At 42.1% G+C, this 288,358-nt stretch overlaps 5 protein-coding genes and 2 non-coding genes across 18 annotated transcripts; all 7 read right to left on the bottom strand.

The window, feature by feature from the left end:
- Window positions 1–13,821: 13,821 nt before the first annotated feature.
- Window positions 13,822–41,781, bottom strand: NAP1L4 (nucleosome assembly protein 1 like 4). Of its 4 annotated transcripts, none has more exons than XR_008840550.1 (16): window positions 41,565–41,668; window positions 37,731–37,762; window positions 36,549–36,610; window positions 34,975–35,074; window positions 33,911–34,052; window positions 33,717–33,803; window positions 32,087–32,206; window positions 31,451–31,522; window positions 27,715–27,854; window positions 25,622–25,767; window positions 23,757–23,779; window positions 23,025–23,144; window positions 22,663–22,692; window positions 21,438–21,515; window positions 20,286–20,323; window positions 15,039–15,099 (listed from the first exon to the last, which is right to left on the bottom strand). XR_008840550.1 is itself a non-coding variant. In XM_056491858.1 (16 exons), exons 2-15 carry the CDS (start codon window positions 37,742–37,744, stop codon window positions 20,318–20,320), a joined length of 1,119 nt encoding a protein of 372 aa, XP_056347833.1. In that variant the 5' UTR covers window positions 37,745–37,762; window positions 41,569–41,750; the 3' UTR covers window positions 15,039–15,099; window positions 20,286–20,317. The 4 variants fall into 4 exon arrangements, 3 of the variants coding, with proteins under 3 accessions (XP_056347832.1, XP_056347831.1, XP_056347833.1); XM_056491858.1 differs by having other exon boundaries at window positions 21,438–21,494; window positions 41,569–41,750; XM_056491857.1 differs by lacking the exon at window positions 20,286–20,323 and having other exon boundaries at window positions 13,822–15,099; window positions 21,438–21,494; window positions 41,569–41,781.
- Window positions 30,165–30,285, bottom strand: LOC130254571 (small nucleolar RNA SNORA54). Its single transcript, XR_008840760.1, has one exon. It is a non-coding gene; the product is annotated as a small nucleolar RNA SNORA54 (small nucleolar RNA).
- LOC130254572 (small nucleolar RNA SNORA54) lies at window positions 33,390–33,517 on the bottom strand. The gene has a single exon (XR_008840761.1). It is a non-coding gene; the product is annotated as a small nucleolar RNA SNORA54 (small nucleolar RNA).
- A 3,940-nt stretch (window positions 41,782–45,721) lies between the features above and the next one.
- On the bottom strand, window positions 45,722–78,567 carry CARS1 (cysteinyl-tRNA synthetase 1). Of its 2 annotated transcripts, XM_056493722.1 has the most exons (23): window positions 78,391–78,567; window positions 73,337–73,582; window positions 70,431–70,522; window positions 69,528–69,616; window positions 69,137–69,233; window positions 68,618–68,716; window positions 67,527–67,676; window positions 66,141–66,281; window positions 65,347–65,435; window positions 64,629–64,750; window positions 63,527–63,639; window positions 62,882–63,010; window positions 62,543–62,672; window positions 62,142–62,245; window positions 61,037–61,134; window positions 59,395–59,584; window positions 58,845–58,913; window positions 55,475–55,556; window positions 51,558–51,638; window positions 51,043–51,110; window positions 49,634–49,693; window positions 48,343–48,426; window positions 45,722–47,244 (listed from the first exon to the last, which is right to left on the bottom strand). In XM_056493722.1, exons 1-23 carry the CDS (start codon window positions 78,416–78,418, stop codon window positions 47,110–47,112), a joined length of 2,496 nt encoding a protein of 831 aa, XP_056349697.1. In that variant the 5' UTR covers window positions 78,419–78,567; the 3' UTR covers window positions 45,722–47,109. The 2 variants fall into 2 exon arrangements, with proteins under 2 accessions (XP_056349697.1, XP_056349698.1); XM_056493723.1 differs by lacking the exon at window positions 73,337–73,582 and having other exon boundaries at window positions 78,391–78,505.
- Window positions 78,568–79,049: 482 nt separating this feature from the next.
- Window positions 79,050–88,819, bottom strand: LOC130253653 (tumor necrosis factor receptor superfamily member 10C-like). Its single transcript, XM_056492391.1, has 9 exons — window positions 88,646–88,819; window positions 87,469–87,559; window positions 86,589–86,720; window positions 86,322–86,433; window positions 85,661–85,728; window positions 84,947–85,039; window positions 83,947–83,976; window positions 79,374–79,454; window positions 79,050–79,159 (listed from the first exon to the last, which is right to left on the bottom strand). The coding sequence occupies exons 1-9, from the start codon at window positions 88,817–88,819 to the stop codon at window positions 79,050–79,052; spliced, it is 891 nt and encodes a 296-aa protein (XP_056348366.1).
- Window positions 88,820–102,672: 13,853 nt separating this feature from the next.
- OSBPL5 (oxysterol binding protein like 5) lies at window positions 102,673–281,394 on the bottom strand. 8 transcript variants are annotated; one of them, XM_056493714.1, is made up of 27 exons: window positions 281,260–281,394; window positions 279,602–279,688; window positions 278,229–278,350; window positions 276,625–276,835; window positions 276,038–276,140; window positions 165,039–165,195; window positions 158,485–158,558; window positions 157,368–157,430; window positions 148,504–148,584; window positions 147,763–147,864; window positions 145,952–146,155; window positions 140,188–140,272; window positions 128,696–128,867; window positions 123,454–123,673; window positions 120,068–120,252; window positions 118,619–118,700; window positions 117,763–117,861; window positions 116,769–116,865; window positions 115,774–115,872; window positions 114,526–114,623; window positions 112,388–112,477; window positions 110,151–110,287; window positions 107,573–107,758; window positions 106,906–107,044; window positions 105,667–105,784; window positions 104,975–105,077; window positions 102,673–103,999 (listed from the first exon to the last, which is right to left on the bottom strand). In XM_056493714.1, exons 5-27 carry the CDS (start codon window positions 276,050–276,052, stop codon window positions 103,864–103,866), a joined length of 2,742 nt encoding a protein of 913 aa, XP_056349689.1. In that variant the 5' UTR covers window positions 276,053–276,140; window positions 276,625–276,835; window positions 278,229–278,350; window positions 279,602–279,688; window positions 281,260–281,394; the 3' UTR covers window positions 102,673–103,863. The 8 variants fall into 8 exon arrangements, with proteins under 8 accessions (XP_056349689.1, XP_056349690.1, XP_056349692.1 ...); XM_056493715.1 differs by lacking the exons at window positions 278,229–278,350; window positions 279,602–279,688; window positions 281,260–281,394 and having other exon boundaries at window positions 276,038–276,694; XM_056493717.1 differs by lacking the exons at window positions 276,038–276,140; window positions 276,625–276,835; window positions 278,229–278,350; window positions 279,602–279,688; window positions 281,260–281,394 and adding an exon at window positions 238,751–239,248.
- Window positions 136,044–138,137, bottom strand: LOC130254317 (inositol 1,4,5-trisphosphate receptor-interacting protein-like 1). The gene has a single exon (XM_056493725.1). The coding sequence runs from the start codon at window positions 137,831–137,833 to the stop codon at window positions 136,127–136,129; it is 1,707 nt and encodes a 568-aa protein (XP_056349700.1). The 5' UTR covers window positions 137,834–138,137; the 3' UTR covers window positions 136,044–136,126.
- Window positions 281,395–288,358: the final 6,964 nt, after the last annotated feature.

Here is a 288,358-nt window from a genome sequence, read left to right as displayed (position 1 = left end):
CTTGCAACCCAGCACATCACCGTGGCTGTACCTCAACGTTGTGTGAGCTCCCAAACACAACTACCATGGCTGCCTTTAATATAAAGTCATCAGGCACTGACCCTTCCTTGCCCCCCAAATGCAGGACATCTCCAGGAATCTCAAAATTTAGGAATTTGTCTCTGCTCTTAGAAAGAGGGGGGGAAATAACATAGTGGGGAGTGTGAACCAGAGGAAGGTGATGGGAAGCAGACTGAGATTCAGTCAGAGCAGCCTTGTCCCACATCTCCCTCTTCCCACACTCACCAGGGATGCTGGCACCACCCTCTGCTTTGCCCCAAAGCAATTTCCAATCTACAAATGTCATTTTTAAAAGCCTAAATGGCAATTTGGCACGGAAGTGTGGCTTCATCCCCTTCCCAGGAGAAGGGAACAGCATTTGGCTGCTGGGAGGGGATGCTTGTACCCGTGTGAGTGTGTGTTGTGTCTGGGGATTTTTTTGGGGTGTGGGATGGGATGGCCACACTCAGCCACACTGCATCGACGGCTGTGCCGTGACACACCTCTCTGAGGTGACTGCCCGCTCCAGAGGAGGGATTTGATCATCCTTTCCGAGGGTGAGGCGTCATGTACCCTGCTGCTGGCAACATCGGGTTGCCTTAGCTACGTGAGTCATGGCAACAAAGCACTGCAGCCATGCAGGCGCTGCCAGCAGCAGCCCATGCTTTGAGGTCAAGGATGAGGATGGATAGGGATCACACCGGGGAAAAATGCCCCCAAAATGGGGCTTTTCTCAATTTGACTCCACAGGCAGCTCTCCCCACGTGCCCATCAGTAGGACCTGCTGCCCTTTTTGTGGAATTTAGCCATGCATTTATCCCGCCAATATTGCATCTCCCTCCTAAAAGATGCAGGAGCTCCTGCTGCAGCTATTAGCCATTGCAGGGACCGGCATTTCTGCAGCTGTCTTGGGCTTATTCCCATTGTCACTCTGTAACCCTGGAGCCCTGCATCTCCTCTCCCAGGGGTCTGTCCCTGGAGAGGACCCCTAATTCTGCCAGCATTAATGCAGGCTGCTCAGCAGCAGAGGGAAGTGGAGACTGAAGGCTGTAAAATTGCTTTTATTATAATGATTTCAGCATGATCTGTAGGGGGAAAAGCTGGTTTACAGGACTGACACTGTAATCCTGGCAGCTGAAGTCGATTAGTAACAGAGAAACATATGGTCTGGCATTGTAAATTGCTGCCCTCCTTGTTTATATTAGGGCGTAGCTGGATCCACAGGCACTTTTAGCTGGAGCTCAGTATAGTGACCACTGGGTATCCTAGGAAACTTGTACTCAAAAAACCCTAAATAGCTGTAAACTAAAACTGTGGGTTGTTACTGGGGAAGGTCTGTAATAAGCAGAGCTTTGTCATGTTTTTCCCATTTTATTCCATTTTTTCACATCTTTATGCTCCTTAAAACGTTTGGGGGTTTTTGGGTTTTTATCCATACTGATCCAATATTTCTGGGAAGTTTTTGGCTATAGTTCCTTATTATTCTCTTCCTTCAGAAATGTCCAGGGACAAATTGGTGCCTCAAACTCCACTGGTGAGCTGGTGGGTGCCAGTCCCTCTGGGGGCAGGACCTCCTGGAGGGGTGTGGAGGACATCAGGGCCAGCTGCCCATAATGGAGATGTCCTGGGAGGGGGCTCAGCCTCCCTTGGGGGTGTTCAGCTCATTCCATGAACACAGAAGGAGCTCCAAGATGGCCAAGCTCAGGTGAAAAAGCTCTTAGGGGCAGTTCACGTGGAAAGGTCTCAGCCAGGGGGATGAATTCAGGCCACCAAGGCAGTTTGCTAGGTGATTACAGCAAATGATATGCAGCAAGGCTGGGTTAATTTAAACAAGGGCATCAGAGGAAGCATCTTTGCTCAATCTGTGAGATCCCTTTTCTTGTACCATACGCAAGCCATGGATTAATCAGCAATAGCACGTAGCCCAGCTTGCTCAATTTACTAATATTTATCTGACTAAGTCTCTTCTTTTCCTGAGAAGCTTGAAATGTCTCATCCCACTGAGTCAGTGTGTTAGCATTACATGTTGTAAACTGCTGCAGACAGTCATGGAGCAGTTGTGAGGGGCTGGGAAGAAAAGATGTCATTTCCCGTCAGCCGGTCCTTGGCTGCGCTCTGCAGCAGGCAGCCAAATAAGGGGGGAATGTGCCAAATCAAACCTGCTTAACCTCCACACTGGGATTAAAACTGGGGGGAGAGGGGCTGTTTTGCTCTGTCTCTTCCCAGCAGCCTGGGCATGGCTGTGTGTGTAGTGTGCTCCCCACTCTTGGATGCTGTGTAGGTGTTTAGTTCGGCTATTAAAATAAAAATGGAAAGTCTTGTGTTATCTGGTTTTTTGAGCTGTGGGTGCCTCTCCTAATACACATATCTTTTGAGCCTCTTGGCACAATTTCAAGCCCATTTGGCAGAAGTACAACAGGTAAAAAGTTGCTGCAAGATCCCAGTGTAGCTTGGAGGAGCCTGGATGCATCTTTGTGCAGCTGAGGAAGGTGTTGACCCCACAGTTTGGGTTTATCCAGGACTGCTGTTTGGATGCTGGTAGACCTTGGTACAGGCTGTTCTTCACAAAGCAGCTTGGGGAGTATCACAGGGATCCTTGAATACCCTGAGATGTCAGTGGGGAGGACAGAGCCCCACTGCAGGGCTGCCACATGACTCAGTACTTCCCCTTCTGCCAAGGGAGTGGAAAGCCCAGCCAGTGGCTTGCCAAGCACTGCCCTGAACAATGGGGTTATTTACTGACCCCTCTGAGTGGCGTCAACATTTTCCCATGTCCAGTGAGCTCAGGATTGTTTAGGCTACAGCTCACAGTTTTAAAAGGACAGGACATTCTCCCACTGAAGCGTTCAACTTCTCATGCTAAATCTGTTGGGACAAATATTTGGGATATCTTTATTTTCAGCAGCATTAATAAATGTCTGAGACCTCAGCCTGGGCTGACACTGATGAGCTCTCTGCATAGGAAATCCCTGGTGGTTTCAGCTTGTGCCATTCAGCCTGACATTGCCTGCCTGCTGCCAGCCACTGATTTATTACCCTGCTGTGCTTTTATGGGAGATTGTGAAGGGCCAGGCTTTGCAGAAATATGCTGACATTGCATACTGAAGGTCACTGCTCCACATTACCTGTCCTTTCGAAATCTGCCAAGATCTGGGAAGTGCCTTTTAACCAGCTTTGTCCCTCTTGGTCCCTGTGTGGAGACTGGCAGGTCCAGTGCTGACAAGTGCCAGGATGTGCTGTGTCACACAGGTGTCAGAGTGACCCGTGTCCTCACCTGGCTGTCCTGGCAGCACAGGATTGAGATCCCTGCTGGGCACATCCTGCTGCCCCCCCATTCTGAATTTTGACTTTTTTTTTTTTTTTTTTAATAGCATATAAACTCTTAGAGTAAACACTGAAAAGGATCACAGGACTGCCTAACCACAACATCAGCAAACTTTAGGGAGTTGGGGGGAATATAAGGTTATGGTACTGTCCAGCTTTGGGATGTTTCCTGTCTCAGGAGGGCTGGGAAGACATCAGAAAGAGCTCCTCCAGTGCATCTTTCCCAGAAGTGGCCAGGGCCAGGCTGTGGGAGCCAGCATCCTCTCCCTCCTGGACAGCTGGGGTGTGTGTGGCAGGCCAGATGGTAGAGCTGATACTGTGTTTTACACTGTGCTGTGGCTGCCAGTTTTTCTGGGGCCAGGACACTGCACTGTGGCAGGTATGAAGGGAAGCACTCAGATGGCAGTTAGATGAGGGTTTAGGATTTTTTTTTCTGTCTGTCCTTTCCTGAGGCTCTTACCTCCTTTCTAGTGTTTCCACTCCACCATTACCCTGTGCCCATGGTCTGGTTTCTGCTGGTGCATCCAGCAGGAGCTGAGGATGCTCTGTTGCCTGGCTGGCAGTGCTCAGGAAGGCTGGAGGGAAACAGGTGTCTCATATGGTGGATTAAAATGCAAAAAATACTCTCTAGGCATCAGCTTCAAGTCCTTCCGTGACATCTGAAAGCCATGGGGGAGAAAAAAAAAATCCTAAAAAATTGGATAAAATGAAGAATGAAAATCAACAATGTGCATTTTTCCAGTTCTGATTGGTTTTCCCAGATCTCACCTGTCACTGATTTGTCTCCCCACTCCTACCACCAAATGAAAAGGTTTGGGGTGAGTTCAGTAGTCCTGAGCTGTGGGTTTTGGTGTTTATAAGCTCCACGTGCCTCCCGATTTGTCCTGTCCTTTGCCTCGTGGCTCGTGTGGCAGGAGACAGCAGGAGTCTGCTTGTTCCTCCAGTTAATATTTGCTAATGGGGCTAAAATGGAAAAGTCAAACTTTCTTCTTTCCTGCCTGTTACTCAGCCCATCTCATACTCAAACACCTGCCCCACCTGGGCAAATATTTGCAATGAGTAGCTCAGGGCATGTCCCACCAGGCTGAGAGCTGGGGCTGGGGCTGGGCAAGCATCAGGGATGCTGTTGTTCTCCTCCTGGTGGTCCCTGTGCTGCTTGGCTGAGCCAGGGGGTGTGACAGGGAAATCCTGAGCCATAAAAAGCTGGGGATTTGATTTTTGTTCCCTGCTGTGTTAGAGTAACTATAATTTGGTGGCAGGGATAAATGGGTTTGAAGAAACCACTGTGTGTTTGGTGGAGGGAGCAAAAAGCCAGTGTTTTAGGAATGGGTTTGAGCCTGGTGGCCCTGGGCAGTGTGGGAGCCCAGTGACTGCAGCCTTTACGAGTGGAAAAAAAGATGAAGTGAGAAAGTTTGTGATAAAGCAGGGAGGCTGTTAAGAGGAGGAAATGAGGGTACTTGGCACATAACCTTGGCCAGGCTCTGCTCCCCGGATAAGCCAAAAATAGATTTCCCTGGGGGCAGGGCAGCCCAGGTTAAAGCCCTGGAATGATGAGCCAGGGGGATGCAGCCATGGCACAGAGGATCAGGGGGGAGCAGGACAGAGATGTTGTGCTCAGTCAAGGGCATCCTGCTGCTTTACTTGGGGCAGTTGTTCCCCCTTCCCAGGGGTTTCCCCTGGAACCTGGCTCCCACATTTTCCCCTCTGTCAGCTCAGTGGGGCTCCATCCCAGCCTGTGGTACAGCTGCAGGGCTGGGGGAAGTTATTTGCATTGATCTGAAAGCTCAGCACCTCTCTAGCACTGCTAATACTGTGACAGCTTGAAACACAGAAACCCCTTTCCTGTGGGGTAATCACTGAGAGCTGACTGGGACAAATATCCCAAATTAATCCCAAATCACTGGTGTCCTTCAGAAGAGGGATCTTGTCTTCAGCCAAGGACTGGTGGAACTGACTGGCATTTCCCACCCAGGCTGGGTTTATCTGAGCTTCCCTGGAGGTGTTGTAACCACGGTTGCTACAGCAGGGATAAACTGCTTGAAGTTCCCCGTTTCCTCAATCCATTTATCGGCGGAGTGCCGCTGGCCTTTGGAGCACGGAAATGACCTCCAAAGGGAGCAGAACGAGTTAAAGGGCTTGGCAGGCAGCCAGGATGACTAAGCCATTCTTCCAGCCTTACTGGAGCAGGAGCCAGGCTTGGAGCCGGACACTTTTCCCATAATTGGAAAGCCCTGGCCAGAACTGCGGGATCCGCAGCGGTGGCGGCTGAGAGGCCACGGGCAGGGCACTCAGGAGGGAGTGCACGTCCATGGCTCTGCCATGCAGGAGCAGCAACCAAAGCACACAAATAGCAAAGCACACATTTGGCCAAAGTACTGGAAAACGAGGCTGGAGTTTCCACACAGACACTGCCAGCTCCTTTTCATTGCCAAGGCCTTTCTAAAAGCCTTTTTGGCCTCCCACAGGCACATGTCCAGCCTTCACTTTCCTCATGAAACCTTCAAGTGAGAAGCTGTGTGAGAAGGGCAGGAGGAAAGACGTTTTGATTTCAGTGGGTGCACCTCCTTTCTTCCAGCAGTGAAGGACGGGACTCCCTGTGGATGCTCCAGCAGCCAAGCACCCTGTGGGAGCCGTGTGGGTGCTGCAGCACCCACAGATCATTTAACACCCATTTAGCCACCCTGTCGGCGCCACCTGGCACCACTAAACCCATCATCACCGCCGGCTGCTGCTGGGAAATGGGCAATGGGAGAAGAGAAGCAGCGGCCCCTGGGCTGGTCCCTGGGCGGGGGTGTCCGTGCCACCGGGAATTTTGGCTCTGGCTGGCCTCTGAGCACATTTCTGCGCAGCACGCCCAGCCCCAGCCGCTCCCATGGCTGATAACGAGCTTGACCTTTATCTTTGGTGACTCACGGCTGCTCCTGTTTCACTTGCCTGTCAAGGGCCGCCTGCCTCCTCCATGGGAAACCTCTCTGAGTGTTGACCAGGGGCAGGAGAAGCACAACCACACCTGCAGCCAGAAATCCCCTTCAGCCACAGCCATTCCATTGCCATCATTTGGTGCCCCACTCGCTGCTTCTGCTGCTCCAAGCTTGGTGTGAAGCCAGGCTGGAACAGTGACGGCTGCTCACAGAGCAGGATGAGGATGAGGATGAGGATGAGGATGAGGATGAGGATGAGGATGAGGATGAGGACAGGGCTGCTCAGCACTGCTGGCATGCAGCACCCAGCCTGAACTGCAGGAAGGCAGTTTTATTTTCATTCTTCACAAGCAGTTGCTGCATGTCATCTTGGATCAAGTGATTTCTCATCCAGCAGTAATGAGGGATGAAAGGGGGAAAAGGCCTTCATCTCGTGAGAAAGCTGGGTACTGGGATGGAGAAGCAGCTGTCCCTGTGGGAGCAGACTGCATTTCTCTGGGAGATAACAGGTTGTGGGTCACTGTAAAGCAGTCCCTTCCACAAACCATGCTGTGATTGATGATTGCTGCGGGTAACGAGGGCGATGAGCTTTTGTCGAGCATCTGGGACCCCAGGGCAAAGGAAGTGGGAAGGCAGGGAGGAGGTTTGTGCTTGCAGGGGGCTGGCAGGGAGCCTGCAGCGGAATCTCAGCCTGGCCTTCAAAGGGAGGAGGCTGCTGGCTCAGTGCTGACTGTCCCAGCTCCCAGCCTGCTGTTTGAACGGCAGGTTTCCCTTCTCCCTGGTTGAAGGCGACCTTGCTCTCCCATCTGGCCGGCAGCAGGGCTGACTCAGCCTGCCCACGCCGCGCCGCCAGCCAGCTCCAGCTATATTGGACGAGCAGGTGAGCTGCTCCTTGCTCACAAGGACCTTGGACCTTGCCCTCTTTTCTTCCCTCTTCTTTCACCCTTGCCCTCCCTGGAGCTGCACTCCGTGAAGTGACACTGGCCATAGTGCAGGCCTGCCTGTGGCTGCTGCTCCATGGGCACTGCTGGCCTGGGGCATCCCAGCCATGCCTGGCCAGCTCGGTGGTCCTGGGGCCACCTGGCCCTGCAAGCCAAGGGCAAGCCCAGCAGCAGTGGCTGGGGAGTGACGAGGGCAGTGCAGCCGCAGAGCCGCCAGCTTTTCTTCTTAATGATTTTTTATCTCTGCCGAGAGGAAGTCGTAAAGCAATTACATTTTATTGAAACACGATGAGGAAGGGCATCCCAGCACATGGAACCAAGTCAAGGCCAAAGCTCCGGCTGCCTGGCTGCCAGAGAGAGCAATAAAACAGAGACTCAGCCAGCAGCTCGGGCCCTGCAATTATTGCTGCTTCCCAAGGGAGATTTCTACCACGTGCCTCCATTTTTCCCTCTCCAGTCATGCTTTAGCACAGACAGACAAGGCGGTGTCTACAGGAAAAATGAGCACCTGTGCTGGGTGGGTCAGTCCCACCTTGGTGCTCACTGTGTGGGGTCATAGGGAAGATGTTTCTATCACAGGGCTGCTGCCTACTGCCTGGCATAAAATAAAAAGAGAATAGAATAGAATAGAATAGAATAGAATAGAATAGAATAGAATAGAATAGAATAGAATAGAATAGAATAGAATAGAATAGAATAGAATAGAAATAAAAATATATAAAATAAAATAAAATAAAATAAAATAAAAATAAAATCAGCTCCCAGGTGTGGCACTGCTTTAGCTTCCAGACACTCACCCCACCCTAGCAGCTCCTCCTGCCAACAAGCACCCAGTACTTTATCCAGGAGGCGTTCCTGGCTGGTGCAGTGTCTTGGGAGGGCCTGCTTTGGCTTCAGAGGGATTTCTGGGGTTGGGGTTTTTTGGTTTCTTGGGTTTTTTGTTTTAAGCTATTTGCTGCCCCTTTGATCTACTGGCTCTGGCACAAAAGAAAAAAAATTAAACAAAAAAAAAAAGCTGATTGCAGCTCGCCTCGGGGTGCCGGGGCAAGATCTAGAATTGCCAGCAGCATGGCTGGGAGGCATCTGGCTTCCACCTGCTCCCGCCAGTCAGCCCAGAGCCCCCATGAAGCCCTCCCAGACCAGGGGGACGAGGGAGGAGCCCCCCGAAAACCCTACCTCACCATACCCAGGTATCTATCTCCCTGTGTGCCACTGACAGGCTCGAAGGGGTCGGTCCCCCCTCCCCTGCACCAACACCCCCTTTAATTAAAAATTGAAATCATGTAATTGCCTCTTCATTAAAGCCAATTAAAGCCCGGCTGACAAGGGAGGAGGCGGCACATTTTGCAACTTGCCGCGGAGATGAGAAAGCGCGCACCGCAATTACGGTGTCTGTTTGCTCTGCCTTCCCCCGACGTCTTCATCAGGGCTGCCTTTGAAATCGGACCCGCAGTGAGATGCTGCTGCGGGCTCCTCGCACCCTGCAAAGCCCGTGTGAGGCTGCGGTGGGAAAGGGAGCCCGGGCTGCCTCCTCTCCTTCCTCTGCCTCCTCTTCCTCTCCTCCTCCTGCCCTGCCCCGCAGATGAGGCCAGGTGCGGAGGAAGGATGCTCAGGGGGATGAGGGGCGGAGAACAAGACCGAGGGGCGGCATTCCTTGTGCTGGCTGTGCCAGGGGCTTGCTGGAGCTGCATGACTGCTGGTCTCCATCTCGCAGGGATGCTTCAAAGTCATGGATGGCTCTTTTCCAGGGCCAGGAGCACCCACACCCCTGACTGGATTTGGGAACGGTGCTGACCTCCCACTGTGAGGTGGGGTGAATGTTCAGAGTGCTGCTTGTTTGCTGTCCCCAGCCATAGCAGCAATCATTTCCCAGGGGTTCAGTCCCGGGGTGTTCATTTGCAGCCTCTTCGGCCTCACTGGGAGGAAGGGACTGAAACACCTGCTCCCCAGAAGGCACAAGATGAAGGTAGAGGTGGAGGGAAAGAGGGATCCATCCCCTCTTCTCCTTGGCCAGGAGATCCCAAACCCAGCTAGGCTGTCCCTGTGACCACAGGTGATTGCAGCCAAGGCAGCTGCGCCGAGTTGCTGAGTGCAGAGCGGAGCACACGTGGAATGCTGGGTGCTGCTGCTCCAGATGCCAGCTCCGTGATTTTCCCTCGTGCTGCCCGGCTTTGAAACGCCTGAGCAAGCAGCCCTTGCAAACCCTTCATTGCACACACGCACTTGCCTACGTTTTGACCTGAACTGTGCTTATTAACCTTTTTTTTTTTTTTTTTTTTTTTTTTTTTTGTGTAATAACAGTCCAGTGTTCTTTGTAGGCAACCTGTCTTCAAAGATCTCCTTTTTGATCTTTTCATAGGCTAAGCAACAATTCAGCCTATATAAATCTCAGATTGAAAGTACATCATTTGTTTTTCCCTGTTTTTTCAAGCGGTAAGAGATGAAACGGCTCAGGGGAATGTCAGCAGCAGTTCTATCTTAATTGTTTTTTCTCTGCATCAAAACGCCTTGAACTATTCACTCGTGTGCAGGAGCTCTGCATGACCTCTACAGCAAGTGCTGTAACTCCCCTAACAAGTTATATCCCATCGCTGACTGCAGCAACTGGCTTTAGCAGGAGCTCCAATACTCATTTTTCACCCAACCTTCATTATCTCATGCTCTTTCTGTTCAGGAAAATCAAAGAGTTTGGAATGTGCCTTAAGTCAGAAGCATGAAAAGGAAGAAGGAAGACCACATAATTCAGTTAAGTAAAAAAAAAAAAAAAACTAAAAAAACAAGGAAACCCTCCCCAATCGCCCCCCAACTGTGATCTTAGCAGGGTTGATCAAATAGACATTAAAGCTATAAACATCTAAGCAAGTTCTCATTTAATCCCTACAAGGTGGACTCAAAAACCAGAGTGAATTTACTTTGTAAAAAAAAAAAAAATAATTTAACAGCACACAAGGAATATTTGCACAGTGCAAAAACCTGCATCAATGATAGATACGACCATCTTATGCTGCTTGGTTTCTGCCCCAACCGGGCAAAATTTTTTTTTTTCTTTTTTTGTTCCACCCTTTGGGTTGTGATGAATGATGAGTAAATTCCCTTCCCTGGTATTTCCCTTCTGTTCAGTCCTTTTTCTCAAGCTGAGATGGGTCTAGTACGGGTTATGTCCACCTCATATGGTGGGGGCAAGGGGAGGTGAGGGTAAGCCAGCAAGAGGCCACAGCATCACTGGTGATGCTTTTTTGGGAAAGGAAACTTTGCTGGGAGGGATCTTTTTTGCAGTGGGGGCTGTCTGCAGGGAGGCTCCACAGCAGCCAGGAGGCTGTGTGGAGCAGAGCTGGCAAGTGCAGCACAGGCTCACTGGGTTGAATTAACCTGCTCTGGCATCCCCACGCGGTGTCCAAATTCCCACGGTAAAATCTGGAGGGTAAGGCAGCTTGTGCAAGAGGCGAGCGCTGCTGGGTGGAGCGAGCGTTTTCGCTTGTGTAATGGCCAGGTGAACCAGCAGAGAGGAAAGCCAGTCTGGAAACAAAAGCTGGCACTTGACAAACTGCTCAGTCTTCATTCACATGATGCCTCATTAACAGTGCACAGGCTTGGATTTTTTAGAACTTTTTTTTTTTCCTTTTCTTTTTTTTGGATGCTTGTCAAACCAGAGTGACTTAGGGCATCTATTGTTTAGGAATCATGGCCCTGGCCTGTGAGAGGCTGGTGGTACTTAGGACATCAATATGAGCAAATAGAAAAAGAAATATTTCTTCCTGCTATTAGTGTGATGACTATAAACCATTTGGGAAAGGGAGGATAAAGGTTCTTCCATGCACAGGTCACAGCTACTGCAACAGAGTAGTTTGCACACCTATTTGTAATGGAAAATGTGGACAGCAAAGGTAAAAACTGTGAGGACTTCAGCTTCAGGGGAGGAGTCCTGAACAGATATTGACATAAAATCAATTCCCTGTGGATTTTAGTTGGGGAATAATACAGGCGTTTGTCCTTGGGAAGAGGCAGAAGATAAAGAATGGAGCAGTCCATTATTTTTATACATGGCCATTTGTCATAGACTCAGTATTGTTCAGGCGGGAAGGGACCTTAAAGATCATTTAGTTCCAACCCCTCTGCTATGAGCAGGGGCACCTTTCACCAGATCAGGTTATTCACAGCCCCATCCAACCTGGTCATCCTGCCAGGGATGGGACATCCACAATTTCTCTGGGCAACCTGTGCTAGTGCCACACCACCCTCATAATAAATAACTTCTAATATCTAAGCTAAACCTCCTTTCAGTTTGAAGCCCCCTTGTCCTGAGTGTATATCCTCCAAATAGTCCCTCTGCATTTTTCCTGTCAGCTCAACTGGAAAGGATGTTCCCTGAGCTAAAATTGTTCCCAGCAGGGCTGGAGCACAGATGCTTCAGAAGGTGCACATTTCAAGCACAAGTTCATGAGGTGGTGCTACTCAATGCAACGTCAGGCAGCCAGGCCATGTCTCACATCTTGAAGTCACCCCTGCATCGCTGAGCTCGCAGGGAGCGAGCCATTTCCTCGTGCTGAACTAGTCTGACCTCTTGTTAGGTGTCCCTGGGCAGCGTGGGGCTCCTCTGGACTGTGCTGTGCTGAGCTGGCTTCCCAGAGACCTCATTTGCTTGAGGAACTGCCGGCAAGGCAGCATTTAACTGAGCGTGAATCTATTACGAGTCTCCTTTATTTTAAAACAGGAAAAGCTCGTTTAATGAGGAGAGTGAAAACACACAGAGACCATCCTAATTTTTCCAGGTACCACAGATCCTGACCAAATAGCAAACCCCAAATAACTGAACATACTGAAATTGCACCGAAAGCTGTTATCCCAAATACCAAATTTCCAGGAAGGTATGCTGATGCTGTGCTGCACTCCTGAGAAACCACAGGCTGTCCCCGAGTTTCAGCTGGCAGCAGAGCATTCACCATTTGTTCCTGTATCAGATAGGGCAGCAGGGCAGTACCTCCAAGGCTCTCTTCCTAGACAACCCGGGCACTGAGAGGCTGTTAATCACGCTGTATCCCGGGCAGGTGACACGCCAGATGAATTTCTCTTGGACTACTTCCAGTTGCTTCAACTTTCAGGCCCAGAACTGGAGTTTTTTCTTCCCTCAAAGGAGAAGCACCAACATGAAGGCTGCATGACCAAGATGTGTTCCCACGGACTAAATTTCAGGGTTTTTATCAGGGTGCTGAGATGGCAACCAGGCATGGATACACACAGACTTTCTGCTATCAAACCATTTTTAAAAATTCTCACTAGCTTTACATAGGGCATTAATTTGTCTCAAGACCCAGTCTTCAAAACACATCAAAATTATTTTTTTAAAATTTTATTCAAACAGTAACTTGTGGGTTTTTGCCCACCCACACTCTGTCCAGCCTGGATTTACAATCCAGCCTGGATTTTTCTGACTATGACATTCTGACCACCACCTCATCACTTCATACTGTTAAAGGAATGAGCTGTACAGGTACCAGTTTGTTTCCTGTAGACAAAGTCTGCAAGTGAAAACAGGGAAGTCTAAGAACTGCTCATCTCTGCTGTTATCAGTGAGATCTGCAATGGAAAGAGCACGGCTGGGTTTTGACAAGATCTGTTTTCTATTAGGCTGTGTCAACTGGCATTAACTCTGCTTGAACGAATCCCAGCTCAGCTTTCCCATCACTTTCCCTAGGATGAACATCTTGCTAGGCAGCTTCATTACCCACCCAGCTCATTTGGCTCCTGAGATGCTGGCACATTTGCTCCACATGTTCTGGAATTTCCCGTTTTCTCAAAATTAAAGTCAGCCTTTCAGGATTCATGCACATAAATTACTTTGGTGTGCTAATTTTCAGATGTTTATCTCCAGGTAGCAGCACTCCCGTTTAACCATGTAGTGGAAAGTACTGCTTGAGGATGGGGAACTATTATTCAGTTTCTCCTAATATAAAGAGAAACAAACCAGGTCAAATCTCTCTGTTTGCTGGCCCTGGCACTGTGCTGAGCCAGACTCCACATGGGCAAGCTCCATTCATTATTCCTGTCCATGTCAGAAATGCCTTCACACTGCTCTCTCCATGCCTGCCAGAGTGTACTGCAGTCAGACTTGGTTACAAAATCTAGTTTTTTAAAATAAAAGCTCAGAACCTATCCCTTTTCATGCCTTCTTTCCTCATTCCTGCCTTAATACTACGGCACCTGAGCATTAGTGTTAACATTTTCTGACTGCAAGGTCAGATGTGGGAGTACCTCAGTATTCATAAACCAGTTTGGCCCCCAGCACCTCATTCAGTTCATGACCAAAGTACACAGATCATGTGGAATCTTGTAATGATGCAGCCTCCCTAAAAACCCCAACTCCTGCAAAAGATTCCAGCCTGTTTGCTTGCAAATTGAACAAGTTTGTTCTGATTTACATCAAAGAACTGAACACTGCTATATTTACAAGGGCTCCTGTTTTGGCTTTTGGCAAAGGCAGATGTTGAGCCAGGAGCTATGGCCAAACAGCTGGAAGGTGCCGTGTTTAACACGCCACCATTCACAACAGGATGCTCATTTCTCCTAGGAAGCATTAGGGACCAGACAGGCACCACCAGTCATGTTTCACAACTTTAATAGAATATTCTATCTATTCTGTACAAATTGAAAACACCGTATTAAGTTACAAATGTGTAAGGTAAGGCTGGAGCACTCTACATGCCTGGTCACAGTGTTGATACAGCTGCTATTCAACTGCTGCCAGAGGTTGCTAATGGATGCTGAAACTAGAAACGTGTACCTTAAGTGCCACACAACAACAAAAGGTAGTTTTGAAGACTTCAGAACTTTAAAGAAAAACTGTGGAATGGAATAATTTCAGTGTTGCAAGTAAGACACCCAAACTTCAGATTTATTGAACTGATTCATTTTGATAAATTTCTGTGTTCATAGTGAAAGGTCCTTTCATGCTGGACACTAAGCAGTAAGACTACTGGAAATTGTCTGGTTCTTTGGCTGCAACCCACTTCCACCAACAGCAACAGTTTGGCCTTTGCATTTTGATCTTCATCCAGAAGAGTTGTCATTTTGATGTGAGTTTGCTTCTTCTGTCTATACTACTACATTGAGACCACTTTGAATTACTTGTTTTACAAGTATCCATATTGTATGCAAAAGAAGATTTTTCAAGTATATTAAAAACTATTAGAAAGCACTAATTCTGTTAAAGTACTTACAAACATGAATAAATAAATAGTAAGATGAACAACTAAGTCTCAAATATGACACCCTCTTCAATGAAGTAAAATTACTTCAACTCAACTGGTTGTACTGAGATAATAAATATGACATTTAAAACTGCTCAAGCACTAGTTCAATTTGTAGATTGCGAGAAACATTAAAAAAGGGGGGAGGGAACTAGCAAAAAAGTCATATTGCTCTATCTGTTTCAGCTACCATACATGTAATCCATTTACTTTAGCTTCTCAGCACATTGCTATTCCACAATTTTCAATGTTGAGCAAGAAAATGGATAATCCTCACATACATGGTAGTCTGGACTACTCCCCTATGCATAGGGCAGAAGGCTCTAAAGGCCTATTGACATACTTAGCTACAGTGTACCAACGGCTGTAGAGTGTGCTTTATTTAAACCTCATATTTCCCAAATGCATTGAAGTTGCCACTGTACATGTTAAGCAATAAAGTTAGTGAAAATCATGCATTTTAAAACAAATTAATTTTAAGCATTGTTAATAAGATTGTGCTGCAGCGATAGAATATCCTGAACTGCAGGCCAAGTATCCAACTATTTGTTACAAGTTGTTCAAATATCACTTCCAAGTGGTATTTCCTTATTACTGTTGTTTGCATTCAGCAGGTTGGCTGGACTCTTTCTGCATGAAGTGAAAAAGAGAAAATAAACAGTTAAAAATCAAACTGGCATAAAAGAGAACACTTCAACAAATACAGAGAAACTGGCTATGTAGTTCTGAATTAACTAGGTATTGCTAGCATGTACAAAAATGCTACTCAAGCTACATCATAAAGAAACAACAGAGTCACCACATTTATTGGGTTTTGCCTTGCCCCCAGCTGCTTGGTACCCCATAATTTATCTATTTCTGTGCTGTTAACACTGCATCCTGCAGGCCAAGGTTCACTCAAGTAAGAAAGCAAATCACCACCTACTCCCCTCAACCAGAGGCTTTATTTGATTTCCAGCCTATTAAACTATTTTAACAATAAACTGCCACCTCCTCCAGCTCTGAGGAGAGAGGAAGGCAGGCTGCTTATTCTGCAGCACGCCTGAGTTTTTCCTTAGGAGCCTTGCCCTTTCTGCTAAGGTGATAAAAATGTAATTAATGTGTTGATTTCTTCTAGGTTCTGCATCACCAGCAGGTAACAATTCAACATTTTAACACCGGGCAAGAAGTCCATATGTTAATCTGAATATGTAAAAGTAGAAACACCTTCATTAGGCAGTTAAACAACTTCCCCTCTGGCAAAAGGAAGTGCATTTGGGAATGAGAACAAGCACTCAAACAGCTAAGAACTTCAGGTTTACACTGCACTTCTTGCTTTCTTTCCATTGTAAAACAACATTCTTAGAAAGCAGGAGAATTTATTCAGTGAATTTCCACTTTGCTTCTTCCCTTACCATTCTTAATATACTTTATTACACAAGCAGCAGTCACAGAAACCTGCTGCAGTCCAGTAAAGAAAAATACAGGTATAAAACACAACACCCTGAACATCACTGATGCTGAGTAAAATGTTTCCTATTTACTATCCTAAAGAAGAGGTTTATGTGTTATTAAAAAATGTATCCATGCCAAGTTCAGTACACATCAAGTAATCAAGAGCTAAGACAACTAAAGTCTTTCGCCTCTAGCGGGGACAAGTAAGTGCAACTAGTTTAAATTTCCTTATCATGAAGTTTTGCCCTTGATAATCTGCACTAAATTCAGGCTGCTGTTCTGTTCCTCACCAAACCTGTCTTTACAGTCAGAGTGGTCACTATCACTCCCACTGCAATTCAGCATTAGAGCCAAATGCACAGATGTGTCAGAGACCTTTCAGACTTCCTCCTTGTGGTATTCCTCACCCAGCACATCTGGCTAACTTTAACTTTGTTCTCTCTCATCTGCCTGAAGTTTCAAATAACACTGATGTGAATTAAATTGCACTGATCGGGGACTAAATACAGAAAAAGGGATATGTTTACACAGAACACAAAATTAACATTCCTGCTCTTAAATTAAAATTTAATTGCCACTGGTAGTGCATTGCATGCCATTCCTTTTTTTGAGGGGCAGGCAAAAACCAGCAGCATTTTTATCTGAAGTTTTCTAAAGGTTTGTATTCTTTTAACTGCTTGGTATTTGAATATGGTGTGCAGGCAGCCTCACTTCCTCTCCTCTTTGCATTCTGGATAAGAGCCATGATAAAATAACAAACCTGCTATTTAAAATGTACTTTAAAAAATCTTTCCATCTCCCTCCTTCCTTCCTTCCTAGTCACCTGTTATATTTAGATCAAGACACACTTAACTTGACCACTGCAATAATTTCCGCCAGATTTTAACGATCGACCAAAACACTTGTTTTATTTTCTAATAAACCTCATTATCTTTTCCTTATTTCTGTAAACACTTAAATCATATTTAGTGCATGTAACTGTTTATCCTGTAAAAACTGAGTCACAGAGATCACAAAGTTCTTTTTAAAGGACCTTTCAGTGTTGATTACTGGTCTCAGACAAAAAACCAACAAACACAGTTTGAGGGGTTACCGGATCTGAGTCAGCTGCTGGAGGATTTTGAGACAAATACTGCTATTTTTATGTTACACTCAAGGGTGTATCCGTGTTGGCCATATACACAAAATGTTTAAGCAGGCCCTAAGCATCAAGGCAGTATTTCAGATCCAGACTCCAACATAATCCATGTTCTCCCACCACTTTAACACAGCACTGCCCTTGGTGAGGAAGCCAGCGTGTGAGCTCCACACTGCCTTCAGCTACTCTCAGCCTCATGCAAAGCATCTCACAGCCTAATCCCAGAGAGCACCAGCACAAAAAGACCACAATTCCCTTCCAGTTACAGCTGCTCCAGCAGGCACATGCACATTGAAACTCATCTCTGGCCTTCACTGGCTCCTGATGGAGAGCTGACATCCACACTCCCTCAGGCTGGGCTTTAAAGCCTGAGCCTGCTCTTCCTGCAGAGCCCAGACTTGCTGACACTGGGTCAGCCAACCACTACCGCTGATCTGCCTTAGCCCCTGTGCCATTTATCAGCCCATCCTGGCAAGGTTTCCCTTCATGCTCCATTTCCCTAAATTAACTTCCCATGATATCTTAGAAAGGTAGTGAAGTGCATTGGCCAGGCAACAAATGCCAGAGAGACTTGAACTGGCAAAGATAAGGGGAATTACATCTTATTTAAAAATAAATTTAGCAGTAAACACATGCACTCAAGATCACTACCAGGGCTACAGAGACAAGAATTCTGGTTGTAAACCAGATTCTTTACAGTAACCATAAGCAGATTTAAGTTAATCTTAAAATTGGTAGGATTTAAGATTTTTTGTATCTTTAAAGTATTTCATCTGTGCAAGAAGTTAAAACTGCTCTGGGCCTTTAATTTCAGTTTGAGATGCTGTTTCAATGGATACGACCAAGCTGCGTGAGACTCGCACCTATTTTTTCTCTTCTGTTAACGAAGAGCAATATATAGCTTTTTGTTTACTGCTGCTGATTACTACATCACTTCTTCAGAATTAAAAACTGCATCTAAAATTTGCAAGAGCATAGATCTAAAACAGAGAACAAAGTATGCCTGATGTTCATGATGTTCCTACACAAACCCCACATCTGCCCATCCACCCTAGACGATGGGGACATAAGCCCAAAATTTCCATTTATTTTAGCATTTTTGTTTTTTCAAAAAGGTCCTGAAGGAAACACTGAATTTCTGTTAGTCTTCAGTGTTTAAACACCCTAGGCAAGATACGTTCCTAGGCGATTCAAACAGCAATCAAGTCTTTATCTCCTTACTTTTCCAATTCACTTTTTGGGAAGCTTCCCATCTGCTAAGGTAGCTGTGCAGGAACAGACAGATCATCAAGATCTCATCTGACTCCCCAAGAACTCTGCTGCCAACAGCAGTATCACAGCAGGCAGCAGGTACTACATCTGATGTCCTTTCCAGTGGAGAAGGTAGAAAGTCTTTCTGAAACATCTTCAGTGGAATAGCCCAATTACGGGATCTAAAGCTGAATCTCATCTTTATTTCCTATTCTGTTACTGAATGAGAAAAGGCAAGGATATCTGAATGCAAACCCAGAGCTAGCTGGAGTTAAGTAAGCAACCCTAACCCAAACTGCCTCCTTGCACAACTGGTTCTAGAAATGAATTTGCTGCTGACAGGTCCTGCCACTGGAACTCAGAAGACACAGGATCTTGAAGCCCATGCAGTCTCACACACAGCAGCTCTTTTGCTCATGATTTAAACCAGCACTCTGCACTCCCTGTCAGCTACTTCTCAATTCAAGCACAGCCTCAGCATAGTGAAATAAAGCCAGTTAAAGAATGGGACATGCAAGCACACAGAAAAATACACTAGACAAAACCAGCTACATTATCCAGTTTTCTAACAACTTCTGAACTACTTTCAATCATCTGACTGCTCAGTCTTCCAAAGCCACAACTTATATGGCAAAAGTGCTTTGTGCAAGAGATGATAATGATCTGGTTGTATCTGAACAGCTCAAATGTACTTAAAACTCACAGGAAGGAAGGAGGAAAAGTTTACAAAGCAGAAAGTGTTGACGTGCAGCAAATGTACAACAACAATAAAGGAGGTAATATGGAAATGACTGAAAAGGAGAAACTGGATTTGAAAGGAAAACAGACCAATTATTCTTGTGTACATGAAAAAGAAAACTATTCTAGATAAGAACAGCAGGGGGTGGGAACTGGAAGGCAAAGAAAGGAAAGGAACAGAGAAAAAGAGGAGGAGAAAAGAGCAGGAGAAAGAATGGAAAACAGGACAGGATTGGGGCATCAGTGCCAAAAAAAAAAAAAAATTCCAAGTTGACTTGAAAAAAATGACTCAGTGGCTGACATTTTTAACTGTAGGAAGGGAACACAGCTGTGTAACAGACTGCAGCAGGCTAACACACAAGCCACTGTGACAAACAGATGTTCTACTACTGCAGGTGAACCACCAGTGCACGAGACTGAGGCACCAAAAAACAACTCAAAAGCACAGCTCCATTTTTGAGTTTAACAAAAGCAAGGAAGGGCATTATCTATGCAGGGGGAATGAGCTGAAAGTATTACAGCTTCTTCTAAATAATTAAAATAAAAAGACACGAGCCTAAAATACAGGGTGGGGAAGAAGTATGGAGGCTGTTGCAGGCATTGTTCTCAGTGAGGAATGGGAAGAAAGGTGAAAGATGACAGTAATAACAGAAGGAACTTTTTCTTTCTTCTTTTAAATAGAGAGACAGATGAGCAGAAGAACAATACCTGTGCAGAATCATAGGAAATCAAGAAAAGGCTTCTAAGAGTGACTGCTTGCCTTTGTCAGGCAGCATAAATAAGATGATGGAAAAGGCATACTAAGTAAGCTGATGACTTACAAGAGTTTAGGAAGAGAAGATATTTAAGAAATAATTTGCAAGTGCATTAGAAACAGTAAAGAGATGCAACATCAAACCAGAAGCAAGGAAAAATAAAGTCTGACCAATCTCAGTGTCTTTTATCATGTGTATACGAAATACAGTTTGATTGCTACAGAGGCAAAGCAGAAAGTGTGCCAGGAAGACAGAGTCATTCTGAAAAATCTACTCTAATTATATGATTTAAAGGCACTCATCTCTACACCCATTTCTTTCTATTTTTTACTAATAAAACTTAAACTCTGAAGTCACCATTCCCCCACTTCTTTTCCCCATACAAAGAAAAAAAAAAAAAAAAAGCACAAAACAAAACAGAAAACCCTAGAAAACAAATCACATTGCATGACTACAAATGGGACTCTTGGAAGTTAGGTATGAATGGAATTCCACCTTACCTAGAAATGTATGAATGAATAACAGACTTATATTACACCTAAATGGGAAAAAATTGAAAGGAACGGTCAGCATGGATGAAAAGTGAAATGTACAAAATAATACAGGAGGCAACAACCATAACCTTCCAAGATAACTTCAGCTTTATTTTCCCTACCAAATCCTCTAGAAGGATACTTCACACAAACATATGTTGATGCAGAACCAACATTGTTTCTCAGCTGTCCAACTTTTTCCCATTACAGAACACCACTGCATCTGAATCCTACAGAGCAGTCAGAATACTGATTTTTACCAATCTAACCTGGTTTGATTGATCTTTGTACAAGACAGACTTTAGAATACAGAATTTCTCATTAAAGAAAAACAAACTGGGCTCTTGATAGTGACAAAAACTATTTACTAATGATATGATGATGTATAAAACTATACCAGACGAGTGACATGTCAAGCTGCTGTTAGAACTTTTATCCAAAGATCAAGCAGTTTTGCATGCCTTTCACTTCTTCATCTGTCTTTATAAAAAATTGAAAGCTGATGTTTTCAGAACTACATGAACACAAGTCTGTCATCACTGTCCCAGCTTTATTAAATATAAGCATTTACCATTACTGAAGAACTGAAAAATACCTGTCAGAAGGAACACTAACCCTTCAAGGCTGAATTTTAAGTCAGGTATCATAAAGTTTAAAATTCAAAGTTGAGGATTTTTTTTTTTATTTCTAACCAAGTACAGACATGTAGAGTCTAACCTGCAGCCATCAGGACAACGATAAAGAACAATTCTAAGGAAAAGAAAATAAACAAACAAGCTAGTTGAGATTTGTCAGACTACTTCTATATTGAAGTCCAGCCAAAGAACATCTGAATATGACCTTTCTAAAGGAAAACTATATCAGCATTACACAGAGATGCCATTAAGAAGCAAAGGCACACAGTTTTAGTGCATGCTGGAAGTCAAAAACTGCATTGTCTCAACTGGTGGAAACATTAACTTCTCTTTTAAGAGCAATATGAGAGCTGAAGATAATGAAAACATTGCAGTTAGAAGCTAGGGTGTTTTTCTGATTGATCTTTTCACAAACTATCATGCCCTTAGCTACACTGCTCGTGATTATAACATGTTTTATGACTAAGCACACAAAAGTCCTTACCTTGGGATCACTCTCTGCATCTTCCTCCTCTTCTCCCTCCTCTTCCCCCTCCAACTCCTATGACAAAATAGAGATAAACTAACAGAAATTAAAACAGGTTAAAAGTGCAACTTTTTGTAATGGACAAAAAGCAAAGTAGCAAATTAAATTATTATTATTATCTGTATTCCAGAGTGTTTCACATGTCAGCACTGGGCTGATTTAAAAGAACTCAGCATCTTCCAAGCTTTAAATGCAAAATCTTTAAAATATGATATAAAGGTCTCAGTACGGCTTAAGGCAACCTTCCTACGTATGCTGCTGCTGCAGTCCCACACCGATTTTTTAACTTCTACCTAAAAAATTATTTAGAATTTTAGTTCTGGTAATAGGTATACATGCCTGATTTTGTTCTTTTAGCTTACTATGGACAGCATTCCTGTGAAGGGTTTTTGCACTCAATTTTACACACAACTACATCCAAGTGATAACATCTGGCACTGGAAACCGACTAAAAATACACATACACACTTCTACCAATGCCCAGCTTAAAAAAATATGAAAATGTTTAGTCACTCAACACAAAGAAAAGAGACTGCTGAAGGCTGCCAGCTCACATCAGATCATCAGCTTGATAACCTCTGATGTACTCTGCTATGCTGAAGCTGACAACAGTCAGGGATCAGCATCTTTGATAAATCAGCAAGAACCACACAGTAAAAGCAGTAAAGCAAAAAATGTAAAGGATATTAGTTCATTTAAGTGTGGTAACAGTAACATTTAATGGTTTTGTGCAAAGCCTTTCATGGTGTGTGTTCATACAACATTACTGGAAATAGACCAGAGCCAGTCTAAATTATTTATGCCCCTTTTTTACTTCACATTTGATAAGTCTTCAAGCTTATGAAAACTAAAAGCTGACAGCTGAACTGCACCACCACCTAAGGAACAGATTATTTATCATGCAGCACTCTACAGAAAAAAAACCCTTGTCTTTCATTTTTGACTCTTGATAGAAAACAGCTTTCAGAATACCAGACAAAAAATATGCTCTTGCAGAAAGTACTTCTACAAAAAGGAAAAATCAGGCAGTTTTGCAAGTCATGAATGCTGAACTCTTTTGGAAAGAAGTACCATGCACAAGAGCATTTAGGAACAACTGTTTTCTACTCCATATACAATTATTCCTGCACGGGGAATGGAACTGGCAATCAGTAATCCATAAAAAATACAGTGTGCATCTCACCTCCTCTTCACCTTCTTCATCATCTTCAAACTGAAAAATAAACCCAAGTTTTAATTAGCTCTGCTAGTATTTCCATAAAAACTTCTGCAGTAATAGATGTAAGCATATTCAAATACTATAATTGAAACTAAGGCCCTTCCAGAAGCAGATTAACAACTTATAGCAAGTTGAATGACCCTTTCCTATCCCTAAGCAGCAGGAATCTCCTTCAGGTTTTTTTTTTTTTTTTTTTTTTTTTTTTTTTTTTTTTTTTTTTTTTTTGTTATTGTCATGTAATTAATACTTCACCCTAATCTAATTAGAAAAGGAGAAGAATGTTTCTATGTGCTGACTAATAAATAAAATGCTAATTGCATACATACATTATCATCATCCTCTATAGCTTCCCCAGTGAAATACAGCACAGCACGAGGGACTATCCTTTCACGGAAAAAGTGTCCAATTTCAAAATCTGCTGCTAAGGTGAATTCTGAGTCTTCATCCTGTAAGACAAGTCAGTTTGAGTTTTCTACTGCAAAAGTGATGTGCTACACAGAAGCAGATGAAAATATTTCAAAGTAATGCATTTGGGAAAACATCACACTGTCATCACCAACCTTCAGGTCACAGATACTTTCAGTATACTTAATTTTGTAAAAATAAAACCCAAATCTAGAATTGCAGAATTCAAATTTTCTGCACAAGCTTTCTACTTTCTACACACAGGTTAGTGTCCTGCTGAGGCCCATTTATTAAAAAGCTCATATAGAGTTGGCTGGCTCTGGCATCTGACATTGAAGAACTGTTCAGAATGCTCTAGACTGATTTTTAAAGAAGTCAGGTACCAGCCATGGCACTGCTGAATGGACAGGGAAAATAATGACCTTCCCAACAGATGCCTTGGATCAGCAAGCGGTGAAACAGTGAACTGTCAATGGATTACTTGGAGAAGCTGACAGTATCTTTCACTTTATCAAGGTGAAACCCAGCTTTGTCAAAAGCAAATATAACAATAAAAATACACAATACTTGATAAAAGAACCCTATAGTCACTGTACAGTGACTTGGTAAAAAGGATGTGGCAAAAAGCAATTGTGCCATTTCAAAAAACTTACCAATGACTCTCCATCACCAGATACTGCAAAAAGAAAAGACAACAAATTTAAGAAATGCTTGTATGGTCTCATCCATCTCGGTATTCAAGATGACACAACACAGTATAAAGACCTTCTCATAGAAAACACAGGTTATAAAGGCTTCACAAGGTAACTATTAAAATTATGACAATTCAGATTAGTATTAAGTTAAATCTACAGAAACCATACTTAAAAGAATTTCACTTGTTGTAGTTAAAGCATCAAAGCTGCCATTTGGAAGTCAAAGATTTTTGACAAAGGAAATACTCTTTCTAGAAAGATGGGTTCAGCGACATGTGGATGAACGAATTTGGTTTCTTTATTAATGCTGTAATTACAGTAACTTCATTTAGCTGGAGCACTACAAATCATCTCCCCTCCCCCAAAACAATTGGAACTAAATAGATGAACATTTTGACATGAATCTGAAAAGCATTGTGGAGAAGAGGCTTGGTTACAGAAGTACTGTAACCAGCATGGAACAGGGTGGGTGTTTTGCTTGTTTAAAGAAAAACCCAAGCAACTAACCAACAACAAAAAACACCAAATCAATGCAAAAAACTCCAACACAAATCAAAATGTATTTCTCTTCTCTGCACTATTATGATCTACTGTGAAAGTGACCATTTGGCTCAGTTCTCAAGCTGAAAATGCAAGTATCCACAGCCAGCAGATGTCAGTGTCTTATCTTATACAGCTAATTCCAAAGTGTACCCTTTGAGTACTTAAAAGAACAACATAACACCAACAGCAGATAAAATCTCCATCCTTGCCTCAAAGTAGCAACAAAAATTAAACGACATTTCTGTACCAAACCACCCTCATCTTTGGAAATGCACATCCCATGATTCTTAACCTACATACATGGGGATCTGCAGTGGTAATTAGGAGGGACAGGTAGGTTATAATAGCCCACAACAGAATCAAGAACCATTTTGTTCAGTACACTTAATAGCTTAGGCTGGAAGGGACCTTAAAGATCACAATGTTTCAACCCCTCTGCTGTGGGCAGGACATCTCTCACAAGATCAGGTTGCTGAAAACCCCATCCAGTCTGGCCTTGAACACATCCAAGAATGCCCAGAGAAGTTATGGATGTCCCAAACTGCTCCAGTGTCTCACCACTTCCATGGTCAAGAATTTCTTCCTAATATCTAACCTAAACCTGTCCTCTTTTGGCATAATGCCATGCCCATATCCTGTCACTACATGCCCTTGCAAACAGTCCTCACCACCTTTCCTGTAGGACCCCTTTAGTCCACAAAATAAACTACTTCCCTCATCTATATTTGCAGAAGACAACAGTGAAAAATGTACCACGAAAAAAATAATGGTTTTGGAATCCATCTAAATTGTTTAGTATGTGAGTACACATCTAACATTAGACTAGGAAAATGAGACAATTATGTATAGAGTATCAGGGATCACTAATCCATCACAGAAGAAACTACAGAAAATTCTGTCACTTGACAGAGGTTTCAATGAAACCGCCATGCTGCAGCTTGACCAACAATGGAACACATTCCTCTTGCATGTTAGAAACAAACTGATGCATGGAGCCATCCTGTGGCAAAACATGTTCACTTCTTTTAGAGAGTCTACAAGAGACTCTTTCCATACTACAAATCCTGTTTGCACTGCACACCTATTGATCAAATTCTACAGAATAACATCAGAATAAAATCATCTGTTTGGATGAGCAAGATGTTTGCAATCTTCCTCTAATAAGCACTTCACAATGCAACAGTATAAATAGTTTGAATGTTTAAGTCACATAAAAAACAAATATATATATACATATAAACATATTTCAAGGATCCTAAATTCTTAATTTCCAAACTTACCCTTTATTGGGCTGAAGAAGTTAAAAAATGAATCGTTAGGTACTTGTTTAGTAATTGTCCGAACTGTGCCTCGGCCCTTGTGTTTCTGTTTCTTCTTGATTGTTTTAACTGTAACATTTTTTCCTTTCTTCCAGTCGATGGTACACCTGGAGACAGCGGGTGAGAAACAGCGTTTTAACAAAAGGCACCAGGAAAAAGAAGGAACTGAGCAGCAGAGCAGCAAGCTCAAGGCCAAGATGGCTTATCACTCTCTAGATAAAGCTGCTTGATGATATATGAAGTGGATCATAGTCCTAGAGATGATGTGTATGTTGGACAGGTCAAATATTTCCCTAAATGACAATGCTATACAAGTTTGTCTTGGCAGAGTAACCACTGCCACCACTCCACCCACAATTCAATACCTCTGGCCCAACAACTGGACTTCTGTAACCAAGGACAGGATTAAGCTATTCCTGAAAACATCTCACCAGGCAGACTGTTAGAAAATAATACATCACATCCTTTACAGGTCAAGGCAGTGTCCATTTACCCTAAAAATGCATGTCCAAAGAGTGGCCAGGGAGAGGGGTGTTTGAGCTCTCCAAAGAGCAGCGCTCAGATTGACTTGGCAGCCAAGCACATCAAGCTGAAGAGAGCCTAATTTTCAGTTCCATGCTGCTGCTGTACAAACTGACACTCAATGAAAAGTCTCTCTCCATTCAAACAAGTTTTTCCAAAGCTGCTCAGGGACAAACACAGCTAATTCTCCCATAATGGAAATAAAGGTGTCACAGTAACCCTTAAATGCCCTAAAAATATTTTGTCCTATAGACAGATCGTCAAAGTCACGAGTTTTATGCTTAACTTGTATAATAAGCACATACGTGTTTTCCTGCTCTACTTGTACCACATCTAACACCTTCCTCAGGAAAAATCAACTGAAATCGAAGTTTGGAAAAGGCAGCAATCCAGGAAAGCATTCCTTTGTAATACTCAAACAGAAAGTAATTTGTTGTAATGAACTAAAGTTTTCTTCAAAATGGAGTACCCTGTTACTTAGGCACAACTTCCACTAAACATCCAAGAAGGCATTGCCTCACTGCAGGTGAATGCTGGATTCAAAAGGCAACAGGTAGCACTGAAAGAGGCTTTGGGGTTGTCAGCATGCCCTCAGAAAACTTAGAAAACTCCAAAAACCAAACCACCAAAACATGCCCTTGAAGGGGTAGAGAAAAGAAACTAAAAACCAAATAATCACCAACAGAAAAAAATACTTAGATGCAAAGAAAAATAGGGTAAAAAAGCCATTTTTCATTTGTGTCAGCTTTGCTCCAGTGTGGCACTGGAATTTGGTTACAGAGCAGAGATCATGGATGCGAAGAGAAAGGGTTAGATTAGATGTAATGATTCTTTGACCCCAAAAACACTCTAATGTGGTGTACAACTCAACAGACTTCCAGAACAGACATGAAAATTTACCATCCACAGCTGTTTCTGAACATGTTTTGCAAAAACAATAGAATTTTAAAAAATTGGTGCATTAGCCACAGCTGCCAGGATCAAACTGCATGGCCTTTATGCTCCAGCCTCAAAAAACGGCTGAAAGAACACGATACATATGACCTATTCCTGCCTGATAATAATAAACCAATTCCTGCTGGAATAAAAACTGCTGAGGAGATTACAAGAATCCAAGAGAGTCCAAGGCTACTCACCAGACTGAGGAGGGAGGCAGTCTGTGAGAAGTAACGACTCAAAATAATTTACCCAGTTATCTGGAAGCAAGAAATTTGCTACCTCCATTCGAGGCCTATTACATTCTAATGGTGCTCAATTTAAAATGTACACAATTTCAAAGTATATCTCCATCTTTGCATCTGTTACTTCTGCATGCTAGACTAACATCACCATCATCATAATCAGTTTTGAAGTAACAAATTTATGTTTACTAATCATTATCATGGTATGCAAAAAAAAAAAAAAACACAAAAAAAAAACCAAATAAACAAACAAAAAAAAAAAAAAAAAAAAACCAAAACAAAAAAAACAACAAAAAAAACCCCCAAAACATTTTCACTTCAGAAGCTTTTTTGAATTTCTGTTTTCCTTACCCCTCACAATCAACTATTTCAGGTCCTTCAAATGAAAAGGGATCTGTCTTGTCTGGCTCAGACTTCATCTTGTATGTTTTTGTCAGGACTGAATTAGAAAAGTAGTCATTGGGCCCGAAGTGGAACTCTAGTGAGAAAGACTGAAAGAAATTTTATGTTACCATTAACTTTCATCTATTAAATAGTGCATCAGCAAAATTATCATTAATCAAACTCTGAAAATACAAAAGAAAAATTGTAATTTGATGGCAACCATATTTCAAACTACAGCAGAAACAAGAAATTATGCATATCAACGAATTTCAAATGTTCAAGTAGCTACAACAACCTTGGCTTAGACTCAAATTATAAACAGGTAATTAGTACGTTTCATTCACCTTCAGATACAGAACTGCTGTTTTAAAAGCAACCTTAGAAATAAGTACTTTCAGAAAGTTCTTAATTTCCTATGGAAGCCTCTCATCATTCTTGTACTAGGGATGAAGTTGTTATTCTGAAGTAATTTTAACATTAGAACACCACCATGTGGTTCTATTGCTCCCCCAAGTCTGATCAATATCATGATCTTAAGAGAATCAGACTTTATTTCCAATTAAAGCACAATTTAGATTGCAGGAGTCTATTTAAATAGCACACTCCCCCAGGAGCCAGAGCAGTTTTTTCCATTTTGTAATAGAAAATCCTGCAAAAGAACACTGACTTCATGAACTGAATCCTACAACCAACATGTCTCAGCAGCTTTACAGCCTGAAGAAGGTGTTTCTGGTTATGTCTGAACCTCCTCTGGCACCCAAAAATTGTTTGCAGAGATTCAGTTTCTTACATGGAGAACAAAAGGCTCCAGTTACAGAAAACCACAGCATCCATGATGCATCAATTTTCAGATCTGTAAACTGCTTGCACAATGCTACTATATATACACACTTTGCACTCAGGATCAACCATGAACTTTTTAAAATACACCAGAAATCAAGCTGTCATGGAACAGGAGAAACAATAAAGGAAAAAGGTTTTTGGCAACATTGATTTAGTGGCTTGAAGGGAGAGAAAGTCTGCAGGTCAGTTCAGCACAACAGAAGGACTGAAAGCCAAAGCTTCCAAAACCACTGCCCAGCCACAGCATGTGCAACAGTTGCCTAAGTGTTTTATTTACTCTCCCAGTAATATGCCTTATGAATTAGCCCTAATCTGCATACAAAACAGATTACTTAACTGTCAAAAGACCAACCCTGAATATACTTCCCCCAGGAATTCTTTAGACTCAGGCCAGAAAACTGAATGTTATCACCAAGTCTGCCTTACCATCCTCTTTTTCAAAGCTATTGAGGTGCAGACAAGATAAATAACTCAGGACAACAGCCTGTTCATCACAGATATTTATCCCTCACTCATCGCCCAAAGGCCCCTAATCTTCCTAAGACCCCATGAATCTCCTCACATGACTCATACCTGCTAAGAGAGTAGTCAAGGAGTGGAGACCAACGGCAACAGCAGCCTTCCCAACCCCCATGCCCCCTGTTTAAGGATAGGAAGCCAGTGGGACTTAGCAGTACACTGGAATATCTGTGTTAACTTCACATTGCCTAGGTCAGCTTTACTTCCCTTTAAAGCAACTCAAGACAGCTGCATGGTTTGGAGGCTGTCTTCAGCTAAGGCTAATCTCTCTCTGTCAAATGTGCTCAAGGGAAGAGTTACGAACTTAGCTTATCCACAACCAGTGACGAACACTCATACCCAAATAATCCCATAAACCATCACTGGGGCTATAAATAACCAACCAGTGGCACTACTTAGCATGCAGGATCCCAAGGGCTAGCAAGACAAAAATATTTGCACACAGCATTTCATTGTATACCTGCTAATTAGGAGACAAGAAGCTTCAAGCTCCACATAATATTTAAAGTGTTGTAATAACCTTTCCAACACTCTTTATTTGGATATCTCTTTTTAAGATACTTAAGTTATACCTAGATGCATCATCCAGATCTGAATATGCTAGCTAAGCATCCTGATGTCCAAATAAGTACGTAAATAGAAATTATAAAATACATGTACATACAAATAATACTTATTTATCCATATGGTTATAAATAAGTAAAAGCAAATAGTAATGGATCACTTATGCTTCACACAGATAGAAGTTTCTATGTGCAGGCCATAACAGACAGGACTTTGAAGCACTTTAACTGCAGTCATCAGGTAAATCCACTTTTGGAGTGCCATAACTATGATTAATTGTTTAGAGTCAACAGTAAATCCTAATTATCATGTATTCCTTCACCAGCAAAACCTAATCCCCAACAGAACTAGTGCATCTATGACACACTGGTTGTGTGAAGTTCATACGTACAAAGCTACCACTGCTGCACCAATTTTCAACAAAGAATTGCAGATAAGACAGTCACACACAGCTGCAGAACAGGTTTCACATAAGCAGTTAGGAGCACATCCTTTGTCTCCAAATACAGAAGGGACATGGAGTCTGTCAGCCTTCCATTATTGGATTTACTGTAGCACTGGAATGGAACCTATTTACAGAAAAATGCTGTCAAAAGGTTACGAACAGTGCAAGACCAGACAAATCTAGTGTTGAAATTATAAAACAAAGCTGAATGAAAACATAAAAATGATGTAGGCAAAAAAAACCCTATTCCCATCTCATTCAATTGCCACTGAATAGATATGCTTCAAGCTAAAGCCAACTTCTTGGAACACCTTACTTTGTGCTTAGACAATTCATATCAACATTTCTTCATAAAACTCATACTCTCTCTCTAAGCTCCATCAATTTTAGAAACTTAATTCTCAGTTTTTCTCTGCCATACTTCTTCCTTGCGTATTATCAGCTTGAGTGTTTCAGTACAAGCAGAAAAAAGACAATAAGGAATAAAAAACAAAACTCAAAACCAACTTGCTATTAACCATTAAAAGCTCTTCTGAGAAAGTCCTCCCATCTTTCTTATGTGAATCTTCAATGCTGCTTGTCTTGCATTTATTTCAGTCATTATCAAAAGACTATTACTCCATAAGGGAAAACAAAAAAAATACAAATCATAAAGCCAGAATGACAAAATCTAAAGAAAGTATGTGTAGGCTCAAATTCCATCCTTCTCCCTGCCTTCCCTTCAAATGGGAGTTCAAGGTATAGTCTCCATAAACTGAATAAGGAGCAGAACAACTTCTTTTCAACAAACACAGTATCTGTTTTTGTACATCAAACTTCAACAAGAAAATATTTCCAAAAATAAGAAAAAGAAGTAGTACTTTAAAAAACCACTCATGAGATACACTTTTATAATACTAATATATTTTCTGTACTTTTCAACAGGCACAGTATCTATAATCTTTTGATTAGTATTATCAAGTCACATCTCTTTTGATAAAATATTTGCTATCCAGAATTTTCCCCAAAACTCATTTTCAAATCAAAAGCAGCCATGTAATTGTATTACTAAGAGCAGCTACATTTGAATTTGAGAGATAAAAAGAAAGCAAAAACTAGACAAAATTTTAATCTAGATACTACAGTAATGTCAGAGCTGTCCAGGCTTAGCATGAAAGAGGAAAGAGTTAGGAAAGCTGAAGATAAATCTTTCATAGGCAAAGTATGAAAAGAATAGCTTAGGAAGAAACTTTCCCCACAAACACTACAGCCAAAGAGAGCTGAATTAATATTTTGGAATGCTGCTCACTTCATTACCACATACTTCATGAGAAAGAAGCAGAGAAAACTCACCATAGGCTGTCCTGGTTCAGAAAACTTAACTTTAATATCCTGCAGATGTTTCAAGATAGGTTCATCATATTCCTAAGCAGAAAAAAGTAAAATCCAATTCAGCAGGCAATATTTGGAAAAACAGTCTCTCCTTAAGAAGCAAACCTTGTAACTAATTCAACAATTTCAGCTAAAGTAAAGATCTGGATCTAAATTTCTTAATCATAGTTGCAAATTCTCAGTCATTTTAGGGCTCATCTTCAGTAAACAAAGCTGCTAGGATGTATTACTGAAGATACAGTAACCTCCTTCAGGGTATTTATTACCAGGGAGATTCACAGAAGACACATACCAGAGAATTCTTCTTTAACAGCATTAAAAGCAATTAATACAAGCGCAGGCATAACTACCTAAGCTATTTAACATGAATTCAGCCAATCCACAGGTGTTCTTATAATCTTGCAAAAATAATCCTTTATGGATTAAACTAAAATGCTTGTCCATCATTTCAAGCATCATCAGGGATTCCAAAGACTAAAAGATTTGGTGTCTCACACCAAAGGATTGACTTATACTCTACAAGGATTGACTATTAATGTGAAAAGCAGTAATTCACTTAACACAACAGGAGTTGCTCATTTCAGAGTAGAAACTTACTTGTACTAATTCACTTAGCATATCTACATTCCTAAAGATAGTAAACCAGAAGTCTGGAATTCCTTTGACATTTGTCTCTTCTGCTTTTTCATCTATTACCACTGCATTTTTCAGCTCTCCCTGGGAAAGAAATACAGAAACAGCTGAGAAATTAAATTATGACTTCTAAGTATATCTAATAAACAGATAGAAGTACAAAACAAATGCCATCTCTGAAGCTGTGTTTAAGGAACACTTGAAATCAACTTTTTTTTCCTCTGCAGATGAAGTTGAGATACAAGGTTTATTTACACAACTGACATATAAACAATTCAGACTTATTTTGAATTCATTTGAAACTCTGTATGAAGACTAAATAGGCCAAGTGTCTGCTTCACTGATGTGACAAATAGAAATAATTAAAACACTTTCTATAAGGAAATATAAATGCATTTCTATTTTTCTATTGGTTTCCTTTCTGCAGTTCCATTAGCCACCTATAGCATTTCATCTAAGAATTTAAAATTTAACTTTGCCCTCTGAAATGCTGCTTTAGCTTCTCCATTTTGTAGAGTACTTGTAAAGTTGTTTTTTTATAGGTATTTTTCATTATTATGCTGCCTCTAATTACTACTGTTTTAGGAAACAGGATGTCCTCCACATAACTGATGTCAAATGTTATAAAAGAGAAGAATGAGGAAGTAATTTCTCAATCCTAAATAACCCTGGAAATTCAGTCTTAATTAGCTGCACCTTTCATTTTACACCACTAGATAGCAGCAGATATTTAAGATGCTTTTGGCAGTTGCTTGGGTTATGACGAACCAAGAATAAGAAGCTACAATTTATTTCCCATCTAGACATATTTCTGATTTTATTGTCTGGAATATGGCCCGTCAATGCTGTATGTACACAGAGCCTAAGGAACATTTTTTTGATCATGCACACAGAGCACTGTGCCATGCTAAATCTCAGGAGATCAGTAAAAACAAAGAAAACAATTCACTTTGAATACAGAACAGCATTAAAAAAAAAAAAACCTAGTAGAAATCAGGCTAAGAAATGCAAAGAAAACCTGACAGAATGGCAAAAAGAGTTTCCTAAGTAGGTCACTTTGCTGAGACAAAGCCTAAGCACACATTTCCAGGAATGATGCTGAAAAAGTAACAGGCAGCCCACAGACTATATTATACCTCCTAGATCTAGACAGCTCCTACTCAATAGACAAGTAAGAATCCATCAGCCAAGCAGACATTTTGTTAGCTTGGTTCTGCTTTATGACTGTGACAAGTGTCTCACCTGTATTTATGAAAATCAAAGCTAATGATGTCCCCTAAAATAATGGGGACAGGAAGAGAACCAACCAGTCCTTTATTATCTTAGGGTTTCATGTAGCACTGGAATGGAACCCATTAGCAGGAAGGTGCTGTTAACAGGTTACGAACAGTGCCAACAAAGGCAACTCCTCAATTCCCACAAGTCACAAACTTGAAGAAAGGCTAAATTAATTGTGTAGAAGGTTTCACTGGACATAACAGTGTATTCATCACAGGAACACATCAGTGACACAAAAGTTCTTTCAATAGCAAGAACAATAATTTAACTCTGAAAATCCGATATATCCATCGTAGATGATCCAGCTTATACTCACAGCCAGTTTTTCTTCATCCTCATTTTCACTGTGCCATTCTGACTCTGCATCTGTGGGTTCGGCTTCCCCATTAATAAACTCTCTTCTCTGTGTTAAAAAAAAACCAAAAATGTAATTGAAGATGTAAAATTACATATATACAACCAGAACTGACAGGAACAAAGAAATAAAAATTATATACATAATTTTCTCACCTTATCAAAAAGAGGTTGATAGAGTGCTGCATATTTTCTCTCTAAGTCATGTACCTCTTCATAGAATTTAGCTTCTATATGGGCACATTTCACCTGAAGCTTTTTCAAGGCATCAATTCTTCTTATCACTGCTTTTGGAAAACTAAAAACCAAAATAATTTAAAGTTAAAAGTTAGTTGCCTCAGCATTATTTCACATATTACTGAAAAGCAGGTTGCTTATAACTACGTACAATTTTTAAATAAACAGCTTATGTCAATCATACATGTTTCCCCAAAACCTATTTCAAAAAGTTGAAAGAATCCTCTCCTACCCAAGTTGTTCTCAAAGGTGTTATCTTCTGTTCCATTCCCTGGGGCCACTACCCTCCCCGTGTAGTTCACAGATCTGAAATTAATACCTTTGTTTACACCTAAACTTTGAGACTAGATTTGTTTTGATCCATCTATGAAAAATAAGAACTGTGCATTCTACAGGAGAAAGCTTTGATTCATGGGGTCATACTCATAAAGCACACATTGCCCATCTGCACTTTAAATTATTAAACATTTAGATACAATCATGTAAAAAGATCTCTTTACAGAACATGCATGTTCTCTAAAGAGAGGTCTACAGTCAAGAAATAAAAGGGTAAATACTTACTAAAGGCACCATTTAAATCTACTTTACAGTCAATATAAAACTAAGCTTCAAACTAGCAATATACAGGTTCTGAACTTTCCAATACATCCAAGATAGTAATCTTACAGAAATCATCAGCCAGTGTAGCACATACCATGTCAGAGTAAGGGTCACAGAAGGAAATAAAGGAGGGGCGGGGAGTTATTTCTATCCAAGACAATAAATGGCCACAGTAAATATTGAACGGGACAAAATTTTGTTTGCAAGTTTGCATAAAGTAAAACTTCACTCTTCCTTCCAAAAGTAAGACACTATGAATCACAGGTTAAGCAAACCATTTTTCTTAGTGAATCATTTATTCTAATTTCCTACCTTAATTGCACAGTAATAATATTCTATTATGCTTTCAGTCTTTCAAGAATTTTATCATGCCCAATACTTACTTTTCAATGTAACTTGAAGGAGTGAGTGGTGCGTTGTCAAGACGATCCTGAAGAGCTGCCAGGACCTGTGGATTTTGCATCACTTGGTCTGCCAGCTTTTCTATGAAGACAGAAAACCCCTTTTAAACAAATTTCCATAGATTTATAGTGCTTTTGTTAATACTGCGTCTTACAGCAGTCACAGTAAAAATACTCACCATTTTCACACTTCAAATAACACCACTGTTATTTGAGGTGTGAAAATAATATTTTACTACTCACACAAACAATTACTTCAGGACCAGATTTCAGTATCAGTTGTATAATGATAGAAAAAGCACTTTTCTCTTTGCAAATCTATCAGCTGCTTTCACAAACAAGTAGCACATTGACAACGTAGGCAAATTTCCTGTTTTCCCTTTATGTAAGAAAGTACAAAACCAGAAATTTCTCTATGCTCCTTCTGTATTAGCTGTACCTTAAAAGCCACACATAATTTTTCAGGAGGAGAACTACTGAATTATACTTCCAATATAATAGTTTTCCAGTTAGTTTGACTCCTGAAAAACCCTTGCAATTCTGTGAACTGTACAATAAGCAGCATGGCACAGTGACCCTGACAACTACTTATTTTTACCTAAAGATGATTTTACAATCTGTAAGATTCCTCAATTATCAAAACACTTCCCAGAAGAATACTTTTAGAGAAGGTCAGACCTAAAATGCTTCTGGTTAGGTGTTAAAAACCCTTACTGATAACCATGCATGGTGTCATGGTATGAAGACTTGTTTTTCACATCTTTCCATTCTTTCTCAGTGCTCTTTTCCCCAGACATTAAAAACCCAACAAATTGCATAGCACACACTAAAATGGTGAAGCTTTTACATGCTTGGGTTTCTGTGTTGCTTTGTTTTTCTTATTTATTTGGGATATTGTTATTGTTTTTTCTCAATTCAACTTGACTTTAAAAATTATTTAACAGTGTCTACCAATTCTCATGTGATTTCCAACTGCCAGTCAAAAAAGATTTCTTAAAAAAAAAAAAGGTAATAAGGGATACCTAAAGAATATTCAGTGACTACATATATGAAACATTTTTCACTATAACTTACAAATTTGAGTATTTGGAGAAACAATGGAACTGCAGCTTTTCTGCACACAGAAACAGTAATTTGAAAAACACTACTCAGCAGTTATCTGCAGACCATGCTAATGGAGAATAAAATTTTCCAAGACACATTGTAAAGATGCACTTTCTGAGAAGCAAGACAGTAAAGAACTAGCATACAAACAGCGCTGCTCATTTTGATCATCATGCTGACAGAGAATAGATGTTGTAACAAGCCATTCTTGGCAGGTCTTATTGCAATGGTCTCGTGGGTCATTTCAGGCAATGCTAAAGCATCACAGCCACAACACACACAAAAATACAGCCTTCACTCTGGTTCTGGCTGCAATAAATATGGAAAACATCAGAAAGTGAACAGTTAGCCTAAGCCTATTCCTTTGCTTTCAACTGTGAACACATCTTCAATTTTGACTATAAAGGCTTATTCCACTTCTGTAAAAACACCTACTACTATGTATTTCTCACCTTTTTTGTTGCTTGCATTTTTAGCAGCCTCCAGAGAATCTGAAGCAGTATCTTCTGTTTTACTAAAAGAATTCAAAGGGTAACATATTAAAATAGCATCAAATTACACAAATGTCAGCATTTAAGAACAAGTTATTCTGAATTTTTGGTTTACTACAGACATGTTTTATAGATAAGTATGCCAATTAAAGATATATTTATGCCTTCAAGCTTGTGAAAACTCCAAAGTTTAGATATGAAACTAGATCTCAGATGAAAAGGATGCAAAGGCAAAGTAATGCAAGGCCAAAAAAAAAAACCAAAAAAACCCAAACAAGCCAACCTCAGAATAAAACATAACAAGCCCAAAACAAAAACCTTTGACAGATAAAGTCATCTCATTAAGTGAATGGCTGGCCATTCATGTGTAGGATTCAGTCTGTGAATCATGTGGCCATTCACTCTGCACATTAAAATGTTATTACTCACAATGAAAATAGGAGACACTTTCAGTATAAGTGATGAAGAAAAACATGAGAGAGGATGCAGGTACAAAAGGAAGATGAACAAGAGATAAAAGCTTTGTTTCCAACTTCCTAACAAGCTGTTTTGACAAAAACATTCACTCCTATTCTAAAAGAGATGTCCCTGGCCTCCCCACCTCCACTGCTGCAATGTCTTCCATCTCACTTCCTGTGCTGGAGGAGAGGGCCCAGCATGAGTCAACAGCCAGCCAGTATTCCCTGTGCTCCCTGCCAGTTTAGAGGTCACAAAACACACACTGGATATTACTGAAATTAACCCTAACTCACACACAAAACCACAAGAGATATCACATATGCAAATGGGTATTATCAGGTATGGACAGACCAGCTTATCCAGCACTGCAAGCCTCAGAAGAGCAGCAGCACACGTGGATTTGCAACAGTTCCACAGAAATACTGTATGCTAAAAAAATACTCCAACTAGAAAAAAAAAAAAAAAAGGTGCCTCTTGCAATGCTTAAATTACACAGATCAGAGAAACACTAAGGCTCTTCAGTTCTTTAGAGCATTTAGAAAAATATTACCATTTTACTCTTATCCAAATCTGGTAATCCACTCTTGAGAGGTTAAAAAAACCAAAAACCTCTCCTGCAGAACACCAGATATACAGTTGGCTCTACCCACCTTGATTTAATTTCAGGAAAACAGTCCAACATACCTGTTATCTGCCATCTGTGTGCCTGTATCCACCTGCAAGTTGAAATGTAGTGTTTAAAAATACTTGAACAGTAATTTGTTTACCTCAACAGAAGATGAAAATAGAACAGGTCATTGTTTAAAACCTCAATACAAATTAACAACTGCTGGTTTTTCTAAAAAATCCATTATGCATAATCCCTCATTGTAAACTAAATAGCTACCACAATACCCAACTCAAACTGAAACTTGTTCAGTTTTTGAAATCTGTCAAGTGATTTAACCCTCCTAGAACTTATCTTTTCTGTTAAATACTCCAGGTACTAATGCATTTCTACCCAATCATAGGTCTTCAGTCTGAAGGTAAGTGCCACAATTTTCTAGAATTGCTCAGCATTCTATCAAAAATGAGCCAAAGAGAAAACATAAATGCATTCTTTTCTAACTCCTTGACAGCATCATAGTAAACAATGAATTTTTAAATCTCTGCCTGTATCGCATACTTGAGCAAAAACCAATTAAAGTTCAAATGAATTACACAATAACTTCCAAATGACTTTTTTCTTTTAGCACCCAAGCAGAAAAATATGTTTCACTTGTCTGTATAATCAGGGTTATTTTTGTGAGTAGCTGCTTCTGCTGCTGTACAATGTGCCTAGAACTGTTGCTTGATAAAAAGAACACTGAAGAGAGAAAATTATTTACCAAGAGAAGGGGTTTTGACAGTAGCTAGGAAGACAGAATCTCCTGTATAAAGATTTGCTCCTTATTTATCAGGAGTCAAAAAATGAAGAGGAAAGAGAGACATGAAAATCTCCTTATTAACAATGACTGGAACCAAGTGTTACCCCAGCCCCCAGTATCTAAATTTGCTCTCCTCATTCTGCTGCTCTTTCTTTTTTGGGGTGAAATAGCCAAGCCTGGTCGTGTATTTCAGTAACAGAGATTGAGGTTTTCTACCCACATTTTAAAAAGCTGATCACAAATTCCAGTAATCATCACCTGCCATAGAGAAGCACAGGTGGTATTTTTCACTACCAAGCTTTCATGAAAGCAGACGGTCTGTGAGTCAAATTCAGAACAAAAAGTACCTTCAATCATTCATCAGAGTTGACAGGTCTGATTTCTGCAACTCTGTGAAGGCCAAACAGGCTGATCTGAGGCCCAGCTTCCAACAGAGGCTACCAAAGAAGAACCTAAGTGCTAATGCCAACTTGAGCGGCAGCCCAGAGATTGCATGCACTCTTCCATCTGGAAAATGCTGAATCCTGCTCTCAGCTGCAAAAGCAACACTTTCACAACCATTCCAAACAGAGCTGAAAAGCTTTGTTAGTTTTCAACAGTACTAACAGTGTACTTCAGATTATTCCACAGAAGTTGTTTACATCTCACATATAAGCCTAGAAGCCCACCCTACAGGTTAAGCCCAGGAACAAAACAAAGGGGCTTCTGGCACAGTAGGTGTTCCACCAGCTCAGGCAGATTTACTTCCAAACACTTCCTCTTGCCTTAAACATAACAAGAGAAAGTGGCAATGCCAGCAGGTGGTTCCCTGCTAGAGCAAAACAGATTTTTACAATCTCACAGCTAAAGAAATAAAGGAGCCTAAATTAATTTTTCCTTCCATGGCAACAGAAGGCAGGGGAAAAAATATACAATTAAAAAGGTAAAACACTGCAAATTGACCTAATATCAGAGTTCAGCCAACAAGTTATATGATCCCAGTCACTATTAGAGGAGGTAACAGTAGCCAACTAAAAATGCAGACTCGCATCACTTAAAAATTACCCTCAAAGACTTGTGGCTTCCAACCTAGGCCCAGCAACCAAGCTAATGGAACAGACTCTACTCCACATAAAAATTCTTCTCCTCAGCTGTTTGTGCTGTATTTCCAGCAGGGAAGTATTTCTCAAGCCTGCTGAGGGAAGACAAGATCCCTCATGTGTGTTTGGAAACATATGAATTCAGATGAATTCATCTCCACTGGATCAGACATGAATTGGGCATGTTCTGACAAAAGCCACTCACCAAGTAGTAACAAGCAAAAACGAAAAAAAAAAGAAGAAAAAAGCCACCATCCCCTGGTGCAAATACATACTTCCAGTCTTGTTTCACTCCCTAGAGTTGCACCTTAGGCAACTGGAAAGTAAAAAGAAGTATATAAATAAATAATTAGATGCAACTTTCTTAGATGAAAGCTTGTGATTTCCAGTTTCATCCCAGCTGCCTTGCACTGACTTCACTGCCGGAGTCACCAACAAAACTGCTCGATACAAGCTGGTGAGGGCAGTGGCGGGGAGAGAAAGGTAATTTTAGAGATAAAGTTAAGTGCACACCAGTTGAAAAAGAACAGCATCAAAACACTGAGCTTTCCTGTCCATTGTCTTCACTACTTTCCAAGCAACTTCACAGGCAATGAAGACATGAAAAAGCAAGCAAGATCCAAGGAAATAACACTAGAAGGCGTCGTTATTATTGCTGCCACCACCATTAAGAGGCCAAATTAGTGCCTCATTTCTTCTGGGCAGTTCCCTGTTTTCAAATGACTCATGCAGATGAAGCTTTTGGAGATCAGATAAAGCCCTTGTCCCAAAAGGCAGGCTACTGCTGCAACTTTGTCTGCCACAAACGTCACACACCATCAATCACTTAAAACAGCAGCAAACTGTAAACTCAACGCACATCAGGATAAGAAAAGCTCATTACAAGGACAATATCCTGAAGGACAGAAAATCCAAGGGAAAAAAAAATCTATAGACAGGCAAGATGTATTCATAAATAAATGTGCACATGGAATAAATTTTCTCTGCCTTGCAAAAATCTTCTAAACACAACTAAAATACAAAATAGGAAACTGAAGGGCTCCTGAACTCACAGGAAGACTCCTGCCCACAGCTGTTAAGTGATTTTCGTAACTACAACAAATCAGAAGGGAAAGTTACAGCTTCCGTTTCAGAGGCACCGACATGCAACCCCGTGGGAAGCCACAAACGAAGCAGCTGGATACTTTCTGTATGGACAGCAAGAAAGGATCATGAAAAATTATTTTGAGGAAGAATCTTATTAACCTGTTCCACAAGCCCCGGACATCATGAATACTTAGGCTCACCTCCGAAGTTTTCTTAAAGGAACACTGTTTTGTTTAAAGATGACTTCATAAAAATCTGCCTAGTGATTCTGGTTTCATCATAATTCCCACATTCTCTTCTCTACCTTTATATTTTAAAGCGTCGTGAGCAGATACTGCAGGGAGTCTGGCATTGTGTGTAGCAAACAATCGCAGCAGCAGAGAAAATTTCAAACAGGCCCTCAGCTGGGAGACAAGGAAGCCGAAATGCAAAAGCGAGCTCCCCGAACCTCCCGCCGCGCTGCGGGAACACAACACCGTGGCTGAGGTCAGGCGAAAGCACCGCACCGCAGCCAAGCGGCGGAGGCCTCAACTCACCCCGAGCACGGCGGCGTGAGAGCGCCGGGGCAGCGCTCAGCACCAGCGGCCCTCCCGCCCTCCTCCTCCCCCGCTCCCCCGGGAGGGCGGGGACAGGGCGGGCGTGCTGCCAGCCAGCGCGGCCATACATGCGGCCGGAACCCCTGCGTTACCCGCCGCCAGGCACGGAGCAACGCCAGAACCGTTCCGTGCGCCCCAACTTCTCGAACCGGCCTTAAAATGGAACCGCGGCCGGCCGGCGCAAACCCCTCCGCGCCGGGCGGTTGCGGCCGCCGCCGCGCTCCACCCCTGAGCGGGCCCAGAGGGAGTCCTCATCCCGCGCCGCGGTGGCGGTGCCCGGTTCGGCCCGTCCGCTGTCCCCGCCGGGTGCCCGGGGCGCAGCGCCCAGAGCCCGGTGCCGCCCGCCCTCACCTACCCGCGCCCCTCACGCCGCAGAGGCCGCAGCGCCGCCGGGCTCCTCGCAACCTCCTCGCTCGGGCAGCGCCGCCGCCAACAAAGACGCGTCCTATTGGCCGGGGCGCGGGCCCCTCCCTCAGCAAGGGCGCCGCCGATTGGCCCCGGCGGCGCAGCGGCCGCCACGCCGCACGCGGGCCATGTTGACTGTCCGCCGTGCGGCGCTCGGCCAATCAGAGCGCGCGGGCGGGGGGCGCGCGGGGCCGCGGGCGCGCGCGAGGCGAGCGCGTGATGCGGGGCGGGGCGGGGCCGGGGGGGACGGCGCGTGCCCGCGTCCTTAAAGTGACAGTAACATCCCTTTCCACCTCGGCTCCTCCAGCAAAAAGTTATCTTCAGTAATCTGCAGGAATTTCCTGGACTATGTGTGCCGGGCCGTGCTGTCCCTCCAACAAATATCAGGGTGGTTGGAGCCCTGCAGGAGAACCGGGGTCTGTGAAGCTGTGTGCCTGTCCCTTAATTCTCATTATAAACTCTCAAATCATTCCTCTGTCCCTGGGTAAAATTAGAGCAACTCCAGCACCTCACCCCTGTGACCCATCCTCAAAAGTACCCAGCCATCCGTGACACCATTCCAGCCGTGTGGGCCAGCCCACCATGTTCGGCAATTACAGGAGATCCCTCCATGCCTCAGTAATTGCAGTTTGTCATTAAGATTATCCATGCTGGGAGATGATCCATGCAGTTTCCGAGGCACCGTGCCTGGCCTGAGAAATGTGGTGTTGTTTTCCAGCTCCTCTGCAGCAAGGCCGGCTGTGGCAGTGCCCATTTTCAGCTCAGACACAATTCACAAAGCAAGCTCAGAACACCTCACTGTCAGCCCAGTCTGAAAGCACTGGTGTGAGGAACAAGGCAATTTCAGCACCAGCAGCCACTTCCAGGGTTACAGTCATCTTCCACTCAGTTGAAAGAAATCTCTAATGCTTTTTTCCTGTCAGGGAGTTCCCTTGTCCTAAAATGTTTTCTCCAGGTCTGCAGCTTGGACTTCTGCAAGGAATATATTAACGTTGGATTAAATAATTTACAGTAGGAATTTAAGTTACAGGAATAACCAAGGAATCTTTAATTAGATACCAACACCTTAATTAAAAATTAGATAATTTTGAAAGAACTGTAGGAATGTTGTAGCCAGTTGCACAAACAAGCAGATTTGGTGGGCCAGAGAACATGTCCATTGGGAGGTCCCTCTTCTTTACTCTGCTTCCAGCTCCCTTTCGCTGTTTCTCCAAATCAGTCCTTTTTCTAATATCAGCAGATGAACAGCCTTCCATTAAACTTTAATTTTGGGACAACCTTATTCATTGTAATGACTATGCTTGATTCTCAGTGTTCCAAAGAAGAGCAGAATGAACTCTGAAAGGGTTTATCTGAAGGAATTCCTACCCCACACTTCTGTGCTGGCTGCTGGCTCACAGCTATCAAGTCTTCTTTGTTAAAAGTTACTCAGATGCTGAGTACAAACTCCAAACTGTTTGCTATGAAGATGTAAGAGAGGTTTTGCCTGACTGCGTAACCTAGCTGCACCTTTCTGCACCTGTATATCAAAGTAAACACATTTCAATTACCTTACACTCTGGATTTTAGTGTCCCTGTCCAAAGGCATTAAACCTCCCATGATCAATGATGGATTTTTGCTTACTGTTATCTAACCTCAGGACTGTGGATAAAGCACTATCTGTGGAGTCATCTTGCTGTCAGGTGCTGCTACCCTGCAGAGAGCTGCAAACAGATATCTGCTGAATCACCCTGGCTCAATTTAAACACCCAGCCTCACATGCAAGGGCTTGGAGAACCAAAACCAAGGGAAGGGAGTGTGCCAGAGCTGCCAAACAGATGCACTTGACACTGGAGAGCAAGCTCAGGCTGAGATCTGTAGCTGGCATTAAAACTGTCTGTGTCTTCTGCCCTTGGGTGGGTATTAATGGAAACTGCTCTCACTGGGTGAGATGCCAGACATTCACAGCCTCATCTGAGATATAAGACTTTGTCTGTCAATGACTTTTCCTGCAGGGGAGGAAGAAATTTGATCATTGCTAAGCAGAGTCTTGGCACTAAACAGCTTCTTAATTAATCTGTTCTGTCTCAAGGCATGTTAAGTACCATGCATGTGGTACATATAGAAATTGCCTTGTGAAATCACAGAGCGGAGTAAAATTCCTCCCCATATTTGTGTGGTAGAAGTTGTGTAATTAAAGAGGCAGCTAAAGTTGGTCCAACAACTACCACTAGCTGAGAATGCTTAAACTTACCTTCAACTTCTTTTTCTTCAATTTTAAGCTATGCACTGTATGTGGCAGCGAATTGCTTATTTGCACACTTAAAATGTACCAGTGCCTTTGTGCAACAGGAGACAGCAAATAAAAATGCTAGAATTAGGTCAAAGAGAGGAGCATCAATGTAATCAGCACTCATCAGTTGAAAGTCTTTGAAAAATATGGTGGCATCAAGTTCACACTGAACAATTCACAGATTTTTCTACCACTATGTCAGCAAACTGAGTGATGGGAGGAATTTGTTCTCTTGAGTGGAGCAGCAGTCGCATTTGACGTTAAGGGGAATATTCACATCAGAAAGGCTGAAAGGCACACTCTTAGCAAGAGACAAACAGAATTTGCTGCTGCCAAGTTTGGCCTTCAGCCAAGGGTGCAATTAAAAACAGAAACACCACTCTTTTATCTTCCCTTGCCATCTCTGAATAAATTCTTTGATAGGTGGGAAATGAAAAGCTCCATGTTGTATGAGCAAGATGAGGTCTCTGTTCCAGAAAATTAAAATATTTTAAAATTCTAAGACTTTGCTATGAGGATTTTCATAATTTTTCATAATTTTCATAATGCTTAGAAAATCATATTTCAGACCGGCTTCCCTAAGAGTGTGTATGCATACATGACCTTAAAAAACACACACACACACAAAAAAAAAAAAAGAAGCAAAAAATTAAAATACTGTGTAGTCTGTCCTCTCCCTTTTTCTGGCTGAGTGAGACAGATGACTAAGACACTGCAGATCGTTGCTGTTGCACTCCCTTCTGCTTGCCAGGTCTCTCTCACAAAGCAAGTGCAGTGGAATTCACTTAAGTGCCACCTTGAGGGATTGCCAGGGAACAGGTATTGTCTGTGCAATTCAGTAATCCTGCAGATCAATAGGCATGCCCACACTGAAAAAGTCATCTTAAACAGTGTGCATCCAAGCCTGGCTGCAGCATTCTTTGCTTGCTACCAAGTTTTCCTTCACAAGGATTTTACACATACAGAGTAAAAAAAAACCAAACAAACAAACAAAAAAAAAAAAAAAAAAAAAAAAAACACACTGAGGGAAGGTGGAAGCAGTGTGTGCATGTGGGAAGCATACAGAAAGACTGGAAAATAACCTTTGGAAAATGTGAGTCTGAAATGCTCCCAAGATTCCTGTAAAGAGAGTTGTCCCAGAAACAAAATGAAGTATTTAGAAAGGAAAAACGGCATTTAAAAAACTCCATTCTTTTACATTGACAGAGTAGGTAAATAAAGGAATTGGACTAGGTTCTACTGGAAACATAACAGGAAGAGAAAAAACAAAATGTGGGGGCAAAAGCCAAGATTTCATCATGGAGATGTCAAAAACTACAGTCCAGAACAGCCATTGATAAACAGCACTTTCTCCACAGTTAAATACTAACTCACTTCAAGTAATTGCTAACTCAGATCACCAAAAACAATTCTTGTATTCAAATTCCTGGCACTATTTGACATTAAATTTCAACTTCAGAAGCAGCATAGGCACGGCCCATCCTTTCAAAGATATCCCGAGTGCACATGCATCTTCAGGGAGCATGCTGGGAAGAATATGATGAGCTGATAATGCCCAAGGGAGTTAAGATCTAAAATGCTGCAAAAAATGTAACTGAACCTTGTCTCTTCCCATACCAAAGGATGAAGAAGTTGCCCTGATGTGCAGCTTAAACATGAATTTATAAAATTGATTAGAAATTAGCAGAATAATCAAATATTGAATGCAAAATTGATTAAATTAATAATAGCAAGCTAAAGGAAAAGCTCTGTAAACCACATTTCAAAAAGATGGCTGTGGAATAAAGATAAGCTCAATATTTTCCCCACTACATAAAGTTCACATACAAGTACTTCACAACATATTTTATTTTCTGCACACAAGATGTATCTGCTTTACTGACCTTAACACTATGTATGTTTTAAAAGGAAAATACAGACAAATTAGAAAAAAACAACCACCTACTTTCTGTTACTCCAAATAATGTGTTCATTCCTCAGAAGGAGGAATATAAATATAAAAATATGAAGGAAAAGCAAAGATATTTTAACTCTTAACTAAGGAAAGGAACATAGCCTGATGATTGTAGCATGAACCTTAGAGTTGAGATAGAGGTATCACAGTATGACTTTCTGCAAGTCATCTTGAGAATACTGAATGAATATAGTTCTGCAAATCAGACACTTGGCTGATCTGTGCAGCTGCGAAATAGGTGAGATATTTTTTAAGATTTCATGAACTTTAGTTCATTTAGTAGCTTCTGCCAGTGAAATACACTGTTAGGCAACAAAGAACTCTCCTTGCAGATACAATGTGATCATACTACATCAGAAAGGTTTTTATCTCAGGGTTAAATCATCATGTTAAAACCATCAGTCTTGAATACAGGGCAATGTCTAGCTGTATTTCCTAACTGCAAACCAATCCATGATCTGTATATCAGTAGGAAACCCTCTGTTAATTCCCCATGGCTCTGAACTGGTAATTAGGTACTGAATACTTTGGGTAATCAGATACTTTGGCAGGGCTCCTGTTTCCTTGAAGGGATAGCTCCAAGAACACACCACCTCTGCCATAAGACCTTCATGTCTTTCCCACCTCTTTGTTCAATACACATGCATTTGCCTTGTACTTACCCACTTGACTGCAACTGCAGGTTGATGATCTGTTCCCTTTTTCAACAAAGGGACTGTGAACTTCTACTATGCAAAGTGTTCTGGGTATACTTATGAGAGTTTTTAATAACAGCAGCTAAAATAAGTATCATAGTGGAACTACCCACATTTCCTGCTTATGTAAAGATACTAAAGTCATCTGGAAAATACTGTTCTTACTGTGGGGCAAATTACTCAGCTCCCATTTAGCAATAAATTTTTCTGACTGTAACACTGGGTCTTAGATAGAGATCAGGATGCAGAACAAATTAACCAAAGTCTGGATAGCTACAATGAACAAGAATCCTTATGTGGATTTGCTGACTGAGCAGCACCTTCACAAACAGAACTGGCAACCACTATTGCTACTGCTGAGAAGAAACTTCTTACAGGTTGGCTTTTTTTTAAATGATGGACTTTTATTATATTTCCAGATGACTCCAGATGACATTACTAACCCACGTAAACAGGAATTTTACTTTGCACATAATAGAAAGTGTAAACAGAAATTTGAGCATCAGTATATGCTCACTTCTTCAATGGGAACCCAGCACTCGCCTTCTAAATAAAAAGTCCTGTTGTTTTCAATTTGCACTTCCATTCTGAACCATTTGTAGATATTCCTTGTGTAGCTTTTCTTGGGTTTCATAAAGTTTCTTTAGCTTCTTAATTTGTCCTTTGCTAAGTTCTTTGCCTTCTGTATCATGGGTGGGAAATCCCTGAAATATATATTAAAAAAAAAAAAAAAAGAGTATTTAAGATAAATTTTTGGACTTTCTTTATGGAATGCTTTAATAAGATAGGGAGATAATGTCATAATGACAGGCTGTCAGGAAGGGGTGTATCTTAGCTAATTTCAGTCACCTAGAAGTTTGACAGCTAATTTTGACTATTTCTGAATGTTCCCCTCCTAGCTAAGGAAGAGAGGCATAAGGGTGTATTTATCTTCTGTCCTGAGCCACATAAGGGAATCTTAGACCACTAACTTCTAGATGGTTTTAGTTAAGAGAATAATGACTAATTCCTGAACAGATGGTTAAAATAATCTTTAAATCATACTAGTAGATTGAATTTGAGGCTTAAAGCAAAAGCAGTAAGAGATTTATATTCTTGATGAAGAAGTATGATCAGGACTTTTATGGACATTCTCCTTGGCTTGCAGGGTATTTTCCAATATTTATCCTCTCCATTCTGACTTGTCCCCAGGGCTTGAATTTGTGTAGGTGAAGGAGAAAGGCAGAAGCAGGATCAATGTAGAATCAAGCAGAAGTGAAGAAAGAGTGCTTCATGTTTTCCAAGTAACCCTTTAATCCCCAAGGGGAGCAATCAAGAGCAAAGTTATGCATACAGCCCCCTTCAGAGAGCCTTTGCCAGGAGAGAGCAAAACAGTGGGTAGAAGAAAACAGGAAACATGGGACCTCTCCAAAAAACATCAGTTCTGGCAGAGTTGGGGAGTTTGTACTTGCAAATGAATACCCTGCCTTGCACCAGAGTAATAAATCTGTGAATGAAAATCATACACATTCCTACCCACAATATATATTTTGCTTTGCAATCTGGGGAGCCAAAGGAAATGTACAATGAATGTACAAAGGAACACAGAAGGAAAATACCCTTGAAATTATGGCTAACAGAGACCTTGCTCCCCAGTGCACAATAAAATTCATTTATCACCTTTTCTTTCTCTCCTTCCCTCCTCTTCCTACGTTAATAGCACTGCTCTGGAGGTTTGGAACAAGATTGCTATAAACATATACAAATAAGTATGTACAACTGGGGAAGGAAAACCCCTCCCAATATGAAGAAAAGTCTCTTACATTTTCATCAAACATGGAATATTTGTCAAGCTCCAATTTAAACATTTCATGTGGTGGAATCTTCATTTTTTCCAGTTTTGCTGCCTGTAATATAAAACATGCATTAACATCACAGTTAATTACTGACAACCTGTCACAGACACAAAAGGAAAAGCAGATTACAATTTCAAAATCAAGGAGCATTCAATTCATAATTGCTTATTATGTGAAAAGAAATATGGAGTGAGGAACAACTCAGTAGGTCTTAGCAGTGCTTATCTGAGGGAAAAACTGTTTTAAACCTGAAGAGAACACTTTATAAAAGAGATGCATTGCAAAAACTCAAAATAATTTGCTTATATACTCCAAACACTACATCTGATTCTTTTTAACTTGGTTCTTTAGTCAACACAAAGTGAATAGCTGCTAATCAGCTACTAACTCACTGCAAAGGGAACCACTTTTATCAAGTTTCCTGCTGACAAGCAAAGGTTTCTATGCAGGTCACAGAAGAATCAGATGCAGTAATTGCACTGAAAACAAACTGAACTCTCCCTTATCTGTAAATAAGCACTTTTCAGAATCTTTTCCATGTAATTTTTGCCCTACACAAGGGAATCACCTTTTTGAAAAAGGGTGCTTGGAATTTGTGGATGATAAATGCTACTTATCTTGTTTTATCTCTGTATGTGCTGCTCTCTAAAAGTTTTCTTCCTCTTTTAACACAGGAATGTATTTCCTGTACTGTTAAAGTCATCAGCATGGCAAACAATTTTCTCTCTTATGAGTTCATCTTCTCTGTCTACTCCCCATGCAAACCTCAAAACGTTTGAAATATTTGAATTCTAATCACAGAGATAAAACATTTCCCTGCTCAATCATAAGGAACAAGGGATTTCTTACAGAGAAAAATAAAAAAAAAGGAGAAAAAGAAACTCTTTCACATATACTTATGATATTAGAAAGCAAATAAAAGAATAAACGACACAAGCAAAATCTTCTCTAACAGTAACAAGCATGCAAGATATACTTTGTCAATTAAGGAAGTAATACTGTTTATAGACTGAATTTAAGTGCTACAAGTTCTGTAATAAGTTTTTGCAGGCCTTAGTTGTGTTTTCAAAAACAGCTTCTCTAGAAGAATTCGAAATCCAAACCTGAACTGCAAGCCAAAGCCATTCTGAGCAGGAAATTTTACACACACACAAAAAAGGAGACCTGCTTAAGGCTGGGCAGAGAGCCTGTGTTCTAATGTTCTTTCCTGCACGTGACTACTGCTGCTTACACTTTCCTTCAAAATGAGGTTACTTACTTCCTGCTGTTGTTTTTTCCTGGCTGCTTCTTCTTTCTTCCTTTTTTTCTCTTCTTCTATCTGTGAGAGGTAGTGTTAGTAAGTAAAAGGTAATGCACTATTTCATTTGGTTGTTTTCAACAAACCTGAGCCAGCTCCCCTGGATATCTAATTATAGACAGAACTGGCAGCATGACCTGCAGCAAACCCACCATGCCTAATAATTAGGATTGTCTGATACTTCCCACTGTATGACTTTGATTTTATTTGCTATTATTCACAGTTCAACCAGTTTTAACTGTTCAGAATGCATTTTGCATGCAAGGTGGATATCTATAAAAGAATATCTAAAAGAAATTGTCCTATCATTTTCGGGGGAAAAATGTTTTGCAAATGACTTTTAAAAAAGACTGTATTTCAATGATATTTTAAGCTCTTGCCTCAAACTGTGAAGATATCACAGTTCCTCAAGCAGCAGTTGTATCACTTGATGTTCCTAGGGAAACAATTATCCAAATTTAGCCAACTTGCTAAAAATCCCATCTTGCACTTGCCCAGTTTTTTTGCACTGTCAGTTTTCCAAGGGTTCTGCCAGTACTGAACATAATGCCACTTCCAGGGAAAAGGCACTCTGGTTGCAGGTCCTACCCAACAGCTATAAACAAACTGCCTTCAAATGTCGCTCTGATGAAAACATCTGGAATTGATTAAACAACTTTTTACTTCTCCCTTTTCTTAAAAACATCAGCATGGAAGGAAAAATGTTGGAAAGTCTTCCAGATATTTCTAGTCATGGCAGAATTTTATTATTTGGTAAAACTGAAGACAGACATATGAAGCGTTACTTCTAAATATTACAAAGTCAAATATTAACGGTAGGAAGTGCCAAAAGCAGGGTTTCTATACAAACCTTGTGCACATGAATTCAATTTCACAATCTTTATAGATTACACATGAATTCTTGCCCCTACATCCTGAATATCTCACTAATCCATACTATATTAATTAAGATTTAGCCAGTACATTTTTTCCTCACATATCAGATGAATACAGACTACTTCTATGGAAAACTTTGACTTCATTTGTACCAACAAAACAAGTCTGAATTAGCTTCTCATTGGAGTTGTTCTTCCAGAAAGAAAGACAGTTTGAATACAATACTGAACATCCCTTAGTAATACGAAGTTCTTAAAAAGCATCTTCATATTAAAATTCTTAGAGGTATTCACTAGGCCCCATACAAAGTTTTCAAGAATCTGTTTCAAAAATTTTTTTTCCAACACACTTAAATTTCTGTATCAATCCTCTTATGTCATCTTCCTTGTTCCTTGTAGTCTGCTATGATTTTTCTTATGAATTATCAAACAAATGTAAAAATATCCATAGCATATACATTAAATTTTAAAAATACAAGATGCTTAAATAATTACCTTTTTCTTTTCTTCTCTTTCTTTCAATAATGTGTCCTTATCCACTAATTTAACCACAGTTGGAAGTCCTAAAGAAGCAAAAGGACATGGATTAATTTCTTGATTAGTCCAGAATAAATGTGTTCACCCTGTGATAGTTGTTTTCTTTTTGCATACTGAATGCAAATACAACTCAGTGGCTACTCAAAATGACTAAGAGATTAGGTGCTGTACAAAACGTGAAAAATATTGCAATGTATGTTTTCTTATTTTGTACATGTATTCCAATATACAGTTCTACAATATATATTCATATATATATATATACACACCATTATATATGATACATATTATGTGCTATTATATATAGTACATATTAAATATATATGGTGCACATACAATATGCTATAGCTCTGCAATGCTTGAGTTTACTGAATTATTCTAAGTAAGTTTTGACAGTTTGTTTCCCCACTTCTTAAGAAAACATTAGGTTTATAAAAACAGCTCCTACAAAGTTCCAAGAGATAACTGGGTACCTTCATGATCTTCAAATCGAACTCCAAGTTCAGGCAGGATGTCATCCCGAAGAGCATCACTCAACTGCAGCACTTCAGTTACTACAGAGCATGAAAAATACTTTTAGAGAAGTAAAATTCGGCCAAAGTACACTTTTACCCAGCTACAGAGTTACTTTAGTACAATTAAGAAATTGCCACACTGTCACAGAGAAAGAAAGGTCTTTCCTTTTAAAGTGATAAGTAAGTCCTGCCTTATTTCAGCCACACAGAGAAGCAGCATGTTGAAAGTCAAATTTCTTCCAAGATACCCTCAACTGTTCCTGAAAGGAAACAGAAAATCCAAGGCAATTACGAAATGATGCAACAATTCTGCCAGGGTATGGTGGAAGGATATATGACTCAGAAAAAATCCTAATGGTTGCTGTAGGATTTGCAATGAGAAAGGTTAAAAACCTAATTTTAGAAAAATCACAAATTAACATATCCTGTGGTAAATCTAACAGTGCCCTTTGAAGGACTATAATTTTGTTGATTTGATAACTACACATACATTTGACAGAGGAACTGCAATCCCTTTATTTCAAGCAATCTAGCTGCAGCAGAACAGAGAATTTTGGTTTGGTTTTCTGCATGGTGATTAGGACATCATGGCTAATATTTTTTTCCCCTTGCAAACTTATCAAAGAGCCTTTGATAACAGCAAATAGTTAAGAACTTAAGATTTACCTGAAATATATGCTGTCAGCTTTTATGGGGAAAACAAATCTTCATAAGAAATAATTTGTGAATGAGAAATTGTATCAGTTGAGAAGCAGCAGAATGATTAAGAGGGACTTAATGCATCAAAGAGACCCAGCATGTTGCTGCTGCGAATTCAGGGGCATTTTTTATAGGCAGTCTGGTATTTGGGAATAACACTTAGCAAGTGTAACAAGATAGATATTTGGGTTAGATGTGCTTATAGTGAACAAATGTTCTCCCTTTCAGCAATTCTTAGCTGGTTAAACCTAAGAAGTATCCAGGCTCTCAAAGTTATTTCAGACAGTGGAAGCTTCCATCCAGGCAGTTTCCTAAACACTGCACCTTATGGTAGATACAAGTACCACCCTGAGTCTTCATCTCTTCCACAATTCTCAGAGCTGCAAGTGAACAGCACTGACTATGCTAAAACCATGAGAAGGAACACCCTGTTTCAGTGAATGGCCGTGCTCTGTGGCTGTCTCTTTGCACAGAAAACCACTGCAGTGTACAGAACCTCTTTTGTCTGCCATAAACAGAGTCACTGTTTCTCCTGATCCAGAGCAGTTACACACAGTGAACCACAGGCATGTTTGATGCAACTCTAAATCGGCCATTAAGATAAACCAGGAATAAGATTACCTCACTGGAGGTAACTGTGTAAAGGAATTACACATAGCATATCAAGACTGTATCAGAAACACCTACTGCTTATTCACCAAAACAGCATCTGCACAGTTATAAATGTTTACTTATCTAAAATCATGAATAATTGAAAGCTGAAGTAGAAATCCATCAAGGAGAAACATATAATGAAACACATGATTTATGAGAGGACACATCCTCTGATCAATCCTGTCATCCAGAGGAGTCAGCACCACACTACTTAAGTCTGAAATGTGCCTGTTCTTTGCATGTGGCACCTCCAGAATAAATAAGTTTAGGATTGAGTAGGGGTTGTTTATGAACTGCCTCGGGGCAGAGGAGGCTCTCACTGAGGACAGTGACCAGATGGGAAACCAGTGGACAATGCCTTATCATCACTGCCCATCAACACCCCAGCAGATGGACACTCCTTGGGCCTGGGACTATTTCCCAGACCTCCTTACATTTCATGTGAATTTCAAGCAAAGAGTATCAGATGTGAAAGAGACGTTGAGATGCTAAGAATCAGAACACTGTGATGGGAAGGAAAAAGAGGAGCTTGAAAAGCATCTGGAGAATGATGGATGGGAAGACTGGCAGCAAAAGACAAGAGCAGGCAATGCTACAATGAGAGAGTTTGTCCCAGTTCTGGTCAACTCATGAGATATATGGAAGAGGGCAAAAGGTACAGAGGGCACTGTGAGAATTATTAGTCCACATTTGAATACTAACCATTCTAGATGATAGTAACATTTTTGCAGACTATATATATTTTGATTATTACTAAAAACCATAGCTTTAAAAATGGCTATTCTGTGAAGTGTTTTGTAGATACATTTTCAAAGTGCATGTGTATGGATGGGGACATTTGTAATACTCTGCAGGTTTTACAGAGCCACATGCTTTTTATTTGACATCTGAGAATACTTAAAGCAATACAGATTGTTTTAAATAATATTTAACACAACCCTGCCAGCAACAGGCTGTGATAGGGGAACTCCCTTTGCCTACAGCCATGCAGAGGCAATATCCCCAGCCACTAATCAGAACAACTTTTACAGTAATTTAACACTTCCTGCAAGCAAGAATTTAATGGGTAAAGGGAAAGCAATAAGTAGCATGTCAATGCAGGTCCTGCCAACCACCACTCAGCTTCCATATATCAAATAATTTAAAAGAAAGGTGCCTCACTGGTCAAATTGCAGAGTGCTCAATACCCCAACCAAGCAGCAACTAAATCCAGTTTGATTCTCACTGTCCAGTGTATTTCAGGCAAAAAATTACTGCCTTCCAAGCAGGAAATTCAAATACTAGTAAGCAGTATAGAGACAAGAGTGTTCTAAAAATTATCTACAAGAAGCCCTGTGATATTTAAACCTTACCAATGCTAAAAGCAATGATCAATTTAGCTCAACCATCATAAAGCAAGGGGGAAAAAAGCTTCATATAAACAAGTATGTTAAATACCAAAAGACTAAAGCTCACATTTTTGGCTTAGGATATACACACAAACCTCTTGAACTAATTCAAGTTACAGAAAATATTTACTATTGGAATTATTGGAACTTATTACTAAGCCTATTTCTCAGCATCAATTAGGCCTACAAGAGTTGGACAATAATAGCAGAGTAGTCACATTAGCAAAAACAGTTTTGTGCTTTTAATGTAAACTTATCAGCTTTAGAAGGACTCCAAACAGTAGTAGAATGAGAGTCCAGAGTCTTTTCCAGCTGAATAGGTTACCAGACACTATGAGTGATTTTATGTTTCTGTGTAATATATGGGTTACTTGTATGTTTTATGTATTAAAAATGCTCTGTTTGGCCTTCAAGTACAAATCTCAGTATCAAAGTTTTGAGAAAACAAGAATCAAGTACATGTTGAAGACATGCAAAATTCCACAAGGAAGAGCAGAAAATAGTAAGAGCTCCTCCATTAGGAAATATCAGTAAAATCAAAGAAAGCTTAATGGAACAACCTTTTTAACACTCTATAGATCTGCTGCCAACACACACAGCATGATCAAAGCTTTTCAGAGGAATTAAAAAAGGCACCTGAAACTTCTAGCAAACTCCCAGATGAATTCTCCAAAGAGAGCACTAAATTACCATCAGGGGAGCTACAATTCCAGCTATGCTAACAAATAATAGTGAGCATCTTGAGCTATTTAAATGCAGACATTATTATTGTGTAACAATCTACACTTTTAAGTAAATGCAAGCTCCCTGGGGAAGAGATAATGGGTACTTTCATACCTAGAAAAGCAAGGAGCATCCTAACCAAGAAAAACAGCAACTACACCTCATCATTCCAGAACTTTTAGATTCTTTTAGCTTAGTTTAGCAGCCTAAAATGATTCTAAAATTAAAGAGACAGGCAGCAGAGATGCAAAAATTCAAAGCAACTCTGATTTAAATATGCCTTACTTTCATTCTCTAAGCAAGGAGAGACTGTCAGGTGCCTCATATCCACACCTCCATCCTCTCCCCCAGTTTGGCTCCTATGACAGCAAAGTCTCAAGGGAAACAGTACAGGAAAAAGTGAACTCTCACCTTTCTTCTCTCTGGCGATTTGTCGCACTCCTTCTCTGAACTCAGAAAGAACTTGGAGGTATGGCATCACTGTAGATTCAATCTGCAGGATCATTATTTCCACAGTTAGCTAATCAACATTCAGATATAAAACATGTCCCTACCCACTTCATATTTATGTACTGTTGGATGGAACTTGACCCTCAGGGCAGATCTATATCAATAAAAATTTTCATTGCTCTATTGATGTCAAAGAATAGATGACAATTTGCATTAGCTGTCAATTTTCCCTTTGTGCAGATAAAATCAGCTTGTCAAGTTCAGCCTCTACCCATTCCTTTTTCACATCCTCTCCCACAAAAAGTAGGGAAAGATTACTGTTGAATCATTTCAGGTTTAAGTAAAAGCTCAGTACGAAATCTCAGAAAAAGTCCTGTGAGTCTGGTCTCAATGGCAGTGAATAGAAGCAGCAAGCAGTTAGTGAACAGCAGTGAACAGCTACAAAAACAACTACAGATCAGTGTCTGCCAACACTTCTCTGGAATCCTAAGAGGAAAAGTCAGGCCCCTGGGGGAAAACCTAAATTAAAAGTTTCATTAATACGGAGGGTGGGGGAGTGAAAAAAAAGTTGCAAACTTCTGTCTCCTCTACAATTTCCACACATGGAAATTGTCTGTTTAATCTCTATGACAAATTTCTGTACAATTAAGGGACATGATAGTCTGTCACACTGTAAAAGTGCCCCTATAAAAAGAACAGAGGAGCTCTGTCAGAACTTTTTAAAAATGTGAACACTGCAATCAGTTTCATCATCAGATCCAGTGCTGACAAGTTTGGCCCAAGGAACACACTCTGGAATGTGAGGAACAGTCACATCTCCATTCCCCCTCTGCACTGGAAATATCTTTTCATGCAAATAAAGTAGTATGGGGAAAGCAGGCACTGTCACTACTTTATCAGTAATTTCAAGAGGAAGATTTTTATTTCCACAATAACTAACTTAAGAGAAAAGCTGAATTCACTTGGAAAATGATATTATGGAACCAAGGTTTTCTGACTTCAAATCTCTTATCTTACTGATCCATGATAATTAAGCTTGTTTTTCTTTCAGCACTTTTGAACTGGATTATGCCTTTTATGGAGATACTAACTCAATTGGTTTTTCATCTCTAATTTAAACAAGGAAACAACTGGCCTACCCACAGCCTTCTGTAATTAATGAGAAGTTTTTGAACCTTGGAAGTTCAGCTCCTGTAATTTGTGCTAAGAAAAATAAGAATTTGCATGGAGGACTGAAAGACAGTATAATATTTAATGAAACAGCCAAAACATTTGCGATAATATGCATTTTTATATTATAATGCTTAACACCACTAATGACTTGGGTGATAAAAACAAAAGCTTCTTGAGTGTAAGAGATGTTAGCACAAGAGTCATCTGATTGTGCTAAAAGTGTTGCAAAATGTGGAATGTGTAAAACTTTCTTCAGAAAAGACGTTCTTTAATGCTTGATTTTTGTATCCTTTCAAGCCTAATCAACAAGAAGGGAGATTTAACCCCTAAAACAGCAGTGCACATGCAAGCTCTAAGTGCCCAGGCATTAGAAAAACAAACTTCTTGTTGGTAGAATTGCCTTGTTAAGGTTTAGGACTGGACATGCTACAGTGATCTCAGACCTTAGGAGAGGTTAACAAAACTTGGAGACAAGGACAGCCCATTGATAGTGGACATAAAAAATGCCACAAAGAATTTACAGGCCACGAGGACACTTGGCAGAGCTCCCAAGATAAGGAAGAAACTCCTAAAGTCAACTCAGCAACTGTGCTGAATCAGCTCCCACTGGGTAAAAGGTAATTTCAAACACCAACTCGGGGACCACCAACCCAAGGAACCCACTGACTCAAAAGAAGAGTATGCAGACTAATTAGCATGGGAAGCAAGAAAATTATTAATCAGGAGAGGACAGAATACAAATTAATAAGAAAATCACGTAACTTGTAGCCAATGAACACTAGTTGCTTTGTTTGCTAAAATCTGTAAAGAGTAAAAAGTTTTGATAATTGTTGTGCCACCGAGTGCCCAGGCTTGCACAACTCTTAAACAAATAATCAATGTTGATCTTGAGGGTGTAATTACTGGCTTGTTGCCCATGGGTAATGAATTCAATTTTTGTGGACAGCATGTGGTAGCACAGTTTTGTTTTGGTTTTTTTTTCTGCTCAAGATTCTTCTCACTCTACTACCCTTGGCAGTGTTATTTTAAAGGAGCAAAAGTACTTAGCTTCAGGCTATCACAAATCCTTCCATAAAGCATATGTATTCATCTATTGGAAACACTGCCAGAAGTGTTAAATACAAATTTAATTTTCATTTTCCTTAAAAAGTTAAGTGTTAAAGCACTACCTTTCTTCTAAAATTTAAAATAATTCTAAGCGAAATTAAAAAAAAATCACTATTGATGGGCTTTGTAGGCAATGCCGAACATCTTCCTTATTATTAATGGAAATTTTCACTGCACATGAATGTAAGTATTTGCACTGGCAATTACTGGATGAGTGTTCATTCCCATTATTCCAGCCACAAGCAAGCTTGCCAATTCCTCTGATGAATAAAAAGTTAAGCTTATTTTGTTACACCAAAAATGTTCCATTTATTCCCTTTATGGAGGAACAGAAAGGTGCATGGTCACATCTTTAAATGTAGAAAAAAAACTTGAAAAACAGCACTGATGTGTCCACAAGAGATTTTTGGCACGAAGTGTTGATAGCTTTCACATGGAATTATTTCTCCTGCCTGTACCACAAAATGTTCCAGTTATTCCAGAGCCCATCAGCACTTTCATCAGGCACCTCTCAGGTACTTCCAGAAAAATTATGCATCGAAACAGAACTGCTGGGTGACTAAAGCAAAAGAGCCTTTGAAAGCCACATAAAAACCGTGGCTGCAAATGAGATCAGAAGAGATTGAAATGTGGATAAAACTCCAGCTGCCTCCAGGCTGGTTTCTGGTGTACCACAAAGAAGTTTAATCAGTATAATTACATTTTAGAAACTACTTAGCGTACAAATACTTGTAATGAGTCTTTAGACTGTAGCATGTGCTGCCTGTAGTTCACATGTGGTTTAGGAAACAGACTCATCGTTCAGAAGACAAGATAATTCTTTTTCTGGTTGCTATACAATTTGTCTGTCATTAAATCAAACAAACCTATAAAAATCCCAACTCTTGTAAAAAAAAAATCCTGCTTCCTAAGCCAATTAATTACATCAGATTCAAGAGCTAAAAGCAAAAAGAATGCAATTCAGCTACATATAAGTAATGTCAACACTCTAACCTAAGCTCTCAATAGATAGACAGTAATTTTTTTAAAAAATATTTTGTCCTTCACTTACATTTATGTTTTGACTAGTCCCTCCAACAGGAAAACCAATTGCATCATCACTTTCTATGGCACCAAAAATCTGGTCAAGGAAAAAGAAAAGATTGTATACATCAATTCACAGTAGAAAACCAAGCAAAATCACATATACTAGGCTTATGAATAATTCTCATTTAACCCAGAATTCTCAACTCTAACAAGATGATGTTCTGATTTGTAATTGATACATCACACAAAGCATAGCCTTTCAGATTTAGCTTTAAAGCTGTCAGATTAGTCATTCTGACTTAGTAGTTTTATACTACCTTATTTTTCTGGAACATATTAGGGGCTCTCTACTATTCAACAAAACATTAGCTGAAAACATAATGTAACATGGAGGACTCAAAACTGTTCCTGCTGCAGCACATGCTGCAGTTTAGGGTTGTTTTGGCTGAGGGATGTGTGGAAGATCTCTAGTTTCCTGCAAGATGTAAACAAAGACTGTAGAGATCCCTCTGTAGTTGAAAACACAATTATAACTGCACAGTGCAATAGCAACATTACACCTTGCTGTCACATACCTTCAGCATTTGAGTGAGATAGGAGCTGATGTTTCCTAAAAGAAGTCTGTTTGGCATCTGTCTGGAAGATTTCTTTGCAGCAATATAGGAGTTACTCTGGCTGACTAACGAGCGCATTTCTTCTAAGACAGAGCGGGTGTCAATATTGTCACACAGTGCTTCGTGAATTGCTGCTTTCTTCTCGTAAAAACTGAGAAGAAAAAGATTCTTTTTAACTACTCATGCCAAAAACCCTGCAAGGTACTCTGAAGAGTCTCTGTCAGAAGAGTAAGGGGAGCTAAAAGTAAGATAACTTTTTGCTGGTCATAGTTTATATTTGAAGGAAAAACAGATGAGCCAGAAAAAATGCATTATCATGACGCTGCTGTTTTACTGCTATGGACAAAGGCAGGCAGGATAATCTAATTGGCAACAACTATCCAAATAAATTACATCAAACATTTTTTCAGCAACTGGCCTTTCCATGTAAGTTTTTTTTTTTTTTTAAGCAGTAGAAATTGCTTACTTAGTATCTCCTTGGGCTTACTTTTTATTTTTTTACAGTACTGCTCTCCAATCCCTGTGTACCAGCCAAGTTCTCTGTTTAGTATCTTTCCAGGAAGGAGCACCAATTTGGAAGTTAACACAAAGTGAATTGTTACTAAGATATTACAAGTAGATAAAAGGAATAAATTCATGCAAACCTTTGTAACAGCAGTAACATGTTAGCAGGTATAATAAATAATACAAAATATTAAGTACCATTTCATCACACAAAGGTTTTACGGTTCCAAACAGTGTACTTTTTCCAAGAAAAAAAGAAGTGGTAGAAGAAAGGAGACAAAACCAAATATCCATTAATCATATATTCTATTTTTTCCATTTCTTTATCCCTTCCTTTTGACCTCTCTATAACCCCTATTTTTTAAAAAGTGGGAGGTAATCTCCACCAACCTCAAGTTGAAGATAAAGTTTTCAGAGCCCATCACTACACAGAAATACCTGCACTTAATCCTTCAATAGTAACATTAGTGACCACAACAGTAAAATGAACTACCAAACAATTCTAGCAATGTAAGATGCTTCTATTTTAAATTTCAGACAAAACAGAAGTGTTTTAGGAAGCTCTTTGCATTACAAACAATAATGGTAGTTTTGTAATAAATGTCAAAAGATGGCAAAATTGATATATCACTGTCTCACCAACGTATTTTCAAACACTGGCACTCTGATCTTCCATGGGTTTAGACAGGTCATGTAACTTCTGTTTGTCTCAGATAGCTTATGATACTTTGAAATATGTGAAATACTGTTTTTCCAGTTGCTGACACTGTGAATTATTGTTCACTTCTTAGAGAGAAGATGAGATTTAGCATAGTAAAAAAAAAATACAGCTATCCAACAGGAAAGTTCTTTCCCTTCACAAACATGGCAATGAGGCATGCCAGTGTACTTAAACTAAACAAAAGGGAAATTAACAATTTCATCTATACTTCATAAAGCTGTCCCAAGACTAAAATTATTGCTTATGAAGAGTTAGGATGTTAAGTGGGAATGCTACAGAAATAAATATCACTATACACATTGTAAGTGATATTGTAAGGAAAAAATAATTAAACATGAAGCAACACAATTCAGAGAGAAGTAGGAATGCTCCACTCACTTTTTGTTCAGCTCTGCTTCTTGATTTTCCCATTTCTGAAACTGGCCTGTCACATCAGTGGGAGTTCGAAGAATATCCTTCACATTCAAAAAGAATTCCTGTAAAAGAAGAATATAGCTAGAAGTCAGGTTCAATTGACCATAATATAAACAATACTTACTATGAAAGGGCATTATTTCTTAATGAGAATCCTAAACTTTATAGGTTCAACACTGTTTCAGCCAGATCTAATGATGTTTCTCAAGACAATAAAACCCAATAAAATCAATTTGCATAACTGCCAATCACAGTTGGACTAAATTCATTTTTATCTCTTGCCCTGTTACTACATATACCCTACAATATTCTAATACCAAGCTGCTCACACAAAAAACCTTTTAAAAATGTTTAGGCAACAGTTCTTAGGACAGATTTAAAGTGTGTTGCTAGCAATGGAAGTTGAAGAATAAAATGGTTTTATAGCAAGGATCTGTTTTAAATGGGCATCCAGCTCAGTAAAAAGACATTTTGACCTAATGTGTGGCCCAAACCAAACATTTTATATAAAAAGCAGAACACCTTCAGCTGAAGAGACTGAGATCAACAATCTCAAAATGTTTTCCAGTGTCCTTGTGGGAAATGTGATTTTAAATTATGGCTCCAAACTAACCAGAGACAAGAATTGTGCCTAACCTCTCACACACCTGCAAGGCACAGAGGCAAAGGCTCAATGTTTGTGGTGAGGAGACAAAGTGAGAACAATACTCCTTCTTCCCCTTTAGCTACATTTGTGTAGAGTCTGACCTGGTGAAAATGTTAGAGAGTGTCTGTGGGACTGAGTTCTACAAGCAACTGAGAAATTGTGAGATCTTGTGTGTAAGTGCCAAGCTACTCAGAGATATCAAAACCTGGAGAGAGCACCCAGTTGCAGAGAAATGTAGAAGTCTGTGGAATTTATAGGACTTGAGAGTTCAATGGTAGCTAAATAAGCACTGTGCCATCCCAGATGAATTCAGAAAGCAAACCCAGTCTGGGAATATGGCCTACATACCCTTGGAGTTCTATTCCTTGAAACAAAGATAGCAAAACTAAGATTAGAGAGCTGGAGAAGAAATGGAAAACTTACATTCATAAACTTCTCGTATTGAATAGCTGACTCCATAGTATTATTTGAATAATCCAGTGTATCCTTCCAAGAATGCATGAGGAAAGCCAGCCGTAACTGTCGTGCTTTTAGGAGGTTTAAAATAAACAAGGAAAGTTTTTATAAGCTAAAACTTTTTCATGGACTCCAATACTGCAATGGCTAAGAACATAATCTTTAAAGTTCTTACTATCACTACATCTCCCAAAAAAGCAAAACTATTGTCATCCATACTAATAAATACCAACAATGATCAGAAGAACAAGGAAGCTGTTCTAAAGTTAGCTAAGAAGAAAGGCACCTGAAGTTAGCCCGACTAAAAAATTATTGCAGTCACCACTCAAAGTACACCAAAAGGATTCCCATTTGAGAACAATTTTTACCTGTGTGTTTCTTCAGTGCATCTTTTATGGTAATGAAATTCTTCAAAGATTTGGACATTTTACAGCCAGCAATTGTTAAGTGACCAGTATGCAGAAAATACCGAACCCAGTGATCATTTTCAAAGTATGCCTGCAGGAAAAAAACAAAACCCAAAGACCCAACTCTGTTTACATAGATATCATGAAATAGGAAAACTTAGAGAATAAAACCCTGAGAACCAAAACTCACGTATACAGAAAACACAGATCAAGTTTAAAAAACTGAATTACAGATTTGTGTAAGTTGCAGTGAAAGCAAAGCATGTTGCTTTATCACTGCAGAAAGGTCAGTTCTCTCACCTCAGACTGTGCCAGCTCATTGTCATGGTGAGGAAATCTGAGATCAAAGCCTCCTCCATGAATGTCCATCGACTCTCCTAGAACAGATCCACCCATGGCAGAACATTCAATGTGCCAACCCGGACGACCCTGTTAACAAAAAGGTATTACTTGGTTACTAGTAACTGTCTTCCTCTCCTGCCTCTGTCTCATTCCCTCATGCCGTTACTAAGAGAAAAAAAAGATTCCTAGTCTCACCGTCACAAAAGGAAACTCTTGCATTTAAAGATATAACCTAGCAATACATCTGTAATATTCTGAGTACCTTGCTTACTGTTCTTTTAAAAGATACATGAATATTTTTGATCACAAGGGGGAAAAAAAAGGAAACAGAATTTACTGCAGCTAAAGCTTGCCAATTAACAGAGGACAAACCACAAGTAACAGCCATGCTGGGCCTGTATGCAAACTTCTGCTTAAAAAGTATCAGACTGATACACATTCCAGATTATTAAATGAACACTAACCACAGAATATTTATGACTGAATACATAATCTTTACATTTTATACACTGTTAATAAGACATGAGGCAAAAAAACTTTTGTAACTCTGCTATTTAAATAAGTGAAGAAAATCCAAATCCTGATTATAATATCCTTCCTTACCTTTCCCCATGGAGAGTCCCATGAGGGCTCTCCTGGCTTGGAGGACTTCCATAAAGCAAAATCATTTGGAGAATGCTTCTCACTTAAGCGATCAGCTGAGATGCTCAAGTCACCTTTCAAAAGAGAAAATGTAAATGTATCCATTTTACACCAGCATTACTGATTTTTGGCCTTCCTGTGTCTCACATAAAGAGAACCTTTTAAAAACCCCAAAACACAAGCCCCCAAATCATTGAACCCTCAAAAATCCTCATTATTAACCTTGAAAATCCTTTAGGGTTAATGTGTGATGGACAAGTATCTGACAAGTAAGTATCAGCTGCACCGGTTTCTAAGTTTTGACATGAGATTCACCCACATTCTCTTACCAGGCACATATTTCTTCCCCTAATCTCAGCTGCTGCACAGAATGGTTGGTATTTGTTCAATAGCTACATTTACTCCTCTGTTACCTACTGCTCTGTAAGTGTCCTGATTTCACCTAGTATGAGTGTTTTATTTAAACCTTTTAATATTCTTTTTATAGACTTTCTGCATGATTTGCTAAAACTGTAAAACTTTTGGAGCAGATAGCTAATGAGTCCTATTTACTGAGCATTCGAAGTTAATGCTCTGCTATAGCTCTATCCAAAAAAATCCATACTTGGATTTGGTTCAGCACAACAAAGTTAAAATAAGAGCTCTCAGTATGAAAGAGGAACCCAAATATTTGTCATGAAATAACCCCAGCCTAATGTGGAGAACCTGTGCCCAGCATGTGGAAGACCCAGGTTCAAGTCTTTGCTCCTACTTTGAGCCAGATGAACGGGCAAATAACTGGGCTACGGCCAAATGACTGAGTTATTAATGATTCTGACCAAAAATAACCTCATAAACAAACAAAAAGCAACCCCAAACCATCCTAGGATTAATATAATTTCTTTGTATTTTCCAATAAAAATTTTTCAGGAAGCCCAAGCTACAAAACTGGCAAAGAAATTGGTAAAGGAAGCGCAGCAAGTAAATCATCAAGCTCTGACTGTGACTGATCCAAATATCACTAAAATCAATTGAAGAGACCAACATATTGTCAGTTTCTTCAGCAACTTGAGCAAATCTTTACCTTCACCCTCTTGAAGAGCTTTCTGATCACCTACAGCTTCAGGCACCAACTTAGCATAGGAGTGTTTTTCACTGGCATCAAACTTCATAGTATCAAAGTATACGGATCCATTGGACACATACCTGAAAAGTTAAAGACATTATTTAGCCTAACTTTCTACAACAACTTAAATGAATTTTATCCCCAAAATCACCGTTAGAAGTTTACTAGTAACTCCTCTCATATTATGGTACTTCTCAGTATTGTAAATATGACTTAGGTGAGCCTAAGTTTTAAGGCCTCACCATATGAAGACTTTGCACCAATCATTGGAAGTTATAATAAAATTAACTGAAGAGAAAATAGCAATTATTGTTAAGTTTTTGAGAAGTATCAGGAAACAGTCACAAGAACTACTATTTAAAAAAAAATTGTTATTTGCAACTGACTTCTGTCATGTGTCAATTTTTGATGATTTTTGATGAAGACCAGGAATCAAACACAGTTCAAGTGAACAGAACTTCAACTTTATTTTAATGAACAAGGATTTCACCCTGTAGTACATCATAAGAAGCATACCAGGTGCAAAATAACAGCTCTTTTGCAAAAAAAACCTGAAATTTCTTTCTTTGATGAAAAACTGCTTGTGGCAAAGACTACTGTTGCAGATGAAAACAGAGAAAACGGCTCACAGCTAAATACTTAAATCATTCATTCTGGCACTCAGTAGCAAACTTACCCATAACCATTATCCACAATCTTCTTCACAAAATCCACAATTTCTGGCACATATTCACTAACCCGTGTTAAAACATCTGGAGGTAAAACCTAGAGAGAAAAAGTAGAATTATATAAATATTTATGGAAATATGCACAAAATATATATGTTATGTATTGGTTACAATTTTGCTCAAAAGCAAGTTATAATAAAATCTAGCACTCCTATTTCAAGCTTTTTGCTCTGAAACAATGTGCTGTGGCCACTTTTCCTTCAGTCTTTAAAGGGATGCCAGCTCTTCTGACAGAAGAGGTAGCAAGTCCCTCTGATTTGTAGGTAAATAAATCAACCTTCACTGACCTGAACCACTGCCTGTGACAAGAATTTCAATTTTAACAGACAAATCTCTTCTTGATGGTTACCATCACATAATTTCTTAATGGCTGAAGACTCTTAACTAGTCAGTCTAAATGCTGAGGTTAGCAGGGATCTCAAGTGCAGCCAACAGATTCCAGCTCAAACTTCTGGACCAGTTTATGATTATTCACTCATGTTACACCAAGGGGATGGCATGGAGAGCATGCATCAAACCTGATCACCAATTAAGTGGGGTGCAACAACCACAATAGATTGAAGATTGTTGGGATGGAAATACAGCAGGTGCTAATTTAACACCTACCTATTAATATTAAAGGAATTACTTTATCAATAAGGCTGAAATATGAGATTCTTGAAAGTTAATAAGGAGCTAAACTGTCTTCTGGGTACTATAAGGCATGGCATGTATATTTTTAGAAAACAGTTCATTTACTTACGTTGAGTGCTTCCATATCTTTATGAAATTCCGCTTCCCAGAATTTGGGGAGCTTTGAGAATATGGAATTGTCAGTCACCTGACTGCCAAATTTTGTGTCCAACCAGTCAGACAGCAAATCTTTGGCTTCTTCCAACAATGTCTAGAAAACAATAATGATAAGAGCCACTGATCCAAGACTTGCCCTGTTTAAATTGTATAGAAAGATCTCATTCTGAACAGAAGATTGCTTAAGGAATAAGACATTTGCAATAAGACACTTAGTTGTGAATACAGAGTAATCCAGATTTCTACCAAATTTTTATCATATTGTCCTTCATAGATATAGATGAAACAACCAGAGTAAGGAAGACAATCTGTTAAATAGTATCTGTTTTGATACTGATCACTTAAATAGGCATCTGGAACTTCCACTGTAAACACCAGATGGGACCAGCAGTTGTATTACATTTTCTGTTCCCTCACTGCTACTGGATAATCTAACAGAAGCCTTACTGTGTACATTGCTAAAAAGTGTCTGAAAAACTAATTTGGACATCAGCAAAGATACCTTTTAGTCTTATATTAAAGGATTTCTATTTCTGACACTAGGATATAATGCACAAGGAATGATTGCTTAGATTTTAGGGCTTTTTTTAAATTCCATTAGGTCAATATACACTTTTATAAATATATTTGATACTAGAGTAGCTGGGCCTTTTTTAAAAAAATGTGTAATTTAGACAGGGTCTTCTCAAGAAGGGAGCACATAGCCATGTGTACCTAACAGTACTTATCACAAATAATCTGAAACCAAGAGAAGATGAAAATGGAAATAATTTACTAAAAGAAAATAACTACTAAAAATAGTTATACTGACTGACTTGCTTAGTGGGACAGAACCAAAGCCTAATAAAGTCAACATGATTATTTGTCACTAAATGTAATTGTTTTTAATAAAAATTATCCTGAGCACAACTTTGTGGGAGGTATTTTCCTCTACAACCAGAGACAGAACACTTGTGTGGAAAACTGCCACTAGTATTGGAACACCAAAAATGCATGTTCAGTCACCTATAATGAAAATAATTCATCAGGACAAAAAAGCCAAAGAGAAAGTCTAAGCACATGCAAGAACACAATCCTCACTGGAAAGGTTAAAAAAAAAAAAAAAAAGTAATTGACAAAAACAGCAAAAAACAGCATCCAAAAAACACTCTAGTTGAACTGAAGAATCAAATTTCCTATATTGAATGAAAAGTACTAAAAAATTCTCAGTCCCACGATTCCTCTTTTTATGAATTAAAGGTTCCATCATATCTCAGGGAATTACTATGAGCTACAAATTATTTTAAGTCTCCTAAAAATTATAAGCCAAATATAAATATAAAAAGGAGCTCAAACTTACCTCATAACATCTGTTGATCTCTTCAGCAGGGAGCTTTGCTTGGACAGCTTCTTGTAGAGGGCCAAAAGCAGACTTCACTGCATTTTGAATTCTTTCCAACATTTGCTTTTTATCTGGGTCTGTTGTTTCATTTAGTTTAACTGAAAAGGGCTACAATTAAAAATAAAAAAAATCAGAAAGCCAGCTGCAGTACAGTAGCACTATGCTCCATACACAGAATATTATCTTAGCCACACAGTACCTTGCTGGTGATGAATAAGACCACAGAAAAACCTTTGACTTCAACTACTGAAACATGAAATATGCTCCTCACTAGAAATAAAGGTGCGATCACAAGATTTTAGTTCACACCCAAATTCATTTTTCAGAAAGACTTCATCAATCACTACATGATCATAATTACTGCTGTTTTCATTTTTTGTGCAGCTAATCACCTTAACTGCGCAGTTGATTACCACAAATTTGAAAAAGACATGCTTTAATGTTAAACAGGGAGAGGTTAAATGCAATGTTTAGGGAGTATGTCAGGCAAAGATAGTTGTCCAAAATTTCCAGTCCTCTTATTCTCAGGCTGTACTCAATTCATTAGAATGATAATCTCTTTGTGATCTGTAGTTCTAAAAATTACCTGAGAATCACCTTCTCTCACCTTCAGTCCTGAATACACAATTTATTAAACCCTAAGAGCTTTTGAGCCTTTTTTTTCAAGGTCATCAATGGTACAAAATGGAAACCTCCCAAGCTTTAACAGGCTATTGACAGACCACTGTTTAAAAACTCTTTTAAAGGATTATTTGAAATATCTGAATTCTAACACACAAACATCCAAATGCTGCTTGAGCAATATATGCACTCACAAATAAGTGCTAAGATCACAGAAATCAGGAATGCCTTCTAAAGAATTTGTCAATTCCAAAACAATGTAAAAATCAAACTGAAGTGCAGTTCAAATAACATTTCTAATGTGTGCCATACCAGAACTAAAAGAAGGAGAAGGTTAGAGGAGGCAGCAAAGTCTGAAGCACTCTTTAGATGCTTTCCTATATTATTGAGCGGGAACCTAAAACACCAGCAGAGATTAGCACACCCACCTCTGAGGCAGCTCTAACATCTTCAAGCAGCTGATCTGGTGTTGATTTGTTCTCTCTATATCGTTCAAAAAGGTAATTTTGTCTCGCTCTCTTGATGATCTACAAATCAGAAACATGAAATATTTCCATGAAGTGACACATACAAAGTGCAGATAAAATCTATTATGTACAAAAGGCATTTCCCTATAAATTTAACAAGTTATAAGAACTGTGTGCAATAATACAAATCAAACACTATACAGAGTTAACTACCTCAAAAGGTAAATAAAACAAATGATCTCTTTAAAATACTTAGTCTTCATTATTTGTGACAACATTCATTATTATACAACAATATGGGGTTTGCTACCATAGGAATGCAACAAAACTAATAAAATCAATGCCTTTGTGCACAAAATGTATGTCTCAGTTAATACATGTAAGATTTATCTTGGCTTATCAAGTGGCAATAACATGTGAGTCTCTGACTTTCATTCTAAAAGCTCAGCATTTTAGATTGCAATTTAAAACACCCCTTACCTTATCATCAATATCTGTAATATTCATACAATAGAAAACATCGTATTTAAAATAATCCCTCAAGATTCTTCTCAGGATATCAAATGAGATGTAGGACCTAAAACCAAAAAGATACAGGGGTGTTTTTAGTAAATATCTGTGTCTATTCTGTGTACAAACCATTTTAACCTCAACAACTGTGCAGCAGTTTTACCTTGCCCCCATCTATTAGTAAGTTTTAAATCTTACAATGCTGAAGCATTATAACGTGCTTTCACTCTTAAATTGCAAGCATTGAGTCAAAAGAGACCATTTTCTAGTAATACACTCATCTAAATAATACCTTCTTCTAATAATCTTTTGCTTCTACTAGGCCCTGTTACCATCTATATCAAAGTAAGGAATTAAGTACCTGGCATGTCCCATGTGAGAAGCATCATAAACTGTTGGACCACAGCAATACCACAAGACCTTTTTTCCATTCTGAGGCTGAAATACTTCCTTAATTGAAAGGGAAGGTACAATGGTCAGAAGAAATTGAAGACATGACCTCAGGCCAGTAACATTCCACTTAGAGATTAGAACATGAAAACATGGATTATAATTACAAAAAACAAATAGTTATTCCATTCCCAACTTTACCATGAGTAAAGATCACCACTAGCTTTATCGTGTAAGAGAGATAATGGGGAGTGGCTGCTTATGTTCTATGCATTCTCATCAATCAAGATATGAGGTTACAACAATCTAGACTAAGCAGGGCACTATTCAAACTGTTAGTGAAAGTTTTCTTTTGCATTGAAAAAGGTTACATCCTGCAATCAGTTCACAGATACTTGAATACTACATGCCATGTAAAATTAATATTCTTAGTATTTCCTCCTTCCCAAAGAACTTTCAAACAAGACCACAAGACGTTTTAGACTTTTTATATTACAATTGTATAATTGGTGAGACTTTTTGAATAAAGAAACTGTGATTTTATTCTGCTTACACTGCCTACACTTACGTGTATTACAGTTGAATGCCTGGCTATTTTGCATGACAGCTTGAAACTGGGAACTCAATATTATGCAATATGCACAAAGAGACACACACTTGTAGTGCACATATATACTAGTGTATACAGGATAAAGTATTACACTTGCCCAGCAAATGCAATTGACTGGCACAGAGTTCCTTGCGAGTGCTTGTTTACATTCCACAAAATACAACCCAGAGACCTGACTATTGACAGAGCAAACACTTCAGAAACAAGGATTTGATGACTGCTCTATTTGTGTTTCTAGGGAAATCTCCACTTTCATTTACTCACCTTACTGCGAGTCAGGCTGTTGTAGAGGCAGAGCCTGGAATGTTTTGTCCCTTCAGGGGGAGACCAGGGGGGCTGCACACGTTTGCCTTTACCTAGGAGAAAAGGTAGTTTAAAGAAAACTGAAAAGACACTTTCCACAAATAGGTTTGCAATATAACATTCCCTCCTTATCACATCATTATTTCAGAAGGAAAAAGCCCCCACATCTAAATGGAGAAAGCAGCTTCAATCCTAGTAACGCAGCTACTTCTGTTAGAGCCTCCTACAAAGCCACCAAAACCCAAGGAAATTGTTCCAATCTAGTTTATTTTCTACTCTCTAATTTGCCATTCCTATTAGCTTTTGATGCAAGTAGCAGTGAGGAAGAGGGTACACATGTAAGAACATGTGATTCAGGTAAAGTATTACCGTAAGTTTTGAAATTCAATGAATCATTAATGAAGTGTTACGGCAATCCTGGCTATCTGCAACACCACTGATTTTACTGTGATGGCACAGCACAGATCTCACACAGAATTTGCAAAACATCTCCAGAGTCCAGAGGTGGGTCTCTAGAGCCAATATTGACAGTAGGTGTGCTCAGGCTGAGAAGGAGAGCTGACAGAAAGGGTTAGAAAGAGCCTCAGCTTTTTATCATGCATTGTTGTTATGTACACAAGACATTTCTGAACAGACTCATTTACCACAAATATGCTCCAGTTCAGCAAGAGGCCTACATTTTGCCATTAAAAAGAGTAGATAAAACCCAGGGTAATATTAGTGACAATATTCTTGCATTTGTCTCCTCTTAGATTTGTAAGAAGCAACATAGTTGTTAAACTCATGGGGTTTTTTCAAAGAGAAGTATGGGCATGTGATTTGTCAGAGTTGCAGTTTGCTGTGTACTGGGATGCTTACAGCTGCAATGATGTTAAAGCAATTATCACATTAACTAGGAATGAAAACAAACCAAGAAATTAAAAAATACAGCAAGTTTGCCAGCTTAATACACACAGCACTATATTTAGGAATTCTCATGGTATGCATTTTAACTGCAATTAAAATATTCTACAAACTGTTCTGACAACAAAATTGCCTTTCTTATCCTGTGTCTCAGGGTGCTTTTCATTAACTCAGTTTCCCTCAATATCTTCATATGCATATTTTGGCTGAAAACGTTCAAGTAACAAAAACATTCATGTCATAAAAAACATAATCTCTTCATCTTGCTTTTTTGTCTAAATAAGAAAAAAATACATTAAATGTAGGACTCTGCCTCACAAGGCACTTATTTCATTTCCATGCTATGAATCCATGGAAATATGTGTCCATTCTAAACATTTCATTGCATGAGGTACTCCTGAAGAGTTCTCTCTATAACATGGATCATATACCAAGGTTTGGATTTGTTTACTCTTTGATTTACAGAGATTACTCTGGCATGCTTAATTGTGGCCAACGCTTCCCTCAGGGAAAGAAGCCTGTGTGGGTTAGTCTAATAGAAGATAAATCTGTAAAGCTTTCTTCAGTTACAACCACATGAACATAAGGAAAAACCCAGATACTACAGCCCATATTTCTCAGCTTGCGAGTTAGGTGTCAAATTTTGCCAAGAGCAAAGTAAAAGGCTAGTAAAATATTGGTTAGTCTGGTCAAATACACCCCTGCCAGCCTACAGCCTTTCCCCTGGATTGAACTGAAGTTCATTTGCTCAAATCCACCATGGAGTTTGCTGGTACACCAAAGAAACAACAATGAAGCATTCAAGGTCTAAGAAGTATGGCAGATTTATGTGTTCTTTTTATGGTGAACACTGCAGAACACCATTCCAGGAAACACATGCACCAATCATGATGATATAAACCTTCAGAAAGAGACATTTAACAGTAAAGATTTCATGGTCAGGAAAATGGAAACGTTTTCTCTTACTGCTCCACCCTGACCCATGGAAGTCTACAGACAATCTGCAGTTAGTGGATAAATCTGCTATCAGAGCCAGGGGTGCAGCTGAGATCCCTTCTCTGCTGGAAGGAAATAATAACCAGCACAAATACTTGCAGGCACATGCAACACACAGAGAATTTAGTCACAGCAGTCTTTTAAATGCTGGTCTATTAGGAATTGAGAACACAAATGGTGAGAGGTTGTGAGCAGATGGCACTGGAGTAATAATAGCTAACAAACATCAGTAAGAATGACAGACATGCATTCAATTGTAGGTATTGCAAGCACTATACAACAGCTCTGCGTTGTTATTTTTCATTATTTCATGACTCCTTGAGCAAGGATCTCATATAAAGCAACTAAATTACACTAGCTCATTGGGAAACAACTCAGGAGAGTGATGCAGCTCTCAAAAATGCCTGCCCATGCTTACACAATGGTCTAGATTAACCAGTTAATACTTCCTCAAACCATCAGCATGCCTAAATTACCAGAGTTGAAAAAGTATCCCAGACATTCTTTGTGAAGTTCAGTGTTAATAATAATAATCATAAGAGGAAGTATTCAGTTTGTTTTATTGTGGATTTGTATATTATACAACAACTATTTGGTTAGCCTTGCAAGAAAAAAAGTAGACTGGGCAAATCTTGGTATTTCCAGGAAAAAGCCCAAACCCACACATTCTTTTACAAACCAGAAGATAGTCAGGTTTTTAAAGAAAATACACATAACTGAATTCTGTACACTGAAGAATTTTAACATAAAAAATTTGATAACAGCTTTTACATCCAAATAGGTCAGGATCTATCAATTACACAGTAACTGTATGCAATAATAATGTTATGACTTCAAATACAAATTGATACTGTAAATTTTAAGGCGTGCAAGAAAGTATGAAAGGGAACTTCTTGGAATTCCCAGCAATAACAACCAATACAATGTCAGCTAGTCTACAACCTGCCCACCAGTTTCATATTACTCACTTGTTTGAAGTTTACAAGGCTCATTTTTTTCACTGCTGCCATCATAGATTGCTTCTATGTGTCTGTACCACCGGACAACATGGATATACTGGTCCACAGGTGGCCCCGAAAACTTTCTGAACACCTCCACATCTGCATGTGAAAATGTGAACCCCTGGATATAACTACGAGTGCTCAGGTACTCGTTCAGAGCCTTCACCCTGGCTTCCTCTTCACTAATGCTCAGTATAAAACTGTAGCTGGAAGCTGTAAAGAGAGGCACAGGACATTTGGTCAGCATTAAAAGAAGGAGATCTCATGACCAAAATATATCCTTATAGTATGTATCTCCCCCTGTAAATTAGCTCTGGCAACTCATAAGAAATTTGAGAAAATTAGATTTAACACAAGCTACCAAATAACTATGTATTTCCTGTTAACAGGATTATGTTCATGCTGCCATAACTTTTTAAAGACATTTTTCAAAGAGTAATAAGGACAAGAACACAGGTCTTTTTCATGAAGAATATAATCTACCGAAATTGGAGAAAATCCTTCACACAGAGCAAACCTAATCAGTCACTCTTTTCCATGCTGCTAAAACACTCATCCTGCCAATATTTAACTATGATTCATTTTATACACTGTGGAAAGGCTGTGAATGTGTCTACTGAACTTGAGCCTGTAGTTACATCTTTGCAGGGGTGTTGTCTGCATGCAGGCTCCCAGCACAATGCTCAGTTCCTCCTACTTGGTGTAGAAACTCAAAACTTGAGCTGCTGTATATTCCCATACTTCTCCCATGCCCCTTTCCCTCCTCAGGCACATGAATAATATTTAAAATGAGTAAAATCTACACAAACAGACAGAAGATATCAGATCATGCCCCTCTCACAATTTTTTAATTCCATTATTTCTTTGGCATATAGGCAAAGCAGGTTCAGTTATGTCTCATCTTGACAAACACAGGGACACAGAGGAAAGCTCTGTGAGCTGGTGGGAATGCTCACTGGAAGAGCAAGCCCTGTGCAAGCCAGTGGGTGCAAAGCACTCTGAGGTTATGGCACTGGGCTAGCACAGCCATTAGGCAAACCCAGCATTCACATTTTCCTACCGTGATTCAGTGTTTGTAGCTCAATTTGTGTTCAAAGTACTGTATAAACATGAAGGCAATATCCTGTCTAGGTAGTCAGCCAGCAAGGTAATTTGAACCAAGGTCATGTGCACTAAAGTGAGAGAGGCAGAAGGAGAGCACCTGTCACCGCTCCCAAATCCCAACAGAGACCACAGCCAGAAGTGTCACTTCTCACACTGGCAGGAGTATCTCCTGCAGGAGGAGTTCCCAAACCATGGAGGTGCTCACAGAACTCAACTCTTGGAAAGGCAGGAATGAAAGGAGATGGGAAAGTGATGGCTAGGAGACGACATGAGGGATGGCACAATTAAAGTTTTTCCAATTATCATCAGTTAAAACTTTATGAACCATTTTCTATATGGAAATCAATTATTAAAATATCCAGCAGCAACTCAGGATGACAGCAAAGTGGCAGCTAGATATCAAGCATGTTTGCATTCAACTCTTCAGGGTATAAATGGGATATAGTGACACATCAGGAGAGCTAATTAGAAAGGTCAATGATCTAACAAAAAAAAATTTAAAAATCAAAATTCACAAAAGATATTTAAAATCTATAAACAAAAGAAGACAGATCCATTTAAAGTATAAATCCTTCTCAAGGCCTATCCATGTAAATGCTCAGTGCAAATAAGGACTACTAAGGAAATAATGATTTATAACTCGACCTTATAGGCTTGCCTTACCCAGAAGAATGGGATTCATCTTCGGCTCACATAGTTCATTTGACTATAATCTTTTAATGCTCCTAAATATTTACTGATGTATATCAGCACAGAACTTCACATGTTTATACACATGGAATAGTTTTAAATGGTTATGTTCATTAACAGTGGAAACCTAAGACATAAGTCTTCCCACAACGTGAATTTTGTATACATGAAACATATGAGGGAGAAGGCAAAAAAAAAAGTATGACAAGAATGATCTGGGTAGAAATGAAACTATATCTCAAAGAAAAGATCTTTTGCAAGGAAAAACAACACTCAATTTGCAAAGTATTATTATGGTTATTATGACCATTATTCACACACCAGGCTGCTAATGGGAAGCAAGTCAGTGTATCTGAAACAATGTAAGTGCTTTCCAACCACATCTGTAAACCAATCTAAAAGAGAAGTTGCCCAAACTTACACACAAATACAACAAATATTACAGCACTCATACAAGGTAATTTTGGCAAGGAGAAGTGGCAAACACTGCCTGTGAATGTCAGGACCAGCTCAGCACTGATAAGGTTAACAACCAAAATTTTTTTGAGCAATCTTGGCACAGACATTAATACTTGAAATTGTAATGTTTGGCAGGCTCACTGTCCCATTTCCAGTGTCCCACATCAGTTTCATGGCCTGTGCTGAGTAAATGACCTTGATAACACTGTCTTGGAAGGCAGTGCAGCAGTGGATCACTTTTTTCAAGCAAAAGGAATCAGTGACAGCTGTCTATATAAAAGTCTGTTTCAGTTTAACTGATATCACAACTAAAAGAAGAATAGTAAATCTACAGAATCTGGTTTTCTGTGATTTCCATTCTGCATCTTCTGTTCCACCTGTCCTGCAATTCCTTCAATTTATTAAACACTCCCACTGAAATATTTCCTAATACCTCCTAAGTGATGCATCCTGTTTTCCCATACACTTCAGTATTCCCATCCTCCTGCACAGCTCCAGCCCATCTTTGCTAAATCTGCTAATGGTGTGCAAGAGGCAGCTGCCCACTGTCAAATTAATTGATTAATTAATACCAATCAACGGATTCAAAAAGCACTGAGGCAGAAGGGCCAATGGATATATGCACATCTGACCTGTTTTCCTTGTTACTTTAGGAAAACAGGCCAAGGAATTGCCCTTCTCACTAGCTGCAATTTTTTTTCCATCCCCAAAACTACGCTTGTTACTTACTACTCAATTGAATCAGGAAGTGTCTCCTTGACAGCAGAACCACGAGAGTACTACAGAGCTGTTGCATAACACTGAATTTTAACTCATGTGAACAGAATGATCCATAGATATCATATCACACAAGAGGAAACAAGCACTGAGCATGAGTATTGGAGAGGTAGCAAAATAACCTTGAAAAATTAGAAGAATTAATGTCAACAACGTAACAGTAAAAAGCTGTTCAAAAAAATTCCACTGCAGACATCAACTAATACAAATCTCACACAATAACCACTGGTGTACAGTCTCTTTGGGTGATATAATTGTCACACATTCTTCTTTCCATGCATGGAGTGCTTCAGAGACTATTAAAGGACACTGGGAATTTGTCTGAGAGACTGCAGCGACACACGGACTCAAAGGCACAGGACAGCTTCTACATTTTATTTGTGAATAAAATTAAATAACTTTGGAGGTTTAATCAAGACACATAACCTCCACTATATCAAATTTCATTGAATATTGCCATACTTTTATTAACCTGAAAATTAAAACCTCTACTCCTTGAAGGTGTGGACAGCAAAGTAAACACAGGAAAGCCATAAAGTAGGTAGTAAGCTAGCTAACACAACACCAGGGAGTTACTTGGCTTCAGGGAAAAATTATGTTTCTTGGGCTTCCTGAACCTGCTAACCTTGTCAATCATAACTCGATGACACTCTAAATGTTTTGCAAATTCTGCAAGGCATTCTCCAAAAATAAATCTTACCCATTTTTGAACATTTTGAAATGTAATTTCTCATCCTACTTAGCATTCACAAATCTTAGACAACCCACAAATGACAAATATAACATTATTAACACAACTCCAAACTGCCCATTTATCATCCCGAAAAGAATTCCTCTTCTGAAAAGAATTCCAACCATCTGCTCGGCCAAGATGAGATCTCTTTTTCCATTAACATTTCACAAGAACCAAGCCAATGCAGTGATTCCAGCTAATACCAGACACAGCATACACTGAGACACAAAAACAGAGGACTTATCAATACTCACACATAAAAAGCAAGAACCTTTTAGATGACCAGGAATTTTTAAGACTGGACTATCCAACACAAAGGAAGAGCTTGTCAATCCCAGCCTTTTGAGCCCTGAAAGTTTCACTTCCACTTTTCCCGAACTGAAACTAAATATAACAATTGCAGTTCCAGTAAAAAAACCCCACCCTAACAGCAACTAAAGAGTTTCTCAAAGCGCACCTGAACTGAGCTTTTCTTGGGTGTTTTCCCCTCCGAGATACTGAAAAGACTTCTGAAAAAGCTAATCCCTTGACAACAAGAAATGCTTCGCTTTAGTGGGAGTCATATGTGATGAACAAAGAGCAAAGTAACTTTCGGTAACAAAGAAAAAGGGGCAAAAATATTTGTATTTACAGACCCTTAGCTGGAATGACAGAAAATTCCAACCCTTTACATACCATAATGGTATTTCATACCTGCATGACTGGTATTCCAAGTTTCCATTTGCTACAGTAGTGCCAAAAATTATAGTACTACCCTAGCCCTCCTTCCGTATGGAAGCGAACAGCACAACCCATCATTAAAACACGACCACAGAAAAATGTCCGTAAAAGTCCAAAAGTTCAGCCGTGAGTTCAGGGGAGAGCACTGATGGCTCGGGAAGGGCAGTACAGAGACAGAGATAGGTGAAAAGCAGGGACGGCGCGCTGAGCAGCGCACGGACCGAGCGCACCCAGCACCTGCGGGCACCCAGCGAGCGGGGCACAGCTGCTCGCAGACGGGGGTGACGAGCAGCGCTCCAATTTCCCCCATAAATCGCACCAACCTTACACCCGCAGTGAGGCACAAGGCGAGCCGCGTCCCTCACCCAGCGCGGGGCTCGGCGGCAGCGGGGCCCGGGGGCGCGCAGGGGAGGCGAGCCCAGCGCCACCGCCGTGACAGCGGCGGGGCCGCGACCCCCGCGCCCGCCGAGCCGTGACAACCCCGGGCGCCCCTCGGCCCGGCCCCGCCGGGGGTTCGCGGCGCCGCTCGCCCACCTACCGTGCTCGGCGCTGGCGGCTGCTGCCATCCCGCTGCTGCTGCTGCTGCTCCTCCGCCTGCCCTCGCTCCCGAGCTGATGCAACAGCGCGTCCGGAAGCCTGGCCCCGCCCGCCCTACGCTCTTCCGGCCGCGTCACCCGGGCAACGGGCAGCGCCTCACGGCCCGGCCCGGCCCGGCTCCACACACACCGCACCGACCGGCCGGCCCCTCACCGACCGGCCCCTCACGGCCCGGCCCGGCTCCACACCGCACACCGCACACCGCACCGACCAGCCTCTCACCGACCGGCCCCTCACGGCCCGGGCCGGCTCCGCTCCACACCGCACCGACCAGCCTCTCACCGACCGGCCCCTCACTTCCCGGCCCGGCTCCACACCGCACACCGCACCGACCGGCCCCTCACCGACCGGCCCGGCCCCACAGCGCCCCACACAGCCCCTCGCGGCCCTACACCGCAAAGACCCGTCCCACACAGCCCGTCATGGCCCGGCTCCCCACGGCACCGACCGGCCCCATACGGCCCCACACAGCCCCTCACGGCCCTACACCGCAAAGACCAGCCCGTCACGGCCCGGCTCCACACGGCCCCGCGGCCACCCCGTAACCCAACCGCACCGTGCCAAGCAAGCCCGGCACCGAGTGCCGCCTCCCGCCTTTTCTCAAATAGCTTCAAGGACGGAGACGCCGCCGCCAGAAAAAAAAGTCCCAGAATCGATTTTCCGTCTCAGACAGGGTTTTATTGCTTGGACATAACGGCGCTGAGCAATCCCTTCAAAATCGAAACAAAAAAAGCATCACAGAACTCGCAAAAACAGCAGCCGACTCTTGGCCCCCACCAGCCAGGCTGGGGCAGCAGAGCGCTGCCAGACACTAAGGGATGCACGACTTCCTGGCTCCCAAGTGAGCATCCAGCACCTGAGTATAATACTGCACAACTCAAAGGTAGGCAGGTCATGTAAACATGAAAACAGCAGAGCCATTACATCCCTGCCGGCTCTCTGCATGAGGTGAGGGTGTCAATTCCATTTCTATAGCAGTTTCTGACACCCTCATTGAATGGAAGCCTGAAGAAACACGTTTTACACAGGAACATTTTTGTAGTTCATCATAAGTATTAATCTACAGTTTCTCCGTATAATGTTATTACTTTTGAAAGTGTTTGATATGTTGTAATATCTGTATCTTATATGCCTCAATGCATCCAGTAAATTAATAATATATTGTTCCTTTCCAAGTCTGTTTCTTCAGAGGAGAAGCATCTGATAAAACTGTTCTCTATTAACAGGAAATAATAATAATAGTAGCATAAATAATAGTAGAAAAGAATTATAGTAGAATAGTAGAAAAAGAAGTAGTAGAAGTAGTTTCCTCAGTATCATTTTCTTGTAGCTGAGTTTTCATAAGCTGCTCACACTGTTGTGGTGGTTTTTCCTCTATAAAAACATCAGAGGGCTCTCTCAGTTCTGCAAGAAGAAACATACAACACACATCAGCCTGGATTTTAAAACACAGGGGTTATTTTTCCATAGTTCACATACATACTTTCCCCTTAATTTTCAGCCAATACCTGCACAGAACAAACAGCAGTAGCAGGGCAGGGTTTGGCACCTAAGAAGCAGCAGGACAAACAGGTTTACTATTAAGTGCTCTTGAAAGTTCTAAAAGTGTTGGTGCACATCTCAGAAGTGATGTTCTAAGGCAAGGCACCATCCAGTAAGGGTGGCTTTGAGGAAGGCTTCCTTCGCTGGCATTTTCCCTTGACAGGGCTACTGAAGAAGAAGTTTTAACCACTTCACTATGCTGCTGGCGTAGACCCCCACGAGCAAAACCCATTGCTTGGACATCCAGCACAACAATTAGCTGGGTACAGGAGGATGTGTTGAGGTTTGAAGTGCTCTTCCACATGAGGTGACATTTGACAGAGAGATCTCTCACTCTGACATACACCTCACTCAGTAAAGCAGAGTACACATTGCAGCAATTCAGACTAGTTTTAAAACTTTTTTCCAAAATTTGCACCATGCTTATTCTTAAAATCATGACTATGCTATACTCCCATGCAGAAAAGTCATGCTCCAAGGTAGAACAGTTCACCACCAGGATTACAAATGCATCAATGATCCTGTTTCAACATATTTTACAATAAACCGGAAGCCTTATAGCTCTAAGCAATATTCATTAGCCTCTTTATACTACTCCTTAAGTAGACTAAAATCAACAGGAAAAAATCCCAAATTCCAAGTAGTGCCAATTTATGGAATACTTACTGCTTTGAGAGAGATCTTTAGCAGTTATCTGACTTGGTTCTTGTACTTGTAATACAAAGTTTTGGACCATTACTCCAACAAACCAGGGTGCTTCACTCACAATCATTTCTTACCTACTTGACAGCTTGCTTTTACAGCACACACAGCAAAAAGGGGAAGGGAGGCAGATTTCCAAGCAGACCTGAAAGTACTGGAGTAAAGAAAATTTTTGCATGGAGAAACAAACATGCTACTGGCTCCAAGGCAACATTCACTGCTATTGCAGAAGGGAGGCTTCTGTTGGGGAGATGGAAGAGGCAGAGTTAATTAAATGAGGGATTGAAGATTTTTTTTTCCCCAAGCTAGCACTTCCCTTGCTTCCTATTACATCTTTAAGGCAAAGTTTCCTCTACTGTTTTGCCTGAAAGCTCTAGGAATAGTTAAGAGCTCAACTAAAGGGATACTGATATTAGAGAAAATACAATGATCATTTGACACACCTACAGTCATCTTACAATTTGCTGGAGTTCCACTTGGAACATTAGACAGGGCATTCTACTGGAATGCAGAATTCTGGGCAGGTTTTGCTGCCAATGAGGACTTAGCAATCCTCCTCAACCTTACTGTTGTACAGCACTTCCAGCTCCTGCACAGGACAGTGCCCTGCTCAGAAACCACACTATTCTCCACTATGTTCTCCTGGGGGAAGAAAAGGAAATACTTGAATACATTAGATGACAGAAAAACGAAAGGAGAGCTGTTAATTTGGCAAAGTTGCAGCTCCTATGGAATTAGACTTCAAATGGTTTCAGAGCCTGACTTTCCACCTCCCTGGCTGTTCTGCACCCACAAGACTGCAGGGTAAGGCTCACAAGTTACCTCCATAACAACCATAGGAAACTTTTCCTAATGTTCTTACTGATGTGGATTGCTGCTTTCTCCTCTCTAGGTACCAGAAAGTAGATACCCCTCCTAGGACAGGGGAATTAAATTGCCTTGCTGAGCTGACTTAACAGCACCAGGGCCCCCAAACCTATCACTGTATCAAGGCTGAGGCTCAGAACTGGTGCCAAGTAACCTGTCAGCTCCATGGAAGTGCACTGCCTTGGACCCTCTGTATCTGTATTTGCTCTCCTGGAGATTCCCAAACTATAGTCAGCTGAAAGAAGCCAGTGAGCACTCATGCAAATTGCACAGCTTTTAAGAGGGGACAAAGATGGAGCAAGCAAGAAAGGCTCCCTTCATCTTTGGCACTGTCAATATATTTAACAAGCATAGCCAGGGAGCACAGCACCAGTCAGCATGAATAGTACAAGCACAAAGCAGAGGCACATGTCTAGCACAAGAGGTAGTGTTTTAGGAATAGGCCAGCTTTTGGGATGTTTTTACATGTGGAAAATGGGGATGAGGAATTACTGTCCTGCCCTTGAGACTTGTCTTTATTAATGTGCAGTCCACCTGTAAGCATAAGCAAGCATGTTTTCTGCTTGCACTGGGACCGTGAACCACAGGTGACACCACACCCCCTGACCAAGGTGCATAAGCAGGGATGTGAGGGGGAGCCCCCAGATATGACACAGGTACTTGTATATCATTATCACTCAAAACACACTGCATGTTTAAGCATAGAAACACACTAAATAAGTTGATCTTATTTATACAGGACAATTCTTCAACAGGAAAACAAACGACTGGAAGAGCAGAACACAGCTGACACTTCAGTTTTAAAATCCAGCATCAGCTCTTCAAGTATCAACAGTTGTTGGGGGCATTAGAGCAGTGTGAACTTGCTGGTTCTTTGGAGGGAAGGTGTGTAGGGTGCCAAAATACTCAGTTTTATGACTGCATCAGTGTAACACTGTCATTAGCAAATAAGCTCTTACAGCAGCATGAGCACTCCAAGTGTAGACCTTGCATCCACCTGTGACAGCTCTTACATGAGAGAGAAGTGGCACCATGCACCAGTTTGTAACTGCATCATTCTACAACAATTTTATTCAAATTAAAGAGATGTTCTATTTGCTCCTACGCTACAGCATTGTGATCACGTTTTTTGTCATATCTCTTCATCAGCTTCTACAAATAGATGAAGTGCTGCAAATCTGGCCAGAGCGTGAGGGGAGACACAACCCAACAAAAAACCCAGGGTGTTTCACATATTTGAGGCACTTATGGACCTTAAAGAAAAAGAGCAGAGTTTAAGGTGAGCCTTTGAACATCTCTTGCAATTCTGTTTCTTCAGTCTTCAAGTGTTTTTGACATCATTAAAATGCATTGATTTACTCAAAATGTCTAATTACTAACACTAGACAAGAGTGCATATAGTGGGTGGGTAATGCATTGGTGAGGGACAAGAGAAGCTGCAGGAAGAAAAAAAGTGCTGTACACACACTGAGAACAGTCTAAATCTTTTTCCTAGCTCTTCATCAAGATTAATATTTGTTGTGTAAAACTGAGCTCATTTTTGTCTTGCAGTGCAGGTGGGGATGAAGATTCTGTCTAGATAAGTTAAAGCCAGCTTGTATTTACTTTGCCCAGTTTTGTATTTATCTTGCAGAATGCTAGACTAGCAAGAGGTTTCTTCAGACTCAAACAGCAAGGTTCTGAAATAGTGTTTGACTACAGGATGTCAGGGTATAAACCAGCTTCATGTTGAAACATATGCCAGCAACCAGCCTCTGCTGGATAAACCCTTTTTAGGGATGTACTTTGGGACTGGCATGCTCTGAGCCCTGAACCCCTCCCTCTTTCAGGGCTGCTTAGGACCAAGAATTCAGACTGTCAGGTCCTGGTCTGTAGATTGTGACATGTGCCCAAAGGTAGGAAGACTCAATCACATCACTGGATCAGGAGTGGTTAAGTCTTTTGAGCAAATAACTGGTAGTCACAATGCAATGAGGCTCAAACACCACCATGCAGGTAAACAATAGCTGCCATCAGCTGGAGAATACATATGTGAAGCAGCAAAAAAAGAAATTAATTGGACCAAAGGATCACTTGGAGACAGTCTGAAGTGAAAACTTGCAGCTAGTCCAAGCTTTTCCCTTGCTTCCAAAGCATCCTGGTCACAGGCTCTGAAATGTTTCCAAGTATTGACAAGGCCAACTGCAGAAGACACATGCAGATATTGAATGAATCAGGCACTTGCTAATTAACATTGGACCTCAAATGAATCACAATTTGTTGCATCACAGGAATACATCCTATCAGAGATGTACAGAGAAACATTGAGGGCTGTGGATCAGATACACTTAGACTGTGAACAATTAGGCTGAGATGAAATGCTTGATCCATCACATACTTACCAGACCTCTCTCTGCATCTTTATCAGCTGAGGCAGCTGAAAAACAAAAAGAAGTTTAAGAAACTTATAGGAATAGCAGCAACTAAAACATGGCTAATTTATACGCAATAGAAACTTCTGTAACACAGCAAAGCTTTCAAAAGCCATTTAGTTTCTTTGAACCTGTCATACATCTCACCACAGTACTACCCTTAGCTTCCACCAACAGCACAAACACTGTGCTGCTAACCCTAATACAGAGAAGAGTTCTGCTTAGTAAAATGCAGAGCACAAGATGCAGTTCGGCTTTTGAGCCACTCTTGCAACCTTCTCTACTCCAGCCTTTGTTTCTCAGCATTTTTGTAGGCTATTGCAACACAGAAGGCAGAAATTGTCTTTACTGCAACACAATCAGTAAGACATGATTTCAAAAAACTTAGCACTTAAAATTCAGAATAATTTTCAGTATTCTTTTAAAACACACTAGGAGCAAAAATACTTGAATACACAATAGTGGAAATAGAAGTTGCCAAAGAAAGCAGCTCAATTTCTGCTAAAATAATTCACACAGGACTTATCAACTAAACATTCACATTAAGAGGTTCAAATCACTAAAGGGTACCAATTTTTAGAAAACAAACTTCCACAGCCAAACACAATGAAAGTAATTAGTGATCTAATAAGTTGCTACTTTTTGCCCCACGCATCTGAACCACACACAGGTTTTTCTTCTTGGCCAATACAAGGCAAGTAGATTGGAGAACTCCTTTTTAAGGACCTTACAATCATCTTGCTTTGAAGCAGAGACATCTGTCAGCAAGATAAGAAAGCTCACAGTTAAGGATTACGCATTTTATTTACAAGACTACTCTTCATTTTACATAATTTCCTAATTTCAATCACATGCTAAATGAACTAGAGCTTAAACAGGTCCCCTGCAAGGCAACAGAAGAACCAGGGATAGCCATAGTGCAAGCTCTGCCTAAATCTGGAAAGTATATTTCATGGATAATAAACAAGCAGTTACCTTTAGCACGCTTCAGCTTTTTAAGACCAACAACAACAATTACCAAAACCAAGACAGACAGAGCCAGAATAACCCAAACAACAGCGCTCATCCCTGCAATGTAAGAAAAACAAAATAAAAATTAGTAAAGAAACAGCCGTACAAAAAGATAGTCCTTATAGTCCTAGAGAAAATCCTAAACCCAAATGAATACAACCCATACAGCTTGTCATGGAAAAGGCACATCTGCCCTGAATACATGAGTATTTTTTTGCACTGCACATCATCACCCAAAAGGCAGCAGGAAATAATGCAGAGAGGTGCAATACAGCTTCTACAAGGCTTTCTGAGACACATTTAAGGGGAAACAAGAATGCACAAGATAACAGCAAGCTTTGGGTGCTGTAGTACAGACAGTGTGCAGCCCTGGCAGAAGAGGAAGCTACTCCAGGCACAGTAAACATCTTTGCACCATCCATAACTTTCAACTGGGCCACCCTTGAAACCTGAAGAACCCTGGCAACACATGGAGCTTTTCACCCAGTGAAACTCAAGGTGCTTTGGCCCTTCAATCCCTTGCAGAACTTGGCATTAGCAAGTAACTCCCAGACTAAAATGCAGCTGCTGTCAATGTGTTACAGCAGTTGAAACCACTGTTTTACAGACTGCTCTGATGTTATTAGCCTGAAGCCACAGACCCAACAAAGCAAGCTGAGTGGGATTTGTGTACCTGACCTTGACTGGGTGAGCCTGCATCTGTAGCATCAGTGGAATTCTGTGAGATTTCTTTCCCATCCGGATGCCTGAAGTGGATGGTAACACAAGGCTGTATCAACATTTGCAGAGCAACACATAGCTCTGCCCAGGCCTGATTCTTTTCCAGCCAGAGCTTAGAACCATGACCAGAACACGCATAAGCTTTGAGAGAAGTGCATTTTATACAATCCAAACTAAAATAAAAGCAAAGCAGATAAAATTCATGTATGTTAGCTTCTAAGTAGAGGGGGGGAAAGAAAAAAAAACAAACTACCAAACCACAAAGTAGCAGCATTATTCATGCACACTTAGTTTCCTTCAACATGTAGCTCTACACCCCAGCATTTTCACTAGGATGGCACAAAGTTCATTCAGGTGTGTTTTTAGGTAAAAGCCAACCTGAAGACACAAAAAATGCATGTTTAGATCCATAAGCAACTACCACAGAAATACCCAAGTCCATGTCTTGCTGTGTCTCTAATATCACAGGTTTTGATGCCTAACACTTAAATGCATGAATAATGCCATTTGGGCTCAGGGTGATTACTTATAGCCTGATAGTGTGTTAACTATTGGCACAGATTAGGCCACAGCCCTAATGTTCCCTAGAAAGAAAATAATGACTTGGTGTCAAACTTACATTTGACTGATTCTCTCACATATCTCACAGTCCTCATCAGCACAGGAATACCCGTGCTTGCACTGGCATTCAGCATCCTGTGTCAGAGTACAGGGTCTCAAGGTTATCTGATCTAAAAATCAAATAGAAATTAGCAAGTGCAAAGATTATATTCAGGCCAAAAAGGCAATTTAATTTTAAGTTCAATATGCTCCATGAAGACCAGATTTTCCACATTAAATAAGGGGAAATGTTTAAAGTTTTATAAGGTTTCTTAAGGTATAGTACCTTCATTACACTGTCTGCAAGGCACACATCCCTCCAAGCCATTTGCATGGGCAGTAAAGCTTTTTCCTTCCTTGCAAGGATCACATTTTCCCTTCCAATGTGAAACGCTGCAGTGATCAGCAACAAAAGTACCTGTGGAAGAAGAAAAGTGGCAGCAGCAAATTCAGGAGACCTGTTGACAGACAAAGGACTGAACCAGGATAATAAACCACAAATTTCTCGGGAGAGTTCAACTCTTCCTTGCAAGTCAATTGTGTGCCACAAACCGAGCAGCACAGGACAGCCAGGAGGCACATTGGGAATTTGCTGCTCAGACATGGAGAGGTGCAAAACGAGGAGTCCAGCAAGGCCTCAGCTGGAACAAGGATCAGTCACTGCAGTGGCTCAGGCAGGGAGCCATGTGGATGGCAGCCTTGCTGGAGGAATGGGGCAAGGCCAGGGACAATTGCTTTCAATCCACTTGTTTTCTCTCCTTTGTCTGCAACCCACCTAAATGCACCAGTAAGCTTTTGATACTAAGGAGAGTTTTCTTCTTGGTGCAAAACTAGTTAACTCTGCACACATTGAGCACGGTGGGGAGAGGAAAACCATACTGAAGTTTTGGCTACAGACAGAAATACCAGAATTCTCCTAGACCCGCTCTTGGTACTAATTAAATCGCTTAACTAAGTCACTTATTTTCAAAAACTTTATCCTCAACCACAAGCATAGGCTTCCTTGCTTGATGCTAAAGCACCTCTCCCAGTCATCACCTGTCACATTAAGGAGCTCTCACTTCAAACAGCACCAAGAAGTCACCACAGCTCCAACCAGGCTCACACTTTCACAGGATGCAATGTAAGAAACAAGAGTTATCAGCTGTGACTGCTCAAAGTCTTACCTGCTTCACACAATACACAGCAGAGACCTTCGTGGGGATACTCATTCTGCCCACAGTTCGCTTGGGCTCCAGGCATGGTCAGTAGCACAACCTACAGAGCAGGCAAACAGGCATCTTGAGTGATTCATCCTCCCAGGACACGATAACTATCTTGAGGAGATTAACTTGTAAAGACTTGGAAACACATTCACAAGTTCATGGGAAGCCACAGAGGAAACCCAAAATAATTTCTGCTAAGTGCAGCTCTCAGCATTAATTGCCATCACAAAGCTGGGGTTAAAGCAGCAACTGATGGATTTAAGGCAACTATTGCCACAATTCCTGCCTCCATCTAAACTTGTTTGCTTTACTCTAGACCACTACAGATGAACTGCAGTGGCCAAAATTTTGGCAGTGTTCAGGGGATTCACTTCTGCCTTTCCCCATCTTTTTAATTCATCAAAAGCAGTGCTACTCTCGCTCCGGCAAAATTGAGGAAACGCCCCACTGACGCATCCACTATGTCTCACTGGCCCTTATCTTAGGCAGAAGGCAAGCCGAGTCACTCAGAGTGCTACGGGAGCATGTGTTTGATTTTTTATTTTTTATTTTTTTTTTTTTAAGAAGACTCGTGCGGGGCGCACACCTGCAGCGCAGCCTCGGAGCGGCTCAGCAGGCGGGGCCAGGTGCTTCAGGAATGCGAGCGCAGGTTCGTTGCCTGTGCTCAGGGACACCTGAGTCACATCGCTCACAAGGCGCACGCGAGAAAAACTTTTAGAACAAAAGCAGGAGGGGAAGGGGCGGCCGCCCAGCGCCCCGTCATAATTGCCACCAGCGGGCAACTTCCAAACTAAAATCAAGAACGTCCTGCTCTTTAAACTCGCCTACAAGTAGGCTGAAACCCCTTCTCGTAGGGGGGAAAACTCCCTCATGGGGAGGTGGGAAAACTTCCAGGTTCAAAGTTAAATAACATGCGATGTATTAAAGAACTCACTATTGACTTGTGACTTTCTTCCCTCCCGAGAAAGGATGGAAGACAGCAGCACGTGCACGAGGATGGGATGTAAAGCCGTGCTACCTGCCGGCTTTCCTGATGGCACAGATTTGCCGGGACATTAAAAACGAGCAGGAAATTCGCGAAAGTTACTAAAGACACTTAAAGACGAAAAGGGCAGAAAAAGCCACAAGGCTCCCTCACACTAGAGCTACAGGAAATCTTTTTGCCCCAGAAAACGCGGAATTTGGGTTCTGAAGTCGACCACGCCACTCTCGGCAGGCAGGCGGAGGAGGACGAGCCCGTGCCCGCGGACAAGCAGCCCCAGTCAGAATCCCACCAGACACTCACCAGCAGCGGCAGCAGGAACAGCCCCATCACTCCCGCGACTCCCATGGCACCGTCCGTCCCTTCAGACAAGTCCCGCGGAGCCACCGGTTTTTATTGCGTGGATCAGGTGTGTGGGGCGGGGCTGTCCTGCCCTGCTTCCGTACGGGCTCCGCGGGAACCACAGGAAATTGCCTGATTTGTCTCTCCACCAGAGAACCCCAGGTGCTAAAGGGCTGCCTACCCTGATCAGAAAAGCAGAGGGAAAGGCTGTAAGGAGAATTCTCCCAACAGTGTGCAAAAGGATTTGGCACAGCCCCGCAGGCAGGGGTAACACTCTCTCACTGAGTTTTACGCCACACAAGGCATAGGTCAGACCTGCTCAGAAAGAGTGACTAGCATGACATCCTCCAAAAGGCACCCAGTGTGGATCACTAATGTTGATATTCTTCAAGGATGAAGAACACTTGGGTTTTCTAGAGACTTTTGCTAAGAACCAAGCCACACTCACACTTTACCATTTGTGATGAGTTTCCTGAATGCCAGCTTGCAGATGCCAGCTCTTACCGTGCCTGTTCATAGCAGAGAGCTGCAGTTTTCTCTGTGGAACAATCTGTTCACTATCCTCAGGTCCTTGATATAAAAGTTTCCTAAGTCCAAGACAAGATTGTACATTTGCATGTACGACAGTGAAAATCGAGGCAACTTCTCATTCAGCGGTAGCTGCTAAAATTTGAAGACGATTTCTATGGGAGGATGATTTGTAATAATTGTGTGCAAGGCAACTTTCCCTCATGAAATAAAGCTCTACCAATTACCAATGAGGGGAAACAGCCTTGTCTGTCCGAGCACGATGGGTATTATAGAAGCGTGGGTTAGTTGGTCGTCACTTAGATTTGGAGATGGAATGTGCTGGCTGTGCTGTGAGGAGGAAAGGACATTCGGTAGTGCAAGGGACAGACAGGGTTAGGTGGCCGGGTAAGAGACAGGTTGGGATTAGGCAGTCGTGCAGAAGGAAGAATGAATCTTGCAAAGAGAAGGAGGGAAGGAGTCAGTGCAGGATTTGGGGCTGCCTGCTGCCCACCTGTGGGTCGAGCAGGGCGCGGCCAGTGCGGGGCTGATGGTCGGGCTGGCCGCGCTGCCGTGCCCGCCTCTGGGAAAACGAATGAGTCATTTCTGTGTGCACCTTGCTACCTCTGAGGGAAATCAAACAGCTATTGCTATTTGTCCTGGTGTGACATTAAAGACATCTCAAAGAAGTGATTTTTTCTGAGAGGGCAGCTAGAGAAGGGAAAGGGGAGGGCGAGCTCATAGCCCGCTGAAATCCTGGCCGCTTCCCCCTCCCTCCCCTCCCAGCCTTGCCGAAATGCTGCCTCTGTGACACCTCGGCAGCGGCTCCGGGCAGCGGCCGCTCCCCTCCGGCCCGGCGGAGGTCGGTGGCCACCGGGACCGCAAAGGGGCGGCTGTGGCTGGGACGGGTTCAGCCCTCCCTAATAGAATAGGGGTAAGCAACACACTCCTGTCTGGTCCCTGCTAAGATCATAGTCCAGCGTTGCATCATAGCATAAAAAGTATGATCTTACGGCTAAAAAAACCCTCTGTAGCATAAAAGAATTCTCGTCAGCATCCCGAAAAAAATCACAGAACCATCTACAGTCCCAGGCAAAATATTAACTCTTTCGCTGCCCAGAAAAAAGGTCACAAACACTTTGTTCTCTCTCCTGAGTGAAAGAAAAGAACCAAAATTAAAATATGCACAAAACCAAGATAAAAATTCTGAGGCTGAGCAAAAGAAAAAGTTAAGTCCTAGATGAAGAGAGGAAAAAAGTCATAGACTGAAATTTCTTATTTTTTTAACTATAAAAAAGAGACTCCTGTTTCCATATAACACATAAAATATATTATAAAGTCAATACATGTTTTAACGGTAAATATAAACAGACACATTAGAGCTAAAATAAACAAGTATTGAAATCTCTATAATCCCATAAGTTTAAATAAGAAAGTTTAAAACCCTGCTGCCCTCCAGGGAGGCAAAAAAAAAACCAAACCAAAACAAAAAAACCCCACCAACCTCTGTTTTCACAAATGAAGAAAGCTTTTGCTTAAACTGTAACAATCCGTAAAGTGTGCCCATAAGTTCATATCATTCTCAATAATGGTTGTGAAAAAACTGTTAGTCAAGGGAGAGATTTTTATATAATGATCAAATTTCCATTCTCCCAGGGAGCTAATCACTGACATTGAAGTCATGAAAATCTCTTTCTTGTGTAAAAATTTCCATAGATTGAAGAGAGAAGTCTCCTCTCCCAAATAAATTTGTGAGAGATTTTTTAACAAAAATGATAAACTATCTAATTATTTTTCTGGGTGCTCAATGTGGGCTGTTTTTGTCCATGGTATTAACAGGGCCAGAAATGTCCCAGGGCTGGCTCAAGAATTAAAGTACCAAAGGAAGAACATGAAAGCCTGACCCAGTGACACCTGAATACTTGCCATCACTATCTGAGAGCTCCTGCACTGACTCTGGCATTGAACAGCTGCTCTCTGTGTTCTGGCTGTGGTTGGAGGGCTGATCACTGGTTTTACAGCACCTGCAGTCTTGTCAGTCTTGTCCTGTGCCAGGCCATCAGATCCACACCATGCAAAGGACCCAGTTTTCCCATGCCTCTCCCTTGCTAGAGGCAGGCCTCCTCTAGCCCTGGTTATTAATTTGTTCCTGGGCATAAATACTAGAGAGTCCTTCCAGAGGATCTGACACATCATCCTCCCTTCTGTAATACCCTGCAACTTGGCCATGGGAGGTTGAGGCTCTGCCTTCACTTTGGTAGAACTCCCTTGGTTAGTGTTTCCATCCCTGAGTTGGTGCACCTGTGCTGCCAGGACACAAATGGGTTTCCCATCCCATTTTCCCATGTCTTCCCTGTGGTCATGCAGAAAGAACCACAGGTCAGCTGGTGGGGTGCACCCTCTCTCCCTAGCCACGGGAGGTTGGGCTCTGACTTTGGGCCTGTGACTTGCCCACGTGCCATATGGGAACTGTTCCTCCTCATCTCCTCTCTCATCTCCTCTTGGAGACTCAGAGGCACAGGCCTGCATTGGGCCATTGATCCTACTCATGTAATTCTTAAGCTTGACAGCAACAGAACCCACTGTCTCTTGGTTGTTATTGTCTCTTGGTTGCATTAATCCTTGCAATGAAAGTGGTGTATTGAGATGGCCCCAAGGTTGTCTGATTCCACATCATCTGCCCTGTGCACCAACCTTGTCAGGGTCATTGTCATGCTGTCCATCCCTCCCAAAGAGTACCTCTCATATCACTACTTGTCTCAGCTGCTGGATCCCTTCCTCAAGGGTCTTCCAGCGCATTGTATGGTGGTGCTCCTGCATTCTCTCCTTATTGTCAATCCTCTCTCTTGCAGTCATTAAGAGCTGCTCCCAGAGGCAAAGGAGGCCTTGCTCCCTTACAGATACATGACTCAGACCTGAGTCGTGGGTCAAAAATCCCAAATTCCTTGCCTCAGTACCATCCAGTTGCACACCTGTTCCCGTAAGGTCCCAGCCCCAGAGTAACCAAGTTGTAAAAGACTCACGGCCCCAGCATACAATGTCTTTTCACAGATTACAGACTTTCAAATGACAGGGTCTCAGTGATGATCACAACTTCTGGCTCCCATGCAGGTCGTGGGTGCCCTCCTTTCTTTTCCTTATTAACTATGTGCTTTGATTTCATCTTAGTCTTCTTTGTTTCCACAGGGGCTACTGCTGCTGTCTCTGACTGCCCCTGAGGTTCAGCTGGACCATGGACAGATGCAAGGTCTGTGCATTCCACTGCTGCACCATCAGACTCTCCCTGTTTTAGGCACGGGAAGGCTTTCTCAGCAGCTGGGGAGATGAACTCTCACCATCTGGCCCATCCCATGTATCTCCTTCACTAGAATACCCACCCAGTCTGGGTGGTTCATTTCTGAGGTGGGCTGTGGGGCAGGGGCAGGCAGTGGGGCAAGATTCCTATTTCCTGGGGTAGGCATCAGGGGGGTTTTCCAAGCCAATCTCCCCTCATCTCTGAATGTTAAACAGAACAGGCATATCAGCAACACCAGCCACTGTATGATATCATCAGCATTTAGAGAAGATTTGAGCCCTTCAAAACTGGTGGGATACATCTAAAAAACTGGGTGAAGGTTTGCGAGAAAATTTCCCCTGTCACTTCCTCGCAGTACGTATCATTATTGAAGTAACTCCCAAAACATACAAGCTGGAGTGCAATAGCTCTGCATCCATGAACCCACCTTCCAGAGGAAGCTAAAAACCCACAACTTGCTCACCTTATCCACCCACAAAATAAACTGGATAACAGCACCAGTAGCCTTAGTTATAAGACACGTTTAGATAGGGGGTTGCAAATGGGAGAGATACAGCTGTGATCACATACAACCTGAACCAGGGGAAAATAGACCACATAGTGCCACCTAACAGAAGAAATTAAAACTCAAGAAGTGTGAGTCCTTCTTCACCATTTCCTCAGGCCCCAACATTGGGTGTCAAGGTCTGTGCGGTTTGGAAAAACAGATGTGATAGGGAAAGCAGGGCCCTCCATGGAAACAGAGAAAATAAATCTTGACCCTCTGAACTTGTATCATTTTGAAATTAAGGGGCTCTCAGCAAAGATATGGGGATAGGAATAACAGATCTTTACTAGCATATATATATTAAGGCAAATAAATAACACAGGGCACACTCTTATTTAAATATTTATTAATAAATAAAAGAAATATGAAATTATCCACAAACAGAACAGTAGCCCAATTCCAGTCCTCTTGGCCACAGGCACTCTCCCCTTTGGTGCAGTTCCCATCACAGCTGGCAGTGAGCGCTGCCAGCTCCTGATGGGCAGGTACCACGGTCCCCACGTGGTGCAGGGGCACTGGGGTGATGGCAGCTGTGTCCCAGATGGGAAGGGATGGAGGAGAGGCAGGATGCTCAGAAACAGCAAGCTGAAAGAGGGAGGGTGTCCTAGCAGGGCAGGGGAGCAGGGTCCAGCAGCAGAGAAGCAGCTCCAGGTGTTGGGATGGCGGTGGTAGCAGCGACCATCCTCCTCCAAAGCCAGGAGAGAGAACTGGCCCCCACTCTGCTTCAATCTCAGATTGTCCCCCTCCCACCTCCCTGAGAAAGTCCCAAGAAACCAGGGAGGTTCCCACTCTCTGTCTTAAGGACCTGGCCATTAATGCTTCTCAGCATGGCAATGGGAAAAAAATCCACAGGCAAAGAGGACAGGAAGAACCAACCCCCAACAACCCCAAACAGCTCTCGTCCCTGCAAAGAAAGAAAAACAAATTAAAATTAGTACTGAAACAGTCTCCCAAAAAGATATTCCTTATTGTCCTAGAGAAAATCCTAAACCCAAACGAATACAACAACCCAGATAATTTGTTCTGGAAAAGGCACATCTGCCCTGAATATGTGAGTATTTGTTTGCACTGCACATCATCACCCAAAAGGCAGCAGGGAATTCTGCAGAGAGCTGCAACACAACTTCTACAAGGCTTTCTGAGACACATTTAAGGGGAAACAAGAATGCACAAGATAACAGCAAGCTTTGGGTGCTGTAGTACGGACAGTGTGCAGCCCTGGCAGAAGAGGAAGCTACTCCAGGCACAGTAAACATCTTTGCACCATCCATAACTTTCAACTGGGCCACCCTTGAAACCTGAAGAACCCTGGCAACACATGGAGCTTTTCACCCAGTGAAACTCAAGGTGCTTTGGCCCTGCAAGCCCTTGGAGGACTTGGCATTAGCAAGTAACTCCCAGACTAAAATGCAGCTGCTGTCAATGTGTTACAGCAGTTGAAACCACTGTTTTACAGACTGCTCTGATGTTATCAGCCTGAAGCCACAGACCCAACAAAGCAAGCTGAGTGGGATTCGTGTACCTGACCTTGACTGGGTGAGCCTGCATCTGTAGCATCAGTGGAATTCTGTGAGATTTCTTTCCCGTCCAGATGCCTGAAGTGGATGGTAACACAAGGCTGTATCAACATTTGCAGAGCAACACATAGCTCTGCCCAGGCCTTATTCTTTTCCAGACAGAGCTTAGAACCATGACCAGAACACGCATAAGCTTTGAGAGAAGTGCATTTTATACAATCCAAAATAAAATAGAAGCAAAGTAGAGAAAACTCATGTATGTTAGCTTCTAAGTAGAGGGGGGGAAAGAAAAAAAAACAAACTACCAAACCACAAAGTAGCAGCATTATTCATGCACACTTAGTTTCCTTCAACATGGAGTTCTACATCCCAACATTTTCAGCTGTATGCTAGAAAGTTCAATCAAGTGTGTTTTTAGGGAAATGCCAACCTGAAGACACAAAAAATGCATGTTTACAGCTGTAAGCAACTACCACAGAAATACCCAAGTCCGTGTCTTTCTAGGTCTCAACAACACAGGTTTTGATGCCTAACACTTAAATGCATGAATAATGCCATTTGGGTTCAGGGTGATTACTTATAGCCTGATAGTGTGTTAACTATTGACACAGATTGGGCCACAGCCCTAATGTTCCCTAGAAAGAAAATAATGACTTGGTGTCAAACTTACATTTGACTGATTCTCTCACATATCTCACAGTCCTCATCAGCACAGGAATACCCGTGCTTGCACTGGCATTCAGCATCCTGTGTCAGAGTACAGGGTCTCAAGGTTATCTGATCTAAAAATCAAAGAGAAGTTAGCAAGTGCAAAGATAATATTCAGGCCATAAAGGCAATTTAATTTTAAGTTCAATATGCTCCATGAAGACCAGATTTTCCACATTAAAGAAGCGGAAATGGTTAAATTTTAATAAGATTTCATAAGTTTTGGTACCTTCATTACACTGTCTGCAAGGCACACATGTCTTCTGGCCATTTGCATGGGGAGCAAAGCTTTTTCCTTCCTTGCAAGGGTCACATTTTCCTTTTGAATGTGGAACAGTGCAGTGATCAGCAACAAAAGTACCTGTGGAAGAAGAAAACAGGCAGCAGCAAATTCAGGAGACCTGTTGACAGACAAAGGACTGAACCAGGATATTAAACCACAAATTTCTGGGGACAGTTCAACCCTTCCTTGCAAGTCAATCGTGTGCCACAAACTGAGCAGCACAGGACAGCCAGGAGGCACATTGGCTTTTGCTGCTCAGACAGGGAGAGGTGCAAAACAAGGAGTCCAGCAAGGCCTCAGCTGGAACAAGGATCAGTCACTGCAGTGGCTCAGGCAGGGATGTGGATGGCATGTGGATGGCAGCCTTGCTGAAGGAATGGGGCAAGCCCGGGGACAATTGCTTGTAATCAACTTGTTTTCTCTCCTTTGTCTGAACCCCACCTAAATGCACCAGTAAGCTTCTGATACTAAGGAGAGTTTTCTTCTTGGTGCAAAACTTATTAACTCTGCACACATTGAGCACGGTGGGGAGATCAAGACATACTGAAGTTTTGCCTACAGGGAGAAATCTCAGAATTCCCCTAGTCCCATTCTTGGTGCCAAGGACTCACTTCAGACCTCAGGAAACCAAGTCGATTCCTCACTTCATATCTCAAAAAACCACTTCCTGTTCTCAAAAACTTCAAATCTCAACCACAAGCAGAAGCTTCCCTGGCTTGATGCTAAAGCACCTCTCCCAGTCATCAATTGTTGCATTAAGGAGCTCTCACTTCAAACAGAACCAAGAAGTCACCACAGCTCCAACCAGGCTCACACTTTCACAGGATGCAATGCAAAAAGCAAGAGTTATCAGCTGTGACTGCTCAAAGTCTTACCTGCTTCACACAATATACAGCAGAGACCTTCGTGGGGATACTCATTCTGCCCACAGTTCGCTTGGGCTCCAGGCATGGTCAGTAGCACCACCTACAGAGCAGGCAAACAGGCATCTTGAGTGATTCATCCTCCCAGGACACGATAACTATCTTGAGGAGATTAACTTGTAAAGACTTGGAAACATATTACAAGTTTATGGGAAGCCACAGAGGAAACCCAAAATAACTTCTGCTAGGTGCTGCTCTCAGCAGTAATTGCTATCACAACGCTGGGGTTAAGGCAGCAACTGATGGATTTAAGGCAATTATTGCCTCAATTCCTGCCTCCATCTAAACTTGTTTTCTTTACTCTAGACCACTGCAGTTGAACTGCTGCGACCAAAGTTTCTGCGGGGTTCAGGGGATTCACTTCTGCCTTTCCCCATCTTTTTAATTCATCAGAAGCGGTGCTACTCTCACTCCGGCAAAATTGAGGAAACGCCCCACCGACGCATCCAATATGTCTCACTGGCCCTTATCTTAGGCAGACGGCAAGCCGAGTCACTCACAGTGCTACGGGAGCATGTGTATGATTTTTTATTTTATTTTTTTTATTTTTTTTTTTTTAAGAAGAATCGTGCGGGGCACACACCGGCAGCGCTCCGGCGGAGCGGCTCAGCAGGCGGGGCCAGGTGCTTCAGGAATGCGGGCACAGGTTCGTTGCCTCTGCTAAGGGACACCTGAGTCACATCTCTGACAACGCGCACACGAGAAGAGCTTCTAGAACAAAAGCAGGAGGGGAAGGGGCGGCCGCCCAGCGCCCCGTCACTAATTGCCACCAGCCGGCATCTTCTGAGTAAAACCAAGAGGGTCCTGCTCTTTAAACTCTGCCCTGCTAGACTGAAAAGCTTCCCCGTAGCTGTGGGGAGGTGGGAAAGCCTCCCGATTCACAGTCAAACAACATAAGGAGTACTAGAGAACTCAGTCCTGAGTCGTGACCTTTTTTTATTGCTTTTTTCCCCTGAGGAGAGAGGAAGGCAGCGGCCAGCGCGGTGCGACGGGTTGCCGTGTCATGTTGGGCTGTCATTCAAAGTTGCTGCCATCCCGCCAGCGCCCTGCAGGCGCGTGGTACGCGGCGCATTCAGGGGACATCAAACACGAACAAAGTTCGGGAAAGTTACTAAAGTCTCTTGAAGAAGAAAAGGGAAAGAAAAGAAAAAGAAAAGAAGGAAAACCCCACAAGGCTCTCTCACACTAGAGCAGCAGGAAGATCTTTTCCCATTCAAAAAGCGGAATGTGGGTTTTGGCTGCGGGCGCCACTCGCGGAGGGCGAGGCCGTGCCCGCAGACGATAGCCCCGCCGAGAGTCCCCCCAAGCACTCACCAGCAGCAGCGGCAGCAGCTCCATCGCCCGCCCGGCTCCCGAGGCGCCGCCGTCCCACCGGCGCTGTCCTGGCGCTTCCTGGGGGCGGGGCTCACTAGCGGCGCACTCCGGACAAAGCCACCGGTAAAGTGCGCGCCGCTTATTCGCACGTTCCCGACAACCGCACGAAATCGCCTGATTTGTCTCTCCACCTGAACCTCGGGTGCTGAAAGGCTGCCCACTCTGATCACAAAAAGTAGAGGGAAAGGCTGTAAGGAGGATTTTTCCAACAGTGTGCAAATGAAGTGCAGGTAGCTGATTTTTCTAAAGCCTTAAAAGGGTTCTCACGTTTCTCCTCAGCAGTTATTCCTCCCAGAGAAAGAACGTTTCTAGCCGTGATTTACCTCGAGAATACTTTTCATTTTCCATGTAACTGTCGTGTTACAGTAACATTCACCTCCAGATGTTGAAATTGGATGAAAATCAATGGCACAAGGATTCATAGGCTGTTCCTTTTTCGATTGATTTTTAATCCTCTGTGGCAGCAGCCCTAAATGTTGGACACTCTTTCTTTGCTGATGCTTAATTAACTGCAATAGGTTGGTGGTTTCTTTCACTGAACTTCTGCTCTTGTGGCAACAGTGTTTATTTTACTCGCCTGTGAGGGTAAGGAAGGAAGCAGGCAAGGTGGAAAGCAGGTACTGCTGGATTTTGAGGCTAGCAGCTGCCCAGCCCGCCTGTGAGCCAAGGAATGTCAGTGCTGTGTGCAGCTTGCTACCTGTGAGGAAAATCAAACAGCTACTGCTATTTGTCCTGGTTTGACACTAAAGACATCCTAAAGAAGTGATTTTTTTTTTTATTTTTTTTATTTTTATTTTATTTTATTTTATTTTATTTTATTTTTTTTTCGGAGGGGGCAGCTAGGGCAGGGAAAGGGGAGAGGTAGCTGATACCCTGGCCGCTTCCCCCTCCCTCCCCTCCCAGCCTTGCCGAAATGCTGCCTCTGTGACACCTCGGCAGCGGCTCCGGGCAGCGGCCGCTCCCCTCCGGCCCGGCGGAGGTCGGTGGCCACCGGGACCGCAAAGGGGCGGCTGTGGCTGGGACTGGTTCAGCCCTCCCTAATAGAATAGGGGTAAGCAACACACTCCTGTCTGGTCCCTGCTAAGATCATAGTCCAGCGTTGCATCATTGCATAAAAAGTATGATCTTACGGCTAAAAAAACCCTCTGTAGCATAAAAGAATTCTCGTCAGCAACCCGAAAAAAATCACGGAACCATCTACAGTTCCAGGCAAAATATTAATTTTTTCGCTGCCCAGAATAAAGGTCACAAACACTTTGTTCTCTCTCCTGAGTGAAAGAAAAGAACCAAAATTCAGATATGCACAAAACCAAGATAAAAATTCTGAGGCTGAGCAAAAGAAAAAGTTAAGTCCTAGATGAAGAGAGGTAAAAAGTCATAGACTGAAATTTCTTATTTTTTTAACTATAAAAAAGAGACTCCTGTTTCCATATAATGCATAAAATATATTATAAGGTAAATACTTGTTTTAACGGTAAATATAAACAGACACATTAGAGCTAAAATAAACAAGTATTGAAATCTCTATAATCCCATAAGTTTAAATAAGAAAGTTTAAAACCCTGCTGCCCTCCAGGGAGGCAAAAAAAACCAAACAGAACAAAAGAAAAAAACCCCACCAACCTCTGTTTTCACAAATGAAGAAAGCTTTTGCTTAAACTGTAACAATCTTTAAAGTGTGCCCACAAGTTCATATCATTCTCAATAATGGTTGTGAAAAAACTGTTAGTCAAGGAAGAGATTTTTACATAATGATCAAATTTCCTTTCTCCCAGGGAGCTAATCACTGACATCGAAGCCATGAAAATCTATTTCTTGTGTAAAAATTTCCATAGATTGAAGAAAGAAGTCTCCTCTCCCAAATAAATTTGTGAGAGATTTTTTAACAAAAATGATAAACTATCTAATTATTTTTCTGTGTGCTCAATGTGGGCTGTTTTTGTCCCTGGTATTAAGTGGGCCAGAAATGTCCCAGGGCTGGCTCAAGAATTAAAGTACCAAAGGAAGAACATGAAAGCCTGACCCAGTGACACCTGAATACTTGCCATCACTATCTGAGAGCTCCTGCACTGACTCTGGCATTGAACAGCTGCTCTCTGTGTTCTGGCTGTGGTTGGAGGGCTGATCACTGGTTTTACAGCACCTGCAGTCTTGTCAGTCTTGTCCTGTGCCAGGCCATCAGATCCACACCATGCAAAGGACCCAGTTTTCCCATGCCTCTCCCTTGCTAGAGGCAGGCCTCCTCTAGCCCTGGTTATTAATTTGTTCCTGGGCATAAATACTAGAGAGTCCTTCCAGGGGATCTGACACATCATCCTCCCTTCTGTAATACCCTGCACCTTGGCCATGGGAGGTTGAGGCTCTACCTTCACTTTGGTAGAACTCCCTTGGTTAGTGTTTCCATCCCTGAGTTGGTGCACCTGTGCTGCTAGGACACAAATGGGTTTCCCATCCCATTTTCCCATGTCTTCCCTGTGGTCACGCAGAAAGAACCACAGGTCAGCTGGTGGGGTGCACCCTCTCTCCCTAGCCACGGGAGGTTGGGCTCTGACTTTGGGCCTGTGACTTGCCCACGTGCCATATGGGAACTGTTCCTCCTCATCTCCTCTCTCATCTCCTCTTGGAGACTCAGAGGCACAGGCCTGCATTGGGCCATTGATCCTACTCATGTAATTCTTAAGCTTGACAGCAACAGAACCCACTGTCTCTTGGTTGTTATTGTCTCTTGGTTGCATTAATCCTTGCAGTGAAGGTGGTGTATTGAGATGGCCCCAAGGTTGTCTGATTCCACATCATCTGCCCTGTGCACCAACCTTGTCAGGGTCATTGTCATGCTGTCCATCCCTCCCAAAGAGTACCTCTAATATCACCACTTGTCTCAGCTGCTGGATCCCTTCCTCAAGGGTCTTCCAGCGCATTCTATGGTGGTGCTCCTGCATTCTCTCCTTATTGTCAATCCTCTCTCTTGCAGTCATTAAGAGCTGCTCCCAGAGGGAAAGTGGGCCTGGCTCCCTAATGAATACCTGAACCACACCTGAGTCGTGGGTCAAAAATCCCAAATTCCTTGCCTCAGTACCATCCAGTTGCACACCTGTTCCCGTAAGGTCCCAGCCCCAGAGTAACCAAGTTGTAAAAGACTCATGGCCCCAGCATACAATGTCTTTTCACAGATTACAGACTTTTGTACAAGAGGAACTCGGTGATGATCACAACCTCTGGCCCCTGTGAACATTGTGGGCACCCTCCTTATTAAGTAAGTGCTTTAATTTCATTTTAAGATTTCTTTGTTTCCACAGGGGCTACTGCTGCTGTCTCTGACTGCCCCTGAGGTTCAGCTAGAACCTGGACAGATGCAAGGTCTGTGGGTTCCACTGCTGCACCATCAGAGGAAACCCAAACTAATTTCTGCTAAGTGCTGCTCACAGTAATAATTGCCATCACAAAGCTGGGGTTAAGGCAGCAACTGATGGATTTAAGGTAACTATTGCCACAATTCCTGCCACCATATAAACTTGTTTTTCTTACTCTAGATCACTGCAGTTGAACTGCAGTGACCAAAGTTTCTGCAGTGTTCAAGATCCGCTTCTACCTTTCCCCATCTTTTTCATTCATTGGAATCAGTGCTACTCTTGCTCTCACAAAATTGAGGAAACGCCCCACCGACGCATCCAATATGTCTCACTGGCCCTTATCTTAGGCAGACGGCAAGCCGAGTCACTCACAGTGCTACGGGAACATGTGTTTGATTTTTTATTTATTTATTTTTTTTTTAAGAAGACTCGTGCGGGGCGCACACCTGCAGCGCAGCCTCGGAGCGGCTCAGCAGGCGGGGCCAGGTGCTTCAGGAATGCGAGCGCAGGTTCGTTGCCTGTGCTCAGGGACACCTGAGTCACATCGCTCACAAGGTGCACGCGAGAAAAACTTTTAGAACAAAAGCAGGAGGGGAAGGGGCGGCCGCCCAGCGCCCCGTCACTAATTGCCACCAGCGGGCAACTTCCAAACTAAAATCAAGAAGGTCCTGCTCTTTAAACTCGCCTACAAGTAGGCTGAAACCCCTTCCCGTAGGGGGGAAAACTCCCCCATGGGGAGGTGGGAAAACTTCCAGGTTCAAAGTTAAATAACATGCGATGTATTAAAGAACTCACTATTGACTTGTGACTTTCTTCCCCGCCAAGAAGGGATGGAAGAGCAGCAAATTGCCAATGTGCCTCCTGGCTGTCCTGTGCTGCTCAGTTTATGTGGCACACGATTGATTTGCAAGGAAGGGTTGTACTCTCCCGAGAAATCTTCCAGGTTCCAGCTGAACCTCAGAGGCAGTCCAAGATTGTACATTTGCATGTACGGCAATGAAAAACGAGAGAACTGCTTCTCATTCAGTGGGCAGCTGCTAAAATTAGAAGACAGTTTCTGTGTGAGGATGGTTTGTAAGAATTGTGCGCAAGGCAACATTCTCTCATGAAATACAGGTTGGGATAAGCCGGTCGTGAAGAAGGAGGAATGACTCTTGCAGAGAGAGGGAGGGAAGGAGTCAGTGCTGTGTGGAGCTGGCCAGGAACACGGTGCCGAACAAGAACACGGTGCCTCAGGTGGCGGCCAGTCACCACGCCGATCATGAACAAAAAAGTGATTTACTTGTAAAATACTCTCAAACACAAACCCCCAAATAATTTGTCAGAGAGACTGCCACTGAAAGTTGTGTGTAGTTTTTATTTCAACATATCAAGCACAAACAGGTTTCCCCTAACCGGGGAATATGACGAGGAATGTACTTAAAAATTTGGAAACATTTACATTGAAAGATAGCCCAGACTGGCACCACCACTAAGTATTTTAAGGCTGTATATATAGCAGTACTTACCACTTGGAACTACTTCAGGCCAGAAAAGAAAGGCTTAGTACTGTCTGCAGTCTAAAGAAAATATTGCAAATCTTTAAAAAATGGTGTAAAATAGGAAGACTATTAACAGGGTTGAACAATGCAGTGGCAAAACCCTCCCTCTTTCCTGACCTTTGACAATAAATGTGCCTAAGAGCGAACACACGTACATCTACATCGCTCCCATCCTTCTCACCTATGCTGGGGCAGTGGATTTCTCTCTACAATGCTAGTGTGTGATATTATAAAACAGCCATAGAGCAAATAATAACAAGAATAGTAAGTGACCAGGTTTTGCAAACAGGTGTGCGTGTCTGACATCACACTCGATGGGCCACGCTCAGGACAGCAGTCAGCTCCATAACCAGACAAGGAGCTTTCACTGAATACTTCCCATTTCCTAAAGAAGAATGGCTCTAGGAAATTGTGTATATTTACAGTTTCTGTGGAATGGAAAATAAAACACATCCTGAGGTCCCATTGTGTTGACTAAACAGATCATAACTTAATATCCTGGGGCTGGATTTTTTGAACCAAGTGTTCTCCCTCCTCTAATTAAAGGCAGCTGGACAGGCACCGTGGACATCAGTTCTCCACTGCTCTCCCTCACTCCTGGAGCTATGATCCAGGCTGCCGTGACTTTTCCAAAATGCTGAGGTGATTACCATTTTGGGGTTACCAATACTGCTGGGTAATTATTAATTGCATCAGAAAATGACAAAACATAGAAAACAAATTGCACAATTAAAGCTACATTTGGCTTCAGCATTAAGGCCCATACAGGTTAAGAGGTCCTTGAAGATGTACATGTAAAAGGCAAAAATGACATAATCTGCAGGAACAAAGTTTTGCAGGTTCCTAGGTCCCTTTTTAACCTCGTTTTTCCACTTCCTTCCACCTCTGCCGCGTTGGTTCTAAAGTGCTTTGGTGCCTCGCTGGGCTCCGTGCGCGAGTGGCCCCTCCTGCAGCCAGTGCTCATTACTGCTGCCAAACGTAGGGACTTTATTTGAAGACATAATTAATGAAGAGTTGACATGTAAGAAAGATGCAGAGGAGAAACCAACAGCGAGAGTCCAGGAGGAAGCTTTCAGAAGAGGCCTTCCTGTGGAGGGACTTCTTGTTCAGAGCACTGAGGTTTCTGCAGAAGAAAGCAATATGGTTATTTGTGTGTTGGAGAGAGGTGTGCCTTCACACGTGTGCATACCCAGAACTCCAGGAGGACCCCTGTACTTTGGTGACACCCTCAGGGGCAGAGCAGTGTGCCCACCCAGACTTTACCTTCCCCTTTTTAACAGGAAGATTAGTGCTTCTGGCTGCAGCTGGTTGGCATGGAAAGGGGACAAACCCTAAGAAATCTCTTCATCCAGCACCCACTCATAACCCTGTGAGTTTAACCTTCCCAAATGCAAGGCCTGCCCTGGACACACCCAGGAGCTGCAGTGAAGCTAAAACCAGATCACCAATGACTCTGGCATCCAGAAATGGTATCATGTGTGATATCCAGAATGGATCATGTGTGATCCCACCTCACTGAAGCCTTGGGAGGGCTGGATAATACTCCTCACACAGAGGGGAATCAACAGAGCTCCCTGCAGCAGAAGTAGCAGTTAATACCTCCCTACAGGAGTCTACAGGGCAAAGCCCTCTGTCAGCAGCAGGTGTGGTTAAAGCTTCCCTCAGATAGCAACCAGCAATTTCTACAACAAACTGGAGTTTAGTGCTTTTCATCATGGAGCCCAGTTTTTCAGACCACAACCCTGCATCTCTATAGCAACCTGAGGAAGTTCCTAACATGCTCAACCGGAAGGGAGACTTTACATGTTCTTGCCTGGCAAAGAATTATTAGCCAAGGCCTCGCCCAGCCCCTCTCAGCCAGGAATTGTGTAACAGGCTGACGTGATGCTTTTTGCCCACAAAGAGAGAGCTAAGAGGAAGAGATTTCCTCTCACTGTCTCAAGCAGAGTGTTCATTTATCTTTCTGGTGTATTGACTTTACCTGCAACAATCTGAACTGCACTCCTGCATCTCACTCAAAAGTCCACAGTAAAGAGTTCAATTCCTCAAGTTATCTTTGGCCCATTAAGATTATAGACTCATGACAGAAAATGGTTACCTGTGTATGTCCTGTTGGGCTTTCTGTAGGGATAAGACAGCTGAGTGAATTTCCTTCAGGTGATTCATTTCTTTCCCACACTGAGCACACAGGCTTTCAAACCCTGCAGCAAAGTATTGAAGGACAATTATGTTTTGCATCACCATTCTGATGGTAGCGATGAAACACAGCAAGTGGGTACTCTGATCTAATTGTCACTGCTAGGGTGAACCCTTTCAGGAGGAAACACGGGGAGAAGGAGACAGGGAACAATTTTCCACCCACAAGACCCAGGCCACTGTAACAGGTTCTGAGACTCTGGCTCAAGGTGCTTCTCAGTCAGCTCTAAGGAAACAATGGTCCCCAGCTGAGGGGAGGAGAAAGGAGTGCTCACACCTGCCCCCTCTCTTGAACATTCAAGGTTACCTCTAACAAAGGTAGAGAAAAGAGAGAGAAGCACAGACGGTTTCCCATGTGTTGATTGGAATGTCAATGTATTTTTCCAATTTTGCCAGGAATTGGGAAATCCTTGTTGTAAGGCAGAAAGAGAAACAGCACATACAGAGAACAGAAAAGCAGAACGTTCTCTGTGCTGCCTGTGGGCTGTTGGCCCATGGTATTAACTGGACCAGAAATGTCCCAGGGCTGGCTCAAGAATTAAAGTACCAGAGGAAGAACATTAAAGCCTGATCCAGTGACACCCAAATACTTGCCATCATCATCTGAGAGCTCCTGCACTGACTCTGGCGTTGAACAGCTGCTCTCTGTGTTCTGGCTGTGGTTGGAGGGCTGATCGCTGGTTTTGCGGCGCCTGCAGTCTTTGGCAGACCTCTGGATGAAACAGGGATTAGAAGTGACTCAGTCTCTGCCACTTTGAAGATGTGTGCTTGCTTTAAACAAAACAATTTGGGTGCTGGGAAATATATGTGAAGTTTGATTGCTTTCTCAGCCAACTCTTAGCAGTTGGACTCTGCCAGCTACTTAAGTAGATTATACACGTGCCTCACACAGAAGCATTTTCCCAAAAGATAACATTTTTAAGACACTTTTACAAACTATTGTTCTTGTAGGTTTAACTGATACATATTATGGATGAGCCTTATAGCTCCTTTGCTGAGTTGTGTACCCAACTCAGACAGGCACATAAGAGAAAAGTTGGAAAAGAAGAAAAAATTAGAATCAAATTCCCCAGGAAAGACTTTTTAGAAGGTGCATGAAGGATCCAAACATCGCAGAATTTTTATGCCTAGTTTCTTGATGCACTTTGGAAAGTTTCTTCCTCTCTCTCAGATGAGTAAACCAAACATATTGAGTCAAACTTATCACTACGGGTCCTTAAAAGCAGATATGTATCTCAATTTCCCCACTGAATCAGAGACATTCAGATGTGAGATATTATACAAGAAAAGTACATAATAAGATACAAGTTTTTCATTGTAATATGGGTTATACTTAGGTAGTTTAGCAGCTCTACATTTGAAAATGTGCTATGAATGACATGTATCTCTCCAAAGATGAAACACTGAAATAGGAAAATACCATCTCTGTTTAAGGGAAAGGACGGAAAGATGTCTCTTGTCTGAGAGAGAGTGAGTGATAAAGGCTGGAATGAAACTGAAATCAGGGGATCTCAGTTGTGTACTCCAAAACTTACAGGAAGTTTTCTGCTTTTGAAACACTGAATAGTGAAGTTAAGGTCAGTCATGTGCAAAATTCACTGTCACTAACATTGGGTGGAAGAAAAATGCCAAAACTGATAGAATGAGTCAATCAGTAATTACAATTCTTTGGAGCTAATGATGGTATAGTAATGCAGGTCCATGGTCACAAGCTACATTTACCCAAAACAAAACTTTCAGCCTATGCTATGTTTACATGAAAATGCTGTAGAAAAAGGGCTGTGTATCTAAACAATCATAAAGAATATTATAATCCCAAAACAGGCTTTTTACCTTGTGCCGTGTAATTTGATTGTTTATGCATGTTGCTTTGTGGTTTGACATCCTTGTGGATAGGTGTCTTTCCATTGTCTGAAGTATGCCATCCTTCTCAAATTGGGCAATGTCATTCAAAGGATCCCATGGCCTTAGACTTTTGAGACCAAATGAAAAAAAATTCATCAGAAAAGCAAGAATCCCACATTAGGTGTATTAAGCCCAATACACTAATCCCATATGCATCAGGCAGGCAATCATCCCTGACAGCAGCCAGACTTTCCAGATGCAGTGACAAGACTGACAGATAGTTCCCTGCACATTCACAGCTCCCTGCAAAAAGTGAGGGGGTTCAGCCTCCAGAGGCTTCATCCTTCTTGCCCATGGGAGGAGAGCAGAGTTGCTAACTCTGCTCTGAGCAGTGCAGAAAATCTCTGCTAAATGACTCTGCACTTCATTGCAGCAATAGGGATTTGCATCAATGGCACAGTGGATTTTCCATTGCCAAGCCCTCATTTCCAGCTATTCCCAATTAGTATCACACATATGTATTCCAGTGATGACATGGAGCTCTGGACATAGTTTTGGGGAACGGCAGGGCTCCAATGACAGGTCTGTAGCCCTGCTTGCATCCCTGGGAGCTCAGGCAGTGAGAGGTGCAGGGAAGCCCCAGGCCAGCACTCACTCCTCGTATTTGTAGTGCCATTCGTTGGTGCCGGCATCGTGCCGGAACAGCAGCGGTTTCCATTCCGCGCCGCTCTCCCTCCGCTCCCGGGCCGCGTTCCTCTGCTCCTCTTCCAGCACAAACTTCTCCTGCGTCGCCTTGTGTTGATCACCTTTGTTTATTGCACTGGTAACGTGCTGCCAAAGCCTAGGAACAATTGGAAGGAAGTTAAACCACCTTAGAACCATCAAGGTATTTTGCCAGGTGCAACTTGTCAGTATTAACAGTATTAACTTGTCAGTTAATATTCCATCAGAACTGTCAACCTCTGTTTATTCTTGTAAGTTGAAGGAAATGAGAATGGCAACACTGAATGCTACATAAGTGACTAACTGAAGCAACCTTCTCTTGGATTACAGCATTCTTCAGTGCTGTTCCTCATCCTTTCAGGCATTTCTGTCTAGAAGCCTTTGTGTCTATGTCTATCCCCAAAACAAAGGCTTTATATTTAAAGTTTAGAAGCACTAGAAAACGAATTTATGTGCACATCTTGTAGCTGCATATGCACCTCCTATGTAGGACTTACAACCTGATCTGTAGGAAACTGATTCAATCCACAAGCAACAAGCATGTCCTGGTGCTCACAAGTTGCAAGCACAAACACAGGTTCTCACCCACACTTGCTGGCAGCTGCCAAAGGAAACGTGATCTGTCATACGAGGTGTTCTTAGTAAGCATCTGCCCTGGGGAGAGGATCTGCCTTCTACCAGGGAAAAACCAACACCTCTTTTTTTACTATAGCCAAGCTGTGATCAGCTTCTCCACAGTTCCTCTAATCAGAGCACTCTACCTTAATTTCAGATTGAAAACACTTCTAAGCCCAGCAGCTAGGTCTCCCAAAAAATTACTGCATGCTTTAGTGCTTAAAATGTGCACAGGAGATCCAGGCTGCTCCAGTGTTCCCAGCTCCACAAAACACCCATCCGCCGTTTAGAAGATGAATTCATTATTGCATTTAATTTGGAGCTTGCTGTGAAGCTCCTAATTTAAAAGTGATCCTGAAACTTTCATTGTATTTCTATCACCATACATTAACACAGCACTTCCAAAAATGCAGCTTCTTAGATAATTGACTGAACACAGAGCAATGCCTTCCTTTCATCTTTAACAAGTCACTCCCCTATTTCTGTGTATTAACCTTTTCTCCCAGAAACAAAGGAAGGAAATTCAGTGATGGGGATGGGAGAGGGAGGGAGTGAAAAACCTGAGAAAATACTGTGGTGCTGTAAAGCCTGTCCTAAGGCAGTGGTGTAAGGAGTGAGTCCCCTAATTCCACAAACCTTAGAGGGACAGCACAAAATTGTTTGATAAGAGCAAATTACTCCATCAAGAGCTGCATGTGTCAGACAATGAGACACTCCACGGTGAGCTGCACAACAGTATGAGCTTCAGAGATTTCCAAAATTGTGAAAATAGGCGATTTTCAGCACTGCAGGGAAGACTGAGCAATTTAGGCCGAATATATCCTGGATTAGATGGCAATTTATTAATGCAACTGTCAGCATAATAAGGAGTCTGGTGGAATGTCTTTTAGGGGTGTCTGTAACTTTCCCTTTTGCCCCCTTCCCTTGGACACTTGTATCATTATTAATCTCTGATGTAGCAAAGTGAGTCTGGCCATAAACTCTGGTAAACAGAGAACTGCAGCAGCAGGAGAAGCCGTGGCTAATAAACTGACTGAAATCCCCACCCTCCTGTCTCCTTGTGCCACTGGGGAGGAGGTAGAGCTGTGAAGAGAGGGGTTGAGGGAAGGTGGTTTTAGGCTTATTTTACTTCTCATTATCCTGGTCTGATTTTTTTTAACAATATCTTTATTTTATTGTTGAGCCTGTTTTGCCTTCGATGGTAACTGATGAGTATCTTCTTATGGTTGTTAACTCAGGAACCCTTTGTTAAATTTTCCCTCCTCTGAGCAGCTGCAGAGGACAGTGAGTGAGTAACTTTTGTGGGCACCTGGCATCCAGCCAGGGTCAAACCACAACACTAACTTATGTTCCAGACTACATTTTTAGGTAACCTAGATCAGCCTACAAAGCCTGTTGCAGACTGCATCAGAGATCTCAGCTGAGATTATGAGGCAGAGTTAAACATCAGTTTAATTACATTCATTCATAAAATCCTGTTATGTGGTTCAAAGTATTGCTCTGTGGATGCCAGGACTTTCCACAATTCCTACATCTACTTGAAGAGCTTGTGGTTGAAATAACCATTCTTAACAAGATATCCAACCTCAGGATGACATCCTGCCCTTTCATAAAATGCTTCAGCAGTTACAGAGAACTCTGGAGTCCGGACAGAATTGTTATTTTAAGCAGATAAAATATAGCATCCGCTATTTCTCAGTCCAAGTCTATTTCAGAGCTGCACTTCATGGAAATACTCCTGAGTTAAGCCTAGAAAGAAACAGGTAAATGGGTGGGTAATATGTGTCAAAGGTCACTGCCTTTCCAGGACTGTGCTGAGGAATTGGAGGAGCCCTGCTGATCAGAAGCCTGCTCCCAGGAGAGAAGCAGCAGTGAGGTGTCCCCAAGCTCTCTACCTCTCTGACTCGAAGTCTGTCTGCTCCTCAAACAGCACAATGTGGCGCTTCAGTCTCTGCCTTCGCACTTCGCTGGTCGGGTTCCAGAACGTTTCTGTGTTCCCATTCTTCAGCTCATTTATAAGCACTTCTCCATCCTGAGGAGGAAAAGTAAATGAATTAATGACAATAAGAAAACCAAGGCAGAAATTAATCCTGACTAATCAAAGCTGCTCCTGGATGGTGATAAGGGATATCAGTTGGTTAGGAGGCTTCTTTCCTCCTCAATCCAATAAAATCTCACTGAACACTTCCTGAAAGTTTCTGAAATGAATGAGACAAGGCATTGCCAGAAACAGTGGTTGCATTTATCATTAATCAGAGTAGAAAGGGACCTGGTTGCTTCTATTAAGTCTTGTCCCCAGACCTGAGTGCCCACAAAAGCCCTAAGATTCTCTTCTTTCACCACTCTTCCTCCCACTTACCACCCAGCACATATAAACAAGATCCCTGGCTCCTTTTTCCAAAGTCTCCCTCAGGACTTTCTCTCCCATGTTCCAATATGCTAGTTCCAGGACTGATCCCAGGTCCCCAAGGGACCCCCAGTGTGGAGAGGATGAGGTAGGCAGGCATTATCCAGCACCACTACATGCACCTCTAACAAGCACCTGTACAAACACTCAGCTGCTGTTGTGACCCTAGGACTGAGAAGCATTGGGATTTCCTTCCCTTCTTTATTCAGGTGGGTTTTCAGGTCCTAAGGCAGAGAATTTGCCTTTCAGATGCAAGGATTTCTGTCAGGAAACTGGATGGTGTCAGAGAAAAGCCAGGAGAGCAGGTCAGTGCTCCCAGTGGGGAGGGAGGAGAACCAACACCATCCCTACCCCACTGCATGGCAGCTCCTCTGTTCACAGCACACAGCTGCAAGCAACAACTTACAGAGCCACCCTTCCAAAGCCATTTAACTTCCTTTATACATCACTACAGTTCTGTGCACCACAAACTACTAGCACAAAGGTCAGGGAAGGAGGGTATAAGCAGAAGGCTGGGAGCTGAGCAGCACCCGACCTTGTGGCTCAGGAGAGCCCTTGGATGGCAGGATCTCATGGATGATGTTGGCAGGACCCACTGCAGACAAGGTACTCCACAGCCCAGCACAACTCACTACTGACAAGGCTCATCCTGCAGGACAGGGAGCTTAGAATGGAGCAAATCTTTTGTACATGTCTAGAAAGGGAAAACCTCCCAATTTCAAAATGGTCATTAGCTTCCTATGTAAAAATACAGATTGCCTGACAGGACAAGTCCAGTACCAAAGGCTTCACTGTGGTTAGCACCACACCATAGCAAGTGCTTTATCCAGGCATATTTCACCTGGCCTACTTTAAAAACCTCCTTCAAATAAGATAAATCTTGTCTCAGAAACAGCAATTTCTATAGACTGCCAAGAGAGCACAGCCAACTGTAATGCCGATGTAGATGCCCAAATGTTGCTCAGAGAAATACCCAGAAGTCCAGCCCAAAGCCAAGGTTCACTGCTTTTGTTTCAGGAACCAGGAGTTCCAACCAAATTTAGACTACATCATTCAGTATGCAACTTTATTCTTGTGGGATTTTGGCTTGAGGGTGTCTTTGAGTGAATCACTTGTGTTAATTGGGTGCACAAAGGTGCCAGGTTCAGCAGTCTGGCAGTCTGGCCACAGAGATAACACCCTCACCACACTGGTGACCTCTGTCCTTCAGCTGATGAACAGGGACATAACTGTCTTCTACCATAATGGTTTGCTGTGAAAATAATGAATTCAAAACCCTCAAGTTCTTCTCTGATCATGATCTAACTGGGGAAATACTGAACACACCAGACAAAAAACAACCTCAAGATCTTAGCAATCACACCTAACACACTGTATCTCCTGCCATCAGGGCTTGTCCTAAGTCTCAGACCATAAATACAGAAGCACTTGCTTGGATAGAGAGCTCCCCTACTGCTCCCAGCCTCCCCAGGCTCTGGGAGTGCAGAGCCACTCCCACTGAAGATGTAAGTGTAGATGAAGTGTAAATGACCTCCAGAGGTACCTTGAGAGGTGTGGCCCAGGCTCTGCTCACCTGCATGCCCTGGGGCTGGCAGGAAGAGGCAGGACAGGGCCCTGCCAGTGCCCATTCCAGTGCAGGGAGCCTGCCAAGGGCTGCCAGTCCTCCCTCAAACCCTGCAGTCCTGGGCTTGTAGCCTGTCAGCAACTTCAATTATGAAAAGTTACCCAGTGTCCAGTGAGACTCGCTAGCACTTCTTCTCCACATTTAATCTTCCCCGAGATTTGATTAATGCTCGTGCTGCCACCGAAGAAGGGCTGTCAGGGAGAAGAGAAACAAAAAATGTGGTCAGTCTAGTGGGGACTGGAAGAGAGCCAAACACAGAGATGCAACAGGAAGGAAGCAAACTGCAACTGCTTGACTCCCACTATTTCTGGGGAAAGGCAGAATGAATTCTAATATGGATTCTGACTGTCTCACATTACGCCCCCTTCCTTCTGTTTGTAATATCACAAACACTGTAGCTGCAGGTAGGGATATAAACCTTGAGGTGCATCAACACTCAGGAGTGCAAGGTCTCATTTTTATAGGAAATACACTTATTTATTGTCAGCCAGACATCAGGATAAGTGTGCATGGACAACTCCTTCCCACTGCTCAGAATCACAGCCTTTGCACCTTTGTCCAAAGAAAAGGAGCAGCACTACTGGTGACTCTTCCTGTTTATAGGACAGCAACAGCAGTCTGGGCACTGCTGATGACTTCATGTGTGTCAAGTCTCCATGTGAGGAAGCTGTGGTCAGCAGCCAAAAAAACCACACAAACAAAAGAAAAAGAGTATTTCCAGAGTCAAGGAAAAAAAAAAACCCAGAATAATGAAAAATTCCACCCATCTCCTGGCCGCCAAACACAGGAAACACCAGTGAGAGTGTGAGCAGCTCTTCTATTCACAGATCATATCTCTTCAGATATTTTAGCAGGCACTTTCCAGAAACATTTGTGCACAAAAACTTGTGTGTTTTTCTGTGTGTGTGTGTTAACAATATAAACCCAAATTTCTACACTACACCTATGGATAAAATAATCACATGTATCTCAAGCATCTACCTCTGCAATCCAGCAGAGTACTGGTACATATCCAAATTTAAAAAAAAGTTAAGGGGTTTACCTTCAACTTCTCACAATTCTACTAAAATAGACATGATCAAAAATAGAAAATCTACTAAAATAGAAATGCTCAAAGCAGAGCATGTAACTATGTCATGAGGACCTTTCTGAGATATGGATGAATCACACTGTTTTCAAGCCAGAAAAGAAGTACTTTAGGCTCTAGAGTGTTTGTAGGTTTGAGATGACACCCAAGTCAGGGAAATATTCCACTGGCCTCAACACAGTACACCAGGCCTATGGGAAGAGCAGGCTTTAAAGACAACTATGTGCAAATGTCAGGGAAGTACATGAGGCAAGAGTTCCCTTTGTGAGGGCATATAAAGACAGAAAAATATTATTGCCCTCAAAAAACTCACAGTTTGCAAAAGATTACCCTAACTCCAGTGATCTCTCACATTTATGTTGGCTAAGGCTGCAACTCTGAAGTCCTGCAGAGTCTCAGTTCTCCTTTCATTTTATACTCAGGCAAGAAATTGTTGGAGCAGAAGAGAAACGGATGCTCCCTAAAAAGCAAGTCAACTGCCCAAGAAAAGTTACATATTATCACTTCCCCTCCTAAATTTTAACCTATGTTATAACAGGAATGCTCAAAGATGTCTCCATTTTGTCTGCATACCTTAAATGTGCATCACCAGGCTTTCCAGGGGAGGAATTAGCTACATGAACAAGTGAGTGCAGGATTTGCCAGTGTGACTGTTACTGTAATTCACTCAGAATCACCTGCCTGATCAAAGGGCTGTCACCTGTCCTCTAGCCCTGATAAACACAAGCTGCAGCTCACCATAAAACCTGCAAGATAAGACGTGATGGCTGCTGGAGATGCCTTAAAGATGCCTAACTTGCCACACCCTAACTTGCATCCAAGTTCTTTGTACACTGACTGCATTTAGCATGGAAACTCATTATCCCTACCTAAACAGAAGCCACACTGTTGTTGCCACGCTTTCAGAACAAAATCTGGCCAGTAGCTAGCTGCAGTGAAAAAGTCATATAAAACTAAGGCCTCCTGGGGTCAATTTGAGTTGCACAAGGCAAAACCAACAGCAGTGTGACCCCCCTCTCTCCAGGTACACCCTGCTCTGGTGGTCACATACACTGCTGGTACAGAAATGACCTGCTGTGAATGGTCAAACCCTGCCTGGGGCACAGGGGCAAACCTGAGACCCACTCAAAATGAGGCCACAACATGTAATACCTTTAGCTTGAATTCCAGTTCTGCCCTGTGGTTAGTTTTCTCACAGTCAATGGTAACTTTCCCTCCAAGCTCCATTGTCATGGTACCATATAAAAGTCCTGAAAAAAAAAAAAAAAAGAAGGTTTAGGAGAGGCCTCAGTGGAAGCAAGCTGCTTTCTCAAGTCAACCTGGATGTTGCTGACCCACTGTGAAATTAATTTCTTGGCTTAAGGTTTTGAAGAGACAGAACTGGAATTTTCTAGGAAATGGCTGTTTACTGTAAGAATGAAGAATCTCCTCCTGAGTCCATATTCCCCATTTATAACACCAGCTAGGAAATAGCCTGACTCACAGGTGCACCTGTAACAAGCTGAAAGTGAAACAGGAAAAATAAAGGAAGTTGTGCCCACAACCTCATTCACACTAGTGATTAAACAGTCAGTTCTCTCAGGGTGGTTGAAGAGGAGAGATTTGGAATTCACCAGAATCTGGGAGACATTTTATATATGTTTACCATTTGCTGAAGAGGTCTTTTGCAGAAAAAGAAAAGTTGGTAAGAAGAAGGTTTATGCACAGGAATACTTCACAGAGGGCATGATATTATGAGGTTATTGTTTTCAGGTACCCAGGGCCTTCTAAATATAAACTTAGAAGTCATTGTGCCAAATTAAAAAATCCTCAACCCCCAAAAGTGGATTCAGCTGATGGTTTTAACTCTGGGGCAGAAATGATGCAGACAGAGCTTCCTGAGGAGCAGCCATGGCCCAGCCTCAGCACACACACTGGCCAGATCAAAACCACACAGAAGCACGTGCCAGCCCCACTGAGGCAGCACATACTCTGGGAAGTACAATGACAAGAAAAACAAGGAAGTGGCAAGAGAAGTCACGAATTTCCTTTATCCTCAAAAAGACAAAAAATGTATCGAGCAATTTCAGTGTTAACATAATAAAACCTTTTTATCCTAAAAAGCTCTTCTTGTCATCTTATCTCCAGTGCATATATGCAGTGTTATTCTGTTTCTGCACAGTGTGAAAACTAACACTGATGGGCCTAATTCTCTCCTGGGCTGTGCACAGGACACCCAGAGAGAGTTCAGTGAGGATTCCTGAAGGTGTCCTGCTGACTGCTATGACTCATGGGGGACTCTCTGGAGCTACCAGGCCCTGTGGTTATCAGCTGCTTGAGAGGGGAGAGCCAGTGCAAAGTTAGTCAGCAAGACACCGTTTTGTTACTCTCTTGCTTCCTACTTGAAGAGTCATACCTTACCTTTACAGTGGGCATATGGCATAGTGATTGTATAGTCTTCTCCTCTGCTTAGAAACATAAGTTTTGCTTTCCCATCCAACAGTGCAGAAAGTGAGTTGCCTAGAATTAAAAAAACATACACATTAAAAGGTTCATGTTATACTTTGTCCCTCCTCCTACTTTAGAAAATGTAGGTCAGTTATAATGTTCATAATTCAGAACCCTGCAAGTCATGCACAGCTGGAGGCAGGCAATTCTAACAAACTCTGCTGCTCTTGTTTGCTCTGGCATTTAGCCCTCTAGCAGAAAGAGCAGTAGATTAAACAGATCAGTAGTGGGAACTTACAAGTTTCTCAGGTTCTCCAGTTCTCACAACTTTTCTGATTGTGTATGATCCCAAATAACAAATGAAATTGCCAGAAGGACAGCTGAGGCTATCTAAAAGTGTTTGAGCAAACACACTCAGCAGAGGAAAGTAATTAAGAAATGTTTGTCTAAAAAAACAGATTTCATGTACCAACATTGTTTCAGAGCCTGGAGTTGTGCCATTTCCATTGATGTTAAATGACTGGAGGACATTTTGAAGCTCTGGGGTTCAACCCTAAGGAGTCTGGGAGCCAGATAAAGGTTCAAATCTGTTCAGAGTTTTGTGTGTGTTGCCTGGGTGCCAGAGTGTGGTTTACCATGACTCATCCCAGTCACAGGCACACGTACCCAGTGCATACTGACAATCCCATACATTATCCTCAGCCTTTGCCTTCTGAAAAACAGATTTTAAAGCTCTCAATCTTTCTATCAGATTTTTTATTTCTTTTAGCATCAGAGGGGTGTCAAACTGAAATGGTGAAAATGGGGAAGACCCAGGAGAGCCAAGACAAGGAATTAGGCTATCCCAGTGATAGATTTGTCAACCATTTCTTTGTTCTTATCTCTCAACACACTCAGGGATGATTAAAAAACAAACCAAAACCGATGCCACAACGTTACCTGGGAGAGGTCTAGACTTAATGCCTTACCATAAAACTTGGACCTAGCTAGAATGCTGCCAGAAATGCAGAATCCATCCTTCCTATTGCTGACATGAAAAGCTGACACTGGTGGGTGATGGGACACCTAGGATAAAAACAGGCAGGGGTTATTTAGAGCAGTCTGCACAGGCCAAGCAGAGGTGGTGGGGGCTGCACACTAAAGGGGGAACACAATGCATGGCACCATTATGTATGAGAGCATTATATATCTAATCTTTCCCTCCCACCCTGTATTTTTTTGAGATTGTGAATGTTCATTTCCAGAGAACTCACTGAGATCACTTTCAGGCCAACACGTAGACTGCAAGGTTTTCAAGAAATAAATGAACAGTACAGAACTTTAGTGCAGCATTTGAATAACCTCCATGAAATGCATGCACTGGTTGAAATAAAAAAATTTTACAAAGCTAAAAATTATCTGATTAAATAGGGGAAAAATGTTTGTGAAACTGGGAGTCCCTTTACTACAGACCACACAGTTCTCAGATCCCTTCATCAACACTGTAAATCTCAAACTACACTTTGTCAGGCCAGTTAACTGATGAGCTCTATCCTTCATTTAATCACAAAGCATAGAGCTAAGCCCTTGATTTACTCCTATTAAAATCATCATAGAAAGTTTAGAAATAAAATATGAAAGGATTTGGTGGTGTGTTTTATGCCCCTTTTGACATGGGCAGCACAACCCCCATTTTATTAACAATAAGAAAACAGAATTCCATGGAAAAGGTCTTTGTTGAGGAAGCTGATATTATATTATGGGAGATCTGCTATTAGAGTTTTGAGTTCCCACCAAGCCTCACATGATTTTAGTAAATCTGCAAAGAAAAAAGTTTACCCCAGCAAACAGAGCCAGTTCTGCTCTGCCTGTTTACACAGAGCTCCAGGTTTCTCTCCTAGGGTGAGATGAGTAGTGTTTCTATGCATGGAGGTGCAAGCAGGTTGGTGTTAGCAACACCTGAGCATGCAAACAGCAGCTTACCTGTTCTGCTATGTAAAATGTGTGACTGTTCGTCTGCGGGTGAAACCAACAGCAGCGGAATGTCTCTCCCAGAATAGGGTTGTATGGCTTTTTTATTCCCTGAAAAACCAAGTAATCAAAACCTGCTACAAATGAAGATTTGCAATCCAGTGCTACAGGTGGCCACAAAACAATATGGTAATTTTTTCTCTGATGTTTTAAACCAAGTCAATCTCAAGAACAAAAACTGAAAAACTAATTACACATCCATCTAATCTAACCTAATCTAATCTCTTCCTCTGAGCCACGGACTAATCTGCTATTCTCACCAATTTAATATTTAGTACCACCCAATCAAAGCCTTACAAGATGATCAAACTTCATTATTGCTGCTACTATACACAGCAAGGGTATACTGATGTTGAGACAACATGGCACAGTGGTACTAATTGGCCTGAAAAGAGAAAGGAGACCTGCTTTCAGCAAAGGGAAAATCTTGCATCCCAGGGCATGTTACTTGTTGATGACCAGTTTTACTTTCTAACTGTCCAGTGCAAAGGCTCTGAGGTTGATTGCCACTGTTTTGCATTCACTGTCTACTCTGAAACCAAGTGCAACCCCAGTTTGAAAAGTAATGATCAGTCTTTGCAGTAGCAGAACAATAAAAAAGTCCACGACTTAAGGTAACACTTTGTTAAGACTATATAAACTGGAGAACATGCAGAATAAAGGAAATGCCATTGTTATTTTGTTCAAATGTGTGTGTTTGTGTCATGTCTGACCCAACAGTGACAGAGAGGCAATAGAGAAATTAAACAAAAACCACAGCAGAAGATTTCAATGCCCATTACAACCCCAATTTCATGCCTTATTTTACCTTTGGCTTCTTATAGAAGCCGGACAGATACCACCTCAAAACTTGCTTCATTCGGGTGTAGGGATCATCTTCAAGGACAGCCCTGCAGAACAGAACATAAAATGTTCTCTATATTGGTCACACATCACATTAGTTTCTTACCAGTATAATAACATCAATTTCAATCTATTTCCCCACAACTAAAGAGAAGTAACTTCTGTGCTGAGTGAAAAGGGTGTCTCCCAGCAAGAATATGTATTTTTAGTAAAGTACATCACACAACACAAACTGTTAAAAAGTGGCACCCCTTGCCCTGCATTTCTGCAAAAAGTCCAATAAAATTTCTGGAGTGTACCAGGTTAGATTGGACATTGGAGTAGGTTAATGTGGGATTGTCACTCACACTATAATAGTGTCAGAGCTAGTAGAACAGTGTGAGTCATAAAAGCAAACCTATGCCATCAAAATCAAAGATTTTTTTGGGGGTTTCTTTTGCTTTGTTTCCCTCTTTCATAAAAGATTTTTAAAGCTGATGTGCTGCATGAAATCGATCAGCAATCTGAGATTTTGTGCAGTACTTCAGGTTGGAAGTGACTTCAAAAAGTCATCTCAATCAGCACCTCTAAACAATGCTCGAAGATGAAGCAGGAAGTAAAGCAAACCAAAGGAATTCCTGGTATTTCCAACCATTTAGTCAGATTTAAAAATCAACTTGGGCAAATTATTGCAAAATTCATTTAGAAGGATCACTCAAACCACAAATTTAACAATTTTTTATCAAAACCTCCAAACCTCTTGGAAGTCTTATTACATCTCAGCACTGAGAACTATTTCTTTAACTTCAGATGGTACAAATACCACAAACAAGGCTTGAAAATGATTCTGTAATTACTCAGAGAAAGTGGAATAAAAATGAGTATCTAGTGCTGCTATTAGAATATTACACACACTGGTTTTACAATCCACTTGGATATCTCATTCAGAAGACAGGCCATATCTGGAAGCAGAACATTTCCAATTTTCTACTCTGCTGCCCCCAGCAGGCCTCTCTCATCAATGATTTTAGAAGATGTCTCTTATTTGTTCATCAACCATCATAATGATATTGCTTTGGGAACAGAAGTGCTTGACAATTTTGGTTGCTCTCTGCCCTATTCCCCTGTGTACACGAGTACACCAGGAGGTGGCACAGCTCTGCTGTGCAAAACTCCAAGGCATGGGCTCAATTCCCATCAGTTCCAGACAACACTGGCAAACATGTCCATATGCAAAGGTGGTTTGTCTGGAGCTTAACTCCTCCTTCCCTGCCCCTCACTGGCAGCAGTCTATCTGTAAAAGCCACTGCAGCTGGTGCCTGGTCTGTGTTGAAGCCAGTGACCTCGGTATTTTTGGGAGCCTCCCTGGCACACACAGGGATATTTTCACAAACACAGGGCAAGTGCCCAGGTCAGGCCCAGCCTGTGTGCTTACTGGGAGAGCAGGTCAGCATGGTAGTAGTAGTCAGAGAGTTTGTTGAGGAAGGAGCGTGGCTCCAGGATGAAGGTGGGCAGCACCACGCGGGACAGGTCCATGCCAGGCCGCAGCTGCTTCAGCAGGATCCACATCAGGCTCTTGTTCTCCTCAGAGACGGTTTCTGTCTGAGACGACTCCCCTGTCTGCAAAGGCAAAGCCAGCTTCAGGGCAGGAACAGCAAAGCCATTCCTTGGGGGTGCATTTCCCTGGGGGCCCAAGCTCACCTACAGCCCTGCAGAGAGACATCAGCCATGTCTCAGCAGAAATGAATCCCCAAAGCAATCGAGTGAGTGGTGCAGAAAGCCCTGGGTGTGCGTGAAGGCTGGCACAAGGCAGGCAGCACAGCAGCACCTCAGGGCTGGGATGGGCCAGCATGGACCAGCATCAGCCAAGGGGACTCTGCACTGCACACCCTCAGGGGATGTGGATGTGCCCAGAGCTGTTACAGCATCCCTGTGGCCTGGGGGATGCACAGAAGCTCCTCTCAGACTCATTCTCCACAATTATAAGAGATAAGATTCACTAGGATATATGAAGAAAAATGTAGGAGGTAAACAAGTAATCAACAGAGAATAGAAGCAGTCCTCCAGCTTCTAGACAACACAAACTGGTGTGTCAATATGGCAAGGGCCCCACTGCCAGGAGAGAGGCACAAAAACTCCAGCACCTGCCAGTGCTGCTCAGAGCCCTTTGCAGCAAAAGTGTAAGGAAAAAAAGACAGGGATTATGCTGTGGTTTCAGCCCTGTGTAGTTCCTACTCATTCAACAGGTCTATGAGATGTTGAACATGGAGGAACGGGCTTTCACACCACTAGAGAAGGTAAATTAAACTAAATTTTCAAACAAAAGTGCCATTTTAATGCATCTTAGGCATCACAGTTTAACAGCTAAAAAGAATACTTAGCCTTTCTAGTGATTTTAGGCAAGTGCTGTGCTATGCCCTCTCCCAAACCAAGGTCTATTCCAGAAGTGGCCTTTTCCTCATAGGACATAGTACAGCACAACAGGACTTTCAGGTGGTATAAATCACTAAACATTCTTTTTCACAACCTGAGCATTGCCACCATGTTGGCTCCCAATCAGCCCTCCAGTCACAGCAAGTTTCCCAGTCCTACAGGTCATGCAGGCTGAGGGAATTTCAAACTAAAGAGCAACAAAGCTCTGTTACTGTAATTGCTTTTCCATTTTTGTGCCATTCTTCTTTTGACAGTCTGATGAAATACACACCTTGAATCTCCAAGGAGAAATGTGAGACCACAGCATCATCTAGGGCTTACAATGCACATGGGTCTGTCAGAACTCTCATTATTTATCCAGGTTTTAAAGTGTGCATATACTGTCAATATAAATTAATGCCATGTTGAAATTGCTGGACAAAGTGTTACTCAGAATGAATCACTGCACACAGGAAGGACATAAACAGAAAGAGAAGAACGTGCAGGAAGATGTGAACAACCTCAAATAATAACCCTTTTTATAACTTGTTAAAATTACAAGCTTGGAAAAATGGGGGTTTTTCTGTTAGCAACCTACCTACTGAAGTGTCTATTTTGTGTTCTAGACCAACTTTTGCAATCTTGAAGTTCTTCTGACACCTGTCTCTGCCTTCACATCCCAACTGCAAGCAAGGCAAAACTGGAACACCAAATGCACAAACACCTTCCAAGAGCACAGTGACACACCTACCCATGTGCACACCTTTAAAATGACTCCTTAAAGCTAAGCTGAAAATTTGACAGTGCCAGTCTGTGACTTTTGTCCTATTGCACACACAGGCTGAGGGCAGTTTGAGTTTAGGATGATGACTGACATTAGTATTGGCATGTGCTTACCTCCACCCAGAGGAGATACATCATTGCACAAAACCTATTTTTCTCTATCTTCCTTCCACCAGTGATTTCAGACTCAACAACCAGTCCTACCTATGTGGCCAGGTGATGACAGCCCCACCTCTTGAAGAAATCTTACAAAATACCCATAGGCCAAGGCCACATGGCAATTCTTCTTTGGAAGCTCACTGGATGCTACCTGTGCCTGAGCAGATGCACTACAGAGAGCCTTAATTAATGCCACAGGAAGTGTCACAGAAATACAGTCTTTTTCACTTGGTTTGTAGTGCATTTTTTTCTTATTTTAATGTAAAACTGCAGAGATCTCTCTGTTTCTCTCACACACACCCACATACACACATCAGTGTAGCCTGTAAGGTTTGTCTGAACACCAAAATATCAGCCTGCCTTACCACCACTTCTAGGACAAGTTTGTCATGTGAAGAAAGGTTCTTTCAGAATAGGCAGCTGACAAATTAAGTTTGCTTTCATTTTGCTGCTGTGGAGTTACTCATCTATATTCAAAATCTCCTGTTTGAACCCAGTTACCATTTGCCTGTCTGCAAGGGGATTTGAGGGAAAAAATGCACCAAAGAGAAGCTAGGTGTAATTAGGATATATTTGACTATATCTTTTTTCTTTGTCAATATTAGGAGCACACTTTCAGGAAAATATTGAAAGAAAAGCATAAGAGACTGGTGAAGAATCTGCAGCACGAGTACCGAGTTAATAATTGGACTTGATCTTCGGGGTCTTTTCCAATGTAAATCATTCTACAATTCCAAGAACAAAAGGGCTTTCCAGCAGTGCCTTTCTTTGAAGCACCAGCAAGACATCAGCTTCCTTGCTCAAAGCAGTAGGCAAGCAAGTGCTCAGAGCTGAGCTCCTCTGCTGCCTGCTCAGACTGATTCTCACACAGCACACTTGGCTGCCCCAGCTCTCTACCACTGCCTCCTCAGACATGTCACAGTGACATCCAGCTAGCAAAGCTCTTATGTGGAACAGAAATGCATCCTCCTGCTGTTAAATGTCATGAGAAATGCCTTTCAGATAAGCAGTTGGTATTTAGCAATCAAATGGCTCAAATGCTCTATTCAGACACCAAAAAAAGGATCTTCCATGCATAATAAAAAAAGGGAAGTGTCATATTTTGTATCACACAAGGACTGAATACCCTAATTGGCCAGGACACATGCCCAGGATAATAATCCTCCCTCCTGCTGGCTCCACAAATGTGCCAATGCTGTGCAGATCTTTAATGCAATAACTGATTAAAGCAACCACTGATGCTGGAAACACACCAAAGCACAGTAGCAGAGCTGCTGTTCATAGTACAGAATTATTAAAGCACATGATAAAACCATGTAATTTAGCAGAAAACTGTGCTTTGCTTTATCTGTAAAACACAGAAACTCAAAAAGTTGGCTGCTACCTGCCATACAGCTAAATGGCTGAGTGATAAATACTATGAACAGATATGTTTTAACAGAACAGGCAGCAATCAGGATTTCTTACCTCTCCAAATTCTTCATACACTTGTTCAATATAAGTGGTCCCCTTCCTTCCTGGAGAGATATCTCCCTGCATTTCTGACTGATCACTCTCACTCTCATTTGTCTTCCTGCTGTTCTCATGTGTTTCATTCTCGGACTCCTCTATGTTGTCTCTCTCTGACTTGTCTGAAAAAGCATCGTTTTCCAAATGGTGGTTGTTCTCCAGGGTTGATTCATTCAACCTGCAACACACAGTTCATTACTTGCTTCAGTTTGATTTACAAAGCCACATTACTTAAGGCTTTTTAAACACAGTAAAAACACCCACAGGACTCAGAACAGGGTGCGCAGACCAGGACAGTCTCAGACATTGATTTTCTGAATAACAAGGGTATTACCACAGAAAGAGTTAGATATTTTCCATCAAAACTTTCTCCTCCAAACTGCACTTTTCAAAATGTGCCAACTTCATTTACCCCCTTTTACACAGCCCTGCTGCTGGCTCTGGATGGGAGCCCACAGACCAGAGGAATACAGAACAAATGCACTCCAACAACTCTACGCTGCTGATTAGAGAACCAAAGTATCCATCAGGAGAGATTCTTCCCTGTACAGAGGGCAATCAGTGTATTGCAGCACATATAAAAAATATGACATTATGGGATACATTTTCAGTGCTATTGCTCTTTTATTTCAACAGAGGGTGGCCCTAAGTCAGCCCTACACTAGAAAAGACAAATTTAAAAACTAATAGAAGCAGGTATTTTCTCCCACACATACACCTCCTTCATCCACCAGGCTAACCTGGGGAATGTGCTTCCCCCAGATGATGCTGTGTGGAAGAATAGAGTTGAAAGCATGGAGTGGACAGCTGCATGTGAGAAGAACTCCTAAATTATAACAGCATCTAAGGGAAAGCATGAAAGGTGTAACAAGCTTCATGCTCAGTGATCCAGACTTTATAGAATGCCAAAAATTCTCTCTCAAGTAACCTATAGCATCTCCATTTGAAAAAGCAGATGTAGTTCATTGAACATATGGCAAATATGATTAGACCAGAGACCAGAGGTCAGGTGCTGAAAAGTAGTCACTAAAAGCACTTTTTTTCAAGTGGTATCTATCATGGGAAACAGTTTTCCTTATTCAGACATGTCTGCAGACACATTATCTCTTCCATGTCCTGGCCTAACACCCATTTGCTGAGCTTCTCAGCTTGTTCTTCCTCTGAAAATTTCTTAAGTGGAAAATTGCTCTTGGACAGAGCAATAAAAAAGGGTTTCAGAGGATCTAAACAGGCCCTGGATGTTGAAGAGTTTTGTAGTTTCCTGTAGTCTGTCTTCCTCTCCAAGATTTCTCAGTGCATGGGAATGTTCTGTCAAGCGTTAAGCTGCTCATGATGGGCATTTTCTCAGGCCATTCTGGCCATGTTCCAATTTAGGATGGATGCTGAAAGTTCCCACCCCCTTCTTATTTTCTATTTTCAAAAGATAATTAGGCATTGCTAGGTAGAGCCAGATTAAATTAAAAGAAAAAGCAATAGAAGAATCACAACACAGAATTAGCATCAGTTTTTCAGAAGATCTCAGCTTCCAACTATGCACTGAAATAAACTCATGATTTTTAACTTGCCCAGCAAGCCACATTGTGACAACCACAGCTCAGATTCTGGCAAAGCCCAGTTTCTAGAATTCTTTTGGAAGTGTCATCTACAGCTTTTTGTGCCTTTAGAAAATCTCTCTTTTAATTCCATTTGTAAATATATGTATGTACATATATGGTGTTTATATAGACAAACCACAAGGTTTTTTAATTCATATTTGTACTGTACAATAAAACTAAGATCATAAATCAGAGTCAATGACCAGCACTAATAATTTGCTATCAGACATTATGTGTCTTCATTGTTCTGGTGCCAGGATGTTAGTTGTCTTTTTTAGCCAGCAAGCAGCAAATGTAATGACTGATAACCAAACACAATGGAGGCACAGATTACACACACATGAATTTAAAATAATAAAGAAGAAAAAAGATAAGAAGAGAGCTGTCTGGAGAGATTATTCCACAATTGCTCAGCACAGTTGTTTCCTGGATGGTATGTCCAGGAAAATACTAGGTTTTGATCATTTAAATACTAGTTTATTTCTTAATTTTTTCAAATGTGAGTGTTGTCTGTGGCTGCTTTTCTCCCTTTACCTAGTGAAAGTCTTCTCCATGGGGAAAAAAACCACTTGAAAGAACAGTTCATTATAAGGCTTTTAGTTCATGGTTGAGAAGTAGCATTGTTTCTATTTCACATTTGTAAGAAGAGCAAGTTTTCCAGTGTCACCTGCCTCACATTTGGAAAATATTTGAAGTTTAATGGAGTAAATTACTCTTTCCTTACTTTTCTCTCACTACCACCACCCCCCACCCTAGTATTTTTTAAGGATTTCAGATTTAGTCCAAGAGGGAAATCAGATTCATATGAAAGTCCACTCAACTGTGCACTGATTACACACCATCACAAACAAGGCAAGACTTAATATATCCAGAGCCATGCAACCACTCTGGAGAACCAAAGGGAAAACAGATGCTTCTCCTTCTGAGGATCAAATATGAGATGCTGAAGTGCAGCCAGGCTCTTCCTCCAAAGAGAATCTCCACTGAATATGTGTGATATGCTAAAAACAAAAGCCATGCCATGAGCTTGGCCAACTAATCCATGTGAAGGCTTCCCAGGGGCTTCCAATGAGATTTGGACCAGACTCCAAAAGCTGGGGGGGAATGACTATGCTAAAAGTCAACACTGGATTTCCACCACAAACATGGGTAACCTGGCATTTTTCATGACTAATTTACTGTTTCAGCATATCAGAGTTCTCTTACAGCAGTGCTTTATTCCCTAAGTGGCATTCCTGGAAACATCAGTTGGTGACCAGGACTTCTTTGGGTCTGATACTGCTCTTCTACACAAAGCAAAGAAAAAGCTTTGGTTCTTGCAAATAAGTAACCAGCCAGATTCCTGGGGCTGCTGGAGATAAGACATGGAAGCCACAAGAAATACAATTTCATATTAAAAAGAAGAGTGTCTGGTGCTCTAAAACTCTCTTGTCTAAAATCACTGACTTACACATTACTGAAGCCTTTGATTTGCTCACACAGTTCTCTCTCTCATTTTTATTTGCTACTGAAGACATGGATTTTGAAATCACTGTATAATCTTGATTTGTTTCCCAGCAGGAAAGGAACAAAGCAGCCAGCAGACAAATGCAACTTTGGCTCAACAGAAAATCTGTCTTTGCCAGCTCCCAAGGGGGTTTTGTTCTCCCTATAATATCCATCATCTTCCCTTTCTTTTTCTGTTCTTGACAGAGTAGTTTGTCTAATTTGAAGATATAGTTAAATGTAATTAACTGGCCCCCTAACAACTGCATGCCAATTTAATTGGTAAGATTCCCTGTAGGGAAAGCATTTAATTAGAATGATTAAATCCCTGTGAGGAAGCCACTGTCACTGGCAAACCAAAAACACTTTGCTCAGCACTTGCACAGGTTTGGGTTTTGCATCCTTCCTTATTTAAAATGTTCTTCATTCCTTCAGGGATGACAGCAAGTCATCCCCCTGTCCTGCAACCCTCAAACTCCCCTGGACTTTAAGCACTAGAGTGTCTGGTACACATTCTCAGAAAGGAGGGTGGACTGTTCAGATGACCACACACTGAATGCCCAGCTTGAACCAGACTCAGCTAAAATTTTAAGAAAGAAATGTAAGAAATATCTGATTGCAATTGTGGGTACTCCATCCTGCTGAAAACTCTGCCATGTGTACTACTACTACTGAATCCCATATTTCAAGGGGGCTTTTAATGCTGGACAACTAAGAGGTGAAATAGAGGCATCACTTAAGCAGCATTCACGTACCATATTCTGAAGAAATACTTTACTACAGTTTTAACCCTATCTTCTGCATTGGCTTACAGTAGCCATGGGTTTGCCTGAACATTCTCAGTGCCACATGCTCCATTTTAATATTATGTGTATTTCTGTACACATACCCATCAGCCAAAAAACAAGTCCACTGCATTCTTGAATTCATTATCACAGTGAGCACAGAGACTACCAGGCATGAGGAAAGTATTATGAAAGAAGCCCACAAGCACATGTACTAGGGCACATGATGTGGTAAGATATTAGATTTTCTTTTCTCCTCCCACTGCTTTTCAGTAAAGCTCTTCTTCAAACTCTAGATAAAAACCCAAACAGCAGGACTGCAGAACACATACTGGAATAACCAGAACCTATCAGGGCAAAGGGCAGACTGAAATACTGCCACTCCTTCAGTCCCATGAGGCCAGAGTTACCTTCACACTCTGAAGAGGACTCAGACCCCTGCTGTTGTTATAACAGAGATCAACAAAACCTCTTAAAGGTGAGGTCCTCCTCTGCAAGGCATCATCTTTGCAGACTGCAAGAATTGCTACCCTAGAAACTGCATAACTGATGGTGCATTGTTGTGAGCTGTAAAAGTCACATTCCAATCAGTAGAACCAGAAATAGACACTAGCTCCCCAAGTTCTCACTCCAAAGGCCAAATGTCTGTACCAGGAGGATTTTTGAAGTTGCTTATTCAGCTATAACCAATAGAAAGACCTAGGGCTTTTTACTGTGTAGAGAGCTTTGATGTTCCAAAATGCTGCAGTAATATCAAGAATATGAATAGAAAGGAGGCTGTGGGGACTCTTTTCCCCTTATGTAAAAATTTATCTGATTCATCGAGGAAGAAATTGGACACCCTTCAAAACCCCTGTAGAGAGAGAAAGTAATTATAAAACTAAGGATGCAGTGTGTGCACTCTGCTGACTATGACACAGTATTACTAGGGAAGAGTACACATTATTAAAAAATAGATCAGATTCAGAGCCATATGTGCTAGCAACACACAGACGTTGTTAGTGACTGTGCCTGTGTAACTACAGCAGCAAGATTCTGCAATCTTTACTCAGGCAAGACATTTTTTCATGCTGGCATCCCCAGACACCATTTTAGCCCAAGCAGGGGACAGAAGAAAGTTGTTTATGTACAAACAAACACAGCTGAGATTTCCCCTAGCCTGTGTGTTCAAGCATTAGGTGGCAACACCAAGCCCATATATTAGTGAGGGATGAAGCAGCAGAACACACAGGCTGGTTTTAAACAGGTTTCCTCAGTGGACTCTACTTAGATTACACTAAAGTTTGATCCATATGACACCTCTCTGTGCATTAAAGAGTAACAGCCCCATCTTACTGGAAGAACTCCTGGTCTGACATAGCACTGCTGTGCAAGAGGTGGTTGAGCCCTGCTTGTGCAGAATCACTGGAGCAGTTCACGTCTCCATCCTTCCCCTGCTTGGAGGCACTGAGCCGGAAGAGGCTGGAGCAGCGCAGGGCAAGTTCCAAAGCATCCAGCCAGCAACGGCCTGTGAAAACAAAAGGAATTATTTAAGCATTGCAGAGTAAATAACACCATGCATGCATTGCTTCTCAAAAGCTTCTTGCCTGGGAGTAAAGCTCATTATCATTATAATTCAGGAAGTCACTGTGTAGAATATATTTTACATATATATAATCCCTAGGTTATCTGGCCAGGAATGGTGTGTTTTAGTGACTGCATGAGTAATATATCTGCATGGGTGATACAGTGAGAAGCTCACCCCAACTCCCTCTTCCCTAATAACATCCCCTTCTAATTCCTCACAACTTGTTCCCATCTCATTGGCCCTTTCTGATTTAGTCTGAGATGCAGGGAATCTGTGCAGGTACGGTGCTTCCACACCACCTAGCATCTCATGTCTGCAAGTAATAAACTCCCCAAAACACATTCACCAGCCACTTGGCATCCCCATCTCACACACTTCCCAATGGCAGGGAGATACCAGGGCACTGAGCTGCATGGGAGAGGTCCCTGCTTACTCTGGGATCACTGAACCACAGCCTGCTCAGGGGTCCCATGCTGGCATCAGTAACCACCATTCCAGTCAAGATCCAGGATGGTCAATATGTGACACAGTGATTGAGACTAAAAGTTTCCAAGCTGTTCATTTTAACTCTTTCTCTGCATTTTAAAATTTTTTTCCCATTTTTTCTCACTGCCTGGTCCGTTAGATAATCTGGGTGGGGCATCATTTTTTCTTATCTAGCCACAAAAAATTCTTTACCTGAAAGGTTCAATTTTGCATAAATTATAAGCATGGCACAGAGCCAAGACAAACTGCAGCTCCTGTGCACAGCCACACTGGATTTCCTTATGGCCTGCACAGGTCCAGACAGCAAATGAAAAGTACAGGAATCCAAGCTGACCCTTGGCTCCTTTTGCAATGATTCATACAAGGCTACAAAGCTGTGTGTTAAAACCCAACCACCACAGTGCTGGAGCTGCTGTACTCCTGGAAGCACCTGAAAATAGCCTGCTTATGTAGTGCAGTCATTAATGAGGCCAGGGCACCTGCAAATTAAGTATCAAGGGAGTTTTCCTCTAATTTCAAGCTTATAAAACAGAGCTCTTCATTACATTTCTCAGAATATATTTCACAATAATTAGAAGTGTGATTGAGAGACAGTGAAGGAAACAAAGGATATTGCTCTAGCAATGGCAAGTGCTGCAAACAGGGCTTCCCTGGACTGCATTCATTCCTGGTCCCATTTGGCAAATTTTCCATTAGATTCTTTTCTATCACACAGCATCAAGCACATGCATAAATCTCACTGGGATCCTGCTGCTCTCCTGGGCAGAATTCCCATCAACTTCAACATGATCAAAATTTGGCTCTGTAAGATCAATGAGAATTTAAAAAAAAATCTAGAATGTGTATATAAAGAAATGTATAAATCTGAGTGGTTTTCAGTGCTTGCTTTGATACGAGGCTGTAACCAGTAAAATAAGATGTCAAATCTTTGAGGAATTGTACTTGAACATTTAGCCACAAACACTGCAAAGCCCCAGTCATTTATTCTAATTTTATTCAATAAATTCCTTCAGTATCAGCTTATGATTTAATAATAACATCACAAATAATGGTTAATAAAAGATTAGAAACGCTGAATGCTGTTGGAATTGATTTCACACTATTTTGTATTTAACAAATATTCTTGCATTAAGGCTTTACAGGCAGAGATTTATTCCCTTCTCACTATGTGGAGGATTTGCATGGATAACCCATTAGAGTTAATGGCTGCACTGAGCACAAATCCACCTCCTCCTACATATCCCTTCTCCCCCAAACCCACTACTATGCAAATCTGTTTCAGGCTGTGCCACACAAGGGAGCACACTGCTGCTCAGGCTCCCTGCCTTGACTCTCCTCTGCCTTTAAATTTGCTTTTCTTTTCCAGAGTGAGAACCGTGTGATTTGACATTTGGAAATGCTGCATATGCCAAGATATTTTTGTATTAACTAGGCTGTGAAAATCAGGTGCTTTGACAGGTAGGTTGATTTGTAGCAGCATGAGCCCTTTGAGGCAGCACTGAGGTCATCTCCTCAGTGCTCTGCAGCTCTCATGTACACTCATTATCCTATCCTATGATGAATTTGGGGTTCACCACATCACCAGAGGAAATTTCTGCACCACATATCTAGGGTTTCCATCTCCTCAGATAACTCCCTGGGAGGTGTTATGAGAAACTTGAATCTTTTCTGAAGCCTTATTTCAAGGAGCTTAAATTTAAAAACCCCAAAACGTTAAATATTCATTTTAATAGTCCCAGGCAGATATACAAAGCTTTAGAAGAACTTGCTGTGCATCAGCAGTCAGCATTCCTTGTGCCCTGCAGCAAGCAGAAATGGCATCAGTGCACACCCTTGTTTTCATTTCTAACAGAAACTGAACTGAAGGGATGCAGAGCAGCCCCAACTCAGAAATGGGCCTTCAGCCATCAGGTGGTGCTGTGAATCCAAACAAACATATGCCACTAACCCACATGTGAAATATGGACTTAACTCTGCAAATAAAAAGGTTACATTTTCTGCAAGTCAATGGTGTGTTAATTGCAGTATAAACCCATAAAATTATACTCTCTCAATTACAGGGATCGCTAACAAGATAAACCTGTTTCCTTGCCAAAGGCCTCTATGAAATGTTTATACATCTGAGTGACCTTTCTATTGAGCTGTGTTCTTCTGGATTGTGAAGATGATACAAAAATGCTAGCATTTGGATTACTTAATTGCTTACCTGACAAGTCTACTCACTCCCTCAGGAAGGGGAGAAATGAATGTGGTCACGTAATTAAAGGCTGCCACCTACAGTCATGGTACTGCATGAAGGCTTTATGGCTACCTCAATTCTCACATGTTCTAATTTTGAGTGGGTGACTCAAATAGGGTTTTTTGTATCCAGGGTAATTAGATCAGAAAAGAATGTAAGATGTGGGTTCCTTCAGAGAGGAATGGCAGCCCAAAAGGGTGCATATGAAGGAAGCAAAAAAAAAAAGTTACAGTAATATTCTTTTAGGAGGTTTGGAACTGTAAAAAACTGCAATCAATTATCAGTTATAATTTTTCACAGACTGTGGCTAAAACTGAGCATATGCTTAAATCCTAAAGAAAAGCCCAAAAGCATATTGTAAGCTTGTGGCAGAATCTCCCCACAAGCTTTTAAGCTCTTCTCAAATCAAATTATATAGAAACAGAGAATTGTTTACATTGGAAAAAACCTCTAAGATCATCAAGTCCAACTGTTAAGCCAGCACTGCCAAGTCCAGCATTAAACCATGTCCCAAAGTGCCACATCTGCATGTCTTTTAAATACCTGCAGGGATGGTGACTCAGCCACTTCCCTGGGCAGCCTGCTCCAGTGCTCATCCAGCAAGCAGGTCACCTTGTCATAGAAGGAGATCAGGTTGGTGAAGCAGGACCTGCTTTCCCCAAACCCAGGCTGGCTGGTCCTGATCCCTTGATTATCCTGTACATGCTTTGAGGTTCAAACAGGAATCACTAGGGCTCCTTGCAGGACACTTTGTGGGTCAGCAGGGCACTGCTGGCACCATGAAGAAACCTGGAGGCTGCAAGGCTGAACAGCAGCAGGCATGTGCTTGCACCAACCCTTTTTTTCACAGACAAAAGGAACTACTAAAACCAAGAGACAAAAATAATTTCTTCTCCATCTTGGAAAAAAAAAAATCAAAACAACAGAAGGTGCTTATGCTGCTAACCTAGGTTCAGTTCAAAGAAAAACTTAAGTCTGTCCTAGTCTTTGAAGAGATCTAAAATTACAAAAATATCTCACAGGACAAAAACAGGCAGCACTGCAAACACTAAGCTATTCAGTTTTGAAATTCTTTGTGCTCACCTAGAATAATTTATAATCTGATGTGCCATGTCTATCCACCACATTCTGCAGCAGCTGGTCATGGAGGACACAGCCAATGTTCTCTCAGCACTCACCAGAAAGAAAAATCTGCTCTAGATGGAATCACACCATTTCACACAGAAATATCAGTCTGGGACTATACTTCTTTTCCACTGCATTCCTGTAGCTACAGAACACCTGGGATGAATCTCTTGCCAATTAAGACTTCAAAAGGCTCACACTGAGCAACCACACATTCCTCCAGAGAGGCATCACTAAGGGAATATTATTCTTCCTGAATTATTAAAGACCTCCAGCTTTGGCCTCATGCCTCACACCTACAAGATAGATGCTTTTAAAAATCCACCTGAAGTAGACTGTCACCTGGAAACGATGAATTCTTGCTCAAGTGCACACAAATCAGGAGTCGTGAGGAAGAGGCTGATTTGGTTCAGTCAGTGAACATTAAGGTCATTGTGTTCAGCTGACTGCTTGTTTTGCTGTGCCACTTGGGTGCCTGCCTGCATGATTTCTCCCACTTTGGCTGTCAAGATGCAAGGATGTGAGCTCTCAATTAGCTGCAGGTGCAATTTATGCAGTGAACTTAATGAAATCTTGTTGCAAAAGCCTGGATTTTAAACCACTGTGAAAGGTCTAAGGAATATGAATCACAGACATAAAGCTAAAAAGATATTCTATTTTCTCCAGAGCTGCCAGGACCCAGAGATGTATTTCATTGTTAACTTGGTTTCAGATTGCAATCTTCCTTGTGGTTCTTTGCTTCTGTGCGTGACCCTTATTTCAATAACCTAATTTCCTCCCCAGATGAGAGCATCAGTTTGGGCCAGATGCCTAGAAAAGAAACCACAACACTGTAAGCCAGACCATCAGGATTTACACACAACTGCAACCATATCAGGCAATGGAGGCTACCCAAAGCACACCTGAAGAAGCGAGCAGACATAAGGAATAAATGTAAATATGTTTTGTAATTCCACTGTTAAGATTTAACCCCAGGTAATCTGCCACTTTGAATTCCATTAGTAGGAATAAACCCTGTGGCAGCAGTGCCCATGGCAATGTGGAGATCCTTACAGTGACATCTAAGCAGGTGACTTAAAATGCTTAGGATGCACCAGTTAGAGCTCAGGGGCAGCTCCAGCATGGTCTGGGCATGAAGCTTGGGAAGGATTTAAACTATTAATTTTAAGTAACTCCTCTACATAAATCTGAAACGCATACACAGTCACTGTTTTGGAAAAAGCAGTCTTCTTTGAAACTGCTAAGAAAGAAAGAAAGAAAGACCCTGCACTTTCACAAGTTGAGCCCTGTAGGCTGACATGACCTTTCCAGAGGTTGATGTTTAAAACACACCAAAAAGCAGACTGCTGCTCTGGTCTGTGAATGTGAAATCTGCTGCAGCTGGGCAGTGGTTCTGCAGATCGTCCAGAAGTCAGGGTCTTAAATCCTACCAACAGCCTGTCACAGATGGCACAGCAGAGGGGCAAAGGGGATTCTGAAATGCTGAGAGAGAAAGTAGGGCATGTAGCTGCTGATCATGATATAGCTGCCTGGATGGCTGAACTGTACATCTAACATATGCTGCAACTCAATACTTCCCAGCAAGTCAGAGCCCTCTACGAGTTAGTTATATTTGCCAAATGCTTTGCTGTTCATTTCCCACCACTAACATAGGAGACTGTGTTAAGAAGAACACAGCCAGGACACCTACTCAGAGATGCTGTAGATCCACACAGTATTGCACTACAGGGGGAGATGTCAACACACTACAAATATACAAAAGGGCCCAGATCCCACCTGCCCCATTTGTCTCAGCTGGTTTAGCTCATTTCACCTCAATCTTCTGTCTCTCTTGCATCTTCAGTGTGTTAAAGAAATGAAACAAGCTCAGGCAAACCCTTTTGGAGATGCCTCTTTACACCAAGTGAAGCAATGTAACAGCCTAAAACCATTTCAGTCCTGTCTTCTGAGTTTAAAATCAAAGCATATGAACTGCAAAGTACAAGCCTTAATTTCCTGCAGTTTATACAGAATTCTTTAAATGTAGCAGTTTCTGCTCCTTGTGCCTTTGTCTGCATATGTTTTACATAACTTACTGACATTAATACTGTCTTCAAGTCACTCATCTCCAAATATGACACTCATGTGTTTGGCCATTTGTTGGGATGTGTTTGGGAGGAAGCTGTTCTTCCCTCTTGTCTGGAGATTCACATCCTGCCCTTCTCACACAAAGTATATGGCCACTTTCCACAGCTCACTGACCTCAGATGTGAAGCCAAATACTCTCACTCAGCTGAAAATTACACCATTTTCATGCTAATATTTCTGGTGCAATTCAGTATCAATTTTTTTGGTGAAGTCCACTGCTAAATGGACAGACCCAAAGCTTTAGCTTTCATGATCACCTTATCAGACTCAGAATCTACCACACATAATGTGGGTGCTCCAAACCTGTGCAGGCGGCTCTAGGGCACTGCTGGTGCTGTTCAAGAGCTTGTGTTTTGTCTTGAACCAAAGGCCCTAGTTACTTTATACACACACATTTAGGATATTTGATTGAGAGGCACCTCAGTTCCACCTCCTTCCCTTGATCACATTAGATTTCCATCTAACAATTAGGACCCTACTGAAAAGAAGCAGTAAAGTAAAGGAAAATCACACTAAACCAAAAGTAACTCTGTGTTGATCTGCCCTGTTGTTCCAACTCACTATTTTAAGTTCTTTTAACACAGAGCACAGTGGTCTGCATGTCCAACAAGGTAATTTCTGTTGTTCCAAAGCCCTGGAGAGTGTCTGGCATGAGCAGAATCTTCATTGTCTCCCTGGTGAACACAAGGAGGCACAGCAACAGTGTATCTTGCTTGGTCTCTGCCCAGCCAGAGCTGCCATGGACTTTCAGAACCCATGTGAAATGGTCAGCATGGCCTGAGAGTGCAAGGGCAACACAGGGCCAAAATCATCTTTGTAGCCACCATCGTCTTCAGTGGGTGCTGTGCACCAGGGAGATCACTGACAGGAGAAATGGGGAGTGAGAATTGTGTGCCTTTCTTAAAAAAGGTTTGCTACTAACAGTGCCTACTCCCAGCCAGTCCCAAATTCACACCTAGTGGAATTTACACTCTAGGTCTGGTCGAGTTCGAGAAGAGCTTGCACAATCCAGATATTGGAATTGTTCAGTTTATTGAAGTAATAACACAAGAAGATTCGGGATTGCTGAATGCACTAACTAGAGCATATTAATATATATAGTAATTCACTAACTAGAGGGTCCTAATATATATAGTAAATCCACTAACTAGAGGGTATTAATATACATAGTAAATGAGGCCCCACAAGCACAACTCTGTGGACGAGGATCTCTTTCCAAGGCTTAGAACAGCATCTGTTTGAGCTGATCTAGCAGATGAACATACTCCTGCATAGCCTTTAGGTGGGCATCAGGATTGCTGGCGAGGTGCTGGAAGAGGTTGGGAGCCTCAGCCACGCGGAAGTCGGAGGGCAAACTGATCTCCACAGGAAACCTCTGGTTGCCTATGACGAAGTGGTTGAGCTGCTTTGTGTCCAGGGAGCAGCGGAGGTACTTGAGGGTGTCCATCATCCGCCGCCGGAAATCCTTCCTGCACCACTGTGTCAGGGGCACGGTGCTCAGGAGGTGCATCACCACCGTCTTCAGGGCGTAGCTGGAGAAACCTACACCCACCAGGATGCGGCTGAGGAGCTGCAGGCACCTGCAGTGCCAGCTGTCACGAGGGGCCTGCCTGGAAATGTGCCTGAAGAATTTTGCCTCTGCCACGGCGTAAGTCTCCAGCCATGTTGTGCTTGGGATGCCTACTTGTGTAGGCTGGCTGCCCACGAAGATATCTGAGTCTCCTTGCCGCACTCCAAAGATGACCTCAACCATGAAGCTTTCCTGGTCTCTGCTTAGCTGAAATTTACAGGAGCGGCTGGAGGGCTGCAACACTAAACGCCAATGGCGCGACTGAGGCAAAAGCAGCCAGGCTTTTCTCACGAATCGACAGAACCAGTGGACAGTTTTCTCCACATCTAGATAGGTGCCAGTGCAGAGGGTGTGCAGAAGGCTGGGGTCCTGTTTCCTCAGCTCCTCCTCAGAGTGGTGGAGGAAACACAGCATGTCCTCCCTCAGCTGTTCCCTTGCGCAGGTGCACAACAGCTCCACACGAACACAGCAGTTCCTCTGGAGCACTCCTGCAGCGTCCAGCTCCAGGTGGAAGGCATGTCCTGGAGGGGGACTCAGTGGTACAAGCACATGGTACACAAGATCTTGTGCATGGGGACTCCAGCCTTCAAAAGCACTGCCCACTCCGATGGCTTGTTGTGGCACCGGGTAGAAGCTGTTGGACAAGCCTCGTCCAAAGATGTGTGTGAGTTCATCCATCAGGTCTGTTATGATGGAACAACCTTTGTCCAGGTCCGGAACAGGCAACTGTATGCGCTCCTCTAATAGGCTTCCAAGGTTCCTTTGGACATTGTAGCCATCGTCTTCTTCATTTGCATCATGTTTGTCCTCTTCATTTCCAGCAGCATTGACTTCCTCTCCCTTCTCATCGTTGTTTACTTCTTCCTTTGGATCATCACAGCCTTCTTTTGCTTCATTTCCAGCATTGCTTTCTGCCTTTGCATCCCCATTGCTGCCTTCTTCGCTTCCATCCTTATTGTCCTCTTCCACATTTGCATGGTCGCTTTCTATTTCTTTCTTTGCAACCACATTGTGTCCTTCTTCTTCCTCCTCCGGCAAGTTGCTGCTGGACCTCTCCTTGTGGCCACTGTTGTTTGGATCACGTCTGATTTTGTGGAGTCCAAACCACAGTGCCAAGAGAAGGACGAGGATTCCAGTCACAGCCCAGAGCTGCCAGACGAGCAGGGTTCCCCAGGCCACAGCACTGTGCTCCAGGTTCCTCTGCTCCAGCTCCTGAATCAGCTGAACCATCTGCTGGTCCAGATACTCGGCGCGCTGCTGCATGCGCTCCCGTGCAGCCTCATCCAGCCCGTCCCCGGCCCGCTGCGGGTACTGGATGAGGCCTTGCACAAGCAGGAGAAGGAATGTAGTGGCAAGCATGGCCTGAGCAGTTGAGTAGGACTTGAGGGGGATGGGAGGGAGGTGCTGATAGGGGAAGTGGGGATGAGAGTGCCAGGGGTCTATCTCCAGGCAGGAAGGAGGGGCCCAGGCAGCTGGCAGGCCCCAGCAGCAGTGGCACCGTGCCCTGCCAAAGACAGTCCCACAAGGATTGGCCTCTGATGCCCGGTGAAAGGTGGCTCCCAGGTCCTGGCGTTCCTGCCGTGGCCCTTGTCCAGCAGCCAGCACAGCCTCCTGTGTGCGTGCGCACCCGCCGCTCGCCGAGGCTGTACTGCAGCAGGGTTACCTGCTGCTTGGGCTGAGAGCTGCCCCCATTGTGACACAGGTCCTGCAATGTCACAGGTGCCATGTGCACCCCAGCCAGCCCACCCCAGCCCAGCCCTCCACCTCTACTCAGCTCATGAACTCATAATGGGCCTGGGCAACCAAACACCCAATACGCGCCGACCCACGGGTCATCATGGACCCACAGGGGTGCCCTTGACAAAACAGACAGAGCTCCCCGAACCCTTTCCAGTCTGAACTTGGTGCACATGACCCATAAATGCTTTGTTCCTGGAAATCTCCTGCTGTGAGATGGAACCAGTTCCCAGAGCACACAATAATTCACTGGGCAGAAAACTTCTCACAGGCATTTCAACACTGAAAATTCTCACATGCCAGCCATGGTCGCTTTTGTGCTTTTCCATCACATGTTGTACGACCCAGACAGAGAGATCACAGCTAGAAAAGTCTTACCTCTGATGATCTCTTGGGAGCTACTGCTCTCTTAGGAGTCTTTATGGCTAAGGTTAGTTAGAACAAATCTAGAGCTCCTCTACTCCATGTAACTGGCCTATGGTAGACATCGTAAAAAGAGAGAGTTAGAAGCTCAGCCACAGGTCTCTTTCCAAGGCTGCCTCTATGGTTTAATCATTAATAATTAAATTAGTGGAAAGACAAGCACACGGGTCTCTAAGGAAATCATACTTTATAAAATCTGGATTGACAGACGGTTCTTGAAGCAAGCTGGTTGCCTAAGAAGTCTGTGGGATTCTTCTGTATATCTGTTCTGTGGTCTGTGTGTATAACCAAGGTTTGAAATGCCTCTAATTCAGCAGCTCTACCCTACAGTCTATTTTTCCCACAAGACATTACTGCATCAATCTATTGCTTTCTAGGCAGGTGATGTTTGGAGTCAGGTTAGAATCCTGTATTCCTTTACACAAATAAGCTACAAAAGCATCGTATTTTGGGAAATAGATGTGTTTCTATGGGTCTGTATAAGTTCTGCTTATTTTCATATAATTTCACTACACTGACATCTGTGAGCAGGCTTTAGTGTCAAGATGGTGTATCTCACCATGAACTGTCCTCTTTTCACTTCAGGAGGAAAACAGAACAGAAGTCTGCAATGAAGGAAGGTTTTCTCTTATTCTAAGTGTCATGTCAAAGGTGCATTTGCATTGTCTCATTTCCATCCCTTAGGAAAATGTAAATCACTAATCACTGAACCAGAGGGACACTACTTTCAAAGTCCATTTCTCTCCATAAGAAGTCCTTATGCCCCTGAAGTTACTCTAGATGAGACCCAAAGGAACATACAGGACAGATGAACCCCTTGGTGGGGTAGGTGAAAATATCCGTAAAATGAACAGCCTGGGTTAATTTGCTATGAAAAAAAATTAGAGTAGTCTGAAGGTCAAGTGGAATGAAAACATGGTTTTAATCTTCTTAACTACTTATAAATCACTGATATTTTAGGTCTGCTGAAGTAATTTACAGAGATTTTCACATAGCAAGCTGGCATGTCTGTTATATACTGACCTAAATTTACCTTCCATAACTTTGCAAATTCCCTAAATGGTATTTTACATGTGGAGTCACCAGCATCTGGGCCTGCTATACTGCAAACCATAGCAGAAATAGTTCACAGCAAAATTCAGGTGGCTGAAAGACATCTACAGACAGCTCCTCAATATCACCACACCATTCTCCTCCAACAGATCCCTCCCTAGAGTAAGATGTAGGCAGATAAGACAATGAAGTCTCTGCTGAACTGAGGACACAGAGCCCTTTTCATTTCAGTTTTGGGACTAACCCCTTCCATCCTTTAGTTTATACTGACTCACTGGTTTTCCCCAGTTAGAAGCCTAAATCCTTCTTCCATACACATAGCCAGAGAGGTGGCTGTTCAATGTGCCAGAAATCTGCTTGACCTACTCTGACCATTGCTAAGAGCAGTATTTCAAGCTGGGTGAGCCACCATTTTTTCCTTTATACACTTTTAACAACCTATTTTCTTAACTGGCAGGAAGTATGCTATCTGGAGAAAGCAAACAAACCCCCAAACTTACCATCTGATTCGGAGGCTGCTCTGAAAATCAAGTAGCTGCTGGGAAGAGGCTGAGTGATCGAACCGACATTTTCTCCCTTTGGTCCCTGGAAATGTACACAGACAGAAAAATGTAAAGCATGGAAGCAGCAATGGATTGTTCAATGTCTTTCCACCCTTCCCAGGCAGAGTGTGCATGTTTGTGATAGCAGAGAGGGCAGGAACAGATGGAGCAAATTGGAGAGATTCATCAGTAATCATGATATTGCTGCAGCAGCTCCAAGGCAGTAATGAGCTCCTATGAAAATGGGGCTTGGTCTAACCTATGCTCAGCCCAAAACCTGCTATGTTTATTCTGATATGCAGGAGTGGAAAGATCTTATTGCTGTTACTTGGGACAAAATCATCAAACCTTTATGCAACACCAGAAGGAACTGCTCCATGAGGTGCATGTGCAATCTGCTTGCAGCCAGACACACTCAGTGAAACACCCTTCACACACCACCACAAAAGGAGCAGAGAGGGAACAGCAGCTCTCCTGGAAGTAAACAAAAGGGAAACTCCACCCTGAGTCTGTGGGAAAGGTGAAGAAGGGAAAACCACAGATTGAGGACCAAAGGTCCCCCAGCATGAGCACATTCTACTGGGTTGCAGTCCTTCATCTTTAAATCCAGAGAACCCTTATGCTCTGGTGCCTGGGGTGACAGCCACTTCAGGCTTTGCCCATTTTATGATGCCTTTAGTTTAGAAGCTGTGGCAAAAAAAAAAAAAAAAAAAAAAAGTCTTGTAAGCATCCTGCCACCATGCTTTCAGCATGACCCTCCAGAAATGATGCCCAGGGAAGCAAAGTCCATCCTGGATGAGACACTTCTTTGACCAGAACCACAGGCTCCCTCCTTGATGTCCTCCCTGCTTCCTCCTCTTCTGAAATCCAGAAGATGCTAAGAAAAAGCAGCTCCTGTATGCAGTGACCACAGCTTCATACTCTTCATGGTATGGACTTTGTGCCATAACCTGATAGAAATAAACAGAATTCTCTCCTCCTGTCTTACAGCCTAGTCTAGCTCCTTCTCTTCCTCACTTTGTAACAAAATCCTTTTTCAAATGTGCAGACATCATGTCAGAAATAAAAACAGGGAACAAACCATCACCAATAATCGTGTGACCACTATGTCACCTTCAGGGGGGAGCAAGAGATTTTCTCCAGGGTGCTCCAACATAGATTTCCTTGACTTTTGAGAGAATACCACACAATGCTGAAAGTCTGCAGGCAGATTTTTCCAGTTTGACTATTACTCTCCTCCCTTCCACAGGCCTTTATAGAATCCAACCATTCTCCTTGAAAGAAGATTTCTCCCTCCCACTTGTTAAGAATGGAACTGTAACCGCTACTGAAAACTGCTCCTGTACACAAGTGCCTCACAGTTAAACAGAGGTTTAACTGGAGTTTTGCTTTTAATTCATATTCAGAAAACCAAAATTTGGACAGAATTTAAAGTAGGAAAAGCATCAAGCTGTATCTGAGTGTATGAAGTGTTGAGAAAACAACAGTCTCCAGTCAAGCTTTCTGCCTTCAAATCTGTGGGGTTCCTCTGCTACCAGGAAAAACTGGGATCCTGCTTACTTTCCTTTTCCCCTCCCCTCTCCCATGAGAGGTTCACTGTTTAAAAATTAAGACTGTTTAAAGGCTTAATAGTCAGGACAGGCAAATTTGAGATTTGATTTGTAAACCAGAGCAGAGCAGCTTAAGACATTACTGGTGACATTAATGCAATCAGGCATCATTCCCCGTGGCATTTTTCCTTTCAGTTGCTTGCAGCTGAGCAGGCTGTTGGAGAACTATTGATAACACCATTACTTGTTTTTTCAGTGCAGAGGTGGATATTTGCTGTGTTTGAGGAAAAATCCCACAACTCAACAGTACAGATACACAGAAACAGTATTAAAAAAAAAAAAAAAAAAAAAAAAAGGGCAGGGTGGGAGATGGGAAGGAATGGATAACACAAGATTCTAATAGGGATTTAGGCATGTTGATTAACTCAAAAAGCAGCCAGGTCACTCTGTCAAGGAAACATATTCAACAGTAAGGCATATTCATGCATGGAGGGGCCATCTTCAACAGAAAAAGGAAAAGAGAGGAGGCCATAAAAATAAAATAAGCATCTGCAGATTAAATGTTCTGTATTTGCCCAGTACAGACAATGATGCTTTCTGTCTCCTAGCCTTTGAGCACCATGCCAATGACCATCTCTCACTAAAAATGTTGTCCCAGCTGCACCAGCACCCAGAGCCCAGCTGCAGCCCCTGTGCAGAACAGCTAAGAAAGTACAATCTTCAGATAATTCCTATCTTTACATCTGATTTGAGACTCAAAAGGCATTATGAAACAGGGGGTGGTTGGGCTTTGAAAAATAGAGAGGACTGACAGTTTTGGATAGTATGATAAGACATCTCAGAGAGTCATAAAAAAACTCTTTAAAAAGGAGGAAAAAAATCTCCTCAACAGTATTGTAGATAATCACAAGAATGAAGATGAAAATGTTGTGCTCTGGAATGGAATAACAACTAGAAAAGCAGCAGTGCAAGACCATTACTAGAACCTTTTCTTTAAAGGAATAACTCAAATTCTTACAAATCAGGAAAATTCAAATTATACATTCTCCCAGATGCAGTGGGTTGACCCCAACTTACTTACTGCCCTAAATAAATGTCAGACCAGGCTGCAGATAACGAAAGCCTTCCCCACACCACACTGTTCAGCCAGCTTCTGAGCAAGCTTGAAGGGAAATACAGCCTATTCCAGGACACTTTCTGGGACAGGCAGGCAAACCCTGCCAGCTGATAGCCCTACAGTCCCTCTGTGAAGCAAGAGGACAGACACCCACACCCTCACACGAATTACTAGGTTGGCATTCCCCAGTCTCCTGCAGCCACCTCAGCAAAATGTCTCTTCCCAGGAGCAGTGTGGGATCACACTGCCTTCACACATTGGGCAAAGTGCCTCTGCAGCAGCACTTGGAGTGTGGGGGAAGCTTTTCTTACTGTTGCTTGCACTGCTGCCTGATTTTGGGATCTTGAAAGTTTTGGTCTTGGGTTTACAAAGGCTTGGATGGAACAAATAGATAAAAGGTCCAATCCATGGGCACTGCAAAGGAGTTTCAGGCTGAAACCATCAAAAAGCCAGGAAAGCAGTGTAGAATAAAGAACTCTTTCTTTCAGCAATGTGCTTCTAAGATAGCTCTAGACCCCAGGCAGCTTTATAGGAAAAGCAGAACCCTGGTGCATATATTTAGCTTTGAACTATAAGCCATGGCCTTACGTCTTACCTTGAAGGGTGCCCCAAAATCTCATCCTTTTCTAACTGGAGTTAAATGTCTGCACATCAAATTTATTTGGCTAGTACTACCATAAAGGCCTTTGGCACTGCCTGAGCCAGACATTTGTTCCAGGGCTGAACCCCAGAGTTAGCTCCAAACATCTGCTGGGCAGCCAGGCCAATATGTACAAAAGGTATTTAGTAATTACCCTGAGTAAACTGCAAATCCACTGATGAGAGTTAAAGCTGGACCATCAACTCTAGTCTGGATAATCCCTGAAAATTTCATGAGCCATTTTGGCCAAGAGTGAAAGCTGTTAATTCAGATCTTATTTCTGTTGTGATGGACAGTAACTTGGGCATTTTGCTTAAGCTCAGGTGAATCTATATTTCATGAGAAACAGACTTTCTTTGCATAGTTATACACAACAAATGTAGATAAGTCAATTCTGCTCCAGTTGCCTTAAAAAGAGGTTGTGAAACGACATAAAATCTAACAGTATTTTTAGCAGCTTCAGCCTTAAACTGTTGACAGAGTGCAGACAGCCTCTTTGACATCAAGCAGCTTACTGGTGGATTTCTTCCTGATGTGAATTTTGGTGTTTACCTCATGGCTGAAAGCATCTATCAAACACAGCAATCCATGCTGAACTCAGGTTTCAGGGAGTATCCTACTATGCAGCTCAAATGTGGCTTTCTAAATATGTCTCAAGAGATGCAGAATATTATTCTGACTTTAAACCTCTTTGGACTTCCTCTAGTACACAAACATTTTCAGATATATACTCCCTTCACATTTAGTATATTAATTCTTATTTCTACCATATGTTTTTCTCAAGAGACACAAGAATTAGATATACATATTTAAATGCATACACATATTGTTAAAACATCCTCCTTCTTTGGGATGCTTCATATCAAAGGAAGGGCATCCTAGTGCAACACTTCAGATCTGTCAGCAACTCTGCCTTTCAGTATCTGACTGCACTTTTGATTCTATTTTTCACTACCTCCTCTGACTGCACTTCTCAGAAGAATTCAGTTGACCTGTCAAGTCACAAGGAATGTTTTTGCTGACAGACAGTAAATCATCAACAGCCTTCTTGGGCGCATGTTCTAAATTTAAAAAGTATCACAACTCTCAAAACTGAACAAGAAGCAAGGTAGCACTGAAACTTTTGGCACTTCAAGGAAAAGCAATGCATTTAGGCACAAATCAGAGCTGAGTTGCTGGCAGAAATCATCAGCTCTCACCCCTGGTTGCTGAGGTTAATTTTAATTCTCTCCTCCTACCTTATTAAAAATGGAAAGGCTTTTTATAAAGATTGTATAGCTGTGTTTAAAACTGTTCAATTAACTGCATGGATGAGCAGGAGTGTGTCTGCTTGATCTGCTCCCACAGAGCTTCTCCCTTTTGTTAGAACTTCTGATGCCATGACAAGTGCTTTCATTGCTCTCTCCTGAGTCTTTCCATCTCCATTCCCTCTGCTGACCACCTTGCAGCAAGGCATCAGCTCTTAATGCCTTATTTACACTTGTGATGTCTCCTAGAGAATTTATGTCTGCAATAACTCTGTTTTTGACAGGGAAACAAATACAAGTTTAGTCCTCAGGGTATCCAAAAGATGTGTCTCTCAGTGCCTCTCAGGAGGTACTGGGATCTTCCTCTTTGCTCATAGGCATTTTTCTTTTTCTCTTTTTGCCTGCTCTTAAAGGAAAGAAGAAAAAGATACAGCTTTTTAAGATTTTCAGGGAGTTATTTCAAGAAGTGTGAAAAACTATTAATCATTTTCATTACAGGGAGATCCAGGGGTCACTGCAGGAGCCACTGTGTGTAGGAAGGGATTGTCTCAGCCTGAAGAATAACTCAAAATGAAGTGGAGAAAATCCTGCTATTTCCATTTCAAAGAAGAGACAATAAGGGCTATCTGAAGTCACACTTTTGTGCAACAGTCAAGACTTGAGCTGAACACAGAGTTCTAAGTCCATTGCAAACAAATCCAAACCTCAGGTGCATTAGAAAAAAAGAAGTCAAATTATAAATCTGCTTTTTTGTCACTTTGCCAACCATCTCCCAGTACTGTGTGAAGCACTTGGTGATTTCTGTGTCCTTGTTTTGGGGACTTTAGTTAACTGTGTTGATGCCAAACCCCTTTTAAAGATGTAGGTCATGGCTTGCTATAGCTTTTAGGTATTGAACTTCTTTCCCTGTACTAATATATTTCTTTTTTCCTCAGTTTATGCAGGCATTTGTGCACTGAGAATAATACATCTGTGGAACTAATCACAAGGACTATGTCTCTTTGATGTCCTTCAATGATCAAACTTTGGAATCTTTAATCTTTTTATGCGCTCAATTCACCACTGCTAACAGCAACTGAATAACTAAATAATATCAGTGCTAGGCAATACCAGTGCTCAGAAACTTTGGTGACCAAGAAGAGGTTGTTCAACTCATCAGGATTGTTACCTTTACAGCCCAGATGGATTGATCCAAAGGATGGAAGAGTTTAAAGCAGAAGCCATCCTTTTTGGAGGGTCTCTCGATCAGCTCACAAGAATGGAGCAGGATTGTCCCAACCCACTGTCCGATCTTTGGCGTCTTATAAATGAGCAGCACTCCTGGTTTCAGGACACACCACAGTTTGGTCCAGCTCTTCAGAGTCCCACGAATCTGGAGGAACAAAACAAGTTGCATTTACATTGCTCCTTAGAAGAAACTCAGCATTTATTCAGCATTCATACAGTATTTCCAGTATGTTTACTCCAAGGCTGCACCATGACACACTTCCTAAGGAAAATGCATGGTGCTCCCTGAACAGTCCTAGGGACCTCACAGCAAAATCCCAGAACTTGGAAATTTGGCTATCAGAATCTTGCCTTCATATTTTTATTACTGTCTTAGTATTCTTCCTATTTTTATTACCAGCTCAGTGTTAGCAGCTTGATTAATTTTTTAAGCAATCAGCACTGCTAGCCCATGTGAGAGTGATCTGTTAATAATCATGGAGACATGCTAATTAGAACATTGCATATAAAAATGTTATAGCTAGTCTAACTTGACTTATAAGTCATTTTAATAGTGTTCTGCAGAACACTGCTATTAATGGGTTTTGTCAAATACCCCATTTTTAAAAGTACTGTCTAGAGCTGGTTTACTTCTCTGTCGAGCTCAATGCAGCTCTCTCTTGTTTAGAAGACATTAAATTTGATAAGAGTATATTAAAGATAACAGCTTTCAGAATGGAGAAGTTTCTCAGTAAGGTTAGATTTTGCCTAAGGTCTTCCTGCCTTCAGTGTGCATAGGCCAAACCTCAAGTCTTTTCTGTGCTCTGTTTTTGTGGTGCAGCATTATTTGCAGCTCACCAGAATTTTACAGCCGCAGCAAATATGCAACAGGTGCTTTATGTTTTAAAAAGTCTCAATATTTATTTTTCATTAACAGTAAACACTACAGGAAGGCTTTGATGCCAATCTAATTTCTCAAATAAACAATAAGCATGTCACTATTCTGACCACTAATAATAATTGCAGAACAATGTTAGAGGTTTTTGTTGGAGTCAAACCTAACCAAATGCAACTGTATTGTTTAACAAAATCCTTAATTTACTTTGTTTTTCTTAAGAGCTATGTATTTGGCAATGCTTGGAAATTAGGTTTTGCTAATATAAAAGGTTCAACCAATTCACTAATGTTTGAGAAAACTAAATGGCTCCAAAGGAGGAGAAAACCAGTGTTCATCTCTCAATGTCAATCCAGATTTATTTTGCCACACAGAAGTTTCAGGACTTTAGTGGGAAGCTGTCACTAACCAAGTCTGTGCACAAGGAGAAATTGCAGTTGTCATCAGGTACAATATGTTTCATTCTGTGCTGTGACAACAGAATATCCAACTGTCGATAGAACAAGCTGTATCTGCCCGTTTTCAGGCTGTTACTCAGTCTATTCCCTCTTCAATACAAACCCACATTTATGGGAAGAGGCCAACAAAGTCTTTCAGAGAGGAACAAAGAGAGAAGCATCATCACTTTCTTTTGTACTATGCCCTTTTTGAGTCCTTGTTGCTGCTTAAGGACATGGAACAGACCAATTTGGCTAAGATAGAAAGTAAATACCCACAGTTCCACTTTCATAGCAGTTATTTAAATAAAGCTTGAGTTGAAGTTGAAAACTATTTGGTATTCTTTCACTTAAAAAACTGCTAGTGTATACATCTCAGACACATCAACTACTTCACATCTCAGTTATTTTTTCCCATAGCCTCAGAAATGTATCAAATACCTTCAGCCAGTCTGCTGTGATCACCACACTGGGATCCTTCAGAGCACTGAAGAGTTGTTTGGTAGCTCTCTTCTTCTCCTGTCTGTAATTTTTTTTTTGTACCTGGTTGAGAACAGAGAAAATATAGTAGGTGTAATCATGGCCTCTTTTGGGGAGGAAAGAACATAATGCTTTAAGGACAGTTATGTATAGCACAGTAAGAACTTGACCCAGCACAGGTTCCCCAGAAACCAGCACAAGGAAGAATAAAAATATAATGAGAGAACAGGCATGTTTCAATAAACACAACCTAGTTTGCCTTTTCTTTGGGGGAAACAGAAAGAGGCTGGATACCCAGTCTTCCTCACCCCTCAAATTCAAGAAACTAAATCTAATTTCATTCACTTATGTTTGGTAGACAAGCAAGTGTTCAAGCTACTCAGTAATTTGCTCAGATTGCCTAAGCAAGTCTGTTCTAAAAAGAGCAGTGAAGGATTACAATCCTCTTGAGGTGCCTAATGGCTCCAGAACATACAAACACAGTGAAATAATTACACTTATCTGTTCTGCTTGCAGCATAACACCTAATCCTGTATATAAAGCTTGTAAATGTCCTTGGCCTATAATGACATCTAGAAGATTCAGAGGCTTCTCTGGGTCTTGGGAAATGAGTCTGACTTGTTTCCAATGGTTTGTTTGGAAGGTGCCATTTGTTTTTTAAAAGCAAGTCAGCTGATGGTGACCTGGCTGCTTTGCACATACCTTCAGAGTTTCCTTCTTCATGAATTTGGCTGTGGGAGACACACACTCTTTGTCAGACCCATTGCAAAGCTTATATTCAATCTAAAAAAAAAACAGGGAGGGAAGAAAATAAGAATGTGTTAACATGAAGATGTTCAAGTTATGCTCTGATAAAGCGTTGTTTATAACTTTCAGGAATCCATGAAAGAGCTGATTGTGGATTTCAGCAGTGGAACACTAAACAGGTGCACAAAATGCATATCTACAGTGCAGTCCAAACTTCCTTTTTTTACTCATGGCTGGTTGGAAAATTCCCCACCAAATTTTCTTTGTATTTCTCCCATGTAGACATTAATCTTGGTTAGAAAAATAAGCAAAAACCCCAACAAAACATGAAAACAAAACGGAAAGCCAAAAAAATTATTTCTAATTCTGAAAACTGCCCAACTCTGTTCACATTTGAAAGCATTTCAATTACCAGAATAAAATGTATGGGGAATTTGTTATACATTTTTCAGAACTAGACTTGATACTGGCAATGGCTACTGCACTGACTGAAATGTCCAAAAACATGGGTGGAAAAGAAATGACCTAATCATGTTGCAGATAATACAGGAAATCATCTTCATCTTGGCCTTGCAAAGTGAAGCACAAAATATACACAGTCACTTCCAATCATGTTTGATAGTGTCAGTGCTGTTTAAATTCACTTTCAGAAACTACAGCCTGATCTCATGACTGTGCTGATGGGCTGCAGAAATGCTTTGCTTCCATTAGGCATAATGATAGCATTACTGTTACCAAAATAAAGGATGCTTAGAAAGTGCAGCTCTCCAGAGCCCAGCTCACAATGAGGACCCCCACGTGGAAAGGTTCTGTCAGCAAATTGTACAAAACCTGGGCAGGGTTAGTGGTGAAAGAATGATGGAACAGTCTGGACTCTGCTGCTTTTAATGTGACTTTGGGGAAGTTACTTTCTCTCTCTGCATCTCTCTCCCTTCCAACCTTTCATGTATCTGATGCATTCAGACTGTGGGGTCAGACATCTTTTGGGGTCAGGCACTGTCGCTCCCACTCACACATGACAATTTTGTAAGAAAAGCTCAGCCCTCAGCCACCTTGATTTAATGAGTGTGACACAAAAATGAGCTGTACTAAGGAAAAAATACATCAAATTTATTTCCCATTCACTGCTATGATGTGAAACAAACCCACTGGGCTCTCAGAATTTCTCTCCTTTATGTCACAAATTGATGTAATAATTTTACAGTACCTCCAGTTTCAAGAGACCCACTTTCTTTTTCCCTCTCAGTGACACAGAAATCTCTCAGGCTACCACAGCCACAAACTATGCTGTACATTAGTGTGAGCAGGGAAATGTTTAATGACAGCCAGATCAGTCCTTTTCATGTGACTCAGAGAAAAACACAGAAATGCATGACAAGATCACAGCAAACAAGCCAGCAGCTATGCCTTGGAGCCTGGGGCAGGAGCAAAAATGGGAGAGAAGGGTGGCTGCTCAACTGAGCAAAGCTCCTTGTAGATGATGCAGAATTAGAAATCAGGGACAGAAGGTGTCATTTGCAACAGAGCCACAGTCACTGTAGAACCTGTTACTTGTTCTCACATTCCCTTGTAGTACTCTTTTACTAAAACCAAAACTACATATGATACTTAAAAAACAGAGAAATGAAAACTCTATGATGACACACAAAGGCCAGTGAGAGCCCTGATCTGTTTAGCTTATAAGTCAACTTGGAGCCAGTCAAAGAAAAGGGCATCTCCTGGACTCCTGAAAACTGTTCAAGGTTTGCAAGTTTTGTTTTCACAGAAAGCTAAGCCTGCCTTCTCTCTGATTTATATCAGAGAGCTTTACTGTAAAAACACAATGTTTATGGTGAGGACCACTGCACAGATGTGATGTCTGAGCAGAGAGTTGTGCCCACAGGGTCTTTGTCACATTTCAAAGGGCAATAGTAGGCATTTGGGAGATAAGCTATAAGCCTTTCTCTATAAAGAAACATTTTCAAGTGCCTAAATATCTCTGAGCAACAATCCTTCAGAATTATTAGGAGATTATGCTTTCATGATTTGAGACGTGTGTCCTCTGAAATAGGTCAAAACAATTCTCTCCCTTTCTCCCAATTAGCAGAAAGAATGTCCTGTCCTTGAGACACAACTATGAGCCAATTGTTTATTAGTAATTTCACTCCCTCTGGCCTGAGAGATCAGACACAGAGAGAAACACTGTGTACTAGTTCTCATCAGCCAGTGTGAGAGGCAGAAAAAGCACAGATGCTCACAAGATTCTAGGAAATACTGCTCAGGTGCCTGCAAAGCATCAGGATACAAAGAATGCTTTTTACCAAACTAATTAAATCAAGTTACAGTTGCTTGTTATATAGAAAATTACACTTGGCGCTTATACAATGAAATTTTGGCCCCTAAACTCACTTGGCTTGGGGAGATTTGATTGCAGATGAAATCAGAAAGGCTTCCAACGACCACAGCAAACCTAAGGCTAGACCTGCTGCTGGTGGGGAACCTGCACTGACACAGACAGAGGCAATTCCACTGCTCCACCAGCCCCACCTGCCTCCTCCTTGGAGTCTCTCTGGGTCATGCTAAAAATAGAGTTGAACAAGCACAGGAATTCAAACCAGGTATGTTCACACAGACACTGATTCTGACTCTTTGGGAGAGCTGACTCCATGACCACAGACACTGGTGCCCAATTCCAGCCAATCCTGCTGTGCACACCATCAAACCACAGCAAACAGCAGCTGATGAAGGGATAATCTCCCCTGCCACCATCACAGCCTTTAGGAGCTCAGTAAATGCAGTGGAACTTGTCTGAAACCATTTCAAACTGGTCTTTCACTTAGATGAAGCAGCTGGATGAAAAGCTTCTGAGGATGCTGTGGTGGCTCCTGAAACACTGTGCTGCTTCCTTCACTCCCTCCCCCAGGTTTGGGCTACACCTGGACATGCTGAATCTGATAACCTGGCCTGTAAGGGGACCATAAGACCACAGGGATGGTGGCCACCAAGACAGGCTTGAGAGTGGATGAGAAAGAAGCAGTAGCATAGGTACTCACTGCCCGATTTCTAGGCATGAGAAAATAACTTTCTGTGCTTCTGTATCCCAAAAACTGTGATGTACCTACCAGCTGTGTGACCAATACCATAGCTTCCCAAGATGGTTGCAAAATGCTTTATGAAGAGACAGAAAATGTTACTATAACTAAGCCATGGTTTTAACTAGGAGCCATGGACAAGCTTTCAGATGTGCCTGACCTGCAACTTTTGACAGGCCCCAGTTAGTTTCATCACTGATCCCAAAAAGCAGTTTGCTGGCAGGGAAACTGGTGATCTCCAGCTCTACAGGGTGAAAAGCATTGTATTTCTGGGTTTAAAGTTCCTGCTTTTTCACAGGACATCTAAGTCCCCAGGATAGCATACCACAGGTCCCCATGCTGCTGATAGTAATGACAGTTCCCCTAGGTTTAACCTGCTAAGTGACTTGAAGGAACATAATTTCATATTTTTGCATTAATCTGTCTGAATGGTTTTGATTGTACTTTGCAGCATGCGTAAAATTCAGTAAATTTGGGCCATCAGCTTTAAAGATTCTCAAGACACAGTAGGGTCTCACATTGCTAAGACACATTGAGAGCATTTAATGATGTCTTTCTACTGCTCCACCTTTCTCAGCCTGGCAGAAAACTAAGAGAAGCTATTTGTCACCACAGCACATCTTCCAAGGACACTGGGATAATGCTTGGGCAGGGTATCAGAATCTGGCTCCCACTCTGCAGCAACATGTGAACAGCATTGGCTACAGATGAGACTTTGTACAATGGGAGAGTAAGGAATTTGTGCCCTTTTTAAAGAAAGAAAAAGCCCACTGGGGTATTCTAATAAGAAAACAGTAAGTAGACTTTCCATATACTGGCTCTCATAAAGAGGCAAGTCTGTTAATATGCCAAAAACTTTCCCCAGAGCATGCAGCACTCGCAGGGAGAAGAAACTGTTGTCCCTTTTCAGTTCTCTAATCAAAACTGCCCTTTTCAGGACTGAGTGATGACCTCGCTGCTGACAATGGGCTGTACTGTACTCAAAAACATATTTTTTATCCCAGTTAAGGTTCTGTTCCCTTTCATCTCAGTCATAGAGCTCTGGAGATTCACTGCTGATTGTTAGCACTCATCACAATACCCTAACACTTCTGCCAGGCTTTGTAAGAGAGCATGCAGAGCCCTTACAATAGTGCTATTCTGATCCAGTGTCATTTTTGGTGACTTCATTTCCAAGAGGAACCAAATAATTTCACAGCAAAGCAGCCTGTAATCAACTCCTGTGTGGGGGATGCCAGCCATGCCTAAGACAACACCAAGAGGAATATCCTGTTACTTAGCACAAGCAATCCTTGCAGCACAACAGCCAGAATCATTCCAAATCAGAAACATTTCAATAAAGTCATTCTCAAGCTGTGCTCTGCATGGCAACAGCAGTGACAGCTTACAAGTTGCCCTTTCGTCTTCTTTGCATCCAAGAGAGAAAGACAAGATCAGAGGGGAATTTGAAGGCAGAACAAAAGAAGCTGGGGTCATAAGTTATGCTTCACAAAATCAGTGACAAGTCCTTGGCCAGATTAAATTTCTCCAGTATCTTTTCCACAAATAATTGCTACAAATCGTGATCACATAGAAATAAAAAAATGAAAGAAAAATTGTTTAAGTAGTATAAAAATTATGGAAAAGCTGGGTTTGACATTCCAATTGAGAAACTCCTTGTTACTCATGTGAATATTCAGAGATATCTCAACCAAATGTAAGCAGTTTTGGTTTTATAAGCAGTTCTTTTTGAAAACTATTTATTTTTCTTGTGAATTAACTGCTCATCCAAAGCACATTAAAGTCAGTGAAACGATTCTTACTGACAAACAACCTTTGTAGTAGAAAAAATTACTCTTCAACTGATAAGTTCCTTTACAGCAAGCTGAATAGTCTTCAACTAAAGCTTTCCAGTTGAAAAAAAACCCCAAAAACATAATGATCCCTCTTATTTCAACATTACAAAGATACAGCAACTGTGTTTACAGCTGTGAAATAGCACAATGATTAGCACAAACTGAAAAGCCTGTACAATAAACAGTTGACATGACAGCAGCATCTGGGGAAAATAACTGGTGAAATTCAGCCATCCAAGCAACTTCAAATATTAAGTTATACCAGTGTTCAGTGGAATCCTTGGCTCCATTGCATCAAATTACGGTAAATAAAGAAAACTCTCGGACCTCACAGGATTTCTATTTGATCATTTAAGTGTGCCTTGCATGGGAAGTTTGTTCTGCAAGGTCAGAATATCTAAAGAACATTTGAGGCAAGATGGGAAGTTGGACACTGAGAAAGATGCTGTTTCACATGACTGTCATAGACTTAGTGCCAGCAGAAAGCTGAAGCAGTTTTGATTTCCCTTCCAGCTATAGGCACAGCTTTTGCCCCCAGGCTAAGTTTAAACAAACAAAATGAGCAATGAGAAACAATCGGATCTGCAGTTATGCTAAATTGTTTAATAAATAATTTCAATTCCAGCACCTCCATTTGCCCTCACCTTCCTTGTCAGAAATATCAGACTAAGGAATTCTGAGTACCAGTGACCCATGCTGACATGTTTGCATTTCTGTGGCTTACCCAAAGTTATCAGCTTTGAGTTACTACTGTCTACATCCTCCTCTGTGAGGTACCTGGGTGTTTTCAGGGCTTGTATGTACCTACACAAGTAAGGGATGCTCCATGTTTTCTACTTCACATGCAAAATCCCACCCCTCTTCAAGCTGATTTTCCCAGGATACTCCAGGCTACATCTCTGCTCAGCTGAAATCAGCTGCAAAGCCCTCTGTGAACAACTGTGACTACCCTAAAGTGCTGCACGTGGAATTGAGGAAGCAAAGTGTGCTGAGCCAGGGCACAGGAACTGAGTGTAAGTGTTCACAGAGACAACTGACTCCTGAATAAATCCATCCACAATATGAAGAACATGAAGTATGGCAAAGAAAAGACAGCAAGGGGTAAGCTGAGCATAGCCACCACCTGGAAGAGCCAGAATCACCCATTAAGTTGTGCTTAACACACACACACAGGATGTTTCCCTCCTGAGTCTTTCCAAGGTGATTCCTGCAATATCTGGATCTGTCTGCCAAACAATTCCTTGATTTGCTGGCTAAGGGAGAACAGAGGAAAAGGTACCCTTGTAAATTGCCATATTTGTGAATGATCTTCTGTGTTAATCCCAAGTGTAACCATGACTGGAATTAACTCAGAGCATGATTCATAGTTTAAGCAGGGTGAGCTTGAGACAATATGGGAGCTGTAGCTTAAATCTCAAGTGATCAGTATGTGAAGCTTCAAACCACTGTGCAGCTAAAATAAATTTCTAGCAGTCACATTTCAGATTACAAATCATGCAATAAAGATGTGAAAAATTTGGGCACGTGGAAAAACTCATTTACAATGCTTTGCCTTCTAATACATCACATAACTGTGCATGCAAACAGCTGCACTCCTACAATTTCATAGACTTCGTGGGACTGGAAACAGTGAAGTACCACTTAGCTTCAGCTTCAGGATTTTTCTGACTATCCCTTAAAACATACCTCAATTCTTTGTGGCCCTGCATGCATATCAAGAGACTTCAGCTGTCCTGTAGCTAGTAGAATTAATAGGTAAGCACAGGAAGAAAGAAAGAGAACATGCAGCACTGCATACTGCAATAAAAGGTGCCTCAGAGGACTCTAACAGCATCAAATGAGGCACAAAGCAGAAGAAAGGCACCTCTTGTCACTGTCAGGTGTGTGCTAACTGTAACCTGGTTGCAGAGACAAGCCTGACGCTGAGAGAGTGCTTGGTGATACTTTTAACCCCAGCAATGAGCCCTCATCCCAGAAAATGAGGATAAAGGGCTCTAAACCAGAGAGAAACTAATATGAGAAACAATCTGAAATAAGTAAGCTAATATTTTTTTCCCTTTGAAAAAGGAGATGAAAGAGACTCCACTTAAAAAATTAAATAGGAGAAACGTGCTGCAGAAAGTTACCAACATAATATGGAGTTAAACTGTGCCTTAAATATGTTCCAATAAAATGTGGGTCAAGAAGCCACAGCTGAAATTACAAATATATATATATGCCAAGAACCACACAAACACATTGAAAGTAAATGTTCCAGTACCAAATATTTGACTGTCTGTACAGACAGGACAACTGGGATGTGTTCACAGCTCAGAGCACAGCCCACCCATGAGCCCAGGGCAGTGTGGTTGCAGTTAAAAGTCTTCACAGCTCACAAGTTCACAGACATTTATAGGGTTTTCATGCCACATTCTCTCTGCTGTCTTGGGCAACCTGCAGCCTTCTCCATCATGCAATGTGAATATGGCCTGGGTGAACAAAATGCAGAACTGTTTCCACATCACTGATGAAGATGTGAAACAGAAACACAATTAATGTGCCTTGGCAATGCAGGGAATCCAAGGCAGAGCTGGGAATTGGAGATTTCCCAAACCCCAGTCCAGGGATCGAATCACTTGACTGGCTTTCCTTCTTATTACTGACTGAAAGTAGTTAATGTGCAGTGGTACCTCAAAATAGTTCTGCTGAAAGAACACTGATTTCCAACAAGGTTTTTCATATCCACTGTACCAAAAGAAGGACAAATATCCATGACATGGATCTGTAACATGCAACATTTACTTTTTAATCCATTAATTAAACTAGCACACTCTACAGTCCAGTCTCTAGCAATTATTCCCTCCCTGCTATCAGGAATCTAAATATGACTCAATTAGAGCACACTTCTCCCTTTGGTTCAAGTAGGTGGAATCACTATTTATTTTTAAACTGAAATAGTATGACAGATCCCTACTTGCAGTTCTAAAAGTGACAGTAAGGCTATATTTTATGACATTAGAGCTGAGTGGATGTGAAGGATTCTATATTAAACAAACTGACCACCAGTTTGCCTGAATTTTTAAGTAACAAGACATTTCACAATAAGGACTCCCTACTGTCATTGCAAACCATGACAGAAGGCAAGTTTCTTGGCTGGAGGAGAGCAAGGTACTGCACAACACAGCAAGGTGAAGAAGAGTGAAGTGAGAGTGACAGGTGCTACAGCACAGGTCCAGTGAGGTGGAAAGTCTCAGAATCAAACATCATCGTCTAAGCAGAAAATTCAGGCAGGAAAGAAACACCCAGTTCTGGCCCATTCAGCAACCAAAGCAATTGCCTGCAACACTGCAAATGAGTAGGCAAGTTGAGGTTTGGTGTTTTGGTGTCATGTCTTAGTGCACTGGTGTTTTAGAGCAATTTTGACTACTGTTGAATCAAAGGTTAGTGAAAGCAAAGCTCTGGGTTAGTGAAAGCAAAGCTCATGTCCAGGTTCAGAGCCCCATTTCTTTTGATTCACAGATCTGATGCAGTTGTTTTGTGCTGTGCATTTCCTCTTAACTCTTCTTAACAATTGCTCATGGCACTGTCTAGGAGAGACCAGGTGCACACAAAGCATGGCAGAAATCAAAGTGGACACCCAAATCTTCCAAAAACATACCTGTAGGAGACTGAATAGCAAGGAAGGCCTGGAGGCTGGGAAAACACAGCTGAGCCATGTTCTCACCCAGAAACCTCTCAAATACATTTCTATTCCTGTGTTCATCCTGCATCTCAGAAATCAAACTCCCTTTTGGACAGCATTTCAGTGCTCTGAGCTGTCCTGTCCAGATAAAGTCCTTCTTCTTTAACTTCCTAAATCATTGGAAACTCAACACCACTCCATGTAAGGCGTGCAAAACATCTAGCTTTAAAACACAGCCCTGGATGCAGTTACCTGGTCCTTGGGCTTCTCCACTGCCAGGATAAGTGGGAGGCTGATTTTCCTTGAGGAACCTGCCTGAAAAAGCAAAGCCAAGATCGGTTTGCAGCTTGCCAGGTTCCAGCAATAGCAGAGGACATGTACACAAGTCCTTGTTGCACACTCCCAAAGCTCCTCTCATCATCATCATCATCTCCCTGTGCTGACCTCTCCAGGGCATCCCAGCAGAACAACCTGCAAGCTCCAGGCAAGCACAGAGAAATGAACTGGAAGACGCACAGATTATTTTTGTGTCTCACAAGAAATCACTTGTCTGCATCTGTTTCATTTGTGCTATATTTTCATTTCAGCTGGTGCCACTTGCATTTTATAGCTTCATAGTTTAAAACAAATTTTGTTAAAAATTTATTAACTGGTCTTGCATCTATTTCAAGTTACCCTCCAGAAACATGTTAGGGAGCTGCAGCCAAAAAAGCTGCACATGAACCTCAAAGCCAGACCTCATTTACAAGGTTGATTCCATCTCTACAGGAAATTAAACTCTGGCACTCTGCAACTCTTGTTCTAGAGGCAGGTTTGGGGCAATGAGATCTAGAGAGTTTAGATTCAGTTTTACCTCTCCCTAACATAACAGGCTGGATGGAATAGTTGTGTTCTGGAAATGCTGGTGAGTTTGTCTTCCTCTTCTGTTACACCAATTCCCAGAGCTCTTTCTCAGGCTCTCCACTCACTGTTTCGGATGCTGCACACTACACTATATATTACAGGGGGTTTTTTTGCAAAACAATTAGGATTCATGATTGCCTAATTGTCAGCAAGAGACAACTCTGCTGACAAAATCAACCTTTCAACCCTAATTATTTCTATCTAATTACACTGCCAAATGAGGCTCAAATAAACCAGGTTCTTCTGTGGTAGGTGAAATCAAGCCAGAGGAAAGTGCAGGCTTCCTTGTCATCCCAACCACGCAAAAACACTCATTTTCTTTCCCCCAAAATATGCACACACAGTTCCTGCAGAAACAAAGGGAGAGGCTTTCTCAATGACTTTTCAAAAAGAGGGTAAGAATGATTAATAACATCCTGAGAAGAAATGAAAGCAAGACTGGGAACGGTTCCCTATCCCAAAGTACCTTGCTAATGGAGTTTGGAGTCTGTGGTGTCTCATCCTTCAGTGCTGATGGGCTGTGTCCTTCCACATCTTTTCCTGCAACAAAAAAATGGGATTTAAAACCAGTGAAATTCTGTGCAAAACCATGGCTCATCATGGCCTGAGAAGGGCTACTGCTAATAGCACACAAGGGAAGTTATCATGAGCAAGAGCAGGCACACCATGATCCCAGAGAAGGATTGTATAGAATTTGAAATAGCCTCAATCCTCATGCTTGGGTAACAAGACTGCTCAAAAGTAAGGTCTCAAAACCCCATGGAAAACCAGCTTGATGGTTGCAAAGTCCAGCATTTGAAAGCTGGAAAAAAACAGAAATAAGGTTGCTTATGCATCCTTAATCAGCTCCCTTCTGTCTGCATTATGATGCAGTCTTTAATTACATTACCACAGTCTGTTCTTTCCTTACATACCTCATGCCTTGTTCAGTGAGAATAATAAATGCAATTTAGTTAATAAGCAGCTATTCAATCCTCCTTGGTCAGTATCTGGCAACTATACACTGATGCACTTGATAGCATGCTTTGTTGGACATATAATAGCCATGATCACAAAATGTTACAGAGAGGATCTAGGCATAATTAGTAAAACAAAATAAAAAACCCCAACACACTTGCAGGAGATCAATGTCTTCTGACCAAGTTATTTGCTAAATTAAGAAATATTTTAAATTTATGAGCAGTAAATGAGTACTATGACATTTTCCAATCATTGTAGTAATATATAGTCACTACTCAAATATCCTAAACTTGCATACATCATATACTGGCATGAGTGTGTGTAGTTCTAGTCCAAGCAATAAAACATAATGATAAATACTGTTCTTTTGGCCAAATGTAATAATGGCCTTAGAGTAAAAGAAAGCATAGAGCTTCTGTTAAAAAGAAGAAAACCAAAAAATAGAATTTGATGAGACTAGATTTTTAGTGCCAAGACAGTCATTGTTAACCAATTACAATGTTATTTTCTTCTCAGAATCACTGGCAATCAGAGTTTCAGAATACAAGATGCAGTAAAGAACCACCAAGACAGTGAAACACAGTCCATTTGTAGCACACTGCAAACATGGCAACTGTTGAAAATGTTTCTAACACAGTGTGGGTCAGCCTTGGAAACACCACCAAATCCAAAACTGCCAAGAGAAAACCCTGATTCTCCCAAAGTCAGCAGAAGCTGTCATAGATGTGTCAGAACCACAATTTCTCCTGGAATTATAGAGTAGCCATTGAAGAAGCTGAGCACTGTTAGAAAAGCCAGACACAGAAAGCCATGCTGCCACAGCAGGTCTGGGAGAAGAAGGAGAGCACACAGAAGAGGGACAGCAGGTGTGCTGCTCATGTGGGGGAGTGGAGCAGAGAAGGACCCACCCAGACATGCAGGAAAGTGATGCCAAAACACAGGATCCATATCTCAACCTCACTTTCAATGTCACTCCTCCCCTGGAAACACTGAGCCCTAAATAATGCATTCAGAATCCTGATATTTGTGGGCAAGAGAAAAAAAAAACGAACCAAAACAACAACAACAACAAAAAAAATAAAAAAAATCCCCAGTGGCCAGAATTTGACAGTGCCTTTGTGCTACTATGGCAAGTGGGATGGCCATAAGCACTGCTGTGCATGGATTAGAACCTGGATCTCCATACTTTTCCTTTCTCTCATGGCATTTTCATCTCTATAACCCCCATTATCCCTGAAAGAGGCAGAGGAGGATGGAAAAAACTCATAAAGCCATGTAGCTGCTGCACTTGTTTCCCATGAAGAGTTTTTTCTGCACATGTATGGGAAAGTAACATATGGTCTAAAAGTTCAAGTAAAATTAATGGGAATCAGCTGCTGCCTGCTCCAAGGGAATGGTGTCTATTAGCAAAACAGACTTACATCCATTCTTTATTATGTTTCATTTCTTAAAGAAAGCTTAACTCCAAGCTTGCAGCCACACAAAAAGCCTGCATGTGAGACATTTCTGCCTTCGTTCACTAATGCAGTTAAAAGGATTTCAACCTGAACAATGAGATTTTTCCCTGTTCCTGAGGTTCTGGACAATCCTGCTCACAGAGCAGGAACATGAGAAAAAAAGGAACATGCAACTGTCCATTTTTATTGTATCATTTACAAGGCTTCATTAGGTGTGTTCATGAAGCAACATCTCCTAGTTTCTTATGTCAAACACAGTAAGTCTACTGGAAATTGTGAGGGGAAAGGCTGTTTCTCAGAGGAGAACTATCTTTGCTGTCTGTCTCAAGCAGTCCTGCTGCAGCCATGCAGAAGGAGAGGGCCAGCCCTTGCTTGGAAAGTAAACTTCATAGGAATGATGTGGAAGTTTCTCAAAAATCTCCCACACACACAGTTAAGTGCACAGAAAGCCTAGAAGTGAGAGTTTCAGCCAGAGCACAACAGGCACAGCCACCTCGAGAAAATAAATAGGAAACCAAAGAAAAACATAAGAGGAGCTAAACATGAACTGGCTATAGAAGCTGAAACATTTATCTCCCTGATTAAGAAAACACAATCCCCACAATAGAAAGAGAGATTAATGCCACAATTTAAAGTGCTGGCTGCTACCAGGGCACACAAAGAAGGGCTCTCCACAAAGTAGTCAAAATATTCTGCACCAAATAACAAAAAATATTTTGGGAAGAGAATCAGTAGTGTTTATGGAAACAGCCTTGATCACATTGTGAAGGAAACTGCCAACAGTCCAGTATTGTGGCTAGAGAGTAGAATTGCTGATACTTTCTTTTCATCCATTATTGGATGAACAGAGGAACTAAATATTTAGTTGCTTTTCAGAATAGTAACCATTCCTTTTTTTTTTTGTTTTCTGCTGGACATCAGTCCTACAGGTGCATTTGCCTTTCCCCTTTATAAAGAATTATATACCAAGCATGACTGATAAACCACAAGAGGAAATACAAACTCTGATGTGTGACAAAACTATAGCAAATAAACCCCATTTCTGCTGTAAATATCAGCCACATGACCCAATGTGAACACTTGAAATGTAGTTCTATGTATCCTTCACAGGAAAATTCCCATATTTATCAAAGTACATCTCTTAGGATGCAGATTAGCTAATCTAAATTTTTATTTAAAGACTCCGTGTGACCTTGCAGCCTAATCAAAAAGAGATTCTGTAAAAAAAATTCATACCAATAAATCTCCTATCCTCTGAAATAGAAAATAGAGAAAGGTTCTCTCTCCTCATGGCTAAGTGAAAGACAGACATGAACAAGAAACAAGAATTCATGTCTCTCTAATTTGTGAGTTCCCTATAAAAAGAAAACATCTTACTCAATTTTCTCTCAGTTACAAGGATCATTAGCACTTTCATATGCAAGCAAAAGGCAAGAAGTCCAAAGTGTTATTTCACATAGTGCCCTCTGCACATTTCCCATATGTTTCCTTTAAAAAAAACAAAAATCTCTTGCTGAACTGAATCTCCTCGGTGTAACCCTCCTGAGTTGTAAAGTCTGTGACTCCCTTCTCTCTGAAATATTTACTTGCACATCTTCATTGTTGGAGGGTGAATCCTAGATGATGGTGCAGTGAGACCTGCAGCTCCAGCCCCACCATAACCCACTGAATTCCAGACAGGAAATCACTGGGCTTTGCTGCCCACTGCACCCACCCAACACAATCAGCCCAGTGCTCATGTAAAGGAAACCTGCTGGTCTCAAACAGCAAAACACAGACCACTGGAAAAACCTCAAGAACTGAAAGCTCATGTAAAACAACAGAGAGAAACAGAGAACAGAGAAATATGGGATGCAGCTTATGGACACAGACCTGTGGCTTATCTCTGGTGATAGCAGTGCTGCTCAGAGGAGCAGGAGAAGGTAGGGAGAAGCACACGAGGCTCAGAGGAAAACAAGGCAGAACCAGCAGCAAAGGAGTGAAAGCAGAGCCTGCCATAGGAAATGGCAGCTGAACATGAAGAATAACAGGCCCTTCTTGCAGAAAATATGAGGAAAACAAAGAGACAAGGCAACTCCACGGGGACGGGAAAAGAAATAAAAGGAGTAAAAGAGGAGTAAGAATAGACAAAACCCCAGACTCCCTGCAAGAAATCCCCTGACTGAAGCAGTAAATTCTGTTTGTTTAAAAGGGATATTCTCTCCCTTACAAATCCTTTAGCCTATGTTCTTCCTTTGCAGTACTGAGGGCTACAGCCCTCCCTGACACCGGTGCTGGAGGTTACCTGGATGAACTGTGCAGCACAACAGATCCATCGTGGCTCAAGGCACTTGCTCTGCTGAGCCCAGCAAAGGCTGCTAGCAGGGATCAAGGAGAAACAAGGTAATGGAAGAAGCTGAGGAAGAGAACAATTCTTCCAGCCACCTCCTCCACACTGAAACCCTCAACTTTCCCTGGTTTCTAAAATATTACAGCACTGAAATACCACCGTGAGGGAGTCAGTAACTTTTCCAGCATTGAAAATTGTGATAAATGTGATTCATGCTAACTAATTTGTAACAATATTAGCAAAATTGTTGTTTCATAACAATAGAAAATTGTACTCAATTGTTACAAAAAAAAAAAAAAAAAAGAAAAAAAATAAAGGAAATGGTTAAACAAAGCAGATGGAATCCTCCAGGTGTTCAGTGAGAGTATTAGTAGAAGGATGTAGGTTTGATAACAGCATCTAGAAATAAAAAGTTTCAAACTTGGAATGGGCCAAATTGGCATGATTCCAGGCATTGGACACTTGGATGTGGGAACATATGTTTAGTTATATAACCACAAGTTTAGTGTGCTTGCACTACCTGTAAGGTCACACAGCGAACATGAGGAATACCCAGAGCCTTCATCGGAAACAAGACCCTCAAAAGGATGAGAGACCTCCCCAGCCACTGGTGGAGCATGCACAACACAACATAGTAACATAGATTTTAGGAACAGAAACTAGGAGGAGCTTTCCAGAACACTCTGTATTAATATGTATTAACATACAGTACATAAGTGAGATTTTTAGTTTGATTGATTGGTACAGGACAAGGGCGAGCCTCTCCCTGTACCCCTGGTCGGTGGTTTTGCTTGTGCTTTATTCAAACCTCAACTATACTAAATTACTCACTGCCAAATTTTGTATATACTCAAATATATGTATTTGATATACTTTGATTGTATTCATTTGTATACAATTGCTGCTATTAAAAAAGCACTGCTAAATTTAATCTTGTGGTTTAACTGGACAAATAGAACATCATTCATAAGAAAAGTGCTGATAAGAACTGAAGAAAGAATGTGTCAAACTTCTAAGCCATAGCTCTCCATCACCTCAAAGGAAGGGGAAGTGAATACAGGCTGAAAAATCAACCCTTCAGCTCCCAAGGATAGCAGAAGTGAGCTATTTGCTTGCCACACATTTGTACAGACTGTACATATGGGCATTCAGCTGTTCAGAAGTCCCTCCAGGTTTGAAATGCATGAGATTTTAGGTGTCTCATTTTCAATTGTTTTCAATTTGATTACTGAAAGGTTGTTGATGTTTCCAGCAGCCTCAGTGGCAGCCAGGATTAGTCAGCACTGCTGAAAATAGGCTCCCCACTGCCTTACAGCAGACACTCACAAACAAAATACCTACAAAATCAGAGGCCCTTGAAACCTTTGCACTTAAATACAATTAGCTCAGGAAACCCAGACTTGGTTCTGCACTTCATCTGCAAAGCCCAGAGAGTCTGTTGGGTGCTACCTCTATATAAGCAGGGAAACCTTTTGACAGATGCTGTGTTCTTTCTCCAGATATCAGTGTTTTGAGACCTCAAAATGGTGCTGTGAGATTTGACTATTTATCACTGACATGGCACCTGCAGATGACAGCTCTAGAAATTTGTGACTGCCCCCTGAAGCACTTGTTTACAGAATGGAACAGAAGCATTGCCTGCAGACTGCAATCAAAGGAAGACTTCAATGTTTACTGTGAGCAACACACTCTGAAACAATAAAATGAGCTCTTTTTCCTTCAAGAAAGGTGCTAGGAAATGCAAAGCTGAAAAAAATGATGTAAAGAGAATGCTTAAAGCCAGCCTGCCATTCATTGCAAGTGTCAAGATTCCTTGTACTTGTACTGCTTGTAGATATTTACACAACATTAACCACAGAAATTTTGCTCTTGTAATATTTAACCTGGGCTCTAAATCTGAACAGGGAAACCTGCCATTACACATCTGCAAATGGGGACAGTAAATTTTAAGCAAGTCCAACACTTAGGGTGAAACACATCAAGTGACTTGAAGTGGATGTGCCTGAAAATATTACAGTAATTTTTTAAATGTAAGGCATTCAAACAGTTACAAACCCCAATTCTCATGGCCTCCATTCCCACTTAATGCCATGGCAATGGAAAATAACAGCATCATGGAAGCAGCACTGTCTGGGATCCAGTACTCTCTGTGTTGCAGCAGCTTTCTCTTCCACATTCTTGGTTCTCTCTGTTTCCTGGCAGCATGCTAAAATATCTACTTGCAGTCAAGCACCTGAGGCAGCCACTTTGTGCACTGACACACCAGAAACCAACCTGGGCTGAGAGGGTAGATGTCATTGTCGGCCCCGAAGAACAGATTGCGCGTCAGCTTGCGAGGATCGACCTTCTGAGGGGTGGATGAGGCTGGACAGAGGGAGAACCTGCGACGAAGGAAGTTCTCCTCCTTCATGGCATGAGCTGTGGGGGTTTTCTGAAAAAGAAAGATAGAGATCACAGTTAATTTCAAGACACAGGAAATCAAAGTTTTCACACCTAGATGGCTGCTTCAAAGCCACCTAATCCTATGCAGTGTGCCAGATCTTTTTACAGAGTGCCAGAAGGCTGTGCAGGGGGGAAAAAAAGCCAAAACTATATTAATTTGAAGATATAATTACTGATTTGCTGACTCTCAGTATTTGTAAATTGTAGGGAAGCAGGACATTGCTCCTCAGTGAATCCAGGCAGTATAACATCTTCCTGCCTACAACGATCTATCAGGATAACAGCTACTCACTGGGTCCATTCAGTGCCTAGCATTCAGTACACAGTGCCTGAAACTATTTTTTTTTTAAGGCTTTTGAGTCTCATAAATGCAATTCCATTCGTGTCAGCAGAGTTACACCATCTCCACACAAATCAACATTAATCTGAGCTGTGTGGAGGAAGACCAGCTGCACTGGCTGCAGGGAACAGCAAGAGATCACACCAGTCACTCCCACCCTAATTTCGTATTACAACACATAAAAATGATTATGGTTTCTTCAAAATAGCATTAAGACCAGCCTTGCAGTTTGATCAGTAAGATAACCACTGCTGCTTTGTGAGGGTAAAGACCAGCATTTGTGTCCCCAAAAGCCTCCCTGCATCCCTGTACTGGTGCTACTTTGCTCTTTACCACCGCTTGGCTAAGGCACTAGACCATCCTGGCTGGAATTAAAGGGGTTTTTATACCCATCCAACAAGCAGTTCTTTCTTACTCTTTACAAACAGATACTATGACTGTCTCCTTCCTGAGTTACAGGCTTTATTCTCTCCCCATGTGCAGCCAGAGGCAGGGCTCTGGATAGCAGTAAGAAGTGTTAACCCAGCTTTTGGGAGGGCATCCCTCACCAGAAGGTCTGCTGCTTCTCTTAGGGACTGAGGTAAGAAAAGCCTTTAAGGATAGTACATATTTCCTGAAAAGCATCTCCAAATTTTCCCATCCCTTTCAGGCTACTGGGAAAACAAAGACGAAAATGTGGCCCAGAATCACAGTGCAGTTTGGAAGGGCAGGACCAACATGCTGCTAAGGTGACCCTCATGGCACAGATGGGAAATGGGCTGGTAAAAGGCTAGAAGACCCTGACCTCCCTTCCTGCTCCCTGTGCTTGTGCTGCTCAAATGCCCCAATTTCATGGGGAACCTTCAACAGCCTCTTGGAGCTCAGCCTTCACAGTCAAGACACTACATGAGTCTGAATTTCATGTATGTGTCACAGTGTGAGGAAGTCCCCTCCTGTGTTTTTTCTGGGTTCTGTACCTCCACCTGCCCTGCAAATCCCTGTAAATGACAGGCCCAATGTTCCAAATTTTGCAGTTTTTAAAAATTTATTTGCCCAGCAGGCTGCATCAGCTTTATAAACTAGCTGCTGTATAGAAGGCAAGAGAGAATCTGCTCCTTCTTTCCTGCAAGAGAAGGCCCAAGAGCTTAATTTGATCTAAAAGAGGCTGGACTCCAGCAATGTGCATGGGTTACCAAAACCACTTTGAGCAGCAGGTCTTCCTGAACCCAGCTCACCATGGGATGTGTGAGACACCAGGGTCTGTGACATCCAACAACAGGCTAATGGGTAGCAGGTGGGGCTACCCCAAAAATGGGACTCCCTCAGGTGAGCAGTTGCCATTTGAAGGGGATGTGTGTCCCCTGTTGGATCTGCATCATCCACAGAGAATTAAACAATGTCTGTGCAGTGATTGCCAAGAACTCCAAAGCCCTGTGGCATCTCTGAGGCAGCAGGTAACATAGCTAAGGGAGTAATGTAAATAAACCTCTGTTTGCTTAGAAACTCATGATTGCATATAGCTAGGTGGGGAGAAGATACAAAACTTAACTGCTAACTTTAAAAAAAGAAAGGAGAGAGAGAAGGAAAACACAGCCAGCTATGTGTTTGAAAGCAAAGTATTTAAAAATAATCCAGGTCTAAATAGCTGGGTTTGGAATGCTAACAGTGAGCTATTTTTTTCCTTGTTCCCAGAAAGGCAGTCTCAACTCTCTACCTCTAGAACTGCTCCTAAGTGGCTTGGAACAAAAGCAGATGAGTGGGATATTTTCTCCAAAAAGCAGGGACCTGGTGAAGCTGTGCCAATCATGCAGGAAGGCATTCAGAAATCCCAGGCCCACCCAGTGGAAGCAGGCTGAAGAACAGGTTACAAACATAAAACATCTATCCATCAACTCTTATGACCTGACAGGGCAACAGAAAGGCTGTGTCCATCACCATTTTGTCTCAGCAATACCACGAGCTGTGTCAGTGTGATGCCTGGAAAAAGGCATCAAGTGAAGAACTGCCAGCCAGCCCACACTGGCGTCAGCAGCAAAACCCCAAAACACAATTTCTTTCAACTGTTGCTCTATTTACTATGCAGAGAGACCCATACACTGATGTTTTGCTCACTTACTATTTCACACTATTTAACCACAGGATAAATGTCAGAATTACTGTACTGATGCTCACTCATTGCCACAATTATTTAAGCCACCAGCTTGATGGCAGAAAAAATCTGGATGCCTTATTCAACTGGGAATAGCCAGTAACAAAGGAAAAAGACTTTTCCCAGGTCTGGCTCTTCTCTTACATATCTTCATACAAACTTGTGGCAGCAGCTCATCTCTTTTTGACCACACAGATCAATTGGAGTAAGTTCCTCTTAACTGGTGTTTTTTGGCAGAAGACCCCCAATGACTGAAGTTCCCTGTGAAGCAGCAGCAGAGACACATCTGTCTGTCACACACACACACACACCCGTGCAACACATCTGTGCCACCAGCATAGTGTTTTCTGGCTTGTTTTTCAAAGATATCTACAAAAGATACATTTTACCCTCATCCAGACAGGCTCTTATGTAGCACAAAATCACAAAACTAGACTTTTTTCTCTTTACATTTTGGGTTTTCTTAATATACCAGACACTTCTTTTCCTTCTCTGGAGAAAATGTAATCCACATTATTAAGATTCTACAATAAACCTGAAATATTTGGTTTGGTTTTCAAAAGACATCACTGTGTGTGTCTGAATCTGCATCTACCATGTTTCATCGTCTCTCCTAACCCCTTTTGTATTATTTGAAAAAGTCATGGAACTCCAGCAGACATTAGAAAGCTTGAAAATATTAGTTTCTTAAAAGATCAATGGCTAAAGAAATGAGAGAAACTGTAAGGCTGACCTCTGAGCCCAGCTATTACCAAATATCAGGGAATCCAATATAAGACAAAATCCATAGGAAATTGAGGCCTCATTAGCTCACTTTCTCAGAAATCTACTTCTTATATCTGTCCATAAGGATCTGACTGCCTAAGCTGACTTCAAATAACATAAAGCTCATGAGAGCTGTAGGAGAAGATGAACAGTAGATGCCAGAGACAATTTTCCAAAGGGATGTAACAGGAAAGTGGGAGGTGTGTTCATTGCTTTTCACAAGAGGGCTCTTTAGACACCTAAATAATTCAGAAAATATAGAAAACTTCAGTGCTGATGAAGTATCTGCTAAAAAATAAGAAACATCAGAAGATGGGCTTCTAGACATGAGTGATTTAGAGCCTCAAATCTTCCATGGCTGATTTGAAGATAACACTATTGTTCTGAAACCCAAATCTACTTCTAAATGAATATTTTGGAGAATTGCTTCAGGATATGGCAGAAGCTTCAGGAAAACCAGTTCTGTAGGGGATTATGGAGTAGAGAGAAGGTAAAAATCAAAACTGGGCCAGAATTGCAGAAGGCCAAAAAATTGCCATTCTGTCACCAAAATACTTACATAACAGAAGGCAAAAAATGTCCCCCACTGCTACAGCATTCCCTCCAAATCCAGCAGGTGAGATGAAGAATTGCCTTAGAAAGACAACATGCCTTAATTTGAAGATGCCAACTGGTGCAGAATACATACACTCACTTAGGAAAATAACCTTATAATGAAAAATCTTCATTCTAGCTCCTGCCTGAATTTACCTGGTTGTCAGTCTTGGTAGATTAAAGTGCCCTGAAGTTGCAGCTCAGGTAATTTCTGTCCCTTCATTCTGTGTTCTTGATCATAAAAACGAAGGAAAGGTAATACAGAGAGTATTGACAGAGCCACTAAACACAATACTTTTCAGGATTGCTCCTTTTGTGTCCACAGCTCTTTAAGCAGTAATGGGCTATTAAATATGAGCTGTTCACCAGAGCTTAAAAAGGAATAAATAATTCAGCAGGAAGAAATAAATTTCTTACTAACCCTGTCTTTGAGATCTCTTTATCTTTTAAAAATGCAAAATACTGCAGAAGAGATGTATATGTCAAAGTCCCATGAAGCACAGGACAAATGAAAGTAGTAAACTTAAAGTAGGTGCAACAGCACAATGGGACTTTCCTTCCCAGGTGACTTCAGGAACAGCCAATGAAGAGCAATGGGGCAAGAATAAAAGTTACTTTATCAGCAAACCTTGTGGTGCTATTAAAGCAAATGGGAGCTGCCACTGCTCTCCTCTTCTGGGACTGGACCCATTTTGGATGAAGGCACTGACTAAAACACTTTAAGATGATCACTGTTGGTGCAGAGATGCCTCTCACACAAACCTGTTCTGCATCCTGGGCCTTTTGTGCCTGCTGGGAAGATAGCATCAGGCTTGAAGCTTCTGGGAAAGGAATTTTCCTGGCTCCTTCTTTAAATTTTCAATGTTCCTGATATATAATTACCACATAGCTAAACACTCTGCAGATATTATGTTGTCAGTACCCTCTGCAAACTTGTGGGTAGGTTGGTTTGCTTACTCTCATTTCCAGCATCTTAAAATAGATTGGAAATATGTACTTCTCTATAAATAGTTAATTAGGGGTTTTATATAGTCAAGAAGGCTGTGCTAGTTAGAGGGGGCTCTTAATTTATTCAAAGCTTGTTTCCAAAAACCTTCTCTTTTTCTGGTCACTAAGTATTTCCCAGAAATTAAATTAAATCGTATTTTGTATTCAAAGCAGTCATTCACTCCAAAGCCTGCATCAATAGGGAAAATTAGATCTAAAGATACTGACATTTCCTGATCCAATTAACCCTGAGGAGGTAAAAATTTATGAATGAAATGAGAAGGTAAATTGTTAGCAGATACAGTTCTATGTATTCATAAGGAAAAGCAGCAGCACAGATCCTTAATAAGGGTAAATTATTAGTTCAGTGGTGTGCTGGTGATTTACAACAGCTGAAGAACCACAATCAATTCAGGAAGTCTGTGAAATCTGTTTTTGAAGGCCATTCCCAAAAATGCCTATTAATAAGATAGATAATTGGACAACCAACCCCCAAACAGTTAAATAAAACCTGATACAGTGAAAAGTGACTGTGCAGGCAATGTTTTCTCTACCTAATTCATGTTTGTTGATTAGAGAAATGGCAAAACACACATGTTGCAGCTGACACCGAATGTTTTGGGCTCTTGGGCTGTTAGTTGGAACCTGAAGCAATGGAGCTTCAGAGCAGGTGTCAGCTATTCTCTGTACCCTTAATTATTGAGGGTCAGCTGTTTCTCTGTGGTGCAGGCAAGGGGACCTCTCCTCACCAGTGGTACTGCAGGAGTGTTCTGATTTAATGCATTGCCATATCCTCTGTTGCAAGCCACACTGATCAGCTTGACAGTCAGCCCAGGCTGGAAAATCAAGTAATGTGTGTTGTTGAAGACACCCATCTGCACCAAAGGGATGGGCTTTGTTAAGATTATATGCAACAGATTTCTCTCAGATGCTTTGGCAAGCTCAGGAGCATGGCTAGTTAGTCCCTACAATCTAACTCAAAGCTCTCATGTCCTGCAGAGTCCTTAGAGCTGCCACCCTTGTGCTGCTGTTGTGGAAGTTGCCTGCCACAGCCACCCCAGCAATCTGCCCTTGTTTTCTCTGAGAACAGAAGAATAACCTCTTTCTATCACCTCCTGCCTCTCTCCTGCCTTTTCCTGCACTGGGCAGTGAAATTCACGTAGTAATCAGGAGACAAAACTATTTCCTCCCTTAATTCTCTGTAAGATGTCTTGATTAATGTTTTCTTTGTATACACCAGAACATTTCCAGCTTCAGGCACACCAGCAGCACTCAGATGCATAATCTTCTTACAACTAATCTCCCTCTAGGGTGAGCATTATGTACAATGACTACAAACAGAACAACTGCAGGCAGAAACAGGCCCTGAATGCCTACACTGAGAAAAAACCATCCCAGGTTGTTCTTCCTGGGGGTCCCTATCTAACAGGGGACTAGGAAATTTCAAGGTAGGGTCATATAGGGCAGAACATTTTTATTTGACATGCAGAATAATCTCTGGTTTGGATAAACATCTGTGAGCAAAAACCAGCCCATCACTAAAGCCATGCTGTGTTTGGGAAAGGGATCACTGCAACCCTATGGCTTAGAAAAGGGCACTGCAAAAAGCACCATACACACAAGCCTTGTGTGGTTTGCTTTTTTTCTTAAAACAGATGCAACTGACTCTGTAAACATTGCACTGGCTATTTCTTCCAGCTAAGAATATCGAGTGGGTCGCTGAAATGAATGCTTAATGATTTTTACATCCACCTCCTCTGCCCTTTAAACTGTAAATTGATTGTTATGCAAAGGCTATTAATTTAACAAAGCATATTAAATTTCCCACTAGCACTGAGGAGCTTCTCCTGACTTAGCATTTCACTCGTCTTTCCCCTTGTTAACTGCACAGATCATACCTCACTTGCTGTAATTACAACTAATACATCAACATTAATTATTTCCTTGGTAATGGCAGGTGCATGCAGAATTGAAGGTCTAACCCACACTACCAGAAGGATGAGAAAGTCTCCAGCATTCAGTGAAAAACAGAAGTGAGAACCTTTCCTGCAGATCTTTTTATCTCAGTCTCTCACTTTATTTTCAGGAAATCATACTTTGCATAATCTTCTTTAGCCCCCAGTTCCTGAAGGCATCTCAATTCAATATAACTCCTGCAAAGGCATTTTTTTGAAGCACCAATCTATGCAGGAAGGTGAGGTGCTTGCTTGGAATCCTCCTCAACTCTTTAATCCCATGTTCTAATATTTCCAACTGAAGAAATAAATCCCACCTGTTAAGTATATACCAAGCACCTTATCCATCTTACTGAAGTTTTATTTAAAGCTTACCATTATTTGTTACTGATATCTCTCATCAGCATTCTTTTAAGCAGGAAAAGGAAGTCAAAACTCAGATTAGCAAAGACTCCCCACCAAAATATAATGTACAACCAAGCACGTGTGCAGTGTATAAGAAGAAATGTGCCATCACAGATGACAACTCATCTCCTGGTGCAGTTTTCATAACAAACTAGCCAAGAAATTCCAGTCTTGGAAACCAGATCTCTGCCTCTATATTTCTGTTCATCTAGAAATACTTCCATACATCTTTAATTGAAAGTTTCACAGAGATGACACAAGCATTCCCAGCTGCCTCTCAGCAGTGAGCTCAGGAGGCTCTTAGAGATAGTTAACACAGAATCAAGGCATAAGCACAACTTGGGCACATATACACAAATTACCCTTGAGCTAGGTAGCTGGAGCAGAGCAAACAGCATGGGCTACAAGGAAGGCATGAAAGGCAGGCTAGAAATGATGTCTGAGAAAGCAAACAAGCACTAAATAGCCAGTTCATTCTGAAATCTATGCTGGTGCCTGCTATTTGTTCAAGCTTGTTCAGATATAAGCTACCACCACATTTCACTTGAAGTACCTTTGAAGATAACCCTTGAATGAAAATACTGGACATATAACTAAAAGCTCCCCATCTCAAAAGCAGATTGGAAGTGCTCTGCTTCCTTTTTGTTGTTGTTATTGACATCCACAGCTAATCTACCAGTGACAGTTTTCATTTGAGGCCAGCTGTGAACACATCTCCAAGCCCAGGCATTTCAGGGAGCAAGTCTCCAAGTCCCATGAACAGCATTAATGAATTACATAATGGTAAACCACATCCACCTTTGACACATTGAGCTTTCAGAAACTATTCATAACTCACACAGTACATGTGGCTTGAGGAATGGCTATCCCACATCCCCCCATGCCATGAAGTTTTTATGTGTGCTGTTAGAACACCCTCCAATCACCTCCCACACAATCCTTTTAAACTGTAGCCAAATATCTAAAAGAACAGCTTTCTAATAACCCATTTTTTCTAGAGCTACCCCAGGCTGTGGGAAGGGCCACCCTGATGGATTCACCACAAAAGACTTTGGGGAGAGGGAGCTCATGTCCACATGGGACCTTCCATCCCCATTCCTGTAGGGGCTGACAGGATTTGGGATAAAGTCAGGGTATCAAGCACACAGAAACATAAATAAGACAGTAACTTAGTTGCTTTAGCTAAAGCTATTGGAGATTTAAAGCCAGGACAAGAACACTTTGCTTTGGACAGGCACAGTTATATCATTTGCAAGCAGGCCACATCTTCAAGGTCAGTTCTTGCATTGATATTTTTCTTTGAAAAGAACATATTCAAGAGCATCATTACAGCCTCATCCTGCTATCCAAATCACATAATGAGATCACATTCCCTTTTAATGGGAGGATCCTACTTTTAATGACATTTTCAAAAAACGCAGATGACTGCAAGCCTCACTGATGGCCTTCTATGATATTCACCTCTGCCTTTATACAATTAAGTATAGAAAAGATTGTGCCTTGGGGCTACATTCCCACCGCACAATTACTAGGAAATACCAAGCTAATTTGAAGATCTGCTTTCATGCTTGAGAGGCATCTTCTGACATTATTCCCTTGTTTGTGAAATATTGCCCCTTTGTAACAAAGTAAACCAGGATCATTTCCTACCTCAAGTCTGTTAAGCCATTCCCAGATTTGGGCTCCAAGGAGAACTTTTCCACAGCAGTAAGGCAAAGGCAGTGGCAAGAAAGGATGTTTACAGATCATCTTACAGGCCAGAAAACAAGTGCTGTTCAATACCACAAAGATTCAGTTCCAGATTATGCCATGAGCATACACTGTCCCAAATAATTTTAGATTAGAAGTGTATTTTAACCTTGGCATTTTGTACGAGCACAATGTATATTTCCACTGACCCCAAGCCTACTGAATTATAGCTGACCTGGCTCACCTACTTCTGAAGAACAGGTAAAGAATGGGGAAATGACCACATCCTGTGGGGCTCCAATCAAGCTGCATTTTCCACTCCTCTATTTTCTTGTTTCTCCTATCAGATTCAGACAGGATCTGTAAATCTCAGTGGCCTTCATAAGGAGGGCTGAATAAACATGACCAAATAAATTTTAAGGAAGTGCATCTATTTTTGAAGAGATCCTTATATGCCCCTGTTCAGCTTTTCAGTCATTTGGGCACTGTAGTATATACCAAGATCTGTTGTACAGTGGTTTAAATTTAGAATCCACCTATACTTCCTCTGATATATCCACTCTCCCTGAAATTCTACAGGAAATTAATATACTGAGTATCTTTGCATAAACCTTACTATTTCTCAGAGATGAGAGCATCCAGCTCTTCCTTCAACAATAGTTAAAAGACAGTACTGCAGTTATTTTGGTCCTAGATTTTTAATTAAAAATCTCTGCAGGAGGAGGGAAACTAGACAACTCACAAGGAGCATGCAGGGTGGGATTTATGCTGTGTTAAATGAGCCCAAAGGACTCAAACCGTGCAAAGGCTGATTGAGCAGCCATGATGAAACTCACTCTCGGCCTCATTTCTCAAGATGAGAACCTTTCTGTGCCTACTCCAGTCCCTCCTTCTCTCCCAGTTTACCTCACACAGTGAAAACAAACAGGATAAACTCTTTGCATTGTGGCTTTCCTTCAATTCAGCCAGAGGGAGTTTTAGGCACACCGGTGGATGAGCACACCCATGTCATACATATCTAACAGCGTATTTGTCTTCGCCCATTTCCTTCTACCTGCTCAACTAAAACTATCTCAGTATTTTTGCCAGTGACTACTCTGCTGCTCATACAATTGTCCCATTACCAGGTGCAGCATGCTGGACATAAGCAGGACTAAAACTGAGCTATCAGCCATAAGCTAAAGCCCTGGAGAATCAGGACACCCTGGCTCGTGGGCAGCAAACCTAACAATACAGCTCCTGATAAAAGACAACAAATCTGAAAGGAATTCAGGAATAGGACTCTTCTCATCACTTTAAAGCTAACCTATAATGACACCAGCTTTTTTTTTTATCACTGAATGGAAAGATCCAGGCAAAAAAATCCAAACTGAAACAGCAGTATAGCTCAGCTACAAACCCTCCTGGCTATAAGCACTGGCAACTGGAAAATACAAGGGAGGTCAAAATCAGCCCTGCCTGGAGAGCTGGGAGCTCCCAGCTGGGGAGGGTAAGAGAAGCACTCACCAGCACAACACCAACACAAAGATGTCTGTGCCACAGGGGAGGGAGGAGAGCTCAAAGCAGGATATGGAGAACAAGGGGCACCTGCAGACCCCACTTCTATACATTTATGGATTACACTGACCTTCAACAGCTCCATGCCAAAAGCAAAAATGTGGCTTTAAGCAAACATAAATCCCTGCCTCCCATACAAATGAGAGCTGAGGTCTGACCCAAAAGGAAGATCAGGTCCTCAGTGTCCAGACTGGAGCTGTCTGAAAGGAAGCCAAACACAATGCAGCCAAGTTCACAGCATTTTCTTTATCGCAGTGCTAAGAGCAGCTATACAATGCTTTCCAATAAAGAACAAAGCAATTTATCACAGAGAGACAGGAGTTAGCAGGAAACACTTCCATTATCTCTGCTATGGAAAGGAAGTGACAAAGAGAACGGCTAAAAGGTGACAGACAGTTTTTATGAGGCTGGACTTCAAGTCCTCTCAGGGCTGACCAGCTCTTTTTTTCCATAGCAGGAAAAAAGTGAGAGGCTTCAGCTATGTGGGTCTCATACAACAGGAGGGAGCTGCCTCACTGTGACTTCTCAAGAAAAACAAACCAAAACAAATGAAAATATCTGTGCTCTGTCAGATCCTCAGGCTGTGTAAATCAGGGAAGCTCCTTAGCAGGGTGATGCTGACTGACAGTGGGGAGTGCAGGGCTGAGCATCCAACTGGTAGAACAGAGGCAATCTCAGAGACCTGCAGTGATCTAAAGAGGAGACAGAGGACAGCATGAGCCTATGATGCTTCCTGGCAACTATTTGGTCTGTATTAGAAAAGCAGGCTTCAAAGTGGTTGCTGCCTACAAGCTCCAAACACAGAAGAATTTATAAACAAAAGATCCCAGATGGTAAAGATTTGAAAAGTTTGGGAGGGCAACAGGGGAAAGAATAAACAGATATCTCTTAAATGAAGTAAGGAAGCACTTAAAATGGCAGAAGACTAGATGGTCTGTGCAGACTTCGTGGTGCCTCTAAAAGGTACAAAATCTTTAACATCCCATGGCTGTGCACATGTACCAAATTCCCCTACAGGGCACAAACACAGGCTGCTATTACCAACTGCCAGTAACAAACACTATTGCTCAGCCATTAGCAATCAAGAGGCACAGCAACCCACAGTGTTAGGAGTGGTACTAACACATAACAAATAATTGCCTCTGCCTCAAAAAGCACATTGAGTTTCTATCATCTCAAGCAGCACTTGGACCCAAACATATTTGCTAAACAGCAACAGACCACAGCCACTAATGTCTGAGCAAAGCGGAGAAAACTAGAGAGCATAACATTTTAATGTCTTCCCCTTGATCAGGTCAGCTCATTCAGTGCCTTTTACTGCAAAACTAATCTTCACTGCAGCCATCTCCACCTTTAGAGAAATGTATAAACACAGATATTAAGAGCTCCACTCCTCAGACAGCAGTGATGAGACTGCCATAAGGACAACTGCACCTTTTATAATGAACAATTTCCTATCTGGTTAAAAGTGGAGGCGAGCAGACAAATAAAAGGGAGCTTTTCAAAACCGCTCAGCAGCAGATTCTGCAGACTCCTGTGGGAGTGGGGCCAAGCTGAGACTGCCTCTGTCAATCTCACATAAACTGTCCTGACTGCAAACCATGCTGCCAAGAGATACAGGCAAGGACCCATCTGATGTCTCTGCCCCTCCTTCCAGGACTGCCAATGTTACTGGACTCTTTGAGCTGAAAGATCAGCTGTTGACAGTTCGCAGTTCCCACCCCATGCAAACAGAACAGACAAAACCTATGAGTCAGCTCAGGGAGAGAAGTAATGTAACCCAGTAAAAGGACTAGCACAGATCACTTTCCTCCTAGAAAGAGGCAGCAATAACCAGGGCAAGCTGGACACTTAGCTGGGTTACAACCCAGCTGCAAATTTGTTCAAGGTCAGCTGCTTGCTCTTGATAACCATACAGCAGTTTTACCAAGTGGCAGCACCCAGCTGGAGACCCAGCCTGCTCATGGGAGTCACCTCTGCCACCATCACTGCAGTCGTGGGGAGTCAGTGAGCTCAGGATAAAAACACCAAAGAAGATTGGCAGCTTGCTCTGCACAACAAGCCACTTGCAGTTTGGAAAGCTGTTCCTGAAGCGGTGCTCAGTCTGGAGGTAATGAAGTTGGGAAACGCAGTGCGGAAATGGCATTCACAACAAGCCAAGGTGGGAATTAAATGAGACAGAGGTGACACTAACTCATAGGAGGAAACTATTAGCTTCTGTGAAAATTTACTTCCCTCAACAACCTGTCAAGGTAACTGTGCCAACAAGCAGCACAGCAAAGCACTTTCCTTCTAACAAAGCTTTGCAGTCCCCTAATGGCACCAGCTTCTCCCCCCTCCATAAACTCCTTCACATTGAAATAACTTAAAATAACTTCTTACCTTGCAGAAGAAAAGGATCCTATCTCACTTATTTTCTCTGGTAGAAGAGAACCTAAAAGCTTTAGGTAGGACCCATGTTTCCAGACACCTGTCATCAGTCATGTGCAATTAAGACAGTTCTTTCCCAGAAGAACACTTCTGCTGGTGGCACTGCCTTCCTAAAATGCTCTGAATATAAAGTGATGTCTATACTGAATGTATTTCTCCTTTGCCTGCAAACACCAAGAGTCTTCCCTACACATTCCTTGCTACAAGACACATACTGATCATCTAGATTAACCCCACCAATAAACCATGATGTTTAGGATTATAGTGTCTGACTGGAATTTTTCAAAGTTTCACTATATAGTGCTAGTCTCTTCTAGACTGCCCTGCCTTACTGATGACTGAGGTAGATGACCAGTGTAGATAAGTGTTTCACACCCACCAGGCACTCACATTTCCCTGGTGGGTTTTCAGGACTCTTTTTTGTGACATTGCTAAAATACCTCTTTACTTCCCTGACAGCTCAAAGGCACTTTCAAGTAAGCATTACTGGAATTTACATTTCTGCCACTACATTGCCAATTGGCTGCACATGAAAGCAATGGTCAGTAATCAGTTTAAAAGTGAATAAAATCCCAGCTACTTTATTTACAAATAAACATCAACCACGACCCACATGACTCATAGTCGTGACTTTATAGCCAACACACTGGCCAGTTCTTTGTTTCTTAACTGTGAATACATAATGGCAGTAACACCAAGTCTTTCCACTGTACCTCCAGTCACAAAGACAAGATTAAAAATACGCAGCATATTCAACACTTGCTAATCAAAGAGTTATTGAGGACATCTGCAAACCAAGACTTGTTCTATACATGATTTTGTACCAGTTCACCCTTGTTAAATTACAAGTATCATTTGCTGCTCTATTTCTGATGATACAACAAAAGCGTGGATGTAATGAGAGCCAAAAAAAGTGCTTTATACTGGAAGAGCTGGTTCTTCTTTCCCAAAGGGGAACAAGCCACACTGGTATAAGCATGTTCATACTGGCATAGCTGAATTCACACTAGGGAGGGTTGTATCAATATTACAGAACAGCAGTTAAAAAGTAGTGCAAGTTGTTCACATAGGCAAGACCTAATTCTTAGAGGATTTGCTCCTGATCTCAAAAACACTGCTAAAACTCCTAATTCTACAAGCAATCTAGACACAGAGAAGAATTGGGCTGATCATGGGTTTAGCTGAATAAAATATACCACAAATCAATACAGACCACTGGATAGTAATAATAACAGCAACAAAACCCTTCTCATGTGGGCTCTCACTAATAAAGCCAGTTATACCTACCCTTAATGTAGGTGAGAAGATTCCCAAGCTGTTTAGCAGCAGAGGGCAGTAAAATGGCCAACCTTGCTATATCAGTCCAAATTCCTTGAAATATCAACTGCTAAAGCAAATCACAGGATGCCACTGCCACAGCTGCTGCTATCAGAATTCAAGCCTCAAGGGAGCTGAGTGCTGGTGTGGTTTAGAGCAGACAGGCAGAAATGCAAATAGGGTGGTTCAGATACTTTTAAATTCATCAGATACAATTCCTGCCCCTCAAAGGTTCTCAAAGCATAAGGGAACATAAATGTTTACAGAAGTCATTCTGTGAGGCTGTGTCCAGCCTCTGAGGCATGGGGATGGAAACAAAGAAGAGGAGGGGAAGGAGAGATGAGCGGAGAAGAGGAGGTCAGGTAAAAAAAGGAGAGACTGAAAGGCATAAAGAACGAGCCTACACAAAGGGAGGATTTTAGAGAGTGTAAGAAAGTAGGAAGGTCGGGATCAGTGTTGGGGAAGGGGAAAAGGACACTCACCACAGTGCTTGCAGCCTCAGACGGCAATCACTCTTCTCTCGCACGCGACACCTGCATCCAAAGCACCATCCCTTCCCTGCCCAGCTCCTCACCGCCTGCTGCACGCACTGAGGGCTTTCCGATCCCTCCTGGATCTACACTGCAGATCAGCACAGCAGCCAGAGAACACAGCCTCTGCTCCAGAGGCACATGGCTCTCACACACACCTCCCACACGCTGCCAGCACCCTGCCTGCCGTCCCAGCTCTGCTCCCAAAACCAGGGCGACTCTCGAACCGCGCTGACTGTGGAAGAAAATCCCGAGCAGAAGCACAGCGTGATTCAGCCCTGCGAGATGTCCAAAGAGAGCCTTAAACAATAGCCCTGACGGGTGTGATCTGCCACTGTTTGGCAGGGGAAGTTCAAGCTGCAATGCCCATCGACAAGAATTAATTGTCAGCGCTGTTAACAGTTTCGCTGCTGATCAAAGCAGCTGAGCAACACCGGGAGAATTACAGCCAGTTGCTGTCACTTATCAAAGCACGGCAGCAATAAATCTGCAACTCTGTGACAGACTCTATTCCTGTCGCACATGATCTCTCACTCTAATTCTGGTCCTTTTCAGTGCCTTCTTAGCACACAGAATCCCCGTGCAATCAAAACAAAAACAAAAACAACAACAACAACAAAAACCCAACAAAAATAAAAACCAACCAACCAACCAAACAAACAAAAAACCCAAATAAACAAACAAACAAACAAAAAAACAAAAGCAAACCAAAACAAACAATCCTCCCCAATTCCCTCTTTTCTGTAATTCTGAAAGGAATCTGTATTCTGAAAGGAATAAATTCAATCCTTGCAACTGTGGAATCATTCGGTGCATGGGACTCAGATACAACGAGTTTCACAAAGATTTCTCAGCTGATGCAGATGAAAGTGAAAGCATCATTTCTTAAGCTCTACAGAACCTAAACCTACCATGTAGAGGCAGGTTTGCCAAGCACTGGTGCAGACTTCAGGTACATTAGCACATTATTACTGCTTTAGACTTAAAAACAATCCAATGGATTTTGTTAGTTACACTATCCCATGGCAACTGTACAAATATTTCAGTAGGCAAGCATTTGTAATTACAGCCCTGAATCACTCTGCATCTGGAAAATATCCACAGTTTTTCCTTCGTGGGTTTTCCCATTACTGCTAAATTAAGAGACAAACACAGAACACACACCTCAGCCAAAGCTTGCTCTCCCAAGGCTATTTGTGTTGATGTTGTGCTCTCCAGGATGTGCTCTGAAGGATGAGTTTTGCAAAAATATCTTTATCTGCTGGTGTCACCCACTGCAGTGTATCAGTCGCTATCATTTTGTACACAGTTTTACACTGACTTCATAGAATCAGAAGCATGCAATGGCTTGGTTGGAAAGGAGCTTAAAGATCATCTTCTTCCAAACCCACAGAGACACCCTCCACTATCCCAGGCTGCTGAGAGCCCCATCCAGCCTGGCCTTGAACACTCCCAGGGATGGGACATGCACAGCTTCTCTGGGCAGCTTGTTCCAGTGCTTTATCATCCTCAGAGTGAAGAATTTCTTTCTAATATCTAATCTAAATCTGCCCTCTTTCAGTTTAAAACCTATCTCCCTTGTCCCATCATTATCTGCCTATGTAAAAAGTTGCTCTCCTTCTTTTTTATAACTCCACTTAAGTACTGGAAGGTCATAATGAAGTCTCCCTGGACCCTTCTCTTCTCCAGGCTAAAAAACTCCAGCTCTTTCAGCCTGTCCTCATAGGAGAGGTGGTCCATCCCTCTCATCATGTTCATGGCTCTCCTTTGGACTCATTCCAACAGATCCACCTCTTTCTTATACTGAGGGTCCCAGATCTGGTTGCATCACTCCAGATGGGGTCATGAGAGATGAGAAGCAGGATTCCCCTCCCTTGACACCAGCTCTCCCTTCTCCTTTATTGGAGATATACTCCAATACACACTCTTCAGCCTTTCTTTTCTGACCACTGTACTTAAAGAAGCACTTCTAGTTATTATTCTTCACATCCCTTGCCAAGTCCCTCTTTATCTGTGCCTTATCTTTCCTGATCCCACCCCGACACATCCAAATGGTATCCATGTACATTCCCCACTCATCTGACTCCAGTTCCACTAGCTGTGCATTTTCTTCTTGCTCATCAGCTTGAGAGAGAGGTCCCTGCTCAGCCATGCTGGCTTCTGGCCTGCCTTTCTTGATTTCTTACACGTTGGGAGGGAGAGGTTATGTGCTCTAAGAAAAGTGCCCTTAAAGAGCTGCCAGCTCTGGTCAGCTAAGGACAGTTTCCCAGGAAATCTCATCCACTAATACTTTAAACAGCTGGAAGTTCACTGTTTTAAAGTTCAGGGTCCTGACTTTGCTCTTTGCCACACCCATGTTTCTTGAGATCACAACCCAGCCAGGGCATGCTCACTACAGCCCAGGCTGCCTCCAATCTTAACCCCTGTAATGAGTTCATTTCCATTGGTGAGCACCAGGTCCACTAATGCATCTTCCCTCGCTGGTGTGTGCAACACTTGGATCTGAAATTTACCCTTGATGTACTCCAGGAGTCCCCTGGATTGCTAACAGCAAGCTGCATTGCTTTTCCAGCAGATACCTGGATGGTTGAAATCCCCCAGCAGGATGAGAGCTCATGAGCGTGATGCTTCCTGTAGCTGAGACACCTGGAATCATTGTAGCTGGTCAGACACCGGTAGCAGATCCCACCCATGAGGTGTCCTTTGTTGGTGTGCTCCTTGTTTTTTACCCACAAGCTCAACCTGTTTGTAGCTGTTTTTCAGAGACAGCCCTTCACAAACCCATTCCTTAACAGAGAGTGCAACACCTGCTCCTTCTCATTCTATCTCCTCTGGAAAGATTGCAGCCCTCCACTGCAGTGTTCCAGCTGTGTGACTCATTCCAACAAGTTGCCATGATAATTTGGTCACAGTTCGCTAACTGAAAGATGGTTTCCAACTCCTCTTGCTGCATGCACTGGGGCAGACTTGTGTCAGACCAGATCCCTCCAAGACATCTGGCACGGTGTGACTAAAGAACTTCAGACCCACTTGTTGCACTAATTTCCCATGAATAAATGAAGATGCAGTGATAATAGTAACAATGAGAAGCCAGAATTTTCGAGGTATTTTACACCTCAAAAGTACTGTGCAAACAAGGATTAAAATGCATGCATAAACACCACCTTCTACACTTGACAGACCATTGTTTGCTGAAGCCACAGCACCTGCTGAGACATGATCTTTTATTGGATGAGATACTTCAGCTATCAAAGCAGGAAACTATTGAAATCCTTGTGGGAGGCAATGCTCATGTGTCAGGCTGCACAAACACTGCTGGGATTCTAAAGCTGCCACCTTGGAGAAAGTGATAAATCCCAGTGGGGTGTCAGGCAAGGAGTGATGCCAAGGCCAGGGACCCCCAGACCCTCTCCCACAAGGGGCTGGGAGAACCAGGGCACCCAGAAAAACTGGGGTTACCAAGCAGGGGAGGAACCATGCAGGGTGCACAGTACCCCCAAAATACCCAGCCTCATTTAAGAGGGCAGAGGAACCCCACAGTAAATTCTGGAAGTAATTAAAAGAAAGAGTGGAAAGTAAATTTTTTTAATTGCACATCCCAGAGTCTAAGGGACTCTTCAGACAAAAGTGTTTCTCTCACTTTTAGACAGTTTTAAAAGTAGCCCTCTGTGGCTACTTTTATGAGCCAAAAATTAAAACTAGGATGAATTTAAAGAGAAGGCTCAGAAGCAACTAGCACTGTGAAGGGTCTGAGGTCTCCACTGAGATGAGGGGACAGATGCAGAGCTGCTGTCTGAGAAGGAAACCCTGAGGCCACCCTAGATGTGAAAACAGAAGGGATTTTTCAGGGCACATATGACAAGGAGGTGCTAGGAAAAAGATTTTATGGTCTCTGCAGCCCTATGTTTCCCTTGGTTCACAATTTCACCATTTTCATTGCCTCAAAGAGGGGAGAATTTTTGAATGGGTATATGCATAGGCAGCAACCCCTTCTCTGTAATGAGCCACTAAATATCACAGCAACCTGGTGGCTCCTCACAAACAGTTTCAGACTGTGGTCTGCCCTTGGCAGCCTTGAGATTCACTGGCTCCAGGCAAGGCATGACAATCCAGAGCAGGGAACCCTCACAGCATCATTTGTGAACAATGGCACATCTACCTCTATCATCCATCTCAGCCACAGAAAAACAATGGCAAATCAAAAATTTCTTCCCAGAAGGAAGCTACTGTAACTGCTTCCAAGGTGTCCTACCTCTTCCTTACACTAGTTCAGGATGAAAGCCATAACAAAACTAATTTCTGCAAACTGTGTTTGCCCTCTTGCCAGCTCATATTCTCAGCTGGGCTTGGCTCAGGGGTGACCTGTCTGAGGTCAGTGTAGACAGGATCAGTCTTAACACTTCTTGAGCTCAAAGAGACTTGCTTGAAAGTAATTTTCCATGTGCCTGGTAATCACGTTCTCACTGTTTCTTTGTTTATGCTCCATTTCTGCCAAGTAACAGTGCCCTTCCTGTAAATGGAAAAGTATGTCTGGGTCCCCAGGCTTATACCACCAGGTGCTTTTCTCTATAAGTTTGGCTAAATTGGTTGCTTTCTTAAGAAGTAGGCAAAACACTTTCATCTTCAAAAAGGAAGACAACATGACCACTATTAAATACTGCTAGAGAAAGGCCAAGCAGCACATGCAGCTTTGTATTACTAGATTAACAATGCAAAACCAGACCTTAGAACAGGCTGCCCCACTTAAAATACTTCCAAATTCTGATGCTTGCAACAAATCGATGACCTGATCAATTCACAACTAGAAAACAACTGAGCTGGCACATGACTTATGCAAGTAGGTTCAATGCCCACACAGCACCTCATGGTGCAGTAGCAAAGCTGCTTCCAGAGACATTATGACTTTGGAAAAGCTTGTTGAACTGTCTGAGGAAATCTCAGCATGCTCCTGCCTCAAAGTCTACACCAGCCCTTTTCCTCTGGGCATTTCTTACTGGTCAAAGACAATGCCCAAATAACACAAAACACAGCTTCTTCCTAGAGCTGAAGCAGCAAAGGCATCTCCCTCTGTGTCTTCTGATTTCCTGCAAGAAAGGCACACCTCCTTCCTTGGAATCTCTCTGAATCATGGAGCAGCAGGCAGCACTTAACCCCCTCCTGGCCAGACAGCAGGACACAGGCATTGCTGAGGAAAGCTCCCTACAACCCTGCTCAGCCCTCCAGCCCCAGGAGCCTTTGGCCATCCCAGTGTGGGGATATTGTGAGGACTTCAGTGCTTCTGGCAAGGAGGGCTTAGTACAGCTGAGGTTCCCAGGCTTTTCCCTGATTGTGCAATCTTCACAGTGTATTTCTAGCTTTAGAAGAAAACAACTAAACAAAGCAAATAAATGAGGAAATAACTTATTTTTCTTTCTCCTTTTAGATCTGGAATCCTCTTGAAATGTCATTAACTTGAAAGAGATTTGAGCTTTGCATTTTTTGTGACTGCAGAGCAACAGAAAAAAACCATGCCAGGCTGTACAGTGCTGCTTTCTGCTTTTCCATCAAGCAAAATGAGGAGGAGATGAAGAAGGAATTGCTTTCTGATGTATGCCTGGCCATGCTTTCTTATCACTTCCAGACTTCCCATTAACTACTCATTGCCAATTCTGCATATTTTGGAACGATACAGGCAAGCCCTTCATTTAGAGTAAGCAGTAGATGAAATCATTTTATATCCAGAATTTTGATAAAGAAAAACCTTTAGGTTCTAAATTGCTATAAGACTGTTCTCAGTCTTGCAATACCCTTTTCACTACACCTTCTCATGTTATTTCCAAACTAAACCTATTTTTAAGCAAATAGAATTAATTAATCTGTTTTCTTAAACTGCTTCCCAGATGCTCTGTGAACAGGGCCAAGTCTTTACCAGCTCCCTACACAGCCATTAGAAGAAAAAAAAAAAAAAAAAAGTGTAGAAACTAACATTTCTATTTTTCAGAAAAGCCATGCTTTATTTCCATGGTTTTCCATTGGCTTTACCAAAATAGCAGCCAAACAAATTTCCTGCCTTTTCCTTAGTTCCACTCATTTCAAGCCTCTACTATATTTAAAATGGCTGCTACAGTTTTTATTTGACATTCAGATATATCAAGGCAGCATTTAGGTATAAAACAGAGGTCACTGAACACAAATAGAGTTATGCCAATCCTACCCGCTAAAAAGAATCTTTTGCCTAAATCAGTCTTTTCTGTCTGCAAACTAACAGGGCCATAGGAAGAGGGTTACTGATCATACTGAGGCATTCCTGGTGTTTTATGCAAAGCACAGCTTTGATGGGATGCTGCTTTCCCCCAGCAGTGCTGCCACTGACACCAACCCAGCTCATGCAAAGAAAGTAACTTTTCTAAATCACAGCATTTTCATTCCTGAAGAATAATAGATTCAGCACCAATCCCATGTCCTGGTCTGAAAATGGGACTGCAGGCTTTTTTGTGCTGGCAGTCCCCTGAAGGAATACAAATTCAGAACTTGGCCATTTTACAGCATTAACATCTATTAACACAGACCTTCCCTGCTACTATCACCATCAACAAATGTGATGTTGTGTCTCTACAGAGCTGATTTTCAAAAAAGCTGTATCTTCCTGCCTTCACAGGGGCTCCACTATACCTGACCAGTAAAATACTGGAGTAACAAGGTAAAAAATTGAAAAAAATGCAAGGCATTACAGGATCAGATTAAAGAAATACCATTTTGGACATTTACACAGACATACTTGAAGACACCTTTTTTTCTTTTTTTTTTAAAAAAAAGGGGGTGGGGAGTGAATTACAGCCAGTTTGCCTTGCAGTTCAAAGAACCCAGGATCCCAGGTTACAGAGAGATTTGTAAGAAAAGCCAGGCATATATAAAAGCTGTCAGAAACTAATAAAGAAGCCTCAAATGGCAGGAAGAGGGGGCAACCAACAGCAGCAAGAATATGTTCAGCACCCATCCCTCTAGCAGATTGTTCTTCTCAGTATGTTTCTGGCTAACAGGCTAATCTTGGGAATACTTTTGTTACATTCCCTGTGCCTGTTTCTGGGAACACAGCTATGAGAAATAAGCCTGCTGAAAGTATGAGTAGGTCTGGGCTTTGAGCCCTAGTTAAGAGAAAATGTAAACCTTTCTCCAAATCTATGATTAGTTCCTGTGATTCAGGAAGAAGCAAGAAGATACTAATATGTGTTTGTAAATCTTGCCACATCTGCTTCCAAACTTTCCATTAACTGCTTGGTGAGTATCCAGTAACAGGAGGTTTTCCAGGGCAGGACACTGAGGAAATACTGCTGCCTGAAATGTGCACTATTGTAATGATATTCCCAAATGACACTGTAAGGTGGTGACAGGATTTGTGCTTGCCTGAATCACTGCCATGCTGCCAATAAATGTCAGGGCTTTGGGTTTGGGCTATTGTTCTTTTTCTCAGTTTAATAAACAAAAGCTGCAAAGAGAAGTCTTTTTCTTTAAGGCAGACTGCAGAGGAGAAGAACAGGAGAGAGTTTGTCTTGTTGCTGCCAGAAGGACAGACAAGGAGGATTAGCAGCCTCAAGAGCTGCTCAGTGGAGAACTGGAGGAAAAAGGCCATGGCTGAGTGAGTTCAGCAAGCCATGGGCAAACAGGTCAGTGCACCAGGCAAACTGGGGGCTCTCTGCTGGAAATCAGGACAAAGGCTGCTGGGACCAGTCTTGGAGCCCACTTCAGTGAAGGGAGGACAAGGATGCTTCTCACCCACCCAAGTGTCCTCTGCTTCCAGCAGCTACAGAGCACAAGAGACTGAAAAATTCCATATGGAGAAACATGTGCTGGCTGCTACAGGGCAAAGTAAACTTTCTAAACAGACTGAGCCATCACGATGTCATCATGATTTCCATTATGTACAATCCTGAATTGTTTGTTGTGACTTTAGTTACTAAAACTGGTAGGGAAAAAAAATCACCCCCTGGTTTCATACACACGGTGAGAAAAAGCCAGCATAAGGGATGGTGAGGAAGTTGTTCTTCCTCGTGGCCCACCATGCAGGAGAAGAACTCTGACCGACTTCTGCAGTTAAAAAGGGAAAATGAAAAATTGTTGTTCGGTAAATCATGAACTTGACTTCTCAGAAGTGGCAGCCTGCTTCCATGAACCAGCACATCACCCCACCTTTGGAAGGATTTTTTTCCAAATCAAATCACTCATTTGTAAAAATTGTAACTGCAACCACAGCTATGGTCCAGTTCCAGACACACACATTTTCAAACCTACACTTAGTGCTTGGTGCCAACATGTTTTCTCCTAAGTACTTCTTTATATTAGCACATGGAAGACAAACTCTGATAAGAAACACAGCCACTGAGAACGAAGTGGCACAAAAAAAGGCTCTTCTTGGTAAGAGTTAGAAAAATTACAGCAAAAGGCAAATTTATCCAAACCTTTGGAACCCAGATTTCAAAATATTTAGAAGTTTGGGCTTTTGTGTCAGAGAATTTGGCAATCTGAAGAAATTTTGATGCCTCCTTACATGACTTTGATACTACTTTATACAGTAAGACCCACATACTTCAAACTATGCCAGTAACTTGTCCAGTGATCAATTTTTTCTGCAGTCTGTGCTGGTAAGTCGAATGTATGGGGAAATTACATTAAACTGCTCATTAGGCTTAATTTACATTAACTGCAACTACTTAAAGATGAGTTTATTGTTTGGAGCTACATAAACCAGGAAGGAAGGAAGACCCATAAACAGTAAATTACCTTATTTCTTCCAACACTCTTATTTTCATTATGGCCTTCTACACAGACAAACATTGCGTCCTGTAGCTTAAAATTAAGGTAGAACCATGGGACTGGATATAAGGTGACTGATGTGTCAGCTTCCTTTGAATCCAGCTATGAGCAACCAGAGTCAGAAACAGCCTGTTCTGCTCCCTCTTCATGAGCTCTTTGGCTCTAATGCTTTCAGCTGTACAAGGTTCTGCTTTTACAACAGCTTCCAAAAAGATAAAGATATTATGGGAATGGTAAGAGAGCCAGTAATGGAGCCAGACGCAGTAAAAAGCACCAGAGAGTCAAAAATCTCAGTAAAAGTCACTTTAAATACCATTATCTCTGCTGGCAAAGAACCTGCCAGACACGTGGAGCCAGACCCATAGCTGGTGAACTGACTTTGGTGCAAGTGAGGCTATTTACATGATGTCCCTTTATGTTTAGCAGAGAGCAGGCTCTGTTTGAGAGGACAACCACGAGGCTCTGGGCTGCCTTTGAGGCACTAACACACTATTTCATGCCACAGATAGCTGGGTATCATGTGTTGCATTGGCTTCTGGTTTAAACTGTGCTGCCATGGTTAAGCACAGCAGCTGCACAGCAAGGAGGGAATGACTCGTAATCCAGCAGAACAGCCAGTGCCTGCACTCCACCCAGGAGGTGCTGGACATGCTGCAGGCATAGGAGGACATGTAGCAGCTAACTCTGATAAAAACAGTCAGACTTGAGTCCTGGGATCTAGAAAATAGCTTTTGCCTTGAAGGGGTGGACACCTAAAGGAAGGACTTCTGGCCCCAAGCCTGCTTTCCATATCAGAATAAATCCATATCAGAATATCAGAATAAATCCAAAGCAAGCAAGAAGGGTTGGAAGCAGCATTTCTGACAGATCATGCCATTTTTAAAATGGTCACGTAACATGGCTGCCAAAGGATTTTTTCTCTGAAGCCACGCCTGTTTTAGTCTCTTTTGCCAAGAAAATCCATTGCTGCAGCTGTGTCATCAGTGACTCAGAGATTCCCTGATGCTGAGTCTCCAGACTTGTCCCTTTGGTGGTCCAGTGACAGCACTGGGCAAGAAGAGATCAGCACAAGAGGACAGGGAACCAAGACTAACATGCCAGAGCCAGGTTTGCTTCTAGAATATTTTTGCTTGTATTTAACAGAGTGAATACATCAGTAATGGAAAAACAGATAAAAACAGACTTTCAGCTGTGATCCCATACCTGGAACATGGCAGTAGAGGAACAGGCACACAAATGTCCTTTCCCTGCAGCTCCCTGCACTGAGCAGCAGGCGACCACAACAAGCAGAACACAAGACCGCAAGCCTGCTACTTCTGATCTGGTATTTTACACCTTTTCCAGCAAGACTGAGGTGACAGACTGCCACTATTCAGTTTAGGAGAGACAAGCAAAGTGCTTCCCAGTGGGCATAGGCGGGTAACTGACGACCTGCTGGTGAAAAAAAAATAAATAAAACAAGCCAAGTGTACATTTAATCCCTTGAAATTTGGCTTCAAATATTGAGTTCAAAGTTCACAGGTCAACCCCAGGATTTCCAGGATCTCCCTCCTAAGCACTGTGGCTAACAGCTGACACTGGCAGAGTATAACAATGTGGGTGAAACTGGATAAAAAAGAAGGCAGAGATTGTTTTGTGCTTAGATCTCTGCACGGTCCTATCCACCACACCCTGATGGTTCAGTGCCAGAAGGGCCCAAGAGCATTAAATACCCACAGCTGCACACACAGTACACACACACATATCTGCACACACACGTGTGCAATACAACACTCACCCTCACAGAAAGGCAGCAAAAATCTATCTGCAATATAACACTGCAGTGATGATATCTTGACTGATTGCTATTTCAAGACACTGTCACTGGAAGAGATTTATATCTCTATCACTGTGCCCGCCCATGCAATTAGTCTATCTTTGTGCCAAATTGTATTAATGGACAATGAGTGGAAAATTTCTATTTAAAAAAACATTCATAGGGAAAAAGAAATATCTATTTTGATACATTACCTTTAACAAAAGTGAAAGTTCAAGACTGAGAAGGCTTAGTGCTTTCAAAAAAGCACTGGAAAATTCCAATTACTGCCTTGCAACTCTTACATATCACATTATTTTTTGCTGATAAACAAAACAGATCACTGCAATTTAATCAGCAAGATAATAGTGCAGATGAGCTTATGGTGTGTGGAGAGACATAATTAAGCTTGTGAACCCTAACTCTAAACCTAACCCTGACTAAGTCTAACTCAACCCTTAATCCTAACCCCTAGCCCTAACTATTAACTTTAAACTACACTTAAACCTTGCCAATGAACACCTCTCAGAGCAGCCAGGACCAGGAAACAACACCCACATGGGGGAAAAAAATCCCCCAGCTGTTTGGGTTTTTTTAATTCTAAGTTGAAAAAAAAAAATTAATGATTGTACATCAAAGACAACCTGCACACATTCAGTCCCTAACACTCATTCAACATTCACTCAATTCCACCCCTCACTTGGAACACTTAGTTGAAGAATACCACTCCCTTTTACCTGTCCAGGTCTTAAGCTCTTTGCAAGGATTTCCACTATGAGAAAAGAGCTCCTGTCTTCTTCCTTGAACTCATTTCAGAGTCCTTACATGACATCCACACAGAGCTTAGGCTTCAGAAAAACATGTCTCTTTGGCATCTCACTAACTCTGTGTACTGAACTGACTTTTACCAAAGCAGAAAAAAATTTGACAGCAACTTTCCTTGATCAGACCACTCAGCTCTCTCTCAAACACTGCAGGACTTAACAAGCCCAGGCATCTTCATCAAAGCAAATAAAACAGTAATTATAAATGGAGTTTTTTTCCAAAGAGAGACAGATTGGCAGGTAGCATTTATCTCTTTACCAAATGCAAGGTAGGTATAGCATTTCAACAGAAGCAGAAAAACATGCCATGATGAATATACCAGTGTCTCCACAAAGCAACAGGGTTTAGATCCTGCCTTGGTGAAAGTTGGAATCACACTGCATTGTCAAATCTACCCAGTTTCCTCTCCCAGGGCATCCTGAGTTTGGAGCAGAGCTGCTCCTAAATTGCCACAACTGCCCCACTAAAATCACAATTCATTTCAGCAGGGAATCATTTTTAGAAATTTTCCCTGAGTAAATGAGGTGATCCCATTGGAAACATTCTAGAGCAAGAGAAAACTGATCGGTTTTTTTTTTTTTTTTTCAATAGAGACCAGTCTCTGACAATCTCCCACACAGTGAATAACACTGTACTGCACAAATAGCCTGGCTGATCCCCACGGGTGGTTATCATGAGTAAGGCACTACTCACAGTGACCAAAGGTGATAAAAACATCTGCTCCTTCCTGGTTACCACAAAGAGGTGGCCTTCTACTATGGCATGCATGAGACTAATGGCATGTAGGGAACTGACTCATGGATTAGGTGTGTCCTATCTTTAAAAATAATGTTACATCAAAGATAATGAAAAAGTGAATTTCTTGTGTACAACATGGATTCAATGTCTTTAGCTAAGCAAGGAACAGAATTCCTGCGTCCTCTCCTTTACAGAATTTAAATGACACAAACACACACAAACAGGTTGAACAATGACAGACTGTCATATTTGTGGTGAATATAGCAAGTCAGTTACAAACATCTGAGATGGGCACTGGTAATGCCCATCCTAGTGATAACCTATCCTGGAGCTGATACTTCTGCTGTCCTCACATCAAAACAACAGCCTAGGTCCTGCCCTAAACAGCCACTTACCCATTCCCCAACATTCCCTAAAATTGTCTGAAAGAAGAACAAGCCCACAAAAGCTTTTGGGGGACACTGAGGTGTGCAACACCATCACTGCAGAAAAGCAACATTTTTGCACATATTGTCCTAAATACGTTTATTACGAACCCATTACTGTGCAATACAAAAGTAAGGAATTGAATTAAATTGACTCCTGCAACACTCCCCAGATTTCTCACCAGCATGATAGTACTGATGTTTCCAGAAACTGCATGGAATAGAAAAATGAAAACAAATATTTTCCATTAACTTTCTAATACAAGGAAAAAAATCTCCCCCACTTCTGCTTCTTTCACATGTCCATTCTGAGCACTTCAGCTTTGCTCCAGAACTTTTTAAAGTGTAATGACATTTGGGAAGCTCTCCACCAGTCACCACTGATGCTGAATATTCCCATGACCATGAAGCACCCTGCAACAAAGATCTGGTGGTCTTATGGATATAACGTGGGATTGGAAGCTAAAAATAAAACCCCAAACCATCTGCATTTTTCTTTTCTAGTCCATGTTTAACTGTACAAATATGTAGGGAAGGGACTTTCACTCTTCCTGTTGGGCAATGCACAAACACATTGGGTTTCTGATCTCACCCAGGAAAGTGCAAAACCCTTAAACTGGAAAAAGAGTGGGAACTATTTGCAGGTGGAATAGAGAGACTCAGGATGCACCTAATACCTGGAGGAATTAGTATTACAACTGATGGAAAACAAGCAGCAGCCCAAATCCTGCCCCAATTTTCTTCTCTGGCTCTCTGCTCTGCAAATCCCTGACATTCAGCTCCAGCAGCAAGGGAGCTGAGGAGTAAGAAGACTATTATTCTGGCCTCCAAGAGACCACAATATCAACAAAAACAACACCCAGACTTTCCAAGCAGACATCTGCTAGAAACCCAGTTATACACCAGAACACAGGAGTCTGTTTTTTATTTTAGGTAACAGCAAATTCAACTCCAGAGTAACTACAGCAGCTTTCTGTTTGCCACAAGTCATGCCCCACCTACAGCAGATCCCAGGGATCTCTACATCCAGCAGGCAGGTGTTCTAGCAGTGCTCTCCTCTTTCAGGAGGATCCTTGTTGCTGGTATTTACATTGCCCAACTTCTCATAACAAGTTGTGTCTCCTAAATCAGGAAATTAGACTCTGTTTTCAGTTGAAGGGGAGAGGCTCCTGCCAAGAGTGACTCAAAGCAGCAGCCTCTCTCAGCAGAGGCCTGGTATTCCTATGCTTTTAGGGCAGACATTGAAGTCAGACAGCTCCAAGTAGCAATCCAAATACCCACTGAAGGTCCTTTCCATTCCACTCACAAATATCCTTTTTCAGGAAGTAATCAGTACTTCTGGCTACACAATCTTGGTTCCTGAACAGCTATTCAAATTACTCTTGTACCTTTTTTCTACCACTGAGCTACCTTATAGGGATGCACTGGGCCAAGGCTGCATTACTCTCCCCCCCAAGTCTGGCTGCAGCTGCATGTGGAAGCCTCAAGTGCAAATGATAACATCGAGAGGAAAAGGGAGAATTCCAAGTTTGAGGTTTTCAAGATTTGCAATTCATGACCTGAACCAGAATTTGGAGTAGCAGGCAACACTGTAACATTCAGGAAATGGCAACGCAAGGACTCTTGATACATTCCTCGCAGCATAGTTAACTACAGCTACGGTGTCTTTTTGATAAGGGACTGCAAAAAAAAGCAAATTACCACTTAAGGCCACATTCAACATGGAGCAGTGAGAGCCATAACAAAATTATGTGAAATGGTTATTAACTCATAAATATATTATCCTTCCATCCCAGGCTGAAAGAGACCTCAAACAGTTCTGTACTGTGTTTCTTCCCTATGCCTTTGCCTGAAGCAAGTCTGAGTGCATTCAGGTCATGAACTGGCACGTATTTTTCTGGCATGCTCCTAACTTCCAGTGAAGAAAACATCACAGCTTTTCCTCTGCAGCTTCTTCTAACAATCCATCATCTTTACAGTACATGGGTTCCCCTAGTGCTTGATCTGACTAATTCATTTACACTAAGATTGAGAATACTATAGGCACTGGTAGACACACTTATTATCATCACTGCAGTGGCTTGTAATTAAACTTACTCAACACTTCCCAATAGAGGATTTATACTCAATTGAATCTAGACTATTTGTGTTGAGATTCAGCATCTCAGTCAACTGCCTCAGGGCTGGTTTGAAGAACATTTCAACCAGAGATAATCAGTGATTTCTATGAATGAATGGAGATACAATGTAAATTGCATGCTAGCCAGAGACCTTCCCTTGGAAAAACTCGGTATTCAAACATTCCCCTGAGACCTCCACACATACATACACCCTTGGAAATTACAAATGTATCCTAGCACCACTTCCATGGAAAAGTACTGAAATTTGGCCAAGCTGTGTGTTTTCATTCCAGCTTTTCATGCAGCCACTTCACAGGTGGAGGAAGGTAAAATCCATGGCACTGAACCCAGCTCCCATGGCAGCAGATCCTCACGAGGCACAAACAGCTCAGAAACACACACAGGTTGGAGCAGGGACATATATTCCTCACTGAGCCTTTCCAGCTGCCAGCCATGGCCCTGGTCTAGGCACACTGAGAACTGACGACTGAGTGAGAAATAGGGGAGGATGCAACCAGAAGGAAGTCTCCAAGAACACAGTCTAGGACCTGATACTTTTCACTCTGAGCAAATCCCTTTGTATTTCAGAGGAATACAGCTGTTTCCTAGTACCTGACTCACCATCTGCCCTTCCACCTCTCCTGTGATGCCTCCAGTTCAAGGACAAGGTACAGTGTCAAGACAAGGCAGTGAAAAAGCCAATGTCCCTACTTTGAGTATGGGAATCTACCTGCAAATAAATGGGGGACTGAGTCCAGAGTGTTGTCTTTTCATGGCTATAAAGTTTTTAAAATTAATAGATGATCAACCTGAAGGCACAGCACTCCAATCTGAAGTTATAAACTCGGTCTCACAGATGCCAGGTACCATCTTAAACTCTAATTACCTTTTCCCATTGCTTTCCATCACAATGTATAGAATGGACTCTCACTGGCACAGTGCCTTCAGGGTCATTCCACAAGCAGCAGTGAGCAATTCACAGCTGGAGCATGGGATAGGCATGAATCACATCAGCATTTTTCAAAGGGATCACTTAGGAAGAAGTTCTCAGTTTGCAGTCACCCAGTGAAAGGGAAACAAACAAAACCTTAAATGGGCTAGCAGCAGCTTTGGGGACAGATAAAAAGATTTAGGAAAAACCCATCTCTGATCTCTCATGGTGTAATTAACCATAATGCAACAACATACAAGTAAAGAGATGAAGATAAGCAAGGGCAGAATCTCTACAGAAACTCAGTATCTGGAGATACCATAATCTGTCTTGCCTTTATGAAATGATGTATGAGTTTGCACCTTAGGGGGGTTCTAGCAAGGATTCAGCATTTCAAGAGAGAAGAAAGCAATGATTTGATTAAATTTGGTTTAATCTCCAACTATTTTCTTCATTCCTGGTTTTATACTGATGAGTAATTTCATTTTTATGATCATGCCTCCTAGTTTCATCTACATCTATATCTGAATCTAACACATTATTTATATATACAGATCTCTGCATGTATTAAACTCTCCTTTTTCACTTCACTCTTGCCAGAATAGTGTTAAATAACAGCAAAGAATCTTATTCAGACTGTGTCCAAAACAAAGGAGGGAGTTCCCTCAGTCTGTCTTTCAAACCAAAACTACCCCAAGTTTAAAAAATGAAAAGCCTCTAGTGCTTTCCTGCCTAACAGGCCTCTTTACACTGGTGAAATTATTCAGTTGTGCAAATGTTTGCAAAAGAGGGGCCTGTCACCATAACCTTCCCATATACATCTGATGAGCCAATGAGTGTGTCTATCTAACACCTCTCCCATACACATAACAGCACACCCAGGGGCATTTCAGTGTTTGAGGGCTGAAATAAGCACAGCTGTGTTTGGATTATGGCATTTTCCTGGAGAAACTGGCTTGGACAGGTGAACTCTTCAGTGTGTAAAAAACTGGCTAGGCATCTGGGCTCAATGAGTGTTGGTGAATAGAGTGAAATCCAGCTGGCAGCCAGTCCAAAGGGATGTTCTGAAGGGCTCAGTACTGGGGCCAGTCCTGTTTAGTACCTTTATCAACTATCTAGACAAGAGGATCAAGGGCTCTCTCAGTCAGGCAAGTGTAGGAGATTCAACAAGGCTCAGTGCTGGGTCCTGTCCTTGGGCCACAACAGCCCCAGACACGGCCACAGGCTGGGCCAGAGGGGCTGAGAAGCTGCCCAGTGGAAAAGGACCTGGGGGTGCTGGTGACAGCAGCTGGGCATGAGCCAGCAGTGCCCAGCTGGCCAAGGGCATCCTGGCCTGGATCAGCAATGGTGTGGCCAGCAGGAGCAGGGCAGAATTATCCCTTTGTACTGGTGAGGCCACATTGCAAGCACTGTGTTTAGTTCTACATCCCTCCAGACAAGCAGGACATTGAGGGGCTGGAGTGTGTCCAGAGAAGGACAACAGAGATGAGGAAGGGTCTGGAGCACAAGTCCTGTGAGGAGCAGGTGGCAGAGCTGGAGTTGTTTGGCCTGGAGAAAAGGAGGCTCAGGAGGGTCCTTACCACTCTACAAGTACCTGAGAGGAGGCTGTAGCCAGGTGGGGGTTGGTCTCTTCTCTCAAGTAAAATGCTATAGGACAATGAAGCAACTGCCTCAAGTTGTACCTGGGGAGGTTTAGATTGGATATTAGGAAAAAATTTATTCTTAGAAATGGTTGTTAAGCACTGAAACATACTGTCCAGGGTAGTGGTTGAATCACCACCCCAGGAAGTATTTAAAAGTTGTGTAGATGTGGCACTTTGGGAGATGGTTGAGTGGTGGACTTGCAGTGCTGGGTTAATGGTCGCACTTGATGATTTGAAAGGTCTTTTCCAAACTAAAGGATTAAATTACTGTTATGTGCATGTTCCTGTTCAGACCATGCAGGATTCAAACCTCTGCCATCTGCAACTGTCTTGTCAATGTGCAGAGAGCAAAACGTGCTGCACTCCTGGGGATGTAGCTCTCTTAAAACCCACACCACTCAAACAGATTTCTACCAAGCAGTTCCAGGAACCTTATCCTTCTAAAGGCCATGTAAACTTTTACAGACAGGTGTTCTGTATTACTCTTTTACTTTATTCTAAACACAAATAGGGGGAAAGCATCATTTGGTCACTTCAAAAATCCCCAAATGGTCAACCACATTACTTATTTCATAATGTTTTCTTCAATACCAAAATTATTTGTGTGAGCAAGCATGTAAAAAGCAGGAAAAGGAGCTTTTTGGTTCTAATCACTGCAATGTCACTTTAATGGTACGGAACAACCTTCATTGAAATCTGTCATATCTTTGTAAGGAAATGGACTTGATAATGTGAAAGGTCTTATATTTTTCAACTCTTTTAGCATATGCTCCCTATTATAGTGCTGGCATTTTGAAAACAGCCAGATATTCAAGCTCTCAGTTTCACAAACAAGCATCTTGTCAGCTTGGAACTACACATAGAGAGGAAGCAAAAGCAAAACCACACTCTGCACCACTGCTATTTTAAGACACAAAAATCAGAAACCAACATTTCTTCATGAGGGAAAGTTCTCCATGTTCAGAAGACACCAGGACTGACCACAGAAACACCTCTTACAGTAAAGCACAGAGCTATTTTCTGCAATTTTAACACACTTAGGCAAACATGAATTGTACCTTTCATGTAGATAATGAAAGCTGGTCTTTAATAAGTGAGACAAAAAATATACAAAAATTATGCAAAGTAGCAATTTTTTTGTAAACAGCTGTTAGGTAGGTATTTATGCAAAAATATCCCAAGCTAGGAGGCATCCCTCAGATGCATCAGCAGCTCTGAACATAGACCAAAGAGAGAACTCTTGGCTGTGAAGGCTGGCATTTCAGAAAACAAGCTGACATTCCCTCAGCCTTGCCTCCCATCGAGTGACTAACCTAAACAAACAGTATCTGTGTGCTGTCAATGTGAAAAATCACTGCTGGTTTATGCACCATGGCTCACCCAGAATGGTAACATGAAATCAAAAGCCTAAACTTTTCCAATGTACTGCCTCAGACAGAAGTTCCTGGCAGTGATGGAAGACATTGAGAAGAAAAGAACAGCAATATTTTTCCCAATGATTGATGTATAGCAGAAATAGCCCTAAAAATCAAATGGTGATGTATATCTGAGGGCTGTAACTTACACACAACAATGCCAATCTAGGCAGGACCAGCCAAGAAAAACCTCCTTGGGCTCCTCTGGCTTTCAAACCACTTTTCTCAGGAAGCAGCACAAAGAACATCCAACCAAGCTCAGTGCAGAACACGAGGTGGCTGATCACATGAACCAGTTTCATAAATAGGTTCCACATAGGTATTGGGTAAGATACACATGATCCCGTGTCTTGTACCTTTTGGTACCTTGAGTTAGGCCTAAGGAGGTTGTTTCCAAGCAGAGGATGATATTAGATTGTCTTTGTGTTTCCAATGACCAAGAAAACCTCTGCTGGGACTGATGCAAGTAATGTTGTTTGCTAACAAAAACCCACTACCAAATTACCTGGAGCTGCCACACAGCTGGGAAAATTAGTGTGTAAGCTGACAAATGAGAAAAGTGAACACCAGACATCCACAGCAGTATGTGGTTTAAAACCCCCAATATACTTCAAATGTAAGTTCCAGTCCAGGATTTCTACATTTCCATCACAGACACTGTTATGAGGACAGGCTCTGGCTATGGAGCTCTCCAGGTGACTAACTGATTTTATGAACCAGTTATCTGCAGCAGTCTGACACAGCTCTTCAGATATATCTGGCTGCAAGATGTGATTGTTCCCTCCCTACTGTCACCCCCAAGTCTGGAGACTGTATTTTCTGCTTTCTGTCCTTTTAACCTTCTGCTGCCTGTGTTATATTAAGTCCAGACTATGACATGAAACTCCCTGTGGCAAGAGCTCTCACTGCATCTCTCAGGCACAGACTGTAATTTCTCTGCAGGACAGTCGCCAGTAAAAGTTATGACACCAATTACTGGGCAGTAATACTCACACAGCATTAAAAACCCTTGGCTTGTGAAAGTCTTAAAAGTGCCTGCTACAGCAAATGACTTGCTTTATGTATTTTCCCATTAGCAACACATGAAATGATTAAACAGACCCCTTTTGGTGCCCTGCTTGCTTTGAGGCTGCAAGCATTTTCTTTCCAGTGGATGATGTGGCTTTTTGATTTGGTTTGGATGAGGTGCCAAAAGAAGGCATCATTCATCCAGCATAACAGAATATTTGTTTCACATGTCTCATGCCAAAAGGAAAGCAACTTAATTTTGGTCGTGCATCAGGACCAACTCTCCACTTGCCAACGGCAATGAACTGACAGTACTCTGGGATTGCTTTTCTCTACATCTTCATCTTCTGCAAGAAAAAAGTCTAAAACTAGTAAGAGCACTCACCAGCAATTTCATGGAGTCTGTTGCCAAGGCATACAATGAGAAGACAGTCAAACCCAGTGATTTTTCCAGAAGTATTAAAATTATGTTTGACAATTTTCAGCAGCCTGAAATTGTTTGCATCTAATAAGCGACTGTGCATCCCCTTAGCTCCAAGTGCTACCAACTCTAACTTATCTTCCTGTCCCTTCTAGCATGCAGCTCTTCCAAAAAACATTCAAATATGAACTATCCTAATTGACATATACTGCATCCTTTCCCTTTTTTCATATATAAACACACAGATACATGGTCATATATGTATCTGGATACACAAATAGAAGAAGACATGAAGATAGGTACCAGCACTTCCTCAAGTTCAGGAGGGTGCACTGACCCACAACAGCTGTTTGTTTCCAATGCAGCTGTGAGTACATGCCCTCAGGACTTGTGACTACCAGCTTTAGTGAGCCAGACCTCCAGCTCACATCATTTGGCATAGCCCACAATGCCTGGCTCCTGCAGGACTGCCCTCCATCAACACCAGCTGAGCAGTTTTAAGCAACTTACAGAAGCTTACAGAGATAAATGTCAAATATTTTTCAGCTGCAGTTTGGTCTGTTTCTTATGTCTCCCGCTCAGTTCCTCATTCCACAGGAATTAGGCTGAATTCAAGTATCCATGGAGCTGAGCTGTCTACACACATTCCAAGAGGTGGCTTACATTCCAGATGAGCAGAACTGACAAAGAAAAACCTGATTTGCTGAGTACTTGCACTAATTTTCTGACAGGTTTTGTCCATTAAAACCAGGAACAGTGAGCAAAGTAAACGTATTTGAAGAGCTGCTTTCGCAACAGCCCCATCAATTAAATTGATGCAAATTATTTTTGTCCTTGTCCTGCAGAGACTGATGGATAGCCTCAACACAGGACACCTGCTCCTCAAAAGGAGCACAAATATACACGAGCACTGCTCAGCAAGGATGCTCAAAGTAGCAGGACTCTCAAATTTGCAACAAAATGTCAAGCACATCATCTTCATGCATTCGTCAGAAGCCAAAGTAATGCTGCAAGTACCAAGAGGCAGCTGCCTATTAGGCTGCAACCAGAAATACTTTCTGCTAAAGCTCGAAATGTACTGTTTATATTTATCTTTGGCTGAAATTCATCTTCTCTCCCAAAGCTCACACTGTATTTCAATGTACACAGAAGATGTTTGTCTCAGCTAAGATCACATCCACATAAATTTTGAGACAAGTTATTTACATAAAAAGGCCTTTTAGTATTCTCCTGCTAACAACTATTTGGAAAGATCAAAAAGACTTTGGTAGTCAAATTTAAATTAATATTTCCTAAAAGTGGCTCAATGTCAGAGAGCTGCACATCTTTGGAGGTCTCCTCCTCTTTGTGAAAGTGATTAAAGATTTAATATCTCTGCTTCTGCCAGCTGTAGTTCATCTAATGCAGACCACTGGGACTAGTTTAAACATATTTGAGTTTGTTTTTTTAATTAATATGTTATTTATAAAACTGTACTTAGCATTACATCAGCACTTCAATGCTAAGGACTCATTTTCTGGAATCTGGAACATGTTTTTTACCTGGTGCAAATAACATTCTTCCCTGCCTGAAACTTAGCAAAGAGATTTCTAGCAACAAAAATACAGTTTGTGTTCTGCTTGCTTTTGCTCAGAAGAGAGGAGAAACTAATTTTTTCCTTCTGATTTGCTCAGTTCTTTTTCACATATTTATTTTTGTTCCACAACAAGAACATGTTTTGACAGGAGAACTTTGTCTTCTGTTTTCTTTGTGCACCACAGTAGGGACCAAATTCAACAAGCAATTTACATTCCTTATTTACCACTGGTTTCATTAGAATAGGTCTGTGTTTTATTGGCTTTCCCACTTATTCCACCAAGAATTAAGAACTGAAATGGTCTCTTGGATCTGGCCTGAACTATGTGCTCCATTACCCCTTCTTAAATCACAGCCAGAAAATTCTCCCAGATCTTAATTGTTCTCCTCTCCTATTCCCAGTTAGCAAATTTAACTCTGAACTCAACATGATTGTCTTTGTGAAGAGAAGGAGAGATCGATCTACATTAACCATGTTTTACAAGCACATTTGGAGATTCTTCTCCTGGGATCTGCCAGTGTAAGACAAAGAGTTAATTTGAAACACATTATCTCATTATTCATGGCAGAAGAATGGGAGCTACTGGCAAGATGCCAAGTCACTACCTATTTCGTGTCTGGATTGACAAACAGGCAGCTGCTTTAACCTTAGGCTGGTCTTTCCATTGAGGGGTTTAGGTTTGTTTTTTTAAAAAATAGGTATTCTGAGAGTGAAATTCCTTGGCTAGTATGTGAAAGGGGCTTCCAGCAAGCAAAATAATATAAACAACACATAAAAAAAAGTGACTGGAGGATTATCAGCATAATAGCATAGGTGTCAGACAAAAGCCATGTCTGTGACACGGAGAATGCTGCTGATAGAAGCAATAAGGGAATAATTTAGCTACAATTACTGTCCTCGAGGTCATGATTTGTGCTGCTGTCATGGTCTGCACAGGCCACAGAGTGTCCAGCTCATCTGCCAACACTGTCCTGAAAAGACAGCAGTGAGAAAATTTGTCCTGATTTAAGAGGTGAGATGATGCCTGGTTTATTACACTACAAATTCTTACCATGGAGCCCTGAAACCACTCTCCACCACCAGAATGAGGAGGCAGCAAATGATGAGCAGCAAATTATAGGTGTTGCTGCTGACTTTCCCCTCAAAGAGACACCAATGTCTGGGTAAGACCCACAGAAGAGAGAATGCTTGTCAAGACCAAGCCAAGGAAGGGAGCCCCACAACCTGAGGTACAGGACATGTGGGAAGTCTGCAGGAGAGCTGCTCTGTGTCAGGAAACTCCACATGACTTCACAGCAAGCCCAGGCATGGCAATTCTTTGTTGAGATCCTTGGCCACAACTCTGCTTTCTGAAGTAGTAAGAACTTGGGGGATCAAGCTAAGCATCCTATTCCAGACCAGCAAAACTCTTCAGAGATCTATGCTAAAAACACAGCTCCTGTTTCCTCTACAAGTTCTTCCTAAAGAGAAGTTTTACCTACCTTGAAGCACCAGCAGCATGCTGAGGATAAAGGATGCATGTGTCAGTAGTGCACTTGAAACAGATACCATGGTACCAGAGCACTAAGCAAGAGCAATCTGCCCAGAATATGTAGCTGGTTCTCTATGTTCCTGCTGGAGAAGTCACAAGACAAGAGGGGGAGCATCCCAGAAGCTTAGAAACTATGCAGTTTCATACACTAAGGCATTTTCCTTGCTCACAGGGACCAGAATAACTACAAGCTGCATTTGTTCTTCATCATGACTCCCCGTGATTGCCAAGACTCCTGCATGTTCACAGAACTGCTGCTTACTCACGAGCCAAACTGTGAAACTCATGAGGCCAACTTGAAAAAAATGACCAAACAAAAAACAACAAAAACACCACACCATGGGATTTTAAAATATAATTTTTCTGTTATTTTATTTCCTTCATGGTTCTCAAATAGGAGATGAAAGATATGCAAGATGTTTCAGCACTTTCAGGTCACATTTCTGGGCAATCCCCTGGTTCCCAGAACTGGGGCCTGAAGGAAAATATCATCTACCCCAGGTATAACATGACAGAGAAAGGAAAGCAACAACTCAGCAAGACAACCACTCAAGACAAGAGCATGAGGTTGGTTCTGGGTCTGTTTAAATCAGCTGGAATTGTACTGTGGATTACAAGAGAAACCTCCAGGTCCTGTGCTCCCAAAAACCCAAGGGAGGGAAAGCCTGAGCAGATACCACTTTGGCTTTTCTCCAGTCCTTGTCAAAACAGAAAAAAGCAGCTTAAGAAAAAATCCCTCAGCTTTACAGTGGTATATCTGAGAATGTCACACTAGCACAGGAGCTGTGCCTCTGTCTTAAACAGTAGCCCTGACTGTGAAGAATTTCCTTGGAGCAGCTTAAGAAATATTTTTAGGCTGAGACACTGGATTTTTTACTGCAGCTACCAATGCATGTTACCTTCTGCTGTTTCTGTTATGGGTCCATTACCCCCAGGAAAATACAGGGCAGGGAGCAGCATCTTTTACAACTGCAGCAGCAAGATTGTCCAGAGCTCATCCATCAATGCCCAGAATATATAGCTCTGTACAACACTCAGGAAGATGACTGGACTGTGTAAGAGAAGACACCAATCACTATTTTAAAGAGCCCAGGGGAGTTCAGAGGGTCAAAGGTGTTCAGTTCTTGCCCACATCCTCATTTAATAGTACTTTCAAGGGCTCATTTCGGAACCATCTACATTGCAATTCCAAACTGCATGCAGAATGATTTGCAGCAATGACTGAACTTACATGAAAGAGAAGCTGGGGTGGATTTTTACCTCTAAATATCAAATGCTAAAACAGTTAGCATGGTCTGAAAGGCTGCTGAGTAAATGCTTGTGGTTCAGACAGCAAGATTTAGGAGCACCCTATCAAAATTGGTTTTATAGTGTTTTTATATGGGAATATACTCACCTTGATCCCTTCTTTCTGAATCAACAATCACCTCTTGCAAACAAAGGCTCAGAAGCACCTGACAGTCACTACCTAAGTGACTGCAGAGATTGTTAGAGCGGGCCTGATGCACCCTCCCCACCTTCCAGCCATCCATGGAGCCTCTATCCAAAGCATCCCAAGGTGGGGATGCAAGCCCAGGGCACAGGCTTTGGCACAGGGATGCAAGCATCCTCAACATCCTTCAACAGTGAGCTGCTCCCAAGAGGGGTAATGTTTGCATATCACTGGGAGGGAAGACAGCTCTGACCTCCTGTGTCATCATGGACAGGCACAGTATGCTGATGCAGGAAGTTTAACCTTCCCAAAATAAAGAGAGGATTTTGTAGGATCTGCTTTAATGTGCATGGGTGGCAGTCCAGAAAATGTTCAACGGAGAGGCAACTGAGCCTCACATCACCTGAGTGTGATGTGAACCTACACCCCAAGCATTGATGTTATTTGGGATCTCTTCAGAGCAGATGGGATGGATGGACAACAGACAGTTTTCTTTGTGTTTGAGTAACAGCTCTGCCACATATCCACCAGTGCAATGCACCAATGTCTCCTTCTTTAGAAAGGGCATCTGGGATCCCACAGACAGATCCCTGAGCTTACAGACATACAGAAATGCTTAGGGGTTTCAATAATTAGTTTTAAAATAAACCAGAAATTTGAAAGAGAAACAGACCTCACTTCTCTGAATACAGATAACAGCTTTTCCTAGTATTTAAGACCCAGTTATACTCCTCAGTTTGAGGAAAAAAAGAAGGGGTCACATTTGTTCTAACAGTGATAAAAAGCACCTAGCAACTTGGATGTCCCAGTGAAGAGAATGAAAGAGATTCCACTTTCAAAGAGCTCAGAATACACATTTTGCAAGCCAGGATCTCCTCCAGCATTTTCAAATCAAAGATATAACCTGAAATCAGGACTGACATTTGAAAAACTTTGACCACTCCACATCTACAAAAATCTTTTCAGCTCATGCCCTAAAATCATTTACACATTGGATTTCCTAGAAGAATATACTCAGTTAAAGAAAGCCATATATCTGGAGGTGGATTACAAGGCAGTATTCCTGATATAGCTGTAATCAAACTGAAAACAAGAAGATGGAACATTGAAGGCTTGGGACTGAGACTAACAATCATGACTGCATTTAAAGCTGATGAAAAGGAGATGGAGAAATGGGGAAAATAAATCTTGAGACCAGTAGTTCAAAACAAAATGTCTCAGCTGAAAATAAAGATGTCATTGTCAGAAATGTCTAAGGATAGTTTTGTTTCATTTAACAGAAGAATGCAATATCCAAAAATGACTCTGATTTAAAAACTAAAATAATTGAGGATATATGTTAATACTATATATATTCAATATATTATGGATATTCTTATATTAAGAATGTAAGAATAACATGAAAAAATGTCTAACTTTGAGAAACAAAAAAAAAAGAATTTCAAATCTCTACCACATAAATGCTCGTACAAAAGGATCTATAGAAGCATCTTCCTCAGAAGTATTCATTGCAGTCTTTTAGAATTACATAGACTCAATTTATACTGCCTTTTTAGGACAGCAGTTCAGTGATGCCTGCAGAGACTAGACTGTACACCAGGGATTTGTGGAGCGGGATTGCTTGCTTGAATCAGGATGTAAAACTGGCAGCAGCCATGGCCTTCGGCATGTGAAGAGTCCTGGGATATCATTATTGCTACACACATAGTTTGGGGCTCCTGTATTCAGTGTATTCTGTCATGAGGCATAAAACACTGCATCAACCAGGAAACTTGGAGAATTCAAATTAGCTTTGATTTTCTTTCTGTTCATATGCCCAAGTCAGAACACCAACCTTTCTTCCTAGTACCTCCTGCCAAATTTTAAAAACACAAGCATGTAACATAAAAAAGCACTCTAGTAACCTCTGCTGCACTAATCAACATCAAAGCTAATAACTCTCAGCTAATACCACACTTATGTTGGTGTTGGCCTGTTTACTATAATGTGATGATCTTCAAAAGCAAAAGGAACTTCAGGAAATTTATCAGGAATCTCCTTTTCATATAATTTTCCCCAGGTGATAAGAGAGAATCATGCAAGGATCTGGCACAGTTCAATCTTGCAGCATGGAAAAATAAAAGGAAGTTTTGTCAGTGTTCAGCATCTTGTTCAGCAGCTATGAAACCAAGGTGCAGGTGAACTCAAACAATGTGGAAAAGCAGACTAGGCAGTAAAGATGACACTGCACCTAAGCTCAGAATGTGATGGAGATATCCAGATATCCATATCCAACTCTACAGCTGCACACCTGAACAAAACCAGCCTGGTTTTACAGGGTCACCAACTCCAATAGCAATTGCAACTCCTCACTACTAAAAGCCAACAGCTTTCACACAAGTGTCTAAAGGACACCTCAGCTCAGGCACTGAGCATTCTGAATTTCTTTTTCCAACTGAAAAGTTCAGAGACCGGAGTTACATAATAATAAATACATTCCTAAAATAATAAGGTGTCTCTATTGTACTATTTACTTCATTGTGAAAACCCATTTAAAGGGTTTCAGTGTATTTTCCCATGTGAAACATGAACATGTGTCACATCAGTTTTTATTTAAGAAAATACAAGCTTCTAGCTCTGATAATAACAAAAACATGAGAAGTGAACATTTATCTAAAAGCCCAACAACAAACTAGGAGAGCTGATTGACAAAGCAGCTCAGGTGCTGTGGAAGACTCGAGCATGTTTTCCCCACTAGTGCTGGCAATTCAATATGTGTTCTGCTTGAACCTGTAAAAAACACCAACCAAAATGCTGCAAATTGAAATAAGAACACAGGCAAAAAATTGCCCTGTGTGCTGAAATGCCATTTACCTGCCTGCTAACTGCCCAATTTGGGGACCATTTCAAACACTCCATGTTACAACAGTTGAGATGAAAAGATACTGAGTTCCTTATAGCATTCATTGGTTTCAGCTACTTCTAGAAATGGAGAGAACTTGGTTCTCATCTGCATTTGCATTTCTGCACACCTCCAAGGGATGAAAACAAGCTGATAAATTGTAACAGCACAGAGAAATCAATGTGAAAAGCCGTAAACTGCCCTCAGTGCCAATGTGAACTCTGCACAAAGTTCAAGCCCATCATGACCAAAAGATAGATAGATGGTCTTATCAGATGCAACTGGGTAAACACAGGAAAGAAATAAGTCATACCTAGAGGAGCTGACTTGAATGAGGAAACAGCAGCACTGAATTTTTCTTTAGATGGTACTACTCAGATTTAGAGCAATGAAGAGACTTTTATGAACATTTTAAGTTTTATATAAAAGTATTTGTGTCTTGCCAGAAGAAAACTACAGGGTATAATTGTTGTTTACAGCACCAACTGATCCCACTGATCTGTGTAAAGAGACAGAAATGTAATTTTCCAAATCTAAAGATCCTTTTGCCTTGCCAGAACAACAAAAAACATTACAAGTGTGAGATGTTTGTCTAGGTGTTTTTTCTCCTTTTAAAGAGAATTGATGTTAAAATAAAATGTGCAAATAGGAGAATGACACATAGCTAATCTCTTGATATTTATACCAGGAATTTAATCTGAAAGCTGCTTCAAGTAACTAACAGAACACTAAACATTAAAACCTACATAGATCTCATTGCAAGAGAAACACAAGCAGAAACTAGGGAGGTTCTCACAGTGGAGCCTTTTCAGACTATCTGAAATTTCAATGATCATAGGAGGACTTCTGGTACAAATAGGAAAAAACACGGATAACAAATCGGGATTAGATGGTGTTCACTTCCAAATTTAAGGAAACATAGTTGAGATAGCCTGGTTACTGAAAAATTAAAAACATGCAGCATTTACAAAATGTTTTGCAAGGATATAGGGAACCACAGTTCTCCACGACTAATGCTTGTATCTGGCAACTTTGTGATGCTTTTAATAAAGGACAACAGATACCCCAATAAATACAATCTCCTTGCAGAGTCAATACAGCTGCTGTAAGAGGAGCCTTGCCTTTCCAGCCTCTTGGAGTTCCCACAAAATGTCAGCAGCCAGGTGAATAAAAGTGATTTGTATCACATAATCCAAATTTCAAGAAGAGTTGTGATAAAGATCTTCATCTTAAGTTCTCAAAAGCTAAAAGCTTCAGGATAAGAAGAGATGTTTCTGAGTAGAAAAAGAATCATTTAAAAGTTAAGAAACACAGGATAGAACTAAGGATTCAGCTCCCAGTGAAAGGAGGTCATCAGTGAAGTTCATTAGGAGCCCACACTGCAGTAGGGAAGACAGCATTATAAATCCCCAGCTAATTCACACATTGAATTCTACATGAGGCCCTGGCCCTCTCACCTCAGACAAGATAAATTAGAGCTAGAATACACCCATAGAACGGCAGCAAGAATAATTAAAAGTCAGTCTAAGGAATGACTGAATAGTCTGGGACTCACTAGTCGGAAAACACCTGACTCAGGGGGGAAAAGGTCTGTAAAAGGATGACTGGCATCAGTGTGGATTCTGACTGATTGCTTGGTGTCTTCTCCAAAGCAGGACCTTGATTCTACTACTGTATGAGCTAACAGCACCTCTGCTCTTCATTCAGGCAGGTTCACCATGTGAAAGGACACTGAGTTCAAAGAGTTTACATAGGCTCAGGAGGAGACTGAACCAGAAAACTAAGTTTTCTTGTTAAGCAGAACACAGGATACAAAAACTGGTCCCTGGGTTTCGGTCAAAGGGTTCAGATTTTATCATCTTGCAGCTGGGCAGGTGAAGCTGTTCAGGGGTTACTGCAACATACAGACATGCCAATAATGTCTCCTGCAGCAAAGTAAAAAGTCTGAAGCTTCTGCATTCGTTTTTACCTTCAATTTAAATCTCTTCATTGCATCTATGAATACAGAATCAGAATGTACACAAAATCCAATTGGAAATCTTTCTACAGCATTACATTAGGGAAGCACCTGATGTTCATCCTGCAGTCACTACCTGTAAGATGAGCAAACAGCTTAACAGAACAGCAGATGTTGCAGAATTATTGCTCATCTCCTGGTTTATCACATTTCCACTAGGAGGAAATCGCAGCTTTGTCCAGTGCTGTTTGAAAGCTGAAGCAGGCGCTTGCCATAAATGCTGGTTGCATTTCTCCAGCTTCATTACAGGCTCCTTGCTGGGCTGGAAGCAGAAAGCTCATTAAACGTGTCTTGTAGGTCTAATAGTTAACTTACAGAACAATGAGAGAAATCTACATTAGCTCGGTCCAGAAGGTGGCTGCACTTAATTGCTTCTTTCAAAGACCCGATCCTTTGTGAAGAATGGTGGAGAATTGCTGATCATTATTACCAATTTGCTGGGACACTTAAAACATCAATCTCCTTACACAGAAAGCATTTGCTGAAATTATCACCATTTACACTGCCTGATGAGCTTTTGCTCCTCTTTGCAATTTGGAAGTAGGCCACCCCATTAATAGATTCTCAGACAGGTTTAAGCAGGAAGGCATTAGTAAGTCCCTGCTAGTAATAACAGTGCCATGGCAGAAGTACCAGTGAGCCTGCTGAAAGGCAATCACAGAAGTATCTATAATCTTTGTGCAAAATTAAATTGCAGCCATGGAAATTAAAATTAGCACTGGTTTGTTGGTTAATGAATGGCTGAGGTCTTACAGAGTAGTTCTAATTTTAATGAATTGAGCTTAGAAATGCCAGTCAAGTAGATATTTAACCCTAAAATAGAAAAAATATGGTTCTCTGGTTGCTGCTGAATTAGGCTGGGGATGGAGCTAATGGCCAAAAGATGACACATTTTGGTCCAGATCTATGCAATCTTATACCAGGTACCTCTGCAAAGGTGCCACCCTTAAGAGATACTTGGAGACCAGCAATTGCCCCCTCCCAACCCTTCACATCTCACTAAAAGGCCTGAGGTTTAGGGGAAGAGCTCTGGTCCTCTGTTCCTTTACCTGGCCTACTCCAAATCCTCCCTCAGCAGGGCACTTGCTGAGTGCAAACAAAACAACAAAACAAACAAACAAAAAGCCACTGGTGTCAAACAAACGGGAGAGATTCTTCATGAAGGGCAGCTCAGGAGTCACTTCTGCCATTCATTACTGCACTGAAATGCCTCAGAGTCCTAAGGCACCCTTAGCTCCTTCCCATGTCCCACTTACTGATGTTAAGGGTGTGAGCAGGAACATGATGATACAGAGACAAGGAATGAAGATACAGGAGGTGATGGTTCGGGTGACTGTTCTCCCAAATCCTGACTAAGCATTCTTCAGCACACTGAAATCATTAATATCTTGTTCCCATGGCAGCAGTTCATTTTAGAGCAGCTTAATTCCACCCAACACTAACATGCAATGTTGGAAATTATTCAGGTACCTACTACCAACTTCCTCCCACAGATCCACAGCACGTGAGGCAAGACTCAAAGCTTATTACACTGTGTTTTTCAGGCTAAACTTTTGCATTTCAAAAAGCAACATAAAACTCCATCAGAAGACCTGTACCAGGTGAAAATGAAGACAATTGCATTAAAATGAAGACTGTTCTGGAAGGAAAGGAAGGTGCAGCATGCAGCTGGCAGCTCTGGACCGGGTGCTGCTCACCTGGCACAGCTCTTGCACAAGGCAGCAGATTGTGCTGGAAAATCCTTTCAAAGAGAGAGTGAAGGAGGCTTGAGTAATCAATAAAGCAACCGACGGTAACGCAACACCTTTGATCTGCTTTAGCTTACTCAAATATCGGCTCCTTAAAAACCCAGGAATAAAGAAATACAGTAACCAGACACACCTACAAGTAGACTCCTGGAGTTATGCATTTACTACTACTGTGCTACTGAACAACATAGGGAAAATTAAGGAACTGCTAACTTACTTAGCAGGCACCTTTTAAAATGTGCTTCTAGCCAGCTGTAGAGAGCTGCGAATTCCCTTACAGTTTAGATGTAAAGGACTCCAAATACTAGGTACTTAACTGCCAGCCAATTTCAAAACAAAACAATTAACATGTATACAAGACAATATTTGTCTTGCAATTAGTTATATGCCACATTGTTTCTCACCAGCCTGTTCATTTCCAACCCTCTCCTACCCAAACAAGCCAGAAATAGCTCTCTGATTCCTAAAATGTCCCAGCTCCAGCCATTTGGTAACTCAAAGCAGTCTAAGAGCTACGACAGCCCTCTCAGCTATAGTCCTTACAAAGGCATACCTTAATCCAGCCTGCATTAGGGACATTATCTCTGCTCCATCCCTTTTTGCCATCTTCTGCTCAGGAAATACGTCTCCCTGCCAGGCAGCACCAGAAATATGAAGAAGAGATGAAAAGAATTGGGAAACCAATAAGTTAGGCAAGGAAACAGGCCTGGGTGGGATGAAGTGACACAGCCTTGAGAAGTAAAACTAAGTCTAGTCCCACATCAGGCCTGGCTGAAGGCTTCTGTTCCAAACTTTTCCCTGGGACTGCTGTCACCTAGGGCCATCACCATGGCAAGAAACAAAGGCATAAAAGAAGAAAAGTCAAGTGCCCAGCACGGCCGGGTCCAAGGATGCTGTGCAGTCTCACGCATAGCCAACAAGCCAATTAGCTATTCTGAACAGTCACTCTAAAAAATTACTTCTGTAGACCTTCTGTTCTGTTTGAAGGCAGAGAGACCTAAATTTGGATCTGCATGCTAAGCCTGGCACATCTCTGAAATAAGCTCACCAGCAGCAGCAGCAGCAGCAACAGAAAGCCAAGCATAGGAGCCAGCAAAAAAACCAGAAGCGCAAGCTGTACAGTTCCAAGGTGGAAGAGACATCTTGCTGGCAGGAGAAATACACTGTTGTTCCAAAAAAAGAGAGAAAAAAAAGGAAAAAATACATCCCCAAACAAACAAAACAAACCTGACCTCACAAGCTTTAGGCACCCTCCTATTGAGACTGATTATGCAAAAGCTGGTTTTCTTCCAAGGACACCACCAGACTTAGGTGGACAAATCCCACTGGTACAGGCAGGGTTGCTGAGAAGGCATTTAAGATCAGGAAGATAACATTTAAACCCTCCATTCCCACAGGAGGGGAAATTCCCATACTTTGTGCTTGCTGGGACACATTCAGCTTTCTCTCTGCTGTACTCTGGAAGTGTCTCAAACTCACTGCTAGCAGTGTTTTCCTTGTGCACTGAATGTACTCAGCACATTTGGGCCCCACTAGCTACTCCACAACCTCCCTGAACTGAGAGGGCACCAAAGGGTAGAAGAAAACATCAATCTGCTGTCCCAGCTCCTTAGTGCATTCCTGCAGACAGTTTGCTGTGCTCAATGTCAGCTCACCTTTAACATTTTGTCCATAGTAACTCTACAGTCCTTTTCAGTAGGGCTGCACAAAAACCAGCCAGTCCCCAGCCTGGCAAATGCTACCATCCACTTCAGCCTATGACAAATACTCAGATTTATCAAAAAAAAAATACCCATTTAATTTCTTTAAGGTCAGTAATGCTGCCTCTTGTAAAACAATTGCAGCAAACTTAAGCCAAGTGGAAGTAACACGAGCCACACCAACTGTTGCAGAAGTACTGGGAGATAGGGAAGCTTGCAGGGTCTAAACCAAGCCAAGGACTTACAAGAGGCTCAGGCCAGGTACTAATTCAAAGGAGTGTGTATTTGACTAATGTTTGTCATGCAAACTTCTTACCCAGGATTTCCCAACTTCTGTTTAAAGAAATCTCTTGTGCCCAGTGATTGGTGAAACTGGCTGTAGTCCTGCAAACAGTAGCAAGTCCCATTCTATGCTGCAAAAGTACTGCAAATACTTCTCAGAGGCAACAAAAATGAAAACACTTCGATAATTTCTGTTTTACTGGGGAAAAAAAAATTTTCTAGCCATAAGAATTTTTTCCCCCCCTACAGGCTCAAACCTTTGCCATTTCAAAACAAGCTGATTGTCACCAATATATTGCATGTGAATGCCTCCCTGCTACCTTGTTCAGTCCCTTCTTGCTATCATAAAGTAAGCCCATACATTCTTAAGATAACAAATACCCATCTTTAATAAACTAATGGTCTGTGTAACATCCATCACGATGAAGCTTTGATGCTAGATTAGAAGCTCTAGGTATTACCATATGAGTAAATAATTTTTAGCCAGGATAATAACAAGAAGTCTAGATAAGCAAGCCCTAGCAAATAGCTGCAGCGGGCAATTGCTTGGCAGAAAAAGAAGCACACAAAAACAAAAAATAAACCCAAAAGAACTAGACTGAAATAGAGAACTTCCTCTTGTATATTCTATTAGAACTGACAAAAGACTCGAAGCTCTCTGAAGAGAGTCTCTTTGTAAATTATATTTGCTAATATCATCTTCTAATAGCTGATTAAGCCCTGCAGCCCAGCAAGCCAAGGCAGCACTGCTATCTGATCTCTGTTCTCACAGATACTCAGACTGTTCTCTCGGGTATGTAGGCTGCCTTGACAGATAAACCAGAGCATAAATCACAGCAAAGAACTGAGAACCACATTCCCTGTTGCTTGGCTTTTCACTTGTATTTGTATAAAACCACACAGGACAGCAAAATATTTTCATAGGTAGGAGGCATTTATCCATTGTAGAACAAGTGAAAAAGGGCAGAAAACCACCACCCAGCCATCCTTGCTGCAGAGAGCTTGTTGGGGCAAAATCATCTGATCCTGCCTCCTTCATCTGTAGTAGGAGTTCTGCTATTGATTTTTAAGGGAGGCATCTCAGTGTCTCACTTAATATACCCAGAAGTTCACATTAAATAGCTAAATCTACAGCGCATTACCTGAAATCAGGGTTGTTACAGGTGGGTTTTGCTGAGGGAGCAGGAGTCCATGAGCAGAAAGGGTCACAGAATCACAGAATCAACTAGGTTGGAAGAGATCTTTGAGATCATCCATGACCAAACACCACCTTGCCAACCAGACCATAGGACTGAGTGCCTTTCCTTAAACACCTCCAGGGATGGTGACTCCACCACCTCCCTGGGCAGCCCATTCCAGCCACTCTTTCTGTGAAGAACTTCTTTCTAATGTCCTAAACTTCCCCTGGTGCAGCTTAAGACTCTGTCCTCTCATCCTATCACTGGTTGCCTGGGAAAAGAGACTGACCCTGACCTGACTACAACCTCCTTTCAGGCAGCAATTCTGCTAGCTGCTGCTCCAATGAGAAAAAGATATATCAAACTCAAACTGATTTCTTGGAGCAGCCCAGTAAGACACAGTACACTGTGAACTAGCAGGCTAAGTGTTCAACAAAATGAAGGGTAGCAAGAGAGAGGTATTTTGGTCTGGAAGCATATGCACTGCTTGGAATTAATATGCTGGTTGGCACTCACCAACTATGATCAAAGGTGTATCTTAAAGCTCACCATAGCAACCCCATGATCCAACCACTCACTGCCTATTTCTGAGAACAACAGAGGGGGAAAGTAATAAAGAAGCTACATCATTACTAAATGCATTTCTATATTTCTGCTCCTCATTTAACAGAGCTGTGCAGATATGATAGAAGGATGCAGAGAAGAACATTGCTCACTCAGAAATTTCCCAACTAGTATTTGTGTTTGGGATCCATCTTGAGATTGGGTTAAGCTGCAATGGAGCAGGGAGATGACAGAGGAGAGGCCAAATTAGCAGTGCTATCTCACACTTCCTTCTACCTTGCAATTGTAGAAGCATCAGAGCTTTCAGCTTGTTCACCTGACAGACTAAGCCATGCAGCTCTAGATTCCCAAGGTTCCCATGAATCATTTCCCCTTGAGCTCCATGGTAGACAGCTTCATATTGTGACCTTAGGGGAGAGGGAATTCCATTTTTATTGTGTATCTTCCTGGGGCACTTTTCCCATTGACACACCAGCAGGTGCCTTAGCAGCTGACCACAAACCCTGCAACAGATCTGTCTCAGCCTAGAGAAGCTGCTGGGTCAGCTGAGAGACGGGCTCCTTTGGGCTCCTGGGGCAGTGTCCACACTCAAGACATCAGTGTGACTGGGGAAAGGGCTGACAGCTTCACTTCACTTTGTTTAAACCCATACATCTGCTAAAATAGCACTTTGTTTCCCAAACTCTTTCATCACCAAGGCTTAGGAGAGGCAGGCCAGTGCCTGGCCCTAACACCAGATTAGGATTGCCCCATCCCACCTATCTTAGAGCTGTTTGCTAGGTAAGATATCCTGGCAAAATTCAGACTCTGATTTTCTACATTGTAGTTCTGGAAAGTCAAACAAGATCTCTGTTGCAGGTGTCGAGATGGACACAACTGGCACCATCACCAGTCCTTTATTAAAAACTTTTCGTGCTCTCTCTCAGTGGACTTCTCTCAGGCAACTCCACACAGTACTGACTCCTTTCCTCACAGGCAGCTCCACACAGCACTGACTGCTCTCTTCAAGTTTCCTTCTTCCTTCTGCATGACCAGCTAACCCCAACCTGTCCCTTACCCAGCCACCTAACCCTGTCTGTCCCTCACACAGCATCTTCTTACCTTGTCTGTCCCTTGCATGACCACATGTCCCTTCCTCCTCACAACCAGCAGACTCTGGCTCTCAAACTCCAACTAACTGATGACCAGCTAACCCACTCTAACACCCATCCTCATTGGACAGGCAGGGCTGTTTCTACTCCCTGGTAATCAGTACAGCTGTAGTTCACTAAGGAAATTTGCCTCCTGCACTGTCCTTACAAAGCATCCTCCCATAGATCTCCAAGAATTCTGCTTCCAATAACAGCATGTAAAAGTATGTAAAAGTATTTCTTACTAACCAAGTCTGCCTGGCACAATAGGGCATGTTCATATTCCAAATCTGGCACTGATAATTGGAAAAATCAATACCATTTTCAACATTTAGCTACAAAGATATTGCTTTCTAGCACCTATTTGTACTTAACATGAAATCAACTTTGGGGTCCATGTTTAAAATAGATTCTTAACAGTGTCTGACTGAGTAGCAACAGCCAGACTGTAGAAAACAGCTTTGTTTCTTAATTCAATTTGTGCCTTACAGAGGATGGGGCATTTAGCCAGATGGAGCAGAGCCTGCAGTACATTTTCCTGGGAGTTGTGCAAGGATAAGTCAACAAGCAACAACTTAGACTACACCAGCCTGCTCTAGCCCAACAGCAACAACTTTCTACTTGCTAGCTGCCAAAACTTAAAAAAATTAAAACCATTTAAAAGAAAAAAAAAAAAACAGATTAAAGAGAAAAGGATCAGAATGTGTCCTTACAGCACCCTATTACTTGTAGTATCATTTGCATAATATACAAGTGCTGAAGAGGAGCTCCATCTTTACCCCTCAGGAGTTCAGTGACAAGACTTTCTGTGTAAATTTGCTCATGTAGATTCAGTTACAGGATGCTCTGAGGTTATCAGTCAGTGTCCCTGGTTACTCCAGTGAAATTTAAAACAGGTTCACTCAACATTATGAAAACAAAGAAACTCAAGCTGCTGGTAAAACATAACCTTTTCAGGTGACAGCTGTGAGCTGCTTCTGGTCCACATGACATTTTACAATAAGGACTCTATCAGCAGATAGCTGCAGCACAAAAAGATGATTTTGCAATCGAGGCCAGTCAGAGCTGTTCCACTAACACCTACACAACTCTCTGCTACAAAACAAAAACAAAAACAAAAACAGCCTTATCCCACAAGTCCCATGAAATGTGGGACAGTAAAGCCCTTCTCCATGTCCTGGGGGTCTGACCATGCAGTCTCTGTGTAACTAGAAAGGGCAATAGCCTAAGAGTGGATGGAGAGAAGCACTGGCAGAGGATGCCCCTGCAAAGAAGAGATAGAATAGTGAGCCACTAAGCACTTGCCCTCCTTCAGAGTACATTAAAGATTTTAGGAGTGTTGTTCAGAGCCAACTCAAACAATGGTATTTTTTTATATTTAAAACTTCCTGGTGTTAGAAAGGTATAAACAAATAGTTCACATGGCAAACAATTCCTAATCCAAGACCAAGCAGAAAACCCAATATAAATACTGACAGTACTGTCAAGCATTGTACACTTGCTAATTGTACACTTGCTGCTGCTCCTTTTCCCCAAAACAGAAGTTGAACACTCTGTTTACGATCTTTTCTTTTGGGCTGGTAGGAACTCACACCTTTCAACACTGTGACTCTGTCCTACAAAAGGCACCAGTGATGTGTTAATGTTGGGAAATATCATGACTGGGCCCCCAGATGTGAATTCTTAGGGATATAGCTCCGGGTTTTTATGTGTCTCAGAAAATGAGGCCCTAATCAGAGGCACACCCTCTGATGCAATGTTAAGATGCATAAGAAAATAGCATGGGATGATTAACTCAGTCATATTCAACTCTGATCATCCTAATGAGATTCTTAGTAGATTTTTCAAGCTTTACACATGACAGAGCCAATCAATTGCAACCTACATTAATGGGGTTGGGGGAATATCCTCTTTTTTTTCCACTAAAGTTATGCTTGAAGTGGGGATTTTATTTAATATATTCCCAGAAATACACCACTTCCTTCACATGTCTCAGGCTGGAAATGAGAGCTGCTGAGTTTCCTCAATTTACTTCAAAGGGACAGTGGCATATGAAAAAGGGACTTACATGACAGTGCTAAGAGAGGCATTGCAAAGTTGCTGAGGAAAAGCCACACTTGTGTGCTCTTCAGTGCTGGATAGGGACACATCCACTTTCCACATCCACATCCTGCTATGAACAGGGACACATCCTCTGCTACTCACTCAGTTACACAGTGCTCATGCCCTTCCTCCTGGTAAAAGGGGAAGAAGCATTTATGTTCATACCTTAAAAAAACCAAAAAAAAAAACAAAGCAGAGCATGAAGGTGATTTGCTTTGTACACCTCCTTCCACAGAATCAACCTGTGTATGTGAAGTAACCCAGGAAGAGTAGAAGAGTGGTGAGGTGAGAACAAAACCAAAAAACTAAACCCTTGTCAACCCACTTTTTTTTTTTTTTAACCTGAAATTAAATTATATAGGAAAGATACCAAATCTAAAATGGGAAAGGCATATTTAGAGATAAAATTTATAAATTAAAGTGTGCTCTTCATGTACTTAGCTGCCAAGGTAATTCTCAGAATGCTGGGCTGCTTCTGTGATATTTGTAAGTAACAATTACAGTGAAAGAGCTCAAGAGTACCATCTCCTAGAAGATTAAGTGTAGCTACAAGTAAAAGTACAAATACTGAACTCCAGTTTTGAAAAGGACAAAAGCCCCCAGTTTGCCCTGGAGCACAGAAGACCCATGAGAATGAAACTGAGCTCTGACAGTTCTTAGTCAAATCTCAAAAGCATCAGAAACCACATGAAAATATGTTCTACTCTGCTGGGGCTAACCTTAGGAGCAACGTGATAACTCACAATACTTCAGCCCTTTTCATCTGCCACCACACTTGTGAAAAGCCCTCAGACAATGTGTCTCCTCCAGGCTCCCACACAGCACATGGGCCAATAACTTGAACACCAGCCTGATTTCTCCAAGGCTGCTGATAGGCTGATGCCTTTCCCAAACACCAAGTTCCAAACTCATGAACTGTAATTACCAACACTGCAGATGCATCCAGATTAAGGAATCAAGTTACAGGACAGGTTTCACTTTGGACTATCTCTTCTGGTTATCATAAACACAATTTGGTTTCATCTGAAGGCAACACAGTTTGCATACTCCAAGACTGCTCCACAACATGAAACAGAGCACAGGAAGTGGAACTTACTCCACAAGTGGAGAATGTATCTGCAAAGCACAATCCTTATCTCAAAATAAAAATGCTACTGGGAACACCCTGAATCCCCTCCCACTTCTCAGGGTGCAGCACAGTCCTCAGCCTCAAAACCAGATGAGAGTTTAAGCATGTACTACACTTCAGTAAGTGCTATAATTCTGGTGGGACAAGCACATGTGTAAAATAGAAATTTGCTTTTTCTTTCCTTTTTGAGACTTGAACTCACATATGGACCACACCTCATTTAATCAAGATTCAGAAAATCACCACAGCTGAGAAACTGAGGGGGGGTCACAGCTCCCTCTTGCTAGCACTACATACTGTGTTTTCACAGAGGATCCACACATGCCTGATTCATGCAGGTAAGCAGGAGGGAGGGAGACCATTCTCACAATCCTGTCACTGAAAGTGCCAATTTGACAGTCTGGGCCATGACTCCAGGACTGAAAAGGGGGAGTTTGGTTTGGGGTTCTCTTAGACCCTACAGACACAGCACTGCTGCAGGGCAGAGCATCACAACACTCTACCAGGAGTCCCAAGAGCTGCCTCTTGGTTTCCTGCCTTGACCACACCTCAACTGTGCCTGCATCTCTTTGGTCAACAAGCCATTAGGAAGGAGCCTTTCTTCCTCACTGAGCTTCTCAGGGTGAACTGCACAGGCTCTTTTCCAACAACATTGTAAGACACAAAGCAAAAGAGAAAAAATTCCATGTATCACGCACAGAAAAAGAAGACAAAAGACTATTTTGGGTGACAATGGCCTGACATTTCAAAGTGATGGATCTGTGGTCTGTGTAAGGAGTCAGCCTTGCAATTTGCAGCCCACATTACAGCACTCCAAAGCTATTCCTGCAGATTTGCCAATGATGGTATTGTGTCTGCATGCCTGGCACTCCTGGACTATTCCAGAATTTCCCCCAGTGCTGACTAGACATTCTTCACCATGCTAAGGAGAGGGTGACCAATTGCTTCAGGCAGGGGGGAAATGCAGATAATTGCTTTTGAGAGGCAAACCCACAATTTTTCTCCATCTTTCTGGCTCATGGGGGAACAGCTCGACCCTGCTCTCCCACCCATCAGACCAGAACAGTGATGCCAGGTCAGTTCAGCTGTGCACTGCCTGGTATTTATAAGGAATTTGACATTTATGTTCTGGTTTAGAAAAGCATAGAGCTCAATCTGTTCAAGAACTGGCTTTATCTGATTTGAATTGCCCTTCTGCCCAGTTGGCTTTGGTGCATGCCACACAGCACTGGTGCTTGTCTTGGTGTGAGTGACTTGTTCAGCAGCAGCAAAGGGAGCCCCAAACCCCATTCCCAAAACTGCCTTGGCTTATCCCCTCTCAGGAATATGCACAGAGACTTCTCAGACCAAAGGCAGCTTTTCTGTTCACAAACAGTTCAGAAAACCACCAAACCTCAGAACATTAACAGCAACCCTGCCTTCCAAAATATAACTTCAATAGACTTTGTCCCCCTTAGATTCATTCTGATTTATGCAATTACAGGGTGTGTCTGTACTCACAGCTCTCCAGTGGGTAAGCGAGACACTCTGGTAAAGCCTGGTTTCAATTATATGTAAGCAGAGGGGTATTCCCTCTGAAAAATCTTACTGTCTGACAATGGGATTTTACTCCTGACCAAATACAGCCTTTCAGGTTTTCCAGTGCCTTTGGGACATACTAATTAAGCTTACAGTGCCTCAGTGACAGAAGGAAGTATCACCACAAACATGCAAGGAAAAACAGCTCAAGACTGAGAGAAAATGGTAAATTATTCATGGGTAAGTTAGAAAAGATTTAAATTTTTCCAGATGGATCAGCAATAGGGAAAGAAACTACTGGGAGCCATTTCCAAAGGAATTCAGGTCCTCAGTGTTGATTTTCACACTGCACTAGAGGTACTGATGGTACATGCACCAATATCCAGCTGGGTTCTTTCAATGAACAAGCCCTTAATGCTCACAGGTACTGTTAAGGCCCAACAATTGCCTTCCATACACACACTTTGCAGGAGAGACACGTGTAAATTACATAATGCCATTTTATTTACTGGGGACTTGTTTACTCAAGCACAGCAATATAAGTGGATAATGAAGTCAATGAGATTCCAAATCCAAGGCCTTACATGTTCGTTTATACAGGCAGATAGCCATCTCTGCAAGAAAACAGTGCCATTTACACAAAATTACTATATTAAAGAAGAAAGCTACATACAGAAAGTACTGTATTTATATCATGCTATGGATACACAGCACTAGTACATACTACTAGTACATACTACAATGGGTGTGATTACATATCAGCAAGGTCAGTGTAATGAGGTAAAAGGGTGTCTCCTTGCTTGGTATCACAGACCAAATGTGCTACAAACTGCATTCTATCATGGAACCAATAACATCATTTTTCAGAGACTAAAATGAAATATCAATCTCTGGATAGCCTATAGAACATACCTAACAATGAGTGGGTGGAGAGGTGGGCAGGGGGCCACAGACAAACATAACCCACATATGAAGTGAACCGAAAATGATGTCACAGATATTGAACAAAATGTTTACAAGATAGTGTCTGGTTAAATAAACAGAAGGCAGAAAGGAAAATGACCTTGTTCTGCACAATAGAGGGATTCATATGGGTGAACCAGATACTCCAAATTACCAGCTATAAGAACTCTACTGCAAATGTCGCTCAACCTCCAACATATTAAGACCTGACTCAATCCAGTTTGCAACATGAAAAAACACAGACAAAATCATGCCAGTCACCTTTGTGAATCTGACCATTTTCCACCTGCTAAAAATGTAGCAGCACACTGAACAGAACCTCCAGGTGGTATAAATCAGATCAGCTCTGTTGACACCACGGATGGCAAAGGATAATGTGTCTTTGCAGTAGTTGCTCTCCTGCAAAATCAAGTGCACACAGAGCCTGATCTCCCCTGGCAGCCTGCATGCAAAGGATATGAATATGGACATACTCTGAGGCAACTTTCACAAACCCACTGTGTAACACCCCTGAGTTGCGGAACAATTTATATAATGGGGTCTTTACTCTGCCACTGCCCTTTTCTGGTCATCAAAAAGAGAAGATTACATGGATGACACAGTGGGAAAGCTCTGCTTCAATTTTTTCAAGAAATGTTTTCTTCTAAGGAGCTCTAATCCACAAGACTGTAACTTTCACTCTTCAAACGGAGCTCAAATTCCTGACCTTGGCACAGCATCACAGAGGACTTGTTTTCACTCACATGGATTAACTGTCACTGAACAACTCATCCAGGATAATTGGCACAACCACTCCTCTTCTTCAAAGCTACCACTTCCTCACCTATTTTCCCTTCTTCCTCCAAAGAGTACACAACACACAGTATTATAACACATAACAGTGACTTTAATTACCACCACACCAATTGGCAAGAATGTTATCCTGAATAAAGCCTGCCAATTACAGCCAGACAAGGAAGGCACAGCATGGACTGTATAAAAAGCACCTTTGAGTGTCCTGCTTCAAGCACCAGGTGCAGTTTCTGCACATGGCTACAAATTCTGCCTGCCCCTGGGAAGGGAGCAGCACAGGAGGAGCACCTGGCACATGCAGCTCTTGCCTCCAGATTACAAGTAAGTGTGCCAGTCCTGACCTCTTCCTATGGACAAACCTATTTCCATTATTCTTATCTGCATGTATCCACACAGCTCACATGCCAGTGGGGAGGCCTATGACCCATCCATGACATTATCTTGGAGTTAAGTCAAATATAATTTGTCCTGCACTCAAACAAACACCTTCCTCTGGCACTAATTGGGAGTGCAAAAGAGGATACTAAAGAGATATTGGCTTTATTGTGTGTCTCAACTAGGGCTGCCAGGATTGCACATTCTGTAATCAATTTCACAGTATTTTTTTTTTCTTGTTAAACCTCAGGGGACTGCTTTGAAAAAGTGTTTGTTTGTCAGTAAAACCTGAAAAAAAAAGTCCAACCTTTCTAGATGGAGAAAAAAAAAAAGCTTGGATGTGTGTGTGAAACATGAGGTAGAACTTAAAAAATTTAACAGTAAAGAAGGCTTCTTAACCCCCCTCCTTAAAGTTCCTATTTTTAAACTGAGCTTGACAATTTCTAACATCCTCGAGATCTCCACGACTGATGAAATTTTCCTGAATCTTTAATATTATCACTAACAAATGGATGAGCAAGGTACTTTTTGAAAAGCATCATCACAGCTATTTTGACTATACCCACACACTAAAGCTTTAATTTTGAACGCCTAGTCAATATGCAATCTGCCTCTCCAGCCTTGAATTGGTCTCTGTCTCATTTACATTTGGGGGAAAAAAAAGCTGGAAGAACAGCTAGCAGCCCCAAAATAGAGCCCTAGTTTGCCCACACTCCCATCAGTAATTTTTAAAGGGCTGCAGTTCAATGCCTCACCGAACTGCACATCCCTCCAGCTGCACACTCACTCTCTTCCCTTACATCCAGCAATCATGGAGCCTCTCAGGATGTTCCTCAGTTTATGAAACACAAAGGAGATGGACCAGCTTCTTCACATCAGCTCAACTAGTCCCTGGATTTCATATGTTGGACACAGTGGTCTTGCACAAACAGATGTTCAGAAAATCCAGTTATCCTGGCTTAGAGGGAATATCAAGTCACCTCCAGGAGAGTGCCCACATTAGGAACCCAGTGCCCACATTCAAGGGATTTACAGAGCTCAGGAAGCCTCCCTCGATAAATCCCAGCCCAGATCAACTAAATGAAAGCAGATGATAGAAGGCAGTTAAATTCTGCTATTGTAAATCACCTTCTTAATTTACAGCACACCTGTGAAGCAGGAAGCAGCAATTAAGCACCAGCCTTTGCAACTATAGCACAAGAGCCTGCCTCCACCTTCACAGGCAGCTGGAGCTGCTCCCATTTCTGGAGAGCTCTTCAGAAGCCACAGCGATGCTGCAGCTCTCCATCCAGCTTGTTACTGCCCCACACCACCAGTTCTGGGACCTGTCTGAGCAGCACCTTGCCCTGACTGGGCAGGATAAGGGCTTTGGGAAACTGCTGCAATGCCAAGTCTCAACAGCAGCAAAACAGGACGAGCATCTTGTTTCTCTTGAACTGAGGCAGCTGGAAGAGGAAGGCAAGAAGCTCAGGGAAACAAACATCACTCATCACACAGTAAAATCTTCTCTGACTTCACCAGAGAAAAAAAAGTAACAGGGTCTGTCCAGGGTCCACAGTCATTTAGATGCCAACATGATTTATCAACAGTGATTTCTGCTCCTACACCAGCTGTTCAACTCTCTCCTGGGCAACTTGACTGGGAATTTTATACCCTGAATGAGCCATTTCAACAACAGTATATTACCAGTTTCTCACAAATGTTCCTCTCTGCTTGGGGGAGGAACACTCATCCATCAAATACCTTGGTGCCTTCTCTGCTTGCCACTTGCTGCAGCTATTTGCTTTGGCACAGCAGCTCTCTGGACAGCAAGCAGACATGCTGCTGTTTTCCCCAGCGACAGCACTGAGAAAGGAAAGTGTATAAATGATAGCAGTCTTGGGGCTGCCTTCACTTATCCAGCAAGGAATGGGATTTTTTTGTGTGTGTCTCTGGTGCTATTTTTTTTTTAAAAGATGCTGTAGAATTGCCCCCAATTTTGCTTGCTCCAGAAGGGATAGTGCTGAATACATACCATGCTGGGGAGCTTGGCTTGGCTTGAAAGAAAACTTTTTCAGTACAAGGCACCTGTGCTCTGCATGCCCTGGGAGAGTCAAGGAAGGTCCTCCATCCTGTTTTTACACACATTTTGTGTCATTTTACACTTCTAGAGCAGCTGTTGTGTAGAATACTGGAAAATTCATGAACACCTAGTAAAGGGCATGTCCTGGTTGCACCTACAAACATGGCAAGTCCCCAGCATTGCATCACACTGTCAGTCCATGAAAGCTGCAAGGCTCAGAGAAACTGGACTACAATGACAGCCCAAATGTGTATGAAGATAATGTCTTTATATATTCAAGCCATGAGTACAACCCATGAGCTTGATTTTCCACTTGTTCCCATTGCCCAACTGTGCCCATTCCCCAATATCCCCCCCCCCCCCACCAACATAACTTGTGGGATTTAGATGAGGACTTCAATGGATATATAGAATCAAAAAGAAAAAATCCATTTCAAGCCAAGGAGAGATTGGAAACAATCAATCAGTGTCTTTGAAAGTGTTTAGAACACTTGTCCTGGCAAGGACTGCAGTAAACAAAGTGAAGCAACATGTCTACCTGAGCGGGGTGCCTGAAGCTGCAGGAATATAGCTGTGGAAATAAAGCAAAAGCTCTGGGCTGCTGTAAGACTGCTTAAACCTTGATTTAACCAGGGCTGCATTTTTAATCTGGATTTTTTTACTACTAATGAGGAGACTTGCTGAAACATTTCTTAACATAATTTTATCCAGCAGCCCCTGGAATGTATTCAATGTCAATTGGTATAATTTTCCTAGGACAGACATCTATACTGGCAGCTTCTACCACTGACACAACACATCAACTCACATAAAGGAAAAAATCACCATTAGCTAAAAATATCTGAATGAAAACAAAGTAGTGTTTCAAATGCCATAGTATTACCCTGCCTTTCTTTCCTTGGCTCCCTCTTTGTTTTCTATGGCCATTGACACAGTCTCTGATAGCTGCAAAAAACTGCCTGATTTCATCTTAGTTTTTAAATAGCAGTGGGAGACATTTCCTTGAATTACATTGATGAAAAAACGCTACCTGATAAATTTCTTTTGTAAACAATCCTTCCAAAGTCTATGAAGAACTACTGAATATACCAAGAAAAGGCCCAGTAAATGAGCTGTGAAAGGAAACAGTGGCAGGCATGACGTATTTTTCCCCTCACTTTCCAGAAGCTGCTCATTAAGTCCAGTTTTACGTGGGGTGGAGACGAGCCACAGAAATTCCCAGGATAACACTGGTGCCTGACTAATGAGAAATGTCACGTCAATCCAACAGACTTGTAAGGAAGATGTGACTGCTGCATGCACACAGGCACCAGCACTACACTGTGTGTTTGCCCCAGAGCATCCTGCCCACCTGCTCCCTTCCTGTTCAACTCAAACCTTCCTAAAATTAGGACCATTTCTCCAGTCTTGTTCCAAGTTTCCACCTTTATCTCTCAGCCTGCCAGTGCTGGTTAAACAAAGAATTTAGGAGCGGAAATGACTGTATTCTGTGAGAGACACACTCCAGAGAGCAGGAGCACACAAACTCAAACAGAGCAGCGCCGGATGCTTTCACAAGGGAAACCTTCTGCATCCTTTCTTACAGCAGAAAAGAGCATAGAGAGGAAAGAATGACCTCCAGATATAAGTCATCCTAAGACAGTTACTTTTAAGGCAAAGCTCAAGATTTTGTACTTTTTGTGCTAAACACAAACCCTTGGGGGCTTTCTCTGAAGTCTGCTTAAGTACCCTGCACACATCTGCTGGGTGAAAAGAAGCAGGGTGTCTGTTTGATACAAAGCAAGTACACAAACACGCTACATTATCCTGCACAACCTTTTAAAACATTTGAATATCAAAGACTAGAAGAGAAAGCATGAATGCTATTCCCCATATTCCTTGGGATGGCAGGAAGCTGGGAATGCTCCCTTAGCCCCCTCACAGCCAGTGGGTTGCTCCAGCTCCAGCACATTTCAGCATTTTACAAGGCATCAGCCATGGCCAGGACCAACATATATAACACTCCATAAAAAAGTAAAACCCACCAAGTTGTCCAGGAGTGCTTTGGCTGAAGTAACTCAAATGGCAAAACAGCTTTTTTTTTTTTTTTAAATAAATCTATTTCAAGTGCATTTGGCTTGTTTCCAACACCAATTAATAGCAATATTGAATTCCTGGGTAGATAAATATGCAGCTTCTGTCTACTGGACTTTCATGAAATGACACTGTAAAAACCTAAAAATTGATTATATCTGCCAGAGACTACAAAAGCTGTATCCCCCGAATACAGACCTTTCTACACTCCCTTCTTTTGAAAGGATTTACATTCAAATTAATTTTGAATTTGGCAGTAAGAACTCCAGTACACAAATCCTCTGTCCACCATGGCCATATAATTGCTGTAATTCAGCTTTTTAAGGCGTGCATTCTTGGGTATCTGCTGAGATGCTTTAGGGAGGGGTAGCAGCAAACACCCTGCTGCAAGAGATACAAGCCAGCACTCCCCTGCAAGACACTTTTGTTCATTTTCTGTAACAAAAATACACCAGCTCTGCTGCTTCTTGTGCAAACTAACAAACTACCCTAATTCACAGCACTAACACTCATCAACCTGCCCCCACAAAGAGTCACCTTTTCCCTTTGAGCCCACTCACATCCACCCAAGCTCCCAATCAGGGATGGTGTCCAAGAATCTCCAACTTGACTGCTGATGCTTATTCAGTGCCCAACCACTACTGTTGTATTTAAGCCAGAGCCTTGCCTCACACAGAGTGATCTCTGTATCAAAAAGCAAAACTTGGGGTTACAAGAATATACAGCACTGCAGTTTCAAGCTCAGGCATCTCAGAGAGAAAAATCAATAAGCAAGTTCGTAGGAAAAGGAAACAAAAAAAAGGTTACAGTGTTGGATTTAACTGAATTACTGTGCTTTGGATATAACAGAGCATTCTTAATAGATGACATGGAAAGCCATTCCTAAAAATAGGGAATATGGAATATTTTGTGAAGCCTAGACTACAGAGATTATTTTGGCCTTTTAAACCAACTTAATGTCTCATTTTTTAAGTATCAACTTCCCATAATTTCTTTCTGCTACTGTATTTAACATTCAAGGGACACTTCTTTCTTGCATCTTCCCCACACCCTGTTTCAGGAAAGGACAAATCACTGAAATCACTGAAATCACCAGCAACATCAAAAGAAATCTGCTTTTTCATGTTTATGCTTTTATACCAGCTAGTAATTCATCATTTACAAAGCTGGGGATGGCAGAAACTTTGTCCCAAGGAAACCATGCTCTGTTTAATAATGAGAAGAACCAAATGCCATGATTTGTAGGAAGCAACTTTTTTTCTTTGACCTTTTTATTACTGGCAAAATGTCAGCAGATTATTGAAGTGCAGAGAGCACAATCTTTCATAAATAACTTTGTGTTGCCACATACCAGACCAAAACACCCCCTCCTCCCTGTCCAGACACAAACCTTAGCTTTCCAAAACAGCTCTGATTTATAAAGAATTATAGATAACTAACAGAGTCTGAATGCCAAGTGCAATAACGTGGGTGAACAGGGCTTGCTCAATTCCTGGAAGCATAAACAGGAGGGGAAGGAACAAAAAGACCAAGAGCCAGAATGCAGCCTTACTTCTGTCTGACAGCTGCAAAATCACTGCTGACATAACACACGCAATCTTCATCCTTACCTGAAATACAGCAGCACAAAAAATTGGAAAGGACTCAGCAAAAAACCATAAGGCTGTCTCCAAGCCTTAAACCAACAGCAGTGAGACTTAAGATGTTCAACCTACTTAACTAATCAAAGACATTTAAGGGATCACCTGATCATAGCCTGCAATCACTTAGGGGCATAAGATGTCAGAAAGCTGGAAAAAAAGAAGTTAGAAGAATGCCAGATTAGAGAAAGCATGGATTTTTTATTGTGAGGAAAACTACTATTTGTACACATTTCTGAAGAGCACAAAAGGATCACCACCAAAAATTAAAATGCCTAAGCAAAATGTTGTAATTCAACCAGAAATCACTAAGTGTAAGAATCACAGGCTAAAATCTTTGCAGATGCCGAGTCAAATGAGATCAACAGGACTGACACAGCTGGCTTTAAAATCCAAGATGCAAAGAAAAGCTGCGTTGTCCAGAAAGCAAACTCCAGCCTTCCTACCTGAGCCCACTTTCTCACCAGATAAGCACCTCAGGAGATCACCACACCAAGTGGCAGAGCCTCTCTCCAGCTTCCTGAGCCCTGCACCTCACTGTGCTGTAATCAAGCCAGCAACAGGCAGCTCATGCTGCTTCTTAAACATCTCCCAAAACACTGCATTTCTTCTCCACTTAACTTTTCTAAGGTCCACTTCCAAATCAGCCTGAAGAAAACACTCTTTTACTGACTTCTGTAAAATAAACCTTTTTTATTATTTCACATGCCGTTTCATTTCCTGGTACTCAAAGCTAAATGGCACAGATATTTACAGTACTGGGAGTCTCATCTGTAGCTCATCTAAGACAGCCTCACTGAGCCAACAGCTCACAGCACAGTAGGACTGCCCATTAAAAACACTATGGGATAATTCCAGGCTTCCTACGGGCACCATCTATGTGTGCAGCTCAGCTAATTTTCTACATGTTATTAAAAGCTACACTACTTAACTTACCATTTAATTTTGATGTTAAATGAAAGCAAAAAGCATGACAAAAGAATGCTAGTGAATAAAAAAGAAACAAAAAAGATGTACCTGAAGACTTTCTAGTAGCTTTATCCAGAGAGAAAACAGGCGTACTCTGGCTGGAGCTAAGCCAGCAGAGAACACCAAATAACACCAAGAAGAGATCAGACCCTCTCCCTGCCCTCATAACTGTAGGCCAACCCAGGAAAATAAATAAAACCCAATCCCAAAACTTACTTTGTTGTTTTTTCCGGTGCAGACGAGGCACAGAGGTGCAAGCAATCTCCTCACAGCTACAGGAGGTCTGTGCTGGAAGCAGGAACTAACACTGATCTCCTGATTTCAAAGCCAAATGCCCTAACCGCAAAATTATCCTACTTGCATTGCCTCAACCTGTCTCAATCCAGAAGAACCAAATTACTGGAGAAGGGAAGGAGAGAGAGAAGGGAAGAAAACAGAAGGTTTATGAGGAATATTTCTGGTCCATCTGGGAGCAAACACTGCTTACACTGGTTCCCCATAAGTGCACTTCAATGAATTTGGAGCAATGGTATGAAGTTTAGTGTTCAAAATACTCAGCTTTCTGAGAGTTCAAGAAAGGCTGACATAGACCTTCTCTTAAAGCAATAAAAAGCCCCATATTGCTTAATGTTTTTTATACAGGGGCCTGGAATGCTCAAGAGATTAAATAATTCACACACTGCCTTTCCCCAGGGGTTCACATCCAGCCCAGATCACAGTGTCAAGTACAATCACACACTCTCTTGATAGACTTTGAGAGGTAAGGGCACGGCACGAGTGCAACTCCCAGGAGATAAATGGGACAAGTATGGGACAAGTCCCTGTAGATCAACTTGGCAGCAGTCCTAGCAGGACAGCAAGAGAGGCAGTGCAGGAAGCACTGCACAGAAGTGGTGTCTTGGACCTCGGGGTACTGAGGTGAATAAACGAGGGAACATGCTTTGGTTTTCCCCTTGACAGCTTCAACTTCCAAAGACACGATGAAATCCTGCCCCAGCTAAAACACTTTCATCCACATGGAGAGGCAGGGCGTGCTTACAGCAGCTCCCCGTTAAAAGTGGCATAAAAGATGCCATTCTCAATTGCACCAAATATGCCAAGACAGCGAGTTGGTGTGTTTAACATGGGGCACACAGCTCTGCACACCTTGTGATTTGCTCAGGCTCCCAACCAAGGGCAGTGGAGGGAAGCTGCCGCAGCTCCGGGCGGGATGAGCAGCAGAGCCACAGAGAGCTGGGTGCACCCACTCAACCTGCCTGGGGACTTGAGATGTTGCAACTTGCTCCAAGCAGAAAAGAGCAGCAAACCGTGTCTCTGCAGTGTGGGCCAAGCACGGAGGGAGCAGAGCCTCGGGGGAGCCGTGCTGCACTGCAGTGCCTTCAGAGCTGCAGTGGCATTTGCTGTGTGTGCCCCTGCCTGTGTAGCTCCAGGCTTGGCTGGAGGCTGCAATCTGGTTCTTCACTCTGTTTCCACAGCCATTTTCACTTGGAGTGCCTGCTGATTCCTTTCATAAACTGCTGCATCCCTGAGGTATAAAGGGCAGAAAACTCTTCTAGCAAAACCTGGGAGTCAGTGATAGAGAGGGGAAAATAAATTATTAAGGACCACATTGGGGCAGGATTTCTTTCTTTCTGTCTGGAGCAAAACTTAAATCACTTCTTCCTTCCCCCATCGTGGCTATGGTAATAACCACAACTATTCATTATCCTCATCTTAACTAGAAAAGCCTCTTTCAATTTAGCACTTAATATAATTACAGTAAATTAAACAGTGTCTAGAAAAAGTCTTACCTTTTCAGAGCTATTATCTTACCTCTATGAAACTCTATCAGTTAAAAGTGAAGCTAGCTATTAAACAATAAGGGTTGGTAGCTATTCAGTGAACAGAAAAGTGAGATGTTCAGTGGAAAATTGTTCAAATTCTATTTCTAAATTCAATACCACATCTCCAAGGGAAAATGGGAGAATCTCATTAATGGTACTGCAATGTCCCTCTTGCATTGCAGAGATAGTACTTGAGCACCAATTCTCTGTTCACTTCCCTTCACCTCAACAGTTTCCTTTTTTTATATGACGAAAAAAAAAATCTGCATTTTATAAAATCACAAAGTAAATTATTGCCTTTTTGTGCTTTCAGCAAAAGCTCTCTCTGGCTAGTGATACATCATTAATCTAATTTCTCCAAGAGACATAAAGGATAAAAAGCACTTGGCTGCCAAGAAGTCGATGGGAAAACACACAGACTTTGAGAGTGTCACAATAAACAAAAAATAAAAGCCATAAATTTTCACACTGCTACTCTGAAAAAAAAATAATAAAAAGACAAAGCATCTACAACAGGTACTCAAGAGAGGCATTTGGTAAATGGCTATTCTGTGTTCTAAATAAATCAAAAGCTGGCTTGGTAATACTTGGAGTGATATTAGAAGCATTATTTTTAACACAACATAAGCATGCCAGCCATAAAGAATAAAATATTATGCAGAAAATATCTTTAATATATTGGTTTTCAACAATTGGGAGAACATTAGTAATAATTAGCAGCCAGCATTGGAAGTGCTCTCTGCTAGCTGTGCATCTTGTGGATAACAGCAAGTCTTATGTTAACAAAATGATGTCAGCTGACAACAGCTTTATGGCAGAGAATAGCATATTGTGCATTTCTGGGAAAAAGAACCTCTAGTGCTGTGGGGATTATTATGGTTAAATAGCTTCTGAGTCACAGTCTGCTGTTGCTCAATGTTTCTTACTTGGTCCCTACCTACCTACCTTTTATTTCCTCATGGGGATGCACCTGTTCAAAGAGAATAAAACTGGCACTGTTGCACCCACTGTCTCAGCTCATTTAGACAAGTTATTCAGTATCTTGCTTACATCATGAGATTATTTTTATTTATGTTACAGAACAGCCCAGCAGAACCCAAGACAATACTGCTCTAACTATTGTGTGAATTTCCAATAAGAGACCTTGACACCAAAGAACACAATAATCCAGGCAGAGAGAGGATGAAAAAGACATGGAAAGCTGATACTGACACACCCTGGTCATGTACCTTCTCAGGGTATTCAGAAATGAGAGACCCTACACTACACTTCTCAGATAAACTCATGGCTAGGGGATCCTCCCAGCCTCTCAGCACACCTCACCCTATTGAAAAAGAAAGCTTTCAGCACCTACGCTGAGGGATTCCACAAGCCAGAACTTGAACACCAGCTTGGGAAAAACTAGGTTAGAAGCCTGACAGTCTAGGCTTGGTTTAAGCAGCCTCCAGCCTTGTCCACAAGTGGAGCTCCCCAAGTCTACTGCAATGCATAGATGTATGAATAAATGAGTGCAGGTATTAATAAATGACTGCAGGTGTGCCAAGGTGCCTCCCATGACCTGGAGTCCAGAGAGAAATTCAGGCAGTAACAACTGTTTGATTACAGGCAACAAAGCCTGGGAGGTTCATCAGTCAAAAAAACAACCCAAAACAACCAAACCAAACACAAAAACTCCACAACCCCAAAAAACATGCTCAACAGCCAAGAAATTGGGCCTTGTTTGCATCCACTGAACCTGAATTAAAACAAAACAAAACGATCTCATACATGCTTATATTCTATCTCCTCTTGTACGAGAAGAGTTACAAAGGCAGAGCAAGACTAGGAGGCTGGGGCAAATGACAGATGTTAAAATGGAAAGAAGAAAATCTACTATAAACAAAACTGAAAAATACAAACACTGTGTATTTCATATCTAACATGCCTGTGTTCTGCTCCAGATTACAATAACAGAGCTCCATAGAAGGCAGTTTAAATTACTGCCTTGCCCACTAATGCTGTAATCTGTACAGTGCATTCAGTGCTCACTGAAAGCCTTCATGGTCCAAGTAAGGATTTAAAAAAAAAAAAAAATACTGCTTAGACCTGAACTGTCTTTGACCCACATATGAAATAAAAGGTCATTAAATGATCTGCAAATCCAGATTACTTTCCTTGGTAAGGTAAGGGGAAAAAAATAATTCACTGCATCAGCAACTGCCAGGCTTGCAGCAGTGTGCGAGGTTCTTTTTCAGGGCAACACAGCAAGAAAAGACAGAAAAATTCATCTTATAAAAAGGAAATTTCATTTATTTGCATCTATGCCAAGAGCTTGCTAGAATAACCACCCTGATGGAGCATTAATTCTGGTGGCAGTTTCACATTCACATTTCAGCAGTTTTACAGAAAAGCCAGGAACAGCTCCCCAAATGAACTGTGCAATGTTTGATAAAGTGCATAAAAGCCTTGGTCACCTCCTACTACTACATAAAAATGATTCTCTCCTGATGCTGAAGTTATACCAAAAAGAGAAAGCAGAAAAATATCAAAACAATAATAAAAAATAAATTTAAATTGTTCTTTTCATTCTGCCAAAATTATTCACAATGATCAACAGTTACCCCCACCATGCAATGGAGCAGAATTCTCTTCCTCTCCTCATTGGGGCACGGCAATTTATTGCTGGGAGGAGAGAATTCCCCATCATTTTAACCTGAGAAAAGGGCAAATCAATTCTACAATGCAGTGCTAGCATAGGCTTTGCACTCTTAACTGGCATCAAACAACACAGGTAACAAAAGCCAAGCTGCCTCTGCAGCACTGAAGGTGGGAAGGAACAATGACACTACAACAGTTGTCTGGAACAAAATGCATTGCCATGAAAATTAAAGTGCCTTTCAGAGCAATCTCACCATTTTGCCGAGAGAAATCTGAAGGAGAGCTATCAGGACACAGCTTTTGTGCCTGAAGTGCTGGGATGCAGAGGGACCAAGCTCACATTTAAAGCTTTGCACTCAACACAGAATGAGACATTTCATCCCTCGATGCCTCTCTGCCACATCTGATAGATAAGCAGCAAGTCTGCTTTTATCATGGCCTCTGCTGATCGATTTAGACAGCACACCCTTCAGGACTCTACTACAGCAGCATTCCAGTTTGGGAATACACACAAAACAGCTATTACATTATTCCTTGGGGGTACAATTTCACATTGATTGATTCACTGACAGATTAGACAGGACGAAGCAGGCAAGCCCCATGTTGAGTTTCCCCCCTCCTCCCCCCAGAAGGAGAGCTGCACAGATCCCAGTTTATTAAGGATTTCTCTTTTGCCTGTAAGCATTTCTCTTTTGCCTTTAGCTGGTTAATTTTTCACTGATGCTATTATAGTGCAAATGGTAACTGGGTTGCCAAAACACTCAAACTCATACAGCCCTGCAATGAATTCCCAGTAAGTTGAAGCTTGGCATGGAGTTTAACAAAACACATAGAAATGCTACTATCAAGAAGACTGCCAGCATGGTAAAGTTATTGATACTGGAACAGAGCACACACCTCAGTGACACACTGCTAAAGGAAAGCCCAGGTATAGAGCTGGCTGTTTATTAAACAAAGACGAGAACTGAGCCTTTTCAATTCAGACTTTGATTTATACACCTATAAATCCTCCAATCTGAAAGGAGCGTAAAGGAAAAAATGGCACAATTTCAACTGTAGCTCTACAAACACTACAGAAAACTGAGACTAAAGAACAAGGGATATGCCCATGGTTTTCATGCAGCTTGAAAGAAATTAAAAAACCCACACAAGCAGCTGGACCATTCTAACCGAAAAATAACATTAATCCCCCTTTCACATCACTCTCCTTCTGTGACGGACAGAAACCATTCACAGGTAACTCTTACTAGCCTGCTGTTAGCTGCTTCCTATTTTGCAGAATATTCCCTTTTAGTCCCTTGATTCTTTTGTATTACACAGATGCATACAGAGTACCTAGAGCCCGGTGCAAGCACAACACTCCCACGCCTTCAGCAGAGAGAATATTCCAATAATTAAGAAATGTGGAAACCTGGGCAGGTTGTACACTGCTCCTTAGTCCTCCACAGAGGCTCAGCAGCTACTTATCAAAGGAATGTTTTCCAGGATGGTTGTCTCCTTCTTCCTTCATTGCATGACCAGAAAGAGCCACAGTGGTGGGGAGGAGCTGGGATGAAGGCAGAACCTGTGATTTAGACACAGCCCTGTACAATTAAATGCACCACAACCACACAGCCCCAAAATGAGGGCTGAGCAGCACCTGGGAGGAGTTTGCTTAGTCTCAAGATGCCTAGTGCTCTAAAGCACAGCATAAACACCAGCAGTGACAGTCAGGAGCCTGCACGAGGAGTGAGCAAGCCCAGACCCACACTGAGACACGCTGGCACAGCAGGTCACTGCCATTCCTGCCCAAACCTGTGTGTATTTGGGATTTGGATTGTTCCCATTCCCCAAACTGCTTCTTGTGTTTCCTTTACCTCAGTAACCGCAGCAGGCATGCACAAACACCTACAGTGTGCTGCCAGAGACGTCTCAAGTTGAGGAGTGCAGGCATGAGAAGCAGCATTTCTGGTTGAGAAAACACTGTGCTGTTAATGCTTCAAAGGCAAGGAGGTCAGAAGAAAAAACACTAAATGCAGCTTTTCCCCCAAATAAAACAGGAGATCAAATAGCACAAATCTGTGTGGTTGCAGAGGGAGGTCTGTGCTCTGCAGCTCAGAAGCAGCAGAGCCCTGCTGACACACTTCAGGGCAGTTTCATTTTTACCTCTTCAGCCCCAGATCCAGCACTGAAAGACCTTCACACTGGCAATGCTGACAATCTCACAATTGCCTGCAGCAGATAACAGCTCTCTTGGATATGAAGTGAGTCTAACTCAATTCAGATTAGCTTAACTGAAATTTTTATGATCTATGAACATAATAAGAATTAGTCGAGTCTTGGTTTTGCTCTGAGCATGGCACACTTGATTTCAAACACTGCATGTTAGAGATTATAGGAATGGCCTTTCCCTAGAGATATCCTGGATTCCAAACCACAGCACTGTATCAGACACAGAGCCATTTTTCTCCTGCTGTAGCCAAGAAAGCACCTTGAGAAATATCTAATCCAGCAATGGAAACTGAACCACCTGTACTGTACAAGCCTCCCTCCCACTCACCTGATGAATCAGTGTTGCAATAAAGCACACAAAAATTAAATTAAGCACCATGAAAAGATTAGAGCAGTAAATCCGCCTTTCAGTTACTTTCATGCATCACCATGATTAAATCATTCCTTAGGTTTACATTGCCCACTTCAAACTGAAATAGGCCATGGGCAGGACTGTGGCCTGCATCTTCTCCTTTGAATTCTGCACCTGCATCAACAGTGCCACAGAGTAACCCCTGGAAATGAATCAGACTCCCTTGCTGCCCCCAGGTCCTTCTGGTCCAGCTTTGTGCCCCTCCTTGCCAGGCCAGGGTGGGATACTCCCAGGGTCACCCACCATCCCATTAGGAACTGCCCAGCCAAGAACACCATTCTCCTCTTTGGGCAGGAGAACTTACTGCACACAGAGCTGGCTTGAGCCTTCTGTCTCTCCCTCCCCACTCACACCTTCTTGGAAACTTGCTGCTAAGGAGGAAAGGTGGCAGCTGGGGACACATCCAGGACAGTGGCTGATCTCTGTTGTAGACATTGCTGTTGTTATCTCGTACATCAGTGCAAAGAGGGGAAAGGAATATTTTGGAAACAAAGATATTGCTGCAGCTGGATGAAGTGAGGAGGTGACTACGTAGTTTAAAGAACTTTCCCCCTCACTTATGTTAAACAACTGTTTCACACTACAACACTTTAGGTTTGCATAGCACTTGAAAAATATGGTTTCTGATCCAACAGACAGTTGCATGTGCTTATGTGTTTATTTCTCTAGGAATGCTACCTTGCTTCACTTAGTGCAGCTAAAAGCACCTCCAAACTCAGGTTTCCAAAATCTGGTTTTCAGACAGCGATGCCTATGGTCTCCACAATGGTATCTTTACAAGTATGTATAAGAAAGGTAATCACTATCGTCGATTAAATGCAGCCAGTTAGTAACAGTGCAGTCTCCTTACTAGTTCCTCACCATGCTGGAAGAGGCACATTAAAAATGCGTTCCACCTACCAGATATGCCCACATGTCTAAAGAAATCAGGTCTCCTTGACAGCACGCCATCCCACACACCACACCGGCCGCTTGCTGGCCCCCCAGCCGTGCCATGCCGAGATGTCGGGGAGCAAGGGGATCCACCCCACAGCTCCTGTTACCAAACCCCAAAAGGCACACGTAGAAACGGCGAGGCACAACCTGGGCACAAAGCAGGGACAGAGGCGGCAGGTATCCCTCCCCGAGTCTCCAGCGCTCAGAATCTCGCTGAAATCACGCCACTCGCAAGCCGACTGTGGGGTACCACGTTATACTTAAAAATAGGCAGCCTGGCAGCGCGGGAGACAAGCAGAGCAGCTAGCACGGGAGGCGGGGGAATGCATTTATTGGAATAATTTAGGGCGGGGGAGGGGGTGGTATTTGCTTTTATAGCGTATTTTAGGGAGGACAGCTTTGGGGCTCGGGGGAGGGCAGGATGTCCGGTGGGTCTTACCTGGCCCCTGGCGGTGCCGCGCTCAGCACGCCGCGCCGCGCCGCCGCCGCCGCATCGCCGGGACACGCGTGGGACGGAGCGGGGACACGCGTGGGCCCCGCCGAGCCGCTCCCCCGGCCGCACGGAAAGCGCGCAGCGCAGCGCCGGGCCGCGGCCGGACAGCTGCTCGGGGGAGGCGGCGGCAGGAAATACCAAAAGACTGATCCAACCACGCTAGGGAGAGAGGGAGGGAAGAGAAGGGGGGGAATGGAGAGGAGAAATAGAGGGAGAAAAAATAAAAACTGAGGAGAGGAAAAAAAAAAAAAAAAAGAAAAGGAAGGGAACGTGCAAAATCCGGGCGGGATCGGCGCGGCGCGGAGCGGGCGCGGTGCTCGGCTCCCCGCGGGAGCGCCCCGGCCTCTCCCGGCCGGAGCTCGGCTCCCTCCGGTTTGTTATTCCCTCCACACTCCCTGCAGTTTGTGTCTTTCTTCTCCTCGGCACAGGGAGAGCCTGAAGCCAAGGCAGAGTAAATAGAGCAAAACCACCAACCCCCTTAAACAAGAGTACGGCGGACCCCCCTGCCAGCAAGCAGCAAGCCATCCCCGGGGTTAAGTGCGATAATGGAGAAAAGCCAACCTGGAGGAATCACCGCGCCGAAGCCCTGCAGCTGCAGGAGCACTTTGTCTCAGCATCCAGCCACACGCCGCCGCCGTGGCTCAGAGGCGCCCATGCAATCTGCAGCCCTGACACGCAGCTGAGCACGCTCCCAGCTTCGCCTGTGCATCCAGAGCGACTAATCAATCCCATGGCAAGCACGGACCCCTAAGCTCCTCCAGACGAGGAGGACAGTCCAATCATCGCATCCCTGGCCTCAGCCTGCCTGCCCTTCGGGGGAGGCATGGCTTTACAGGCAGCAGAGTATCTGGTAAAGCATCACGGCAGAAAGCGACCCAGCCACACGCGTTTAACTGCTGCTTCCTCTCGTCTCCACGCTGTGGGTCCCACGGTTCAGAGCTAGACCAAGAGCAGGAAGCCAAGCAGGACTTCACACCTCCTTCATCTCCATGGGAAGAGGGGTAGCAGAGTCAAAAGGCACCCAAACTTTCTGAAACCAAAAATCACATGAGGGGATAATGTGACCAACATGAGTCTGGCTTGCATCACTGAAGTCTGAATCACCCATGTACAGCTGAAGCTTTGGTGCAAAATACAGCATAAAGCTCAGACTCATGCTTCTGAAACCAGAAGCATTAAATCATGTGCCTGAAGTGCTTTACTACCCCACCCTTCACAGAAAAAGCTAGATCCTTTTTCTCTTCAGTGTGTACAGAGGCTGAACCAAGACAAAGATCACTAGCTCTGATATTCTTCATGCTATACAGGAAGCCAGCTTCCAGCACTGAAAAGCAGCAAATCATTACTTGAAAAGGTCTCCCAGATGTTAATGAAAAATCTTGAATTCATCACAAGCTGCAAGCTCGACTTGGACCAGGGCACATTTTCTCTCACTGCCTTCAGCCAACTCCAGCCCATGCATGGACTACAAGACTTCACCCTGCATCACTGATATCCATGTACCTAGTGCCAGTAGAGGTAGCTGATTTTCTCCCAGTGAGCTCAATGGGACATAGAGCAGAATGCACTGTTATCTAGCTAGAAGTAGAGCATGGGGCTGGAAGGAGAAGTCATCATCCATTTTTGCTCTTTCCTGGAAAGAAAAGCACTATAAACACAGCATAAACTGTGAACAGCTCACAGAGTCTAAGCTGTCCATATTATTCAAAAGTCAGCACGACCCTTCTCTATCCATTAAATAAGCCCCTGAATCACTTGCATAGGGTAGGTGATTTTAAGTTCACCTGTATTTGTTGTGATTTCTGCCATCATCTGCAAGGTGTGGAGAGTTGTCATGATTCCAGCTGCTGTCAAATTGGTTGGGATTTTCACTTAATCCTCACCAAAATTTTACCCTGAGGGCAAGCCTGTACTGTGCAATGGGGCAGGGCAATGCACGGAGATGCCAAGGCCTCTCATCACCCTGGCTCAGGGCACTGCCAGGTTGAGCCATCCTCTTGGAGCGTGAAGCAGCTCACCCTGCCTCATACTGCCTTCTCCCTCTCCCTGCTGCCTCCTGTCCTGTCTGCTCCAGACCACACTGAGGTCCTTTCTGTGTCCTCCACTCCCTTCTGCTTTCAGAGCTGGAATACTCAATGCAGCCATGTAGTTTGCCAGCACCTTGTCTAACTAAACCATGCACTTGGCATTGGTCCAGCTGTCTGTATCCAGACTGGCTTTGTCTTACCATGGCTTCTCAGCTACTTTGGCACAGAGATCTACAGTTTTCAGCACCCTGCATGAATCTCAGTGGGACTTAGTTCACTTCCCAGGGATTTTCTTTTTGAACATTTTTTAAAACCCTTCTAAAACTGTTTTGGCTAAAGATTTCTACTAAATTATATTATTTTCTTGCCAGGCAATCATTCCATGATTATTCGTGTTTCGTCTGTTCACTGCCACATTGCCACACACCAATCACTTGATAAAAAACTGAGCATCCAAAATTATTTCAGTTAGAGACCCTGAGAAAGAATAATACATTATGTTTTCCTATGTGCCCTAGGCAGTGCATGAAGCATTAGTGATGCACAGAACAGAATACTTGTCAGTTAAATTGTCAAAATTTCATCAGTAAACTGGACCATGAGAGAAAATTTACCTCAGACTGATGCTTTGCATTGTGCAGCCATGGCATTTCTTATGGTCCAGGGAGCCCTGAACTTGAATTTGCTGTGTCTTCAGACCTTGCACCAGATGGGTCCTCTGGCTCTGGGTTAGAGCCATCCATCACTTCCCTATCCTTCTATTGAAGCTGGGACCTGGACCTGTTCTCCCCTTATAAGTCCCCCACAGAAATGGGAGTAAGCAATGCAAACACTAATATTTTTGAAGACCATTTTCCACAGCCCTCTAGTGTCTATTCTGCTAACAGCCATTCAGAAAACATCTGCTGGTTATGTGCTGCAGTCCATGCAAATACAACTGAACTGTGCATGAAACCCTAAGTGGGTAGATGTGGAGTACAAAGCTCATAACCCTGCCATGCATTTGGGATGAGCTTTGCTGTGTCCTAACACCACCTGAGCTCCCTAGCTTATAACTAATTCATCAGTGTCCCCCAGATACCCTTTGGCAGAAGCTCTCTGATGGATGTACCTTGCAGTTATGGCTGAGGACCCTTCTGGCTTCAGCTTTCCCTTGCAAGAAATCAGCATTCCTTCAGGGGGTCTGCAGCTGTGATATTTTCTCTGGGCATTTGCCAGTGTTTGGAACACTTAAATTTCCCACCACAGCAACAGCCTTCTGTCCTAAATGGGCTTGTAAACTAGTGTGAACTCTACCATAAACAGGGTAACAAAAGCAGCAAAGCACAATAAGCTTTAATTCTAGTGCTGGGAGAGTAAAGTCAGGCTGTTGCAGCTGTTGTTACTCTAGTCTTTACAATCCAATAATGCAACTTTAATAGTCAGAGCACTGAAAACCAGTATCTTACATATTTTTATGACAACCCTTGGAGAGGAGCAACAACAGAGTATCAGTATTGTCTAGAAATCGTGGTAAATGCAGACAGGCAGGTAAGCAGCAGCAACACTCAGTTCTCTCAGGTCAGCAGCCTGCCTAGGAAATTATTGCACAGCTTTCTCCTGCATCTTTCTTTTCATGTCCTCCACCTTTCACAACTGCTGAACGATCTCCTCTTCCCTCAACAGAGATCTGACCCCACCTGTGTGAACTGTAAATGCATACTCATTTTGCAGAATCCAGCAGACTTGCATTTGATGCTTTCCTATATCTCACAACATAGTTACAATAGTTCTACAAGCTCCCTTTCATGACTAGATAGTTAAATACCATAAAAGCTATAAGATATATTTATTGGCCTCTATTAAAATGAAAATGAAGAGGATCATATTTCATATTGTAATTACTACGATGGCTCTAGAGCCATAACCACACTAATCTGACATCCTATGAGTGGTTGTTAGCATTGTAAGATACTTGCCCTTAAGCTCATGGCACATAGTGAGACAAGAAGGAGGAAGCTTTAAAACAAATGAGTTAGAAAATGTTATAAAACATGGGTTTTTATCATCAGCCATAAGCTTCAACACAGCTGTATACAATTTATGATAAGAAAAAGATCACTTTTCCCAGCAAGTGTTTTCTAGTTCAATGTTCCTTAGCAAAAATATTCAATGCCAGAGCTGGATAGAGCAGGACTTTCTTGTTAACAAGAAATAGTAGTCTGTCTGTTTAGAGCTCTGAAAAGAACATGTTTGTTCATTTTACATTTTGAAAAACAGACCTGCTGCTAAAACAGAATCCCAATTGCTAGTTTGCTGGAACAGGTCTCTGGAGAAGTTAGAAAAACCACAAACATCTCCCCGGGAGCCAGTGGAGACTGGAGTCCTCTTGTGGCAAAAGGTAGAGGAAAATTTCCAGTGACTACTGCTGAAAGCTGGGAGCCAGTAAGAGGTACAGGGAGTATGTGCTTTGTAAAGAGCTTCACGTCACATTGCAGAGCATAAAAGCAGCACCATGAAGACTTTGCAGCTGGCAGTGGGCAAGTGTCAAGAGGAGCAGGATGCCACAGTGTTTTGATACTACAGACTGTGCTTCTGTTTACTGTGGTAGCTCCTTTCTGTTAGTGAGTTCCCTGCTGAGATGATATATGTTTCTGGCTGGGGTTTTTTTGGTTTTTTGTTAGCAGAGGTAATTTTTCCTGAGTGGTTTGCTAGCAAGAACTTTTCTTCTGGCTAATATATTTGCTGTACAGTATCAGAGGTCAGCACCCATCCTTCTTGTCAGTCTGGCTGACTGTGGGCAGATAATATAATTCTAAGATCTTGTTTAGATCCTGCTGCTCTGTATTCCATCTCCTTTTTTGCTATGTTGTTTCCTATCTGAAGTAGCTCCTATGGACTGAGCTCATCTTAGGAGACACTTCTATGGATGATGGGCATTGGCCATGTTACTGCCATGACCCCTGCCTGGAACAGCCCTGCAGAAGATGGAGTAAGTAAATAACCTGAAAGTCTTGACTCACACACTGTGGCCAGAAAGTTTTCACATGTCCACATTTGGGCTTGGGTTACAACAGAGAGGTTATCTGGCTAGCAATTTCATCCCATGGGCCAATCCTCCAAAGGGCTCATGGGCCACTCACAGCTTTTGTGGCCTCCAAACAAGATTTTGAGCTTTCAGGAAAAGGTCTCCAGCAGGAGCTTGTAGCAAAGGCTTCAGAGGCAGCTTTAAAGACCTGCCAGTAACAAGATAAAAGATCCCAGATTCTCTTACCTGGTTTATTTTCTCTATCTGGCCCATCAGATGCTTGGATGGTACCCTGCTTTCTATAACCTCAACCTCAAGTGTGTTTTTTCAGGAATCTAAATACAATGCCATTTCAACTACTTTACCCCAGACCTCATTCCAGAGAAATTGTTTGTGTTCTTAGGTATCTTATATTAAACAAGATTTCAAGGGCACACCTTACTTTCCCTACCCTGCACCCTCACCAATGTAAACTTCTGTCTCAAAGTGACTCATTCAGGAATCCCAAACTAAAGTCTGTGTTGGGAAGTAAAACTGTTCCCCATACATGGGTACACCTGGAGTTTAATGGTGTTTAGTTGTGACTACTCAAGTTCCTAATTTCTTACTGTTCAGCTGAAGCCTGTTCACATCAAGCACCTTGGAGCTATTTTATTTTCCTTCAAATGTCTAAGCCAGCAAATTAAGCTGAATGCTGCCATTATGGCTTTGGTGTGAAAAACAGATCAAAGAGTTTGGCTGCTGTTGATTTGCTCCCACAGGCCTGGCCAGTAACTAACTGTAAGTATCATCTCAGAGAACAGCCCAACATGCTGAGCTGAACTGGTGAGCAAGGTTCCTTCTGCAGCAGTCTGGAAAGCAGCCGAGATATCCAGGATCTGACAAATTGTTCAGTGAAATCTGGGCTAGATTTCAAAACCCTTGATAAGGCATGACACAAAACCAATTTGGTATTCAAAACATTCCAATAGCCCTTGTTGTTGGTCAGGCTTCAAGCTAATTACAAAGCAAGCTAGCTGTTACAAAGTCTCGAAGGACAAAACAAAAGCTTTCATGTACATGTTAACATATCCATAATAGAATCATAGCATAGTTTGGGAGGAATCTTTAAAGGTCAGCCAGTCTAAACCCCTTGCAATAAGCTGGGATATCCTAAACTACATCAGGTTGATCAGTGTCCCACCCGATCTGACCATAGAAATATGTATATAAATGAAGTTCTAGTATGGCTACAATGTGAGTCCATCCCCTGGGCAGCAGTCCTCCCAAACTGCTGCAGCATGGGTCACTCTTCCATGGGGTTCTTCACCATGGAGAGGCTGCTCCACTGTGGGTTCCTCTCTCTCTGAGCTTCCCACAGAGTCACAGCCTCCTCTCAGACATCCACCTGCTCTGCTGTGCAGTGGGATCTCTGCATCCCTGTGGATCTCCATGGGCTGCACTACAGGCTGCAGAGGAATCTTGGCTCCAGTGCCTGGACCACCTCCTGCCCTCCTTCTCCACTGACCTTGATGTCTGTTCCTCTCCCTGTTCTCATCCTGCTCTTCACTGGTCACAATTACAACTGTGCAATCACTTTTTTATCTCTTTCTCTTTTTCTAAAATATGCTACCACCATTTCTAGTTGGCCCAGCCTTGGCCAGTGAAACTTCATCTCTGGATTGCCAGGAACCAGCTCTGCTGGACTGGGAGGAGGCTTCCAGCAGCTTTTCCCAGAAGCTTGGCCATGCAAACCCCATCCGACACATGTATTTCTATAATGGATTCTCCTATCAGACTCATAAACATAGACACACAGATCTTCATATGGGCCAGTAGCAATCTCTCCACAGGTATTTAGTTATGTATTGATTTATCAATACTCTGTCCATAGATAGATCTGGATCTAGACAGACAGAAATCACAGCTTAATTCCTATTTGTTTCCTACTTCATTCTCTCCAGAGAGGGGCATTTTGACTTACAGATGATTGAATCTAGTTCCTGACACTGGATACATACTATTGATCTGGAAGTCAGGCCAGAGAGTCACAAATCAGCTCTATTAGTAGCTTTGTAATAACACTGTATCATATTCCCGAGCTTGCAGCTGCTTCCCAGGATGTGTTTGTTCTCATTCTTGACCCTTTTTATTTTGCCTGACTCTTGACTCACTCTTGTAGCCAGCTCATTTCTAATAAATTATGGAACTTCTCACAGCTTCTTTCGTGCTCTTCTCTCTGAAATTCATCTTCTGGCTCCATTTGTGAGCAAGCAAAAAAGTCTCCTTGGCTGTTACAATTCATTTTAAGGATTCTTTGTTATTGCTAATGCCTCTGGTGAACTCCCACAGGGGCTTGAAGAAGATCAGGAAGAAAAAGTACAATAATATTTTTGCTGCTTCTGAAGGGCATCTGGCTTGTCTGCACAGGGGGATGCCAGTATTTTTGTCCTCCTTTTGCTTCAAACAGGGAGACCTGTCCGGTGTTACAGTCACAAGTTACAATTATAGAAATAAAACACAAAATACTGAAGCCCGGATGAAAAATGCTTCCTGAGAACAGATCTGGCACTATCAAAGACCATGCTCTGACTTACAGCCCAAAAGGATGGCACACAAAGCTTTGTTCCAGAGCAAATTGTCTGTCCCTTTTATGCCACAAAGGACCTAGTTTGATTCCAGAGTCACAGATTAGATCAGTGCTGTTGAAGTCCAAACACAAAGGCACTTTTACAGAGGATGGCATGATTTAGCAACTACTGGAGTCTTGAAATAGTGGAATAATACCTTGGGAACTATGATGTCCACATGGGTGACCTGATGGTGGCCACAGAGAGCTCCAGGTATTTGCTCCATCATTTTGCAGATTAAATTATTTGTGTCCTAGCTGTTTTCAGTCCTGATGAACTTTTTGTTCCCCTGTCAATGACTGTGTCTCCTGATTCCTTCACACAGTGAAACCAGGCTTGCTGTGGTGTGACTTTCTTATGCTGTCATTACATTAGCAAGCAGGAGCACATCTGTAGGGCAAAGAAATTGGTAGTGAGGATGCAACATGCACACTATTTGCATTTCAGAGAATTGGCTTTGGACTAGTTTTAGTCTGGTCCCATCAAGTCAGCATCCATCAACAACTGCAGCAAATTAGGCATGCTCCTAGAGTGCATCTTTCCATACTGATTCACTGAAAGGGATTCCAGGTGCATGTACTCTGAGACTGCTCTGGCTATGAATCAAAGAGCAGTAAATAAAAACGATCTGGATATGTGCCTCAAAACCACATTGCTGATCTGTCTGAAAGAGACTGACATCTGAGAGAGAAACGAAGAGTCTGCTGACTGAAAAAAAAACAACAAAGGAGATACTGATGAAAAAAAATACCCTGAATGCAAAGACACAGATTTTAGGATAACGTGTCATCTTATCCACTGACTGCTAATAGCTCCTTAGGCTTGCACAAGCCTTGGAGCATGTTGCTTAGCCCTTCTTTGTTGTGCTCCCTTAATTATACCTGGCTGTGAAGGTCAGGATATTTGTCCCTGTTCACACCCAGGGGAAAACAGCTGTGTGGAGCAGCTAACCCATGTGAGACATTGCTGGAAGCAGATCCCACAGCTGGGGCACTGTAGCCCCAGATTCTACCCAGGCCTCCACTGGGTACAAGCCTTGCCATGAAGCCAAAGGCTGCTTTTTTCAATCAGATATTCAATCACACGGTGATTTATGTGCTATGTTCAAAACATGCCACTGTTTTGAAGATGAACTATGTTAAATGTAGCAACTTTTCACTTTGAACTCTCATTGTAAACATTCAGGCATTAAAAGTAAGAACTTCTGAGAACAGAGGTCTTTTAAAATATATGAAATGTATTAGTTAAAAGTGTTATTACTTATATGTATATTTATGCAATTAAAGGAGCAATGTTCATCAAGGATATAGGAATGAAACCAGAGTTCAAGACCATCAATGATCTCTTGCTACCCAGAACAGGAGAATCTCTGACATGCAATTAATCCTTTCCTACTTCCCAATGTCTACAAAGAAGAGAGAAGAATAATGGGTAGAATAAAATATTCTCTTCAGCTGATCTCAGAGTGAAACAAATTATTAAATTTGAATATCATGAGCTAATTTTACAGTGCTTTTCAGAAGTACCTTAAGTAACCCTTGGGAAAACAGTCTTTTTAAAGCAGAACAGAATCCAAATGAGTATTCACAGGTGTGGGATCATATTAAAACCTTCAAATTCATCCTATTTTCATCAGAGCTGTGCCAAGCATATCAGCCATCTTGTGCTTCTGCAGCAAAACTTCATGCTCCTCACAGCTCTGTCAAACTGTCCAGTAAAACTAGATGAAACTCAGCAGTCCTGGGTGCAGTCAGAAAGCTCACAGGATGCCTGTATCAGCAATGACAGTGATGCAAGGCTCTGCTGGTTAAAGCCAGGGGGAGGTCCAGTATATAGATTGGTTTTGAAAAATTGCACTTGCCACTGACAGGAAATTCTTTTTATCAGGCAGCAAAACCATAATGGAGTAGATCTGTAAAGGAGCAATATCATTTGGTGTCAGCTGGGGTCTGGACATCATCATGTAATCTTTTTCTTTCCCCAGGAAGAATGCTCTGGGTCACGGGATTATGTTGAATAGGCTGTTAATTTTTAGGGATATTTGAGCAAAATTGTTTCCTCTTCTCTGAAATACATGTCTTGGAAACCTGCTTATACATGTACACACAGTTTCTCCCTGAACAGATGTTACTTTTCACAAAATTACAAGGCTGTCATCTGTGGTGAATACTAAGTAGTTTCAAGAAGTCTGTTCTCTGAGGTGGTAGAGAACATAGAACCCAAAGGAAGGAAAGGAGCATCTGGTGAGTAAAATAACATATTCTCCAGACCAGGTCTCAGTTCTGGCCTCAGATACTGAATATCTCTTTGCAAACCTTTTATGCCTTCAATTCTTCATGTGCAGAATGAAATATGTCTCACAGACTTTACTTACATACATTTTATACTCTTGATGTCTTACCTACCATGTCTAAAACTGTAGTTAATCCTATTCTGATATAAATAACAATATTTTGTTTCAGTTCAGTATTGCACTTCAGTGCTTGTACAAAAAAACAGTCACTGACTCCTTCTCTATTGATTTTCTGTGGGTTCATTAGATTTCCCCTTAAAAAGACTCAGGGAATTTCTAAAAGAACCAGTTTTCAGAATGGAAGAAATTTTCAAAGCTAAAAGGACCTTCAAAGAAGAAAAGTTATGTTTATAGAAGAAACAAATCAGTCAGAGATGGTATTCTCTATTCAGGCTTTCTCCTGTTCAGAAGTAAAACCAAGTAAGAAACATCTTTATATGTCTTTTTTTATAAGAAGGGCACTAATATACCTTACATAACATAACCTGGAAAGCATAAGGCAAATAATCTCTAATTTCTCTTTCCCTCTCTATTTTTTTTTTTTTTTAACAGAAAGAAAAGCTTGCTCAGTAGAGGGAAGCTGGGGATGGAAAGGTAGGAAAGCAGTATCTGGGGAGGTGGCAGACTCAATTCTTACTCAAAGCCTCAAAGCACAAATAAATGTCATCAGCTCCAGAAAACACAAAGGAATCAATGTCTGGCAGTTGCTTGGCATATTCTCACCTCACTTGTAAAAGCAAAATCTTATCTATTAGAATGGGAAAGGATCTTTCTGAACACAAAGTGAATATAAATAGATATCTGTGAGCTTGTCTGTGCAGTTGTTTCTTCCTGGTTACACTGGTCTAATGAGATGATTCATGTCAGACCAGGGTGGACATTCTGATTTTAGGTTAAGACTGGATCTTGTCAGAATAACATAAAGAATATGCAGCAATATACAGTAAAAAAGACAGGCCTTGATTTTAGACACAGAGTGTCCTCCTGGGAACTCCTGCTGGTTTAATTAAAGAGGTTCAAATCCTCTCTCTTTCCCTTTCGATTATAACTATGCCATGTTGATCAGCTGAGTTTGAGCAGAGACTGATCTCTGCTGCATGACATTTGCCTTCACTTGAAAAGATGCTAACTCAGCTAACAAGTATTGTGACTGTAATGCAATAAACATTAACTATTTCACTTCTTGACAAAGCACACAAGGAAATCAAAGGGCCAGAGAGCCTGCAGAAACACTTCCCAGAATACAGAGTGAGCTTGGCTGCTGATATGCATGGAATTAATATATTAAAGCCTACCTACAGTAAAACTGCAAGGAAGTCAGAGGGAGGGCACTAAATTAAGTAATTCTTATGAAAAGGTTAAGGTTGGGCTCAGCTTTGAAATGCTAGAGAAATAATACTCTCATTAACAGGTTTTTCTCTTGTCCCCAGAGAGACATCCTTCTTAGGATTTGGAAACAGGATGCTTCCAGAGTCCTTTCAGAGCTATAGCACTGACCTGATGGATGGGCAAGGGTTATTGGGATGTTTTTAATGAGCTATAATGGCTTTCTTTGGGGACTTTGAGAGATGCTGAGAACAGTTTGTCTCAAAGTATGACAAGGGAAAAGAATGATAAAGGATACACAGACAGGTAATCTGCTGAATTCATTGCACTGCACAGAAATTATGTTTTGACAAACTCATTGTTGATGAAAAAGAGGTTTTAAAATGGCTGAAGTAGGTAGTATTGACTGCTGTGGATTAACTAAATTCTGTGGTTTTGGAGGAATTCTGGGAGAAGCCTTCTCTGAGAGGTTCAGAAAATAATTCAGAAAATAATTTGAGCATACAGTGGTATAAGAAGCAAAGCTGGAAATCACCTCTGCAAAAGGGGATACGTATTAAACATGTAACATCAGCTAGGTCTGAATATAGCCATCTTCCATCACCAGCTTTCCATAGCCACCACAACACCTAATACATTCTCCAGTGCAGAGAGGTTACCTGGCACACATAAATCCTCATAAAATGGAGCAAATCCAGCCTATTGTGCTGTAAAAATTTCCCATGCAATTGTCAGAGAAGTGCAGACGCTCACCAAAAAGCCAAATTTACTCTGGTCACAGTATCTCATGCCTAATTGCTCCCAACAAGGCTGATCATTGGGGCTGATCATTGTTCTTGGAGTTAAAAATTAAGAGTCTAGCTCCCATGACATGTGCCAGACCAGTAGAAAATCAACACATTTCCTTACAGCATCTGTGAAAATCTAGAAACTCAGGATGGAAAAGGCCTCTTGAGTCAGCTCAGTGTGTCTTAGTCCAAGATTGTTCCTAGTCCTTGTTATATTTTCCTCAGCACCCCCAGAAAGCATGGCCACAGCTACCCATTTGCAACATGAAGCTGCAATAGCTCAGGGCTCCAGGTATGAGCTGGGGCACAGAAAGCCTGGAAAAAGAAGCTTTATTCATGACCACAACCAAAAAGCTGAACAGATGCACTGTTTTGAGATTAGTTGTTTTAAACATTTCTTCTAAATTAGAATGACAAGGTTTGTACCTTTAAAATAAATTGAAATTAGCTGAATTTCTATTTCAGCTTTTCACGTAAGATGCACTGGCAAACCCAGTTATAGTGCAGTGAAATTCTCCCTCTGGTCAGGTCCTGAAAGACATTTTCTCCAAGAGCATTCAGAATCAAATATGCATTTAACTTTTCTTTCCATTTCACACTCCATTTCTAGTGATTAATGCTTGTGTTCTAGATGGATGAAAGCTGAAACAGATGTTATCCACTCACAATGCCATCCTGATAACCCTGAGCTAAAGGCTGAAATCCTTAACAGATTAGAAGCTGAAATAAAAAATGGATAAGTAAAGTGGGGAGTATGGCTGAACAAACTCTTATAGGTTTCATTTTTGTGGATAACAATGCACATAAGCTATGTAATCTCTGTGCTGTCTGCCAGAGGAAAGATTAAATGGCAAAATTCCAGCACTGAAACCTGCAAGTCTCTACTGCTCTACTGCCTCAGTGTGAACACCAAACTTTTTAGCAGAATGTCACTATGTACACTCTATTATTTTGTGGGTTTTCAGCTCATTTTCCTCTCATTGAAACAAAGTTTTTCTTATACATTCCTATGAGCTTATGGTATTTCTGCCATTAAAAGTACTTGCAGCCACTTTGTGGTTCATCTGGTGCTGAGCAGGTTAGGAAAAATATTTGAATTTTCACTGAAGTGAAACTGAGTGGCCTTTATTAAACAAGAACACTTTTTTGTGACTTTGTAACATGTTTTCATATTTCTTGATTCAAACCTTGGAAGTATGTTGGAGCAATTAACCTGACATAATTTTCTCAGGGGAAAAATTATTTTCACTCCTTTGTTCTTTACCTCAGATAGCTACAATATGTCAAAAAATGGTGCTGTATTAATCTATGGACAAGACAAACCAATTCAGCTGAGAACATACTATTGGAAACTAGAGGAAAGGAGATCTGCAACATCAGTACCCTGAAGAGCTAGAAAATTTACCAGCTGTAGAGCTCAACATCACCTACCCTACCCTTTTTTGATTTTTTTCTTTTTCTTTCTTTTTTATAGGACCCTAAAATTACTTTCTTTAAAGCCCAAGAATGGGAACATGGATGCAATAATCTAGTCCATTACCCTGCCTCAGACAGTAGCAGATGTTTCTGGGGGAAGGAACCAACAACCAGCAGTAGACTGGTGTAGGATAATCTTACCCCCCACATCAGATCAGATCAGATCACAGCCTAGTCTTCAGCAGTTAAGAGACTGCCTAAAACCAGAGCATTTAATATCCTTTTGAGAGGGTTTTCTACTCTGGCCAAATCAATGATGAATTTCTTTCCAATACCCATCTTAGAGGCAAGTATCCTTCATATATCTGCTTTATGTGCCAAATCAAGTCTCCTGAAATGCTTAACATCAGACAAAAGGCTTAAAACAGCAACTCCAACTACCTTTTCCAAATGGAGAGAAGGACACCCAGCTTGCTGTATATAACTTGTTCTTTGTGGAATTCACAGTACAAGCTGCTTGAGATCTCTTACATCATTGCCAGATCTGTGCTACTTCCATGTCTATTATAATGCATAATAAATCATAGCAAAACAATTGGAAATCCTAGTTCTTCCTTCTATTCTTAAGAAAAGGCCTAAAGACCTAGACAATAAAATTATCTTAAATTATATTATTTAAAATTATGTATTATTTATAATGTAATATTGACACAACAGATGTAGAGCAAAAAAGCAAGAAGATTAACATGATCCTTTAAAGGTATATTATTAAAAAAACCTCTAAACTCATGAACCCCTTCCCATCACCACCTCCCAAGAATGGATTAGGCTTGTTACAGAATGTGGGATGACTTAGCTGAGGAATAACACAGCATTGCAAGTTTCAGGGTATTATTCTGTGATGCAAAATTCTCCAGATTTTCAGTCCACAGCAGACACAGGAATCTGTGACTCCAAATTGCTTCTAAACTCCAGGCTCCACCTGCTGAGGCTCCAGTTAAGATCCCAGTTAGAACTATTGCTAAACCTGCACCTTTCCTGGCTCTTCAGTGACACCTTCTGGGACAAGAATAGACCAAACCAATCTTTGTTTTCCTGCAGCTCTTTTTACCTGTAAGTAGGAGTCAAGTGAGACTTTTGGAAGCTAATTGTAGAGAAATAGTGAGCCCACAAAAATGCTATGCAAATACAGCTGCCTGGCCCTGAAAAAATCTCTTTAGAGACTGGGCAGGAGATGAGTCCCAGATGGCCACAAATCTGTAAGCTTTCACTTCTCCCACCACATATTTTGATTTCCTGAAATTGTTAACTGAGGAGAAAAAAAAATCACGCTTGAACAGCTGGATCCTCCCTATAAGAGCAGTAAAGATGAAGGTGGAAGTTTATACTGAAATATCTTTCTTTTAGTGACAGTGATGTTATCTTTGCTTGAGGGCAGGTTTTAGATGCATCTGTGGTGGGACTCCAGGGCACAACTCTTCTATTTCATTCTGGCAGTACTGTAAAGGGCTGGACTGCAATTCCCACTCCCATGCAGCCCCAGTCATAAAGGACATACAGTCATAAAGGGGCACATACAGAGGTTTCCTCAGCTGCAGGGGGAAAGACACCTTTTTATCCACTCTCAGGAGAACATGTTGGGAAGACAAGCAGGCTTTCATAGGTAGCGTATTGACTCAGTGAGTAGGCTGGAGCTTAGCTGAGAAAATGTGCATGTTTAGCAGAGTTCTAATCTTGAGCACTCACACATGCACAGCTCCAGAATTCAATGTTACTGTGCAAATTTACTGCCACTCACACAAGCAGAAATATCTCATTTTCTTCTGTGCATAGTCTATTGCAAATAAATGTACTTTGGACCACACTGTGCTCCACTGATGATCCAGCTGATACTTTTTGGCATTTCTAACCTGTATGCCTCAGCCTATTTATTAATCTTCAGCTTTTTACTATCCAATCTGACATATTGGACAACCATTCTTTGTGTGTTTTTCAGCTACTGTTTTACAAAGAGAACACACAGTGGGTGAAAAAAGCTGGCAGTACTGCAGGGCAGGGGTGACATGGATGCTGTGCTCTGTGCCCAAAGGCAGAGGGTCAGCAATTACATTAGTGTGACCTGCTCCAGTGTGTAAGTTAAGCTGCTCTGTCTAACTCTTCCTGGACACTGACTGCTTTCATCAGTGCACATTTTCCTGAAGTGCTAGGGTTTCTTTGTACAGGAGGTGCATCTAACATGACACATTGGAGCACAGAGAATTTACTTGTAAATGGGGAGTGCTGAGAGCCACAGGTAAAGTTGGCAGTGTGCAAGGTAGACAATGTGATTTGTAACAAAAGCAGAAAGAAGTCACGTATCCTATGGAGTTGTGCATTAATGATCCGTGGCCTTCTGCTGGAGGGATTCTAATGTAACCCATGAATCATGCATAGCCTAAAAAGAAAAGAGGACCAAAGAATTGCTGTGCTATTGGATCCCTTCATTTCTTCTCTGCAGGAGCCAAAGGCTGACCTCTTTGCCTCAGGGTTAAGTGTTCCTGAGAACACTGCTGCAAAGCTGAAAATAAAGGAGAGAATTCTCTCCATTTCTGTGCTTACCACATCTCCATGTGCTTCTTTCCTGGCCACCTGGAGATCCAAGTGTCTAATTCCAAAGGGTAGGGTTGTATATCTGTTTTCACCACTGGATAAGTAAATTGCTACAATCAGCATCAATTAATGCTTGCTCCTAAGCAGATGAGGCCTGGCTAAATTGATGGGATGGTTCTGGTAACTGTCCTCTTGCTGTGGCTCTTGGTTTGGACCTCAAAACTCCCTAATTCCCTTTCAGACTAGAGTATTATCCTCCTCTTATAAATTTCCAAACACATATTCTGGCATAAGCCTGGATTTTTTTCTTAGGCAAATCTATGTATTAGAGCCCACAGAGAGCTTTTTCAGCATATTGGGTTCTTTCTGAACATTAGAGCTTATCTGCACATCTGAACACAATTTGCTGTCACCCCCTTTTTCAGGGTTAAAAGACAAATACCACATAAATTGTAAACCTCTGTGATAACAAGAAGGCTCAGCAAGAAGATTTTTCTGGCTTTTCTACTTTAAAGAGACAGGATCTTATGATTACTATTCACTCATGATATTGAGGCAGCCTGACCCAAACTGAGGCCCCAACACGCTGAACTGTTTCTCTAAATATGCAAATGCAAGCAGCTTGTGAAACTACAACATTTCCAAGGCAAAACATTATGACTTACATTTGACCTCTTTAAAAAATTGCTCTTATCTGGCCTGAAGAACTCTGCATGTTTTCTTTTTACAGCTCTTTTACTTGCAGTTTTTGCCATTGGTTGCATTCTGCTTCATACTCCTGGAAGCACTTATTCACTGGGAACTATGGGTAGTACTCCAGAGAGAGGTGTGGGGAGCACCTTTCCAGCCCACCACATTCCAGCTTCAGAGCTTCTTGTCCTGCCTTTTGGCATCTCCACCCTCCAAAACAGGGTATGCCTTCTTTGCATGTAGTTCAGTAGGGATCCCGTGTTTGCTGCCTGGCCAGACCTGTGCAGGAAGGAAACACTTCTGTCCCCAGGTGTAACTGTACTAAAGGGGAGCATCCTTTCTCCTCTGCACCTTGCACAGGCTGCCCAGGATGCCATGTGCCTCTCTGCCCCACTTGCAGGGACATGTCAGCCCTGGGAAGGCAAAATGTTGGCCCAGGCAAAGCAAAACTGAGCTACCTATGCTCACTCAGGCTTCAGTGGTCCCCTAACAACACATGTCCTGGTGTGCATACATTTTGGGAATGTCCATGTTTTATGCATACTTTGCACAAATAGTAAGGAGTAGCTCAAGGGCATGGCAACAAAGCACCAGGGTAGAATTATAACCACACTTGGCATGATGTATCAAGCAGCGTGCCAGAGTGCCTATTGTGGGTTTTGGGTTAATATTTGCCATTGGCTATCACCACTCATCAGGAAAAGTAGTGTGTTTTTAATAACTTTTAAAATAAGGGATAGATGAATTGCCCTGACTGCAGCAATCCAGCCACTAAACTTCTTCTTGGGCACAGGTTATCTTTGTTTTCTCTATAGTTGTAGATTATGAAGGACTGCAAGTTAACCTGCCACATGGGAAGACTTCCCTCCCTTATACAACAACACCAAGATGTTATTTCCTAGTTTGGAGTAACCTAAATCCTCAGCAAAGCACTGTGCCTGGAAATGAAGAGAAAAACTGTTCCCTGGTCTTTGCTCAGGTGCTCTACTGCAAGTGCCAGCAAGAGGGCCTCTTCCCTCCAGCAGCAAGGGTGACTGCAGGGCTGGGATCCCAGGAACAGGAGTGCTAGGCAGGAAACAACATCTCATTGTAGATGGAACCAGTTAGCCATGCCTAAACAGGTCTCCAATGGGGGACTAATAGTCTGCACACACTGGGCTGGGCCTTGGGCTTTGGAAAACACTGGAAAAAGCAGGCAAAGTGCTCCAAAATCAGAGTGTGCTGCAAAAGCCCAGAAGCTTTGGCCTTCCCTTGTTACATCACTCATTATGAGGTTGAAGAAACAACAACAAAAAAAACCTAAGTAGAAGTTTTAGCAGCAAAATTACTTTAACAGATACTGTAGGCCTGGTGAGACTGCTAAGTAAAGATAGAAGGCATATGAAGATTCCACTTACTGGCATAAATTTGGAGACATCAGCATAGCTGCAGAATACACCATTATTAAGTCTTTAAAAATCAAAAAAAGAGGAGATAGCTTTTAGTACAGATATGGAAAAAAGAGGAAGAGATAGGATATGGTATCTCAAAAGAAATAGATACCTGCCTTATTTAATATGTATTTTTGAACTCAATTTTCCCCTTGCATAAATCAGTAGGAAAGTCATCTTCAGCAGCATATTTAAGTACATAATTAGCTTTAAGTAGATGCTTCATCCTGATTTAATCACATTGCTGCATTTGTGCCTAAATCAAAATGCTCTTAATCTTAAAACTACAGTGGTATAAAAGACGTGTAAGAGGTCAAAATCAGATACTCCAGGGTAGAATGTAAATTGCTACTGCCAATGAGCTGTTAGAACAAATGGTGTTATCTTTTACCAAGAAATTACACTGTGCTGTACTATGACAAAGAGAATTTGTCTTTTCACACATTTCCTACTCAGTTTCCCATCAGCTGAAAATGACTCTGCAAGAGTCAAAGCCCAAAATAGAGTCAAAATTCTTAGGACAAAAGCTAAAATGCAGCAAACTTCTTGTGTTACATTTAAAGATACTAAGTGAATTACACAAATTGCTTCCAGAAATAAATGAAGTAGCTGGTAATTGCCAGGCTGACCTGGTATTCTCAGACTGTTACTACTGTAACAGAGTGGATGTTGCATGCCTAAATAATAAATACTGCAATTCAGCAAAGTAGTTCAATATGTGTTTCACTGTCATTTAAGTGAAGATAAGACAACACCCCATTATGGGATTATGGAGTGGGTTATGCCTTAGCATTGCTCATTTCAGTGAAGAGTAACACACCAAATTCTGGGAGTTACAAGAACTGGAGCAACATCTAAGAAATCCCCATTAATAAATAAAAAAGGAAACAATTTCACTAGTTTTATCTACTCCACAAAATAGCACACTAATTCATTCCAACATCATGGATGGCAGAATAGATAATCAATGTTTAAATTGCCCTTTATAAAAAGATGCACATCTTGGTTTCAGAGTTGGTTTCTAATAGTATACTTACAGAATCAGCAAGCCAGAAAGTTTCTTGTCAGCCCAATGCTACATATCTTCACCTTGTTTTCCCATTGCCATTCTTCATTCAAGAGAGTCAACTTTTGATTTTCCAACACAGAAAACCCTCTTGGAATTTTCTACAGGGGAAGAAATCTCTTGCACCCCAAAACCTTTCCCATATTCAGGATCTCTTTTTGAAAAGCTAAATAAAATTCTCTTTACCCTTGACATCATTCAGGGAAGAAGGAGGGAAGGCTAATGTGAGCACCTCAGGCCTATATTATTTTAAAAGCAAGGCTAGGTTCACACATCTGGCTGATGCCACACTGGCTGAAGACCCACATTGACCACAGTCTCTTCAAATCCTCTTGCATGCACTTTCTCATCTCCTGACCCAAACTGGGCTCTGGGGAGTGCCTCCTTTTTGTCCTCTCTCTGTGTTAGACTGAACACCATGGAGCTGCTTGGTGTTTATCAGCCCAGCACAAACACACCTCCCAGAGCAGCAAGCCCTTCTTTCCCACTGCTGCCTGCACCCTCCACAGGCACCCACAGCACGGCCTAGGACCAAAGTGCAGGATTAGGGGCATGGAAGAAAAACTGCCTTGGGAGATAAAAGAAGTGAGAAGATGCCACGGATGTGGGGAGACACCTTGGGTGGGCAGGGAGGATGCCCACACCTTTGTGAGTTTGGGTGCTGTGCATGAGTGGGTAATACTGGAAACATAATTATTAACAATTTACAGAAACAAGATGGTGATTAGTCTATGGCATTTGTCATTAAACCTTGATGAAACTCAGTGTGTGCAACCATTTTGGTTAATTTGCTACCATTAATAATGCATGACTAAACCACTGAAATGGGGAAATATCCCTTAGTTTTGTCCCACCCCTCATTCTAGGGAAGAGAAATTATGATAGGTATGACATTGCACTGGGGCTTTAGGAGTACAGATAGGATATGGTAGAAGTACTCACTCTTCACTATGTAAGCCTTCACATAGTAAAACCTTTGAAATAATCTCTGAGTTCTTAGATATTCAGGGCTTTGGACAGGCTTGTACTGCCCTGCTACATGAAGTCTGCTTTAGCACTACTTGATCTCCATCTAGCTGGAAAAAATCAGGAGCATCACTGCTTTGCACTGATTTATTCCATCTCACTTTCTTTCATGGGGCACCGGCTACGGCTCAAGGTAATATGTTACAGTGCCAGTTGAAATAAATGGGACACATGTGCAAACACTCAGGCACCTCATTTATCCACCTGTAAAAAATTAGTTTGGCTCTTATTTTCAGTACTGGCACATGTGGAGCTGTTGAAGCTGAAAGGTTTCAATAAATCTTAGGAAAAACTGCCTGCAGGTTGCTGGCCTGTCTCCTCATCCCAAGAGAGGGGTAAAAAAAACCAAAACCTTTTCTGGATCCTGTCTAGTATAGTACAAAGCTATGAAGTGAAATAACATGAGAAACAGGAGACAAGCCATCAGAGACACTCCAGAAATGCCTAGCACAAAGCCTGGACAAAGCTTTGCTCTCTGAAGCCTGCAGTGCACCAGAGGAAGCACTAGGAAACCACTCTGGGGCTATTGCTCACTCAGCAAAGTGGAAGAGAGAGTCCATCCCTTAGCTACCAGCTGATATCTAGGCAGGTGCTGGATATAAAAGAGAGAACAATGCTTTGTGATGCTGCCTTTTACCTGCAAACTGTGTGCCTTTCTTATCTTTACTAGACATTTCTCTTGGGCATCAGCTTACCATGGTCACTATCATAGCTTCTTCTTTACAGGGGTTTTGGCTGCCTCCTGTTTGGAGATTCCCTACCTGACTTCCATAAGATTCTGGGGGTGAGATTAAAACCCACAAGCAAACAAACAGGGAAGGTACTAAACTGGTACATTAATTCTTCTGGCACATCTTCTAGAGATGCCTTATGCAGTGAAGTACAGCCCTTCAGAAGGAACCCACACCTGGAAGCATTCAGAGTCAGGACCCTGCTGGGAAGGCTTAAAGGGAGGATTTAGGAGATTTGTAAGCTTTGTGCCAGCCTTAGAACTAAGATAAATGTCTCCCCAGAAAACAGAAATCTCTCATTTTTCCTACAGCCATTTTCACCCTGAAAGAGCTTTTTAGAGAGTGAACAATTTTCCAGCCTGACTGAGATTGGCTAGTACAAATAGAAACTAATGTAACTAAACCTTGGAATTCTGAAAAGAAAAGATAAATGAAACCTCAATGATACAATGATACAATTAGATGGTTTTCACATGGGACTGTTAACTATAGCAGCTTTTCAAGAATAAATTCTTATGCTTTCAAGATATATGTCTTTTAAATCACCAGCTCTTATAAGAGGTTCACAATAAATGAGTGCAAGGCAAATTAATGAAGAACATAATAATGTCATTCCTGATATTGATTCCATTTCATTAACTGGTAAGCACTTTATACTTTCACAGAGTCCCTCCTCAGGTATCTAATTACAAGAATAAAAATAAATGTAAAGATTCTTCCCCTTGGAGCCTACCTCTAGATGTATTTCCAGAACTATACCTTTTTTTTTTTATCTTCAGTCAGGATGATGTAGAAATTATAGTAGTGAGAAGGAGATGTGACTTTTTCTACAGGCTTGAAGCATTTGATTTGCCTGTTAGAAACACCATCCTAAAACCTGCAGCCCTCATCCTTCAGAAAGAGTGGCAGAGGAAGCCAACATATGAGTCAGGATGGTATTTACTGTGCCCAAATTAGCAGTGGGTGTGTGCACATCAGTGTGGTTCTTTGAGGGTTGGCTTCCTGTTTGTGGAAGCCATTCCAGGACAAAGCTTGAGCCTTTCTGAGTCATGTTGGCCATTTCACCAGGGTTACACCCGTACTGAGCTGTGTTTCAGCCAGGAGATGGTTGTCTTGCAATGCAACACACACCATCAGGACAGCTTTTCTGCCAGCCCAGCTGGAAAGCAGGACACTCTGGAATCATTCTCCATGGCTCCATGACTTCTCTGGCACTTAAGGTATCCTCTGCAGAGCAATCTTGCTAACTTTAAATAGCTCTAGATTGCAGCAAAGCATAAGGGCTTTCCCATGCAGAGCAGATGGATAAAAAGAAGGAAAATTAAAAAACATGTCCCTGGATAAGAAAGTATATAGATACTGGTCAAGAAGATTTGAGGTATATTGTGATAAGACTTTTTTCCCCACTCTTCCCTGAATTATTTGCAAAATCAACACAATTTTTCAAAGTGTTTTGCTGATTTTCAATTAGCTTTTTTTTTGCTGAATGAGATTAATTCACTCCTAGCCTGACAAAATAACTACAGGAAATTGCTTCTTTCTGCTGCTCTCCACAGCAAGTGTTTACATGCACAGAAATGAGCACATTTTTTAGAAATGGAAATCATCCAATAAATTAAAGAAGTACAGTATGTCTTAAAAGACTAAATCTGCTCCAGTATTTTCAAAACAATATGCAAGACCTGAGGTGTGTGATTCCTAATGGAACTAGGGAGAGTCACAACATTGCAGTACAGGTCTTTGAGATGAGAACATGTGAGACCTGGTTTCACTAAGCTTTAAACCAGCACTGCCCTGGTTTAAAGAATTCACAGCTTCCTGGGAGTGCAGAGAAGAAAGCAAGCAAACAAGACCACTGAAGAGAAAAACCTCTGAATAGCAAAGGCAATATGTAAAGGAAAGGTAAACAGAAATGACAGTATTATTTGCATTCATTGTCTAGAAAATTGGTAGTGATCAAGGTGAGGGCTTTTAAAGGATGGCTAATCTGAGTCGTTTTAAATTCATCTCAGCTATGAGCTGCAACTGTATCTACATACATTTTGACAGAGACAGACTGACTAAGTTGAACCCTTTTTATAAGTTGAACCCTTTTAATATGCACCTAAGCATACGTGGCAAAGAATAAACACTTGGAGTCAACTACAGGTACCTATAGTCGTATAGTCAGTAGTGTAAAAATCCCAGTTAATGCACAGCAACCCAAACCTTCACAGAGCAGTTAAACCTGTTTTTAAGAGGGCATCACTGGTGGCTACAATAATTTGCCCTCTCACTGATTATTGGAAGATTCCTACCAACTAGAAGTCTAACTAAACTTGGATAAAAAAGTCTCTCAGTCTGACAACTATAGAGTTAAACATTTGCCTGGAAGGCTTTTCTCAGATGGCATTTTAGAATTATTTTCATTAAAATGAAGATCATTTTATGATTGACTTCAATGGGAGTACATTCCCATTAATACCAAACATTTTGAGAATGTTGTGTTTGTCAGATTCAAGTGTAGAATCACTGATCCTTAAGGGAGTGCTATCAGAAAGAGAGCTGAACTTCCTCCAGTGATTTAATTTGCTCTGCAACAAATCTCTCTAAAAGAGACAGTTATATCCTGGATATTAAGGCTTTCATGCAGAGGTTCACCAGATTTCACATCTCTACGAGAAGACCTTTTTTAACTGAAGGGATTTAAAGCAAGTCCTCAAAAAGGGAGCATGCAGAAACTGGTTTGATTGCCTTTTTTTACCAGCAAGGCACTAGACAACACTGCCTGGCATATTGCTGCACAGACTGACAGCCAGCTGAGAAAGAGCTGGGTATATGACCTGACTTTGTATTTCATTAGAAAATCATCCTTGTGCCAAAGGCTTCTTCACCATTTTAAAAACAATCACAGCAAGGACATAAAGCTGGATTTTCCTGTAACACACTGAAAAAAAAAGATAAAGAAATTAATTCTTGCCCCACTGTTGACTTACAGATACAGCAAAATTCAGTCTCTAAAACAGTAAACTCAGAAGACATGAGGACTTCCCAAAGGGAGTCACGGTAGAGTTTTTCCCTCTTCCCCATCCTACCTGCTCCAGAGTCAGCTCTTCAATCCTGGGTAAGTACTGGGAACAAACAGTGAGAAAACCTCCTTGGCAGGATCCTCTTTTCAGTGAGTAGCCAATTTCTCAGCTGCAATCTCAGAATTATTGAATTAGGGCCAGCTAATCCTTGCATTCCCACCACAGACTCTGCACAGGGCCATGGAGCACACACTGTCACACCAGGGTTAAGATTGTAGTCTACCACAATGAGTTTTTCACTTTGTTAAGTGAACTATGACACTGACAAATATTATCTCATAAAAACGTTTCTAGTGTGATGCCAAAGAAGAGGGTTGCAAGTTTAAATGTCATGGCTAAGAGTTCATTGCTCTTCAGAGCAGAGGGAATATGAGGTGAAAAGAAGCTAAAAATCAAGCTGCAAAAATATTAGTGCTTCTAGGCATGTCCAGAAACAAGTAAAGAAAGGATTGTGTTTCATTTGATAGAAGACAAGGGCTCAGCTGCCCAAATTAAAAATAACTCAACTCCATTTCTCTGAATTTACTTCACTTCATTGCTGTATTTATCTATGCCTGGCTTAAATCCTGAAGTAATTGGAAATCATTTAAGTAGAATAATTCATGCTTCTAGCACTTGAGAGTTCAGTTTGGTGAGTTTATAAGAGTTTTTTGCAAAAAGCTTACACTAGGCCTGAATTTGCATATTTGGACCTTTACTGGGACCTGTGTCTGAGCACAGAGTGGTGTGTTTCCTCTGTGGACACCCCAGGAAACCACAAAGCAAAAAGTGAGTGTGTGAGAACTGATGTTTGACATTCCTAGGCCAGGGGCCAACCTGGCAAGCACAGCACTTGCAAGGCCCAAGCAGAAAAGGTTTAAACTCTACCTTAGCAGCTGCAAGGGCTTTTGAAATCCTATACTTTGGAAATCATAACCTATTTCTTCTCTGCTTCTGGCAGAGCACACACTCCTCTTGTTAATAAAGCAAAGCATCTCCGAGGAATTCACAACCACTGGAAAAAAGTCTAATGTAAAGTAGCAATTTAATTTACAGAGCTCCTGATAAAGGTCTTTTACTTTGGGATATGACATAAGGTTGTCACTAAAAAGACTACACACTTAACCATGAATAAGATGTTTGTCCTTGACTACCAATACAGCAGAACCAAGGCCACGAATAACTGTACTCCTAACTGGGCATCATGCCAGTCCCAAAATTTGATGCCTTTGGCCCTCCTGCTCCTTTTGCAGGGTGTATTGGCACTGCAGACAGCCTTCCTTTTCCTGTGTCAGTCCCCTCCAAAGTGGAGCCTGGTTGCAATCCCACATCTGCTGAGGCATGTGGAAAGCAGCAGCTGCACACAGCAAAAGGCCAAAATACCCAGATCCAGCTACTCTGAGCAGTCCTGGTGAGCATCCTCCTGGAAATCACTAGTAACCTACACAAAGATACAGCTTAGCAAAATACAGCCTATCATCTTTAAAAACAGTTCTTTCCACTGCCCACCACACCTGGGAGCAATGAGCAGGTGTATGGAAAAGAAGCAAGAGACTCAAATGGGCCTGAAACATGGTGAAACGCTTCCTCAGGAAGATAGTCGAGACTGTTCAGTGGATTTTGCCTTCACATTCAAAGTCTGCTAATTCACATAAATCCTGATCTTTCTGTAACGCATGTTTGGTCATGCTCAACTCTGCTAATATTAAGGATACAATTTTTTCACATTGAGTCCTCAGTTCTTTAGCAGTTATGGACTCCAAGACTTCCCTTTAGCTTTCCACTCTTAATTTTATAAGATTATGGAACACTTGGAAAAAATACTAGGCTTTTTATGCCAGAAGGTCACTAGCTATAAGGAATCAACTTGCTATTAAATCCATTTGTGTATCAAAAGAGGGATCCAGACATAAGAGTACACATAATTCAAGTGAAAATTAATAGTATACTTCTAATATTCATTGGAACTCTATAAATTATGTATAGAGTAATTTTTGTAAGGCCACATAACATCATTGGTCATAGTCTGTTTTTTTGTTTGGAACAGGGCAGAAAATGTCACTGAACTCATACATATGCATTCTACAATTTACAAACCCCATACATCATCTTCATTTAGCAATTGTAAGAGGTGAAGGGTCCCCCACAAGCACTGGTAAGTTGTTTCAGTGATTGATTAGTCTCTTTCATGTAAAGATTACATTTATCTGCTTATCCTCCACCCCCAGTGCTGACTCTCAGGCAGCAGAACCTCTGATGTGCTGTTGTCTCTGATAAGAGAGCCCTCAGCAGGATGCAGAGCTGGGCAGAGATGGGTGAGGTAACTCAAGCACAACCAGCAGCACAGCCTCCAGATACTGTTCTGCTCCTGACCATATTGTTCTTGTAAGGCAAGCTATCTAACCCACATTTGGGGATGATCTAAAGTGGCTATACTGCTCCTGGTACGCAGAAACAGCCAAGGGAAGCAATTTGATTGTTCCTACACAGCATCCTCTCATGGCAATATACACTGCCAATATCCACATGCTGCAGGCAGGTGGCAGGGGAAAGGAACTCCTCCCAACACATTGGCAGGAGTCAAGACAGACAGCTCCCAGACTGGAGTCTTTGCTAAGAATACTCCAAAAACCAGCTGCACCTGACTTCTTTCCCTATGGTACAGCTCAGCTGGTTCAAATGCCTCAGGAAAACTCCTTCCTCTTGTTCCATCACAGCACAGAGATGTGGCCACACAGAAACACCTCATTTTCTTCCTGCACCCACCTCCAGCTGAGCCAGACAGCCCTGGCCCAGCAGCCACCTTCTGCTCCGTGCTGCCTCTGACCCACATGTCATCTGCTGCCAGTGCTTTTGCTGCTTCCTTCCAGGTCACTGCCCTGCCTCTAAAAGCACATTCCCTCCACCTTCAAAATCTTGACAGTCTGATTTAAGACAGTCTCTGTCAGCATTTACTGCTGGCAGCCTGACCCTCAGCTGACAGTAAAGCATGCAGTGCTTTCCTTCCTCCTCCCAAATCCTGCTCTGTGCATGTATTTGCAGTAATAATAAAAGCTCAGGCACCTTCCCCATCACCATTCAAGACGTTATAGCAGCCACAAGGAAAAGCCTTTTCCTCTCTGATTCTGCTGCTTGCTGAACATCTGCTCCCTGCTCGTCCTCACTGCTGCCCAAATAGACTTCTGTAACAAAAGCCAATCAACCTCAGGTAGTTACTAGAGGAGTCAAAGAAGACATGATTTGGTCAGGTCACAGTCTGATTGCAGTTCTGAATCTGCCAAGAACCATCAAAACTCCTGATGAAGTCTTGTTCCCATCTACTTAGTAGATTATAATAGCAAATGTGTTTCCAGCCAAGCATTTTTAGAAGAATATTTCTCTGCAGAACCTTTCAAGGGAAGAACCCTCTGAAATCTCTTTGCTCAGTAGGGTCTGATCATACACTGTACTCTTTTATGTTGCACCTGACTGATCCTTGTGCATGCTAAACCAGACATCCTGTCTTCTGGAGGGTGCCATTTTCTTCTTTTTCCCAGAGATTCTGAGGATATGATCCAGCTGATACACACAGTCAGTATATGGATCTCTCCCTGGAGATACAAAAACACATCTCCAGTCACTTCAGCTCTGGAAGCTCAGATGAATCTTACTCTGCATCCAGCCATGGCCAGGACAGAAATGCCTTTTTTAGAGGAAGCTGGTGAGCTTGGCAAAACACATCCTCCTGCATCACAAGGGAGAAGGGATGAACAAATCCCAGGCTGGCAGAACAAGGAGCATCAAAGTAGAAAGTTGCACATATCCTGCCAGTGATTTTTTGATGGGTGAACTCAGGGCCAAGCTGGACAGGCTTGTCTCAGCACTGGCCCATGATCAGACTTTCCTGTCATTTCCCTGGGCCAGTACTCTAACATCTGACCAGAAATGCCACCTTTACCAAGTGGGAATGACTGCTAACATACATAGAGTTAGTCTTATATATTTGCTAGTTATGATTAAGGAAATGAGGGGAAAAATGAGGGTTTTTATGTATACTGTCAAATTAAAAATGTCTTTCTTTTGGGAAGGCAAGGGACAATCCATATTTAATGCTACATTGTTTCTCTTATGAAACTCTATTTATTCTTGTGTAATTTTGTGAAAGAAAATTGTTTGAAGTTCCAAATGGCCCAATTCTTTGCTGCAGAAAATTGGTAACTAACTTCTCTGCAAGCACCATGTGTTAACTTACAGTTGAATGAAGCTGAAATGGTATTTGTCCTTGCAAGTGATCAAGAGATGTCATTGATACCTTCCACTGGGTACCCACTGAGGGAAATTCAACGGGCTTTGGCATCACCCACCAAGTGATGCCAGGTAAAATCCTGCAACTTGGTCTGAGATTGCTTTCTCTTATTTTGAGGACAAGGACTGGTTGCCTCAGCTTGCCTCACAGCTAACGGGTCAAGATAACCTTAAGGATGGCCTTAAGAGTTTATTTTATTTTAAAAGAAGTGGCCCTGCAAATGGCTTATTAAAGTGACATCAATTTAGCAATGGTTTCTTGCAGTAGAATTTTGTATTTCAATTTCCCATGTGGGGTTATGCATTTCTGGTTTGTGCTCAGGGAGGGGGAGGCAGTTAAAAAGAAGGAAGAGGAGTGAACTGAATATTCATGAGTAGGATAAAGTAACATCCTTCTCTTGGAGCAATGAAACCAAAAAATATTTAACGGAATTTGATTTTATCTCCTATAATCTCAATAATCTACGATACAGTGATATTTTCTTTAAAAAGTGCAAGATATTTCATTGTTAAAAACCCCTTTTCTTAGTTTTTCCTAAATTTGTTTTACTCTTTGTGGTGGCCAAATAAATTTCAATAAAGCAGGAATATATCAAGTCTCAGTAATAAAGATATTGGGGGAAAATTGGTTTCATTTTTTTAGGAGTTTGAGTTTTTAAAAAAGACGGTTCTTCCCTGAGAAATTTGGCAACCTGTCTTTGAGCAGAGGGATTACAATATTACAAACAGATTATGATTGTTTTACTGGCCCCACTGATGATGTCTCCACAAATTTGCTTTGTTGAAAGTAAATGTAAGATACACAAAAGGGACCACACTTCTTTCCTGGTTAACTACACAGCCACATCTGCATCTGCTCTCTAAACACTGCAGACAGTCTTGCCAGGAGAAGTGATCAAGGCTAGAAAGATTCTGTGCATTGATGCAGCACCTCCGTATCTCCTCACAGACCACCTAATAGGTTTTATATTTCCATGCATTTCCTCCAGTGTATCCTCATCCTCCCTTCTACATCCAACAACCACCAGAGGCTCTGGAGGATCATGAACTTGGTGATTCCAAGCACGATTGTGCCAACTACCCCATGCATGCCACATGCCACAGCCTTCCTCTCAAACCTGTTTGCCTTTGAGAGCTGTCCCCCTCTGCTGAATTTTGCTGAAATGTTAGTGCTTCATGGACAACAGAATCACAGAATGGCTGAGGACCTCTGGAGGTCATCCAGAGCCCCCCTGCCATAGTTTTACAAGCAGCTGGAGGGTCCCTGCAGCCATGGACAAAGGAAGCTCTGCACCAGCTACCTCCTCCTGTGTGCAGTTTAACATCAGTTTTCTGATTTATGAACCCATTGGCTAGTTTGTGCTGTCTTTTTAGGAAACCTTTCAGGGCTTTTCCTTTTGCATAAGGATTGCATAAGCTTCAACTTCCTAGGAAACTGGGCTAAAAAAAATTCAAAGCATATTAAGTGTCACAGCTAAGATTAGAGCCTGCAGGCAGGGATATGTAAACCAAAGTGTGCTGTGAAGGAAGCAGCAGTGTAACTGAACCCAACTGGCTCCTTGTGAGCTCCTGAGAGTCTTTCACAGAATTCAGACCTCTGATGGACTCTATAGGGTGCAGGAATGAGCAAATCTTAGGTTTAGTATCAGAATAAACAGACTCTGGGCACAGAAGAACTGAAGGACTTGCTTTGATTTACAAGCATTGTTACATCCTATGATAATTAATTTCATTAATAGGCCTGATATCAAGCTCTCATTATTACAGGATAGTGTCAGAAACAGCAGAAATTGCTCTCATTACACATCTGCTCCACCTAGACTGATAAATACTCTGCTCCCATGCTGGCAGGACTGCCAGTGTCAGGAGAGCAGCTGCACCCTTGCTAAGCTGGCCAAATGAGCTTCCTTGGAGACCAGCAAAGGCAATGTACTGTGAAGTTGCGTGTGAGGACCTGCGCTTTTAAGGATAAGGAGCACTCTGCACGGCAGCCAGCTGACCTACATTTACAGCTGAAGATGTAAAGCTGACCCACAGGGACTTCTGTCTAACCTACAAACACAGAAGGAGAGCTACTCCTAGAACTATAAACTGAGCAGCAGCAGCATGGGGACAGGCTTTTCCTGATCCCAGTTCAGACCAGTTCAATGCACCATGGTAAGCCACTGCCAGCAGGGAAGCACATCCCAGGATAACTCCTGCCGCCTCAATATGCCTTGCTGCAGGGAGAAAAGCACAGTTTTCTATGTGGAGGCAAACAGAGTGAGCAGTGAGATGGAAGCCTGGACTAAGCTGGGCAAGCCAGGCCCTGGGGTCCCACTGCAGGCAGTAAAGCTGCAGCAAAGGCAGTGCTGCTGTGGTGTCTCTGCTGCCAAGCTCACATTATTAGAGCTCACACAAGGAGCAGCACCGAGCCACAGACACAGCTCACCACGTGAGCAAGAGTAACCTTCAAAAAACAAAGGGGACAAACAGTGCATTGTAGGGTTGCTAGGCCATAAAGAGAGAAGAGGAAGAAAGAGTGAGAGGCACAACCTTCCCCAGGCACAGTGGTGATAGTTGCATCAGAAGAGAATCACACACTTGGGACCAAATTTTTAACCCCCACCAAAGTAGCTCTATTGAGATCAGCACAGTGCTGCTCCACAGTGTATGAGGATCTCTCCATTGGTATAAATCAGCCTTTAGAAAAAACAGGCTCCCAGTTAATTTGCTGAGTCCTTCCTCCAAAACACTGATTTTTCTTGAACAGAGTATTCCCTGTCCCACTGTGGGGCTGCAAGGTCACATAGGAAAGATGTAAAAGAAAAACTGAAAGTTACTACAAGGCTGAATTGCATATCCTAAGCCCACCTATTAAAGACAGACTGTAAGTGTTAATTAAACTACCTTGTCTATAGTACAATTACATCACACAGTTTCATCCCCACTTTAGAATTTTATGAGACAAAACCAGAGCGAGGAATAGCTCTGTAAATGCATGTAAATAACCACAGAAGGAAACAATCATTGATAAAGCCTGGATAGAAAGATATCTCCCAGATTACTTAGTACTAATTTCCTTTTAGTTTCATTTTGCAGAAATCTAACCATCACTTATCAAAACTTCACATAGACAAGACCTTTCCTGGGACCATGCAAATGCCTGGTGGAGATGGGAGCCAGTGCAGCTTAACTGCAGCATGAAGCAGGGACTGACTGCTGAGACACAGCCACGTGTCTTACTTGCAACTCAGAGCTTGTGTTGGTGCAAGTTGCTGCAGTGGGTGTCTATATTTATCACACTTGACTGGGTCATGTTTGTTACCTTGGTTCTCAGGTAGAAGTCACCTCCATAAAGGATCTTCATGGCATTTCTATGACGCCCTGATGGAAAGTGTGATGCCCACGTATTGCAGCCAACATGGGACATCAGCTTGAACACAAACCATTCATGTTTTCATGCATCATATCTTTGTCCTTCCACCCAGCCAGAGCCTTGTACCATAAAAGGAGGGTAAGAAGATAAATAAATACTACCTATTTTTTTATATTAAACTTTAGTGCCCACCATATTAAATAAGGTCAAGAGGAATGAGGTTTGGTTTGCAGACCAAACAACATTTAATATAAAAACCTAATCTGCTGTGGTAAAGCTCTTTGAGGAAGTTCCTGTTTCCTGTTTCATGGATTCTGGAAAATAATTCAAGTAATAGAATCATGGAATCATAGAATATCCTGAGTTGGAAAGTATCCACAAAAATGATTGAGTCCAACTCCTGGTCTTGCACAGGGCAAGTGCTTACTGTTCCTTTCCTGAGACAAGTGTATTTTTCTACTATGCTTTTTTCCAAGCACAGTCTTTTCTATTACAAAGGTTGAGGCAATTACCCATGACTGTCCCTGACAAATCTTACTAGTTCAGCAAGTCAATTCCAAATTTTACTCCTCACAGATTTCAGCAAGCTCATGATCATCAATGCTTTTTGCCAAAGTTAGGACCTTTTTACTTGTATGAAATAGACATTTCTATTCATTCAAGGAAGATGGACTAGAAAAACATTTCAAAAGTGATTACAGGATTCAACATCATAAGCTCCTAAACCACTTTTAAAAGCTAGAAGGTCAGAAGCTTTAAAGCTGCTTTTGACAACTTTTAAATATTTCACCCTAATCTTGAACTACAGCAATTTACAAGAACCTGAGGAGATGACAGATCATTCCACTAAGGAGCAACCTGTCAGACATCATTTTTGTTAGTAATCATCTCCTCTAAGAACAGAGGTATTGACCAGCATATATTCCATGTGGCAAATTACATATTCACTAAAACCTATACAGTCATCTGGATTTATGAAATATTGCAGAATTCTCTCAAGGGAAAACAAAAGCATATAATCCTTTTGTGGTCTAGCCTGAAAATTACAGGTCTATAACACCACATAGAGCATTTTCCTTCCTAAGAAGCCAGCTGAAAAGAGAAGCCAGGTATGTTGAGGGAACCTTTTATATATTAGCACTACAGTATTGGCTGAAAGTTCACATCTCTCATTGTTTTCAGTGCCTTATATCTGAGTTCCATGAAGCAGCAAATTGAACGATTACACAATCTTTAAAGTTCCCCCCATTTCAGTTTCCTATGTGGAGAACAATTTTTTCAACTTTGTGCCTTGTACTAGCTCTCCATTTTGACAGCCTATTTTAGCCTAATTCCCAAAAATTGCCACATTTCAATGGTTTCTTCACCAAAGGAGCAATGCTCATCTGGACACACTTAGCCAGCCACATTTCATCAAACACATAACATGGTGCTTGGTAGAGAAATGCACCATCTGCTTTGGGGTTTAGGTTTTCATATTGTGCCATCTTTTGCAAAGGCTAAGGGGACACAAATCTTTGCTTATATGGGGTTATTGGTGAGTGAGTCTATGTAGCTTTGCCATTTACTACTGCCAAAGGAGAAGCTGAAACTACTCTGGGGGTGCTGACAGTGTTGTAGCTGCAAGTGGCCACAGGTTGCTGTCCTGCTGGTAAAACTTTGACAAGAAGATTCCAACAGGCTTTCCCTTCCCTCTGCTTCCACCCTGCATCTCCTTATCCCTGGAAGGTTCACATTAACACCATGAGGGAGGAAACCTGTTTTTGAGGTACACCCATATGTGCTTTGTAAACACTTCAGTTTACATTAAAGGCACGAGCTGTGCATAATCATTATCATTTTTTGGTAGGAACACACAGAAAGGTCCCAAACACTGTCTGCCCACTAAGATCAAAGTGGCTACAAGAGCTACACCACGAGGGAGGACGAGAGCTGCTCTGGAGAGGTTCTGTCACCCATCCATCTGTTGTGACTGTGGGTGTAGAAAACAGGGTGTCACCTAGCTCCTGTTTTCTCCTAGACTGCAGTGCTCTGCAGATAATAATGAGCAAACTTCAGCAAGCTTTGCTTTCCAAGATGGTATTTCCATGGAGATATTCCTGAATGTCTCCAGTTGGTGTCCTGGCTATCGACTTCAGTTTTGCTTCTAAAAGGTATGATAAATAATGTGATTAAAAGCAAATAGTTTGTCTTTATTCCAAGAGATATGTGTATCAGGCTGGTGGGTTTTTTGGTGATGTGTATTTCTCACACACAAAGAAATTCTAATTTTGCTTTGCCTTGCTTTATAAATTTCTTCTCTGGTAAGTTTTTATTTATCCCTGCATGCCAGGCATCCTGGAATCTAGACTGTGCAGCAAGGAAAAGCCATCCTCACATATTCTGTAAAATAATGGAATTTGCTAGTGGTGAAAAGAACCTTCCTGTGATCTGGAACGTGAGGAGGTTGCTGGCTCTGCTGCTGAGGTGGATGCAGCAGACTGGAAAACTCTGAGCTACCTAGGATATCTTCTCCCAATAATGTCCATCCCCTTACTCAAGCCAATATTTTGCTCAGAAAGCCTAGATCAAATGTTAGGTTCTGTATTCCCTGAAAATAAATGCCTTACTGTTGCAGAAGCTGCAGAGCATGTGATCAAAGGATGCCATATGGGCCATTTATTAACAATGAAAAATGAATGCACCATTTGTCAGGCTGTAATTGAAACGGAAGAACAATTCCAGTTTTCACTCCCACTGTTGATCTGGCTATCTGTATCACAGAGCATAAACAGTTTCTTGCCTTACTACTCCTAGCATGAATCCACAGCACATTAGGTTTACACATGGATATTGAGAGTAAATATTACATGTTATGACTCAATAACATGCTAGCATATATGTAAGCATATTGTCTATCAGCTTCCTACTTACATACATGTTAATGGCTTCATGTTTATATACATATACAGAAATACAAATTCACATCCAAGCTACAAAGATAAAAATAAAATCACTGCAGACAGTTTACATGTCATTCTGAATTCCAAGTGTTTTAAAATACTACTGCAGTTTGCAAGTCCACATTCTAAAGGAACATGCTGAAAGAGGCTTGCATAGAAGCTATTTTAAACAAATCAATATATTTCCACTTTCTTAACTCAGGTCTTAATCCAAAAACAAAACATTTCAAGATAAATGCTTTCTTAAGTCAAAGAATCATAGTTTTCTCTTGGTTTAATTTCTATTAATTTCATTTCAGAATTGCCAAATATAATCATTAGCAAAGATCACAAGCTTTATATTTTTAGTTGCCTCCTCTTTCTGCTTCTCTCCATTTTCTCCCCACAAAGTAAAATGTCTAGAATTGCCCTTATCTTTTATCTACTCCAACAAAACCAAGGAACTTGCAACATTTATGAGACTGAGGGAGGCAATTGGGGTCCAAAGCATCACACCAGACTGATAGCAGAACAGGAAATCTGAAACAGCAAAACAGAATCTGCCATTCTGTTTTCAGGCTGACTGCAGCCATGATCTTCCAACTACAAGCTGAGGCCAGGCCAGCAAAGGGCAATTCATTCCATGTGACTGATCCTCATCTCCTGCCCTGCCACAGGCCCCTGAGACACCCTTGCTTCCCTGGGACTGCTCTCAGACACCAATACAGCTCAGGCACAAGGAGCACTTGTTGGGTATCCATTCCACCAGTGCCCAAAGTCAGGCCACCTCTACCTTGGGCTTGACAATGACAGGAATCACTAACATTTTGTCTGTTGTGGCACGTAGAGTGATGGCAAAGGCTCAAATATAAGTGAGCAGCCTGTATTCAGCTCTTTCAGGGTTGCTATTTTGCTGGAACACACCAGCAGCACATCAGTAACAGGGTTTCAAAAAGCCCTTTGAATAATCAAGAGAATCAGTCATTTCCCTCCAAATAAATTGTATCCTACTTAGTGGCAAAGCTGCATTTCTACCATGGATTACCTTCAATGCATCTCATTTAAATTTAAAACTAGCAAAATTCACATCTTTAGGCAGTTGCCTCCCTTTTTATTTCCCTTTTCAGTATTACAGCTATAACAGCCACAGATTGCAACTTCACAGATGCATGTCTGACATTAATACAAAATACTTCTCCAGGAGGACGAACAGGAACTGAGCTGGTATGTCAATTCTGTGTTTTTCACATTTATTAAACTTAAATCTTAATATAGAAAATAAATATAGAAATATAATATAGAAATAAAGTCTAATTCAGACTCCATGAGAAAATCCCAGGAAATCACAAACACATCTATAAAACTAAGTATAAAATTCCATATAATGACAGAGCCTGTGATTTCTAGAAGGGATGTTTGAAATAAAATGGGTATGAATGTCAGCTTCCTATGGCTCCCTTGGAAGCCTCAGCGAGCAAGAACAGGAGCAGGAATGGTGCAGAAACACAGGAACAAACAAAAACATAGTTTAGACTATTTACAGGGCCAAATACATGTTTAGAAGACATTAGAACCAAAGTTTGTCAATGCTACATGGCACAATCCCACAAAAGTCATACTAAACCATATTTGTTACATCATTTCTCATTAATACAAGGTCTTACTTCACTCTCATAACCACAGGGCCACATGACTTCATGTTGTGTGCCATTTTGCCATTCCACTTGTCATGGGAGGAAGTTCAACAAGTTATTTCCTTCTGAGCTGAAATAGAGATGGAATTCCACCAAATGAGGCCTCCCCTCTTCCCCACTTAGAGATAATGGGAAGACTCCACCTTACAACTACAGCTGCAAATCAGTGTTCTTGTCTCTCCTGCGCCTACAAACTTGGCCCTCCCACTGTGTCCTCTCCCAGAGTACTCCAAACAGCTTCAACACAAGTTGGAAAGGCAGCTGTGGTGCAGGGGATTCCAAGAGGCTATAGCCAGCCCCATGCCATACATTTCTGACTCCCTAAGGAACCCACTGCATCCCAGGCCAGGATAGTACTGCAAAGCTATTCCAGCCAGGGCAAATCATGAAGCTCTCAGGAAGAAGAGTGGAGAAAAGCATCATTGCCATCAAGAGTTGTGCTATGCACAGCCCAAGAGAACAAAAAGATGGGAAATCTTTGGGGATTGTATACAGCTTTACTCAGGTTTAATTTAATGTATTGTCTTAGCTCTGAGGAAGGTATATCGTCCCTATGTCACTATGTTCAGCAGGGATTTGCTTGCATAAAACACTGACACCCCACTTCCTGCACCACCTCTCTTAACAAAAAAACCCTAAGAAATATTAGAGAGGTATTTTGACCAAGTACAGCAATAAAATGTTGTTTCCCAAAGCTGTCAAAAATACACATTTTCAAACTCCACTCCGAATATCAGGGGCACTGCAGGTTGTTACAGTGAAACTCGGGTTATTTAGTATCATTTTTGAAGCAGCAGGTATGATGCACTCTCAGGATTAGCTGTATCTTTCTATATTACAGGACTGCTGCAGTCTAAAAAGCTGCATTCCTTCATTCTGTTTCAGTGCTGCTGGTCAACCATCAATTCCTTAGGTAGCAATATTTTTGGGGCTCTTCAGAAATGTTTATCTGTAGAGCTGTTTGCAACCGATGTGGGTGCAATGCAGTATCCTGCCACTTTGAGCACCACACACTTTGGGGGCTACATTAAAAACATTCCCTTCCTTTGCTCTGCCCTATTTTTGCTCTGTGGCAACGCACAACTTGCAAAACGATCCATAACATCAAACTTCACAGAAGTTACCCTTAAAAAAGAAAGGGCGAGATTAATCAGCAATTTTTAGAAGACTTGAGCAAATATTAACAAGCAGCTCTGGTATTTTGAATTTCCACTATTAGCAAAATAATAAAACCAAAGAAAACATTTTAATATCAACATCTTGCAGCTGCATTTTGCTCTCTCATGGCTAAAAGCTTAAATCAATGTGTTGCAGCACAGGAAATAACCAGAGTAGGACACAAACGCAGTGTTTTAACCAGGATCATTGCAACAGTTAATCGAGCATTTTGTGACAGCAAGCCATTTACCAAGTACATTTTCACATAATTAAGCAGCAAACGAGTCACAGTCCACAGAAGCTGCAGATATAATTGTGTCAGCAATTAGATCATAAAGCACTTTAGGGATATAGACGTGGCTATACGGACCTGTCTGTCTGTACTCACCGTGCAGCAAGGCATGGGTGTTACGCTGGTCTCAAAACAATCGCTTTAGAGCCCCAGGCAGAGCAGCCTTCCTCTCACTCTCATCTCGGGCAAGTCAGTGTTTCTGGAAGGTGGCCAGGCAAGATCAGATTCATCAGCCAATAAAATTGTCTAAAGCTGCCGTTCCACAGGAGACCGTTCCTCTGGCTGCAGCCTCAGGAGCAGCCAATAAAGGAGAAAATCAGCATCAGAGTGCAGGCGAGCATTCTGCCCCGTGCTAAGGGTCTGTTCCCCAGAACTCCAGCTTTCCCCTGCCTCTGCTGTTTTACACAGTCATCCTGCATGGAAAACTTGCACTTGGCTTGCCTGGCTAAAATAGGTGCACAGCTATTCTGAACACTGACAAGGGTAAAGGAATCAGTCAGGCAGGTGCCTCACAAGCTGGGAAGCAATAGATTGGCATTCAGAGCCATGGATTCATGCTGCAAGAGGGGCACCCCAGCAGACCCAGCTTTTTGTGGGCACTGGGAATTACTGCTCACAAAACACAGCTTTACTCAAAGACAGACAATTCCTGGTGGGCAATGGGGAGACTGTGAAAACCTTACCCCTATTTTATGTTCCAGAGCTGGACCCTGCTGCGGTGGCTGCGGGAAGGAATCCTCTCCTCAGCCCCACGTGTTTGTCCTGGACTTCATTGCCATTCAGAGGAGCCCTTGATTTCACCCTGCCAGTCCTACAGCAGCAGCAAAATATCCCAGTGTGCAACAACACTTCACAGAGGAGCTGACACCCTGGGATCCTTAGGGCTTGCCTTTCCTTAGAAAAACAACAAAAAAAAAGCCAGTAAAAAAAACTTCAGTCTTACTATGTGTTACCTAACCAACAGTAAATCTTAAAGGTGACAAGGCATTTGTGACAATTATGCATGACAGCAAGTCAAGAAAGGCCTTTAGAGGTTTTACTTGTAAATTAACAATCAGAATAAGACCAGGCCTGTGTGTTATCAGTCTGAACATGCATATTTTGACAGCAGATGACATATTTTTGCCACAAAATCTTAGTAGAGAAAAGGCACAGGTGGTCTCTGAACTCTATTTTATTGCCTTGCTGGCATTTACCTCCCCTAACTTCTCTGAGGTTAAAACTATTTAGATTTGTTTCCACAGAAATTTTGCACCAAGTTGTTTTATCTGCAAAGAGGATTTGCTATTCAATCTAAGGGCAGCTCTGGTGAATTCCCACGTTCTCAGCATCATTTCTTTCAGTCTGCTGACACAACTGAAAAGCAAATACCATTCAGTCTTCACCAGTAATGTTACATACTCTCACCTACATGAATTGGAGGACAAAATTGTCTGTTGTGCAGACATCCTTAACCTTTGGAAGGTTAAGACTGCCTAAAAGCTACACTGCACCTTGAAATGGGAAGGGATTCTTAGGAAAAAAGCAAATGATAAGGAAAAAAAAAACATTAGAATGTGAAGGTTGGAAATTAGAATAGATTAGATATTAGAATGGGGTCAGTAAGACTGTCATTAATAATAACTGGTTTTTGTTTTCATGTGCCATTGCCTTAAACCTCCTGGTTTATATGGATATATTTTTACATATTTATATGAGACCTCTGCTCTCTTTCTACATATTTATGTGAAACTTCTCTTTTCATGATGGTACTATAGCTACTTTTGGAGAACAACAGGCCAAAGATGTTTCCCCCAGAGCTCTGAAGGCTGAAGGCTGTACACTGGAGGAGCTGAAAAACAGGCTCCTCAAAAATACACTGCTAAAATCAGGCAGCACAGAGGCACAACCTAACTGAATTCAGCAGCCTGGACTTTGTACTCTGATCTTGAAAAGCTGCATGTGCAAGAATTTATGATCTGGATTTTCCTTTGATGTAAATTGGCATAGACCCATGTCAATTCACACAGGCTTTTCTTCCAGCTGGGATCTTCTGCTATCTCTGGAAAACACAGGGTTCCATTTGGAGCTGTGGTATGCTGCTACATTGTCCATTCAAGGGCAGTGCTGGGCAGGGAGCACACACCAACCTGAAGGCTCCTGCTGAAGGCTCCCTCAGGTAGAGCCTTGGGTCTTGGAAACAGGCTTGTCAAGCAGTAGCTTCAGAAAACAGTGCCTTGTTGGACATATACTTGTTAGGAGCATCTGGCTCAAGGAAACCAAGGCAGCAGGGGAGGAGCTCCCTTACCTCTAGGAACAGGAGAGCACAAAGCCAGCAGCAGGCCAGGAGGCACAGCAGTGACACACAAATAGGGAGATGCCAAGCAGGTTCCCAGAGCAGCCAGCCTCCAGGAACTTCTTCATTCACAGCTGAAAAGAAAAAATCAGTCAGCCAGGCAGCTGTGCTGGTGTCCTATCCCAAGCATTGTGTTGATTTAGGCTGGAAATTGTGCACATTGTGCTAAAAACCTGGTGAACACATAAAGTTTCTTCTCCTCTGTGTTTGGAGTGAGGTCAAACTGCACAGAGAGGTGCTGCTGCAATGTTTGGTTTATCACTCATCATAAACTCTAGTTCCAGGACTTAAATTCAGTAATGGAGAACATTTTCTAAGCTGCTTTCTACACATATTTGAGGTGTTTTAGGCTCTAATTAATTTGGAACAGAGCACAGAGTTCAGAAATCATTATTTTCTCTCTCTCACATGCCCGTGTCCCACTTTAGTTTTAAAGTGGTAAGGCCCATCTAGATTAAGGCACCAGGAGGGAGAAGGAAGAAAGAAAAATCTAGCTGAATTGGAGATGGCTGACAGGGCATTTCATCAACCCAATTGTGTACTCAAAGCTTTTCAGAATCCATAACAAGAGTGGCCATTTAAATCAGTGAGTCATTGCAACAGCTGAAGGGGAAAAACCTTACACAAAAAAAAATGTCAAAAAAAAAAGAAGAAAAAGCAGAACTCTGCTTATCTGCTGAACCTGCTCAGAGAGGAGTTTCCATAGCATACTTGTGCTTTGCCTAGACATAACCCATTTCTTATTCTTTATAGCACTTTTATCCTTTGTGAACTTTGTGAACTAGGGGATTCCTTCTGGGAAAGCTACAGCACTTTCTAGGATAGCCCAGCAGCATGCAGGAAGCCTATGACACTTCAAGGAACTGAAGCATGTCTTTGTAGTTAGAGCTAAGACTCTTAAATCTGCATTGGGCTTCTCTGTAACACAAGATCAAAAGCTGCTCCCCTCTTCCCCATCTCTGCTAGCACCTGGATATACAGCTGGCATCCGTGTGTCCTCAGGAGGGGGTTGGGCAGTCTGAAACTTTTAACAGCAGTATTCTGCTTTTGTATGTTTTATGGGCTCAGTATTTGCACAGTGCCTTAATACTTATGTATTTTTTTTTTTTAATATATAGATGACCTCAGTGTTAAAAGAGAATGTACTGAATTTTGGGAGAAAACTGCTTTACACTCAACCCTTCACACTTACTCTGATCACAAAGGACAGCAGGATGCTGTGACTTTCTGTAGTTTCACCTTTTCTAGCAAGAAGTGATGAAAGGCCATATGTATGAAAAAATAATAAAATAATCAGAAGAACTCAGACTGTTTTTTTCACCTACCTCAAGTCTAAGCAGTCCCTGCTTGTTGGGAGTCCAGAAACATGGAGAAATCCAAGTGCAATATGCACCAGAAAACAGACATTGGTCCTAGAGTGAGCAGAATGTAGAAGGAGAGACAAGATCAAAGAATTGGTGTGTCAGTGCTCAGCTCCAGGTTGCTTCACACAGTCCTACTCCATGAGCAGCCTGTGGTGAGCAAAAGGGGTGAAGCCAGCTCTGTCAGAACTGGGGGTTTTGTGTGGCAGGTACTTGTAATAAACACCTTTTGTGTGTGGTGTCCTGTGATCTATCATGACAGATACCTAATTTATTCATTAACACAGGAAAGGAGACCCTAAGTGATTCAGAGCTGGGGAAAGAAAAAAAGAAGTCATGTTGCTCAGAGCTCTGATTCAGATGAAGCAACTCTGCAAGTCTAATAATGCAGCTTTTGGCCTTCAGTGTTATTTATGGGAAAAGTGAATTTGAACAGATCTGCTGGGTTTGTTCAATACAAGGAAGGGACTGGGTTTTTATTTACTCACACACCCCTCCTTAAATCAGTTTGACACTGCAGTACAGAGTCCTTGTCCTCTGCTTGGCATCCTCATTACCATGTGTAACAAATTTAACATCTTATAAATAATTTATGTTGTAACAGCAAATACAGCTTAGAAGAAAGAAAACATTTAGGAAATCAGGGATCAGAAAAGGCTAGAGTGAGTCAACACGGGCCTCTCTGTTTCCATGGAATTAAGGGCATTCCCCTACCCTCCTCAGCTGCAGTCAAACAGCAGCCCAAGTGACCGGGCAGGAAATATTGCATCGGATTACCAGAAAGGGAAGAAGAGCACTAAGCAGGGAGAGAGCTGCTGGACAGGGACCCAGCAGGAGCCAAACTTGTTTTCCACCTCACTTGCTGATTTCTGTCCTACTCTAGGCTGACCCCTAACTGTGAGGGGGAGGAAATCTATATAAATAAATGAAAAATTTGAGCAAACAGCTGTTCCAGAGTCAATACCTTGTCACATCCCATTTTCTGCTTGTTGAAACAAACTTTACCCATGCTTCCTCTGCTGCACTTGGGCTAATTTATCATGCATTATGTATGTTCCTCTGTCTCAGAGTTTAATTATTCATGAAACCCTCCACCCTCACCTTCTTTCCCCTTCCATGTGAGCAAGGACAAATGGGCACAATTGATCAACTCAAGACCTCCATCACCACCAGGTGATGCAAGGTGTGAGCCTGCAGCCTGGCCCAGCTCTGGGCATTGCTGGCTGTGCCAGAGCTCCCCAGATCCACGTGTTTACTGCCCATGGTTTGCCTCAGAGCTGGGGAGAGCGCAGGAGCGCTGCGTTAGACCTGGCTGCTGCTGCACACAAATGTCATCTCCCCTGGGGCTCCTTAACAACCCCTGTCCCTCAGACAGGTGCTGTGGGCTGGGGGCAGCCCAGTGTAACCCCTAAAGATGTGAGGTGGCCACCGAGGCGTGTACCAAAAACCCCAAAGCGAGACTGGAAACAAACCCTCCTCATCCCCCACGGCGGCGGGAACCCCGAGGAGCCGCCTCAGGGCCCTGAGGGCCCTCACGCCCAGGATGGGACTCATCGCTTCCCCCAGCACCATCTTCACTCCATTCCTGTCTGGAAGGAAATGTCTGGAGAAGACAAACCTACCTGCTGGGTCCAGCTTGCACAGGGGCCACGCCAGTGCTGCCCCCAGCGATGGTGGGAGCGGGGCAGAGGGGATGCGGCCTGACCGGGCGGGGAGGCCGGGCCTGATGGCGGCCGGGAGAAGATCCATGATGGTGTGGGGCCCAGGACAGCACACGGCAGGGGAGCAGCCGCTGCTGCTGAGTGAGGAGAGGGGCCTGTGATGGACCCAGCAGCCTCCAGCCCATTCCTCCCCAACCACAGCACCAGTGCTGCCCCTGGGAAAAGGCTCTCCAGGGAGAGCACAGGGACAGTGTGAGGAGCAGCCCTGACAGCAGCCTGGGGTGGAGGAGAGGCAGGTATGAGGAGCATTTACAAACCCAGGGAATGAGGAATTACGTACGGCACAGAAGCTTTTTCTGAGAGCCAGGATCTAAAAGCTGTTCTCAAATGCCAGTGCCATGGAATCTTGATTCTGTCAGGAAAATTAATCCACAACCACCAGAGGTTTATGTCCAAAAAGGAGACAGAGAAGTCCTTTTTGCTTTATTCAAATAAAGGGAGAGGCCATGGTGCATTTCCCTGGGATCCCTCAAAATTTTTGGAGGAGCAGCCTCCTTTTATCCTAATGTCCCGGCCGCTTTTCCCTCTCTGAGATTCCCCTCTAATGTATAAACCTTCCTTTTAATTTTTAATTCTTACAGAATTAATGGTTTTTCCCCATTGCTTCTTTTGTCTTCCAATATCCAATTTCATTTATCAGTGAACCTACAGTTTGTTTGTAAAAGCAAATAGCTTTTCCCATTCGTCAATCAGTGGAATCCTTCCCATTGTTTCTTTCATCTCTTAGTGCTAACCTTATCTACCAGCAGATCTTCAGCTTATTTGTAAAGACAAATCCAACATTCCTCTCAATTCGAATCAGGTGTGTTCTCAACAGGATCATGCATGGGAGCCATGAAGCATAAGAACACACTTGATACCAGCCCAGTCCTTCCAAGTCAGCTCCTAGCATGCAAATCCAACCAAACAGAGAAAAAGGACTAAATTATTACTGGTTTCTGTAACTTAAGTGTCAGATAGCATTCCCTGAAGCCCCCACTTCTAAACTGCCACAAATAGAATTGTTTTTCTTAAAAAACAGAGCAGTTTTCTCCTCTTTTCAGTAGCAGTGATATCCCACAGTGTAGAAGAGGTATAATCTGCTGTTACTACTGCTGTCCTGGGCCAGTGCTCTCACCTGTGCTGTATTACTACTTCATTTGGCATAGGATGCTTCAGTCAGCACCACTGCCTACTGCATCAAGTATAACGTGCTTTTTTTAACTTTTCAGGCTTCCCCTCCAGCTTGTGTAACATTGCTCAGCTGATCTCTTAATTTCCTATATGCAAAAATCGAGCTCTTTGTTCTGAAACCACATAGCTTTCATCTGCTGCCAAGGGGGAATCCATCTGGGTGCTGTAACTTCCACCCTTTGAAATGAGCCCTCCCCACACCTGCCAGCAGACAAGAGGCTTGTGGCCACAATTCAGGAAGCCTGCCTGTGTTTGGTTTACCAGGGAAGCAGGAAGGAGTGGAGAGAGCAGCATTCTCACCCTGGTCACAAATCCTTCCTTGCAGCCAGACCTTGCAGGATGAGGGGATTTCCCCAGTGTAGCAGACCCTAACTACCACTGTCCTTTCTATTTGATTTCTGCCTTTGCTGTGAATTTAGCTAGGTGAAAAGATGGCATTTCATTTAACTATAAAAGTTATTTTGGGTTTTTCCATCCCATAGAGCACTATAGAATTGGTTTCCTGTGCTGTGGCTCTGCTTGGTGCAGAGAGCCCGGGGCTGCTGCTGAGGACTGGCCCATAATGGAGATAAAGTCTTTACAAGGCACGATTGTGAAACATTGCTCTGTTCACTGCAACCTCTTGGGCTGGCCCCTCTGCTGCTTTTGCATAGCAAGAACCAGATCATAAAGCCAGTTACATCCTATGGCAACTGACTTACCCCAAATGTCTTGTCCCCCACCCACAGTCCTTAGCCCCAGCAGGTCCCACTTTCCTGCCCACCCTCACACCTGCTCCCTGCAGCTCAGACCTCCACCTTCTCTCTCAGTTTCATTGTTGAGGCTATTTCTTGCTGTAATCAGTCAATTGATTCCTCCACATGCAAACACTGAGGCATCCTGAGACTGTCTCTTCAAAGGGCTTTTGTCAGATTTGTCACCAATAATTAAAGCGTCTCCACCCAAGCAGACTGTGCTTTTGATCAAGGATAAGCAGTTTGCTCCTGACTGTGGGCCAAGGAAAGCCATAATTTGATCACAGTGCTGGCAGATGTCCTAGTGAGCAGGGGAAACTCACTTTGTTATGCTTAGTAGCTCCTGCCTTTCAATCAGGGGAAATCATAATTTGACTATTAGCATTTAAGAATTTTCCTTACACACCAGCAAAGTTAAAAGGCCACTGTCAGCTTGGAACATGATGCCTTTCCTATGGAGGCTGATGAGAGGCTTCACACAAATTTATCTCTGCCTGCTGTTTGCCTATTGGTTTCTGGTACAGTCACAGGCTGCTGAGATGTTAGTTTTTTTGCAATTGAAGTATTTAACTCTGCAGAAGTTATTTACTTTTTCCTTTTTTGTTGCATGAAGCAAGAAGCAGCACCACAGCTTCACTTCTCCAAATATATGCAGTACACACCTGCAATGAAACACACAGGTTTTCCCCACCACATCCCCCCAGCACAGCAAGAGTGATTTCTGCTTCCCCAGACTTGGGAAAGCATTTCATCCCCACAACGCAGCTGCTAGCAAAGACATCAGTTCATTTTGTGAATTCTTTTTGGGGTATTGCAAAGATGATTGTTTGTCTTTGTTAATGATAACAACATTGAATTGCCTACAAAGCCCTCTGATTTTATTCCTACTCCACCCATGTTGCTGAAAAGAACTACTTGTGAGCCATTTGCAAAAGTGCCTTCAAAGGTCTCGTGAAAATTTTGTATCTAAGAAGTCTGAAAAATAGTAGACAATTGCAAATGCTGCTTATTAAAAGTGACCATGGTCACCTCAAGTGCTGTCTCATGCCTCAGCTGCTGGTTGTGTTTATCCTGCCTCTGACCATATCATTGATTGCAAACTCTAATCAGGAAATGGTCCTTCCCTCCTTGGCAGCTGTGTACTCAGCCCAGAGGAAGCAGCCACCTGAGTCTTCCAGAGCCATCCTGCCTTTTCCAAAATAAACTAAACAGCAAAGTCCTTGGAAGTTGAAATGTCCACTGAGTGAAAGCTCAACCCCAAGAAAACTGCAGCATTGTTTTTTTTCTGGGTGCAGAGAGCAGTCTCTGCAGACACTGATGCTGCTGGTTGTGTTTTCACAGAGATTCTGGCTCTACCTTTTAAAAGCATTGACAACATACTGATCACTTCATGTAATAAATTGCAACTAAAACAGTGTTTCATCTGGAACCAATTAACCATAGCTCATAGAATAATTCTTCCATGTACTTCTAATATAATTTAAAGCCAATGACTTTAAAAGAGTTGTAAGGCTCTGATTTGAAAATAACATTGTGCCTTCCTCAGGCTGACTTAGAAATTAGATAGATTTTTTACTTTTTAATTTTTTTCCCTCTAGTTACATTATTCCATTGCAATGAAATTTTATATCTGTGAAATGGAAAGTGGATAAGCTAAAAAAAAAAAAAAAAAAAAAAAGCTCATTTTCAAAATACCAAGTGGCAACATCCAGTGTCTTAACAGAAATAACGACTGGTAGTGATGTGATGCCAGTGAGCCGAACACAAAGTATCAATTGCAGCAAACACTATGAAATGTATTTTCTGGCATCTCAGTCACATTTTAGGAGATCTGCATGCAGAAGAAAACCAATTCAGTAGCTTTAGACCTGGCTTATAACTAAATTACAATGAGTTTAAAGGTTTGACTGATCCACATTGCTCACAAATTTTTCTTTCTTTATTGGTAAGTGCCTTCCAGAACTCAGCTTTCCTTCAGCATGGGAAAACCTGGCCTGTCACCATCAGCACTGGGAGCATCACTCAGGCCAGGAGGCAGCATCTGAGAGCTGTTCAGCTCAGCCAAATCCTGCTCAGAGGAGATCATCCACAGCACTGGTGCTGATACGTGAGCATGGGAAGTTCTGATGAGAAATGCTATTTCCAGGTTTGATTTATTCCTTGCTCAAAGGTTGAAAGATTTGTAAGCAGCTGGGCAGTTGCAGATAGATTTTCCAGAAGATTTAGAGCTCTCTCATGCACCCATCTCCATTATTGCCTTGTTTGTAAAAAATGTATCTATCACTAGAGCTTCGTATTGAAATCTCACAGTAGTTCAAATGGGAGACAGAAGGAGCCAAAGTAATTCAGCAGATGTTGCCAGATGCTTTAAAAGCTACATTTACCATCTCCCCAAGGACCTGTGTAAAAATAGGCAGGGAAAAGCCATGTTTAGTGTTACCCACACAAACAGGTCCATTAAATGAAACAGCCTTTTAACTGTTACTCGTATTGAGTCATACGAGCAAGGACATCATTGTTTGCTGTCTTTACTGATCTATCTGCACTGTGTTCAGCAATCCCATAAATCTCTTATTGCTGGGAACAGCTGTGGAACAGACTGATAAGCTGGGAAATGAGCACAGAGCTGGTAATTCTAATGAACCAGCTCCATGCTGGTCCCAGCCAGAGCCCTTACACCTTGGAATACACACTAGGAGAAAATGCCTAGGTATCAGCAACAATTTCCAAGGCAGCAAAAGACTATTTGGCATTATCAGGCTATTGCTGAGCTTCAGAATTTCTGAAAAAAAGTCACCTAATCAGGTGTACAACACTACAAATCCCTGCAGGAGCAGGCAGACAGCTATACACAGGCATGGGCTTAAAATGACATGGGCCAGGGCAAGAAAGGGGAAACAGCATAAGGAGTGGAGGGAGGTTATCAGAATCTAGGAGGGAAGTGAAAAAGGAGCAGCCTGGCAGGGAAAGCTTTCCATGGAAAGACCAGTGGTATCATGTGCCATCTGGAGGCTTAAACCAGAAATGAACAGGATATGTTTCCCTTCTGGAATGACAACAAACACGTTTCAGGTAGATGCATACCTTAATCAGAACTGACATAAGACCATTATCAAAAAGTCTGTTTTCCTTCTGATAGCATATTCCTGACTCTGGAACCACCACATCAAAAATCTGCCAGACAAAAAAGTAAAACAAGTCTAGAAATCCCTTAGAGAGGATCTATCATTTCCTGTCCATCCTGCCCTGCAGTGAAAAAAGGGCAACAGCCTGGCACTGTGTGTGAAGAGCACTCTGTCCCTCACACACTGTGTGAGCTCTTGTGTGTCCCTAGAAATCTTTTCAGCATTATTGATATACCAGGAATGTTCATGAGACATCAGCACTAGACTTGGAACAGTGCTCCAAAAATTTGGCCTTTTTCTGATTACTTGGAAAGTTGGAGATAAAATGTGAATTCAAGTAACTCACTTGGGATCAAACTAAACTCTTTTCTCAGTGAAAGGAGATAATTTGCTAGATTTGCTTTTGGCTTTCAGGAAATTATGTATATTAATTTAAAATGAAATAAACCCAGGGAAAGTAACTGAAGTGAACAAATGGGGTTCTGCTAAATTACAGGGACTTAGAACAACAGGCCTGGATTCATAATCTTTTCCTTCAGAGGTAAGAAATAGCTTGAGAAGGGCTCCCAGCTTCCCCCCCACATGAGATGTACTAACAGGTCCTTCCCTTCAGCCAACAACGCTGGCAGGAGGCAGCTCCTCCTGGTGCTTCCAACTCAAGTTTTCTGCTTCATTTGCCTCCTCCTCCCTCGCAGGCAGGAGGCTGGCACAGGAAAAGGGTTTGCTGAGTCCAAGGATAACAAACACAGAATGAAACACAAGACTGGAGAGAGGCACTGTTTGGTACCAACATCAGAAGCACTTCTGTGAAGTGATGAAAATGGAACAGTTTGCAGGCAGAGGTTTTTCAACACCACGAGCTCTTACATGACTCCCTGAAGCAGTGCCACAGTAAAAGAAGAAAGGAAGTACAGTAACTTCTTTGGTAAGTAAGGAAGTGGGAAACACTACCTGCCCACCTCAGAAGCAAGCAAACATAATCTTTGCTTGCCCCTCATTCCAGCTCTTGACCACAGTGATTGCATCTGCATTTTTAAATTAGTTTTTACCCAGGACACCCAGGAGCTGTTAAGGACCTTGACTTTCTAATTTTTGCTTCAGAATAGCACACTGTGCAAAGTTTCCAGGTGTTCTTCCCTCCCAAGCCCCCATTTCTGACCCTCTTCCACAAAAACACTCAGAGATGTTCATCTCCAAACTCTGACAACTCTGATATCTGCTGCCTGGTAACACCCAGCCAGGAAGGGCATACACAGGCAGCATCAATACATCCCATTTATCAAGTCAAGAACAGGACAGAAACATGACATCCTCTCTTCTCTGACCTCCATTTCTTTAATCTCCAAGGCAGTAAAACTAATGCATGACAAGACCACGTACAGAATGTGATTTCCAGATATTCAGGTTCAGCTCTACCCACATGAACAGACTAAAGCTCCAAATGGCAGCCAAAACAGCTGGTTTTCTTGAAGTCCTAATATCACCAGGATAAGACCATCATCACGTGGCTGGCACATGATCCCACTGGACAATGACAAGACAATCACACTTGGCTCTTCCCATCTCATCATGCAGTCATTTCAGAAAACACAGCAGTTGCCACAGAGGATCACAAGATTTTAGTTTAGTGTGAGCACCCTGTGATGAACTGGAGAGCTGCTGAGTGCCAGTATCAGCCTGCAGGCATGTGATCCTCCTCAGGAGTGATTCAGATGGCAGCCAGGAATGGCAACTAAGAATTTTCGGAGAAAGGCACTTAACTGAGATCATTTTCTATGCATTTACAGACAGGTGATCTGTAATACAGCAGCCAGCTGGAGATATTTCTACATCCCTTTCTATCACCACCTCCAGACAACACATCTTCAAGAGATGAAGTCCTCACTCTTGTTTCTCTGGAAATAATCAAGTCTTGGAAACTGGTCCGCCCCTAAGGCTATTTCAGCAAATGGAAATTTTTGATGGAGC

Source organism: Oenanthe melanoleuca, chromosome 5, assembly GCF_029582105.1.
Source record: "Oenanthe melanoleuca isolate GR-GAL-2019-014 chromosome 5, OMel1.0, whole genome shotgun sequence".
In the NCBI taxonomy this organism is placed as follows: Eukaryota; Metazoa; Chordata; class Aves; order Passeriformes; family Muscicapidae; genus Oenanthe; species Oenanthe melanoleuca.
Note: the sequence above shows the minus strand (reverse complement) of the source record. Positions and strands in the feature narration are given on the sequence as shown.

Bases quoted from the DNA above. Each gene is read 5' to 3' on its own strand.
- NAP1L4 (XM_056491857.1), bottom strand. The intron at 33,804-33,910 runs GTGAGAAAATTA...TTTTTAACACAG, and splicing joins ATCAACCTCTTTTTGATAAG to AGAAGAGAGTTTATTAATGG. The intron at 22,693-23,024 runs GTATGTATGCAA...TTTATTTTTCAG, and splicing joins CTATAGAGGATGATGATAAT to TTTGAAGATGATGAAGAAGG.
- LOC130253653 (XM_056492391.1), bottom strand. From the start codon at position 88,819: ATGGGGCTGTTCCTGCTGCCGCTGCTGGTGAGTGTCTGGTGGGATTCT. The intron at 85,040-85,660 runs GTCAGGTACACA...CTTACATTGCAG, and splicing joins TGCAGGCTCACCCAGTCAAG to GGATGAGCGCTGTTGTTTGG. The intron at 79,455-83,946 runs GTCTGGTAAGTA...GTGTTTCTTCAG, and splicing joins TGATAAAGATGCAGAGAGAG to GCTTCCATTCAATGAGGGTG.
- CARS1 (XM_056493722.1), bottom strand. From the start codon at position 78,418: ATGGCAGCAGCCGCCAGCGCCGAGCACG. The intron at 62,246-62,542 runs GTAAAAATTGTT...ACCTCCTAAAAG, and splicing joins TGCACTGAAGAAACACACAG to CACGACAGTTACGGCTGGCT. The intron at 61,135-62,141 runs GTAAGTTTTCCA...CTTCTTTTACAG, and splicing joins AATACGAGAAGTTTATGAAT to GAATTCTTTTTGAATGTGAA.
- OSBPL5 (XM_056493714.1), bottom strand. The intron at 146,156-147,762 runs GTATTTGATACA...TTGTTCCTCCAG, and splicing joins TCACAGCAGACTGGCTGAAG to ATTCGTGGGACTCTGAAGAG. The intron at 105,785-106,905 runs GTAAAAAGCCTG...TGTTTCATCCAG, and splicing joins ATCAAATTACACGGCACAAG to AGGTCTGCCAAAGACTGCAG.
- LOC130254317 (XM_056493725.1), bottom strand. From the start codon at position 137,833: ATGCTTGCCACTACATTCCTTCTCCTGCTTGTGCAAGGCCTCATCCAG.